Source organism: Haemorhous mexicanus, chromosome Z, assembly GCF_027477595.1.
Source record: "Haemorhous mexicanus isolate bHaeMex1 chromosome Z, bHaeMex1.pri, whole genome shotgun sequence".
Classification (NCBI taxonomy): domain Eukaryota; kingdom Metazoa; phylum Chordata; class Aves; order Passeriformes; family Fringillidae; genus Haemorhous; species Haemorhous mexicanus.
Genome location: NC_082381.1, coordinates 62,756,517 through 63,029,321, shown reverse-complemented (window position 1 = coordinate 63,029,321; position 272,805 = coordinate 62,756,517). Strand labels below are relative to the sequence as shown.

The 272,805-nt window shown below is 40.6% G+C and overlaps 3 protein-coding genes across 11 annotated transcripts; 2 read left to right on the top strand and 1 right to left on the bottom strand.

The window, feature by feature from the left end:
• Window positions 1-1,326: 1,326 nt before the first annotated feature.
• Window positions 1,327-25,886, bottom strand: LOC132341675 (zinc-regulated GTPase metalloprotein activator 1A-like). Of its 4 annotated transcripts, none has more exons than XR_009490284.1 (15): window positions 25,693-25,885; window positions 24,542-24,628; window positions 23,577-23,673; window positions 22,224-22,315; window positions 21,088-21,147; window positions 19,990-20,027; window positions 13,530-13,576; window positions 12,680-12,766; window positions 11,846-11,890; window positions 9,309-9,365; window positions 6,572-6,623; window positions 4,607-4,675; window positions 4,440-4,505; window positions 2,524-2,634; window positions 1,327-1,836 (listed from the first exon to the last, which is right to left on the bottom strand). XR_009490284.1 is itself a non-coding variant. In XM_059873552.1 (15 exons), exons 1-15 carry the CDS (start codon window positions 25,808-25,810, stop codon window positions 1,763-1,765), a joined length of 1,119 nt encoding a protein of 372 aa, XP_059729535.1. In that variant the 5' UTR covers window positions 25,811-25,880; the 3' UTR covers window positions 1,327-1,762. The 4 variants fall into 4 exon arrangements, 3 of the variants coding, with proteins under 3 accessions (XP_059729535.1, XP_059729537.1, XP_059729536.1); XM_059873552.1 differs by having other exon boundaries at window positions 2,524-2,653; window positions 25,693-25,880; XM_059873554.1 differs by having other exon boundaries at window positions 2,524-2,653; window positions 23,577-23,726; window positions 25,693-25,727.
• An 8,042-nt stretch (window positions 25,887-33,928) lies between these two features.
• On the top strand, window positions 33,929-122,859 carry DOCK8 (dedicator of cytokinesis 8). Of its 4 annotated transcripts, XM_059873350.1 has the most exons (48): window positions 33,929-34,163; window positions 52,050-52,152; window positions 56,139-56,314; window positions 59,271-59,342; window positions 62,708-62,831; window positions 63,583-63,795; window positions 64,194-64,279; window positions 65,419-65,485; window positions 65,737-65,886; window positions 66,442-66,522; window positions 67,351-67,510; window positions 68,107-68,246; window positions 68,481-68,574; window positions 69,723-69,885; window positions 76,929-77,046; window positions 78,736-78,806; window positions 79,490-79,628; window positions 81,149-81,250; window positions 81,913-82,008; window positions 83,079-83,313; window positions 84,273-84,437; window positions 86,180-86,355; window positions 88,031-88,126; window positions 89,056-89,151; window positions 89,914-90,063; window positions 92,362-92,475; window positions 93,409-93,564; window positions 96,212-96,351; window positions 96,928-97,097; window positions 98,438-98,583; window positions 99,300-99,482; window positions 100,110-100,245; window positions 100,835-100,922; window positions 102,388-102,484; window positions 103,183-103,317; window positions 105,248-105,400; window positions 106,463-106,621; window positions 107,409-107,509; window positions 107,953-108,145; window positions 112,768-112,911; window positions 113,755-113,886; window positions 115,553-115,687; window positions 116,197-116,286; window positions 116,718-116,954; window positions 117,622-117,765; window positions 118,781-118,887; window positions 119,741-119,908; window positions 120,498-122,859. In XM_059873350.1, exons 1-48 carry the CDS (start codon window positions 34,111-34,113, stop codon window positions 120,559-120,561), a joined length of 6,318 nt encoding a protein of 2,105 aa, XP_059729333.1. In that variant the 5' UTR covers window positions 33,929-34,110; the 3' UTR covers window positions 120,562-122,859. The 4 variants fall into 4 exon arrangements, with proteins under 4 accessions (XP_059729333.1, XP_059729336.1, XP_059729334.1 ...); XM_059873353.1 differs by lacking the exon at window positions 33,929-34,163 and having other exon boundaries at window positions 56,158-56,314; XM_059873351.1 differs by lacking the exons at window positions 33,929-34,163; window positions 52,050-52,152 and adding an exon at window positions 53,298-53,450.
• A 9,867-nt stretch (window positions 122,860-132,726) lies between these two features.
• KANK1 (KN motif and ankyrin repeat domains 1) lies at window positions 132,727-262,475 on the top strand. 3 transcript variants are annotated; one of them, XM_059837171.1, is made up of 14 exons: window positions 132,738-132,880; window positions 156,396-156,501; window positions 166,259-166,385; window positions 212,114-212,230; window positions 235,222-237,861; window positions 247,660-247,878; window positions 248,701-248,809; window positions 249,863-250,075; window positions 251,979-252,066; window positions 254,762-254,981; window positions 257,693-257,835; window positions 258,403-258,603; window positions 260,766-260,864; window positions 261,484-262,475. In XM_059837171.1, exons 4-14 carry the CDS (start codon window positions 212,194-212,196, stop codon window positions 261,544-261,546), a joined length of 4,032 nt encoding a protein of 1,343 aa, XP_059693154.1. In that variant the 5' UTR covers window positions 132,738-132,880; window positions 156,396-156,501; window positions 166,259-166,385; window positions 212,114-212,193; the 3' UTR covers window positions 261,547-262,475. The 3 variants fall into 3 exon arrangements, with proteins under 3 accessions (XP_059693153.1, XP_059693154.1, XP_059693152.1); XM_059837170.1 differs by lacking the exon at window positions 156,396-156,501 and having other exon boundaries at window positions 132,727-132,880; XM_059837169.1 differs by lacking the exons at window positions 132,738-132,880; window positions 156,396-156,501; window positions 166,259-166,385; window positions 212,114-212,230 and adding an exon at window positions 234,128-234,283.
• Window positions 262,476-272,805: the final 10,330 nt, after the last annotated feature.

Below are 272,805 nucleotides of genomic sequence, written 5' to 3'. Positions count from 1 at the left end.
TGAGGGAATGGCTCTCTTTCTTTTCTTTTTAATGTTAGGTGTGGGACAAGTAACACACTCCTAGTAGTGAAAACAAGTTTCTGCTTACTCAGACACATCACCAAGCATCCACAGCAAGCACTATGGCTAAAAGTCCATCCTTCAGAACTGCACATCCTAGAATTTCGTTTGCCAACATTTTTAATTCTACATTATCTTCCTGCATTGACTCATTTTGCTTTCACACAGCTGTAGTCAAAATATCCCTCTAAAGCTAAGAGGGGTGAACAAAGAGTTCTGGAGAATGTACAGTGAAGCAGCAAGCTGAGGGGGGGAAGCTTGTCCTCCCCCTTTCGCCCGGCAAGCAACCAGCACACTCCTTGCAGCAGAAGCACTCTCGGGTCTCACCCGAGACAGCGCCCAGGGATACAGCCCCACGCTATTGTGAAGGCAGCTCCCTGCATCGGACGGGGCTCGCAGCAACAGCCAACAGAAAGAAAGAGAGCTGACTCCAGCCGAGGGTATAATCAGGCTTTTATGGCTCTAATAAATTTTCCCAGTGGCAGCCCCGACCCCAGAAATGCAGCAGTTTTTAAGGGGGCAGGAGAAACAGGGGAGGAAACTACCTCTGGACGAATGGGAAACCAGAGGGGAGTGGGATGCAGGGATTGACATTAGGGACAGACCAACGGGAATACATCGAGGGAGGGGTCCTGGTTCCTGATCCAATCACTCGACGCTCCAGCTAGAAGTTTCTAGAGGGAAGGGAGGGAGTGCCAAGTGACAGACAGGGCACCAGAGAGGGATCAAAGGAAAGATTCATAAGGCTGGGAGGACAGCAGGGATGACAGGCAGTGGGGAGGAGGGCAGAATGAACTAGGCTTGAACCATTGCAACTGAGGGGGGGGAAACAGGACAATCCAACATACAAACTGAGAGGGGAACAGAACAACCTAACACAACACAACAGTACAGGGCAGCATAGTTCAATTCTAAATTGTAATGAGTACAGAGATAAAAGCTTCAGACTAGGTTTTCAAGGTAGTGTCACAGAACCCCAAAACAAATCATGCAGAGCAGCCTGAACACAGTGGAAAGGTGAAGTCCCCAGTTCCCCAAATCCTGGACTGCAGGGTGATGGCCTATAAGATTGAAGAGTTCAGCTACCTCTTTCAAACTGCTGACTATGTGACTAAACGCTGCATTCACAGCTTTTGTGTAGACAGCACTTACTCTATGGGACCTTGTGCCTCTGCTACCTGTGTATTTCTAGTTTCATTACACAACAGGTTTAGAGGTAGAACAGTACCTGGGATGGGTGCATACACTCAAAAATCACAAAGCAAGTGGAAAGAGATGGAAGACAGTTTATTAGTAAACACTAAACATTTTGTACTGTGATTATATCACTGGCAATAATCACTATTGCTTCATTCCCAGTGGAAGAGAGAGTTAGCAAGAGAAAGCACTAGGCTTCAAACATGTTTCCCATACCCCTACAGTAATGCTTCACATAGAACATAACAGCCTTTTGCCTATCTCCATTTCTGCACAGTTACATGATGTTGCTGACACAACTTCAGCCAAATCCAAAATAGGAGAACTGTGTTTGATTCTAGACCACAAGAGCTAATCTTAAAGCAGTAGGTCACCTGGAATTCTTAGGAAGACTTCAGGGCTCAACTGTTGCATAAAAGAGGATATAGTCCATGCCATTCAGTCTTTTCTGCCATAAAATCCTTGCAGGATTAAACAGACATTTAATCTTTTTTATAGTTTTATGTCAACTGTTTCCTTGTTCTTCACTCACAGTAGCTATGAATACTTCTTTGATGATCTCCTTATCCAGGTTCCTGCCTGTAAAGAGAAATAAAATATCTAACTATTTCTAATATATCTAATTTTACAGTACATTACAAAAAACCACATACAAGTAGCTTCTTCTAACCTAAGAAAGTGTTTATTGTATCAATCAGTGAGAATAGCAGTATTAAAATTAAGGCAACAACAGACTTGAAGCACAAATAAGGGAAAGGGAAAAAAGCAGGTTATTTTTGGTAATAATACACTTTGCACAGCAAACAAATAAATAGAAAATAGAAACAGAACCTTAGCACTGCAAGCTTTTCAGAAATAAAACTGATTTAAAACATTTTAAAGTTATAATAACCTTCCTTACAGTTACTAAATATTTGATCAAACATTCAAACTATTCCCATCACCCAATTTATAATTACAGATTTTAGAAATAAGATTAAATATGCCAACATAATTTATGAAAGCTTAGTATTTTATTGATTTGTTTTTTATTGATTTGGTTTGATTTTGGTGGCACTAATTGGGATAGTGTAGACTCCTCTCAGCTGCAATTTTGAACTTCAGGAGGTTTTGATGGATAAGCCTTTAAAAGAGGGTTATGCTGAACATACTCACTGCACTAATTCTGGCCAGTTTAGCCTGATTACTTTTCACTGGCTAAGTCTGTGAGACTGTCTGTGAAAAAAACTAGCACCTTAAACAAGGAGATGCGTAATTTTCTCTTACCAATTAGGACCAGCCTGTTTGTTCTCTTTTCATCTTCTTTCCAGGCTACTGAAGTCTCTTCTAGGTCATAGAGCTCATGGACACCTTGGACTATCACTTGATGAGATTTGCCTTGAATAGATACCAGTCCCTTATCAGAAAAATAACTGTTAGGGTATATAAACAAAACTTTAAAAATAAAATATGTTAGAGGGGAAACAAAACTTTCAATCTAGTTCAAGCAGGGAATAGTACTTCTGGCACCTATGCACTTGTTAGTCAAAATAACCATATATTATCAATCAACACATCTACTCATAACATCCATTTTCATATCTCCTTATTTTGTTAAATGCTAAGAATTACACTTTACCATACTTTGCCTTCTGTTCCTCATTTGTCACCTAGCCTCCCAAGCAAAAATTAAATGTCATCATCTACTATGCCTCTTTGAATACATATGTGGTGTTTCATGGTAGTCCATGAAAGCCTGCCTGCCAACAAAATGATGTAAAATGAACAAAAATGTTTGATTTCAGATTAGTCCAATTAAGCTCTTACGCTGAGCACATTTATTTTTCTGAAACAGAATCTCTGAATATTGGAGAAAGAATAAACATTTGTGAAGCAGAACAACTAGCAACAGACTAAGAAGAAATCACAATCAGCGTGAGTACATTAACTCACATATCAAAAGCTCTATTAAAACAGTTTTCATCACTTCATAAAATATTTCAGTGGAACACATTCTGTAAAACATGTCTTATACTTCCTGGAAGTTCCTCCCAGAATTTGCCCTAAACCAGGACACTTCCCTAAAGAAATAAAGAGTTAAAAATATTTCATAAAATAGGTCTCCATTTGACCTATTAGTTGGAATTCTATGGATATTACTGCCAAAAGGGTTAAGATTACAAATAAAATGTAAATATAAAAGCAACAAACTTTGGAACCTGTTCTGTAATTAGTTGCCTGAGGTTCATTTGCTTTGGTGTATTTATCTGAGACTGAGAGACAGAACACATTTTATCACAGGCTTCACATGTCACAAAGGATTAATTTGATTCCAATGCTCAATACACCAAAAACATGCTTGTGCATGGCATTACTGCTTTTCAGGCAGCTTCAGATACATCAGACTCTCTTCTATTTGTCAGGAACGAGAAAACCAGGATACTCTAATTTTGTTGCTGAGAAAGCAAGAAAACAACTTTCCTTCCAATAAAACTAGAATAATTATGTTACTATCTATGATGGTCAAGTGTTCTCAGGAAACAAACCAGAGCTTTACTTTCTTATATTTCTTACAGCCTGACAAATGACTGACTGGATTCTTATTATTTCATTATTTACTTGGCTGCTTGGTATAAGATAAATTTAATTAGATCCTCAATTGTCACCTCTACTCTTCTCCAAACCAAGCAACTGAAAAACATATGAAGTGCCCATGAAGATGAATACTTATGAGCTGTATCTTTAAAACCACAGCCTGACAATACTGTAAAAAGTTAATTGTGGACCACAACTATTATTGCATTCCTACGTTACACCAAATTGAATTTCTGCATATTATGGCAACAATTTTAAGTACACCTAGCAATCTACAGGATACAATCTACAGTATCCCAACCCTAGATATGTGAGATGGATGGTATCTCTCAAAGCAATGGAGGTAGAAAATTAAAAGTGATTTAACTATGGCTTGATTTTTAACCCTGCCACTGATGTTTGGGACTGTACATCTGCCCTCCCAATTCAGATAAGTAGGATCAATGTTTTCTCCTCTGCCAGATATCTCTTTCTGAGTCATTCATGGAATGATAACTTGCTACTCTCCAGCACCACCTTTGATAGGTCCGTAACTGACAGCAAAATGCAGGTTTTTAGGTGTAAAGATGAAAAGCACAAAACAAAGAAGCTGATAATTTCTGACTAACCTTCAGTCTTATGACATCCATGGTGCATCCAGTCTTATCTTTCACATTCTTCTCCCATAGAAGATTCTATGAAAAGAAAAAGTTGTTTCCATAAACAAAGTGGCATGGGGTGAGCTTCTATAAAAAGCTACAATGACTTTTTGAGTTGACAGTGATGTATTACTTACCTGAATAAAGAGATTTAAGTTTTCTTCTTTTATATTTCCTGGAACTTCAAATGTTACTGTAATTATAGCCTGCAAATGGCAAGATACACTTGTTATTACCACACTGAATAAACAACTCATAACAGTAATTTCAAAAAGTGTTCTTTATAACTTGGCCTCATAAAAAGGCAAGTATATGACAACATCAAATTAAAAAAAAAATCTCTATTTCTGTTCTGCTCTAATTTGCTAAATTAAGTTCTACTTTTTGTTTCTGTTTGGGTGTGCATTTATAGGGCATACACAATGCCTTGAACAGTTTAATGCCATTAGCTGCTACCATGTCACTCTTTGCTGTAGAGACTATTATAATCAAGCTTTCAAATATGGTTAACAATGCTGGTTTTTTGGCTTACTGATCTTGATGACAATACTATCAGACAAAAAATAATCAACATAGTTTTCATAAAAGGCAATCTGTACTTGCCTTGTAAAAAAAAGCTGTTTATAAACAGACTATTTTATAGTCTGTTTATAGTAGGAATAGATTCAGAAAATCAAGATGTCTGAAGTTAAGTTTTGTGACAACCGCCAGCTAACTGCTTGGGATCAATTATCAAAAGAAAATATGAAAATAAAACATGTCATTTAAAATTATCAATTTATTTAAAGATTAAATAATGTCTTATTTTTGTCACTATAATTACTCAATGGTATGGAAGAACACAGAGAGAATTACTTCCTGTAATGCTTTCAAATGACAACATCCTGATGACTAGTCTAACTTCAGGAAAAAAAAAAAATAAAGCAACAAGCAGCAAATGTTTGTGTAATGATCAAGTAAACTTATCTAAACAACCAAGAGCTAACACTCTGTGCAGCTTCAAAACAGTCAGACCGCAGTTCACCGTGCTCCAAGCACAGTGCAGTTTGTTTCTGTTGACCTTCACCATGAAGATAATAAGCACACTTTGTCATACAACAAGGACTTGCAGACTACTGTGAGAAGTGTTCTGCCCTCATTATGCCTCAGATGTCTCAACAATCATCTTAAATATGTGGGTGTTAAACTAAACACAGACACTAACAATGAATTCTGTTGAATGGCTCCACACTACAAAACTAACAATAATCTCCTTAATAATACACACAAGGATACTATAACTCATAACATTCAGGAAGGATTCTACTTACCATTTCCATCTACTTTAGGGAACTATTAAGATTCTATAACTGAGCATATTTAAGAATTTTGATTAAACAAAAACTATCAGTATTGTCATTGTAATTATAATTAAGCATGAACTGATTTTGCATTTAATCTGTAGTTCCAAAATTAAATTGTTATTGCCTTTTCCTGTTTTCAAGACTAGCAACTTCACAGTTAAACTATGCAGTTTAAAAAGAAAAACACAGACATTATATGCATTGTATTTTAACCTGAAAATTAAATTTAATTATAGAAAACTCAGAGCGGAAAGCTAACTTTTCCAAGACACCTTAAAAAAGCAGAAGTTTTTACTTTTTTGCAGCCACTGAGGGGACTCATGACCTATGGGTGGACCCCACCCACCTAGGGACAGCCCAAGGAGGACCGTGACCCACAATTCAACCAGAGATATTTTGTTTTGGATAGAAAACCTAGAGGGCAGACTACAAATTTAGGATTTGTTTCTGCAAATATCTAAAACAAAAAGTAGTTCTATTTGGTTCACTAATACTCTCCACGTGAATCAACAAATGACATGACTGTCTGGAGCACTGGAAGCTTATAAGCTATTTTTAAAAGTGAGACTTAATATAGCCATTTAGAATCTACCTACAACAAAGCACATTCCTTTTCTGTAATCTAGGTCATCTTCCAAATACCCTAGAACACATTATTCCCTAACTGAAACCTTCTGAAAGGTAGGTAACAACATCAGCATAAAATATTGAACAGTCCTGTTGTTGCAAAAACATCAAAGCTGTATTTTTGGTAATTACCTTATCTAGATGTGCATGTGTTGTCTTTACATGCTCAAGCTTTTTCTGCAAACTGAAAATAAGTGAAGTTAAATGTCCCATTTAAGTAGGGTTGGCAAAATATCATTATTTCAAAATTTTAAAAATTCCAGTTATTGCTGAGCAAAGCTGAAATATCAAAGATAGACTATATATTCAGAATAAGATTCAACAGTTAATTAATTTTTACTCTCAAAATATAAATGTTTAATAATATTTGTTTGATATAGTTAATCATTTATGTTAGAAAATTAGGCTTTTTAAAACATAAAGAGAATTATAGTCCATTTGCAATATCTTCAGCATTAAAAACAATTATACTTCAATGAACACAACACCCTTGATATTCCTTTCTGCAAAAAAGGCAAACTACATCATTAAAACAAGCAAGAAAAAATATACCTCTAGAATTTATCAAGTTAATAGATGTTCATTTTTTAAAAAAACTTTACAATTATTCAAAAATCAAGAAGAAAATGTAAAAAGCTGTTGCTTGAGAGAATGAAATCTGTAACATGAATTGAAATACTGTATACCAGCTTCCACTTCTCAGCTGTACAGCTCATTTCTACTATGCAGTGCCTGCTAACTTAAAACAGATACTCTTCACTTAATAAGACCCTAAGTTCAAGCTGTACTTGGGAACCTCTTTTGTAAACTAATATTTAGAGTCTTACTGTATCTTTTTATGTGACAACAGAAAATTGTACTGCCGCTTTAGATTTCACATCTGTCTCAATTAATCAAGATAGCACAAAAATTCTTCAAATATCATCTTCTGTACTGTTTCTGTTTTCTATTTTGTGAATAACATGCAGAGAAGAAATACTGTAGCGCAAGTTTCTATGATACCCTCTGCCACTTCAGAGAAGATTGCCCATAAAAATCAGGGATATTTGATCAATATCCCTGTAAAGTAAAATTTTAAGAAGCCTTTATGGTGGGGGAAAAAAGGCACTGTCTGCTACAGAACTAATATTTCACATTCCTACTTCTCTTATTTCCTTTGCTTTGCTGTCTTATTCTCATATTGCCCTTCACAGAATCCAGAATTCACGATGTGTTTCCTGTGACTTCAGGGTATATCGAGACTGGAAGGCTCTATCACACAGTCACACCAAACAGATGACATATCTGTCTGCTGACAGAAATTCTTCCCGCAGTATGCCATTAAAAGAAAAAAAAAAATAATGTACTGGTGTGTATGTTCAAGTGGTGCTGGATGCAAAGAGTTTTTCTACTCAGGTGATGGCACTGAAAACACCACTAATATTTTATGTAAGAATTTCTGTGTCTAGGAACTAAAAACAGGGTAAGCCATTTTACTGTGCTGAGTTCAAACATAAACAAAATAAACCAAACTTTATTTAAGTAGTCTACAACCTTCTTGGTAATTTAGAATTTGTCTTTAAATGCTGATATTTTAGAGTGTTTCCCCTGTTTAAATACCAAATATTGAGAACCTCTAAGTAACTGAATGAGATAAGTTCTCAGATCTGTGGAGTGCAGCAAACTAGCAAACTTTGCAGATTTTACCTAGTATTACAAGTAATCAGATCTAACTGTCAACTGCTGTTAACAGGAACAACCTTTTTCTGGTTCACATCTTTTTGCTGCTTTATCTCTGCTGTGTGGCTCCAACATGAATCAATTCAGTTAGCTGATCCATTATAAAAACTTGTTACATGGGTTTATGATCTGGCTTAAAAAATAAGTATAATAGATAACTAAATAGTTATCTATTGCCTCTAAAGGATATACCAGTCTCCCTCCTGCCTTAACTTTGTTTTGGATGCCTAGTTTGGTATTTCACTGATGCTGTCATTGGTAGAAATCTTGAAACAAACACTACAGTATTTCACTGATGAGACAAAAGCCAGTGCCAGCAAAAAAAAAAAGACAAAACCTATCATTTTGATAGTAGTGTACCAGTTCAGAGGGAAATCTCACAAGCACATTTTATCTAATAGTCATTACTAATTTGCATGTCCTGCAATTTCTCCCTACTGCGAATAAGGAATGTGCTCCATTCCATTATCTGAAGTGAAAAGTCTGTATCCAGGAAGAAGAATGAAGCTGATACTACCCTCCTTTTCCCTCCTTTACTTTATGATTGCTCCAGTAGTCCTCACTCTCTTTGCTGTGCTTCAGCATACACAATGAACAGAAAGATCTTTCCCCCTTCCTTCCCATTTTACTTCTGCACCCATCCAGGATGCTGAATCATGCATTCAGCATTTAAAAACCCCAGGAATCACAAACACAGTTATGAGAATTTGTAGAGCCTTTGTTTGCTGTGGAACCTCAGTCTCTCATTCTTTTGTGTCAAATATACAGAGGCCTCCATTTCATCACAATACAAAGGAGAAAAAATTTTGAAATGCTTTAGAAGAACCAGAGAAGTGTACAAATCTACTCTGATACTAAACCAAAACTTGCATTTTGGGGAAAAAAATCCAAGTACCACACAAACTCTGGCTCATTTAACTTTATAAGGTCAAAACTTTTTGCAGGCATTTGAAAAAGAAAGGAATTCCATCTGATATTACCACTTATAAAGCAGTTATTTTTAAAATGTGACTGTCCTGGCCTATATAGGACAGACTAAACTAGAAATTCTAAGGAAAACTCAGATGCAAATTTGAGCCAGGATTTCAGTGTGTCGGTTTCATACACAGGTATTTTTTTCTAACAGACGACAATAAAATTATCACCATACCTTACTCCAGATAAACTGTCAAAAGCATGTAGGTCCAAGACATTAGAGAGATCAACTCTAAAGAGAGGGGAAAAAAGAAAGCTTTGTATTTTTCATCTATTTAAATGTCAGGTTTTAAAGGTGTTCACTGATGTGTATATTTCTTTTCTTGTCTATAAGACTAATGCCATTAATACTTAGCCTTATTTTTATATATCAGTGGTTGGCACTGTCTTCTACAAGAAAATGCTGTGTTTAGTTACACAGAAACAAAATTTTTTAAATTTTACTGTTTTACAGTAAAATATAAGGTATTTCCAAAAGTATGATAAAATCCCTTATACTGAATACCTGAATAATAAATTATTTTCCCTGAAGGGGAAAAGGAACCTTGAGCCTCTGAAGACAGACACAAACCCCTGGAATACATGTAGCTTATACTGACACACTGTTGACACACAAAACTTGAACAACTTTATGAGGGAAGCACTACTACTAGGAATTTCAACTCTACAATTTAAAACAGACAAATAAAAAATGCAATACAGAATAGGCAGTACCAATCATATCTGCTTACAAGAATGGCTACCTATAAACTTGCATAAGAAACTTTTCTCCACAAAGCAATACAGACTGCAGATTTCACTGCTAATAGCAACTGACAGCTTTTCAGATGCAGTTAATGACATGGGGCTAAATAAAAAGAACATGGCAGGTAAAAAAAAACCCACCTCTGGAATACAACCAGAAACATTAAACTTTTACATTCAACAGTAGTTGTACCAAGCAGTTTCTAACATGAAATATTTATAATGGAATACACAAACAATTCCTGTGTAAAATTCATGACCAGCTCAGTGTCAGTTGTTCTCAGCAGTGTTCTAAAAAATCATACAGTAACCCTCCCTTTTAGGGTTTTGAAGAACAAACCCCTCTTAGAAAGGGTATGTCCTCAAATAACATGCCAATAAATTAATTTTGTGCTGATTTCACATTTGGAATGTTTAATAATGGAAGAGACTTTATGTGTCATTTGCAGAAAAATATTTACAAGTAACAAAGTGTTGTCATTGAGGACTGAATCTGAGGCCCACTTTATCTCATATCCAAACCATAGTGCTAGCTGGCACCATAAAATACGCAAAGAGATCACATGCTAGATTTCCCCCTAATGGACATTTAAAACACAAAAAATGTAGTTCAGTATCTTCTTCAAAATTGGTCCTATACGATCACCCAACCACAGCAAGATTTTTCTCTACAATTTCCAACTACATTTGATAATAACTTTAAAAAGCCAAGTATACTTTATTATGACTACCACCTTCCCTTTATTATTATGACAATTACCTTCCCTTTAAATTTTCTTAAATCAAAACCCTGTATCTTACGAACACTGACCACAATAATCCAATAATTGATGAAAACGTGCACAAATCAGTCCCAGCAGTCTGAAAGATATACTGCTCTCCTAATGCTCCTGGGAATACAGTATCCATTTAAGTTTTTACTAAAGAAGAAAACTGAGACAGAATTTCAATTAAAAATAGCAAAAACCAGCGCAATGATTTTTTGTTTGTTTTTGTAACTTCCTTCCACTGCTTTCAAAGTCATTTTGTAGTAACAACTTATTTGCAGCAGCAATGAGAGTAATATTTAAGGTGACACAATTTAAGGAAAACAAGGTAGTGCACATACCCAATTATTAGCTCAAATCCAAGCTGGCTGTGCAAGCCACTCTTCAGTCACAAGGCGGGATTACTGTGTATCTTTGTGGCCAAGAAGGCAAAGAGTGTCCTGAGGGGCCTTAGGACGAGCCAGCAGTTAATGGAAGGTAATCCTGACCCTCCAGTCAGCTCTAGTAAGGCTGTGCCTGGAGCTCCTCAGCACAGGGGAGACACAGAGCTCCTGAAGGGAGTCCCTGGGAGGGCATCAAAGATGTTTAAAAGGACTGAAGCGCCTCACTAATGAGGAAAGGCTGAGGGAGCTGGGCCTGTTCAGACTCAAAAAGATGACTGAGAGGCAACCTCTTCAGCGTATAGAATTATCTGAAGGGAGGGTGGACCAGGCTCTCAGTGCTGCCAGGCAGCAGGACAAGAAGGAACAGGCAGAAACTGACACACAGTGAGTTCCACTTGAACATGAGCAAGAACTACTTTACTGTGTGGGTGACCAAGCACTGAAACGATTTCCCAGAGAGGCTGTGGGGTCTCCTCCATGGGGGATATTCAAGAACCATCTGGACACAATCCTGTGCCATGTGCTCTGGGATGACCCTGCTTGGCAAGAGGGTTGGACAAGATGACCCAATGTGCCCTCTTCCAACATCACTCATTCTGGGATTCTGTGATATGAACACTAATGAAGAAAAATATAGATTAAAAATACATTTTTACTTCCTCAAAATTTTTTTTCTAGATGCTCATTCATAAAATAAATATTGGATTAAATATTTCTAATTCAATAATTTTCCTTTAATAAAGCTGATTCAATAGAACACTTTAAACCGTCACAAAAGAAGCAGGATCTAGTACCTAGTAATAGTGGCCATTTAATACCTTGATCTTTGTGTCTCTAGAATTTTAACAAGTCCATTTATTGACCTAAAATAAAACAGAAAAATCATTAGTTAAATGAAAATATAACTATGATATATTGTTCAAATATGTTAACCATGGACAGCATCATATGAAATAACATCCCAACTCTCTTATCAGTTTGTGAAGTAATTATCAGATATGGGTTGAGATATTTGGTTTCCACTAACAGCTGGGGAACTTCACGAGTTCTGACAAGATATCACCAGTGAGAACAGCATTTTCCTGTCCAAAGCTATTCATGCTACACTCTGCTCAATCTAAGCATTTTTATTTTCATGTTTCAAAAAACTAATACAGTTGTAAAGTACTTTAAAATGTTAATGTTAATTTGGCTTATCATGGTATTGACAGAAAAGAGTAATGTCTTCAGTCATCAATTTGATTCAGACCATTGGTTCTTCTGCACCCATGATAATTGTTTGGGACTTCCTCCATATATCTTTGCATTTGCTAGTGGACTCATATTCACCAGCAGACTTTTTTCCACTTCTGCTAATTCTCAAGAAATGGCATCAGCTGCTCAAAAATGTAAAACCATAAATGCTTAAGACAAAGGCCTGTCCTTAGTTAATAACATCACATCTTACCTAGATAGACAGGATGCTAAGACTGTGTAAGTGCACAGAAGTACTGAAGTATCTTTCGTAAGAGGCAGTCTCTTTTCTCTTATAAGCTTATCAATTTTTGTCAATCCAACAATGAGATCTAATTTCTATTCTAACAGCAATAAAGAAGTAACTATGTTTAAATCATTGAGGAAGTAGTGTTACAGTTACGCCAAAAGTTTCATACCTCACAGATGTTCTGACTTTATTCAATTCTTCTTCTGAAACCAAATCTGTTTTATTGATGATTATAAGATCAGCTAATGCAACCTGCCTATGTATTAAGAAAAAAAAAAAAAAAAAAAAAAAGAGAGAGAGAAAAAGACATCACTAACAAACAAATACTTTATCTGTAAGGCAGAAACATCATCTCTCCTGTGGCCCCAACAGATAGTATGAACATTGCTGGTACAGAAGGGCAAGCATTAATCAAACTAGAACATCATGCAGAATGATTAAACTACTACTGATTTCTCCTCAATATGTTCTTCTGTGCCCTAACAGATCAAATCAAGTTGCTAGATTCTTTTATTTCGGAGTTGTTTTGTTTATTTGTATTTTCAATGTCATCTAATCCAAAGTGCTTACTGCTTTAACAAATCCCTATTTGCCAGTGAGATTATATACTTATGTGGTCCTTGTAATGCAACACTTGAAGTTTCTTTGCTTATGAAGACTTCAACTGTTAAAATAACCCTTAATTATTGTGGCTCCACATTTATTAAAAAGTATTCCTCTATCTCCAGTTCTGCTTCAAGCATGATAGATCCTAACACAAAACTTTTAATTCCCCCAACAAGGGCACTTCTCATTCACCTAAATAAAATCCCATCACTATTAAAATAGAAGAGTCCGTTCTTGGCAGAAAGATCAAATAAAGAATGAAGTTATTTTTCCACATTTTACCTCATTACACCAATCTACCCCAGTTTAAGCAAAGAAGGAAAAAAAAGCCCTCTAAAAGAACTCATTTCCAATGAACTTTTATACAGTGCGATTCCCAACTTGATGTATAAAATTAATTTCTACATCCATACCGAGATGCTTCATTAATAAGGCCTTCTGGTTTCTCCTCTGTCAAGTGCTAAACAAAAATTAAAAGAATTGGATTACTCATATTCAAATTAAATTTAAACTCATTTGCAATTAAAGAAAGCCAAATCCAATTCAGTTGAGGTCTGTTTTTCTACAAGGTATTATGGAAGATGCATCTAGAATCTTTCTGTTAAATGACAGTGAAAAAGTACATTTATACATTCATCATTACAGAGATTTATAATTGGCTTAAAGCAAACTCTTCTAACTGATTTTATTATTAAAATGCTAAAGAGTTGGAAAACTTTATAATATTTACTTACTTTTCAGCTTTACAATAAAGTAAAAAAGTTACCATCACATACATTAATAATGAAAAAATATATCTGGAAGAAAATGAAGGCTCAGTTATTTTACAAATGAGTGTGAACTCAACTAACAAAACACAGGCTGGGCTTGCAATACAGTATTTCATATATGTAACTTCATGCTCTTTTTCTCTGGAAGACTGTACAAGACAAACTGTACTTTGATAGTAAAAACTGGTAACTTTTTCCAGGTTTTTATGAATAAACCACTGCTCTTTGGCAAGTCTGTCCAAAATCAGAAGCTACAGGAGTTTTAGTATCATCTCCACTTGTCTGCCCAAGCTAGTGTCTTCGCAGAAGAATAAGTGAAAGAGAAGAAAATACCTGCATCTCAAGTAACAGCATAACATTTAGCAAGACAAAGGCTTACTTAACTTAGGCACAGCAACAGACTACACTGAAGCAGCAAAGGTCTAGCTACAAGCTATTTTCTGCCCACTCTGCCATGGGGGTAGCAATCTCTAGGAGAGAAATGTCACACGCATCTGGAGGAAGTAAAACTTCAAAATGATGCTATAGTATTAGTAAGAACTTGCCACTTATGTTTACATCTCTAGGGAAGTTAGAGTCCTGTGCACTCCTTCATCAGCTCTAAACGTACCAAGAGTATTACTTTAAAATCTCAATTTCAAGTTTCAGAAATATCAAATTAAAAGCGGAACCAATTATCATGGGAAATATATAACTTTTTAAAAACCTAGAAAACTTTTTTTCTTTATTGGAATTATCAGGCATCTAACAGTGTTTTACTTGTAGAAAAGCAAAAATAGGTTACTGCATACTGTGAGTCTATCACGTAAAAAGAAACAAAACTATTTCCTGATTGTGCACAACCTAAGCAGAGAATTACAACATGATGACTCTCAGGAACCTCTCCTCTAACCTTTTCTTTGTAATCCTCCGTGTATTGATTCTATTAAATTAATGTTTAGGTTTGCTGCCCTGAAAAGAGCAAATGTCAGTAGTCCAGACATCAAGTCTTGGAAGTAGAGGACTGCAACTTCAAGCTGTCCAATTGTTTGCCCTCGATTAAAGATTAGTATTTCAGATTGCTGTGTGACAAACCTGTTAGATTGATAACCCGTGGTATCAATTAGCAAGGGGATGGTGGTATGGTTAGTCACAGGGGATGTTTGTCAGCTTTTCTTGTGATGGGTTGATTCTTTGAAGCATGACATACTTAAATTGCTGCCCATTATCTCAATGTCATTACTTGTATGGCTTTCAAAGTTCTTTGAATAATAAGCAACTGTTGAAGTCAGGCTTTGCAATCAGAGGAATAAACAGTTATTAAGTCCTTCTATACCAAAGTTTACTTAGTACACAACTGAGAAAGTCTGAAGTTCCTACTGTTCTGAGTAGATGTCAGTGTTTTACAGGTTTACTGATTAGATAATGTATGTTTTCATTGAGGTGCCAAAGGTAATAGTAGATAGAAAATTTAAATGTTTCAAAATATATTTTTGTATTGTTTCTGTTACATTACTTCAAAGTCTAGCATTTTAAAAACTCATTCTCAGTGCTGCTGTGTGCACCACTAAATTGTGTTGTGTGCAACACAATTATATTTCATATAAGACAATAACTCAACACTACGTGAAGAAAGAGATAAACAGAACAGTATTTTTGCAAGCAATGTATAATATAAAACACATCTGAATTAGTATGAGGGAACCCAGCTGAAAAGGGGCTGACCTAAAACATTATATGATTTCTTGTGATACTTGAGCTGATTTAGAAGGCGGTGACTGTTTGGAAGGGCAAATCACCCCCTTCCCCTCACTCTTTTACCAACTTCACCGCAAAAGTTCTTGCAGAACACAATGAACTTAACTTGACAAACTGCTATGAGGTTCTTCTGTTCCAGTCCAACACAAATTGATGAGAGAACAGGACTGCTAACCTGATTTACCCTTTTGGTAAATCTAATCTAATACCCTTTTTGGTTTTTTTACCAAATTTACCCTTTTGGTAAAGCAGCTATCAGATAAGCACAAATGAAAGGAGAAACCCAAGTAATCCAAACAAAAAAAATCTTACACAGGAAGAATTACTCTCTTATTTTTAAACCATTATTCTTCAGTTCTCTGAGCCATTTGCACCCATTGTAAATGCAAAAATATTACCAACACTTTCACAGCATGGAATGTCTATATGATTATTATGGACAGGTAATGTAGTGGCTGGCTCCTGCAATTAAAGGATGAATATTATGTGTATGTAAGAGAAGTTCTATTAATGTGTAATTACCTCATTGTGATTTGTTGTTCGGACATCCTCTGCTCTCCCCACAATCCCCCTTTCCCCCTTGGTGTGAAAGCCTTGAGACAGCCTTGGTAGTTGGGATATGTTGAAGGTGGTCATGTACCTGTGCCCCTTGCAGGGGCATTTGGGAGGAGGGCAGGCTTGCTACTAGGAGGCACAGCACAACACCTGACCCCAATAAAGTTGCAAGGAAGTAGTCTCCACCAATGGATGGCGAAGGAGTTGACTGACAGGCTTTGGAAGGGGCCAGGGTTGGCTGACACAACACCAAGAGTATAAAAGGTGGAGCAGCCATTTTGTGGGTGAGCACATGGCGGTTTAGTTCCACGCTCCCAGTGCTGCTCTTTCTCCTTATTCAGTCCTTTAGTTGTATTTTATTAAGGTTTAATAACCTTTAAAATTTTAAAAATGAGCTTCGTTTCTCACAAAGGGGGGCTCAGTCTGGGATCTAAAACCTTGTCTCTGTAACCTAGGGGATTTCAGACGAGAAGCGTGCCTCTGCCAAGTCTGGCAGCATTGCTGAGTTTGACCTCTCCTGGGACAACTGGTTATTGCAGGTCGACAACCTGGAGACGACAAAAGACTGAATAATGAAAAAGAAGAGGGAGAAGAAAAAGCCCCCTGAAAAAACTGCAGACAAAAGTGCATATTGCATGTGTGTGAGACAGTCTGGGAGTGTGCTTGGAGCATGTGTAAGACTTAGGAGAGAACCACAAGCAGGAGGGGGAACTCCAGAGCACCTGGGGAGGCCAGGCTCAGAGTTACCAGATTTAGTGAGTGTTAGATTAGCGGAAAGCGCCAATCAGTGGAGGCTGCAAATGTTCTGGAAGGTTCCAGGCACATGGGGCCACTGCTGGTGGGAGTAGCCAGCTGCGGGAACCACCAAGTCGGCACATAGACTGGAACAGAAGGTTCCCGGTGCACAGGGCCACTGGCAGCAGAACAGCTGAGCGGTACGGAACGCCCGACTGAGTGCATGGGACTGTCGGGGCACCACATGGACAGCAGCGTGCAGCAGCACTCAGTGCAATAAGCTTCCGGTGTGCGTGGCTGGCATGCAGATGTAGGAAAGGGAACACCTGCAAGATCCCGGGGATCTGAAGATGGCCACTGTACACCCTGTTTGGGACCACAACAACCTCGGATGGAAGGCAAAACATGGAGAAAGGATCATAGAACTTTAATTTTAAGGGGTATTAAAGAGGCAGCCCCACAAAGCCAGAATGCTTCTAAGGCATTTGGTAAACAACAAGAGAGGAAAGAAACCCCAACTCAAGTGACTAGAAAGACTGAGGAAAAATAGGAGGTAGTATTCAGGCATCAACCTTGAGACAGCAGCTGGACAGACCTTGCTAAAGATATATTTCATCACCCATGCATGGCCAGATACATGGAGAAAATTAGAGAAGTTGGACAGTTGGCAAGAAAGGGGATTGCAGGACCTCTTAAGAGAAGCCCTCTCTTAAGAATGTGTAGGTCAGGAGAGATGAAGAGAAAGCAAAGGAAAAGGCCAAAGTAATGTTAACTGCCATTAGAGAAGAACATATTTGTTTTTATTGTAAGAAAAATAGACATATCAAGAGAAATTGCTGCTAAAGCAAAAGGGATCTTAAGGTTTACCAGAACATGCAAAGAGGGGAGGTGGAAGACTAGAGGTGTCAGGGGCTCTACCTACTAGGAACAGAGTACCACCAGTAGCCCTTGGTAACCTTAAAATAAGTCCCCAAGATGAAGAATCTGAATGTTAGGTAGACACAAGAGCTGAAAACACTTGTGTTTGTAAAATTCAAAAGGGATGCGAGAAGAGTCAAAATACCATGCAAGTAGTGGGCACAAAAGGGGAAAGGTTGCAAAGCATTACCCCTCAGTGGGCAGGTCCCTTTTCAGGTACTGCTAACCACTGAATCAGCTGTGTGAACTGCAGAGCGGGAATGGACTCATGTCAACAAAATTAAAGGCTTGACGGAAGAACCCAAATAATGGACTATAACATCCAGACCAAGTAAGACAAGATTGACCCTTAAGCAGAGACCAAGACATAAGCAGAGAAGCACCGAGATGTTCAAAAAGTAGAGTCACACTTCCAGCAGCCAGCTTGAGGACTGTTTTAAGTAACACTTTGTGTGGGGAATTTGAATTGCATCAGTTATTGATGTAATTGTCCTATTTTAGTGGGTGGGGATTGCGAGTGTCTGTCGAGGGGAAGTACACAGGGAACACAGAGTGCTGGGGTGGTTCGCTTCGGCACTGATGGCTAAGACAGGAACTAGAGGGCAAGACCAGGCTGGCCCCTGTGCTTGCCACCAAGATTATATAGTCCTGCTGCAGGCAGCAACCCCATAACCACAGTAAGGTGAGGGCAGAAGCTATACCAGACCTCTATCATTTCTCAATTGTTTTTTCCTACAGAATCCAATATGGGTACAGTTGACAAATAGAATACAACAGGGACTAGAGGGCCAACTCAAGTTGGCCTCTATACTCGCCCCCAAGATACACCTGCTATGGGTAGCAACCCCATGGGCATGGTAGATGGGGGTTAAAAGCCACACCAGACCTCTGTGATTCCCTTTTGTCTGCTCCAACCAATTCATGTCACCAACTCCACCAATCATTTTGCTTAACCAAAACCTGAGGTTTGTTTTTTTTCCCCTGATCCCACTGTCCTCACTCACATCAACAGATGCCATTATGACTCATCCAAAATTAAAGCTGACTCAAGAGAAGTAAGAGTAGATCATGGAAATTAAAAATGAGAATTAATTGCTAGAGCCAAATGACTTAAAGAAAAGAAAAAGAGGAGTTTGGTATAGATGGTTAATGCAATGGTTGGCTCTCACAACTAAGAGATTAATATTATGTGTATGTTAAGAGAAGTTTGATTAATGTATAGGTATGTTATTGTTATTTGTCGTTTTGACATCCTCTGTTCTCCCCACAGTCCCCCTTTCCACCTTGTATGGTCTTTCTCCTTAGTCAGTCATTTTGTTGTGTTTTATTAAGGTTTAATAAACCTTTGAAATTTTAAAAGTGAACAGCATTTCTCATAATGATGAAGGCATTTTTTCATATGGTCACTTTTTTTGAATCCTACAAAATCAGTACCCAATCAAAGCAGTAACCTCCTAAGTTATTAAGTTGCAAATAGTTATTTTACATATTTACACCCAACTATTACCAAAACAAGAAAAAAAAAGAGAGAAAAAAAAAAAGCTGAACTATTTGAATTAATCACAATTTTTGCTGACCCAAGCTCACTGTTCTATATGTCTGTTCTTACATCATACTTTATACACAGATTACTCAATTACCTGCTCTTTTTGTCTGCTTCCATATAACATTTTAATGTGAAGCAGTACCAGGACACCTGTGCTCTCATTTCCCCCTGCCACAGCTACCATTACATTAGTACCCTTCCCACCTGGAGCTCTAACTCACTTGTTGCCACACTGGTATGACATCTGTTCTTAGTCCTCTCCTTTCAAGTAACACAGACCAGTGACCAATTTCTCCATTGTTTTTACAGCAAACCAAATGCCTCTTTGGAATAAAAGCAACATTCCTGAGTGAAGAGACAGAACCAGAAGAAATCAAATACTTAGCAACCTGGCATCTCTTGTCACACCTGTTGCTGTGTCTTTAAGAATCTGAATTCCTGCGAATATCAGTATTTCCTTGTGCCCATTCAAAAGATAGCAATAATGAAATATGTCCTCATTCAATCAAAGAATTACGGCTATTGTTAAAATTAATTAATCCACATGAAGATTACTGCAATAGCTGTTCTAATGCTGCAATTTTAAACCATGTAACAAATCTAGTAACTTACCTGCAATCCATGCTTTGCATCAACAACAGACACAATACCTAAAATAAAACATTAAAATGGAACAGAAATGTGCTGAAAGCAGATGGCAGTTTAACAACTTGCAAACCTTCTGTACAAAGGTAACAATATCAGCACATTTACAACTAGTTATAATAAACAGGAAGCAGTGAAAGTATGTGAACATTAAACTTGTTACCTAAGTATTTTTTTATTCATTGTCTTATCTGTGGTAGTAAAATGTCTACAGAACCAGGTGAGATAAATTCTCACAAAGTAGATGCCTCATCTTCCACAAAAGGAAATTGGCTGAGGTATGCTTTTACAGAATATTGAAACAAACTAAGGGACTGACTGATGTATGCAGCCATTCTGATGGTAAATAACCAGGAATTTCCAAGTCTCTGGCAGAAACTTAGGAAACTCCTTCTTATTGAACTCAACATTTCCTTCCTTGGTTAGGTAGGTATTTTACAGACTGACCAAAATGTTAGTAGGGCATTTTTTAAGTCAAAAAGTAAATATTTTTCCTACATTAAAAAAAATTGCTCTTTAACTACATATAGTGATGACTTATCTTTCAGTAATGTCAGGTTTTTGTTAGAACACAGCAAATATTAGAGCCAATGTGTACAATGGGCAAAGAAAGCAGAAAACAAAAGGCAGAAACAACCAGGTGTTGACAATTTATGAATTCAGAAAAATAGGAAACCCTTTAGGAAACACTGCATTTCAGGAGAAGGGGGGGAAGGAAAAAAGAGGGAAAAAAGTATGCTGTGATATTACTCCTAAGTGAAGTTTTATAACATCTAGCTAATGAGATTTTCCCTTACATCACTGTCAAGTACTGTCCATATCTGATCCCTTAGAAAAGCATTAAACAACTTTTGCTGGATTTAGCAAGACTGTGCACCTCACAAAGTAAATAAACAAGCATCAGAATAAGCAGGGATACCTCTGTGATCAAATCTGGTAGTGTGAAAACCAAGTTCATACATTTCAAATATTTTCTGAAACCTTGCCTTAAAACACCAATAATACATTACTCTAAATCCAGATATGAAATGTCAATACACAGGAAAATCAGCTTGCAGTTCTTACCATCAAGATAGATGTCACTTCCCAGCTCAGAATCAACCCAAAACATGGAGGCCACAGCTCCTAAGAAGTGTAACATATACACAGTTGCAAAATTGAGATTTTTCCAGTAAACTACCAACACTGAGGTATTTAATAGAAAAACTCTATTCACAGTGCTAACAATAAGATCAGTGACTAAAGTCATTCCTACACCTAAAACTGTCCACCTGAAGTAATATGATGCAGTCCTTCAAACGCCGCTCTGTATCAGACCCAAATACCTGTCAGTTGTTCTAGTGCTTACTCAGGCAAGATATAGCAGGGACCACAACATGAAATCGTTTTCTGTTATCTATTGATTTTTTTCCAAAAAGCTTAATAGTTTTCCAATTTGACTCAAACAGAGTTTGTGTGTAACAGAGGCCAAATCAATGTCCTGTCTTTTGAAGAAAATTACTTTATAATGACAACTATTTAGCTTTGAGCTGGAAAGCAGCAGTCTCCTAAAGGGGAAACAATTGAATTTCTGATAAGAATTTCCTTCCCTCTCCATCTACAACAGATTTTTAATGTGGATGGTTTAGAGAAAACTGTTTTGGATAGCTATTCCTAACATGAAATCAAGTTTAAACACCTTTTTTATAATAAATATTCCTAAAGAGCACAGAAAGATTTTGTAAAATCTATTACTGCTCTTTAAGAAGAATGTACTAGTCTGTTTCACAGTATATTTAACTACTACACAAAATATAAGGCCTATCACAGCCAGTGTAACAATATAACAGATGCTAACTATTTAGACTTTAAAAAGGAGGAAAGTAGAACATAAAAAGTGTATTGAAAACTACTAGTTTCAGAGTATGCTTCTCTTTGCTAAGCCCAATGTCTTCTCTAAATGGAAATATTTTTTAGCTGGATTTCTACTAAGCTTTAGATTCAATTTAGACCAAGGTCAGCAAACAGAACTCAACCAAACACAATCTCATATCTGCACCTTGAATCGATTCACTGGAGTCTATACCACCACCAAAGCATAGGCGCCTGACAACTCACCCACTTTATATTACAACTGTCAAAGTGAACTAACTGGGGAGCAAATAAGCACTTCATTAAAACAGAATAATTATCATGGTTATGAAAATTGTAATGTGTACTACCTGGATCTGCCAAACCAGTTGTTTCTAACAATATATAGTCAAATTTTCCTCTCCTTTGCATCAGGTTCTCAATTGCTTTCACACCATTGTCCCTGTAAGAAGAAACAATTACACCTGAGAACAGAGAAAACAAGCTAAAGCATGTATTTAAATGTATCTTCTGATGCAGAACACAGTGTCAGTATCATCAAAGCAAAAGTTCTGAGACAGGACATTTGCAGACTTACAGTCTGTAACAAAAATTTAGTTATCTGCTGGCATATTATCAGGCAAATTTTAATTTTCTGCTTCATTTTAGTCTAAAAATAGCATTTGCCTAATCCCACCAGGTTTGTTTTCAAACACTGAACAGCCTGTAAAGGACAGTAGGGCTGTGTAGATATGGATGTGTAGATATGGAACTATTTGGTTTGGCAGCTGATATTATAGAAATAAGGGGTGAGGTAGAAGTGAAGTATGCTGCCCTGCCTTTCTACCTTACCTACACCAAGATTAACGTGCCATTTATTTAAATTAGAGCTGATGAAGTCAGCCTAAAGCAGAAATGTATAGCATTTATATAAGAAACCAGCAGCATATAAAACAGCAGCATATAAAACAGCATACAAAAACAATAAAAATACCAATGTATATAAAACTTTTATGCTTCTCTTAAGACAGCTTTCCTTACACTCCAGAACAACAGAATCCAATAAAATCCTCTGCTTTCCACTTAATACCTATTACTATTTAAGGCATAAGACCAGTTCTCCTAAATTTTCAGGACAAACACGCCATGACCCTTATTCACAAACTCAGCACAAACAATTCAGCATTGCAACAAACAGGGAAAAAAAATACATCAAAGGAAGAAATACTCTCTTTCTTTTTAATATGACCATCAGCTTACAGATTTAGATACTGTGTTTCATTAGGTCACAAAAGGTTTTCCATTCATCCTTTTTGATTAATACAATTTTGAAGTAGTAACCACTGTACAAAGAAAGAAGCAGACTAAGTGTTTTGTGAGGAAATTGGGAAACTCGAGTCCTAGTTCCAGCCTACCTAAATCTTCAGCTCTCTACATGGAAGCATATTATACTAACAATTGAGGGATAGATCCCTACTCTACAATATCCCCATGCTGTATAAGTTGGTATTTAGATTACTTTTCTGAAAGACACCAAGTCCAAATCCAGTAAGGCAGCAACAGTAAATAAATTTCTACCTCCCAAATTCCAATTGTTTCATCCAACAAAAGAAGTCTCAATTAATTCTACCATCAGTTTCAGGAATCAAATCCTGGATGTCTTCTCCCTTCCTCAATTCCCCACAATATCCACTGGAAGAACCTGTACAATAGTCCTTACTCACTTTACTGAACAGCACAAGCAGCCATTTCTGAGCTCCAGCCATTCCTCATAGAGTTCTCCCCCTTGACTGATTGACAGAGATTTCTCCAAGGCACTTCCTGAAAACACAAGTAGTGCTATATTTTTAATCTACAATCTTGCATGACAATGCCTGTAAGAGAGAGATATGTGGATTATATTCTTTTCTCCTGAGACCACGTTTCTGACATGTTCTTAAGAAATTTGTATTTTTTATTTTATGAGAAATTTAAAAGCCAAGACAAAGCTCATTCCACAAAGATCAAACCCCACTGGATGATGGTACATCATAAGTGCCTCAAACTTTGCTAAAAGAAAGGGATGCCACCCTGTGCCTCCCTATCAAATAAAGGCTCTATCTGTACATTTTATTTTAGGCTCTGTGACTAGAAAAGCTACATGCATCTTTATTGATGAAAACAAACAAACAAGGAGCCCCCCACCAACACAGTATAAAATGCAAACAATGTAAGCTTCTGACTATGGTGCAGATATGAAATTACAGCTAGAGCAATTAAAAGTCCTGAAAGCAAAGAGTTCAAAGAACCATAGCCATCAAGCACACATCTCCCCATTTTCTTGGTCCAGGATAATTTGTGATTTGCAAATGGCTGAGGGGAAAAGAAATTTTAAAAAAATATTATCTATCAACATATTATTTTAATTTCCATTTGCTTGAAACTGAGTGAGACAAACAGAGGTACAGAACTTCCAACAGGGTGATGTATTTATTTCCTTTCTCTGAGGGTCTACATTTATGGGCAAAACATATTAATGCATGTCATTATTTTATGAAAACCAGCAAAAAGACCTTCTGCCCTTTTGAAGACTATGAGGTATGTTAATAATTTCAGTAATGGATTTAAAATTACAACAGTCTCGGTTTCCAGCGGTTTTATGTACTTGTCACTTTGTGGCAAAAAGAAAGATTTCTGCACAATTACATACCTTCTCCAAATTCATTCAGAATAACTGCTATTCTTTTATTATGCTGTTCTGTCAGTATGTAATTTAGAAGAGTTGTTTTTCCAGCTCCTAGAACACAGACCATATTTATATTAAAATGTAAAAAAAACCCACATAAACTTTCAAATAAAAGCTAAATACTGTTATGCATGCACATGCACACTTCAAGCAATTCTCTTCTAAATTTAAGTATTCATTCTAATGTTCTACATTCTATTCTAATGATGCAGATATTAATTTCAACCCATATAACTACCAGAACATTAAATCGCAGCCTTAAATGACTCACAGTTTTTCCATTCATTAAGCGTCAGTACTTGATAAACTTACAAGTTCCCTACTAGCTGGGCAGTTTTTTCCTACAAAACTAACTTTTATGCTTCTTTTAACAAAAGGCACACTTAATCTTCTCCCTCTTACCACCTTTTCTGACCAGTTCTGCCGCCAGTAACCACAGATGTGCTACTAACTGCCTTTAAAAAGGGCATTGTTAAAAAACTGTTAAAAAACGTGTTCACAACACCACCTCAGGAGCAGTTTTATCCCATGCACAAGATCAGAGAATTGTCAAAGGGATCTCTGGGAATCATCTAGTTCGGAGAAGGTAACCACTACGACTAGGGAACCTTCATTACTTGCCCTTAAGAGATTTTTCTCGGCAACAGTGTGATGCAGTACAAAGTTACAGCTTTCAGAACAGTGACGGCGATCTTAAATGTAAGCAGATCCTTACAGTCCATAACTGCGTGTAGCACACAGTAACTCTGCTAGTCGAGGGGTACGGGAAAAACGCCGAACCTCACGTTTTTCAGACTGCAACGCAGTCTGCATTTAACTGAGCCAAACATGTTGCACTATTCTGACGCTAAAGTGACCAAGAGCCATTTGTCAATCGTGACCTGAACGAGGCGGCCCCTGAAAGCAGGGCGGTGAAAGCAGCAATCCTTTGGGTGCTTACAGCGCTGCTCAGAGTGGCCCTGCAAATCCACTGGAGCGGCCGGAGGGCCCCGCGCTGCTCGCCCGGCCCGTGGGGTGGAGGCCCCGCCCGGCAGCCCTGGCCCCGCGGCGGCCCGCCCGCCCGGGCCTTCCCTGTCCGCACGCTGTCCCTGCCGAGCGCCGCTCCCGCTCCTCACCTAAGTACCCCGTGATGATCGTCACGGGGATCTTCCTGCCGGGGCCGGCATCGGTCTGCTCCGCGCCACCGGCGCCTATCGGGACCAGGTCAGGACAGTCCTCGTCCTCCATAGGCATGGACGGCCCCAGCCCAGCCACCCCTCACCACCGGCGCCCCCTGGCGTCACACTCCTGACGTCGCTCGGGTGGTGTCACCGGGTGACGTCACCGGGTGGCGTCACGCACCGCCGCGCCTCGGCCCGACGGCGCCTCCCCCGGGCGGGGTTCTGCGCAGGCGCAGCTCGGGGAGCGCGGCGGGGCGGGGCGCGCTCCGTGAGGGGAAGTTTGGTTGGCGGCGTGGCCGTGGCTGTGTGCGGCAGCGCCTTGCTCCTGCGGGGACATCGCAGAGCGCATGGCACCGGCGTGTGTCAGACGGCTCTTGAGCATCTCCAGTGTGGGAGACTCCGCACTCTCGCGGGGCAGTCTGTTCCAGCGCTCAGCCTCCTGCACAGTGAAAGTTCTTCCTCACGTCCAGGTGGAACTTGATCCATTTCTGCCTGTTGCCTCTTGTCCTATTGCCTGGCGCTGCTGAGACGAGCCTGGCTCCGCCCTCTGGACGCCCTCTTTCAGACAATGGTAGACGCCGATGAGGTCCTCTCTTCTCAAGGGGATGTTTCTTCTTGAGTCTGAGCAGGCCCAGCTCCCTCAGCCTTTCTTTGTAAGAGAAACTCTGTCCTTAACTCACCTCTCTTGCTCTCTGTGGGACCCGCTCCAAGAGCTCCATGTCTCTCGTGTCCTGAGGAGCGCAGAACTGGATACAGCGCTCCAAGTATGGCCACAGCAGGGCTGAGTATAGGGGCAGGATCACTTTCTGTGACCTGCTGGCAGTGCCCTTCCTAATGCCCCCGGGATACCATTGGCATTCTTGGTCACAAGGACACTCTGCTGGCTCGTGGACAGCTTCTTGTCCACCAGGACCCCCAGGTCCTTCTCCACAGAGCTGCTCCCCAGCAGGTCAGCCCCAAGCCTGGCCCAGACACACTGGAGCGCTGAACGAGCCCCAGCGTGAGTAACAAACACAGTGCAGCTGTATCTGCTGTCATCTATCTATAATCAAGTAATCAGCAAGATGAATGTTGGCTTTCTCTGCCCTCCATTAGGGACTGTCAGGGGCACATACCATGTGTAAGACACAACTACAGGTCATTTTTACAGTGTTATGTGCTCCCCAGCTTTTTGTGGGTCAGAGGTTCAGCAAATAGGTAACACATTTCTCCATGTGAGAAGGTGTAAATGTAACAGCACTGGGGAGGCACAGAGAAGGGATTGGCCTGATGCATGCTGATACATGCACTCGCCCAAAACCCAGGCTGGGTTCTCTGCTCCCAAAATAAGGTTCAGTAGCACTAGTTGGAATACTGTTATGGTAAAATATGCTGGGCTTCATCTTGTTTGTACACCTCGTATGGCATGTGTGTTACTGGTAATAAAAGTACTTGGTATTTATTCTTGACTCTTCCTGTACTTGTGTGGGTTAAAATATTTAATGCTGATAATATTTGATGATATTCCACTCTAAATAGTTGGCAACTCCTTTAGTCATTCTAATTTTAACAAGCATGTGAAAGCCTGGTTTAAGAAATGATAAAGTTATTCATTTAATCCATTGATTCAGCTTGTCCTTGGAGATACAACCATATTTATTCCAACAATAAATTCCAACAGCATATACATGCTGTTGGTTTTTGGAATTTTAGAACCAATGTATTATAAAATGCATCTTTTTGCATTCTTGTTTCATTGACTCATGTTACCTTGTATGATGTATTCCATTTTAGAGGAAAAATCTGATCAGCCTTTCAAAGCTGTGTCTGCTAGAACCCAGCCTCATGGTAGATGTTTTTACTGTCCTGGGACTGCACAGCTTTATAAAATTCTGTTATTAAGGCATTGATTTTAAAAAATTACAAGATTGTGTAAAAGAGGAGAAGGTCAGAAAGGCATTGGGAATGAGCAGTTTTGCATTGCAGCACATACTAAAAAATGGGTGTAAGTTGCCTCTCAAAATGAGACTATTTGTAATAGTGAAATTTCAGTTACATGTCAGCGAGACATTTGGTGTTGGCAAAGAAAGGTGATTAAACCAGTGTCATGGTTCCTTAAGTGGTTCTGCTTTTCATCAGCTCACATGACACTGCTTATTATTTTTTAATTTTGAACAAAATTACCTAAAACAAATACTATGGTTTCTGGGTTTTATTTTGGTTTCTTTAAAGTTTATATTCAAATACTAGAATTTTGCTACAAGTGTTAGCTGTTCTTTCTTTTCTGCTGAACAATGTAATAAAGTCTAGTTTGTAAAGACAGATGTAAAACCTGTGTATTTTAGTGTAGTGGCAGCCAAATGAGTGTTGCAAACTTAAATCTGGTTGGCACAGTTGAAGCATTTTATTCTAAGATATTTGTAGACAAAACATACAACATCAGAAAACAGTAAAGTGTTGCTGGGTACCAGGAAGTTGTGTTTAATTATTACTTTAGTCGGCTGCACTTGAAATAACTTACTCCCTTTCCTAATATTGAAGATCTCAGTGCAAGCCAAGCCATTTTAATGATGGACCAAAGACTGATTTTAAAGATGGAGTAAAGTGTTTCAGGCTTTAGCGGAGAATTAGGAAAGAAGGCTATAACAGGGAAATAAGGAAGAGCATTGCAACTTGCTAATTCCTGATACAGTAGCAAGGGGAGCATGATCTGAGCAAAACAGCAGGAGAAGAAAATCATTGGTATTTCAGTATTATGTTGAATATTGAGTCTTAAAGCACAATAGCCCTGTGAGGTTCCTGCATGGTACTACTAGTCAGTATAGTACAATATGGTTCAGCAGCTCAGAGAAAGGAATTGCAAATTCATACAAGGATACCAGTTAACCTGCAAAACAATAAGGAAATTTCAAGTTCAGTTTTGTGATCTCAAAATATAAGCTAGCAGGCAGATGCATAACTTCAGTCAGTATGATTTGCATATTCCCCAGGGTACATTTACTTCTTTCTTGTCTGTTACCTGGTAAAGTATTCCTATATTAAGTTATTTGTATTTTCTTATCTGTACTTGCATTGTCAGTTTCTCCTGACAACAAGACTTTATTTTTCTTTGAAGAATGCAGATTTTTCACATGTCATTTAAGAGAAAGAAGATCTTACTTCAGCCAGTGCATCTGCTTTTTAACACTGCTACTTTTTATGCCTTATGTTCTCAATTTGCTGTTTTAATCTGAAACTTAGTGAAACTGGGAACATTAGAAAAAAGATATCATTTGCAATCATATCAGACCTCATCTAGCAAGTTGCCTCGTATGTAAGAAAATTATGTCAGTAAGTGAAAAATTTGTGTGTATTGTTTCTGCTAGAGTTCTGTTCACTGTGAAGGTGAGCAAACATTTCTGTTTGAGAAACTTAGATGTGAATTTGGCCAGTAGAATTTGTATTCCTCCAGAAGAATTTCACAGACAAGTGGAAAAAGAGGATATACTTTTAGATAGACTGGTTTTCGGTTCTTCTTTTAGACTCAAGTGCTTATAAAAAAAAAAAGGCTACAAAGTGATCTAAGTTCCCTTTCTTCTGCTTCACCAACACAAAACTGATACTTAAACCTAGGAGTAACTTTTAATTTATTTTTAAGGGAGTTCAGTATTTCATTGTCAATCTATTTAAAACATTAATAGAAATAATGGAAAATTACACTCATTTTTCTGAGGTTTAGTCTACTAAATTTCATATAAGATGTTTTTGTTTAAAGTACTTTTGACTAAATTACTTAGATTTTATTGGATACAGTTGAGATCTGTGACAGCAAAACCACTGAACCTGATGGCATGTCACCTTCCTTTAAGGAAGGAGTGTCTAGCTGCACTGACTACATTGCACTCTTCTGATGCAGTAGGAAGGTGGAACATGAGCAAATATTAACAGGCATTCTGTGTTCCTGGCAGGTTGCAAATGGAGATCATCAGTTTTCCTTTTGGTGTGAACCTCCAGATATTTGATGGGATCATCAAATCACAATAATTCATTAATGAATTCACCATACCACTGGTGGTTTTTGCCCAGGATGCAAACTTAACGTTATAAAAGATATTGAGAAAGCTGCCATGGATCTAACTCAATTGCTGGCCAATCAGCAAAGGTACATCCTCTACAAATAAGCAGGTGACACTTTAGCAGGGCTTTGTTGGGATACAGGCCATGCTTGTGGTGGGATACGAAGTTGTGTTCAGCAGTGTTTATGGTGCCTTGATACTCAGTCATGCAGTAGCTTTCCTCACAGGGATACCGCTGCCAGTGAAGAAGAAAAAAAGACATTTGAAAATGTGTGCCTTACAAGAAAAAAAAAATTCCTTGGTAGGTGACATGTAGACATGCCAACATGCCAATCATTGTTCCTTACAGTGTTTCTTTAATTCCAGCCTGCAAACTCCTTCAAAATAATTTGCAGCAGTATCCATTCTTCCCAGGCACCTATACAGAACCTGTGCTGACATTACCACCACTCAGCTGTTCTTTGTGGCTGAGATCTCCTGCATCTCCTTAGCCTGCACAGTTACAGCATCCAACCAGCCATGGACCCAACTCCTCCCAGTCAGGCAAAGGTGGAAGACCAAGTTATAGTGAGAGCATTTGAAATCCCAGAAAAATTACAGGAAAGCATGGGTCATGACTGATTCTGGGGCTGAGGTGGTGAAGCAATGATTAGGACTACCATTTGGGATGCATGTGTGTGTGACAGGAGGATGGGGATAAGGATTGGGGAATGCAAGTATGGCTTCCACTGTATCTTATACAACACTTAATAGCTGCTACTGACACCCAAGCAAGCTAGGTTTGGAAAATGACAATCTGTTCTGAATTGCATTGTTTCTTTCATTTTGATTTTTTTGATGCCTTCACTGGAATCTGTTTTGCTGAAATTTTTTAAATCCTTTGTCTGGAAAGATCTTGTTCTACTTCATGTTATAAAGGAGTGTTTAGACTTCATTACCTTGTATTGGTAGGTTGGTTTGTTGCAGGAATTCAGTAGTGTTAGTTTAGCAAAAAACTGGAGCACTCACTCATACTGACCATATTGAATTGGATAAGATAGCTTAAAAAAATCACCAGCTTCTCATCTAGTAGTGCTCCAATGAGTTAAAACCATGTAAAATTTCTTAATAAAAGTCCATACTCTTATTTTTTTTTTCCCCATCAAAAAAAGGCAATGTAACTGCTTACATAATAGATGAAATGAGTATTTGATGAGTTTTGCTGCTCCCATGCCAAAACAGGGTTCCAGTAATTCAATTCATCGAAAAAGATGTGAACTTTAAATTATCTAAGTGTTTGTTCTGTATCTGCTGAACATATATGCTGGTTTTGACTGGTTTTGGTACAATAAATTTTCTTCATGATAGTTGGTATGGAGCTATGTTTTGGGTTTGTGCTGGAAGAAGTTTTGATAACACAGGGACATTCTTGTTACTGCTGAGCTGCACTTGCATAGCATCAAGGCCTTTTCTGCCTCTCACCCCAAACCACCAGTGAGGAGGCTGCGGGGGCACATGGAGTTGTGAGGGGACACAGCCAGGGCAACTCACTCCATCTGACCACAGGAATATCCCAGACCACATGGCATCATGCTCAGCATAAAAATCTGGAGGGAAGAAGAAAGAAGGGGGGCCTTTCAGATCACCCCATCTGACCACAGGAATATCCCAGACCACATGGCATCATGCTCAGCATAAAAAGCTGGAGGGAAGAAGAAAGAAGGGGGGGCCTTTCAGACTCATGAAATTTGCCTTCTCAAATCACATTACCCATGCTGGAGCCCTGCTTTCCTGGAGATGGCTGAACAGCCACCTGCCCATGGGAAACAGTGACTGAATTCCTTGTTTTGCTTTGCTTGTGTGCACAGCCTTTGTCTTCCCTATTAAACCAGCTTTGTCTAGACCCATGAGTTTTCTCACTTTTATCCTTGCGATTCTCTCTTCCCTATCCCACTGGATCAGGGTGTGAGGCATAGTTGCTGGGGTTAAAGCATGACAGCACCCTCTCTCTCAATGTATATACATACTAGCCAAAACTTTAAAGTTTTGGAAACTTTAATTTTGTGCATCTCCTCAGGAATTTTTTTCCTGCATGTTGCAAAATATTTTAGAGCAATTATTTTGTCCATGCTTTCCAAGAATATATGAAGCTGCAAAATAAACAGTTGTATCAATAATAAATGGATGTATTTGTGCTCATTGGTACATTGCTCACTTGTGCTGCATTTCTGCTAGCTCTATTTCTATAGTAAGATTTAACAATCAAGAAAGGTCCCTCCTTCATGCCACATGAGCTATTAAAATGAAACCTGGACTCTTTTTTGCAGCTTCAATGAGGTAGTGTCTTGCCAGACCTAGTATCTATGGCATTCAAAAGTTTTTCTTGTCACCAATACATGTTAAACTACAGCTACATATCAGTAATTTGTAACTAAGTGATATTTAAGTTCAAGTTACAGGTAGGTATGTGGCTTTAGCTTTATCTTGGTGAGGTAAAGACAGGATGGGTGTGGTGGGTAAGTTCCAAGCAATAAAGTATCCAAGTTATTCTTCCCAAAGCAAATATTTGTTAGGTAACAACATCATATTAATAATAGATTTTCATATATTCACTCATAAGTTTCTCTGAACTATTTCAGGTCTTGTTCTGCTGTAGATCCTTGTGGTTTTTTTTACCAAAAACATACCCATATTTTAATTTTTATTTACCTCTGTTTTTTTAAACCTCTGTGGCATTTCTGCATTTCCCTAGGGGCCCTTAGCCAGAGGTTAACCTAGAGATTAACATTCATATTTGAGACCATACATATTTAACAGTACTTTAAAGAAAGGTGAGTCCTACAGAGGAAAAGATAATTGTTAGTAGAACAATTTTAGGCCCTCATTGTTGGACAATCTTCTGTTCCATGCCTCATATCTCACTGTTTTCCTCTAGACTCCCTCCAGGTTACTGGGAATGGAAAGATAAGCTGTGACTGACTTCAATAGGTGAATCCTAATGTTGTTGCCATTGAAGCATAGATTTAATAAAAACAAGACAATCTAAAACTGAACTGCCTCTACTACCTCAAAATTCTTCTATAGAAACCATGTTTGGCTTTTGTTTCCCCTTTCAAATGAAGGGTAAGTTCTCCTATCTGCAGAAACAGCGAAAACTACATCAAGGCAGAAAGAAAAATACCAGTCAGGAAACATAATTTTGTAAAACAACCACAAGATACTTAATAAAAATGGACTTTTTAAAAAGCTGAGCAGTAAGTACTGGTGAATAGAACAGCAGTGCCAAGATTTGTGCCAAACTGAGCTGGTATCTGGTGTTGGTACCTGTGAGTTTTTCTTACACACACTGTTTAGATATCAGAGAAACACAGATTTTTACACACACTGTTTAGATGTAAGAGAAACACGGGGCGCACAGGAGTACTGGCAAAATATTGTCCCAGGTAAAGAGTTGACATGTATTTTCCTCTCACAACTTGCTGTCCCTACTTGCCCGAACAGCTCCATTCGTGCACTGGTGGGGCCGAAGGAAGGTCCCGGGCTATCTGTGATCCCTGTGGGCCAGTGGGCACGGTTCTGCCCTGCTCCGGGCAGCCCTACTCCGGCCCGCTCCGCCCGATCCTGCCTGGCCCGGCCCGGCGGCCCCGCCTGCTCCGCCTGGCAGGACGGGCTGGATCCTCGGTGCCCGGGGCCGGCCTGGCTACGGCGGTGCGCAGCGGTGCGCAGCGGTGCCCGCTGCTTCCTCACCCGCCTCCGCAGAGCAGCGCTTGATCCCGGGCGGGTGTGCGAATATGTGTGGGGTGTGGTGGGGCAGAAACGAAGGCGTCTGACACTCGCATTGCAGTTTCCAAAAGAAAAAGGGTCGTGAGGAATGCGCATGGATTCCTGCAACTATGCGTGTTCAGATAGATGTACACGGTGCCTTCCGTTCCTGTCCGTGCCTAAGCGCTTGCCTTCCAAAATGCTCCCGGGGGGTCGGGGTTGGCCTCTATAAAAGAGGAAGGGGAATTCCTGCTCTCCCCCAGTGCCTGTGGGCGCCCTGGCCGAGGCGGACAGCTGGTGAAAGACGCCAGGAAGGCGAAGGACGCCCGGGACGCCGGGCTGGACGCTGCTGGCGGTGGGGTACACGGGGCAGGGTGAGCAGTCTGCTGTGCACTAGGGCAGACCCCTCCCACTCCGGCCAATTTCAGCGAGGAAGGTAAAATGCGGAAGTTGCCACCCAGAACTGTCAGTGGATCGTCGGGTTTTTAGCCCGGAGCACTCAATTAAGAAAAACAAATAAATGAAATAAATCCGCCCTTCGTGTGTACAGCCAGTCTCGATCCTCGTCGGCAGCCGACATTCACGGCTGCTCGCCCGTATGGCGACACTACCTGCCGCAGACAGGAGGGCGTTCGCCCTGAAAATCAACAGGTAAGCGGCTTTCCTCGTACCCGGCAACTATCCCTCGCCAGTCTCAGCCTGGCCAAGATTGGCGGGCGGCGAGAGCCGGGCGGCACGGCTCCTCCCCTGGAGACCCCCGGGGCGGAGAGCCGTCTGACAGCTCCCGATAGCCGGGCTAGCCAGCCCTGGACGGGCACCGCTCCGCGCCGCCCGCTGCTGCTGCGGGAGCTGCGGACCCGGGCTGCACTTGTGCTGTAAGGTTTGCTGTGATGGAGGGTGCTCAGACAGCAGGCTATGGGTCCGTGTCCTCTGGCAAGAAGGTGACGTCGTCTCACCCCAGGAGTTCGTTCCCCATTTGTTCTGTACGAAGTCCCGAGTTCTTTGGAGGGGGTGCTCGCAGTCGATGGAGGTTCCTTTTCACAAAAAGTGGCAAAATTACCTGGTCCCTCTAAATTAGCACTACTGACAAATGAGGTGTTTATGCAGGGCATCAATACTGCGATGACAGACCTCCCTGGGATTTTTTTTTCACTCTTTCATCTATGAGAAGAAAAAGTCCCCCGATGACTGAAAATATATCTACCTCCCACGTTCCCTCCCTAAACCAAATAAATTAGAGTTCAACTGTTGGAATATCATACTCTTGAGACTAAACTTGCTGTCTGATAGACTTTGGTGTCTTTTCCCAGGGAAGTGCTGACTCTTGGTTTGTCTGTGCTCTGTGGTGGCAGTAAGAAACAAAGACAATTATTTTCATATTGTTAGGTTAAAGGAAAAAACAGGCCTCCTTTTCAAGAGTCTTGTCATCTGAGACAAAAACTGTTTTCAGGGTGTTGATGTAAGTAACAGGTACCTGAGTTTGCTGACACATAAAAGAACAAATAGCATAATGGTAATATAAACTGAGGATAAGTCTCTGTGCCAGAGAGAAAAGTATGCAGGGAAACTCCGCCTCCTCAGCAACTTGTTGGAAGACATGGGGTTTGCAGTCAGGGAGGATAAAATTAGCTCCTCTGTGATGTGCCGTTCTCATGGCAGAATATGCATCAGCGTACCTTTCTGTATCCTTTGGGAATTTATTTTAAATTTATTGTGGAATATTCACAAGAGTGAGGCACCATATTTAGAAGCCATCAGATGAGCAGCTCATGAGAGGATCAGGCCACAATTCCTGATGATTTGGAGACTTGCTTGAACAGAAATCATAACTAGCTGATGTTTACAGAGTTATTTTCTTTCTTCCTATTTTAGGGTCAGCTTTTTGGCAGCTTTCCCTAGCTTTGGTGATGGCCACTGTTCATCTCTATAACTAAAGCCTTACAAAGTAGCAGAGTCAAAACAAGGTTCACAAAAGTTTTGCTAGTAAGAACTGTTGTGAAATTAAATTACCGTTAAATTTTTTTAAATTTTCTTTTTCTTTTGAATCAATAGTGAAATAGTCAGTATTTCATAGCAAGTTAAATGTTGAAATGTATTATAAAAATATTCTGAATATGATTTCAATTTAAGATTGTGCCCTTTTTTTTGTGGCCATGAATATTCTCTTTTACACTTACACTTTATTCTCTTTTATCAATATAGTAGATGTTTTTCAGAGGGATATTTTGTTTCTCTTTATTCAAAAGCAGCAGGACATTTTTACATGCCTCCAATGCAGTTTGTACTGCTGACAGAAGAGTGATAGGTCTTTGCAATAAGCATTTTTAATGTGGTAGTTTGGATTTTTTTAAGTAATTTTAAAAATCAGAGGAATAATAGGTTAGTGTGTTAGATTTCTTGACTGTACACAAAAGGCTAATTTACAGCTGTAAAATTTTGTTTCTTTCTTTTCAGAGTTCATGACTTCTTCAAAATGCAATTTCTATTGAAAGTTGAACATTACTGACAAGGCAACATTTTCAGGAGTTAGTACATTGCCTCTGTAATTACTTTGCATTCATTACAAATTTTTAATGCAAAACTCTGCCCTTTTTTGTTCACTCTTTCTCTTGCCAGTGATTTATGTAAGCTATATATTGTTTTTATGAGGACCAGCAGAATTTTACGCTGTGTTCTGCCTAAACATCAACCACCTCACTGCTACTACCTTAAGGTGTACCCCGGTGTGTTTGGTGAGCCATGGCAGATATCTGACCAACCTATGAACTCTGGTCTGTAAAAAATCAGCAATAACATGGTACGAAATGTCTTAGTGGTTATCTCATTATGATTTAAATTTAGTCCAAGTTCATGAGCACTGGAGTTGCAGATGTTTCAGGAACAGCTATTACATGTCAAGCAACACATTTGTTTAAAGCTAGGTCAAACTTTAAAAACAGGCCTTCAAATGCCTTCAAACTCTTGTATGCAACCTGCCCACGTAACCATGTTTTCCTATCACTTTATTCTTCCTTCCACCCATCTGGTGTCTGTTGCCCCAGCCTGTTGCTTCCTGCCTTTTTTAATCCTGCAAAGACTTGTACGTATGTTTTTAATGCATGTATGTAAGTAGTTCCTTCTGCTTTAATAGGATAGGTTTCATGAATAATGATATTCATTTCCTACGTAAAAGTGAAGGAACAAATTTTTAATGTCCCTCAAGTCAGGCAGCTAGAAATCAGCATGGGACACAAAAAGCCAGATCATCCTTGCTGAGTTTAATTCAAGACAGTAATTAGAAGAGATCTGGATTGTCTAGTGTGTATCTACTTTCCACAGTATTTGTACCCAGGAATCAAGGAAGTTAAAAAATAATTTTGTAAACCACTGAGGAGAAAACAGCTCAACATTTCTAGAGATATGGGCTCTAATATGTACCAGCTGAGCAGTGTAGGTTTGAGAGACCAGAAAAACTGAATTTTAATCACTTTGTCATGGCAGTGTGTTAGGATAAACACAACATTAACAGAAGAGATATTCTATTTTTATTATTTTTGTTTAGCTAGTGTAATTTACTGTCTTATCTTTCACATAGGTCTTGCAGTAGTAATTGTTTGGTTTGATTTCAAGTGAAGAAAATTGTGCTTCAAGCACCTAGCTGGTGTACTGGTCACCAATGCTTTACATTCAAAACATTTCAACACACAAATTACAAAACAGAAAGTTATCAAGAACAATAATACAGGTCTCTAACATATCACTTAACTTTCAGTCATGTGTCTCTTGCAATTAAAAACCCTCCCAATAAGCATACTCCTCAACTGCCTCTACAGACAGCTGTTGTCTGAATTTCACAAGTATTACATAAGAAATTTTCAACATTCATTTCTGTAATTTCATTTCCTCGTCCCTGAAATTGCCTGGTTGTGCAACAAACTTAGCTTTTCATGTTCTAGTTTTAAGTTGTGTGCTTCAGGATGAGCTTACATGCACAGACTTATATTAAAGAATAACAAACTCACACTACCAATATTAAAGGAAACATTTGATACCAATATTAAAGGAAACAGCTAAAGATTTCAATTTTTAAAACCTTACATTAAAAGACATACTCATATGAAATTCCCCAATTGTACTAGGAATTCCATTTTACGTTAATGATGAAAACATTTTTTTATTTTACCTGAAATTAAAAGGTCAGCTTAAATCATATATTGTACAGGTGTTAGGCCTGAAGATTCATGCGAGTTTGCTATAAATCACAAATGCTCTTGTGGAAGAGTCAAGTACAGTGCAATAATTGTCTTCATTTCCTAGGTACTCTGATAGTAGATTGCTGTTTGCTGCAACCCCTTCCTGCGGCTGAGGCTTTATCTTTGGATTGAATTTCAATAAAACCCTTGTTATATGGATATAAAAAGATGTTAATTATTTAAAAGCATTGACCAGACTCCATTGTATACACTAAGCTATTTATTTTCATTATTTTTTGTTTTTCAAATGCTTAAATGTATAAAAGAAGCTCCAGAGAGGACCTCAGTCTTTTGTATATACAATAGGTTTATGCAGCAAATATAAAAATCTAGTGTATACAGGCATACATGTGTGAAATTGTACTAATTTTGTACTTGGTACACAGAATATTAAATGTAACAGATTAAAGAGAAAAAAGTAAGATTAATGTGTTTCATATGTTAGGTATAGCAATGTAAGATAACAATTTATAGTAAATGGGCATTTTTCTAAGACTTCCACAATAATAAGTGAGATTATTCTTTTGAATACTTGGGACAGTTACATGGAGTTCACATGCACAGGGTATACAAATAGGGTTTACATCTTAGAGCCCTAAAAAGGTTTGGAAGGGACCTACAATGATCGTATAGTTCCAAACCCCCTGTTATTGGCAGAAGCATCTTTCACCAAATCAGGCTCTTGAGAGCCCCAATAAACCTGGCCTAGAACATTTCCAGTGATGGGGCATCCACAGCTTCTCCAGACAAACTGTTCCAATGTGTCACCACCTTCACAGTAAAAAATTTTTTCTTAATATCTAGCCTAACCTATCCTCTTTCACTTCTCCCTTGTCCTGTCACTACAGGCTCTTTTAAAAAGTCCCTCCCCATAATTTCTGCAGGTCCCCTTTAGGTACTGGAAGACTGATATTGGGTCTTCCTAGTGCCTTTTCTTCTCCAGGCTGAACAAATCCAAGGCTTCTCCAGGCTTCCATCTTCACAGGAGAGAGACTTCAGCTCTCCTCTGAACTCAGTCCAAGGGGTCTGTTTCCTTCCTGTGCTGGGGCCCCAGAGCTGATGCAGCACTGTAGGTGGGGTCTCAGAAGAGCAGAGGGCCAGAATCCCCTCCCTAGCCCTGCTGCTTTGGATGCAGCCCAAGACATGTTTGGCTTTCTGTGCCTTAAACACACATTGCTGGGTCATGTCCAGCTTTTCATTCATCAGTACTCTCAATTCCTTCTCTGGACAACTGTTCTCAATCTGTCATTCATCTCGCAATCTGTACAGGTCTTGGTGGTTGCCTTGAATGTGTTCAATGCCTTGCTCTTGGCCTTTTTGAACTTCATCAGGTTCATATGAGCCCAATTCTCAAATCTGTCAGGGTCCCTTCCTTCTGGACAGATCTTTTCTATCAAATGAATCAAGTGAAGTACTCAGCTTGATGGTGCACTCAGTCCCACCATGGAAGTCATTAATGAAGTTATTAAATAGAATTGCTTCCTCCACTTACCCTCAAGGAACAGCTTTTATTACTTATTTCTGTTCTCTGGACATTGCACATTCACTGGAACTCAAGCAAGAAAGCTATCAAGCCAGTTCCTTTTCCTACTAAGAATCCATTAAATACATGTCTCTCCAATTTAGAATAAGAAAATTGTGGGACACGGTACAGAAATTCAGGTTGGTAACACCAGTTGCTCTTCCCATGTCCACTGATGCAGTCACTCCATTGTAGAAGGCCTCTAGATGGGTACAGCACAATCTGCCCTGGGGAAGTCATGTTGGCTGTCTTTAATCACCTATCGGTATTCCATGTGCATTATAGCTTTCAGGAGAATCTGTTGCATGGTCTTACCAAGCACTGAGGTAAGGCTGACTAGCACTGTTCCTGGATACTTGTTTTGTTTGCAAATCATTTAATCTGGCTATAGGAAATAAATACTGGAGTATACAGGAATATCACTATACTTTCTTCATCTTTCATTCAATTTTTTCCACTTTTTCAGCTGACTACAACATGTGTTTCCTTCCAATTGTCCACAGCATTTATTTCCCATTTCTGGTTTACAGGGATAGATTATAAACTGATCAAAGTATCTGCTCAATTCTTTCACAGAATCACACAATAGTTGAGGTTGGAAAGGACCTGAGATTATCTTGTTCAGCTCTTCTGTTTGAGCAGGGCCATATACACCTAGCTTTCTATGATCACATCCAGTTGCATTTTGTAGGCCTCCAAGGAGGCAGACTCCACAATTTCTTTGAGCAACCTGGGCCAGGGCTCACCCTCACGGGAAAAGATGTTTCACATGGAATCTCCCAAGTTTCAGGGCAGGCCCATTGCCTCCAGTGCTGTCCATTGAGAACCATTGAGAAAAGACTGGCTCTGTCTTCTTTACTCTGTCCCTTTTTATATTTGTATAAATTTATAAGATCCCCCAAGCCTTCCCTTCTCGGAACAGTCCTAGCTGTCTTAGTCTTTCCCACTGTAGAGACACTCTGATCCCTGGTCACCTTAGTCACCCCTGGCTAGTTTCTCTGCCATATATCCAAGTCTCTCTTGTACTGAGGAGCCCAGACTTGGGCAGAGAACTGAGGCATGTCTCACCAACATCAACCTCCTGGCAATACTCTGCCCAGCACACCCTGGCATAACATCTGGCTTTTTTGAAACCAAGGCATATTACTGGCTCATGTTCAACTTTGTGGAAGTCTCAGTCTCCTAGAACCAATGAAGTCATGGTCCTCTAGGATCTCTGATGCTTTCCTGCAAAGCTGTTTTCCATCCAAGTGCCTTCTAGCATATATAGGTGGATGAAGATGATACAGGTGAAGGGCTTTGCACTTTTTGAACTTCACAAGGTTTCCATCGGTCCATTTCTCCAGCCCACTGAGTTCCCTCTGAATAGCAGTAGAAGGTCCATTTCTCCAGCCCACTGAGTTCCCTCTGCTATTCAGAGGGAACTCAGTGGGCTGGAGAAATGGACCTTCTGCTGCATCAAGAAGGTAATGCTGCACTGTCCTCCCTCTTCTGTGTCATCAGTAAACTTGCTGAGGGTACACTCTGCCCTGTCATCCATATCATTAATGAAGATGTTAGTCAGGATTTGATTGAGTATTGACCCCTGAGTTTTACTGATAGTTTATACCCTCCAGCTAGACTTCTTGCCACTGATTATCATCAACTGTTCAGGAAGTTTTCAGTCCAGCACACTGTCTGCTCATCCAGCTTATACTTCACCAGCTTTAGATATTATTCCTTTAGACAGATGAAGAACCCCCATCTCTTTAATCTAAGCTGCTTTTTATTAGCTTGTGGCATCATGGTCTTGATGTCTTCTGGATTTTTATTCATTGTAAGGAAAAGATTGTACATGGCTCTAAAGCAGGTGAAGAGAGGGGAGAGAAGACAGGGTGCTCTGCATCTTCATATGCTGCTCATAAAGACTAGTCTCCACTGCAGCCTCTACACGTAGATGCTTTACCTTCCACCTTCCCACTGTTTGAAATCAAGGCAGTTTGAGGGAGCAGAAAAGATAAAAAGGACTTGATACCATGGTTTCATTCCTGCTCTATCAGTTACAAGTGCTCACAGCATGTGAACAACTAAATAGTTATTAAAAGCCTCAGATGGCTCTTTCCCTAGGTATATTGACCTGTGTGTCATATTCTGGGCATTTTTACAAGTACTCCTCCACTATAAGGGAGAGATGTAAACTAGCAAAAGTGGACTGTAAATCATTTACAGGAATAAGCTGAAGAAAAAAGCAACATCACAGGTCTAGATTGTGCCATAGGATCATAATTGATACTTTTGTTTAAAATTCCTGTAAGCATCTCATTTTTTAAAGGTAAGATTATTCAGCGTGATGTCTTTACTACATTTAGTAGCATAGTGTCCATCACAAAGACTAAAAGCCCTTTCCTCTGGCAAACTCTGCAAAAATTGCAACATTACAGGCCTAAAATAAATGTAACTTTTAGGAAGTAGAGAAAAAATAGCAAGGAAATGTCCTCATAACTACTTTTCAGACTGTACTGATGCCTTTGGTTATTCATAGTGAATTACTTTTGGTTTTTATTGATTACCTTTTCTGGATTCATCTGCTTGCCATACAATGAAGGTGATAGTAGCCACATAAGTAGGAGGTTGTTGACAAACACAGGCCCACCCAGCCATATCTCTGTGAAAAATTACAAGTGCAGGAAAGATAGGCTCCATAATACAAGTGTACACTTTATCAGCTGGTAGGCAGCTGTAGAAACCATGTCTTTAGAGAAAAGTTGGTCATGCAAGCAGAATACTGTTGTTACAGTTGAGACAGATGTTATTGACAGCTAGGAAGCTCTCTAACTGCAGACTTGATACTCAAATAGGGTTTAAAATATAGCCATCTATTATTTTCTGTTACGGTTGCTTAAGTGTAGTATTATACAGCACTTGCATGTCCATGCAATCACTGAACTCAGGGGCAATAATCCCTGTTACATTATTAGAGTAATGGGCTTTTTGCTTTTTCTCTGGGAGATGACTGCTGAGCTTGAAAGAGACTTAAAGCTCTGAACAGAAAAGCTCAGGAAAGCATTTTACCATAATTTTTTAAGGTCTGATGTTCCTCAAGACTTCAGACATATATATGCATGGTGAAGCCTAGCCTGCAATTTATGATGAGGTTCTTTTTTTTTACATATAAAGTCAAGGAAATCCTAAGCTTACGAAAAGAAAATATAGATGCAAATAAGAAACATTTTTATGTCCACCAGGTCCTGTGTATGAATATTTCTTATTCATTGTTCCAAACAGTTGTCATTTTCAAACATGAAGTGAAAACCAGCAAGAAAGAAATATTTAGCGTTGTATTTTATACCTTCTACCATTTTCAGATTTTATGGTCATTAAAAATCACAGTTAATGAGCACAACTCTATATGGTTGTCCTTTTTTCCTATTCTGACTTGACTATTTTTTAAATTTGATTTGAGGAACCCATACCAGACCCAGACCTTACCATTGTCTGTGGCAGTAGGAAAAAGGGTAGTCTGTGAATGTGCTTATCTAATAATGCAATTGCACTAAAAGTTTGCCATCGTAAATGCAGTTACAGAAAAATAGGGCCAGGCTTAACCAGCTCTTGGGCCAAGTTCACCCAAAAAGTCTCTAATACCTTTACTCATGAGTTTTGTAGAATTATACTTGCACATGATGAATCACAGTTTTCTGAGCCTTGTTAATAATGGAGATCTTTTATAAGGCAGGCAGCACACCTGACTCGATATTATTATTTTTCCCTAAAGTCAAGCAAACTGAGTTAGATAAAAGCATGTATTATTTCAGTTGTTACATGATCTGAGCCTTACAAAGATAATAGTATCAAGACTTCATGTTTAGAACATTGAGTAAAATGTTCTAAACATGAAGTAAACATGAAGTACATGAAATGTAACATTTCTCTAGCTTGAAAATTTCCAGATATTTCAGTTTGTAATTTATGATATAAAATTTCTTCTATAATCCACATATGTTTGTAAGAGTGCATAACAGTGAAATTTATACCTGTAAAGACAACCAGCAGATACAAAAATATATTAATTTTAACAATAGCTTTTAATATATGCCAAATTCTTTGAACACTCTTATTTTTAAGAGTTTGAGCAAAAGATCCAGCTTTCAAATATATCTTAGATACTGCTTTGGCTCCTGCTGAAGTCGAATCAAAATTCCCTGTTTTAGAAATAGCAGTACCTCTTCATGTGCTTGAAAGTGGGCCAATTTTTTTTTTTAGGCATTTTAGTAAATGATCCTACTTTTTCTAGTTCAACTTAGCTCTAAAGAAAAAAACTATTGCTCTAAGAAGTGACTGGGAAAAAAATCCTCATGTTTTTTCCATATCAGAAAAGTCACACTGAAGGTCCACAAATCTGTTCTTAGGAAATGAGGGGCCAAAATATTAACACAAATTATTTTCCAGTTCTGCTTAATTTGCCTTATTTCCTCCTCTGGCCGTTCCTATACTCAGTATGAAAGACCCTTTTATGACTATATTATGAATTTATTTGAAGTTGACAGTGACATTTTTTGCTGGTTGATAAAAATACAAACTTTGACCTTGATAAAGAAAATAAAAACTACTCTATTGGAGCAAAAAGAAAAATTTCCCTTGAATAAGATGTACACAGTCTTTATTTTAATATTATTTATTATGGTTGTCAATGTCTGACTTTTTTCACTTAGTATCAATAAGTGTTTTTTAGTAAAAAAGTGAAAACAAAGCACAAGAGCTATTAAACTTGGTACGGGATTTACAAAACTATCAGTATTACAGTAGCATTTTCTTAGTGAAGGCTTTTAGATACTCAGATATTACACGTTAGCTGGAATATAAGTCTTTGCACTTATTTCATAATCACTTTGTTATGAATTGGTGGAACAGTGCAGACAAAACAAAAATCTAGAAGAGTAAACTAACATGATTCTATTACTTTCAAATCACAGTGTAAGGAGAGGGTGGCTCATACAATCATTACTGGCCTTGAAATTGCCATTATCATTCTTATTGTAAAGAATGTAAGCTTTTGGAAGGCTTCTAAGCAGTTTAGAGAAAAAAAAAAAAAAAAGAAAAGAAATAAAGCTATGCCCTAACTACAGTTTTGCAATGTAATATAGACCTGTGTGTCTCCTGGAGGCTCTAGGGGCACATTTGTTAAAACGTATTTCTTCAGACATCTCAGTTAACAGACAATAATAAGGCACCAATGTGAGCTTTTGTGCCTTTCAAGCAGAGAGGCCTCTGAGCCAAACACAGAAAATTTTCCTGAGATAAACTGAAGTTAATCCACTCAGAATGAAAGCTTTCTGTACATATTGCTGTGTGCTGGTGGATATTAAGGCAATGGGGACAACATTAGCATCAAATGAGATATTAATTACAAATACTCTATTGCATATATAAACTATCACAACCAGTCTAAGTCTATAATAGGATGGCAGATGACATTGATTTATACTTTCTTCTTTCCAGGAGGTACCACTAAACTATCACATAAAACCTCACACCTAAAACCACTTTAATTGCAGGAGCCAACCAGTCAACAATGTATACACATTGTCTTCTCAAATGTTATTTCATAGCTATTCCTATTATCCATGCAGTGATTAAAAGCTGCATAAAAACATTGTTCATCAGGAGCAAATCATAGGTTTTTGGTTTCTTTCAATGGCCAGGATTAGAAAATTATTTTTATCAGTGCTCATGTCTCTTCCCGAGGGAGAAGCAGCAAAACGGAAAGGCAGAGAAAAGTCTTCACTGAATAAAAATCACACATAACCTGGGAAAGAAATAAAAATTGAGCTCTTGCCCATATTCCTTTGTAACAAGCTGACAGCATAATGAAGCCAAGAGTTTCCTCTTCTAGATTTTTTTCTTTCTTCCCACACCATCCCTTGTAAGAAGATTGTTGTTAAACTTCAACCATCTTGAATAGGATCTTTATTGCTTTAGCTGATATAGAGTCTTAATGTGGTAGACCCCAAAGTGGGTGTGTTCCAGAGGGTGTAGAGCCTGCCTGAGCCAACAAGGAAGGAGCAGCAGTTCAGATCGACCACTGCTGTAAACAGTGACTAACAAAGTGGAGCTCTGGTGCCTTAAGGACTAATTAGAAACTTAGAAGAAAAACAGGCAGTGCCACTGGCAGTAAGAACAGGAGATCTAAGTGAGATTCCCATATTTGCTAGTTAAAGATCTGGATCATTGCCCAAAACTTTGTGTGTCTTTGCGTGTGGGAGTGAAAGAGAGCGGTAGGTAATTGTTACATTTTTCTCTTCTAGAGCTTTTTAGTTGCTTGTTTTCAGTTGCAACTAGAGAAGTTTCATCTTAGGTTCAGAAAAGAACAAAAGCTAGCTGTGAATTTTCTTTGTCAGTGTCACATGAAAGGGATTACTCTTCAGGGTAACCAAGACTGAATATTTTACCTGTTAAGTAAAAGTTTTCGCTTTTTTTTTTTTTTTGTGATTCTGTCATCCGTGTACATTTAAGTGTGAATGTGTCTGTTGTTGGGGATAGTTCTTGTACTTTCTATTTATTTATTTATTTTCATATTTCCTTGCTGTCTAATTGTCTATGCAGCTCTTGCAGAAGACAACTTCAGTCTGCTGGAAGGGATTGTAAGCTTGTTAAGGATTACCCTTTCTGCCTCCCTACTAATATTAAGTAACTTTGGAGAACTTTGTCCAGTAAGCATGCGAAGCATACTTTTAAAATTAGGTCTTTTCTTTTATTAAATTTAGGAAGTTTCTGAATTTTCAGTTAATAGGTGATCTTTAAAGCTGTTCTCTTTTGCTTTTATTTTTAAATTGTTTGTCTCTGTTTAAATTTTCATATTATATACATACTAAAAAAATACCCATTGTGCCTGCTTTTAAACTACATATTTCAAAGACATCTGTCATTGAGCAGAATTTACAGTGAAACTGCAAAACCTGCTTTATGCATTATAAGCATTCATACAATATTAATTATAGAACAAGCAATGTTCGGCCATAGATCTCACATATGTTAGAGGCAGAAAATAAATGGCTGGTTTATCTTCCTTTTCTTCCTTTCCTGGGCCCTCGTCTGGGCCCAACTATTAACCCAAATCTCCAACCTTAAAATTCTTCAATGAGCTATGTCCTGAGAAACATTCCAGAATTTGACCTCCAATATTAATTTAATTTTAAGAACCTCCAGGTGTAGTCTGTTACTCTGGTTACACTGTTAATATATTATGCAAACTGAATGCTTTGCATTGGAGAGCATTTGTGAAATACAGACTATGTCTCAGCTGTTTGCTAGCAATTGCTGGAGGTTTATATCTACCTGTGGGACAGACACTGCTGAAATTGAGATTGAGAAGCACCATTTTGGGGTTTGGGTTTTGTTTTGGTAGGTTGTTTTTATTTAGCTACCCTCCAGTCCTGTCTGGGTGGATTAGGAAGCCTGGTGAGTTCCAGCTTTTTCAAGAATTGCACCAGATTGTATGATTGTGTGTCATCATCATTCAGAGCCCAAGACATCGGAGTGGAAAACTTAGTTCCAATTTATGTTTTTTTTGCTCTGATGCTGTGGTTCAGCCAAGGACCTAAAATCCAGAAAATCCTTAGCATGTTGTCATCTGCTATCTTTGTACAGGTTTACACTGTCTTTCTACATGCACGTTGACAAACTGAATTCAGCAGTGACCTTTGTGGAAAAGTCTTCGCCAAATCTACACCTTTTTTTTTTTTTTCAGCTAGTGAAAAGGAACAGCTATCAATGTAAGTGATCAGTAGAGCTATTAACACTGCTGAGTCCCACTGGTCTTTGAAAGGGTTGCAGTTGCCCAGATGCTGTTTTCCAGGTAGTTCAGGGAAATTGCAAATGGGCTGTTGACACTAGGCAATCACAAGATGGCTGCTTGGAATCACAGAATGGTTTGGGCCAAAAAGTACCTTAAGGGTCATCTAGATCCAACTGTCCCCTTCATGGCCTCAATAGGCAAGGTTGCTCAAAGCCCCATCCAGCGTGTCCTTGAACATTTCCAAGGTCAGGGCATCCACAACATCTCTGGGCAACACGTTCCAGTACCTCACCATCCTCTGTGTAAAGAATTTCTTCCGGAGATCTAAACTAAATCTCTCCTCTATAAATTTACAATCATTGCCCCTTTGTTATATCGCTATTTGTCTGTAGAAAAAGCCATACTCCCTCTTTTTGACATGTTCCATTTAGGTGGTAAAAAGCTGTGATGAGGTCTCCCCAGAGACTTCTCCAGGCTGAGCAATCCCAGGTCTCTCAGCCTTTGTAGGAGAGCTCCTGCAGTCCTCTGATCCTTGTGACTCTCCTTTGGACCTCCTATAACAGGTCCATGTTTATTGTGTCCTGAGGACCTCAGACCTGGACTCAGACCTGGTTGCAGAAGAGCAGATTAGAGGGGCCAAATCCCCCTCCGTCAGCCTATTGGCCACAGTTCTTTGGATGCAGCCCAGGATGCAGTTGACTTTTTATGCTGTGAGCACACATTGCTGGGTCACATCCAGCTTTTCATCCAGGAGAATCCCCAGGCCCTTCTTGACAGGGCTCTCAATGAGTTCTTCTCCCAGCCTGTACTGATATCTGGGGCTGCCCTGGCCCAGGGGCAGCACTTCACACTTGGACTTGTTAAACCACAGGATGTTCCCATGGGCCCACTGCTTAAATTTGTCCAGGTCCCTCTGGATGGCATCCCCCCTCCTTCTGTTGTGTTACCTGTACTGCTCAGCTTTGTGTCATCTGCAAACCTGATGAGGGTGCACTCAATGTCACTGTTGATGTCACTGGTGAAGAAATGGAAGATCACCAGTTCCCAGACAGAGCCCTGAGGAACACCATTCTTCACCTGGAGGGTTCACAAGAGCCTTTGACAGCAACTCACTGGCTGTGTCCATCCAGCAAATATCTTATTCACTAAATAGTACATCCATCATAGCCATGCCTCTCCAATTTGGAGATAAGCTGTCACATGGGATAATATCACAGAAACCTAGATACATGACATCAGTAAGTCTTTTGTTGTTGACCTTTGCAGACACTCCATCATACAGGGTCACCAGGCTGGTCAGGCACAATTTGTCCTTAGTAAAGCTGTGCTGACTGCCTTGGATTACCTCCTTGTCTTGCATGTGCCTTAACACTGCTTCCATAAGGATATGCCCCATGATTTCCCAGGCACAGAGGTGAGGCTCAATAGTCTGTAGTTGCCTCTGTGTTCCTTCTTTTTTCAGTCAACCAGAATTTTACCTGACCACCAGGACTTTTCAAATATAATGGAGAATGGCTTGGCCACACCACCAGCCAGCTTCCACACTTTTAGTGTCCTGCTGCTGTTGCAGTGGGAATTTTCTTCCAAACACTTTACTAGAGCTTTCTTGTTTCAATTTAAGCACATTACTTATTCTTCTTCCCTCTAGGGTCATGAACTGTTCACCATTTTCTTTACTTATTGCTATCTTCTACATAGTCAAGGACAACTGCTGTCTCCTTGTCAGTCTCTCTTTTTGTGACACAACCAGTTTTTTCAGTCTTTCCTCCTGGGTTATCCTTGCCAAAATTTTTAGCCATCTGATTGCTCTCTTTTGAAGCCTTTTAAAATTGTTTTCATCTTCCTCTCTGTTGTTATAAGTGTGTACATCAGCCCAAGTATGTCTCATTGACTTCTATTAACAGAAATAGGATCTGTTTCTCCTCTCTGTGGTAGTTTTATTGGTAAGTGTCCCAGTATAGTCTCTCAGTGTCTCTTCTGTGACGTGGCTATTTTTTTTTTTTTTGACAGTTAATTTCACTTTTTGTATTTCTGTAGTTGTTTTTTTTCTTCCTAAGCTTAGAGGTTTACATTCATTTCTATTGAATCTAACTGTGCGGATTTCAGACTGTTTCTAAAATACTCAGAATTCCTCCTGGGTTGATGCAATCCCCAGGTTTTAGTCCTATGTTACCCTAGATCATCATCCATGTTGTAAAATAAAGTATTGACTGGATTTAGATTGAGGAAAAATTAAATTGCTTCTCATAGTAAAATTTTCTTGCAATCGTCTTTTGAACCAATGATGACTATGCCTTGGATATGCTTTTTTGTGAATTTACTGCAGTCCATATTTTCTAGTTGCCCACCATACATTTCATCATCAGACTATTAATAAACAGGCATGTCTAAGGTGATGTACATTTTAAAGTTAAGTCCAATGTCATGGTCCCCTTGCTTCAATTGAATGGAAACCACAGAACTTTCTCTCAGACTTTTCAGTGACTGCTTTGCATTTATCCTTAACCACTTGCCTTCTTTCCTTCTTTTTAACACAATGATAGACCATTGTTGCTGGCAAGTATGACTGTAAAGCTCTTCTCATAATCAGACAGGCCTGCTTTACAGACAAGGAGGGTAAAAGTATAGCCAGGCATAGATCGACTGCAGCCTCCATGAAAACTAAGACATGAGATGCACTGACTGTGAACTACCATTTTCCTGAGAGTACTCCAATAGTGCCCAAGGCAGCTCTTTGATCAGGAAACAGGCATGTCACAGACAACAGCCACTCTGGCATTATCAAAAAGCCATCTAGTAGGACCTCTGTTTCCACCTTAGTTCTCAAGTTTTCAAAAGTTTCCACGCAGATCCCTGACTGTTACACCCACCTTTCCTCCATGTTGGTGTGATTAACTTGTGCTTTTGGTTCTTTTAGCAATTGGGACTTTCCTTTATCTAATCCTAGCAATTCTAGGCAATAATTTCTGAGTTGGTTCAAATAAATTTTGCTGTATTATTCTTACAGGACTTTCTTCCTTTAGTCATTGCATAACTATGAAGTCAGTCAAATGAACTATTCTTATCTGAAAGTCACCATTACAGATTACAAGCTTTGTCATCCATTGGACTGATTTAGTTTGCAAGTTCTTTCTATTGGTGAGACACTGGAACTAATTGATGACAGTGCTCTTGAGAACTGTATTTGCTCTCAATTAGCTACATTTGCCCAGGCTTTTACCAGACAGCAAATTTGGCCCTTCTTACATATATGTGCTTCCTCTTGAAATGAAAATTTGTATCATTTCCTCTTTGAAGCATATAACCCCATATTAGATGTAATTTAAAGAAGTCTTATATCATTGTTTACTGCAGCAACTTCTGCTATAGACTGCAACAGTCCAATTCTGCTGCTACATCTACTATCAGTAACAGATACTTTGGCATAGGGTAGAAACTGACTCAGTTTGCAGTAAAATAATAATTTTGAATAATTTAAGTTTTGTGCTCTGATAATGCATTCATTATCAGAGATTATTTGTAGTGGAAAATTGAGTAACAATACCCCTGATATACAAGAAGCTTTTGTGGCAATCACATATCCTCTGAACAGAGAGAGACATAGCTGTCCCAGAATTTTCCTGGGAAGCTGTGAGAAGCTGTGAGAAAGCTCAGATTATGAATTAAAACAATTATTATCTCTCTTTCTGTAACTGTTATTTATAGATATGGTTCTTCAGAGTGTACTATTCATAGTTCACCAATAGTGTGAGAGAAGATTCCTAAAGGCCAATCAGGTCTTAGGTCCACCACTGTTTCTAGAAGAACTGTAGATTTCTAATAAAAAAGTGCCTTTTCATGCCTTCTGATGATGGAGTCTCTGTCTCACCTTTGTCTAATACCCTGATGGTGATAGCTTTTCTTTCTAAAATAGGTCAAAGATAATCTACGGAATGCAGAGACTTCATCACTTTCCCTACATGGCTTCTGGCTTATGTAATCATTGAATAACCTTTAAAGGTCTTGGTTTGAGTTTTGGAATACCACTGATGAGTAGGAAATCCTCTTCCAAATGGGTCTCTTTACTTTCTCTATAATTCTGGCTTTGTTCTGTCTGCGATTACTGCTGGCTTCAGACTGGAGAAGCATTACACTCACACCTGTCACGGCCTTTTGACCTAAAAACAACTACTCTCATTTATGCAACTTTTATTTTCTAAATCAGGCCTAATACCTCCTATACTTTGAATACCTTCTGTCAGGTGCCTGTTGCTTCACATGAACGGAAACCTATTAAGTGAAATTCAGGGTTTCATCATGCTCAAAAAAGCGGCAGTAAGTGCAATAGAATAGGTACAGTAGTAATAGGAATCAAGAGGCCACAAAGGAGAAAAAGTGCAGGCCAGTGTGGCAAAGTGTGGCATTTGTTAATTCTAAGATGCCTATTAATGCTTGCTGAAGTTGAGAGAGTCTCATGTGGAAGGGAGTGTCTTCTTACATCTGTGTTTTCCTTTTTCCCATTTGACTGCCCTGGTGGGCTGCAAGCTGTTATTTTTACTTGCAATCTGCTTAACATCTTGTTTTAAAAGTCTTGTCCTGAGCCCTTATGGTGAAATATAGTGCAGGTGTTTTGTTACCATTTAATGGCTGATTTCATAAACTAATTATTCTAAATCATATTAAATATTAATTGATTATTTTCCATTAAAAATCACCACACTACTCCGTCATATTTTCAGACTGTGTGCATTTTCACCCTGGGATTTCTGAGGAATTCAGTTCTGGGGTCTCTCTACTTCCACACCAACCAGTTACTTAGCACTGGTTAACTTAGGACTTTCAGTCCTAGTTATATAGGAGTGAAAATGTTTTATGAGATTTGCATCAACTACAAACCAAGAGGAGTCTAGACCATTATAAAAGTATATTTCTAAACACCAAGACTGGAGACTAAATTGGCTAAATGCTGGCATTTGGAATTTGTAAAGGGATGATTTTAAGTGTAAAGATTTTTCTCTGCTTAATTAAAGGCACTCGTCTGCAGAAATAAGAAAACAATTTACTCTTCAACCAGGATTTGAACAGTTCTGCCAACGAAGCTTAAGTACCCCTGGCTTTTCTACATTTCATCTGGTAAGTTCTGGGTTTATTCTCTTTACACAGGTTTGGCATGTGCACTGCTTAATTGTTTTAGGGTAAATTAGGTTATCGACTAAGTTGTCTTGTGTTCCACTGGCTTCTACCTGAAACTGGTAAAAATACTCTCTGGTGAGCTGAGGAAATTATGCCTTTGAGAAACATGAGAATATTCCTTGGAGCCTGGAATAGACAGTCCCTCCACATATTACTATAAATCAAAGTTAATTAGTAAGTGTTGGAGTATTTTACATTCTTTCCCTGATGGAAACATTCAACAACTTCTTCAAGTAAATGCTTTGAGTGGTAGTCCTTCTTCCCCCAGTTTTATATACTGAGCATTATTCCATGTGGTCTGAAATATCCTGAGGTCAGCTGGGGTCACCTGTCCTGTCTGTGTCCTCTCCCGGCTTCTTGTCCATCCTGTCTCCTTCCTGGTGGGGTGGTATGAGGAGCAGAAAAGGCCTTGATTCCTTGTGAGCACTAATCAGCAATAATGAAAACAAATTTCATTGTCAACACTGTTTCTAGCACAGCCCTATAATATTTGCTGTGAAGAAAAATCAACTGTATCCATGCCAAAACCAGCACAGATCAATGATTAAAGAGAAAAAAACCCAGAAAGGTATAGGCTCAAAAAGCTCAACTTAATACAGCTTCCAGAGCTAGCAGCAGGGGCAACATGACAACTGTTTTTCAGTGCTGTAGGATGTGCATGTTAAGTGAGAAATGCTGAAGTATGTCCCAATGACATAGACATAATTGAGTCAACTGTTACTGTCTCCAAATCATCTTCAGCCTTCCACGTGTAATCACCCTCTAAAGAAGTCAGATCATATGACAGTACCCTTATGACAAAGGGAAAAAATGCCAGATCTTTTTATTGCCTTTCAGGAGGATGAGTATTCTGCAAACACACTATGCCATAAAAGAAACTGATTATGACTTTGGTCCCTATCCTTTTAATTTCTGATTCTTTTTGGGAGGTCTGATAAGTAGAAGCAGGAAGAGTCTTTGTGCACCAGTGATTGTGAAAATATAGATGCAAGTGGTTGCTTCCTGTGTCAGGGCCTCCCGCCACTACTCACTTCCTTAATCCGACGCTCTGTGATCTTTAACTTGTTTCTTGTGGTTACTCAGCCTGACGAGGCCAGGTCCCTTCTTCTCCACAAAGACAACCGCTTGTGCTACTAAAAAAAATTGGTAGCATTTCATTTGCCAAGTATTACGCCGTAGCAGCCATTTTGTGTGCGCTGTCACAATCTACATGCCTCTAATTCATCATCCTTAAAAAGGTATGCTTGCAGTAATGGTTTCTGGCATTTTCTGTTGAAAATTGTTTTGCACGTTTTTATGATATGTGAAAAGGAGTGCTGGCTTCTCATTTAAGCGATTTTCTGTGTTTCCTTTGAAAAGTTGCACCAGTTGTTAGGGAGATAATTTCCCTCCACCTGCATTTACTTTTTACACTACCTTTTTTTACATTTGTGTCTAATTTACAATAGTCAAAAGTGCATATTTCTAGTAATTAAAGGTTATTGTTAACACTTTAAATAGAAAAAGAGGATACGATGAAATGCAATGGATTTGACCTGACAGAATGGAAAAGTGTGACTTCTGAAAGGAAGTGCAATGGTTAATTAAAAATTAGATTGTATTAAGCAAAACTATTTTGCATGCAAAATATTATATCTTCAGCAACTGAAAAGATGTAGTACACCTTTGTATACTTTAAGCTTTGTTTTAATTTAATCTTCTGTGAACTGCTTTTTTTATTGGATCGAAATATATGTTATATATATATTTCTATTTATTACATATTATTTATTAAATATTTATATATATCTTTAGATCTAAAAATATCTATATAGACATATTTATATATCTATATATTAACATGCTATGCTTTAACCACTGACAGTACAGTAAATGACCTTCACCCATATTATGCCAGTAATTAATTTTAAAAAAATAGCAAATAATGTTTACTACTTATGCATAACTATTAATCCAGCATGTTCAGCACTACACTGGGTGCAAACCAGAGATAGTGCTTAAACTAAAAGTCAGCAGAGTATTTTTTTTCGGCTGACTGCCTCATAATTTGATGGACTTGCTGGTAATGTTAAGTTTTCCTTTTGGCTAAAAAGAGCAAAGACAGGGATAGATTTTTCCCAGAGACTTTTTTGATAATTTGGACAATGCCCTAAATGTACAGGCAGAGGAGTGAGCACAGAGACTGTCTTTATGCAGAAACCAATACAGTTTCCCTTTAAAAGGGGAACCTGAGGTAGGGGGTGGTACTTGGTTCTGTTCAAAGGTCTCTACTAAAATATTTGCAGGAGTATTTACCACATGTGGGGTTTTTTTCAGAAGTTTAAATTGGTTTGCTTCTCCTAGATGTTTCCAGCACATTTCTTCCTAATATGCTTAACTTAATGCAAGATATTTCTGGATTTTTTTTATCTGAAAAACTTCCTCAACTGTATATCCAGAACACTAAAATGGTTCCAAAGCTTGCATTTACTATTAATTGTTTTTAACAGATCTTCTTTTCTACTCTGGCTGATGTGGCATAGTAAGTTCAGAGCCATTTTAGTTCAAAGTTACTGGTGCTTTGCCATTGTTGAGCCTCTCTGTGTATTTCATAAATTGAGAAATTTCTCATTGTCCCGTTGAGCTAAAATTCCTGATGTTGTAGATATAACAATGGCGTCACTGATGTCACTTCATGCTCTGGTGAAATTCCGGTCATCTTGCATGAAAGCCTTGCATGAGCAGGCCTCAGTATTAATGAGGGAAGACTTGCTGATTTTGACACACAGATGTTTACACTGGTGTAAAAGGAGGATAGCTTAAGAACACATTGGATGAGACAACAGGCAGAATAACATGGAATATAAAGGTGCGTTGATACCAGGGACATTGGAAGCCTTCTTTTCTCCAAAATGTATCAACAGCCCCACAGACATATTTTTTGCTGGCAGCTTCAGAAGACAGCCTTGTGAAAGATATCTTGGCTAATCAGTGCAATGCAATCCTCACCCTTTACATAAAGGAGGATTTATCAGCTGTTTTTTGCTAGAATTCTTCCACACAGTAAATAAGTTATTCCAGTGCAATTATTCTAATGCTGCAACTAATTTTCTTCACTTTTACAATGATGAGACATCATCAGCCTTTCTGGAACACACAGAAAATAAACCATAGATTTTTCTAAAGCTGTAGTTTTTAGATCTAGTTTTTACTTGTCAAGAAAATCAATGATAAGAGATTCTAGTCTCTGTACTCAACTGGACAAATATTGTATTTCCTAAAGACATACAGGGTATTTTTATTTGTTACATGCCAAGTAAAATAATTTTCAGTTTTGTCTATATACACACTTTTAATACATGGAGTCACATTTGTATGTATGTAGAACATCTCTGTGTACCAAATCAAACAAGAGTTTCTGCCTCTGTTTTTGACACTAAAAAGATAAAAAGCAGACAGTTTAATGACATGTATGAGTTGCACAGCTTGTAGTTGTTTAACTTTGTTCTAAGTGGACATTGAGAGATGAAAAATTAGTAATTTTTTTCTGATTTTGCGTATATATTGTCCTCAATTTTGTTTTGCAGTTGAAAACGCAGAGCATTTCTATTAGTGATTTTCAGGCACAGCACCTCAAATGAGTGCATCTTCATGATGTACTACAGTGCTTACAGTTGGTCCTTAGCTGTAACTTTGAGTAACTTCCAAGACTTGGCCTTGTTATTCCTAGTGTGTTTTGTCTGCTGTCTCCTGCCCATTGACATTGCCTGTCACTGCCATTTGGGTCATCTCCCTTATATCCTTGTTTCTAGGTTAGAGGTTTAGATGTTTGTTTCTGATATGTAACAAAGAATGGGACAATTACAATAGTTAAATAAATAAGCGTAATTACACTATCAAGAAGAACCTTCTGTTGCTAAAATAAATGCTTCTCTATTTCTCATTAGCCTTCCTTTTATGATGCAGTAGACCCAGTAGATTTTGAAGGCTTCCTGATGACGCAGCTGAACAACTTGGACTTAGATCTAGCACAAGAACTTGGGGACTTTCCTGAAGATGATCTAGATGTTGTCTTTACACCCAAAGAGTGCAGGACTTTGCAACCCTCTATGCCAGAAGATGGGTAAGGAAAGTTTCTCTTCCTCCAAAATGCTGCAAAATTAATTAAAGTTAGTTTAGAATAGTTAAAAATAGTTTTGAAATGTTGATCCAACATCACTCTGCCACCCATCCAGCCAGTACACAGTTCCTGAACTTCAAATGTTTGAACTTTGCCACTAGGCTTGTTTGCACACTTAAAATTATGCAAGTGTTTACACAACTTCCTCGGTAACGGCACAAGTGAGGTAGGCATCAACAGGAAGAGGAGTAAAGAAGAACAGGAGGATGGTATGAAAATAATTTTTGCAGCTGTGATGCCAGCGATAAAAGTTTATTCTGATCATGTAACAAGCACAGTATTGAGTTTTTTGGGGTTTTTGCCAGCTGTGTGTTACATGGCATTGATCAGACCACTAAGAATCTCTTTCTCAGTACCTGTCTTGCTTAAATGGGAGGAAATGTTTCATACTTCACAAGGTTGGAGAAGGGGAGTGAGCATTAATTTCTAGTGTAGAAGACACATGTGGTTTCAGGCTGATATTGATGAAATAATTACCCTGTTTTAAACAGCTTATTTAGGTAGCTTGTGGTGACACTGGTGCTCAGTGGTCCTGTAAATATTTAAGCTGGTTTGAAAAACGGGCATGCTATGAACAGAAGAATTTTTCAGAATGAGAAAACTCATCAGGGAGTTTTCTGATGTGGTATTAGAAAGTCTATGCAATGTATACTAATACTCTTCAGGGACTGTTTCAATGTAAATGGTACCTTTAAGTAGAACTCCAAAGACCTGTTGAGTTTTGCAAACAGTAACGGTGAGATAAATGTGAAGTCAGCACCATTTAGCCCCAAACTGCTACATCAGCAGAGATGGCTAACTATACAGGGTGTTTGGGATGGGGGCTGGCTCTTTATAGTGCATCCAGGAAATGAACGGCACAGCCTATATTCATCTCTGTGCTGAACTGCCTCGCTGAGAGTCTAATGGGCTTTGTTTACATTGTTTTGGCTCATAGGGTAGACCTGCATCCCCCTCTGTTCCTGCAAAAGTTGCTGCTCTAATTTTTACCAGCCAGCTGTTCAACCTAGAGCCCTATATTTGTTCAGTATTTTCTGCCCGACACACCAAATACAATGAGGCTAAGCAGGAAGCACAGTTTGTGTGATTTTTGCCAGCTGTAGACTAGTTGAGAATCCTCACTCTAAGCAAGGTTTCAGCCTGCAAGTTTCTTCTTGGCCCAGTGCTTCTCTCAAGAAGTTCAGGAGAACAAAGACAGATGTAGAGATGAGAGGCCATGCTAGGTTACCTGAGAACACTTTGAATCACACAGCTTCTAATATTTGCACAACACATGATTTTCAGTTGAAGTTACTCATAGAAAAGTCCCAATCTTTTCAAGGTATTCTTGTTTTTTCTGTGGATTTGAGAGAGTATGGATGTGGGAGACAATGAATGGGATTTTTTGCTTGAAGTAACCTTTTATTTAAACAATGGACAAAAATATTGATATAATTATTCAACCTTTGAAATTACATCTAAAATAAGGCCATTTCTTACCTATTGCCACGGTTACTTCCCACCATGCCTGATGTTAAAACAGCAGTTACCTATTTGTTTTTCCAGTAGAAGACCATGCAGGCTCATTCTGTACAATCACTTTTAAGCCTAATTTGTACCACAAAGTTATTAAGTGTTCTATAAGGAGTCTGTGACAAAGCTCAAATAGTCAATACCAACAAATGTGCTTTCAGCAGATTGTTTTGCACAACAGCTTGCCACTTAGGCATTCACATTGATATAATTGATATTAGTGTTTTTATAGAAAGTCCTGATCAAGGGTGCCAGGATGTGTTAGGGAGGATGAGAACACAGCAGGGGCATGCACCAAGGACGGGCCTGCAGGCAGTGCAGTCTTTGATGTCTGTGTATGCAGAGAGCAGGAAACAGGTACCACCGACCAAACTGGGTTAATGTGCTGCCTGCCAGCAAACACACCTCCCACCTGACCCAGACACAGGAACCACCAGAGGCAGGGGCACTTGACAGCCTGGCGTCAGCCAAGGCTCTGTCCCACTGTGCACACACAAACCCAAACAAGCTGTTAGCCAGCCTCAATAACCAGTTGCAAATCTCTTAGGAGTTCAATGTGGAAAGTACTAAAAATTATCATAGCTTTCACCTGTTCCTGTATTGAATGTGTATCCTACCTACTCTTTTACTCACTTGGATTGGAGAATGCTACAAATTATTCTGGAACAGGTCATTAAAAATTTTAAAAATGGTCATAGGAGAATTATGCCACAGCGTCGTGATGTGAAATTCATGAGACACTGGCTGAAAGACCTGTAGTTCCAAATAGTATCCAGGCTATCAAGGAGCACTGACAACCCCCTTTATTTTAAAAAGAGAAAATGAAATGATAATGTATTCTTAGAATTTAAAGTTTTATCATGCTATCTGATTAAAAGCTTTTTAAGCTTCAAGTTCTAAACTTTAAGTTCTAAAGGGGGTCCGTTTTTAAGATTTTCTTTGTTTCTGTGAGAAAAGAAAATTGCACATACATAAAAACTGGGTATTTGCAAGAGTCCAGGAGTGGAGGCCTCTAAAATAATATTTCTATATCTTGAGACTTGTTATCAAGTTTTGAAAATCACAAGGTTGGTTATGTTGTGTAATTTATTTAATTTTGCTATATTTTATAGCAATGTCACTCTTATATTTATAAATAGATAGTGTAGCAAGTGGTTACGTCTGCTAAATGTATGTTTGCACATTTATCAGCACACTACCAAAAATGTGCATAAGGGAATTCATGCAGTACAGAGGATTTTTTTTAAACCTCAAACAATAGTTTAGCAGTAAAATAAATACATGGGAGAGGACTAACAGAGAGGCCTTTATCTGACTAGCATGTTTAGATAAATTTATTTGTCCTGAAAGTATGACTTAGGAGCTGAAATATGTTCTTTTTCCACAGGGTAGAACTGGACTCACATGTCAAAGACTGTGTTCAGACTTACATCCGTGAGTGGCTGATTGTGAATCGAAAGTAAGCAACATAAAACTAAATAAAATAAAAAATACATTTCATCTTACTTATCAGAGAGGAGATACTTGCTTTTATAAGTAATCCTAAATTATGACTTTAGTCGACGATTGAAGATAAGAACTGACTTTTCAGCAGTATAAATAACCATACCATTTTGTCTGAGATGGTGTGCACTGCCAAATACTGTAGCATCTGCTTCTTAATTATCAGGCACTCTGGGAATGGATGAGAAGTTGATGGGAAGAAATTCACATCAACCCTCTGTAGTGATGGTTTATCTTAATCAGGAAAACTAGGACTGTTTGATCCCACTAAGAAGAAAGATAACAGGGATAAAGATTATATTTGCATGCTTTTCTCCTATTCATGCCCTGAAAGTTCAATATGATTTGATTTCCAAATGTGTCTGAAAACTCAAGGATTATGGGCTTTCCCAGCAGTGGTTGAGTGTGTTCACGGGATTGTCCGTGTTATACCCAAATTTACTATTTTATATCAGTAAATTTCTGCACTTGTGCTCAGTGTAATTCAACACAGAGAGTTGGGCCTGTAGTCATTATAAGTGCTTAATTTCCTTCAGTTTAGTTAATTATTTTTATTTTATTTTATTTTATTTTATTTTATTTTATTTTATTTTGTTTTATTTTATTTTATTTTATTTTATTTTATTTATTTTATTTTATTCTGTCCTATCCTATTTTGTATGTAAAATTTGAAGGGGACTCTAAGTCAGTGCTCTCTGTTGCAGGGATGTCTGTTCCCAGACTCTTAGGGGAGTCTGTGGGATGTCTTGCCTCCTTCCCCATCACCTCATCCTGTTCTTCAGAAAGAGGTTTTTGGGGCTCTGTTTTGTCTGTAGCACTTCCCCTTCAACCACTCCTGCACTCATGCCCAGCTCTTGAAAAGCAGAAGGAGCAGCAGGTGGTTGAGTGCTGACACATTTGCTGCCATTTTGTTGTGCCTCTTGTTACTCTGTGTTTTTCTGATGTACATCAGCAGCCAGTGCCTTATGGGTTTACAATGGTGATTGCAGAGGAATTTGCACTGTTTAACTGTACAGCTTGTGCTCCTCAGTGGAGCAGCTGCTGGGGGTTATTAAGAGACTTCCTCCAGGGGTGCTGATGAAATTGATTGAATTCTCAGAACTGCTCTGCAGTGAGTCACTAAAAGTAGGCTAGTGGGTTTTGTTGGCTCTCCTCCCTCACCACTCAGAGCAGAGGCACTAGCTCTTTCACACAGTGCTGTTCTGTATGCTGTAAAGAGTCAATGTGCAAGCTTTGTTTGCGCACGGGAGAAGGGAGTAAGCAGTAAAGTAGGTGAAGTGAAAAATAGAACATAGCTATTTTTGCATTTATGTGTGCTGGTAGAAGTGTGAGTGGAGCCACAGAAACACACATATGTGGAAAGTTTTGCTGAGTGTTTTACTGTTTCATTAATTTGGGTGAGGTAAATTTGCATTCAGAATCTTTACTGAGCAGTTGACTCTGTGATAAACATGATGGTGGACTGTGACAGAGAGCTGAGCTTTGGCAGCTGTGGCTAACAATGCAAGCAAGTTATTAAACATTGCAAAAAACAAAACACTACCAAATATGCTGCAGTGTCACATAATCCAGTGATAGATTGATATTGGGAATCTCATGTATGCTTGGACAGCTTTTTTTTTTTTCCCAAAACGAGTGTGAGTGGAAGAAAAGATATCAAGAGAAAAATGAGAAAAAAAGTAATTGTAGAAGGCTTTCCATTGTTTTGAGGAAGGCTGGAAAAACTGTAGCTGCCTACTTGACAGATGTTATAGAACAGGTTGCTGAATGTATTGTCTGGTGAGCTATGGGTGAGAGAATTGTGTGAATGACTTTGATCCACTCATGAATGTGAAGGTTCATAACAGAGATTGAGGCGTCTGCAGTGGGTGGCATGAGCAGAGGTCATTCTCAGGCCCCAGGGTAGAGAGGTATGTGGCTGAAAATCTAGGCACAGCTGGAGTCCATGTGGCCTTGCAGAAGGCTGAATGGGTAGCTTGTTCCTGTGCCTGTTTCTCCTTTCAGTTGTCCTTTGGGTTTTTTCCTCATCTCATTTTCTTAATTCAGTGTGTGCCTATTAAATTGACATGTGTATTAAAACCATGGTTTACTACTTGGTGAGTTTTAATTGCTATAATGCTTTTCAAAATAAATAAACAATATAAATAAATTTTCCAGTAGTTATGGGGAAAGGCGTCTTTAGTGTAGTTTTCACACCGCAGGGAAAATGTGAACTCAGGTACATAAATTTCTCCATTAATCATTTGTTTGCCACCAGAGGTAGTGAAAAAAAAATCTATACAACCTTTTTTTGGATTCTTAAATGTCTTAAAGTCATGCAGAATTTCTGCCTTCAATTCTGGATAATTACAATGGTTCCAAAACAAGGTCACATCCAAGGAGAGCTGGGATTGTCTTTTTATGACCAGTTTTCATTGCAGTGAACTGGCAAACGATTAAAATGCAAACAATTAAAATTAAAACACATCAGAGCATATAATTCAGTTACTCCCAAAATGTAATAAAAAGGTGTCTCCCTGATCAATAATTGCTTACTGTGTCTTCTTTATGAAAGTACTCAGATGCTCAGTCATTTCTTTGGGAGTATCACAGAAAGGAAAATGAATGAAGCAGGATGTTGTAAATAAGGAGATTGATTGCAACAAGACTATCACAGGATTTAGCAAATTGCATACTAAAGTGAAAGAAACAGCTCTGGATGCATCTAGCACCTTTTTTTCAGGGTACCTGCTGTTTTTTTTCCATTTGCCTCAAAAAAGTAACTTGAAATTTCAGAAGAATTTTTCAAAGCTGCCAGCCTGGGGGGTTACACTGGGGCATAGAAATAGCCCCCTTCAAAATGAGGCATTTTTCTGGAAGTTGTAGATTGTTGCATGTGATTAACTTGGGATACTAGCTAGGTCCAGGATAAGGGCAGTAAGAGATTTGATGTATATGATTGAAGAGGCCAGCCAAGAGATGAGTGATCCTGATCTGTGTTCTTAAGGTCACTGAAATAATCACCATGTCTGATGAGCAGATGAGAGCAGATTTTGTACCTAGGTCAGGTTTTTCTGCTGTCTCAGACTTATACTCTGTAGAAAAATTATCTGAATTGTCTTTTTTTCCTTTCCAACTGTTCTTAATATACATTATAGAGTTGCAATGGTGCATTAAAACATGTTAAAATTCTGAAATGTCACATTTTTACATAAAAGCTGTGCTACACTGCTTTTTGCAGAACAATCTTTTCAGTTTTTAAATAATTTTTGTCTTTTCTGTTTTATTTTCCCTTAACACCTCCTCATGTTATCCTGACCTTCTTGGGCTTCTCCATAAAAGAAACCAAGGGAATTCAGATACTTGTAGTCTGAAAAACAAGGGATCCCGGAAAGATTTTCACAAAACGCTTCAAAAACAAACATTTGAATCAGAAACATTGGATTCTGGTGACACAGCTTTTCAGGTACGCAACTTTTCTTCACTTTGGGGAAAGTGATCAAATACAGCAGCTTCCGTCAAAAGAAGCATCTGGTGTGACCTCCCTCTGAGTGTTGTGTGCAGTTTTAGTCACTGCAGTATAAAAGAGATATAAAGCTATTGGAGAGCATCCAAAGGACGGACACAAAGGTGGTGAAGGGCCTTGTGGTGAAACTGTATGAGGAGTGTCTGAGGTCGCTTGGTCTGATCAGCCTGAAGAAGGGGACACTGAGGGGAGACCTCATTGCAGTTCACATTTTCCTTGTGAGGGGAAGAGGAGGGGCAGGCACTGATCTCTTCTCTGTGGTGACCAGCAACAGAACCCAAGGGAATGGCCTGAATTTGTGTCAGGGGAGGCTCAGGTTGGATATTAGGGAAAGGGTTTTCACCCAGAGTGAGGCTGGGCACTGGAACAGGCTCCTCAGGGAAGTGGTCACAGCACCAAGCCTGACAGAGTTCAAGAAGCGTTTGGACAATGTTCTCAGGCACATTGTGTGATTTTTGGGGATGGTCCTGTGCAGGACCAGGGGTTGGACTCTGTGATCCTAGTGCGTCCCTTTCATCTCAGCATATTCTGTGATTCTGTGATCTGCGATGGCATCAAGCAGAGCACCATGCTGGCCATTAGGCTTCATGGCATAGGAGGCATTAAAATCCCCTCTGCTAGCTCACCAGGAGCCATTCTGTGACACCCTGGTGCCCAAGCCACACCTTGCCATTTTCCTGTTTTCCACCAGGTGGGACCCCAGCATGCGCCCGCTGTCCCGGAGGAGGCCTCAAGGACGAGCGCGGCCTGCTCGGACCCGGAGCTGCGCAGCCTGCAGCCGGACCCGCGGCTGGAGCACCTGCTGCGGCACGCCAGCGCCGAGGAGTTCGAGAGGCTGAACGAGGAGGCACGCCGCACCAACAGGCACCCCGAGCTCCTCAGCCTCTACCCCTCCGTGGATGAGGTGAGCCGGAGGCCGGCTGTCCTGCTCCTCTCTCCCAGCTGGCTGTCCCAGCGCACCCGAGGTGAAAGCCATACCACAGCAGATAAGCACTACACTGGTCTCAGTGTGGGCCAAGCCACATGCTGGTGATATGGCTATGTCAGAATGTCACCTTTCATAGTAGCTTGTAATTGGGGTCCACAACTGTAAATATTTGGTGTAAATGCCAGTTAGGGATCAGGAATGTAAATATTCAGAAATAATAAATCTATTTCCTTTCATCTCTTGGGACATTACCTGCCCAGTGAGGGGGGGAAGATGCTAGTCTGTAGCAATGGCTCAGCTGCTGTCATGTAAATGTTTTATGCAAGTCTGTCAATTTACAGTTGTTTTAATTGACTATGAGTGTTTAATGATAGGAAGATGTAGTGGAGATACGACCAGTGCCAGATCGCCCAAAGGAACATCTGGGCAACAGGATTTTGGTGAAGCTTCACACTCTGAAGTAAGTAATCCTTCACAAGCATTACTCACCATTTCTGAGTTCACAGCAGTGTGCAGCTGCACACCTTGTTGCACCACTGCAGCTGTCCTCTACAACGCATTCACTGCTCAAGTGTTGTTTCTTAGTGTAGCAAAGAATTTTTTCCTCCCATCTTTACAGAAGGCTTTAACATGCCAGTATGAAAAGGAGTTGGGAGTGAACCCAGATTATATATTAATAAAAAAAACCCAGGTGATTGGTGTCCAATGCACTGCTGGACTTTTGTTGTGGTTTAACCCCAACCAGTACCCAAGCCCCACAGAGCCACTCCTCCACCACCAGGATTGGGGAGAGAATCAGAAGAGTAAATCTGGAGAACTCATGGGTTGAGACACAGACATTTTAATAGGGAAAGCAAGTGGCACACAGACAAGCAAAGTAAAACAAGGAATTAACTCACAGGTTCCCAATGGCAAGCAGGCATTCATCCATCTCCAGGAAAGCAAGTCCACACGTAATGTGACTTGGGGAGACATTCACCATCAGTCCAGATTTAACCCCCCTTGCTCCTTTTACCCCCTATTTTTATTCTGAGCATAGTGCCACATGATCTGGAATATCCCTTTGGTTGTTTGGGGGTCACCTGTCCTGTCTGTGTCTCTTCCCAATCTCCCACACACCTAGACTCCTCACCTGCTGGAGGAATACCAAAAGCAGAAAAGGCCTTAGTTTTGGGCAACAGTAACAGCAGAAGCATCTTTATGTTATTAACCCTCTGTCCAGCACAAATCCAAAACCCTAGTCCCACCCTGAAGAAAATTAATTCTTCCCCAGCTAAAGCCAGCACAACTTCATAAACAGAAAAAAAAAAAAAGAGCAATGTATGAGCAATTTTAACCGATCCCTGAGACCATCTTCCTGTCAAATTCAGAAAATGCATTGCATGCAGTCTACTACCTTTCTTTTCCTCTCAAAATCATCTAATATAATGCATTAATAAAAAAAATTCTCAGGACTTTGAGAAAGCTGAGGTCTGGAGCTAAGTATTTCTCTGCATTTTAATGAAAGTCCTAGTCAAAATATAACTCTTCCTTTTTTTTATTATGCACAGCCATATGACTGCAGTATCGATCAGTGTCTTGTGTGTCTTTCCCTAACAGGTTTGATATAGAGATAGAACCTTTGTTTGCATGCATAGCTCTCTATGACATAAAGGAAAGAAAAAAGGTAAGTGTATATACAATATTTTTGTTCACTCACCCTGGTTTTTTATCTTCAGAGTAGTAACTTCGGAAAACTTACAAAAAACTTGCTACTTTTTTACACATGCAGTCTGATCCAGGATTTTTTGTTATTCAGTCAGTCACATGCTTGCAATTGTATTTTATAGTTATAGTTACAACTTTTGACTTGTTTTAAAATAAAATTTTAAGAATATTTGATTTACAACATATTTTAACCCCTTTTTTCTTTTCAAGATCTCAGAAAATTTTCATTGTGACCTCAATTCTGATTCATTAAGAGGATTCTTGCGTTCTCATACACCCTCCATTGACTTGTCTACCCAGGCAAGATCAGCAGTATTTTCTGTCACTTATCCCTCACCAGATATATACCTGGTAATAAAGGTATGTTACAGTACTACTTTGACACCATTCTGCCTGTTCCTGTTGTCTGAGCTCAATGTACTGACAAACTGACAAAATATCTCATTTTCAAGCTACGAAGTTATATTACTATCCCGTGTACCAGTTCTACTAAGTACGTGGAATTTCCTATCTCTGCCTAAGGGAAATAAAAAATATAGTGAAATAAGGCGCTTTCAAAAATTTTATTTACATTCTGTGGAGGTTTTTTGGCATTGGTTTAGTGAACTTTGCATCAATTTGTTTGCTTAATTCTGAGACTGATTTAGCCTGAACCACTTCATTTGGAATGTGTTAATTATCCTAGTTTCAGTGAAAATGTAGTAGTAAGTGATTGACTTTGTTGTCACATATATACTTTCTGCTTTCTAACAGATGAAAAACTAGAAGGTTTTGTATCAGTTACTCCATAAAGACAGTTTTAAGAAATTATATACAGCTATATATCTAGGCGAGTCCTTGCAAATTGCTAAAGAAACATGTTACTATTTGGATGACATTTTTTCTTTAATCATCCTATTGTATTGCTTTTTGTAGATAGAAAAAGTGCTTCAGCAAGGAGAAATCGGAGACTGTGCAGAACCCTACATGGTTCTTAAAGAAAGTGATGCTGGCAAGGTAAGTAAATAACTGTAAAGAATATTTAGATAAAAAAATGCATGCTAAAACCAAACAACCAAGCAAACAAAAACAACAGAGAAAGAGCAGACCCTTTGAAATAGGATGAAATTACTAAAACATGGGAGGAAAAACTGGTTAGATCATCCATGGTGTGAGCAGCTTGATGTCTGTGGCTGACAGAAATCAGGAGAAGGCAACGTGCATTATTGTTACTGACTCCTTAGGAAATCAATACTGACAGTCACAGTCTTGAGTCATGAAGCAGATGGGGGTGAGCAAAGGAAATGACTGAAATGTAGAATTAGCAGGAATACTTCTACCTCAGAGACATGCTATGGATTTGGATGGGCAGACGGCCTGTTGTAGTCTGCAGCTGTCCCATTCAGTACTGTTGTCCATAGATAATGCGAGTTCTGTTCAAGGCATTCACGGTCTTTTACCTCCCTGGAACACACAGACTGTGTTTGCTGGGCTTCCACATGTCTCACCTTTATAATATTGCTTTCAATAGAATTTTTTTTCTGTATCTGATGAAAGAAGTAGAACCTGCTAATGTTTCATGGTGATTGTTCATTCTGGATTTGAATATTACTGCAAAAATACTGGCTTTCTACATTTCTATAATACAAATTAACTCATTGAACAGAAATTTAAGTGAAGGTACAAATCAAAATAGCTACAGTTCTGTCTGTGATGTAGCAAGAAAATATGAGATACCAATGCAAATTATTTACCGAACTGTAAATATGTAACTTAGATTTTTGTCTATGGTAGCATTGCAATAACTGATTGCTTTTGAAACAGCCGATATTTTCTTTGTTTCAGACAAAAGAAAAAATTGAAAAACTGAAAGCACAAGCTGAATCCTTTTGTCAGAGGCTGGGGAAATACAGAATGCCATTTGCCTGGATTCCCATAAGCCTAACTAATTTCTTCAACCTTTCAACACTTGAACGAGAAATACCAGAAGCTGAAGGTTTAAATGGTACTTGTCTAACTTTTCTAAGGCAAAATGACTCTTCAGTAGGACTGGGTATAGGAAACAATGTTATTCACTCTGGCATCAAAAGTGAATCACAGATTCAAACTCATGTCTTGTTGGCTTTCCTTTTCAGTCCTATAAAAACTTACATATTAATTTTCTCACTATGTTGTCTCCGCATATTTATTTTTATGTCTGCTAAATATTCTGTCATGGTTTAGGCCCAATTTTCATTGAACACTGGCTTTGTAGAAGTAAAATTTCCTTTGCCCATGGAGTTAGCTAGCAATACTGAGCAATCAAGATACCAAACATATCAGTTTGGTAGGCAGGACCATTGTTCAATGTGCTTTATACCCATGAACTAAAAATTTAAATAAACTTTTGCTCTGCAGCAGAAATAATGTCACTTCAAATGGGTGTGTCCTAATATTCCACTATTTCACATTGTTGGAAATAAAAGAAGCAAAATGTTTTAGGTTCTCTATCCTCTGATGTTGGTGAGATTTTCCTGTGGTTTTCTAGTGTATTCTGAGAATCCTTGTACTGCAACAAAAAGCAAAAAACAAGATGATGAAACATTTAATTTCTCTTTGAAGGGAAAGGTTCTAGTAGTGACAAGAGGGCAACACTGCTGCAGGCAAGAAGGCTTTCTGAGAGAGGTTTCAACTCAGAGGATAACTATCCAGCATCAAACTTCAAAACAATCTCTCTGACCCTTAACACCTTCTTTAAACAGGTACTGGATTCTCTTTAGGTCTGATTTCATAAAACATTTTTTTGTCAATGGAATATGAATTGTGTTGGGTAAAGCTACCAGTTATATTTGAGTGGAGACAGAGGACAGTTGCAGTCAAGTAAATAGTAATCCTCTTGCTTTGGATGCCTTAAGGGTATGGTTCACTCCTGAACCTTTTGTCCCTGTTATAAAGTATTGTTACAAAGGTACTGATTTTTGTCTTTCTCTTGGTAGGAAGGAGACAGGCTCAGTGATGAAGATCTGTTTAAATTTTTAGCTGATTTCAAAAGATCATCTTCCTTGCAAAGAAGAATTAAGACTTTACCAGGTACATAATTAATTTTGAATGGAAGGCGTTATATGTATTTTTCTTCCCTAAACTGTTCTGTAAATTCCAAACCCAAAACCTATTTGATTTGGGTTTAAAGTCTATGATATGTGCCAGTGTGGAACTTCCTGGGTTGCTGGTGTCTACCTGAACACAGATGCTTTTGAATTTTTTTTCTACATGAATAAGTATGGAGATTTAGATTTAGCTTGATACTTTTTAATTATTTGTTTTTCTCCCTAATTTACAGTGTACCCTACTGGATATCTTTTGTTATTATTCAAACTGTTTGAAGGCAGTTCTTTAAAGCAAATTTCTAGGAATCTTGCTACTTCCCTGCAATGCTTTGAAATGGTTCATATTTTATAGAAAGTGATTAAAATGTGTACACATTTCATCTTAGCTTGGTATTAGAGTCAACATTAGTTAACAAAGTAGAGAAGTACAGGCAGTGTTTAGCTACTGTCAAACACCTGACCAGCTTAATTTTTCTTTTCAATTAGATTACAGCTCAGCCTCTTCTGCATTGTGGAAGAACCTTAAAAAATATGAACTGAGGTCAAAGCTGTTTTTCCTTTTTAGCTGATTGCCAGAAATGACAAGTCTGAGCTCCACAAACGGTTTTAACTTATCACAGCAGAGAATTTAAATTGAAAGTCTGTTTATAGTGGGGTAAATGTTATCAGTATTAACTGTGTAACTGCTCCCCACAGAAAGCATAGTTTTCCTGGTGGGTGGTGCCTACTTTGTCAGAGATTAATCCCCACAGAATCTGAGGTTGAGGGGGAGTAAGAGACAACTGTTTTAGACAGCACACCTTTTGTCTCCCAGACAAATGTTATACTACTTGTGTGTGAAAGACACTAGAACATCATCCAGCATATAATACTCCTTCTTTCTTTCTATTTTCTTGAAACACTACAGGGTAGACTTAAGAAGCTATGTGTTGCCCTGATTGTGAAGGACTGTGTGTAGGCTACATCCTCTATATCTTTCTGTACCTATGATTTTCTTCTTGTGCAGCCCAAGAACCAGTTCTTTTTTCTGCACTGTTGCTATGTAACCTTACATATTGTTTTAATTTTTCTTTTATTATAGACTGATCATTTTTTATATTTTTGTTAAGATTTTGTGATTTGATTTTAAAGGAACACTTAAAGTGGAGATTTCCCCAGCTCCAGAAAACATTGGTTATTGTTTGACACCAGAACTACTCCCAGTGAAGCCATTTTCAGAAAACCGTAATCGCCCTCTCAAAGAGATTTTGGAATTCCCAGTTAAAGAAGTGTATGTTCCCCACACCATTTATAGGTAAGAAATAACATATGTTTTTAACATTTCTCTGAAAATTGTGATTCAGATTTTTTTTCAGAAGTAGAAAGTAAAAATATTTTTTTAAAAAGGCTAAAGACAATGTGTTAGGCTGATGATTTAATCTTCCTAGCCATTACAAGATAAAATACCTGCATGATATTCCATAATGTGTTTACTAATCTAATTGTGTTGCCTTTTGATAAATTTTCTATAACATTAAAAAAAACTCTTTTAACAATTATCATGGATTTGGCATCTGTCTATCTATCTATCTATCTATCTATCTATCTATCTATCTATCTGTCTGTCTATCTATCTATCTATCTATTCTCCTATGTGTTTGTTTGTTTGTTTCTATTGTTAATTTGAGTCATTTGAGTATCTGAGGAAATAATGTGTTGCTCCATGAACTTTTTAACTATGACTGAGCACTCTACACTATGTAATTTAATTTATTTAAATCTGTTCAGTTATGATTGTTTCAAGGTGATCACAGTATTCAGTAGCATGCAAGTGAGCAATTCCAATAATTTATTTCTTAATAATCTGGAATATCTGAGTGTCCTATAGGAAATTAACAGCAGAAGAATATGTTTCAAGATGTTTGTGCAGTATTTCATTGCTAGTGAGTGGTGTTATAGTAATAGCTAACAGTAATTCTGATGGGGCGTATTTGCAGTATTATAAATACAGAAATAACTTAAAATAATTACTTTCATCAGACCATTGTGTTAGTCAAGACAAGGGAGCTTCTAACAATAATAGTAGATTATGCTATTCTAAGGAGGATTTCTGATCCCTAAAACAGTAGCTAGATACTGTATTGTATTAGTAGCAAAAATGTGACTACCGATAAGGAATCACAGAATGAAGGCACAGAATAAAGCGATGTAAAGCTTACTAATTTCTTGCAGTGGAAATTAGCAGAGCCAGCTCTCCCACCTGCTCACCTGACCCAACCCAGGAGGAGAAAAGGACGAGACTTGTGGTTCTGTACAACTCAGAACTGCACCACGACAAACTAATTTATTCCAGGGAGATGATCCACCTTCACAGTAAACTAGAGATCTGTTTGGCTGTTGGTGACACCTGCATTTGTGTCTCAGCTTTAAAGGAAAGCAAAAAAGAGGAAGTGGCAAAACTTATCTTATCATAAAACTTGCAGTGTGTTGTCAGCAGGAAATAAGTAAGCTGGTTTGGCTATAGCCTCAGTAGAAGTTTTGAAGAAGTTACTCCTGGGCTCTGCCCCAATTCAGTGGTATTCAATCTCCCGAGGGCAGCTCACAGCACCAGTACACTAAAATGCAGAGAGTTATGGTACTTCTGTCTTCTCTGTGTATCAAAGACAGAATTGGATGGTGGTAGAACTTTAATGCGGACATTTCTATAGGGAAAGTAGTTTTTATAGAATTGAAAGTGGAAATGTAAATGAATGTGAGCCAAGATGTCTTTTTTTAGTTTAATGAAAAAATAAGGCCAGAATTTTGACTTTCCTACTCATTGTCTGACCCCAGTACATGTCAATTCCAATCTGCAGTCTCACAGTGTCTAAAGGTCTGCTTTTAACAAAAACCATTAGCAACTACTGTATTTCTGAGCTGTAACAACAGTTGAGTCTGCACAGAATATTCTCCCTTTAGATCTCATCAGATTCTCACTTCTGCAACCAGATATGAGCATCAAAGCCACCATGCCTACAATTAATTTGTACTTCTCCTAAAGCAAATTTGGGTGTCTCCACACTATCCTTCCATTGCCAGGATATCTATATTGAATACATACATGCACATTAGAGGAAATGCTTGCTTATCATTCAATAGTCACACTCTTTCAGCAAGAGTTTACACCTTACCTTTTCTTTTAAATCTCCATTTGATTTTCACCCTAAGTAAAAGTCATGGCAAAAAGACAAAGTAGGATTTGTTCAGTCTAAATTGAAATAATGAAGACAACATCTATGAAGAATAGTTGCCTTCATCAATCTTTACATTAATTAGTGAATCAATGGTAATGACACAGCTGACATACACAGGTGATGTAGGCCAATGAACATCAAGTCCAACTGTAACCTGGCACTGCCAAGTCCACCACTAAACCATGTCCCTTAAGCAGCGCATCTACCTGTGACTGCACAACTTCCCTGGATAGCCTGCCAATGCTTGACAGCCCTTTTGGTGAAGAAATATATCTTAATATCCAATTTAAAGCCCCCTGAGGCTCCTTTTCTCTAGGTTAGACCCTCCCAGCTCCCTCAGCCACTCGTCACAGGACTTATGCTCCCGACCCTTCCCCAACTCTGTTGACCTTTTCTAGACACACTCCAGCACTTCTGTATCCTTCTTGAAGTGAGTGGCTCAGAAATGCACACAGGATTTGAGGTGTGGCCTCACGAATGCTGAGTACCCAGGGGACAATCCCTGCCCTGCTCCTGCTGGCCACACTGTTGCAGGTACAGGCCAGGATGCCATTGGCCTTCTTGGCCACCTGGGCACTGCTGGCTCATGTTCAGCTGCTGTCACCAGCACCCCCAGGTCCTTTTCCTGTGGGCAGCTTTGCAGCCACTCTGCCCCAGCCTGTGGCACTGCCTGGGGTTGTTGTGACCCAATGGCAGGACCCAGCACTTGTTGGACCTCACAGCACTGGCCTTGGCCCATCATCCAGCCTGTCCAGATCCCTCCATGGAGTCCTTTGCTTAATTTAATTGTCATGTAATTCTCATTGCTTAGTTTTACACACGGTGAATACCATTTTGAGTCTGAGATTAAACTAACCCATAAGGAGTAACTCTGAATTTTTCATAGAGCCAAATACATAGTGCTTCATGTTATTTTATTCCCTTTCTTCTAATCTGGAAAGTAGAATCATCCTGTCTTACTTAAGCAATTTGATAGCATTTAGTCATAGATGTGAGTCATGGCTTGCTAGGGCCTTAAAGGTGATTTAATGTTTCCTAGTTTTTGGATATAAGTCTGCAAACCATTTTTTTTTTCATCAGTGCTATACATGTAGACACTGGGGGGAGAGGTTGTAAAAGGTATTTCAGAGGAATGAATTGCTGATTTTTTTTGGTTTGGTTTGGTGTTTTTTTTTGTTTTGTTTTTTGTTTGTTTAGGGTCGTTTTTTTGGTTGGTTTTTTTAAATAGATTTTTCCTTTGTGAAAGGAAAAGTGGAGCCTTCTGTTATAGTCTTTGATCTCAGGTCTTGCAAGCTTTTTTTTTACTGGTGTAATGCCATTATTTTAAATGATGCTATTTCTGATTTATGTCAGAGAGATCAGCCAGCCCACTTTCTTTGTGCACTGTGAAATTGAGCACTTCTTTTTGTTGTGTACTTACATATCTTTAATAAAAATATTTCCCTGAAATTGTCAAAACATTCCAAGATTAATTTCTTTCATACCCCTCTATATTTAATAGGAAAAATCATATAATTTAAAGTTTGTTTGTCATTTTATTTTCTCATTAAATATAAATGAAAATTATGCTGTTTACTGCCACTATGAAATGTTGGTGCTGAGGAAGAGGGATTTGTCACATCACTTCAGCAGTAACTCAGTTTAACCAGGCACAGGAAGTCCTGTCTGTGATAGGGGTAGTACCTAACGCTTAGGGGCTTTTTGAGGGGAGGGGAAAAAAAATCTTTTCTTTGCTGTTTCATTTCATTTAATTGCAAACTACTTAGCAATGTTCTCAGACTTGCTGTAGTCTGTGGTGTGAGCTAGAGGCCTGTGCTTTGGTGGTAATCATTCTACCCCATCCTTGACTAGTGTGGGGTGAGGAAAGGCTATTGATGAATAACAGACACTGTTATTGCTCTCACCGCGCTATTTACTCCTCTCTACCTCTCTGCCCATGGAATCCAGAGAGAGCATGTCTACTACATGTGAGTCTTCTAAGTCTCCTTTAGTCTAGTTTTACATCTGTCCACCAGCTCCTCAGATGATTCAAAATTTTAGCAACATGCGAAAAATCATTCAAACTATTTTCCAAATTACCCACCCTAAAATACGGAATTTATGACTCATGCACATCATCTTGTTGAAGTTCTGTCACTGTTCTATTTTCCTAGTCAATGGCTGACTAGAATGGGTTTCCATGTTTGGGTTAAGCATTTTTGAGGTGAGGCATTTTTAATTTTTAACCATTTTTTTTCCTGAAGACTCCCCACCAAAATTGTGAAAGAATCAACAAGTATTGAAAATTGTAGCTAATGAGTACATCAGCTTTTGTGTCTACTACCATAAGTTTTAAATGTGTGTTAACTCATCCATCACTTCTTACCTACAGAACATTCCTGGTTTATATCGGTAGGGACTACTTGCACCTGTGTTGAGTTTTGCTGTGTATGGAATTCTCACCACAGTCATCAGTGAAGATGCCTACTATCCATAAGAAGTTTGAGATGCACTTGCTGACACCTCACATGAGGCGTAATCTAGCAAACAGAAGGCTTCTTTTATGTGCAGCTATGCACAAGCAGTATTTACAAACACTAAATAAAAATGGTCACAAGACTTGAAACTCTGAATAGATTTTATTTTGGCAGAGGATAGGTCTGCGTTGCTTTGCCCATGGAAAATGATTAAATCACTGCTAAGCCCCATGAACATGTAGGAAGGTCAGCAAATTTGTATGAGAATTGCCATGTGGTGTCCTGTGCCAGGTTAGGGGAACCCTTAGCTTTCCCAGCAGGTAACTGATTCCAAAATAGTCTCTTATCACTCTTCTGGGTAATTCTCTGACCCACAGAAGCTGTTGGCGTCTGTGCCTCACCCAGGGCTCTGCTGGCCTTTGGGTCTGTATTCTCAGTGACGCTGGGTGTTCTGCCATGGCTTTTGTAGATTCATGCTGTCTCTTGAATAGCTCTTTTGTTTTGTAAGCACATCTGACTGTATCTGGAGGCAGAGTGCTGCACTTTCTGAAGGAAGAGTGAGGGGGGAAATTTGATCACATTGACCAGAAGTATTTGCTGTGACATGTTGCTATAATAGTTCTGCTCAATGCAGAACCTTGGGGGAGATGCATTTCCTTCTGGAGCCCACCACATCCTTATGTGCATCCTACTTGTCCAATTATCTAAAGGACAGCAGTATTTGCTGCCCCAATGCCCCTGCTAACTGCCGTGTGAAAATGTTCCTTGTCTTTGCTTCCCCTCAGGCTTTTGGATGTGGATGGAGTGCAGGCAGTAGCACCAAGGCAGCGGTCAGCAGTGGGTTTATAATTCATACCTATGTGAGGGAACATTTTTTGATCATCATCGCACCTTCCTGCTTTAGATGTCAGCCATCGCTTTCATCTCTGCAGGATATCCAGAGTCAGCATTTGCCTCTGTTCTTCCTCAGTGCTGATGGGTTTAATACACATGTTAGCAAGATCCCTAAAAGTGCTTCAGCATAAATGGCTCAAGTTTTAGCTTTTCAGTCCAGTACTTGCTGGAATAATGCTTCTTCATAGTCAGCAGAGAGCTCTCTGTGTTTTTACATATCTTTCATCTCAAGTCACTTCTAAAAGTAAAATCCAGTGCTCAGGTACATTATATAGATTTGTGACATCTTGTCCTAGGCTGCAGATTAATGAAGCAATGGCTGTATTATTCAGCCTTCCCTACATGTATTTCTTCACTTCTGGCAGATGTAGTGTTGACAATATCCTTCATTTAATATGTCAGTCCCCCAAGTATAATTCAGTAGAGGTTACCAATATATTTTGCTCTTTCACTTAGCTTTCCTTAACATGATCTGGGAGAGAATTTGGCAAAGCAAAACTCGTACATAAGGTAGTAATGAAGAGAGTGCACTGGTGTGACAGGCAGAAGTACCATTCAGAATGAAGGGAAAGGCAAGTTAAAAGCAGTTTCTTTTACTAAGGTATGCCATGTGCCACGTAGCACATGTTGGTTGAAAAGAGTAGCTTGGACTGTGTAATTGAACGGTACTGTCATGTTGTAACACATGGAAATCAGAAGAATAAACCACAGTTTTCCTGGTCTTGGGGTACAATAAATGGAAGATGGACTGACTTAATGACAATATTCTCCAAGGCTGCTTGACTTTTTCAGCTGGTGGTGGTACTGAGGAGAGATCTGTGATAAGGAGAGTGCAATTCTGTGTGCAGCTTCTGACTGCCACAGATGAAAAGAAATCATGAAAGTTCATGAGTAGTCCTCATTGTTTCTGACTGAAAGCCATCATGCTTCCTCCAACACTAGTCTTATTCCTTACACTCAGAGGACGAGCAGTGAGAAACCTCTATCAGACTGGGAAAACAAGACAGTAAACAGACATAATCATGATTCCAGAATCTGTGTATAATCCATGCCTACCTGAAATCTCAGATTTGCCATAAATTTCACCAGAGAAAAATCTATAAATTTTTTACTCTTCTATTGGAATTATACATCAGAAAATCACCTATGCTGTCAAATTCCCCACAGAAGTTAAAGGTGCTTTTTATGTTTAGTGATACGATCATGTACAGAAGTTAGTAAACAGCAAAGTATGCTATATTTCCAATCATTATTTATATTCATTACTAATAAGAGGTAGCTTATAGAATTATTGTTTCAAATTTTCTTCTTTGTATTTACTCAGGTTCATTGATACTGCTTTTTGATTTGTATAATCTAGAAATAGATGCCTTCTTTTTTGCTATAAGCTATGAATGTATGAACTTCAGTTGTTGATTTCCTTTTTTTTATCTCCTCTGAGTGATTCTTTCCCCCTTCCAATATCTGATCACATCTGAGAAAGGAACTGCTTTCTCAAGAGATTCCTGTTTTCATTACCTCAAGCAAAGATAATAGTTTGTTTGTAACAGAAGATAGCTTAGTGTAGGTGAAACCCTAAACATAAGATGTTCTGTGTGTCACACCAAGAAATTATCTTTTATTTGTGGACTTCTGAAATTGAGTTCTGACAGATCTTTCACTATGTAGGTGGAATTGAAGGACAGGGAGAGGAATGAGCAAGATGCTAATTTGTGCACTTAATTTCCAAGCAGGAATGCTTGCCATTTACCAATTTTTCCTTCTGTTTCTTCCAGAAATCTCCTCTATGTCTACCCTCAGAGGCTGAATTTTGCTAACCGACTAGCTTCTGCAAGGAACATTACCATCAAGATCCAATTTATGTGTGGTGAAGACCCATCCTGTGCAATGCCGGTAATAAATGCTGAGATTTCTTAGCAGGCTTTTGTTTACATGCATTCCTGAGAAACCTCTGAAAAGAGTAGTCATTATTTACTTCCCATCACCCCAGTTTCTAAGGGGGCTTTAGGAAGGCTAACACAGAGAGCTTGAGAAGCTTTCATTCTCATCCTAAAGTGGGTTTATACTCCTTATCCTCAACAAAAAAGACTTTTTTTTTGATTCTAGTGGAACCAGAGGTATGTTGCTCTCTCTTATCTAAGTCTTCCTACCCTATTTTCAGAAGAATGACATAATATCACATCAATATCATGCTTCAATTTCTAAGGGTAAAATTCACAGAGCTTCAGAGACCTTTTAAGAATGATGTCTATTTTGCAGGGTAACTCCTCTGTATGCACTATGTTTACACAAGTGCACAGGTATTACACTGGAAGGTAAAAATTGGGATCTTCATTGCCTGAGCATGAATTGATGCACAATTATGTGGTGTAGGTAGAGCTTTCCATGTTTGAAACACACTGTGTATTAGGGCGTATGTGTACACTACTAGCAGAGCAGACAGTCCTATCCATGTTCAGGTTATTCAGGATCTCTCACTGTAAGATCCTCTATTCAGCTTTACCAAGCTTCAGAGGTTCAGTGTGAAGTCTTCTAACCCAGATGCCTGGTTCAGCCCAAATTTTTTTTTTTTATATTTTCAAGACATTGCTGTTGGCTACTTGAGAATGACATTGAGACAAATTCTTCTGTAATTTTATGTGTTGGAGAAGGAAAACAATGAATGGAAATATTACATTGAGGAAACTTTAGTCCAACAGTCTGTTGGGCCAAGGACTATCAGCCAACCAGCCCTTATCAGTGTGCTGACATTGTTTAGTATATACTTCACAGCCTTGCTCCACATAACCTGTGGATCTGAAATCAGAGCATTAGCAGTGTTTCCCAAGGTACATTTCTTCCAGAGCTAGAGCTGTGCCATGTGAATGTAACACCTTCTTTTACACAATACTGCATTGATGGTTTCCTTAAACTCTACCTGTGTTATGATTAGGTTTTGAGAAACGGTTAGGACAGACACAGTTCATCTGTCTTCTCTCTCCACTGTAAGTGATCTTCCTCTCAATACGTATATAGCAATTTGCACAGTGCAGAGATTCTTGTCTAAGCTCATCACCCAGGGCTCCCTTTAAATTATTTGATTTCAAGGCCTTACCATAGATATGTGTCTTAGGAAAGCAAATCTAGCACCAGAAATGCCTATTTTTCTTCATTGATTGTAAAGGGACTTTGCACCTCTAAGGTAAGGTGAGATGTATCTCACCTTGAATTAGCAGGTTGCAACTGGAAAACAAAACTCCTAAACATACTTTTTATTTAACTTTTTAGCACTTAGATAATGACAGTGTGACATCATGTAAGTGGCCTACCATAACTTTTTTCCTATGATTCCTAAGCTTTTTAGCTCATGACTAAGGAATGTGATGTGAGGTAGTCAGTGACTTAGAAATAAGTCTGCTCCATTTTCCTGGTGTTTTACCCTGAATGGAGTGTGAGGAAGGTGCTTGGTAATAAGACATTTACGCCAACAAAATAAGATAAAATTGAGGAGTCATTTTACATCTTTAGATACTATCTTAAAATTTACACAAGATGATGACAAATAAATGCTGTAGTCCTGATTTTCTGTTCTTCCTTATGTAGGTAATTTTTGGGAAATCTTCAGGTCCAGAATTTGTCCAAGAAATATACACAGCTATCACATATCATAATAAGTAAGTGTTGTTACTATCTATTCATATGACTTAAGTATTAATCATGATGTCTCTATGTAATTAGTACCCTGCACAGCTCATCAAGGAATGGCATTTTAAGCATTTATGTTTTGTGCAATTTATCATATCTAATTTGGATTGCTACATTCATTTGCACAAGTGGCTGTTGTAGAAGCAACCTTTGCTTTTCTTGTTTGAAGTTTTTAGTAGTTGAGAATATTCCTACTATGATGATTTAGGAGCAGGAACAGGAAGCAGCACAACTTTTAAGATCATTCACTTCAATGAATTCATAGATCCAAAAGAGCTGAAAGGACATTCTCATTCTCATAAATAAGAACTTGAGATTTAGGATTTGCAGAATACGTATGAAAAATCCAAAACAGAGATTGAAACCTAGGCATAGATGGAAGCTGAATCTGTCCAGCTGATACTGTCTGTTTTCTTCTGATTCAAAGTAGGAGATTGTTCATAAATATAACTTCCAGATTCATAAAGTGTAAAAATATTTCAGGTTCATAAAAATGTGTGTATATATATATGTATACTTTGTTTAATTCAGCTCTGATTTTAGAATTTATCTGGTTTTATAACCATAGCATCTAAAAGTCAGCTGACAAATTTGCCTCTTGCTCATTCTTGCACTTATGCTGGGAACATGCTTAGCATTTCATTTTTAACAGATCCCCTGACTTTTACGAAGAAGTGAAAATTAAGCTGCCAGCAAAACTCACAGAGAAACACCATCTACTGTTCACATTCTATCACATAAGCTGCCAACCAAAGCAAGGAGCATCTGTTGAAACGCTCCTAGGTTATTCAGTAAGTTCCATGTGATACATAGGAGCGGGGTGTGTGGGTGCATGTCTGTGTGTATTGCATGCAGACTCTCTGCGTGTCAAGAATTTTGTCATTTATTCCTTTTCTGGTTATGGCAATATATCAAAACCAGTGGAAGATCTTAGTGTGAATTCATAAAAACTAGATGCCACCTGAGATGTGTTACATCCTCATCCTACAAGTTTACTGTTTTAACTGTGTTTGAACTCATTGAATTCACTTGAATCAATTGAAATATGCACCTAAATATTTGTGACAACAATGCCTTATATCCTGTAGTCTCATTCTGTTAAAAAAACCCTAAATCACACATAATTACAATTATTACAGTTACCATGTTCATACATGAGGTAACAACTAATGTAATATTTTCATTTAGGTTTTACATAGCACTTCATTTCTGCTCTAAATTGTCTTTTATTCAGATAAAAATTTAAAAATCAGAAAGTCTCTAAAAGCTAAAATATAATTCTCTTGCCTTCTTTATCTTCATATTGAGACTAGAATGTCTTAGATTAAGAAATACATGTATTGTATGTAGAGTATGTAGAAAGTATGAGGAGTATGTATGTATGTCACAGAGACATGATGTAGTGTCTTTTCTTTATCAAAGAGTATTTTTTACTGGAGAGATTTTAATATAAAAGAAAAGAATTGAAGATGACATTTTCAGATTTTAAATCGTCCTACAGCTTTGGTCAGCAATTGAGATGTGGAGCCAGACAAGTACTTTCCATGTGTTCTTGCTATGAAGTTTGGGAGGCTGTTGTGTTTGTTTATTTTTGCTTGTTTGCTTGTTTGTTTCTTTTCTGGCTTTTGGAGTTTTTAAACCACAGTACTGAGAATCCTTTCAAATGGGCTTTATTTTATGGAGAGTTATAGTCCCACCAATGTCAGTGGGATTGTTAAGAAATAAATTAGTTCAGAACCAAGATCTGACATGGGTGAGGACTTAATTTTCAGGTTTCTGTTCACCTATTACAAAATGTTTCTGCCCTGTGATATTCAAATGCCCAGTCTCTTTCAGATTTGTATAAAAAAATAAATGTGTCCAAATATCAGTGCAGGGATCTGACATGTCAGTCTGGCAAGGTGATCACAAGGAAGACATTAAATTTAATTCCAGCAAAATTTTAGCTGTTGATTTGCTTCAATACCAAGAATCAGTGTATTCAAGATACATGAATTTTTAAATCAAAACATGGATTCCACTAAATCCTTCTGATAGGATTTATTAGAAAAATGTGTGCCACACATGAGAAGCTCTGTGTGTTTTCTTCAAAAGAGATGGTTTGTAAAGTAGTCTTGTACATTTTTCTACAGTAGCTATCAGCTATCTTTGAATTTAAAATACAAAGAAATTACTGTTGAATGGGTTAGACCAGAGAAGCCTAAGTCAATATCTCATTTGTTTTTTGTTGACTGTATCTAACAAATTAAATAAATGGGTCTAATCATATATCATCAGGAATATTGCTGTGTTTTCTCTTCATTTGTTTCAGTGGCTGCCAATTCTATTAAATGATCGTCTTCAAACTGGACATTATAGTCTTCCTGTTGCATTGGATAAACTGCCTTTACACTATTCAATTCACTCTCCTGAGGTAACAAACAAAATTATTAAAAGATAGTATTTTCTTAATGTAGGGCAACAGCATAAGTGTTTTACAAACTAACATTGCTGTCTGCTGGTAGGCAGTGCTTCCTTTTTGTTCTTTAGAAGGGGAAGGTCAAGAAAAGTGTTGTTGTTGTTGTTGTTATTTTCACTGGTGTTAATATTTTATATAATTATGCTGGTTTTTTAGAAGTTAGCTGTGCAAGAAAATTCTTGTGAATTGTCTAATCTGTTTTGAGAGTGTCAAGGCAATAATTCGATTTCTTCCACAGAATTATTTGGTTTGGTTTCTTTTTCTGTGACTTTGTGGGAAGGGGAGTAGATATGGAATCAGGTATTACTGGAGCAAAAAACTGCTACCAGTAAACATGGCATGAAGGAAATTTGCACCACTTTTAGCCATAACAAGATGTCTATGTACATGGTCTGTGCTAGACATCGAGCTGAAATTGTCTAAATTTCCCTGTTCAGTGTATCAGCTTCTGTCCAAATGTTTATGAGAACAAGGAGATGCTTAGCTGTCGTCCTCTGTGTGGCACTGAATTTAGATGTCTAAAATGAAGTGAATAGTGGGAATACCCTCATGTAAACAGACTTTCTGCATTTTTGAGCATTAAAAGGAAGATGATTCCCTTTTTTTTTCTGTCACAGAAAATTCCGTCTCAGACTCCCCCTATAAAGTGGGTTGAAGGACACAAGGGCGTTTTCATTGTTGAAGTTCAAGCTGTGTCGTCTGTTCATACCCAGGTAATGCATCAGAAGTAACACACAGCTGTAGTTTCATTTCAAAGAAAATTCAGATGTCCAGGCCAATTAAGCAGGTTTATGAAACTGAGGTGTTTAAGCCCGCACAGTTAAAAAAAAAAATTATGAGCTATGGAAATAACCTGATATCCTCTGTGAATGAAATCCTTTGTTGAAATTAAATCTGTTGGTGGAAGTGAACAAATGAGCACTCCTGGCAGCAAGTCACATGGAGCAATAGGAAGCCTGGTGTCCTCTCAGCTCAGCAGGAGTCTGTTCAGGCTGTGATTGGAGGGTGCTGGCAGGGCACAGTGCCAGTTTCTGCAGTCTGCATCTCCTGTTCTTCAAGACTAGTTCAGACAGTGTGTCCACACCTCCAAAGACATAGCTCCTCCCCGCCTCCATTGACATGTTATACATGGCCAGCAGCTCACTTGTCAATGCCATGTGCTTTGGGAACACACCCTTAGTGCTGGGTGAGACCTCAATGATTCCCATCATTTAAATGCCATAGGAAATTGGATCTTTGTCCATCTTACTGAGATGCTGGTTTGAGGAAGATCAACTTTGTTTTGTTTCTGCTGCTTTTCCCTTATCCTATTCTAGTTAATCCTAGTAAATATATCCTAACAGCTGAAGGGCCTGTGTTTGAAGCAGGTCCATCACCCCTTTGCAGCATGTTTTTTAAATGCAAATAGGGCATAATCATATGGCACATAACTTGTAGGTAGCTGGAACTCAGGTGTGAGTGGCAGAGGGACTATGATGTGAAGAAGTTTATCAAATAGAAGGAAAAGTCTTTTCATTAAATGAAGTGATCAGTTTAGTGAGGGCAATGACCTTCCTGCCTGTAAGCTGATCGCACCACAGTCTGAATTTGAACCAGATGAATAGGAGCAAACAAAGCACTGTGACACTGCTTTACAAGTTGACCACTCAGAGCAGCCTCTACTGAACACCAGAAGGGCAAAAATCTTTCCTTTCATCCTATGAGGTGGTATGATCAGGCTTTCTTAGGTAGAGCTAGCCTGAAATATATCAACTTGTTAACTGTGAGTGCACTGTATTTGCAGGACAACCATCTAGAGAAGTTCTTCACCTTGTGCCATTCTCTGGAAAGCCAAGTGACATTCCCCTTTCGAGTGATGGATCAGAAGATAACAGAGGCTTCATTGGAGCATGAATTGAAACTCAGCATTATCTGTTTGAATTCTTCACGCCTTGAACCTCTCGTCTTATTTTTACATTTGGTACTAGATAAACTTTTCCAGCTGGCTGTACAGCCTATGGTCATAGCTGGCCAGACAGGTATTTACTGGTTCACGGTCTTCAAGAGGCTTTGCAAGCAACCTAGATATGTGGGGGAAATGCTTGCTGAAATATTCTGGCTTGGATTTAGTATTTAGGGTAGCACACTTCAGAAAGAGTTGTGCTGCTCAAGACAGAGTTTCACTGCACAATTTAATCAGGCTTAATGGAGTTGCTGTCTTTTCTCCTTTCCCCCTGCATTTAAGATTCTTAGTCTCTGGTTGGAAGGTACATTAAACTGTAGTAATTTACTTACCTGAAAATATAGGTCGGAAAGTGGTAGTGGTTAAACTTTGTTTGCAATTGAGTTGTTTTGCAAGTAAAACACCAGCAAAATCGTTCCTACAACTGACACTGCTGTCTGCATCTTATCCTCTGCCCAAAGATCTTTAGACAGAGTTGAATGAGCACAAACCCAGAGAATATAATACTAAACACTGATTTTTGTTTCACTGAGATGCCAGTTGTCCATAACATATGTTAAGGCTGGAAGAATTCCATACTTGCATACAGTGGTGTAGGTAATTTCCTGTCTCATTCAGATAATCAACATCTATCATCTACTACAATATTGGTGCTAGAGTCTGCTAGCTTATATTTCTAGCAATATAAGCCGAGTCTTAGTATTCTGTCTTAGAGAGAATGAGTCTTAGTATTCTGCAAGAAGAAAGTTTATAGGAAATGTGTGAAAGCTGCTAGAAATGTAATTAACAGTTTTATGTAGCGCAAAGTGACTGAATACCAGTGATTTGGTTGAAAGTCAGTGGGTCTGCTAAAGAGTGTTTATTGGCCTGTGTAGACTTTGGGTCTGGTTAGGCATAGCAATTACTGTCTAAAACTCTAAATTTGTTAAGTACTGAATTGAATCTTGCAAGATTAGTTGTTGATTCAAAGAATGCCCTCACTTAATTATGTTATACCCTTCAGTGCTGACTCTAATTCTTGCCTTTGTTCCACAGCCAACTTCTCACAGTTTGCCTTTGAGTCTGTTGTTGCAATAGTGAATAGTCTCCACAACAGCAAAGAGCTGAGCAAGGATCAGCATGGAAGGAACTGTCTCCTGGCATCTTATGTGTACTATGTATTTCGTCTGCCAGACCCACAAAGAGAAGTAGTCAAACCAGGTATTGTTGGTACAAGGGTTGCAGAAGTATTTTTTTTCTTGATACATGTTGTTCAGCATAGCACTTTTGAGAGAAGGACTTAAGGCACTGACCTTTAAGAAAGCAAACACAACTTCTCATATCCAGACTGTGTACCATTTAAGCACTAAACTGTTCTGATATACCATTTTTCTCAGAGGTGGTTCAGGAATATCAGGACTGCAAAGACCAATATAAATTTTCCCCTGATAATCTCCATCCCTCAGTTATTAATTTAAGATGAAGGGCTGATGTGAGTGGTTTCCACAACTACAAGCAATGTTGTAGCTTCATGAAGATGAATGCAAGAGAGATTGCCTAAACTGAAACTTTTTCTAGAAGAACTTCTTCCATAAGTTTAAATGGCCTTAAGATGCCAATTTTTTAATTTAAATAAGTTACTTTCCATGCAAAGTAACCTTCTGCCAAGTGGTACAGGGCTGAGCTTACCCAATATCTACTTTGCATTAAGAATGTCATTGGAGGATAAAATACTGTAAGACCAGCAGGTTTAAACAGGCGATCTTTCTCCTCTTCTCAACCCCGGTGAGGCCATACCTGGAGTGCTGTGTCCATCTCTGAACTCCCCAGTACAAGAGAGACATGAACGTGTTGGACAGAGATGGGACAAGGGTAAACAAAAATGACAGAGGGTCTGGAAGGTCTCTTCAACAAAGAAAGGCTGAGAGAGCTGGGCTCTTCAGCCTGGAGAAAAGAAGCCTCAGGGGGGATCTTCAGTGTATACAAAGAGCTGAAGGGAGAGTGCAAAGACAGAGCCGGGCCGTTTCTAGTGGCACCCAGTATCAAGATCAGAGGCAATGGGCACACACTGAAACAGAGAGAACATGAGGAAACACTTCCTCTAAGGGTGACTGAGCACTGGTACAGGTTGGCCTGAGAGGTTGCCCAAGCCTCTCACCTTGGAGATAGTAGAAAGCAACCTGGTTGTAGTCCCAGGCAGCTGGCTCAAGCTGACCCTTCTTGAGCAGAGGGAGTGGACTAAATGGCCTTCAGTGGGCCCTTCCAACCTCAACCATTCTGGTATTCTGTTGCAATCATTATCCGAAACCCTATAGGATTAATTTGATTATTTGGTTTTATGTTCAATGATTTATCACAAGCAGCTGTTCTGTGGGAGCTAAAGGTATGTAGGCCTTTTTCTCTTTTGAATATTAATATAAATCCCCCATAAGGCACATTTGGACTGATGTTGGGATGTGCAAAAATCTGTGAGCTCACATACACTTCGGCATTTTTGTCCTGGAGAAATAAGGTCTGTGGTGAAACTGAAAACTAGATATCATTTAGTGAAATTCCTGATGGCAGTGCTCCCTGCTTCCTTGGATACTTCAAAGATGGTATTAAATCACGTACTGAAGGTGGTGTTTTGTGTTTAGGCCTGTGAATATTGTCTTAATCTACAGCAAATTAAAAAGAGCTAATGGGAAGAAAGAACTATTGTAATTGTGCTGCTACTTAGGTTACCCTATTAATCTTTTGGTACTGCTTGTGCAATCACCCTGTTAGCTGTTGACTGGGACAATATCAGTAACTTCTCTTTCAATGCCTGTGTAGATTGCTAATGAAGCTGCTGGTAGTGGGTTTTTCAGGGGCTTTATTCTTTTCAAAATGCTGATAACACCACTGAGCAAAACAGGCTTGAACCTGATGTTTGTCTCATATATATGTCCTTTAGTCTTAATTCAAACATCTCACTGTGGCAGGTGGAAGCAGCAGTGCTGTTTCGACAGAATCTCGTTATTACACCTTTGGACGCACTTCTGCAGTGTCGGTTGGAAGTAAACTCCTGCAGAGCCGAGTGATAAGCTGTAGCAATCCTGACATCACTGCTACACAAGCTGCTAATGATGAGGAGGTCAAAAACATCATGTCATCCAAGGTAAGAGAACAAAGTCAAGTATCTGAAGAATGGTATGGCGCAAAACATAATAATCTTGATTTTGTCTTTGAGGGTTGGATTTGCTCCTTGTAAATGAACTGTATGTATCACCAGGACCAATTTCTGTTTATTTGATTTGGTATAAATGCATGTTAAATCTCATTGCTAAATTCTGATGCCTCTTACCAGTGGAGAGCAAGAGGTGAGAACTCTGTCTCTTGTTTGTGGCTTAGACACTTCACAGAGGCATTTGCTTTTCTTTTACTTACCTCACTCTCCTGTTATTCCAGATATTTGAGTTTTGTTCACAGCTGGTAACCTGGTCTGGTCCAAGTCACAGAGTCAGTGCAGCCACAGACCTTTCTTCCTCATTTTGTTTGCTGTTATATAGTTTCCTATTAAAAAAAAAAAAAAAAAAAAAAGTAGTCAATTATATGACAGCAGCCCCATAGCTTTAGATCAGCTACAGTGCAGATGCCATGTGGATAATTTGCACCTGGATCTTTCCATATACTTCATTCAACCACAGAGTGAAATACAACCTTCCTCTTTATTCTCATCCATGCTACATATGACACCAATGGCTTGCAAGAGAGAACAGTTGAGAACATCTAAGAGGAAGGATTTTGTTTCCCTGAGTGGCACTGGGTGCTCGCTGATCTACAGCATCCCAGCCCATCTCAGAGCTTTATGAGGATGGTTGTGTACAGCTGTCTGGGGAAGCCAAAACCTTGAGTTTGCCACTCAGCTGGAGCTGGGAAGCTATGCCTCTTGCAAAACCAGGATTTTTTCTCCTGTGCAAGGAGCCTGTTGCTAGTTGCAGCCCTGGCAGAGCTCTGCAGCAATACATCTGATGAGGTCTGAACTGTATACCCCCCCTCATTTTTCTTTGAGTGTTATATATGTAAAATATTGCTTCTCAAGTAGGTTATTTTCAGAAATATTTTGAAGTCTTTTCTCTATTGAATGAGCATGTGCCTCTCCATCTAAAATGAACAGGTACTGGTCTTCAGCTAATTAAATCAGAACTAGTAAGATATACAGACTTTGACAATTTATTTGATTCATTCATATATGCATATATATCCATCCATAGCAATTTTTAATAATGTAGATTTGAATTTTATGACTTTTATTCTAATGTACTGTGTCCTAGGGGGGACGGGGAGGGGGAAGTAAAACAGAGCTCAAGGCATTTTTCCAAATTAAAACAAAATTAAAATGTTTGATATTACAGCTTCATCATATTGATAAATGTAGAAATTTACAATTGGTTCCTGCCATTTCACTGCATCGTAAATTGTCATAACTTTTAATGGAAGGAAGTACGTCAAGGGGCTAGTTATTTTCGAGGTAGGGCCGGGGAGAAACTCGCACCTTTAAAGAGTGAATCGTATCCCCCGAAGTACCGCTGCAGTGCTGCCATTGGGCACGCGATGGCAGTGCATTTGCACCTTGCTGCTGCTGCTGCTGCTCCTGCTGTCAGGTAGTTTTCGGCCTTGAGTGGGAAGGGGGATAGGAAGAAGGATAGAGGAGAACTGTTTAGATGAATGTATGTGCATACCTTAAAAAAAACCCAAACAAACCCCCAGCTACAGGTGATTTCTTCTCTGTTAATTAGATTAAGTTAGTTATGGATTTACTATTATGTATTTCTTTCATCTGTGTCCCCCAGCCTATGGATCACAGCTCCAGTCGAATGTCTTACTACATTGAAGGAACAAATGACATGTCAAGCCTTTGTGCAAGCACAAGACCATCCAATAAAAAGGTAGGCTATGGCTATCCACGAGGAAACTCCTTGCAGAATCTGGAGCTGGCAATTAGCCCTTCTAAATGTGGAGAGGGAAGCAACAGAACAAAATATCAACCAATTTTATCAAACAAGGAATTAGTAATGAGATATTAAATCTGTGGGTAAACATTACTCAAACTTTTTGCTTCTGTTCCAGAGTCTTTAGATTCTTTATCCAGGACAGATTTAGACAAGTATCAGCCTGTCTAAATCCTCCCTTTGCTCTCTTTCTCGACGTCTTAGAGTCTCTGTCATTTTCTACTGCTGCTTACCTTTGGATACATGTCTTTACATGTTACAGTAAACTCCATTCAGAAATAGTTGCCTCCTCTTTCTTCTGCAAAGAATTATTTTCTTTGTCCCTTTTTGTAGCTTTTAGAACCAAGCTTTTTGTAGTCCAGATTTGAATTTCCTGAAAGTTTAGATAATTGGGATTGTGTCTCTTGTGTTCAGATCTCCCTGTAAAAAGTATTATCTCCCACAACAAATGTCTGTACAAGGTCTGCTGTGGTTATTTCACTGTCTTTCTCTTCCACCACAGAGTCAATCTTACTTTTACCTTCTCTCAGAAAAACATGGATGTGCTAAACAAAAATGCTTAGCAGGTAGTGGGAAACATGACTGCTCCCTATTGTGCACACAGACAATGACCTGAGAATGGTCCAAAGGCATTTCCCTCTTCAGTTATCTACAGTTCTGAATCCACAGAAAAATGGGTCCCTAAGTCTGTTTGCCAACAGCATTCATTTTGGTGAAATCTACCTTCTGATCTTGCAAGGATGCCTATATAGCCCATCTGGCTGCTCACTCTCCAGTATGGAAAAGTTTCCCACAGGGAAGATGTTGAAAATGAAAGATGAGTTGATTGAAAAGCCATTTTCCAACAGTCTGTGTTTATTATGTAGCATTTCCATGAGGAACTGGCATTGCAGATGGTGGTCAGCACGGGCATGGTGAGAGAATCAGTCTTCAAGTATGCCTGGTTCTTCTTTGAGCTCCTGGTAAGACTCAACAGTGGTACTTTACAATTAGTTAATGGTCCCAGGCACAGATTCAGCTGGGTGGTGACCTCTTCAGTTATTCTGCACTGTGTAAAGGAGAGGTCTCAAATAATGAAAGTACAGAGAGTATAAAATAAAGAGTTCTTTGTATTCACACTCCTTCCTCACTATGGCAGTGATGGCAAAGTTCTGCATGAACTACATGAGCAGTAGTCCACGGCTTGTGAGACACTCATCAACCAAGCCCTTCCTTTTTGGAATATCTGTTCCTGTCTTTTCCATTTTGTTAACAACATGGGAGCAGTGACAAAGCTCCACAAACTCACAGTTCTCCAGAGCCCTGTGGTGATGCATGTCAGTGGAAAAAATATACTGATTTCCACTATCAGCATATAAGTAATGTAACATTAGGTCAAGAAATAAGAATTCCACAAGTGTCACTCCTTGTCTGTCATCATGAAGGGCAAAAGTGGCGGGCAGCAGCATTTCAGAATTCCAGGTGCAAGGGGTTGGGGGAGGGTGATTCTGATTTCAGGTACTGAGAGTAGCCACCTGCATGAATATGAACAGGAATCAATGTCTGTCTGTATTTGAGCCTTAGACCCTCTGTTGTCATTGCCATGTATCACAGCAGCTCTGAGAAAATAAGTGATTAAATTCAGGGAAAAGGAAATAGGAAATTTTATTCTTACAAACAAACTTAAAGCAGTATTTTACCTCCAGTCTTGGCATTTTTTTAGTATTCTTTTTCCTGCTTTGCAGATAAAGAGTATGGCTCAGTATGTTCACAACACAGAGAAGCAAGATAACCCACGAAGAAGCCGGTTCTCTGATCGTTTCAAAGATGATATTACCACTATAGTTAGTGTGATTACTTCAGAGATTGCTGCACTTGTAGTCAAACCACCCAAGGTAAGTGGATGAAATAAGCACTATGGATCCTTACAACTCGTGTTACACTGAGCTACATTTAATCTCATTTCAAAATCAGCAGTGTTGCTAGAATTAGGCCAATATTCTCACATGGACCTTAAGTAAGAGTTGTGGCACTGTAAAGGGTAGCCTTGTGTTCTCTTGGCAGACTGTTTTTGTTCATCTCAGTTCCTCAGCCTGCTTCTCAGTGTGACTGCAGTGTGCAAGAAGAGAATTGCCTTTCCTTCTTACAGGAAAGGCTGGACATCCATTTTCAGTTGTAGTAATTCTTTACGCCATCTTAGCCAGAACATCAGACTGCAAGCCCAGCAGGACTTCTTCCTTTTATCCCCCTTTGCAGTTACCCTCTATCTTACTGAACTGTGTTTAATTCCTCATTTGAGTTCTCTGTAGCAGTGGAATATGCCATAAGAAGGCACTGCTCCTCATGAATGTTGCAAAAGACAGCCAAAAGTGATCTAACCCTTGATCTCTTTAAAGAGACACTGGGCATTTGAAAATTGATGACCAGAAATAAGCCTTAAGTCCCATAAAATTCTTTCTACTTTTAACAAATTGCACTGATACAACAGATTATAAAGTTGAAAGGATCACAAACTGTAATTTATATTTTAACATTGCTACTGTTGATACCTCTTTGGACTGGCCAGTAGAAAAAGCTAAGGCCACAGATAGGCAGTGAGTGACTGTTGTTCATTCAGTAGTTGTAACCAACTTGTTTTCATGCCCCAGAGCTGCCAAATGCAGCTAGTCCAGCAGAGTGCTCTGCAGCAGGGCAGGGCAGAGCAGCCAGGAGAGCTGGCCTACCAGGTCTCTTTTCAACAAGCTCAGTTTCATAATCCACTTCTTCAAAGTGCTGAGAACTGGGAAAAGGGCAAGACCAGACAAATTGGGGCAGAGAATGACAGAAGGGCTTGTCACTGTTCACTCAGTCTGCTGGTGTGCTTCTGTGATAGCCACATGCAGAGAAATAATTTCCCCAGAAATGTTTACCTAAGCCATCAGTGATTTTTTTTAAATACATTGTGAAATAAAAATTTTTTACAATAAAAATGCTTTAACAGACTTGTAGGCTTTGCAAAGAAATTGGTATTTATGGCTTTGTCACAAGAAATGCACAGGTTTTTGTGGACTGTTAATTTGATTCTCATTTTGATAGAATGAGCATATACAACCTCATTGTGTGTGAAAATTTCGCTGTTGTGTTTTTGGAATTAGGGCCATTGGTTAGGTGTAGTGAGTAGTAGGCAATATGTGTCTGATTTTTACGTCCAAGAAGTGATAATTGATGCTTCAATACATGGTTGAGCATGTCAGGTTGACCTGGATTTTTACAGTGATATGTCTGGCATGTGCTTGCCTGCCCTATAAGATAGTGGAAAACCAGGTTTTCTTCACCAAGAAAAATGTTTTCCTGTGCAAATTCCAGATTGTAGAGAATAAATATATTCCTGAACAGCAACAAAAAGCTTGAAAAATGAAAAAGTGAATTGTAGCCACCCTGAGGTGCTGCACGCCTGTTCTTACTAGCCAGAGGTGCCAGAACAGACAATATTTTTCTCAGTCATCTCCTTTGTCAGTTTTGAGCATTAAATATGTGCAGATCCCTCAGGCATCTTCACTAATTCCTCTTGGTGAACTACATAGGCTCCTGAGAGTTTATGATTTAAATTGGTATGTTTGAAGTATCTGTAGCCTCATTTTAGAGAGTACATGAAGTTCTTTGTGATTCTTACTTGAGGCTGTGTATCTCTGGTAATCAGGCCAATTCCAAGCATACAAGAGCTTAGCTGCTGGATGGTGAACCCCACAGATTTATCTAATCAGTATTTTGTTACTATCAGTTTTACACTTAAAATTCTAAACAAAATACTTGGCATTCCATCAGCAAAGCCAGTGCAGGTTTTTCTTAATATTTGATACGTTTTAAGTTCCTAAACCAGCATTCTATTATGTTCCGTAGGAAAAAAGTAATGTGCAGTACTGCAGCCAATAGGCAATTCAGAACAGGTCTCAAATTCATTGTTGTCAGCCCAAAGGGGTGCAAAATGTCACAAAGTGACATTTCTCTGTGAAATAGTTGAAATAATTTACAGAAGTGATTCTATGCAATTTTAACAAGATCATGTGAACTGGAGAACTGAAACGATCTTGTCCTGTATTTTCCCCAAGATGGTTCTGGGAGCTGACCCCTGCACTATTTTTCATGATTCTAAAAAGTCTTCCATCTTTTTGTAAGTTTTATACATCATAACTGGAGTGTTTTCTTTTTTTAAGGAAAATGAACAAGCAGAAAAAATTAATATCAGCCTGGCATTTTTCTTGTATGATCTTCTTTCTTTAATGGATCGTGGATTTGTGTTTAATCTCATCAAACATTACTGTAATCAGGTAGGCACCATGCATGACTGGGATTGTATTTGGCTTATGTGTTTCGTTCTGTTTGATTAGTTTATCCATCAAGATCCTTTGAGTTGTGTTAAAGGTCCAGGTAAATTTCCTATTTCCTATCGCATATGCAATGATTTTAAAACCTCTTTTGATTTGTGATCTGCTGGAAAAAAAATTGAGTGGAGGTAAAGACTCTTTTGGAAATGTCTTACTTTCAACTGCTGCAAAACACCCATGGAACCATCTTTCTTCCCTTATATTTTTACTGTCCTTAGCAGTAGGATCTGCAGATAATACAGATCAGCTTTCTGACTCCTCCTGCTGAGTGCTGTGAGGACAGTATTTAGCTTTCAGGGAGTCACTCAAAATAATACATCTGTCTTCTTGCTTCACAAGTCTCTGAAAATTAAAAATAAATGGTGATGCAGGATGTTGTTATGGAATAATTTGTTGTATTTGACGGGGAGCATTTTCCTTGTGTTTTGTGACCTGTATTTTTGCAGGTCCATCAGGTATCTCCACAAATTCCTTCACTGATGTCATTGTTGACAAGAAGGGAAATGATGAGACCACCGATGTTCTGTGTTGCTTAGCAGGACATTTTATGAGTTTGCCACAAACTCAGAAAGTTTGTTTTCCATTTTTGTCTTATGCAAAAACAAAAAATAATGTATATTTTTGTTTTGGGAGAAAATAAGAAACAAACTATTTGTTATCTCTTGGGAAGCTGGTAAGTTATCTGGGGAGCAGGGAGAGAGACACCATCATTGTCAAACAAAGAGCAGCTAATGTATGGAAAATAGGTACAATGAGCATTTTAATGCACGAAGGGCTACATGTCTATGCCCTTTCCGGGGAGCAGGATGTTTCACTACATGGTAATGTAAATAATACCAGCCCATCACTTGACACTTTTTTGTTTGTTTTTTCTAGCTTTCAAACAAGCTGAATTCACTCTCCACCCTGATTTCCATGAGACTTGAGTTCCTGAGAATTCTCTGCAGCCATGAGCATTACCTCAATCTGAACCTCTTCTTCATGACATCTGCATCTGCTCCAGCGTCTCCCTCTCCCTCCTTGTCTTCCCAGGTGTTTGTCCATTAGATAGGTATTGCATGAATGTCACATGAAGCACATGTAGAAAAATATTACATTGCTCTGTACTCAAAAACTTTAGTTAGAATCAGCCACTGTTGGATCAGGGAGAAAAATTTCCAACTTGAGAAAAAGGGACAGAAGAAGAAAAGCTACAGGAGTGCTACTGTAAAACTGCATCTACAGGAGTTAAAATTGAATGTGACACAGACATGTGCTCCCCTGGAAACATGCACATGCATGTTCACAGAAAATGACTGTTGGGGTAGACACACAAGGTCTAAAAGGAAAACAACTCTGAAGACCAGTTTACAGGCCTTACACCCTTATCCCATCCACACACAACCACAAATATGTATTTCAATATCTGTTTTGGAGAATTACGACATGCAGCAGTGCACGCTTTCCATGTGTTTGCCTTCTAATGGAACTTCTTACTTCCCAGGTGGAAATAGATGGTACTACTATCTAAGTTAGTGACTAACACACTGCAATTTTCAATATTTTGGAATAGTGAATTTTTGTTGAGCCTTTGTGCTGCTTAAAATAGGATTATCATGCTTTCTTTTTCTGTTGTTCTTTCTTCTGGGTTTTTCCCCCACAGTAATACAGATCATGCTATATCTTTGTCCATGATTCTCTGCAGTTTTTTTGAACAATGTTCTTCTTTTTTATTTGAACTTTATTATTTTCTGTGTGGAAACACTCAGGTATCCTGAGTAGACCAAGCAATCTGCATCATAACTCATTTCTCCAGGAATTTTTCCAGACTTGGTCTGATACTGACACAGCTCTAGACTTCCTTAATATCAGGGCCTCCCATGATCCTCTTGACCACAGAGTTCACAAACACATCAAAAAAAGAAATTGTTGATTGTCACAGGACACACTATTTTGCCAGTCTTGTGCTGTTCTCCTCTAGATTGTATGGAGATGATTTTCTGCAATGGGGCAAACTCCCTATCAAAGGCTGCTCACATGTCTGTTTTCCATCTCATTGCATTTCAGTGCAATGCTTCATAATTGCCACAATGCTTGGAGATAAGGGGATGGAAATGAAACTAAAAATGATGGGAGGTACAAAAGCAGTCTGAGTAATGGAGCAGTGCAAATTCATGGTTTCTTTTCTGAGTATCATTGTCAAAGAATTGGTTGGATGCTAAAATGTGCTACATCTCGTACTTTAATAACCTGTTGTCCCAGGTTCATAATAGTAAATAGTATTTTCTTGAAGTTTTTCCTGATCCTAAAAGCAAAGCATCACAGTATATTTGGTTAATACTAATCCTGGATGCCAAAGAGCTAGAAATATGGCTCTTCTGCTTACAGGGATAAAAAATATCAACATAGTTTTTGTAACTAGTTCTAGCAAGTCAGAGCTTGGCCAACACCAGTTTAACTGATCTTTCCTTCAAGCAACATCATCAACTCTTTTCTCCTTTAGGAGCAACCTACAATGTGCAACCTGTGCAAATCAATAAGGCTTTTGTGGCCCTTGCATGATTTAATGTACTAGCTGACCACCCTTCCAGTAATTTTGATCTGTCTGCAGGATTGCTGCCCACTTGAGTTAGACTTGCAGTAGAAATATGGTCTTTTGAATAAATCTTTTGAAATTTTTTTAGAGAAGCCAAACTCACTTAAATGGGTGCTCTACACTTTGACATTATTTCACACAAAAATAGTACAGCCAATGCCTGTTTGTTTGAGGTTGAATGGGAGTGGGCCCAAGTATATGGATCCAAAATAAGGGGCTACTAAGAGACATGGGGTTCATTTGACCCAATATACTAGAAGATAGCTACCACAGTGTGGTATATGGATACTTCATGTGTTTGGGCTCTGAGGCTATTCCCAGGTCACTAACAGAAATACTGGAAGGAATACTGAAGAATATAGATTAAAAGCAAGATTTGGACTCATAAAACCCAGTAGCTGCAGTGGAAGTAGAGTCTAAGACTTATGCTCACCTGGGCAAGGGACAAGAGCATTTCAGGTGACCTGTGGCAAGCACCTGTGATTGGAGAAGCTAAGAAGTTCATAGCACATATATAAGCAGCAACTTTCCATTCCTGGACTGGCTGTATATCAGTCACAGCCATAAGTTAGAGCAGTTTGAAGGCTGGTCTAAATTATGCCAGCTGCCAGCAAGCTCAGCCAAGGAGTTCCAGGGCAAAAGGAAACATGGTTCACATGCCTTTCCTGACCTTACTTCCATACTAGACATCATGTATGCAGAAAAACACACAGTGAACAGCTTCTGATACCTAAGTCCCTCTTAATGTAGAAGCACTTTCTGGCTCTATGATAGCTAATGGCTTCTCTGAAACAATAAGAACAAGAATGAAGAAAATTCTGACTTTGTGTCCTGTCCAAACTAATGAATACAGGGTAGAAATTTTGTATCTCAAAAAGTGTAAAATGAGTTGCTCATACAGAACAGAAAGCATGAGATTGCATCCTAGCAAGCTTTTAATTTCACACACAGATATCTTCCTCCAAAACGTCCAACCTACTTTCATAGTCTGTGGTTTTCCTCCAGTAGAGATTTTCTGTTTGTTACATTGACTGTGACTGTGATCTCTTTAAGAAGCATTTGTTTCAGTGATCATTCTTTAATACTTCTAATATATTTCCGCAGAACTCCAGCTCCTGCTCTAGTTTCCAGGACCAGAAAATCACTGGTATGTTTGACCTCTCAGCTGAATATCGTCAGCAGCACTTCCTGACTGGCTTACTTTTCACTGAATTGGCAGCAGCACTGGACGCCGACAGTGAGGGGTGTGTATCCTAATTTGCAGATTTTAGAACTGTTACTCTTGGCAAGGCCATAGTTTGACTCCAGGACAGTCCTGCTTCCCCCACGCTTTTCATGAGTCGCTCTATAACATAGCAATGACCCAGTCATGGTTTTATCTGCAGTATGTTCCTCTCATTTAATAAAAATATGCTATCTGTGGTGATAGTGTTGGCTGAATACAGAAATTGAGAACACAAAATTTCAGTTGCTCTTCCCTCTAAAACACCTGTCTTTGTCTGAACTTAAGCATTTAGCTAAACTTTGGCCAAAGTTTGATGCTTTTCCTTAAGAATCTCTGTTTACCACAATGAATTTTTATGGGAAGTTTGAAAGACGTGTATGCTTTGTTTGATTGTGGTAAAGTGTCTTGGAGATTTAAGATACCTATCATTTGCAGGGAACAAGAATCTCTGCTCAGAATAAAAGAGATTATCAAGTGCCTACTGATGTTTATTATTTGTTTCTTTCACCTCCTTTCCATTTATTAAATCTTTGCTTTATAAGTGATTTGTGCATGATCCATGAATGGAACTCATGGATGGTTTCTGTGTTAACAGGATTAGCAAGGTGCAAAGAAAAGCTGTCAATGCTATCCTTAGTCTGCTGAGTTCCCATGACCTAGACCCACGTTGCTCCAAAAAGGAGGTGAAGAATAAAATTGCAGCACTTTACCTCCCTTTGGTTGGTATCATTTTGGATTCACTACCACAACTCCATGATTTTACAAGTAAGACCTTTTTGTCTTTGAATTTTTCAACTCCTAAGAGAGACTTGTCGAAATAATTTATCAAACATAAGAGATTTGTCTAGTAAGATAGAATATTTCTTTACTTAGAATTAAACTGGATTTTTACAGACAGGAAAAACTTCAGTGTCCTTGCTTCATGAGAAAGTGATAAACCAGAGACACATCTGTAAGTGCTCCTGCATATCTCTTAGTGTAACTTTTCTGACCTGCCAAATAAAGCCTGCAAGGTCTGCAAGAAATATTTAGCTCCACATACACATAACAGTAGTGAAAATATTGATAGTGATACTGACATCATGTTACACCACAATTATAGAAATTAGATTGTATTCTCTTTTTCTATTGCTTTTTTGCTGCTATTAATATGATACCAAAATTAATTAATTAAATGTATATATTTTGAAGAGTACATTTTTGTCTCCGGTTCTGAAAATATTTCTCATTTAAATGTCTTAACAAAAAACTTACTAGTATGAAAGTATTATTTATCACTTTCAGTTGGGTCAGGTGAAAACATTTACTATTCATTCATACATATAATATATAAATGTGAACAAACAAATAAATAAATAAATAGGCTAAGTAGATCTCACACCATTCTTTTCATCTAAGTATTATCCTTATACCATTGATGAAAAAAGTTATGAAGAAGCCCAGGTGTACCAATGTGCCTAGGTTTTAGAGTGTCTTCCTTTCAGAATCTGTCACAAGAGGCTGTGATCACATTCAGAACACATGGGGTCCAGCTGATCACTCAGCTTCTCTGAAAAACAGAACTTGCAAAACACAGAATGGGTGCTCAGAATCAGATAAGATTTTTACAAAACTTTAGTATAAATAACTTCATTTGCTAAAAGTGATATCAGGAACCAGGGAATAGAAGCAGGTAGGTGCCTGAAATAAAACTTGTCTTTAAGTCAGCAGGCAATACTGGATCTGTCAGCTCTTAGCAGACTTACATACTTTGTTGAATATTACAAATCCATGTCTAGGGCTTATTCTCTTGACTGAAATTAACTAGAACTGGATGGTTCCAAGTCGTACAAAGTACTGGCGTGGCTTTGAACTTCAGAGATAATCTCATGTTTGCTACCACCTGTTACGCATTTTATGTGTTTGAATAATTTGGCAGTCTTTGCAGATGGCTGCAGTTCTTCTTGCTAATGCTCTGCCTCTGCTTGGTACATCAGCCAGACAAACAGTGTCAGGGATGGAAGTGCCAATTGTTTTGCTCAGTTACAGACTAATGGAAAACTGTGACATGTGAGCAGAAGCAACTGGATTGCCCCTGAAGTTCCAACGGAATATTTCAAATTTAGTTTCAGATATCCGCAGTGGAAAGGGACGCACAGGAAACCCAGAAGAAGAACAAGAGTCTTCAGGTGCAATCAACCAAAGCGTGGCTCTTGCCATTGCAGGGAGTCAATTCAACATCAGGAACTCTGGAATACCTGTGGTGTCACTGGTATGTTTACTGCTCTGCCAATCTCCTTTCTTGTATCTGTTTTCATCTTCCTTTTTTTTTTCTCCTTTTGTCCTTTCTTGCCACTAACAGCAACAGTCATGAGAAACTGCATTTTTGTTTCATCCAACCCCAACGGATCCCTCATAGTCCTTCTGTCATCTTCTCCTATTCTCTTCTAGTTAGTTAATTGCTATTTTACCATAGCAGTTGTTCACTTTTTTCTCCCACATGCCTATTTCCATTTCCAAACCAAATCTAGACTCATTTTCAGATCAGCAAACGCCACTGTGGCAGCGCCACAGTTCCAGTCTTACCTGAATCCATGGATTTAGGATTCAGAGGTTTCTTTTTCTCTATGTATGGTTTTTCCTCATATGTTTTTTTTATTTTAATCTACCGTGCAATTTGGCTGATGCAACTGCATGGAAGGGTGGAAGCAAATGGTTACAGAATCTTTTTCCTACATTTTTAAAAGGAAATTATTATACAAGCTTGTAGTAAAATGGAAGTCTCAGTCTTTCACTTGCATTCAACTGGTCCTTTCTCTAATTACATATACAGTCAAAATTATAGTAACTTCACCTGGAAGAGGTCAAATTTACTGAAGTTCAGTCCTGAGATTCGATTCCAATGAAATTTAAATAAGATTACTTGACCCAAATGAACTTCCCCTCCTTTTTTTTCTTTCAGTTGACATTTACTTTATGTGTTCCTAGCCCTACAGACAGAGCACTGCATTAGGTCCTGATACTACTCGCAACCTTTTGATCTGTTTCCTCTGGATTATGAAAAATGCTGATCAGAACCTAATACAGAAATGGATTGCAGACCTTCCATCCATGCAGCTGAACAGGATTTTAGACCTCCTCTTCATTTGTGTTTCATGCTTTGAGTATAAGGTAAGTGAAACAAGGCATAGTTTTGTTGTCCTGGTTTGGATCAATTTTTTTCTTTAAATTCCTACTGTCCAGGGGAAATCTGTTATTGACAATAGTTAAATTCGCACTTATCTAACCTAGGCAAATTACTTCAGATAAAATAACTGACAGTAGCCTTCAAGCAAAATGCTGCCGAAACTTTTGAGGAAGTATGAAGGTGTCCTAAGTAGTTTAATTATTTTCTTTTACCTGGGTATTTGAGGGCTATTTTTGGTGGGAATTGTACCAACAGCTCCTGTAGGTACTAGACAAGACACTCAGAGTGACTCTTTATTTATGAGCAGGTACTTGATGTCAGCACTCTTCTCTCTGAGAGGGTCTGTCTGAAATGGACCAAATAACCTTCTCTCTGAACTTTAATTTCTTTCTCTGTAGCACAGAACTATATCTTTATTTCTATTATCAGTACATATTGTACCGCTTTCCTCATTTGCAATATTTATTAGACTTCATGTATTAATCAGTCACATTCTCTGCTTTCTGCCCCCTCTACAGGTCTCTCCTGTTGTATCTCATTCTGGAGATGTAATTTGGTCTTATGATCAAAAATGGAGGCATTGGTGATGATTGCTTTAACTTTACTTCCAGGGCAAGCAAAGTTCAGATAAAGTTAGCACCCAAGCACTCCAGAAGTCACGCGATGTGAAAGCTCGATTAGAAGAGGCTTTACTGAGAGGAGAAGGAGCCAGAGGAGAAATGATGAAGCGCTGCAGAATACCAGCTGGTAATTCATACCATTGCCCCCCATGCCTTTTCAGAGGAAACTCAAGTATCTGTAAACATAAATGAGTTTGTTGGGTTTGTGCACACTCTCCATTTTTATCCTTGTCCATTTCACCCCCTTTTCACCCACAGTCCATTCCTTTGCTGACCATTCTTGCTTTTGCATGGATGAAAATATCATTAGGTTTCAACTGTCCAAGGTGTGGCTAGGACTGAGTTCCTCTCATGTGAAGAATATGAAGCCAAGAAAGAAGTTTCAAGATGTTGTAAAAGTTATGTTAGTGTCTAATCGGGAGCTAAGAAATGGTATCAAAACTATCACTAAAAACAAATTGTTCATAACAAAAAAGTTGTTTCATTTAATAAATGGAAATTTTTTGTAGGTTTTGTAGACATTAAGCAAGTTAATGCTTTAAAAATCCTAAGTAAAAAAAGTGATGAGTCTTTTTTGCTAGAGCCCTGAACTTGTAAATTGAATGGTTTTATTTCTGACAGACTGCTACAGAAATATGTCTCCTTCTTTTGGTGAGCTGTCAGACTTCAGATGTCCCCTTTTGTTTTAATCTCTCTGACATACGTTGCACTCTTAGGGAATGACAGATCAGCAGGGGTAAATGAAAATTTGCGCTGGAGAAAGGAGCAGACACAGTGGCGGCAGGCAAATGAGAGACAAGATAAGTAAGTAATTTAATTAATGCATATTGCTTTTATTGGAACCAAGCTGTTTAGGGATTTTTATATTTTGTTCTTGATCCTAGGATGTTTTATTATAAAATCAGTAGTTTCATTCCTTTCCCTCTTTTTGTCAAAGAGAAAGAAAAATAAAATGTCTCTGTAGCAGAAATATTCAGCTGTTACTATGACACAGCAAAGAGGTCACAAGAATGGAGAGAAGGAGAAATTTAAATTGTTATCTATACATTTTTTCATTCTTATTAACAGTGTGGCAAACATTAGTTAGTGGAAGAGGAGGCTTGCTGCTGCATTTATTTTGATGCTGCTCTTGTTTTGCACATTAAATCAGCTAAGCTGGGTTTGACATGCTATATTAATATTGAGAAGCTCTGTTAGCGGGACTCAGGGAAGATAATGCTTTGGGATTGTAGCAGCAGTCATAAGATATGTGTCATGCCAGAGAAGATCCCTTCCCTGATTTCCTGTCTTAGCCCTCCTCAGATTTATCTGTTTGTGCACTAAAGGATGGCTCTTTGGCCCTCTGGTTTTATTTTTGGGTAAATCAATGTAGCAGAGCAGATACACATTTCGAAGTCACTCAGAAGCGTGATTGTCAGGGTGTTGCTCCAGCCACAGATAAGCACCTTAGGAATTTTGGCCGAAGTGACAGGATCTTTAATCTCAAGCTCAAGAGAGCAGCCTCTAGCCAGGCAACAGCACTTTTTTGAGCAGCTTAGGAAAAAGAAAAATGCCCCTTTGCATTTCTGGTGTAGATGTGTGAAGACACAGTTTTGTTAGTAGCTGCTCCTATGTTTATTCAGCTGCAGAGGAACTGGGTTCCAGACCTTGTTATTAAGTCTCAGCTAAGAAGGTATATGTGTTGCCTTACCACTATCTCCTGTCTTTCATCAGTATTTCAGTTCTCTCTTAAATGTCCTGGGACACTGCTGTATGAACCTGCTATCTTTTCTTGTCAACAGTCTCAGGAATCAACATTTTAAATTGCCTACATTAAACAGTGCTTCTATGTAGCAATTTCCACTTTGGTCTAGTCTACTGTTTTTACTTTTTTTAATGCAATTGTCAGATCAGTTATCTATTACTCCATTCAGAGTTTTGTTTTCTGCTACAGGCAGTGCATTCAGAAATTAGAGCATACTTTACTCAACAACTGAACATGATATTAAGTCGCCATTATACAGATGACTATTAAGGAAGAAAAGCATCTATCCAAACTGTCTGGAGGCCTAGTTTTCAGAAGTCGCCTTTGTGACTGCTCCTCTATGACAGCAGCTTTCCTAATTTCACTCCATAGTTTTTAAGAAATGTTTCTGAACACTGTTGTCATTGTCTGTTCTTATGGGATCATTCAGAATGATAGGCATTTGTATTCTGGCTTTCTTTAAACAGCAGGTCATCTAACTCCTAGGATACATTCTGCTTGCTTTAATTAGAATTCCTTTTGCAGGACAAAAGCTGAGCTAGACCAAGAAGCTCTGATCAGCGGAAACTTGGCAACTGAAGCTAACCTGATCATTCTTGATATGCAAGAGAACATCATTCAGGTGAAAAACAGTAGAGATGGCTTAGTACCAATCCCTGCTCCCTCAGAAGCCAGTGGAAGCAAGATTAATTTTTCCTTTTGTTTCTTAGTGCAAAAAATTTTGAGATCTTCTGTAAACTTGTATAGTGTTGAATAGAAAAAAAATTCATAGGTAGGGAGGAGAAAACTTCATGCTTGAAAACCTGTTAGTAGAAGAGCATTTATCTGCTAGACTTTTGTTTTACTGGACATTATTTTTACATGACACCTCTCATAGAACCTAGTCTCCCCACTGTTTTGGTTGTGGGTTATCTGAACATACATGTCTGTTTAGCCTAGATGCTCAGGATATCAAGGATGCAAGGGAAAGGATAGTGCTTGTCCACCACAGGATCAGTTCCTAACCTGAAGTATACATGAAGGATTGGAAAGAACAGAAACAGAGCTTCAAAAATCACTGCAGGAGCTCACTGAGCTTAAAAATGCATTGGAAAGTCTTCAGAACTTGGAAAACATTTGGGACATTTCCCCCTCTGTCTTCTTGTCTTCACTACAAAAGTGCTTTGAAATTTCTCCAAAGCAGATGTTAAAAATGAAGAATCTGCAAATTCTAAACTCCTGGATGACTCATGGGCTGGAGAGCAGAACTTCAGTTCCTGTGTGTGCCAGTTCATTGCTGAATTACCTCATACAGTTATTGTTTTTCTCCTTCCTATGTAGGCCAGCTTTGCAGCAGAATGCAGAGATAATCTCTTGGGAGGAGTTTTGAAGGTCCTGGTAAATTCTCTTGGCTATGATCAGAGCACAACTTACCTGACTCATTGCTTTGCCACACTCAGAGCACTCATTGCCAAGGTATGCTCTTGATATGCTTTTGTTTTTATGCTTCCAGTCAAATTAATAGAACAGCATTTGTAGACCAGAGCTGTGACCATTCACTTACCATTTTCTCTGACATTTATTAAATATATTTTGCATGTGTAAATGCAAATTACTATCTATAAAGTTGTTACAGGATTTCTGCATCTGGTATAAGGTTATTTCTCTGACCACACAAGATGGAATAATTAAATTTGAGTAATCTTGTAGGTTTAGCAGTCTACTCTTAAACATATAAGATTTACCAATAAAAAGGTAGGCAGTTCCACACACTTTATTTCAAATACATTCTGATTTTAATTAGGAATCTTAATGCCAAGAACTGCACAAGAATTCCATAAAATCATATTTAAGTTGTTACATCATCAAGGCTAATTTCCAGTCAGACGGGCAGCAGAAAAATCAAAACTCATGAGACATTGAGGGCATCATTTTAGGTTTCTATTTCTAGGATGGGATTCAAAATTTTAAGTAGATTCTAAGGCATTGAAAGTTTTCATCTTTGTTTTGCCTGAAAATCAAGCCAAATCCTCATCACTCTTCCACTTTTGTATCACAAATAAAAAAAACTCCAGATCAGAAAAAAACCAGCAACAACAAAGAAAAAACCCTAACAAGTCAAATAAAACCTCACAAACTTCAAAACATATGTAAGTACAGAAATTGACTCAAAGTATTTTTTTTAATAATAGAGGTCATAAGGTGTTGGGTGCTTCATAAGGACTCTAAAACCTTTTAAAGATTCATTCTTAAAAGGTTCACCTTTTTAAGATTCACACAAAGAAAAGCAGCTCCACTAAGGAAGAATGCATTAAATGTCTGTTTTCCCTAAACTATTCTAAAATACAAATAAGAAACAGGATACTCCTGTCCAGTTAATGCCTGTCTGCTCTTAAATGCAGATTGGCTGACAAAGCCTAATTACAGAGTAGATACCTGAATAGTTGTGAAACTAATAATTATGTTTTCATTTTACTTTATCTTTAAAAGCTACCTTCCAATTAGAGTAATGAATTTTGTGAAGCAATTTTTATTTTCATTGAAATAGATCTTGTAGTTAAGCTGGCTCTGTTCTGTATTTCATGAAGCAATCAGTCCAATTATTTCTATTAGACTGGAGGCATATGTATGTTATTTTACAAGTAGAAGTGATAAAACCATCTGCCAGCAGGCTCGTAATATAAATTAGACACAAAACAGTGAGATAATGGACTGAAGAAAGGCTGAGAACTGGGAAATTGGTCTTCAAATTGGAAGCAATATCTTGTGTTCACTCAGAGACCTTAATCAATCCTGTGTATGTAGATATGGTACTGGTGCATCTGTGCTGTCTCTGCTGAGAGTTTCTTTGGACAGACATCCTTCCCCCTGAGTTTATTGCCTGCTGCGTGCATTGTGAAGACACTGTAAAGGAGGGTCTGGCATGAAAGCTTGGCAGTGGAATTTTTGTCATACAGCATAGGAGGAAGAACATATTGGAGGCCTGGGGAAGGGTAGGGCATTGGTGCAAAGAGCTAAAAATTGCTTCATATACTTAAGGGAGTATTTGCATGCTCCATCAATCATTATGTATTCTGAAAATAGCAAATTTCCATACTTCTAAGAATTTTGCAATATTTGATGTCTTCAAAAACTCCTGGAGCCATCATACTCTGAGTTTATTCTGTCTCTTTCTCTTTTTTCCAAAACACAAACCCTTCTTTTCAAATCCTTCTGTCTTGTAGAAAATCCTAAAAATGGAATCTGCAGCATCAGAGGAATCAGAAGTCTGAATAAAAAGATGTATAAAATGTAGTTTTTGAAAACTTTGGACTTTTTGTGAACCCTGTGACTTTTGTGCACTAAGATAATGATGTTTTAATGGCTATTAATAAGAGTAAAAAATGTTTTCTTCTCTTTCCCTTAGTTTGGAGATTTATTGTTTGAAGAGGAGGTTGAACAATGTGCTGACCTGTGTCAAAGAGTTCTCCATCACTGCAGCAGCAGCATAGATATTACAAGGACTCAAGCCTGTGCCACTCTTTATCTCCTCATGAGATACAGCTTCAGCTCTACCAGTGTAAGATTTTGAGAGCAGCAGTGTATTTTGTGCCACCTTTTTGTGTGATCAGTTGAAACAAAGACTGAAGTTGCAACAGCAAGTGGAATGCATCTGCAGTCACCTGGTCAGCTGTTTCACATACTTGAGCCAAGAGAAGTGCTAGAAGTGCAGGGGGAAAGTAGCTTTCAATATTGTTCAGTGCGTTAAATCAGGAAACATGACTCAATATTGTCCTGCAATATCTGTAAATGCAGTTTCAAACAGAGCAGGCCTCTGACAGCAAAGGCTATACAATGCATAAGCAATACCCTTCACATTGTCTTTTTTCTTTCATTCCTGTGTCAGACCAGCTCAGTCTAGTTCTATTCTAATGCAATTGCAACCTCTGTATACTCCTGTACACCTGTATTAATAGGAATTTTTCACCAGCTCCTTGGCCTTAAGACTAGGCTCTGATTTTTAACACACATGTGGAGCAAAATACATATATTATGCATGTAGATTAATAATGTTCTAGCCCAAAAGCATATGCATTAGCATTTTGGAGAGCATCTGATCTTGCACAGAATTTCCCTCACTAGTTATTACTTTAAAAGCCTTGGATATGTAAAAAGTGCAAGCTCTGCAGAAGGAAAATGTACTGCAGACACGTCATGATCATCAGGGTGTGATGCATCACCAACTGCAGCTCCCAGAGGTCTTTTGCCTCCCAGATTTGTTTTCAGAATGTTTTTCCAGTCATTCTTCCTCCTCTGTTGCTGTTTGTCATCTCATCCACACAACCACTGCCCTGTGCAAAGGGGGAAAGGGGTGCTTCTGGCTTTCTCCTGTCTCAAGAATGCATGCATATTTCAAGGAACATTCTAGCACCAAAGTACAGACATGTCAGAATTAGGGATCTTTGGCTTAAGTGGCTAAAACTTGAATAGGTTTGATGCACCAGAGGCCAATTATGTGAGCAGTGGGTCTACTGCACTCAATCTGCATAGGAGAAAGTGGGTTCGCTTCGTAGAGGAGGTAGATGCGAGAACTGCAGTGCAGCCATCATTCTTTCATGCTTTTGTTTTTTTCTTCTGGAAGAATTTTTCAAGAGTGAAGATGCAGGTGACCATGTCACTAGCTTCTCTGGTTGGAAAATCACCTGAGTTTAATGAGGAATTCCTTCGACGATCCTTGCGAACCATCCTGGCCTATGCAGAGGAAGACACAGATATGCAGACAACACCATTCCCCATTCAGGTTAAATATTTTATGGCATCTGTGGCTTTTATCAGGAGCTTTCACATAGGACCATGCTTGAAGCAAGTTCTAGATCTTGGTCTTCCAAAGCAATGAAACTAAGGATGAAGATATTATTGCATGAGCTCATGTCTAGCACAACAGTAAGGGGGGAGTTTATGTCTAGCACAGCAATAAGGGATTGGACATTATTCAATAAAATAAACTCTAAAGAATTTCCCCTGAAATTGCATTTCAGGAGAATCATCTCTTGGTTTTGAGTACAGCTTTCTCCTAGACCCCAGCAGGGACTATGCCCTCCAAGAGTTTGCCAAAATGGAATTTGATTCATTATGTTTTCAGACAAGTATCACCTGGAAAACTTCTCTCTCTTTGCCAACTTCTAAGGTGTCAGCAGCAATAATGAAAAACATGTCAGACAACTGTCAAACACTTTGTTAAAATTCTTAGAGTAACTCAGGTTGTGCTGAAGACTTACAAAAACATCTGGCTTCAGATGTAAGATCAGCTGAAGCTGAACTCCATTAGTGCATTTTACTTTTTTCATTCAGAAGTAAATAGATCAAAGGATTTCAGCTCATTTTGATTAATTAAAATATGTGTGTGTGTAAGATTTGCTATATGAGCAGCCTTTGCTGCATTACATAGAGCTGAAGAAAACATCCTGACAATTCCTTGGGTAAAAGAGTCTTAAGAAGAGTAATCATCTGGTGCAGATGCTGTTGTTTTTCCAGAAGGAAAAAATAAGCACCTGAGATTGAGTACATTGATCTTTGCCTTGCTTCAGGTGGAGGAGCTACTGTGTAATCTGAATGGCATCCTGTCAGATACAGTGAAAATGAGGGAATTTCAGGAAGATCCAGAGATGCTGATGGATCTCATGTACAGGTGAATCTATTTAGAATTGCTACTGAGAAAATTCTGCAGTGAGGTGAGCTGAACTATGCATTTTAGGGACATAGCTGTGACAAACTCTCTATGTGTTCTGTTTGTGCTCATTTCCTTTTTAGCAGAGCTAGTCTTTAGCAGGGCACCTGGGCTGCAGTTGAGAGCACGTCACAGTGCAGCCTCTGGGAGGTGGACATAGATTTGGGCAAAGATGAGAGTCAGGAACATTGAAGAGTTTTGAATGCAGGAGTTTTACTTTCCTCATAGCCCCTCTATTTCCTGCCCAGCACTGGCTAATCATTTCTTTTGTTTTCTGTTTAATGAATCATACAGAGTAAAGACAGAGAAGTCTTCCTCCATTCAACCCAGAGGAAGAATTATAAGGGTATTTTTGTTATTTGAGAAGTGATCATTCACACCTGCTTTCTGGCCTGTGTTTTCAGAATTGCAAAAGGATACCAGACATCGCCAGACTTGAGGCTGACTTGGCTGCAGAACATGGCAGAGAAGCACACCAAGAGGAAGTGCTACACAGAAGCAGCCATGTGCCTGGTCCATGCTGCAGCACTGGTGTCAGAGTACCTGAGCATGCTTGAGGATAGGAGCTATCTCCCTGTGGGCAGTGTCAGTTTTCAGGTAAAAGGTTTGACAGCATAAGGCAGCTGTGGTGTGTGTGTTTGTTCTTGTGCTAAGCAAAGCAGAGGTGCGTGTATGGGGTGGATGTTACAATGGCAGTCTCCAGCTTCTATTTCCAGCAGTTTGATACTGCAATCTCTCATTTGCTAAGTAGAACTCCTCTATTATCACATGCTTTTTTTAGGGCTGTTACTTCTCAACTATGACAGATGCATTTTTCAAACTTCTTTCTCATAATCTAGATAATTGGAGCCACTCAGCTCTTGCAGGCCTGTTCTCCAATCCTTTGACTGCCCTCAACTTAGTAAGCAAACCCTTTTGACTGATGAATAACACAATCACTGCAGCCAATCCAGTATATCCAAGTCAAGTAAAAATATCCCATAAGTTCTTTCAGCATGAGCTGTAGCTCTCACATTATCTCTCTGGTTCTTTTGGTGTTGTTGAGTTCTTTACGCAGTAATAAACTGATCTTTTCCAGATTATTTTCTTGGGTTTAGTTTTTCACCTTACTTTTCTACATCACAGAGATAAAGGCATAAGTCTTTATGGTTACAGTTAAACTTTTTAAAATGCATATATATATATCCACTTAGTTTATCAGATTATGCAGTTTTAGATACCCTTACCTGAACTGACTTCATCTGCAAATTCAATTATTTTAGTGCTTCTTTTCTCCACATTGTTAAAAATAAAAATGGCCAAATGCTTGATTTATTGCCATGTGTTGACAATTTTTCTTATGTCATTATTCCCTGAAACCAGTGTATTGTTGGCTGCAATGATTAAAGTAAATTATAAATAATTTCAACTAATTAGTGGAAATATTTTGTAGGATCACTGTTTAGACATTATTACCTTTATTGGACTGTAATTCCTTTCTTTAGAAAGTATCAAGCTTGTGTAATCTGGTGTTGATTTAGTCTAAGTACAATACTTTTAAGGTTTTCTTTAGTAATTTTGTATCTGTATTTCCACCATTTTGTCCTGGTGTAGTCTGATAAACCTCTCACCATCTGCTCATCTTGTATGCTTTAAAGAAGTAGATGATCCCCAAAGCATATTTCATCTTCTGGAACTTCCCCAGTTTTGTAAAACAAATGGCAGCTCAGGATTCACTGCTTGAATACTCCTTTGCTTAACCTTTTTGATCTGTTGGGGAGCACATTTTATTGTCAAAGGGAGTTTGAAATACCTTACTAATACTAATGCTAATGCTAATGCTAATACTAATACTAATACTAATACTAATACTAATACTAATACTAATACTTGGTGCATTCATCATCCCTTGATAAAACCACACCCCTGGGGTTTTTCCCTATAAAATAGTAAATGTGAACATGATTGAGCCACTTGGCATTTTGCATTGAATTTAGTCTGTCGGGCATTAGTATTTTCAATACCACCTCAGCAATTAGGTGATGAACAAGTGTTTGTTCTTTATTTTCTTTAGAATAGCTGTATGATAGCTGTATGATAGCTCAAGATAGCTGTATGATAGCTCTTTTTAATGGCCAAACTTCTGGCCATGGATTTATTCTTCTGCCATTTTGCATCCCTTCTCAGTTTTGTATATCTTCAAACTTCTAACTTCCTTGCAATACTTCTATTTACCCTTCTTTTCTTTCTACTTGTTGGATACTATCATCATTTGGATATAAGTGAAATCTGCATTCCCTCCCCAATGTCATCCTGCTCCCAGGCTGCCTTGAGTGCTTGTAAACTCACACACCTGACCCTAATGCAATTCCTCCCTCCATCGCTTCTAGATTATGCAGGTTGCTATAAATGGATATGTTTTCATTTATGTTAGAGAATTGAAGTCTATTGTGCAAGGCAGTAGGCAAGCAAAAACTTAGGAGTTTAAAAGCAGCAAATCAATTTCTCTCATCAAAAAGCTTGTTTTCCAAAGACACAGTTGCCCCATAGGAGAGAGGTAATAAAATGCCCTAATGACAAGAACTCAATTACATAACTCTTTATCTGACAGCACAATTTTGGATTTCAGTTTACTCAATAACAGTAATTAACTATAATAACCTTTTGCATTTTTATATAGGCTTTCAAGAAAAGGTTTCCCATTCTTTACAAACAGGTTTTTTAGCACCTGTGGAGATCTTATGCAGATGACTTTGTTAAAAGAGGGAAACACTATGCAGACTGGCTCAGCTTTAAGTGTAGTTACAGGTCTCATTCACTGACTCCTCCTGTGATCATTTCTTCATTTGGCTTAGATATGAGATCAACTAAATTGGTGATATGCATTTAGATGTGGAATTGAGGGTGATAATAATGTGAATAAAAATATTATTCTTCCTGAGTAGAAGTATTATCTTCTTTTTACAGATAGTAAAATGAATCAGCAAAGGATTAAATCAGTTCTGATTTTGATCTTCTGCAGTGAGCCTGTTAGTATCCAGAAAACTGACTGTCAGTAGAGTAATACTTTTCCTTATATTGTACCAGACAAAATGCTTCCCTCTATGCAATCAAAACTATCTCTCAAAATCAAAGTGAGGTCACTTTCAGTGGAATTCCATTTGAGCTTAATTCATGTTTACGCTAAATCTCCTTCACAAGTGGGAAAGCAGAATTAGTGAGAGTATGAAGTGCATAGGGACTGACTTAAAAGCCACTTTGTATTGACACAGACAAGTACTTAGTGTGTGTGTCTACCTGCTGAGGTACACGGCTCAGCAGCAGACTAATTTGCCTGGGCTGTTTGGGCATCTACATTGCAGGCTACTGTGGCCTTATTTAACATGGTGATAAGAGCTGGGGATCAGAGAGATTTTTGAGGTCACAGAAGTACTTTCCTTAATGAAAATTAAGGAAAAAGTACTTTCCTTAATGAGGTCACAGAAGTATTTTCCTTAATGAAAACTAGACTTGTGAAATTCAATATAATCGCTGTTAAAATACATTGTGATTTATGTACTGCCTTTATTATACAAGGGATATGTAAAATTCTCCAATATGAAAGGTGGATCAAGGCTTAAGCTGGGTGACGCATGTCCACTTTGCAGAAGGTCACGTAAGCCCCAGGAGTGTGTCATGCAGGCTCTCTCCTCCTAGAGTGTATGGACTGTAAAACATGGAAATACATTCCTGACATTAGTTTTTAGAGGCTTAAAGATGGAGAAAGGATAATTGGTGTCTGTGACTTTCTTGTTACTTTTATATATAAATCACTTCTCTAGACTTTCTTCTCTTTGCTACAAAAAGAAAATTAAAAAATAATAAATTGTTTTAAAAGCCACCAGAGTCACATGAAAACAGTCCTTAATGGCTAGTGTTACAGAAAAGGAAAACCTGAAATTAATCTGCATGGCTTGTGAGTTTCTGCAACTATGTCCCAGTGAACCTAAGTCTGGTTGAAGTCACTCTCTTCAATGAGACTGGTTGGTAAAAAGTGGTATAGGTGTGCTAAATGTGCTGTGGTTCTTCCTCTGGCCAAAATTCAGGTGCATTCTGAACTCCTGTGAATGGTGTTCTGAGGCTGTGCTCACCCTTCCAGTGGCGCTGACATGATGTGCAGACTAGGCAGTGTGATGGCAGCATGGCTGGAGTAAATTTCACCCATGGAGAAATGAATACATCCATAAAACCCAGGGGGGAAAGCTCAGTGCTGCTAGTGGTGTGTGGTACCAATTCTTTATCTGAAATCTGATCAATAGTAACAGCCCTCAGTGTCTCTGCTATTTTATAAAGATGCCTTTAAGAACTCAGCTAGCTAGCCAGCTGGCATCCATCCTGCACTCAGACAGATTGTCATTGCCAGTTTCTGCTGAAGTGAGACACTATGACACTAATTTAACTCCTTTTAATTAATAGAAAATCGAATCTTAGCCTGCTGCTGAAAGTTACATATGCCAGTCTCATATTATATGTACACATATTTTGCTGTTACTTTGTACATATTTCTATATATTATAAAATTTTCAAAGTTGTGTTATTTCAAAGACATGTTATTTCATGGTCTAGAATCTCAAGAGAGTGACTTCATCTAGTTTTACTTAAATGCACAATGAGATCCATAACATTAACAAGAAACTGAGTAAATCCCGCAGGTTTGAAGTGTAGTATGGCAGAGGATGAACCAAGAAGAAGCAATCAATTATTGTGGTTTTTAGAGTGATATCATCTGTGTCCTACTTCTCCTCTGCTTGGAAAAGGTGAATAATCACCTGAAAGTTCAATTTATTCAAGCAGATGGCAGAAGGTCTGGAGTGCTGTTTGGAATTTCCCACTCCTAAGTGGCAGCACTAGGAAGGGCATATTGCTTGTGATTCTAGAAATATTGGGGATTGAGCTCACTGCAAGCTCCATGGAAATCCAGCCACCAGAGAAGAGCTAGTTTGACGCCTACAGGAGTCTGCACTTTAAACCTGAGGCTAGGAAAAAAAATCATTATTCTTACAGCAAAACTCCTGATCTGCCATCTGTGGAGATTTATGATGTTACTTTCACTTCTAAAAAAGAATGTAACAATGTACCCCTGGTTGCACCTGAAAAAACCCATTCCCATCATTTAAATATGTTGAAACAATTTCTTCCTCAATCTTTGTGATGTACTATTGATTTATGTTTTTTTATTTGTGTGCTCTGATGTATTTTAGAACATTTCATCCAATGTGCTGGAGGAATCTGCTGTTTCAGATGATGTTTTGTCTCCAGATGAAGATGGCATATGTTCTGGGAGGTATTTCTCAGAAAGTGGACTGGTAGGACTGCTGGAACAAGCTGCAGAGCTCTTCAGCACGGTGAGTGAGGACCAGAATCACTAGGAGGGAATGAATAGTGGGCTACCTAAGCCTGATCCACAGCTTCCTTTCCTGCACATAAGGAAACAATGTAGTACTCCTAAAGCAAGCATCACAGACCTGCCACGGTCCAAATAACAAGGGGGCACATTTTTGGCTGTCCAAGTACTGCCCCAGTCAGATTGATTAACCTAGGCTTTTTCAGCCTTGCTCAGCCACATACCCACATTTACTGTGCAGACCTCAGGCAACATCAACAGAAAGTGATTGTCTCAGGCAGGAACCAAGATTTTCAGTTGGTATTATCATGGGATAGCATATTTAAGAAAAAGATTTTGCATAAAGTATATCTTTTAGGAGGCATGTCAGAGTTATTCCTATACTTTCACAAAGCATACAAGAGCCTCATAATCTACACTTACTATGTAAGGACTTGTGATTTAGCATCTCTAAAGATATCACTTGGGTCCCTTTGTCCAAACATAGCACTGGTTGCCCTGAAACATACACGATAAACAAATCCATTTCCTGCTGCTAGCCTGCATTTCTGCCTGAGGCAGAAATTCAGGTGAATTTGGGCTCAAGAATCAAAAAGATCAGAGATTCAAATTACATCCAGTTCATTGTTTGCTGTTCAGAACGGCTCATTTACTATTACTAGTTTTCAGAACACCAAAACAAGCAACATAGCAAATTAACAGATGAATACCATAAATCCCCTTTACAGCTAAGCCATTGATGGAGATATAGTTTCTTTTCAGAGTGCATGAAGACTCACTTCATTTCTTCCTTCTTTTTTTTTTTTTTTTTTTTTTTTTTTTTTTTTTTTTTTTTAATTCAAAGGGAGGTCTGTATGAAACTGTGAATGAAGTGTACAAAATTGTCATCCCCATACTGGAAGCACATCGAGACTTCAGGAAGCTTACCTTGACACACAGCAAGCTACAGAAGGCCTTTGACAGCGTTATTAATAAGGTACTTTTGAGGCGAGGCATTGCTAGCAAGACACATTGCTGGGTTGCACTATTTGTTTGAGACTGCTGTTAATAAAACTGTTCATGTGTGTATTGGGTTTGTGTGGCCAGGTGTTGATAGTGGAGGGGGAGGGTTTAAGGAGTGATGTCAGTGAGAAACTGCTAGAACTTTACCCATGTCCAACAGAGCCAATGCCAGCTGCTAGCTAAGGCTGGCCAAGGCTGAGCCCATCAGTGACAGTGGAATAATATATATGGGATAATATATTTTAAAAGGGGATAATACATTTTAAAAAGGAAAAAAGTTACTGGCCAGATGTAATTGTGCTCAGAGGAGAGACGAGTGGAAAATATGTGAAAGCAACAGCTCTGCAGACACTAAGGTCAGTGGAGAAGGAGGGGCAGGACGTGCTACAGGTGCCAGAGAGAGACTTCCCTGCAGCCCATGGTACAGACCAGGGTGAGACAGCTGTGGCCCTGCAGCCCATGGAGATCAACGGGGAGCAGAGACCCATCTGCAGCCCATGTACAACCCCATGCCAGAGAGGTGGATGACTGAAAGAAGGCTGTGACCCCACATGAAGCTCACACTAGAGCAGGGAGGAACCACAGGGTGGAGCAGGAGAAGGACTCCTCTACCTGAGCAGTGGGAGAAACAGTATGTTTCTGACATTCCCCATCTTCCCCCCATTTCCCATCTTCCTGTGCCACTGGCAGAGAAGATGTAGAGACTAAGGAGAAAGGGGGAAAGGTGTTTTTAAATTTTGTTTTACTTCTTGTTATCCTGTTCTGAGTTTGATTGGTAATAAATTCAATTAATTTTCCCAAGTCAACTGTGTTTTGCCCATGATGGTAATGAATTTGTGATCACTCCCTATCCTTATGTCAACTCATGAACCATTCATTATCTCTCTCCTGTCCAGTTGCAGGGAGGGATAATACAGTTGCTTTGGTGGGTACCTAGCATCCTGCCATGATCAACCCCCCAGAATTTGAAATAATTCCATTTTCTTTTTTCAAATAAAACTTCCATCTGCTTGGGTTTACCCACATAGCCTACTGTGTAAAAAGGCTCTCCATACCAGAAAAAGCAGAAATGAATATAAAATGGTTTTAGCTGAACATGTCTGTGTCCACCTGGCCACATGTGTTTAACAAAAATAATTTTATTGTCAATTCACTAGTGTTTTCAGTTATAAAACAGAAGAGTGTTTATATTTATAAAACATATTTCATAAATATGAAAACCCATCTAAATTCTCAGCACTAATACTGTCCCTTCTCTTTCTTCAGAAGAACCTTATTGCTGAGCCTAGTCAGTTTCAAATTCATATAAATTTCCATTGCAAATTTGCAAAATTTTAGTTTTATTACATATATTCAAAGGAATGAAAAATTAATAAGGTATTTTGTTCTGCTCAACCTCCTTCATGATCAGCTTAAATTTTAAATTAGATTGCAGTCAAATGTTCCCTTAGTTATTTGCTTTCTCTCCTGTGCTTCTAATCCATGAGCACTGATGATATATAGAAGTGGCTTTGAAATGGTGAAAATGTAGGACTAGTGGATTCTCTTATACATCAGCTAGGAGAAAAAAAAAAAGGCTTCCAAATACTACAATGTCCACATAAAGCAGTTGTAAATTTCCTCTTCTTTTTATCAATTAGGGTCAGAAACGAATGTTTGGAACTTACTTCCGTGTTGGTTTCTATGGATCAAAATTTGGAGACTTGGATGAACAGGAATTTGTTTATAAGGAGCCTGCAATTACAAAACTCCCTGAGATTTCTCACAGATTAGAGGTAAGGAAAAACATTATGTTAACAGGGTCTCAAATGGTATATTATACTTTTCAATTAAACCACACAGTCCTAATAATATGATTGCTATATAAAAAATCAGTAACAAACTGATTTGTACCTTAGATTATTTCCTTAGTGCATATCCTTTCCACAGTATCCCTTTTTAAAGCATAATTATGTAAGTGATCCATTCTTTTGAGGCTATGTCCCTTACAAGCATGCCTGTAAAACATTGAGTGATTTTGAGCATGTTTTGGTATCTTTTCAGCTTTTTTTATAGGATTACTATGTTCCCTTCTGATTGTTTAACCTCAAGTTCTGTGATTGCCTGAGAAACTCACAGTGATCTTTGTCAGAAGGTGCCTTACCCTGGCCAGATGTGGTTTGTGGAGTAGTATACTGACTGTACAAAGCCCAGAAATCATCATGGCTGTCACTCCTTTCTCTTAGAATTGCACTAGCATTTCATTAAGGACTAAACATTTGGGATAATTCTGTTTCCTTTCTAGGGATTTTATGGCCAGTGTTTCGGGGAGGATGCTGTGGAAGTGATTAAGGACTCTGCTCCAGTAGACAAAAGAAAGCTGGATCCCAATAAGGTAGGGAATGTACTACCGAGAGGGTTGAGTGCTTTGTCACACAAGAGAAATGGGGAGAGAAGGTCCCCTTTGCAACTTTTATGCTCAAACATTAAGGTACTAAAAGAAACTATCCAACTTGGTATCTCTGTGCCCAGGGGTATTAAGGCGTCTGTGACAGGCTTAGCGTGGTAGCTTGTCACGGAGTATAGAAATTAAAAGTTGTGATCTCTGGTCCCTACCCTGGTTCTGATCCCTGGGGTTAAGCTGTGCCTTCCTAGATGCAAGTTTTGTTAGCTCTGTCTAAGAAAATGACCCCTGAAGGATTTTCAGCTCTTTGCTTTTCCAGACCATTCTTAGGAAATGTATACTATGGGATTCTTCACATGCGCCATTGCTTTTACATTCCTTGGGTTCTAAAGTACTGTAATGGTTCTTCCCTCTTTTCTTAGGCATACATACAAATTACTTTTGTGGAGCCCTATTTTGATGAGTATGAGATGAAGGACAGAGTTACCTACTTTGAGAAGAACTTCAACATCTGCCGGTTCATGTACACTACGCCCTTCACTATGGATGGGCGTCCCAGAGGAGAACTTAGTGAGCAGTACAAGAGGAACACCATCCTAACCACAATGCATGCTTTCCCCTACATCAAAACTAGAATCAATGTCATCCAAAGAGAAGAGGTAATTAGGTTTTGAAGACAGATCTAATTCCTCAAGGACTGAAGGAGTCTCTCTTCCCACTGAAGGGTGGGAAGATTTCTAAATTTATGCTTGGCAGGAAAAAAAGAATGTTGAATTTCTCTGACACTGTTCTTGTAAATAGGACTATCACAGAAGGGACAGACAAGGCTAGATAGAGATATACTGTGGAGAAGAGATGATAGCCAATGTAAATTCTTCTTTTGACCTCCTAGCTCTATCGCTGTGTAGGAGGATATGTGGAGCTCTGATTATAGCTATACTTCTAGTTGATAAAGCAGAAGTAGGATAGGAGTACAGTGAGAGAACTAGATTGGGCTTAGAGCTGGTTTAGAGACAGGGAAGCTTTATACTGTAGAAAGTACAACACCATTTTAGGCATGAAGTAACTTAGAATAAGAATGAATTTATGCAAACAGGAGGTGTGATTCACACCCTATTTCTGCAAATGATAAGACGTCTAAGAGCTTTGGATCAGCTGCACTGTCTACCAAGATGACCATCTACCAAGTTAGACTGGACAGTGTTCCTAGGTTTCACAACTACTGCTTTTGAAACAGGAGAATTATAGTGATACTGTCCTGTTTAGAACAGGTCAGCTGCAAGCATGATTCAGGTAATGAACCACTTTTTCTTCCCTTTCCCTTAGTTTATTTTAACACCAATTGAAGTTGCTATTGAAGATATGCGTAAAAAAACACAGGAACTAACTGCGGCCACAAACCAAGAACCACCAGATGCCAAAATGCTCCAGATGGTTTTGCAGGGCTCAGTTGGAGCCACTGTAAATCAGGTAAGGGATCCAAATAAGCCAGACAAAGTGTACTTTTCTCACTGTGCATTCTTTTTTTCACTCCTACTTCTTGTACTGGAAGAAGTACACCTAGTCAGACACATTTAGTCACTGTGTGTATTTAAATTTCATCCCTTGATATTTAGTCACTGTATACTGTTCATTAGCTACACTTTTGGTGAAAGTGTTCATGGGAAGCACTGTTCTGGCTGTATGTGCAGAAACTCATAGAAGTCTTGTGAATACATCCAAGGATTTTTCATTTCTAACATGCTAGCCATCTCAGCCAGTTTGTTCATTCCAGATTTATCCTTGGGGAATGGGAATAATATTAACAATTTTCCTGTGGAACCACCACAAACTCAGTTTCATGTAAATTAAGTCAATATATGAAGTCAAGACCTGAGTGCCCCAAAGTAAAGCTGAGATACAATAACACAAATATACACACTAAAAAAAGCCCAGGCAATTAAAAAAAAAAAAAAAATTGAATGCTAAAGCCACGGCTGAGCAAAAACTTGGTGTTGTGAAAAGTTTCACAGAGTTTGGAGTTTTTTTCTGAAAGCCTAAATACTCTCCATTTCCAACCAATGCATCTATTATGAAAGAATGTATTGTTATAAGCTTTGAAAAGAGTGATCTTTTTCAGCACTGGGCTTATTGCCTGAAGGTCTTGTAAATCACACACAGGAGCTGTGTTTCTCTAATATAACCAGGTTTGTCATTAGAGCTGTCTCATCTCCTCTCTGCTGAGCAGAATTTGTTCCCTTTGTTGTGGGACTGGAGGAGGAATAATAACAGGAGAGGATAAAATATGATGGGCAAAAATTCTGCTTGCCAAAGGAAATATTATGGGGAAAAGGGAGCTAAAATCCATCCTGTTATGGTAGCTGTTCATAGTTTGATTTTCTTTCATAATTGCACTCATGAAATAGCAAACAGCTTTAAACAAATGTGTGTTCTGTTTTCAGTCTAAGCAGGTGGGTTTGACATTTTCCTGTGTTATTTCTATAAGGGACCACTAGAGGTAGCGCAAGTGTTCCTGGCAGAAATTCCAGCAGACCCCAAACTTTATCGACATCACAACAAGCTGAGGTTGTGCTTCAAAGAGTTTATAATGAGGTCAGTAAAACAAAGTTGAAATGCTGAATTGCATCAATACATTCAATATTAGCAATACTGCAACAATAATATGACTGAGTAATTACTTATGCAAGTTTGCATCATGAATCCTGGCATCTCACACTTTGAACACTTGGACCACACTTGTTATTTCTGCTTCACATGAATGCTTAGGTAGGCATTGCACTCTCAAAGGGAAGAAATGTTAACACTCTAAACTGATAATGTATAAATTAAGATCTTCCATGTGTTTTATCTTTCAACATCTTATAGAAATCAAACATTTCAGACTATTGCCTTGATTTGATTTTTAATAAAATGACATTCTTACTTAGAAAGCTGTTCATAAGAAAACCACATCTGTCAAGCAGACACAGTGATAGTGGCAGACACATGTCCTTTGCTTTAGATACATTTATAAATCTCAACAAGAATATTCACATACGAAGATACTCTTCTCCTTAGTCCAGACTATCCTCCTTGCTGAAGGATAAGTTTGAGTTAAATAAAAATAAGTCTTATGAAGAAGATACAGCTTCTAAAAATTGCTATTGCCAATTCATCTCTTTATACAGTAAATAGGCAGCTAGGTCAGTATTCTGCAGTCATTAAATTTGCTTTTTATTAGTTCTCTCATGCTTTACTAATTTCTTAAAAATATCATCTCAATTTATTTACTTGGAAAAAACATAACTTTCTTATTAGTTCATTATCACTTCAGTCTTGACCAGAGGAATGCCTAGACTGAAGGAACTGGTTTCTTGTCCATTTAAATTACCTAACACAAAATGACAGAGTTTAACAGAAATAGATTATATATATGATGTATTTTTTTTTCTTTCCTTTTGTCTAGGTGTGGTGAAGCAGTGGAGAAAAACAAGCACCTTATTACTGCTGATCAGCGAGAATATCATCAGGAGCTCAAAAGAAACTACATAAAACTGAAGGAGAGCCTTAGACCCATGATTGAGAGGAAGATCCCAGAGCTGTACAAACCTGTAGTGAAAGTCCATAGCATAAGGTATAGTTAGGGCAGGTTATCTGTTGTGGCTATACAAAAATATGCCATTTTTGGCAAGGAAGAAAGGGAGTTTCACTGGCAGCTAAAACCAAGCTGGAATATACACTGCCAACTCTATTACTGATTAAAGAAATCTGCTGACTTCCACTGAAGATCATTGTAGTGTTAGCTGTGTTTCTCAGGCTCTGCATTGCGGGGGTAGAGGATTTATGTAATTTCAATTGTTAGATAAGACTTCCCTCTCACCCTAACAAATTTATGGGAAGTATCTTGTGATTTTTCAACCTTTGAAGCCAGAAAGGAGATGGAACAAGTATGGCACCATGTGGTGTTAGGCAGCATGAAGTCATCCTTTCACTACAGAAAGCATAGCGGTTTTTTAATCACATGACTGACACAAAAGAGTCTAATGTTCTATATGCTTCTTCACAAAGCCACTGTGTCCAGTTTGGGGTGGGAGAAGAAGAAATGACAACTCTGACCTGCCAACACAGAGCATGTTTCAGCATGTTTCTCCTTTTCACAAGACAGGTATTTCTGTGATTGTTTTTCATTTGCCAAGTCCATTTATGAATCTGTTTCATTGCAGGGAATCTTTTCGTAACCACAGTTTTAGAAAATACGATGCCCAGACTTCTTCCCAAAGCACCTAAGAACTAGCTGCTTTGGCCAAGGAAGAGCTTCATGCTGCAAGACAGAAGTGATGGAGTATTTGTTCCACATCTATGAAATCAGAAATCTCTCACAAGACAGCATGTGCGCTTTATGGACAGCATGCAGAAAAGCATTTACACAAGATCACTGAATGAAAAATAGGGGATAAATCCTAACCAAGCATGTATCACAAGGGCTTGGAAAGGAAGGGGATGCTTTTTAGATACTTTTGTATATATTGTACAATAATGGCCTAGTGCAGAGAGGCGGACCTTAGAGTGGTCAGTGGCTAGGTTACCAGTCATGACTGGTAACAGACACAGAACTTTTGTATGGTTTGATTGAGGTGAATCCAAATGACATGTCTAAGGAATAACAACAAATGATATATGTTTATAGTTCTTTTCCAAGACAGTATTTATCCATGTGCTTTTGGCAATGAGGCACATTCTGCAAGTTAATCACATACTTTAATTTTGTCTTAATGAGGAGAGACATGGTTACCTGCTCAGTGTTTGCTGAGCTGGCACTCTAGGGAAGGATAATTTCTTCACTCCGTTTCTGAACAGATTCTTTGTCATGGCCCTTAACTGCAGGGAGTTCTGCACAAGTTTTTTCAATCAAAGCATGAAAATCAAGGAGTAGTAATAGATAGTTCTTATAGATCGTCTAAATTTTTTTCTAAGTATTTTTCTATACATGCAGTATAGTGACTTGACATGCAGTTAGTAATCTGTAACATATTTAGCAGAGCTAACAAGTAATAGTTTAAAAAGAAGATGCTAAGCTATGAGTGATTTTTATTACATAAAGCTTTTATGTAGATAACCTTATCCAAATTTAACTACAGAAGCTCACAATGGGGATTTCCTGCAAATCACTTGACTCGGGCTTTACTGCAGCTTAAGAGAAATCAGCACATAATTTATAATACCTAGTGCTTGATATTTTTTGAGTCCTAAGCAAATATCTTACTAAGTAATCTTTATACTACTTCTCTGAAATATGGAAATGTTATTACAATTTTGCAGATGAGGATACAAAGAGGAGAAATTAGGACTTCAAAACTCATTTAGAACTTTTGGAACTCATTAGGACTTTTGGAACTCCTTTAGTGAGGCAGTAGAAGAGCTACTACTTTTATTTTTATTGTGACTATGCTCGCCACATAATGTTCATATTTTGAAACAAAGATCTGTGAAAGCGTCCTAAATATTACTCTCCAGCACCTTTTCAATGCTTTGGAAATGATACTTTAATGCTGATTAAAGTAACCAATTCCATTTGCCCAAGCACAGAATTTAATGTTAAAATTCAAGGAAATGGTCAACGTTTTTCCTTTATGCTTCATTTTAGAAAATTACAGTGAATTTTCTCAGAGCTGATGCCATATGCTTCCAAAGGTAAGGCCTCTTTAATCCAAAAGTGTAAGGGAGATTGAGGCTGTTGCTTTTAGTGGAAACATTTTTTGACTTTTTATGGTCACCTGCAGCCTTGCCATTTGACAATATGAAAAGCACTTAATTGACATTTGTATCATATTTTGAATGTGCTTTGTAGAAGATTAGCACAGATGATCAAACAAGATAAGATGTGGAAATAGGTGGAATAAACCCTGTAGTTACACAGCACTTGGAGTGTAAGAAAATAATTTCTGTCCTCATTCATAGTATTGTTAAATTAAATAATCAGGAATAAGAACTCCCTGATTTTGAAGTGAGCATATCCAAAGTACATAAGCAAATGGTATAAAAAGCTCAAAGCAAAAGATGCCTCTATGTCAGAGTGGCTTCTCTATATTCAAGTTGCTTTGAAACAGTTCTAGATTGAAAAATTACTGATTTCCCAAAGTTTTGAAGCTATGCGATCTCTGCCCTTTCTCTATTGTTTTTAACTTTCTGTTGTGGAGAAAGGTCAGAATATTGTCATCTATCAAACCCACAATTCAACATCACTGTTTACAAGATACTTATCCTTTACAGCCTAATTAACAGAAACCTCAGGTAAATAAAACCCCTTACAAGTATACTAGATAAAAGTAATGAAGGGGTTCCTTGAACTGAAATAATACTCAGGATAATATGAATACTGACAGACTCTTCACTCCCATTTTACAAGTTGAGCACCTTGCAATCAGATGGCCAGTCTTGCCCTCAGTTTGCATTTCATATTGTCCCTTCTGCAAATGGAACATGGCTTGTACATTACTTTCAAGAGCTGAACTATGTGAAACAAGTTTTCAACAAGTTTTCTATCTTACAATATACATTTTGCAATAAAGTGACTGTTACACAGCATATTTAGAAGTGCCTTTGTATAATGTCTTACCTCTTATCTATTGAGGTGTAAGATACCTCAGCAGCTGGAAAGAAAATTTCAGTAGGAACAACATTTTCTTGTAGAAGCATCATTTAGCAAGAAATACATTTAATTGGGCAGAGGATGAGTTGGTCTGTCTTTAGGATAAATTGTGTCTCTAGCAGGCATTGCAAGCAACAATTTGCTTCCCCACTTCTGTTTTTCATTCAGTGTGAAAAATGTCAGTGGGAAGCTCAGTGACAGTAGTACCCTCCTTTCTTCCCCTGGTCTGTAGCTGTAGAGCAGAAACATGCCTGATTCCTGAATTCAGCACCTTGATGATTCAAGACTAGAGAGAGTTTTTTGTGTCCAAACTAGGTATATCCAAGGCTAAACTGCTGCAGATGTGAAAGGGGTACCATCAGATAAGCACTACACCATCCTAGACATCTAGCTGGGAGTTTACTGGAGCTCACTCATCCCTTGCAATTACCACTAGCAAGCACCAGATTTAAGGAGCACGGTGCTGAATTTGGCACAAGAACCTCTAGCTCAGCACCAGCGTCTCTCTGTTGACACATCAGCCATGCCCTGTCCTGCAGCAGCACACGGGTGGCAAGGTGGTGACCAGCAGCCTCAGGTCTGTGCACAGCCCCACTGCAGCAGGAGAGCACACCCGATCCATACCAGGTGTTGGCATATCTGGCAGATGTAAGGAGTCCGTGCTGGGTATGAGAGGGCCAGTAATAATGCCCAGAAGTATAAATGTCAGTGCATTTTGAAAACATTTGAACAGTCAAGGTAGCTGCTTTTGGTCAACACAATGAACCCTACATGGGCAGCTCTAACACTGGATTTCCTGGTTTGCAGAACAGTATCTATACAGGGAGCACACCTTTCATGCTATATGAAGGAAACCACAACATCAGGAGGTGATGGACTGAACTGGCAAGACCACGAGTAGGAGTAGCCACATTTGTGCTGGATACAGAGAAAAGCAGTGTCGTCGTTTAAAACTGGCAGGTGTGGGTTATTTGACCTCTTCTGGGAAGCTGAATGCCTTCTCATTATGTTTCCCACCAATTGTGAAGGCTTGGGAAAGTGAAAGCAAACATTTCAACTCTTTTTTGTTTCTCTTTTTGTCTGTTGGAAGTATCATTGTCTCAAGCATTTCAGAAAGGGCTGTTAAAGCTTAGCAGAGAGCCTGACACGGAGCCAGCTAGGATTCTTTTAGGTGTTTCAATCTCTCAAAGAAATGCTTGTTATGAAAATGAAGCACACGATAATGGTGTTTTACTGGGGTTTACTGCACTACACTGCTGATGTCTTCTGATAGAGAAGAACACATACAAGGAGTGCTCATAAGGTGTTGCCATTAGAAAACATCCCTTTTGATTACACAAATAAAGACAATGCACTCTCACAGTAGAATTCAGTTTGTGTTTTGAAAACCTACAGTAAATTCTGGCATTCATTGAGCATTTCACAAAGTGACTATGTTCTGTCACTCTTTATGTTCTTATAGAGGAATTAGTTGAAATTACCCATTTTCATTCAAAACCAGACTGTTTTCCAACTGTTCAAGAAGTAAAAAACTAACCTTGAAGCAAATTATGTTATCAATCAATATTGGTCAGTAGAAGATCCTGAAAACGTCAAAGTGTTTAGCTGACCAAACCAAGCAAACTGTACCCATGAAGATGCTCAGTAATAACTTTTATAAGAATAATTTAGAAAGCCTTGAAAGTTGTTACATTTTGTTCTTCCTGTCCTAAGCAATTTGATGCTTTGCACCCTTCAAAACAAAATTTTCTCTTCAGAAAAAAGAAATACAAAGTTGAATTTAAGGTTTTTTTTTAAAGTTTCTCTTCATTATTTTAGAAGATTCCTAAATCATTACACACCTTTTTGCCACCTTCTTTTAGAACTATGTCTTGTTACAGAAATAAGGTTTTTCACTATCAGCCTCTATTCATGGAATATTTCTAAACATGCAGCTACTGGTAGGATGCAAATTACAAAAGTAAATGAAATAACCAAAGAGACAAGGTGTTTCAGCTGGATGGCAAGAGGACTCTTGTGCATTTGATAAACATGTGTAAAACAACTGGAAGGGAAGACTTCCTATCACTCATTTCCAACTTTCCCAAATATGAACATCTGTGCAAATTTCTTTTCCCCAAGAAGAGCTCAGTGGAAATAAACAAACAAACAAAAGCAAGCTTAGCACTACTGGTACGTCTAGAATTTGAAAGTGCCAGAAAGCCATCGTAAAGAACCTCAAGCAAGCAAGAGTTTTGGGACTTAATACATAGTGAAGAAAGGAAGTATGCACAAAACCCTATCCCTTCCTTTGTTTGCTTTTAAAGAGATGAACAGTCCCTTCTCAGATGTCAAAAAAAGGTTGGAAGTGCTCCAAAGGAGTGTGTTCCTTTTTGACTTAAGGCATAAAATCCTGGGCTCAAATCTAGACCCTTGAGGAGACATTTTTCCCAGAGGAAGGAAGGGAAGGGGAAGAGAGAAGGGGAAGGGGCTGTAAGCAAGAACAACTTTACAAAAATTAAGTTGATAGCACTTGCCTCAGAGTCTGGAGATTTGTTAGCAGCCTGGAAGGATGGCATCTTCACTGTACTTCACACTGCCAGATTTTAACATTGGAAAAATAATATTAAATCAACAGTGTCTAAAATATTTCAAAGTTGGTTTATGTAAGAGGCTTCAATCATTGATTAATTAGGAAGAGCAAAACTCTTGTAATCTGTGGCAGATTAAAGAGCATATAGGATGTGTAAAAAGGATTGCTCAGCTCAGGCTGTAGGGAAACCCTGTTGCCTCCAAGGCCCACTGCAGCCTAGGATGAAGGCTGCAGCTGAGTGAAAGAAATCCATCTATTAATTAGCAATCAGAAAGGAAAAGATCAAAACACCAACACTGCTGGGAACAAAGGAGCAGTACTTTAAAAGGGCAGGGTAAATTGCTGAATGCATCTCACTTTCTAGACCATGTGGAGCTCTCAGCACTAAAGGGAGGACTGTTGTGCACTAATGGCAGCTGTCAGGCAAAAAGTAATCACAAAATATTTAAACAAATAAAACAGAGAAAAATCTTTTCCTAAAAGATTTTCCTAATAAAATTCCTAAATTTTATTTTCCTAAAATTTTTTCCTCATAAAAACGTCCTTATTTTTGGGGGGGCTTCTGTGGATTTGGCGGGCTATGTTTGTTCATTTGGTTTTTTGTTTTTTGTTGATTTCATCGGTTTTGTTTTGTTTCATTTTGTTTTAATTTTTTTTAATGCTGACTTCCTGGATTTTGCTAGTTTACACCAAGGTCTGGGAAACTGCAAAAGCAACGAACAAAAGGCACACTGTTTACACATCCCTCCTTTGAAGGAGGCAGAATAAACTTGGGGTTGCTTCTTTCAGGAGAGGATTCAGGCTGTTTAGGAGGAGTGACACAGCCCTGCACATCTCCAGAAATAATGGGTGTCAGGAGGGACCACTGGTTCCACATCCTATGCACTAAAGGGGTGCTGTGGATGGAAATTACATGGCTTGGAAATAAAGTCACAGATAGGCATAGTTTAAGGAAACAGAGTGCATTGCAGCATGTCCCATTATTTCCACTAGTTTTGGTTCACTGCTAATTTTCTGTATTGCTAATTGGTGGAGATACCATCTTGTGTTGGCTGTAGGTACATCTTAGGGCTGGAGGCTTACACTGCTAGTCATGAGTTCACTGAAACAAAAATACAGTATTTTTACACCAGGCATGTTGTATCCCTGCTGATGCAAAAACCAATACTGGATGCTTCAGGATGAAAAATCTTTGTGAGTTATAAGAGAGGATCTACACCCACAACTAGTGTTATAAAGCACAGATTAATCAGCATGGCATGCATTTGAAGAATAAATAAGTTGTCCCCAGCCTCTGCAAAGCAGCTTCACGCTGATGTCTTCCAAACAGGAGCAAAAGGCCTGTTGTCTTCTTCAGCTTGATTTCTAGTCAAGATGAGACCTTTAGTGTTGAGAGTCGTCATTAAATGACCATCAGATGGGCCCTTATTTGTTAAATCACTCAGCAGGTGAGAAGAACAGAATGTGGGTCCACCACCCTTCTCAACAAAACACCCAAGTACATTAAGTTTTTTTCTTGCATTTTTAGTCAATATCCTAATCATATTTCTTTAAAAAAAGATACCATGCCTCTTAGTTAAAATACTCTCATGAACTTGAAACTAGAACGAAGTTTGAGATACACCATTCTAAGAGGACAGTTGTCTAATGAATTTGATTAAATCAAATAATCATTTGCACAAAGTAAACAAATTTGTCTATGCAGAAGAGAATAGGACCTACCTATATCCTACCTATTCCCACAATGAAGGAGAAACTCCTCCAATGACTTACGCATGATGGAAACAAATGCTGGGGTCATTAGCTTCCTTCTTCTGCTATTCCTTGGCATGAGCATGCATAAATTTAGGATTGCATCCAATGAGTCTAACTTTGGAAGTTGATTTTATAAATTTCTTGTTCCGGTAAGAAATTGCCAATGTTTTTTCTGTCCTGAGTTCTCCCTACAGATGTTGTTTTGCCTATTACTATGGGTCTCCAATTTGCTTCTGGGGTGCTATAAAATATTTTCTCCCTGCCCTGGCATGTAAGACAAGCATGCTGTGAATATCCAGCCTCATTCAGGCCAACTCTGCCTCTCACAAGCTGTCATGCAGACATGCTCATCTTTCCCAGCACAGGCTGGGAAAAGAGATCTTTGGTGATAATTTTAGGTTTCAGCATGATTCTCCAATGTGGTTCAAAACCCTAGCTGCTGTATGCACATATCCTTTAAGGAAATTATTCTATTAATCCCTCACGTGAATCATGACAGGCATCAAGTCCAAGTAAGGCCTTTTGTAGAGATTGAGCTTGGTTGTACAACTTCATTATACTGATGACACAACTACACTAAACTGCAGTGGCCTCCTCATCCTGTTCAAAAATAAAGGTCTGGGAGCTCTGGGGAATCAAGCATTCTTTAAAATACTTCAGGGACAAAAGTTTGGTGGCAACTTTTTCCTCTGTCATATTAGAATTGCTCAAACCTTGGGGAGCATATTTTGACATTGCTTCTCCAAAGGCAAGTGCTACATTTCATCTAGTAAATTATTTCTGGAGTTGCATTCTTGTGCATTCATGCACAACTCAAGAACACTGTTCTGCCTCAAATATCCATAGGCCTAATGGTGAGATCCAAGACAATGTGTGGCAAACAGCAGCACATACCCTCCAGCATTGAAAACTCTGATGATGGAAAATCAGGTGCCCTGCTGCCTTCTTTCATCTAACTCTGGACTCTCAGGCAAGCTTATGGTATTTTTCCCTGCTGCCACTGGTGTGAGCCATGAACCAGGGTGGAAAAAAATACCCTGCCTTCTTTTGTGTTTGTGTAACATCTTTCCTTTGCAGATGGCACTCTGCAGAAACCAGCCATGCAGTGTGAATTGCCAGCGGTGTAGAAACTGCCAGTGCTGAGAAAAAGAGAGACACAACGTGCACCTACTGAAACTGCTGCATTCCTAAAAGTAAGTCAGGACAGCAAAAGAGAGAAAAAGCTGGGCTTTTACAAGCTTGCCGGGAGAGGATTGCTCTGCCTCTCAGCTGCCATGTCTGCTGTGTGGGGTCATCCACACCAGTGAAACACATTACCCTTGCTCTCACCATGGTGTGCAGAATACTCACAACAGCAAACACTCAGTATTTTTTAAACAGTATTTAATTTAATTCCTTAGGCTGCTATCCAGCTTTGGCATTGCAGCTGCTTGGCAATAACCAGCACTTCACAGTGTCCTTGAGAGGCAGAGGAGCCTTAGATGGGGGATACTCAGCACCACAGCCCTGCCCTGCTTAGCCCCTCTCTGTTTGACAGACCAAAAAGGCAGGGAGCCAAGGGTGGGAGGGTCACTTGGTTCTGGTCATTCTTGGTGGGTGCCTGAACTTCACCTCCTACATGCCAAATCTTACTTTTGGATAAAAAATAAAATACAGGGTTTTTTTTTCAGGTAAGTGGTATTTCTAGAATGGACAAAAGAAGGCACAGGAAAACACTACCATTTCCTATGGTTTCAACTCATTTCAACTTTTTGTTTTGTTTGGCAAAATCATGAATTATTATTCTTACAAAATTTTCATAGGATTGTTTTTTTTAATACATCAGGAGTGTTTGCACTACCGCTACAAATCAGGTGAAGTTTGCTGTGGCTTAGGGGACTTCCCTGAAGCTGTGAGCCTTGTGGAAATGTCAGCATCCTATTTTCTGAGGTTAGAGAGATGTGGGAGAAGAGAAAATATGCGATTTATGAGTTAGGGTGCTGAGGAGCTGCTTGCTGTGGAGCCATAGATGTACACTGCAGTTTGAGGAAGACCTAAGGCAACTCATCTAAGATAACTATGGCCTCTCGTGCTCCTCTATGGTGGCAGCAAAGCAAAAAATTCCTGCCAAATGCAGCAGCAGAGGAAATGTCTGATGCCCCTCCTTTCCACACTTCTACAAATGTGGGCCACAGATGGAAACAAGGTTGATGCAACCTGCCTCTAAATTCAGCCCTCAGATCACCTGTACTCAGCAGCTGGCAGCACAGAGGATGCTGATGCGACTGACCCAGTGGCTCCTGAGTAAGCTGTGAGGGATATCCAACAAAAAACAGGTTTCAGCATGGGAAGTGTTAAAATCCAGAAGGATGGGGCCTGAAAATCCATGAGAGCTCACTCTGCCTGAGCCTCTGCTCAACCCACTGCAGAAGGGTAGGATGATTTCTCTGAAGTCCTTCTTGGTTTTAACACATGCTCTATGTGTACAGAGGGTTTATCTGTATTGTGAGCAATCTGAAATATCTGTCAAAGCATACAACAATATTTATTGGACAAGATAATGGAAAAATACAATGTGTTATCTCTCTTCAAAGTATTACTTTTACTTACTTTTAGACATATCCCTTACGATTTCCTGCTCACAGACATGGGCATCTGGCGTTTTGAAGGAAATAGGTGGGTTTGGGATTTTTTGGGGTGGTAGGGACTTTTTCTCTAAATGTTCAATAGTCCAGACTTCCTACCTGTCAGAGCAGATCACAAATAAAAAACAGCCTAAGGAGCTAGAAAAGCCCTGCAAAAGCACATATTCCCAGCCCAGTGTCTCTTGCTGGTGCTTAGGCAATGCTCACTCCCACAGCCCCAGGTGGAAGCTGCACCAGCATCTCTGACAGTGACAAAGCCAGTGCCAGTGCCCAGCTGGGAAGGAGGAACCAGCTCCTCATGGCTCACACCTGTGAAGCAGTAGCAACACATTCATGTCTTTATCCCCCTTTCTCCTGGAGGCTCTGGCTGGATTAATTCAGATAGAGACATGTTTCTCTCTTTGGTGCTCGACAGAGTGGGGCTCTGTCCCCTCTCCAAGCCTTCTCTACACGCATGTGCAGGGCAGATGGAGCAGACTGGAGGTGCTTACTGGCTCCCCTCACTTCGAGTTTGCCTGTACACCCCTCTGCCCCATTTGGCAGATCCCCGAAGCTCCCAATTAGTGCACTCTGCAAGTCCTCTGCAGGGCCAGACAAGCTCCAAAGAGCTGAAGGGTGAACCAAGACCTGCCGGTTTTAATTGCACCATCAAAGGAAAAAGCCCCATCCACTGCACTACCACGCTGAAAGATTTGTCATTCTTACGTGGGTAATGCAACAATTGACTTCTTTATTTAATTTCACTTGTTTTAACTGTCAAGAGCTGGCAGCTCTTGAAAGAAAGGATTAAGTGGGAGAAGTGGAAAGAGTCCTATCTGCTTGCTCTGTACACTGCCGTAGTCTGAGTGCTTTCATTCTGTTTGTACAGTTTCTGGTACAACATGGTCCTGACCCAACTAATCAGATGAATAGGCTGATGGTAAAGAGTTGTTTGCTAGTCTGAATATACTTTCTTTTTGGTTGGTAATATAAAAAATGGTAAATGGTGCTCACTGTTATCTCAATTAGTTCTTTCATCAGTAACCCCTTTTTCTGGAGTTGGTAATTCAGCCATTAAAAAATAGCCTCTGGACGGGAAGTTAGCAGTCAGGATTAATAACTATTAGCATCTTAAAGAGCTGCAGGGCCTAAAAATATGTGGGTTTGAACTAATATGTGCAAAAATCTTTTTTTTTTTTTTTAATAAAAGCTCTGTGGTTTGAGAGGTGGTTTACATCAATGTCATAGCAGCTTTACTTAGAAAAATACTAGATGTGATTTAATCTCTAAAATGTTTTAAAGGCTTCAGAGATTTCAGAAGAAATACTGGAAATTATTTAGATGGAAATGTCGCTGGACCTATTAGCTTTTTATAGAATGATAAAACCCTAACATTTTTTTGTCTTCCATTACTTGAGTGTGGTCCATAGGGAAAAAAAACCCAAAACCCCAGAGATTTGAAAATTTCCTTAATACCCTCCTTCGTCTATTCTGGAATCAATAATCATTGAGAGAAACTTTGGTGGTCTCCATTCATAAATTCCAGGTAACATGTCTAAAAAAAAATAAAATCTGGGAATATGCAGATCTTCGGGAGAATTAACCAGGGAAAGGCAGAAGAAAAATAGAGGAATTACACAGAAAGAAGGAAATGAGAAGGGATCAGAAGATGCCAGTATTTGGTATTTGACAGCACACTACAGGTAAAACCAGAAAAAGCAAGGATTGTGGCACCAAAGTTGTGTCCTTTTGCTCTGCGAAGTAATTCACAAAAATCACTTTGCAGGGTCCTATATCCAGAGCTGGAAAAGAAGACCAGGCATTGCTTTCTGTGCACTCCTGACTTTGCTGAGTCTCCTGTATCTTGCTTACTCTTGGCCTGTGGATTCTGATTTTTATTTGGGAGGGACTGTCCTGTGAAACCTTCCTGGCATCACCACAAAGCTTCTGAATCATTAGCTCCTGGAGACACTGGAGCCCTGGGGCAACGGAGATAGCTCTTGAGATAAGAGTGGGAGGAGTGAAAGAAAACATCCATCAATCCGTTCCAAATATTCAAACCCTTAAGCGAAAAAAATTCAAGGCAAACAAAAGCCGGGACTGCTGTATCCTTTCGCAGCTGAAAAGGCTTTAGAGATGGCCTGTTCTGAACAGTAAAAATCATGGCACAAGTCTAAAAACTTTGTTTCTGAGCTTAGGTTCACAAAACACTGCAGAGGGAGCTGATGCCCATTTTGCTCTTGAAAAGCCCTTCCGAGGACCCCATCCAACCCAGTGCAGCCGGAGGACACATTCTGCGAGGCTCAAACACGAAAAAAAGCGTTTCACGGGAGAGCGTCCACTGGGGAATCCCAGTCACTCGGCACTGGACTGTGTACTAGCCTGGGACAGGTATCTGATCTGACCCCATTAATTGGACCTGCTGGGGCCAACACTCCTTTTCTGTGCTTCGAACCAGTCCCTCCAACCTGCACACATGGCAGATTTTCCCAAGGATGCCGAATTTCCAGGCGCAGCCCCGACGGTAACCTACTCTCCCTGACGAGGAGCTCCCGCATCCCGGCGAGCCGCCGAGCCAGGCTCGTAAGCGGGGGCGAGAAAACTTCTCTCTGCTGCCGCTGCCACCGGCGCTCGCACCCCAGCGCACCGCCGGGGCTACCCCGCCACGCCGTGCACCCGGCCAGGCCGCCCTGATGCTTCCCGTCCCGCGGCGGGGCAGGAGGGCCGGCTGGGGGTGCGGGGGGCCGGCTGGGGATGCAGAGGGGCCAGCTGGGGATGCAGAGGGGCCGGCTGGGGAAGCGGGGAGCCGGCAGCCCGGGCCCGGAGCAGGAGCGTGGCCGGCGGCGCCGCGCTGGTTTTGGGCAGCGCGCAGCCGCAGTTTGGCCGCCGCCGGGTACAAAGCGGGGCCGGAGCGCTCCGCGGACTCGCAGCGCGGCGGCGGGAGGGAGGCAGGGAGAGCGGGAGCGGAAGTTTTGCGGGGTCACTGGAGCCCTCCCCAACCTCCTCGCCGGGACGCGGAGCCCGGAGGTGAGCGGCGGGGGATGCGATGGGGACGGGCTGGACGTGGGCGCTTGGGCGAGGGGCAAGCGTAGCGGCGGCGAAGCTGCTGCCGCCGCCGTTCTCGTCGAGAGGAGCAGCGCAGCTCCCCCCGGCCCCGGGCGAGCTCCTGGCTCTGTCGGCAGCGAGCAGACGGTCAGCCACGGCGCTGCCCCGCTGGTGAGGAAGACGGCGGTCCCGGCGGACCGGTCTGTGAGCGTGTCGCGAAGAGTTGTTGATCTCCCTCCCCGTTTTGAATAAAAATGCTTGCTAATGCTAAACGAGGCGCGGACGCGCGTATTCCGTGCATCGCCGCATCCCGCCGGCTCTCGGAGCCGCGGAGGCGCGACCCTGCCCCGAGGGAGGCACGGCCGGGTGCGGCGGGAAGTACCTGGGCAGGGGAGAGGAGGGGGTGGAATGGGTCACAAGCGAGAGCAGTGTTCACCGGTGCTTTGTTTAAATGGACCGTCACTAACTTGTGAGCCGGCACTTCAAAAGAGTAGAGAGTTTTTGGGGGTAGGGGCATGGGAAAAGGGGAAGGTCTTGGGCTTTGATGCTCAGTACATGAAAGTGCCTTAACTTTAGCTGCTCTTCACGAGTCTCACGAATGCTCTTCACCAAAAAACAAAAACCCAACTCACAAACTCTTAAAGACATCCTGAAGTGTTAGAAAACAGCCTTATTTTTTTTCTGAAACAACGTTGTGGGACCCAAGAGCTTGATACACATTTACGTACATTCAGACGTAATTACACACCTCAGTAATGATAGTGACTTTCTTGTGACTGCTTTGTCCCCGAGTTACACATAGGACCAAACTGAGTTTAACTTTTCTTGTACCGATGTTAAGGTCAGGTATAGGGTACTTTTTGTTAAATCAAACCTCTCAAACATTTAAGTAGCAGCTAAGCCCGTCTGGCATATCAGTAGCATAGTTGGCTATCTTGTATCTTGGCAAGCCATAAAAGATACCATGACAATTTCCTGATTAAACATATCGGCAGTATCTTACTCTTTTATGTCACCCCCTCTGTCAGGGTGACTGGGTCTTACTAAACGTTGTGTGAGTGTCTGTGGAGAAGGAAGGAGAATATGAGAAAAGTCAGAGGAAGCTGATCGGGTTAATGTGTGAATTTTAGAAAGGCCAAACTAATTTAGAAAGTGTTCATGATATGTAGAGAGAGCCCTGACATTTTTGTTCAGGTGGTGTGTCAAGTCCTTAGAAATGCTGCTTGGGTCTTCAAGTCCAGAGTCAGTTTTCCAGAGGGAGTGGGTGCCAGTAGGGCGAAGTGGTACTGCCTGACAGGAATAAAGCTGCATCCAACCCGTGCTGCAAGCACTATCTTTGAAGTCTTGTCTCTCTTCTGGCTGGGAACATCTGCCATATGTTAGTGACCAGACTAGAAATAGGATTCCACCCCAAAACTTTCTCCTCAAGAGGAGATGAAATATTGTCATATGGTGTGACAGCCTATGTCCTTCCTCTGTTGGTTTCGAGTGAGAGGGGTTCCAGCTCTGGTGCACCTCTCCAGCTCTGGTGTGGGGCAGTGGGGTGGGAAACTTGTTGCATTCCACACAATGCTGAGTGTGGGTCACACCAGTGCCGGGGCGGTGGCACAACTCCAGGTGCTGGCAGAATGCAGTTTGGGCTTAAGGATAGGTGGATACGGGCTCTCGTGTGCCTCAAAATCTGTAGCTTTGCTGACCACGTGTTTAATGGAATTTGGTGTTACATTTGACTCTGTTTCATTTGTCTGACATCACAGTGTGGTTTGTCCCTTTGTATTGCTAGCAATCTAACTAGAAGGAGATTCATATTGTAAAGTGTATTTTGGGGACAACTTCTGTAGCATTCCAGCCCATACAGGAGTCCCTAGTGTCTTAGTTTTTAATTTGTGCACACCTGCTTTCTTTTAAGATAGGGCTCTACTTCAAAATTGCACTGGAGAAAGCCTTGATTGAAAACAATGTGAACTGCTTTTTGGTGTAAGTTCAGGATATCTTTAAAAATCCCACCTCCTTGAGAGAACCTGCTATGGAGGCATTTCTTGTAGCAGAAATTACTTCACTTTGAGGTGAGCTGATCCAGTAGCTCCCCCTTGGTATCTGTTTGCCTTTTCTCACTCTAGCAGTTTTCTCAGGTTTGTAAGCTTCTGGCACAGCTTGTCGTCTCAATTTCTGCAGTGCCCTGAATGTCTAAATAATAGATGGTGAAAGTGAAATGAAAACATCCAAATGAAGAGTCAGTTTTGCAAATGATGCTGAGCTACTGTGAAGAGCTGTCGGGAATGGGCATCTGATCTGTGCTTTTAGTTGCTAAAACATTAGTTGTTAACTGAGGAGAGATGCAGATTTTCTTGTGGTGTCAGCACCTGTTGAAGTGGTAGGTCATGGAGATGAAGGGCTTTTTCCATAGTCATTTAGCTAATGGAATTGACTAATGGGACAAAGGAGGTGTTTCAGGCATTACTGCTTGTGCTGTTTATCCGTTCAAATTCTCCTCTGCACTATAGAAAGGGAAGAAGCATAGAACTTGGAAAGTGGCTTGAAAGCTTGTGTGTATGTATGTGCACAAGTATGAATTTTATCTAAAATCTTTGTGGGTTGTGTCAAGATGACACGTGTTAAGCTGATGACTAGGTTTTCATGTTGTGATGATGAGGAGGAGTTCAAGTGGGATTGCAACAAGAAGTAGCAATGAACTACTTCCAAAAAACTATGATGTCACCTAACTTCTTAAAGATGCAGTAAATGTAGTTTCCAGATAACTTGAAATGCCAGCTGTAACTTTTTACAGAATTTATTTGAGAAGTCTTTTGTTTAAACTAGATAAAAATATCTAAAAATAACATTGTATTTTTATAAACCTTTTGTATATAACCATAATTCACAAGACTTTATGAAATAAAATATTTATGAACATTATTAAATAAGCTCATCTTGACTAGAGATTGAGATTTATGGTGGGGTTTATAATGTGTTTGAGTCTAGTGGAAATGATTCATTTTAAGTATCTTAATAGTATCTGCTTGCATGGTTGAATAATTGGCAGTGCTGTAAAAAGGCATTTAGGGATCTCAAGGGAAACTACTTAGGCTTGTCAATTCTGACACTCCACAGTTGTCTCTTGCTTCCATTAAGGAGGCTATACATTGAGGGGAAATAACATGCAAATTATGTGACTGTTCCCAGCTATCAAAAGACTGGTACCTAAAGACATAAATACATGGCAGTAATTAACAATTGGCATAATTGATTTTTTTTTTTTCCCCCCAGTTTATATATTTTCCTAGCAGTGTTGTATTGTGAATTATACTTGTAAGGTCTATCCTAGTGTGTTCTCTAATTCTGAATTCTGCCCATGTATTAGACTTTGGGAAACTGTATCTGCAGTCATGACAGTAGTGTTGAGTCTTGTGGTTAAATCTGAAAAGTGATTCAGGCCATGTTTATTTTTGTACTTCACCAAAGGTTCCCTGGCAAACTCCAGAAAGCAGAATGTATGTGGTGATAGTCACTTTTTCACCATTAATGGTGTACATGTCCATGATGAGGAAAAAAGGGCTTGTAATACAGTGAACATGGGAAATGCTTTCTGAGCTTTGATAGTAATGAAAAAAAAAAAATCTGTCATTCAGGAGGGGTGGCAAGAGCATCTGATCTCTCTTCTGGGCTACCACAGACTCTGGGCTCTTAACCCTGTATTAAGCCCAATGACTAGTCTGGCTAAAGCATAACTTAGGAGCTGACATCCTGTTGGACTTAGAACACTCCCACAGGTTTCCCTTGTCACTTAGTGCCAATTTTTTGTGTTTTTCTGAGCTCAAAAATGTGTTTCTGATTTCTAATTAGAGCTGTACTGAGGAAGGATAGCTGGCAATTAAGCATGAGTCATGAATGCGTGTTTTCAATGTCCCTTTAATTCTTTAGAGATGTGCGTAGACTGAAGACAGAGGAGTCGGACAAGATCAGTTGGAACTTAATTGTGGATAAGCACTGTCAAACTGAGTCTGGTCTTTTCAAAAGCCAAGCTGCTGTTCACATACTTTTCTGATGTATGGGCTCCCTATTGCACACAGGAGCCAAAAGTAGACCCAGATACCTGCCCTGATGGGTTGGAGGTTGTGACTACCTTTCCCCAAAACAAGGCATCTCCAGAAAATGTTCTGGTGAAGGGGATGGTGGGAGGAGCTTGCTTTGGGGCTCAGGGATAGTGCCTGTGTCCCATCCCTCACGCAGACAGAGATGTCTGTGCTGTCCTGGAGCACTGGGATGTTGCTGTGTGACACACAGAGCTCAAGACAAAGTAGTGTCAGTGAGACAAGTCTCCTACATGCATAATATGTCTGCTTTTCCATCCTCTCTGCAGCTGTGTATGCCATGAGCTACAGCAGCTTTTTGTGGTGTTTGGGGGTGATTGGTGTCCAGGAGGACAGTGGGAGCACCTCAGTGGATTTCTTGGACAAATGTTTGTGCCGCCACACTTAGGGGATGGATTGGTGGTCTGCACTGGCCTGGTGCAGTATTAGGCCTGTTTCATCATATGCTAGTGCTCTGAAGTTCCTGCCTGTAGATGCCCTAAGCTGCTGGTTGTGTTGAATTCTTCATTATCTAAGTACCCTTTCCTCATCCCAAGGACCTTGCTTTTTCTTACTGTTCTTCTGGTCCCAAAGAGTCCCGTACCTTTACATGAAGCAGTAATGCCCTGGCAGGCTTGGATTATGCTGCTGCTGAGGTTTCCAAGAAGATGCAAACAGTCAAGGTGTTGGTTATTGGACAAGGCACTAGCCTGAGTAAGGCTGCTTTGGGTTGAGAGGTTCTGTACCAGAGGTTTTTATCCGATGTGAGGTACCCATACATGTATGACTGAGGTCCAATCAATCCTGTATGTTGTGTATGAGTCTGTAATTAGTTAACATTGACTTTTAAACTCTAAGTCCCTGGACTTTTTTTTTCCTACTTTTTTACTATTTCTCAAGTAGTATTCTCAAGTTTAGCTTCCAGACAGGGCTGTTACCCACACAAATGATCAGTTCTTCTCTTGGTCTCACCAAACTGTTAGCCTTTATGGCTGCTGTGCACTGACAATGAGTTCTGTAGCACATTCCAGCCTCCTAATTGTATGGCTTGATCCACACTTCTTGACATAAGATTTAGCTTTTATGCACCATCTATTATTTTACATAATCCACCAGCCCCTGCCAAATAATGTAGTTTGGTCTGTTAAAGATCGAACTGTCTTTTGAAGTCTCTTTCCCGATTTATAAGTATTTCTGATCTCTTCCCAGTTCTGCAGTGTCATTGTTAAGGGGGAGGATGCTGCCCAGATTGGCTCAGATGATTTTGCACCACGAATTGCTGAGTGGCACCAGAAATGTTTCTGTTTTATTCAGCGCCCGTGCCAGTCCCCACACCTCCTGGCTCTTTCCTGTTGACTCTGCCTGTGCCACAGGGGTTTTACAGGGGCTGCAGGTAGGCAGAAAACCTGTGCCTGGCTGAAAGCAGCGAGCTCTTCTCTTGCACTTTTGCTGCCACCTTCTTTCTGTTGGTGCTGATATTAATGTGGCTGTGGGACAAACCCGATTGGAACACTGATCTGGCTGGAAACAGATGTGCTGGAATACCTCCATCCTTCCCCTCACCCCCGGCTATTTGATGTGTGCGCAGTGTCCCACGGGCAGTGCCAACATAGCCTGAGAGGGTGGGAAGCCTCGGCGGTAGTACAGGGATGTGTCAGAAATTAATAGGCACGAAATCACGGTACTGTGATTGCCTCCCGAGCCTGTGAGTTGGAAATCCATGTTGTGTGGATTTGGTCCATTAGAACCTTTTTGGTAGATGAGGATCAGGAGCACTTATCATTAAAGCACTGCTTTGTGGGTGGGACTGGGAGAGCCCCTTGCCTTGCATTTTCTACTCATCAGCCTGCAACCTGCTAGTCTCAAAGACTAACAAGTTGAGTTTAGTTTAAAACTAAACTAATTATCTATTTAAAACTCAGCTAATTATCTCCCCCGAGCCAATCTGATCCTTTATCTTTTTTTTTTTTTTTTTTTTGCCACAACTGTGTTCCCAGTTAACGGCTGGAAATCTTCCCTGAAGGGAGACAGTGTCAGAGGTTGAATGTGTTTGTTTAGGTGCATAAACATGGCTGTGCATGGTGGGGCTTCCATCGCAGTGTTTTCATTCACTTCATGAGCTGTTAAATGAGAAAAGGATGGTGCTCATTCTTGAGCTGTTTTGGAACAGCTGTGTCAAAAAGCCCCCAAGGACCTCGGACAATAGTGAAATCTCTGTGAATGATGCTCTTTTCATCTCTGTCACAGCATATGCTGAGGATCTCTGAGAGATATACAAAACTAATTTACTTGGGATAGGGGAAGAAAGATACATACATGAGGGTTTTACGTGGCTCTTCAGTATTTCTCCAGATGGAATTTGCGAAGTGTGGTGACTGGGAAACGTAATGTTTAGATTCAGAGTAGGGAACCTTTCTCTCTATTTATGTAGACACTTCTGAGTGTTTTAAAATTAGAGTATGTAAAGTAACAAAGGACAGTCAAGATACTGATCGCGAGACAAAAGCAGGGGCACTTGACTCATGCATAGTTATTAAATTCTGCAATATTGCTTCATTTTTCTCCCAATTTCCAGACTTCCAACAGAAGAGAAACCAGAACGAAAGAGTTGATAGGTCTTCTCAGTTTCGCGGCTTGGCAAATGCAATTTAGGGTTGTTTGTTATTTGGTATTTTCTGACCAGTGCTTTGTTACTAACCCACCTGTTAGTAGGCAGGTTGTTCCAATTCATCAGTGTTTCTCTGCAGTGATAGTAGACTGATACATTAAGATATATTCTACTTCCTGCTGCAGTTCAGTTTTCGGAGGGCTGCACTACAGCAGAGCCTTGCTTTTTTTTTTTTCCCCAGGGTTTTTCACCTCAATAGACACAGCAAAATACCTGCTAAGAGATGTATCGTTTCGCTGATTGTTTCTTCAGAGTAGAAACTGGTGTTTCTATCAGGGGTGAATTCCACTGTGGGGGGTTGGTTTGTTTGTTTTGTTTTTAAGAAGAGCGCTTTACTGGGTAATGACTCATATGTTGGAATCTGACTTTTCACTCCGATTAGCCACAGATACACCCAGATGTACCTGCCGTTCTGCAATAGATAAAACTTCAGCGCGCATTGTTTACATTTCAGATACCAAACCAGGGTGAAAATCGGGCTCTTCATTCATTGCGACCTGTCATGTAGCTGAGTGTGACTGCACGTCCCTTCAGGCTCCATTAGCATGAGTTAACTTTGTAATTGGGTTTCTGGGGCAAACAGGGACAGGAAGCAGAAGTAATTTGGCAGTCCAGGCTTAGCTTTTTTGTCCTGTGTGTTGTAAGTGCACAAGAGAGCAGAAGTAAAAGAGTGGTGCAGAATAGCTGGAGAAATCCAAACAAAGCAGAGGACAGTTGTCAAAACTTGATCTGGATGTTATGGAATAGCATGGAACTTGACCAAGGTGGGACTTTACAGCTATATTGAAGCAGAATTTCTATAGCCTCCTGTGATTTTTAGAGTCCTTCTCTTGCTACTCTGTATTTTTCAGCTGTCTGGCAGTAGCACTTTGCCTTGTCGAGTCTAGCAACAGAAAATTGCTTGCAATAGAAAATTCAGGCTTTCTGAATAAAAAGCAGTTGTCACTAGTCAGTTTTGAAGCTGCTTCACAATTAACTTAATAGAAATGTAAGTTTTGAAGTTGCTCTAAACTCTGTTCATAATACCTAGTTTTGCACAAATAAACCAAAAAAGGGGGGGGGAGGTGGGGGGAATCCAAGCCAAACTGTAAAATGCTAGAGTTCCTGAGTAGGGGAGACAGGTTTTGGTGGGGTTTTTTTCCATTTTTTAAGGCATTGAAAGTCATTTGGCTCTTTTCAGGTGTTCAGTTTGGATTTACAGGAACACGATTAAAATGTATTTTTTTAAAAACCACACTTCACATTTTTCAATTAATAAGTTCACTTTTAAAACAACAGTCTTTTTCCCAGACTAATCTTAAGACTCAGAAAATGCAATACAAGAAGAGATTTTTTTTTTTTTTTAGCTTAAGTTCCATTCCTTCCTGATATGTGGGGCTGAACTTGTTCTTAAACTTTCAAGTTGCTGCTTTCTTTTTTTTTCCTGATGATAAGCTGTTGAATGGTTTTCTTTCATCAGATGAATGCTAGTCTTACTGTGGCATCCCTGACCATTTTCTCAACTTACACTTTGCCAGCAGCCTTCTCAAGAAGCTTTCTGTGCATGGCAAGTCAGTAATATTCGAAAAGGAGATATAATCACCTGCAAGACCAAGGTGAAATCCCTGTGAAACAAAGAGGTGCTGGAAATTATTGTGGGCATGATTAGCTGCAGTTTATGTATCTTGTCAGCATCGTTTAACTGGGCTGACAAACTTGATGTATGCTTCTTACTTTGCTCTTGTGGTGTCGGGGGCTGCTTCATGCATGGGGTTTTTTTGAGTAGACAAGGGTTCTGATGTGTGTAGTGGAAGTTGCCTTGGTCCTGATCCCATCTGTGATTTAGCACCGAGTCTTTGTCTCCTTTGTGTTTTTCCTGCAGTTTCTCATCCATCACTACTGCTGCTTGTGCCCACTGTTGTGTTTTTAAGCAATGCTGCAGGATCACATAAACAAAAATAGTTGTGGCCGCTGGAGCCTTCTCACTGAGGAAATTTAAGGAAAACAAACCCCTCTTTGTATCTGTGCACACATCATGACTGTCACGAGTTATGCGGTAGGCGTGCTAAGGAGATGCAGTCGGGCTCACTGTGCCCAGACCCGGCGGTGGGAGGTGCACCTCCTGGGAGGCTGCTGCTCCAGCCAGGCTGGCAGTGCTCAGCCACTCAGTGGCTGGACTGGGATGTGGGGATCAAGAAAATGTGGTCGAAATAAAATGGAGTTCTTCAAGAATTTTATAAATAAGCAGTTGACAGAACATTGTTCTCATTGTAAGGGGTTCTTGGTTTTGGCTAAAGCAGACTTGAGAGGGTTTCAGGGCTGTTACCTGTAGCAATTCCATCTTTTGTTAGCCTGGGGCAGAGAAGGCTTGTGCATGTACAGCTGAATCTTTGGCTGAGGAAGTGTTAGGTGCATGGATTTATTAGTCATAATGCTAGTGTATTTTCATGCCCACAGCTGGCCAAAAAACCAGGATGACCTGCAGTTTGTTTTAGGTGGTAGAGATTAATGACAGTTTTATTGCAAAGCTACATTTGTAGTTTTGTTTCCACAAGCAGAGGGTGACTGGGACAGGAAGGGACCTTTGTTGGTTCGCAGCCTGCAGTTGAGCCTTTTGACCCCTCCACAAACCTCCCCCCCCTTAAAAGGAGCCCTACAACTCCTCAGCAACCCCAGCTGCCTCTTGGTCTTCTTGTGTCGTTCCCCGGTAGCCCCTCCCATCCCTTTCTCCCGGGCAGCAAAGCCCCCTGGCCCCCAGTCCGCATTGCTCACATTCCCGAGCTCTGCCTGCAAGCAGTGGGATGAGGGAGGCGGCTAAGCTGGTCCTCTGCTCTGGCTTGGAAACCACTGTTGTGAAAGCAGCCTGCCTGCTCCTGTCCTCCCTTTATATCCATCAGAGCCCCCCTGCCCACATAGCTCACATTCCTGAGCCGAATTTCATTTGGGATGGTGTTTTGCTTTGGAGGCCGTTCCTGCTTGGTAAAAAAAGTTTCCTTGTAGCTACATCTTCGTGGAAGAGCAGCGTCTTATGTCCCCCAGTTTAACACACTTGGTGGCTGTTTTGGATGGTCCAGGTCTCTTTGGTGACTGCAAGTGAGCGAGATGGCAGATGCAGCAGTGAGGAGAGTGTGGCGTAAGGAGCCAGAGGTTTGGCTGTGCACGGGCTGAAGGAGAGTGTTAGGGTCCTGGAGGAGACCCCGCTGGAGCTGGTGTCTGTCACTGTTGGGTAGGGTGGAAGTTTCATTGCAATTTCAGTTAAAAGTCTTTTCCTCCCCACCTCTTCCTCCAAGCAACTTGCTAATTTGCATCACAAAAGTGAGCCGGGGTTGTCTCCTGACTATGCTTGGAAAATAACAATTGTCTTCTACTCTGAGTGAAAATGCCAGGATTTATGGGCTGCTTTATGCATACTGGTGCATTTAAGTATAACTGTTAACTGAACTGCCTAATATTCTTTTTCCACAATGTCCAGTTACAGCTAGCCTTTCATCAGTGCTGAGAGAGTCTCTTTGCAAAGAGCACTGTCTGGCCTGTGATACTGGTGTTGTCCTGCGGAAGAACCAGCTGGGTATGTAAGGCACTTTCCTGCACATCCTGTCTTCAGAAACAGTGGGCTGTTTCCCATGTCTTACTACTGCTAAGCCAGAGATTCTTTGAGCAAATAAAAATTAGCTGTAATGTATTTATACACAGCTAGGACCACCAACAATTTTCTGTCAGACAACAGCCATTTGTGTCTATATTAAAGCTTGGTCCAACTGGCTTTGTTGGAGCTGGAGCATCTCAACACTTTCTCAGTGCAGAAGTTGTCAAGCCACAAGGCTGCCCTGACATTCCTGTGTAAAGTTGCTGTAAATAGGTGTGTGACCAGTGTATTGTCACAGGTAAGAAGCAGGAGTTACTCCATATGTGCTTTTTCTCTTTGCTTTCTATTAATCTCTGGACCTTTGTCTAAAACCCAGAGTATTAGAGACTGCAGGAGAGGCTCAAGTAAGGCATGGAATCTGTATTCTGTATTGCCCCAAGATTCATGTGTGTGCTGTGTTGCAAAATTGTCCTGTTTATTGCTCTTGCTCTGAATGGAAACACCTTTTGTGGCTGGCTAAACTTTGGAAAAGCATTAGGCCCAAGGAGGAACATTTTCCTTCCTTTGTAAAATAAAATCTTCCCTTGGACCAATGCTGGAATAGTTAGGTTGAGCTGTGTTTGACCTATCAAAATCTAGCTATTTTTTTGCCAAAACTGAGGTAAGCTCCAGATAGAACTTAACATGTGCTCTTTCTCAATGAATTACTCACATAAAAGCACTTGCTAAACCATGTCTAGACTGCAAAGACCTGGATTTGACTGAATCTAATTAAAGCAAGGGTGGCTTTCAGGTACAGATTTAGCTGCAGTATGTTATCCTGGCTTTTGCTAGCAAGAGGCTGACCATGGCTGAAGTGGTTTTGACTTGAATATGGAGGTAAATTCAATACCTTTGAACTGGTACTTCTGCCCACCTGCTTAGCCTGCCACAAAGAGAACATCATGTGCCCAGAGCAGGATACCCAAGCAGCTCATGGTGATATGGGTTTCAGCACAGTCTTCTCAGAAAAATTGAAGTCAACTTCCTGCTGGTTTTGGAGAATTAGATGAATAATTCTGAGAGTTACCAGAAAGTTTCTGACTGCATTGCAGAGATATGAAGAGTCTGAAAATATCCCTGCTAGAAATACTGGTTTTGATACTGGAGGTTAAATATGTTCAGTGCACAGCCCTAACTAGTCCATGCTGGCCAGCCACCCTCATGACTAAGCTTGTGAGTTCATTGCCCATCTGTGCCCATTGCCTCATCTTAACACAGGTCGATTACCAGCTGCTTATTGATTAAGAGGGATTAGGGGGGTGCTGGATGTCTAACACAGCTGCTTTCTCCCATCTCTGTGTAAGTCACTGAGTGGAAGTTGTGGTATTGCCTGTGGATCCCTCCCTGAAGCTGCTCAGGGTAGGTTTTACTGGAGTACAAAGAAGCATAATGTAACTCCTGGCTTCTGATAGTTCTACCTCGTGGCCTTGAACGTTTGCCCAGACATGTCTGTGAAGCATCTTGGCTGTTCTTGTGCTTTTGCTATTCCTCTGTCTCAGCTCTCCGGACTCCTTTTATTTCCTGTAACTTTTCTATCTAGCGCACACTTTGTTCAGTGCCCATCAAGTCATGCCTGTTCCTCCTCTTTCACCCTGCCCCTGAATGCTTGCTCTGTTCAAAGTCTCTAAGACAATACAGAAAAGGGGAGGTCACCATGAAGAAAATGGAAGAAATAAAAGGGAGAAGTGAAAGAGCTGTCTCTGACAGAATTCAGGCTCCGCTGTCTAATCTGACAAGTATAATTTTTTCTTGAGAAACTGTCCTTTGCTTTACATTTTCAGCCTGTCATCAAATTTCTGCTAGTTTTGAACTTTGTCTCATGAGGCTGTTGCAGGAGCAGGAGTAATGAGCCAGTAGTGCAATTCCTTTTCTTGTCCTTAGAAGTGGAGGGGAAAAAAAAAAAGATTCAGCTGCCTCTCACTGTAACCCAGCAGCAGTGGGTGACTGCCATGACTTTTTAGGCTGTTGCAGTCTTACAAAATGTTCTAGTTTGCAAATGAAAAAAGAAGATGTACTGGACTATTCTTAGAACCAAGTTCAAGGCTCAGCATTACAAAGAAAGTTTGTGTAGCTAATTAAAGGTATACATACTACTTGGCAGTGTGCAGAAAGAACTTTTTCTGGTAAGGAATGTTGGTATGACCTTGCCTTGTCCCTGAGTGTCTGACAACTTGCATTTTTGTCGTCTTCTCAGCAGAACACAACCTGGGATAAACCACAGAGTGGCTAGGGGTCACAGCACAAATGTGCCATGCTTGCTTTAGTGAGTTCTCTTGTTTGCAGCTGGATAGTGGGGGCTGTGGATTAGCCCCCTCACTGCCTTCTCTGGCCATGGGCTGTGACCCGTGCTCTTTTAAGCTCTTCCTGCTTGCTGCCGGAATCTGGTGTTTTCTTAGCTGTGAACACTCTTCTAGGATGATTTATGTATGTGTTTTTTTTTTTAATAGATCTCTTGATTTCCTTTCACTGTTAATATGCTAATTCACAGCTGGTTGTTACAGGACTGAATACTATTCTGGGTCAAGAATAACCCCAGTCTCTGTTGGGACTGTTCCTGTATGAATTATGTTTTGCTCCTGTGGAAAGAAGGCTGTTGTGCTGTATGATTGATTTGCAATTCATCTTGCAAGGCCCAGGCAGGACTCAAGCTGGATGATGCTGATGGATGAGGTGATTAGTGCTGATGTTGAAGACGGAGTTACAGGCAAAGAGGTTCCTAGCTTCATGGCTTCTTACCATGAAAAAAGGGGCAGTATTTGTCTCGCTATACTGAGATGCTGAGCTTCTCTCTAATCTCTAGGAAGTCTCCATTAGATCCATCCATTTCCTTGATCCCTTCTTGAAAACTTAATTTTACATTATGATTTTTTTTTTTTTCATCAGTATGAAGGAAAACCCTCCTTACTTTTGTCTTGCAGTCTATTGGAAGTGACAGAAATTGCATCATTGCCTGGATGGGTTTTTTTATAGATGAGTTTGTATTCCCTAAGGCTCTGGCATTTATCAGCCTTGTTCGTGATGGAAGTTGCAGGTCATTGAGATATTTTAACTCCTGACCTAATAGCATGTGAGTGTTTGCTGTTGCCCAGTTTGCTCAATTCCCTCTTTGGTCAGCAGCTGGGGAGCTGCTGGGAGCTTGGCTGGCCTCGGCTCCAGGTCACTCACAGAGCTGGCTCGTTGCTGGCATCAGCCTCGTCTGCCGAGCTGAGCGGGAGGCTGCGGAGTTACAGTGCGGTCAGTGCGCTCAGCCCACGGGCAGGGCGGGATGGCACGGTCTGTCCCTCTTGGGGGAGAAGGGTGATGGGAGTGCCCAGCTCCCGCTGCGGAGGCCGAGCCGGCTGAGCCTGCGGTGGGAGCTGCTGGCTGCAGAGCATTGCGGTCCTCATACCTGTTTCCTTGTGTTCGCTGTCAGCCGTTTCCCACTTTCTTTGTAGGTCTTCCTTTTAACCCAGATTTTTCCTTCAGTTTGCCAGTTACTTATGACTCCTAATTCCGGTTTAATGACTTTTTTGTGTCCGGGGATTGTACTTTATTTGCATCACAACAGAGCCCTGTGAAAGGCTTGCCGTAATGTCAGCTCTGGATCTGGTGTTAGGCAGTTCAAAGTGCCAGGCAGGAGTTTTATCGAGTTGGTCCCTTTGTGCTTCGAAGTTTGAAGATACTGATCTCGTTGGAAGTAGGCAGGTGGCAGGTCGACCAGCACATCTGAGAGTTGCCTGCCGAGAAAACTTATTTTTAATGAGAAACAATAGAAAAGTAACAAGTCTGTCACAAGGAGAGATTTCAGGAGTTCAGTTCCATGACATCACTAGTAAAAGTAAGTTAATAAACACCAACATACCAAGACCATCTCAAGGGTTAGTCAGTCTCTTCTTTTTTGTTTTGTGTATTAAGGCCTATGGATTTAATGAGATTGTAGAACCAATTTCTCAAAGCCTGGTAATAAAACACATCAGTTAAAATGAGGCTGAAATTTGGATGAAATTATTTAGTTTTGTGGACTGTTTCTTTCAACACCTTGGATTAATAATGTTTGGGTTTTGTTTTTGTTGTTTTTTTTTTTTTAATTAAGAGTTCATCATAGCAGAACTATGTAGCAAAATATGCTTCTAATCTGCAACCCCCCAAACTGCATTTCTTTTTAATTGACAAATGTTCTATTTGCCAGAAGAAGCATGGGAAAATATTAATAACTGAGAGACTATCTGATGAAGAATGTTGAAAGAAGTCTGCTAGCATTAGGACCTTTTTTTTTTTTTTTTTATGGTTAGGAGTGCAGCTCTGAATGCTTCGGTTTAGGAAAAAAGGAGTTACTACTAAACCTCAGCTCTGCCTTCACTTTTCCCGGCTGCTGTCTCAGATCTTTGTTAAACTCATTTTTTGTCTTTGTCTTACTCAGCTCAGTCGAATGGGTCATTGCATTTGGAAATTTTTCAGTTTCTAAACATCCTTTGGAGAGCAAAGCAAAAAAAGCCAAAACAAAAAACTCCTCTAACACACAATACCCCCAGCTGTAGTACATCCAACAAGTTTTGCAATACTTCAGTACTGCCAGAGTGTCCTGCAGTTGCTTACTTTCCTTTTGATGAGTTTTAATGGAACCCTGTTCTGTTAGCTTGCTTCAGATAGGTAGCAAGAGAAGGAATTGCCTTTCTGGAAGGAGCTTCTCTCATGCTGTGAATGCAAATGGACTGTTTGCTCCCCTCCCACCACCTAAATCTTTCCTCCCAGGCTTTGTGGGATTTAGTGCCAGCTCACAACACAAGTGTGACAGCTGGTTAGTGTCCAAAGTCCTTTTTGTTGTTTCAGCTTTAATCAGGAAATGATTTGTCAGAGGATCAAAGCACTCTTGGGTGAATTAACTTTTTTTTTGCCAAACTGTAGCTTTGATGCATATGTAAATATTGTCTGGTATTTATTGGGACGGAGCGATCCTTGCACAGGAGTGATTTTTGGTTATAACCTGAATAAAACCAGGGTCGACACTGCTAATTTTACTGAGCAGCCTGCATGGACTGTTAGAGAAATTAGATCAGACGTGCCAGTAAGTTGCCTGCAGGTGGCAAAAGGACTTTTAGCTCATCTCCTGATACAATTCTGAAAGCAGCGAACAAACTTCCAGCATCGACAGCGACTCCTCTCTTTGCCTCCTCTTCTGCCTTTGTTTCTGAAAGACAGTTGCATGTCACTTGGCACTGTGTTGGCCCTTGGAGGCTTTGTGACACTATGGAGATGAGACTTCTCCTGTGCACTGCTCTAAGGGCTTCTGGGAATTGCAGGGTTTACAGGTGCTCCCTGTGCCATGCAAAAATGCAGTGAAGTAAGAACCCCTGGGAGGGCTTGACAGTGTTCACAGCTTGTGTGTCTGCAAATATTTTATTGGCAATGTCATGCTGTGAGAGTACAGTGAGAGAAGGAGTGAGATGCTGTGCCTGGCATTCCATTGTTCCCTAGAACACAGGTAGGGTGCTGTTGTTGGGACAGGTGTGTACGTGTCTGTGCAGGTGCCAGTGCTGGTGGGAGAGGCATGAGCTGCAGGCACAGATGGAGGTGGTCTTCAGCTAGGGAATGTGTTCTGTGAGGAAATAAAGCTGAGTATGGTTGTGTTGATGCCTGAGGAGAAGGTGGGAGGGGGGAGGTCAGGGTGCAAGGCAGTGAGGTAGTGGCTGGGTAACATCACTCTTCAGAAGCTTTCACAGGAAAGTTTCTTGGGGATGAGGGGTGGTGATTCCTTTTGTCCATGAGAGCACGCAGCTCTAGATGACTATTCAAGACAGCAGTCCCATTATGAAGGATGGACACATTCTCTTCAATATTTGGGAACCAACTGAATTTTTTTTTCTATAAAAATTGTGTTTGGGTGAAGCATACCCAAAATGCAAGTTACACTTTCTTTTCCTGCTCTCTGATTTGAAGTACCATGTTTCTCAGCCACCCCAAAGTAATTTTCCACCCCGAATGTGGGGAACACACACCCTCTCTGGGCAGGAAGGCCAGGCCCTGCTCTCCAGAAACAAATGGATGATGCATTGCATGGTGGCTCAGCTGCTGGTATCTCTCAGGCATCTGACACCTCTTATTGACTCCATATGAAAGGAAAGGAAGGCATGGAAATCTGGGGCAAACAGTGTTCTGCTGCCTGCAGTGCCTTTGGGGATGTGAATGGCTTGTGCTGCAGCACTGTGTAGCTTGAAGGAGGGGTGTGGGAGCTCAGCACATCACTCCTGATGTCCAGAGCTACCGAGAGAACCCTTGTGGGGCTCAGGAGTCTTGGAATGTTGCCAAAAGCACTTGGTGGCTTGATTTTGATCCATCTAGAGATGTGCCACCGATGTATGAGGAAATGGAACCTGTGAGAATCACTCGGGTGTGAATGGTGAAGGGAAGATATCATAATAGGATGAATCACAAATTTTGGGGTTTTGGTGCAGGGGGGTTGTAGAGACAAGATGGAGAAATCAGAGTGTATCACCAGGCTCTTCTTTCTTCTTCCTGTCTTCCATCTTCTGCAGTGGTGTTGGCATTTGGGGATTGGTCTGGGGTGAGGGTGTACTTGGTGACGAAGATGATAGGTATTGGGGACAAAAAGTAAATATGATATACGTAGTTTTTGTTATAAAAGATGCGGCCGCCTTGGGGGTGGGCAGAGTGCCTTTGGCTGCCGTGCTGGTCAGATCCTTCGGGCAGAGAAAGGACTTTGTAGATAAGGAACAATAAACAATTCTGAAGACCGTAAAAACCTAGAGTCCAGACTCATCTTTTGAAGCCCAGCGTGCAAGAACCATCCTAGGCATGTGTGGGAGCAGAGACAGACAGCCGAACCCCATAGAAGGGGGTTTGTGCTTTGGAGAAAGGCGAAGAAAATTGGTGGTACTTGGTGAGCTCTGGGCTATTGAGTTCCTGTCTGTCTGCTACACCCGAGGGCGAAATGGAAAGAAATGCACGGTGTCAGGATGGCTGATGGATGTGAGAAGAGCTGGATCGAGGCACACAGAAAAGACATAAAGTGAGATGTTAATCATTAACAAGCTGAGTCATCTTGCAACAGCTTGCCATGCCAAGTAGAGATGTACACAGCATGAAAGGAAGCAATGTGCACAAGTGTGTTTATTCCAAGTACAGGAGGACTCACCCTCATTCTTACACTCAAAATCGGGGCATTTTACTGCTTTTGAGAAGAACTAACACACTGTAGTAGGAAATGGGTCCCTATGCCTTTTGTTCTCTGTAATGTTCTTCAGAGGGAGTAGCCTTGGTGTGAAATGCCTGGTAATCAACCAGAGGGCAGCTGCTTCCCCGGCCTGTGTTGTGGATATCAGCGTTCTTGATCCAGCCTGCTGCATCTTCAGGGTCTTTTAAGTGACCTCTTCCTGATTTCTTGTCCAAAGTAGGGCTACAAGCCAGTCAGTTTGTCAGAGAAGAGCTTCTAGAGAGGGACTCATTAACCTAGAATGATGCGTCTTATAATGAAGGTCTCTCCTTTAAAAGGAAAGAAAGCAGAACAGATAGCATTCCTGTTGTTTGCCCAGCACAAAGTCTGTTTTGTTTCAAGGAAGTACCTGGTCCTTGACATTTTCATTTTCTTATTGTTGGCTCTGAATTGCTCACCTGAGACTGAGCTGCAGGTGTCTTCAGGTTCAAACAAAGTAAAGCATTCTTCTCAGATTTCAATGAAATTTGTGTGCTGTAAGACCAGAAACTATTTTTTTTTTCCAGGAAAAAAATAGGCAGCTGAAATTTCTGTGTGGGTAGGTATAAAGCAAAGGATGGGGACAAAGGGATAAAAAATTTGTGTGAGAAAGCATAGCTGGCTAGGCTGCACATCTCCAGTGCATTGATCTCTGTGTATCTAGAGGGTAATAACACACAAAAAAGATCGTTTCCATTGCCTGTGTTTGTCCAGTTGGCCTGTTGCCCAGTTGTACTCATGCAGTTGTGAAGACATGGTCTTGGTGCTCCTGCTTCACTCTGGGTATAGCAAAGATGAAGAGAAGTGCTGGGAGCTACTCATGTAACTGAAAAAGGGCAATGAGATGAGAGGTCTTTGGGTGTGGCACAAGCTTGTAGCTTGTCCTTCCTCATTAAAAAAAAAAAACAAACCCAAAACAATAATTTAAGAAACTCCATGGTTTTTTGTTCTAGCTAAAATGAGGGACATCTCAGTCATAAACTGAATGAAAAGGAGAAACGTATGTGGGATTATTGAGTCTTTGTTCAGGCAGGTGGATGTTTTATTTACATTTTTAATGATTGTAGTGTCCCTTTGCCACTCCAAAAGTGAGTGCAGATGTTTCAGAGAACACTTGACTTCTGCATGTATCTGCGTAATGACCGCCTGGAGTTTTGGCTTTTGCTATTGATACTTCTGTTATTTGTGTTGTGATGGTACTAACAGAGCAGTCTTTGCACAGTGCCTGAGATCTATAGTGTGAAAAGTGTGCTGAACTCTTTTTGTGGAGTGTTTTTCCATTGTTTCTTCTGTGTGACTCATCTCTTGTTTTACTGCTATATCCGAGCAGCTTTTTTTAGCCTTTGATCCAAGATAACTGACACTTAAAACAGCAGTTTTTCCTTGGTTTTAAAGTGTGTCAGCTACCCATGTCTTAAACTGGCATGTCACTTGCAACTGCATTCTGGTCCTGCCCTTACAGCAAGGCATCTCTACCCTGTTGCAACTTGTTCAGAAATAGTTTATTTCAGGGAAACTTGTTCGACTAAGAGATACGAGATCTCCTCTCATTACACCTTTGAAAGCATCTATGCCTTTGGCATGCTGACCTCCCACCAAACTCACTGTGCAAGGTAACTTGGTGCCCTGTAAATTAGGCAAGAGCAATGGTGCTTTACTTTCACTCTTTCTCACTGCTGATAGAGAAAATCTGGAGGTGGTTGTGTCTTTTCAATGGCATTTTTCAAAACGAATGAAGCCAGTCTTTAAAGTGCTGTCGAGTGCTTATTCGGAGATAAGCACGTACTCTGCAGCTAGAAGCTCTGCAATGCCTGGGTGAGGAGGAATTAATTAGCAACCTTCTTGCTAGGTGGTGTCCTCTTTCACTGCTCTCAGGTTGCAAGGGGTAAGAATGAGAAAAAAGCCTACCTGGTTATCTCTTGTCTTGATTTCATGTTGGCCCACCCCAGACAGTTTATGGCAAGCATTCTGGGTAGAGTTCAGTTAAAGCTTCCACCAGACAGGGTCTTTGCAGAGCTGGGTGTTGCCATTCCCACCTTACACACTTTGCCCGTCCCTGCTGTCCTTTGGCTGGTGCAGTCCTTGTCGGTCACTGCTGGGAGGTGTTGGGGACAAAGGGCATGACTGCTGCAGTGTGAAGGGTGAGAATCAGCATTGTCACTGCAGGCTGCAGCTTTGCCTGTGCCCATGAGGTTTCACCAGAGAGCGACTGTGGCTCAAGGGCTAAGAAACCCAACTTTCTCCAAATCCCCACTCTCTCTGTGTAGAACTTCACTGTTACAGCAAGAAGTCGCCTTTCCCTTGGCTTCATTTTGTTCACTAAACATTGCTCCAAGAAAGCAAGTCTTTAATTACTGTTTTGATAAGCATGGATATTTGTTGAGAATGAAACATGGAAGTAAATATGTCAACCTTTTTCCACCTACACAGTAAAAATGATATTCCTGCAACTACCTTTAGAAAAACAACTTTTCACTTACGCTTGTGGTAGAAGCTGTTTTGTGGCAGTGTGTGTTTGAGTTTATCTACATGTCCCCCCTTTACTCCCCTGCAACTTGTTGGTACTATTGTTGCAGGAAGTTTTTTGTTTATAGTACAGCTATATTAGCACTGTAGCAGGGTACAGGCTGCTACTCTTGACCCCTGGGGTTTCTGTGAAGGTCACAATGGAGGAGCTGGAATTCCTGCCTTAATTACATTGCAGCAGAATATCCATGCTGCTTTTCCCAGAAGATTAACAGAATGATGCTGCACTGCTTTGAAATGTGATCTCAGAGCATCTCAGAGCTCTCAGGACAGCTTCTTTCATGTTTGACACATGCATGGATTTTGTGTATTTTTAAATGACTAATTACTATTCCTTGGAAAATGTGAATGGTGGTTTATCACAGTGGTTGTTTGCTATTGCTTTTGTCTTTCTTACCAGGAGCCTTCAGTGCTCTCCTGTGGAGTAGCAGGGAAGAGTGAGACTTTGTTTCCCTCCTTATATTTTGAGGTAGCTAAACTGCAGCTGTTATGCAGTTGCTGTAATGGACGGTAAGGTACAGCTCTAGAGATTTGAAGAATAAAAACACAAAAATTGTCCAGTGGTTAAGCTTGATAGACTGCAGAGATGCCTGAAGAACTGCAGAAAACTAAAGGCACAGATGTTGCTGTTCTAGGGCTTGCTAGAGAGAACTCTGTGCCTTTCCCTCCTTATATATAGCCTGGCTCCCAGAGCAAGTAGATTATTGTCTTCAATCCAGCTACTGTGAAATATGGTATCAAAGTATCTGCTCTGTGGGGAGCAATTGGTTTTTCTGTCATTGGCCCTGGCATGGTCCTCAGAGCAGCGACATTTTGTAGGTGCCCCTGTTTCATGCAGTGTCTGTGGTTTTCTTTGTGCCTCAGGATGATTTGTCTTTGTCTTAACTTCTGTACACTAAGAGCACCTCCAAACTGGACTGCACCTGCAGGGAAAATACGAACATATTTATTTTCGCTGCTGTTTCCCCCCAAAGCAGCTTAGTCTCCAGTCATTCTGGAACTAGTCTTTCTTTCAATGATGATAAAAGGATCTTTCCTTCTTTCTCTCAGAACTTAGGTGTTGAGAAGGAAGACTGGAACACTTGTTTATGCACCTGAATTACCCCTCCTTGCTTTTACCCCAAATCCTCATAAAGACAGACTATACATGGCAACATTATTTTGGATGGAAGCCCACAATAATACTGGGTTTTTTTCTGTCGCTGCTGATGAAAGTGTCACGAAGGCACTTGCTGCAGGGCAGAGCGGGGAGATGTTAATGTTTCTAGCTGTACTCCAGATGTTTATGCAATGTGCCTAAGCTTGCTGTGGAATACAAAATATTTGAGAAAGGCCCCCAGGTCTATCCATGGATAAGCTATTGGTACAGGTTTTCTGAACAAAGCAGGAGAGAGAGCTTAACTGACAAACCCTAATTAGCTCTGTTCTCTAGCAGCTCTTTCCCAGGAGAATGACTTGGGGAAGGTTGTTATCAAATGACTTTGAAACTGGAAAACCGTAATGTTGACTTTTCCCTTTATTTGTGTTTACTGGAATAGCAAATACTGAAACAGACTGGAAAAATTCCTTCTCTTAAGCAGTGGAAATTAAATGATTACAAGCAACATTGATGCAAACTCAGATCTTTGTTCTGTTTCCTCTCTTTACCACAAGCCACTTTTGTTTGACTTAAAGCATTTTCATTGCATACCTCAGATTCTTTGAACAGATATTTTAGGTAATGCTTAAGATGGTCACTCTGTCATCATTTAATTATTTTTTAGTTTATGTGGAAGAGGGAGAGAATCTTCAAAATAAAGCTGTCTACATTTTTCATTGGTGTGTAAGAAAGTACGCGGATGTTACACTCTACATAAACCATTGTTTCCAAAAACAAACTGACCAGTTTTCATTACCTTGAGATTTCAGATACATGTGGAAAATATTGCCCTGAAATTTTACTTTCTATGAGGTTGCTGTGGCACCTTGTATTCCCTGATATACGTGGTTATTCTGCATAAAGGGAAAACACATTGTTGACATTACAAAATCTGACTTTAAATATCAAGAGGTGCTTCACTGTGTGCATTGCTATGATTTCCAAAGTTTTGGAAGTATGTAATTATGAGCAAGAGCAGGGATGATGAACAAGATGCAGGGAGCTGGACTGCTCGAAAAACAAAACAGAATGATTCCAGAATTAGTCATGTATCATTGCTGGTACAGTCTTCCAGATGCATGCATTGTCCCTAATGCCTGGGGAATTAGCTGAAATTAATACCTTGTATTCCACATATATTTGTGCCAAGCACCAGGAGTTAAATGGGCTGAATCAAGAACACTGGAAGTTCCATTGTAAGCAAAGGGTTAGTCAGGTCAGTTGCCCAGAACAGCAACATGAAGGTGTTGGTATCAAAATAAGTTCAGGGGCAATTGGGTTCAGAATAGCTATAGGTATTGCTGCATCTTACTTGGTTAGGAGTGCAGCTAGATCTTGAGTGTAGCTAGATACTTTTGAGGAGTATGAGAACTTAGCTAGAGAAGACTGCTATTTGACATGTGCGTGCAGTTCTTTTGTCTTGTGAACAGCATTTTCTCCCTCTTCAAAAATAAAAAGGCATTTTGTGTTGTTAGCCTTTAAAAGTACTGAAAACCTTAAAAGTACTGAAAATGCTGTATATTTCACAGCCCCAGCTGCGAATATTGGTTTGTAGAAGTTCATTTTTCTCAGTGGTGGTTCTGCCACCCAAAACTTGGAAGGCGATTGCTGCTTTGTCCTTGAAAGACAAGGCTATAGAGAGGACCCTCGGTATCCTTGGTGTGAAGGAGAAACTGCCATAAGCATAGGCAGCCATGAAGCAAGAAGTGGATGCCTCTGGAGTCAGGGACAAGCATGGTCTCTTTTCTTCGTGCTTCATCTGCCTGTTTATGTTCCAGTGGGTTTTTATCCCACCCAGCCCTGTGGATTGGCTCTGCCAAAGGTCCTTGGGTTTGCTGAGGAGCAGGCAGGCAATGCACAGATGTGTGAAGCATCATCCTGCAGGGATGGGTGGGTGATGAATGATGGGATGTGGTTGGTGTTACGGCAGGCATCCTTAGAAGTGCCATATGAAGGGATGCCATGGGTTTGTGGGGTTGAAGGAAAACAAAATTACAGTATTATCAGTGGGGGGGGAAGAGAGCTCAAAATTCATAGTTTAGCCTGCTGAAGTCTTGGTTTGTATTTGGCAGTGCTGATGTTTTATCTTGGTAACATGCACAGTTAAGTCCAGAGAAAATTTCTCTGGCCCTAAGAAATTTTGTTCTCCTGAGACCTCATGAAAAATTTTCATAATCGATGGCTGGGATATGATCTAAGCCTATAAGTGTCAGTGTGACTTTTCCATTCATATTGGTTTACGGATGAAAGAATGTGTGGCGAATACCCAGAGTAATTATGCATGTTTCTAATGTTTCAGCTTGAATAATACCGCCCACCTTCCCAGAGAGGTCAAGTTACTGTTTCAGGCATTGCAGTTAAATAATGTACCGGGTGCCAGAGAGAAACGGTGGACTAACAGCCCTGTAAGTTTTTAATACAGTTTCTTTTTTGCTCTTTCAGGAAATAGTGAAATCAGATCAGGTTTGTGTCACTGGGTAGGTTTTGGATTTACAATCTAATGGACTATTTAAAATATATCTAGATGGGGAGTACTTGTGGCTTGAAGTGGTGATTTGTTTTTGAACAGCAGTACTTAATGTCGAAGGAGTATTAAAGTGTGTGTGTGCCTGGCTGGTGTCTCTTTATGGTGCACAAACTGTTTGCAAACTGCTGCAGCAACACAGACAGTCCCACACAAGTCAAATTCTGCCCGGCAGAAGCGGTGGTGGGACGACAATTAAATTGTTGGTGATCTTTCATCCATGGTGACCTGGAGTACCTGCAGGTACGCTGAGGGTAAAGCAGCATTGCAAAGCTTGTGCTGACTTTTTCATCTGCATTTCCATTCTGTGCTCTGCCTCCCCTGCCTTTTGCTGGCTGCCCTGCTCTCCAGTTGTAGTTGGAGACTACAACTTCTCAGACAGAATTGTTTGTGGTTCGCATTGTTTACTGACCTTCATGTTTCACGCACTGTATGGGAAGATAGAACTTTTGCTTGCAGGTGACATTTTTTAGCAGTTCAAGAAAAACATACACTGACAATCACAAATACACTGACAATCACAATGTGCATACACGTGTTTTCCACCATCTACTTTGAAAGATTGTTATTAGACTATAACCTTAATGTCCGTGAGCTGGAGCATGAAAATCTAGTGTTCAAGGTTTTGGAGACGGGCAGTGGTGTTCTGTATGTGGAGAGAGGGTGTATTAATATTATAAGGACAGATTCACTTATTTTTTGGCAGAAAGGATAGGAATATTAGTGAATAAGAGGCTGAACCCGACCCAGCCATGGGTACTCACAGCCCAGAGAGCCAAATGTGTCCTGGGCTGCATCCAAAGCAGTGTGGCCAGCAGGGCAGGGAGGGGATTCTGCCCCTCTGCTCTGCTCTGCTCTGCTGAGACCTCCACCTGCAGTGCTGCATCAGCTCTGGGGTCCCAGCAGAGGAATGACATGGAACTGTTGGGGTGACTCCAGAGGAGGGGCACTAAGGTGCTAAAAGGGTTGGAAACCCTGTCCTATGAGGAAAAGCTGAAAGAATTTGGATTGTTCAGCCTGGAAACGAGAAGACTTCGGGTTGATGTAATTGCTGCCTTTCAGTATCTGAAGGAAGCCTGTGAGAAAGATGGAGGGGGATTTTTTACAAGAGCATGTAACGACAGGATGGGGGAAATGGATTAAAACTGAAAGAAGGTAGGTTTGCATTAAATATTAGGAAAACATTCTTTCCTGGGTGGGGGTGGGGTTGGGGGGTAGGAGGAGGTAGGACACTGGAACAGATTGCCCAGAAAAGTTGTGGATGCCCCATCCCTGGAAATGTTCAGGGCTGGGCCGATTGGAGCTTAGACCAAGCTGGTCTAGTGAAAGGTGTTCTTGTCCATGGCAGGGGGATTGGAACTAGATATCTTTAATGTCCCTTCCAAGCCAAACCATTCTATGATTCCAAAATTATTGCCCTTTGTGTGTGCTGCATTTAGTAGAGTCCCTGATCAATGCCATTGCTGAATATGCAAGCCATGGTAAGTTTCAGAAGAGAAGAACATCCTGACCACCACTACCTGTGTCCTGCTTCTCCACTTTGTCTTCCTTATGCTAGGACAAGCTGCTTGGTTTCCTGGGGACACCAACAAATGTATTACCATGGGTAGGTTTGAAGTTTAATTGGGCAAAGCTGTTCTGTTGAGAGCTGGTGGTAGAACTCTGGGGAATGTGTCCTTTTCCTTGGAGGCCATATACTTGGTTATTTAATTTTCCTGGTTACTGAATACTTGGAAGTGTTTTTTTTTTTGTCTACCATCTCTCATGTAAAATGTCTGGTTTACTCTTTTGTCTAGAACACAGTGCTCTTGAAGGCATAGGAACATACAGTGGTTATTCTGGATTAGTTTGCTTCACAGGAGGTAAATTCAGAATGACCTTATTTTTAGCTATTCTTCAAGCAAATGATTCAGAACATCTGATGAGACAGCTGTCATATCTAGATTTTTTTTTCTTTTTGTACAAGGGAAACAGTACTGCCATGGCAATGGCCCTGAGTGATATGCAACTTCTGAGGACCCTTTTCGTTGCAGTCTGCTGCAGTGAGGAGTGTGCCACCCAACAGCACTGTGCAGCCTGGGGTTCATAAATTCATTGTGTTTTCAGAGCTTTAGGCTGAAAATATGATGGAGACTTTTTTTCTCATCTTGGTTCAGTGTCATAACTTCCACAGAACTATTACCAGGAGTGTGTGGAGTGTGTTGAGGATCATTCCCAAACAGTGCTGCATTTTGAACACTAGTCCACCACAGCCCTTCCAAAATTCCCATCCTTTAGGAATATAAACTTTAGAATATCACAAGGAAGATGGTCATAAGATCCACTTGAAAATCCCTAAAGGCAGCTAGGTAACATGCACATGGAAAGCCCAAGCTGCAAAGAAGTGACCTGGTCCAGGGTTTTGACTTGGTGCCAGAGGAAGATGTGAGCTCTGTTGTTCATTTCCATTCTGACTCCAAGTCTCAGGATGTTGCCTGTCCCTAATTAAGGGGAGCTTCTGCCTTTAGGCCCAGATATGGAGATGGAAATGTGAGGGGCAGGAATTCCCTAAGATGCAGGTTCTTGGCATGCTTCTAGCTAGCATGATCAGCTGCCTATTGTGAGCTATAGCTGTGTTACGCCCAGGAAGATGTGTGGTGATGACTGACATTTGGGGAATGTTTTCATATTCTGTGAGGGTGGGGAAATAGTGCAAAGAGGAATTTTTAGAGATACTTGCTTTTGTCACTTGAAATCTAACAACTAAACATTTTTGGGAGTCATAAAAGTTATTAGTGTTTCAGATCTGCTCCTGGAGATCATATCTATCAATTCTATATCTTTAACTGAATTTTAAAGGGTAAGATATCTAGTGAAATATCTTCTGCCTTCTAAAAGTTTCCAGGCCCCTTTCCCTCCCTTCCTCTCCTTGTCCAGCTGAGATGGGACCAGAGGAGTAAGCAAGTGGCTCTCCTCAGGAGCATCGTGTGTCTCACCTGGGAACAAGGCAAGCAAGCGTTTTATGATCCCTTTCAGTTTCATTTCCCACCTTTACAATTCCTTTTCATTGCAAGACAAAAGAAATACCTTCATGCCCTTTCCTAATCTCTACTTGCCTTAAGGAATCAAGCACAGATTCATCAGGTCTGTTGTTGCTTATCTGCTGTAATTTATGATATGGTGATGTAAACAAGCAAAGGATCCAGCTGGATATCACTTATCCATCACTGGATAAGTGGTGCAGTACAGGACATAATTGGTGTATGAAGGAAAGTTAAAAGGAGAAGATGGGTAGCTGAGGGTCTTTCCAGTTTTCCTTCTTTCTTGAACCACTTTTTTAGGTAACTTCACATCAGGGCTTGTTGTGACACCCTCTTCTCCCTCCATTCCTTGCCAAATGTCTAGTATCCCATCTAAACTGGCCTTGTTAAAGACATCCTGCTTTGGAGCCATAGAAAATTCACTATGTCTTTAATCTGGACTAATTTTGGTAGCTTAGTTTTGCAGTCAGAGAACAAAGAATTATGTCTGCATGCACATGGCCATGTGTGGGGAAAAAAAAATCCTCACAAATAAAACTTGGGTGTGTTAATGACTTTATTTCCTCAGTCACTGTATATAAGTGACATCCAAGAGTAGCAGTCTCCCTGCAGACGGAGAAAAGAAAGTCCTGGGTGAATTCTAGCACTGTCAGTGAGGCTTCATCTCTGGCAGCAGCCTTGGTTGTTGTTCGTTCTGTTTCTTTGCCCATTTCTGGTTAAGACTCAGATCTCTGTATGCCAGCTGAAGCGCTCCATTGTGGTGGTGGTTGTGTCATGGTCTTGTTTGTCCTACCAAGCAAAGGTCTCCTCTCACAAGGCCCAGCTCCACAGTTCCTGTAGGGGAGGTTCTGGTGGAGGGTGTGGGACATGTGTCTGACCTCTGAGTGTCCACTGAATGCTGAGTTAACTTCACCTGACGTGGCAGCTAAAGCTATTAGGATTCAGCACACGTTTTTATGGCTTGCTGGGTTTTGTCACCACCTTGACTAGCTGTTGTTTGGAGACTGACGTGTTCACCTATATTGCCACTTTTACTGTGTACAATTCACATTCAGCTGGTAGGTAAAAAAATATTTTGAAGGAGAGAGCCTTTTATTAGGAAGTGTTAAACTCAGATGTACACCGTATGTTTTGACTACATTTGTGAATATTTTTTAAATGGTTTGGGTAGTAAATGTGTCTTTTATGGCACCCTTCTATTTTTTCATGGGCTGAAGTATTTGTAAGTGTGAAAACTGCTACTTTAACACCTGTTTATCAAATGCAATTTAATTATTCAAAAGTGAATTGTTCTGCTTTTTATAGTGTTTTATTCACCTGTGCTGCATCTGGCAGACTTATTTGAGTATTTGTCCTCTCTGCTGAGAGCATGAAAATCTCAAGGACTCTTTATACTGTTTAATCAATGTGATTTCTCCCTGTCTTAAGGCAGTGCACTCTGTTAGACAGTTGTCCCCGTGATTTTGCTACAAGAAACAGCCTACGTGCTGAAACCAGTCACCAACTTCTGGACATTAGGGTACAAACCCAAGGTGAAGCTGTCTTTCCTTGTGCTGTGACCTCTGCGCGGAGCTGACAGACATGTGAGAAGCCAGCCTTGCCTGCCAGCTTCTAGGTGAGCTGGTGTATACCATTTACCTGCAACGTGAGCCATCTCACTTAAGTAAATCCTGAATTCATGGGACTGTGTTCTGCAGAAGCTCTGTGTCTCTTGAGAGAGGCCGTAAGAACAGGATTGTCTCAGAAATTACTCATTTAAAAATAAATATTTATGGGGAGAAGAAAGAGGGGACTGGATAGGGGCTCTTCAGTATCTGAAATTATCTGTTCTGCATAGCAATACTTCTCTGACTGTGGTTTGTTTGTGCCACATGGAATGACCCTTCTGTGTCTTTCATTCTTTATTGTGGACAGATAGGAGGCTGTCTTCTGCTGCAAATTGTATTGTGTATCAGGTGTTCCCCCTTCCCTATTGCTCTCTGGTTGTTCAAAAACCAGTTCCTATTGGGACAGGTGCTTTAAGCTGCTGCTGGGTACGTTATTCCTTATTGTATGTGTTTTAACAATTCAAAAGAAGATCAAAGTCCATGTCTCTGTACCAAGAGGTGGCATCAGGTACAGTAGATAAAGTGTTCTGGCTTTTGCCCAGGACTCGTTTTATCTCCAGAAAGCTGAAAACAAAGTCATTTTGGCAACAATTTAACTTCTACCCTGCTAACAGTCACACTATTACCTGCTACCTGGAGCTTACTAAATGGAGAATATTTACACTAGTGCTAGAGGGTTTCTCCTTGCTCAGTGTTAAATGTGGCGGTTAAAATGTGTCGCGAATTGCTGCAGCTGATTGTCAGGCCATCACCATTACCATTACACATAGTTCCTCTGAGATGCTGACCTGAACCTTTTCTTCTGGAGCCCAGGATACTGTCTGTAGGTATACCCTCTCACATTCCTCCTAGCAGCCGAGGATGCTCAGTAATTGAGGATGCTCAGTAATTGCTTTTCGATTATTTTACGGTTTTGAGCTGGTGCAGTGAACAGCTCAGTATTGTGTGCTGAAGGTGGTAGATCTCAATGAAACACACAGCTTCTGAGAGGAAACACCCCTCTATTGGAGGGCTCATCTTTATTGTAAGACACTTTCATGTGCAAGAGACTGCTTGGGGTGGGAGGCGGGTATCCAAATGGCAATACATCAACATTGTGAGATTCCCAAGGTGGAGCAGTCATGTTACTGTGGTGCCCTGCCCGGATTAATTAGTCTCTCTGAAGCGTAATTAGCATGGTGATTTGTGCCACCCAGACACAGCCTTAGTTATTTCCTTTAGTAATTATGAGAACTTAATGTCAGTGAAATGTACCAAGGCTGAATAGTGCTTTCAACTACTTAAAGGCTTTCCTGTCCCAAAAGCCTTTACATGTTCACCAGGTAATAGTGCCTTCACCACTGAAAATGTTACGTTCAAATTTATTTTAAAAAATGTCTCCTTCACACATGTTCACCAGGAAATAGTGCCTTCACCACTGAAAATGTTACGTTCAAATTTATTTTAAAAAATGTCTCCTTCACACCAAGAATGCAGCTACCCCTCCTGTGCTACACAGGACGTCTCTAGCTGACTTAGCAGTGCTTGTTGGACACAACATCTGAGACATATCTCAATAAGCAATCTAGGCATGTCCTTGCAGTTGAGGGGGTTGGTGTTTTCTCAGGCCAGCATAAGTTCCTCTTTAGATAAGTGAATCAGGCTGCTGTCTGCTGGAGGGAGGTGTGTGTGTTGGAGGAGCGTGTGGGCGGGGGTGTCCAACAGTGGATGGAATGGAATGGAAAAGGAGAGGAGATGGAATACATGTGTTACCCATCTGGTGACTTGTCAGGCTAGCGAAGTACGCTGTGAGACGTGGACCTTTTGTTAAAAATTCACACCATGTCTTAGGGATTTGAAGGAATATCTGTTGCATAGCAAGTTTAGCTTAAATCTAAAATGTTATGAAGGTTGAAACTCTATGTAAAAACTACAACTTTTACTGGTAAATGGACTCCTGTTGTATATTCAATATCTCCGCTTAACTGTTTGACCATGTTTGTTTTCATTTTTGCTTTTCTTTCCTTGTGCTTAATACTCAGTTATGCTAATCACTTAGTAAATTTTCTGGCTGGAAATAAAATGAGATTGCCATTTGTGAGGCAGTTTAGAAGAACAATTACTTTTTTATGAGAGATACATACATCTGTTTTGTACAGATTAAAATTTTGCCTAGTGTTACATATATTATTTTAAATACCCATTGTAACAGAATGTTTTCTGATGTTTGGTGTTTTTATTAATACCTGTTAGGTGTGGTTTGTTCTTTCCCTAAGGGAAAAAATGTACCCATTTTTTTGGTGTAGTGTTTTTCATTTTGGTCATGCTTGGATGTGTAGGAGTCAGATGATTGTGTACACATGCATGCTGTGATTTGTTTGGGGTAAAAAGTGAAACAGAAGCATTCTTTCCATCTGGTGTGCAAAACAGTCAGGTACGTGGTAAGTCTTAGCTCCCAAAGGATTTCTGACTTTCGTTCAGCCCTCTTTGAAAAAAAGGAAAAATTCCCCCAACATTGTTGCTAGTTCATCTTGGGGCTCAAGCCGTGTCTTCGTTCTGGCCTTTGGAACTGAACAGTTACTGTGTTTTTAGGCTGATTTGGAACAGGTGTGAGCATAAACTCTCTTCGGCTAAATTATGCAGAGTATCTGGTAAGGAGTTTATGCTAGCTGTGGGACAATGAGCAGAATGTGACATCTGTTGGAAAAAAATAACTCATGAGAAACACCTGAAGATCTTGACTCCATGGTATAGGGACACATGGCAGTAGGAATTTGAAAGCTAAGTTTTTGTGTCCTTGAACAGTGGCTCAGGGTGTATGACTGTGTATAACTATAACTTTCCAGACTGAACATCTGGAAAGTGCTGTGCTACTTTATAGAGAAGTGTAGTGGAGGAGGTTATAGAGAAGAGCAATGCTTGTGGTACTTCCTATAATCTGTGAATATAGAGCTCCAAGGATATGATTTGTTTCCTATCATCTCAAGTTTCCGTATGCATTTGCAGTCTTCATTATTATGTAAATGAAGATATTTGTTATCAGCTTAGAATATACCCCCATTATAAGAAAGGCATTTTTAAGGTATCATGAATAGGTAACTTGCTGTGTAAAACATTCATATATGGTATTCGCATTCTCTGAACAGAGAGAGACACAATTCTCTCTCCCAGGATTTTTCCTGGGGAAGGCAGTGAGAAGCTCAGAGAAGAAGAGAAAATAATTCTTATCTCTATTTGCTGCTCCTGTTATTTGGCACATGTGGAATGTGTTATGGAGATTGTTTACCAAAAGTGATTTGGTTTTTGGACACCAGTGAAGGTTGTTTTGTTCCCCTGGCCAGTTGGGTCAAAGCTGTGTCCTGAATATCTCCAGACAGTCAAGGGTTTTTCTTTAGTATCTTTTTTAGTTGGTGTTCTTTAGTATAGTATCTTTAGTATGTAATTTAATATAGTATTAGTGTAATACTATAGTATTACATATACTATATGTGTATATATAAATACTTGATAAAGCATTTGTTCTGAAATCATTGGAGTCAATGCACATTATTCCCCAGCTGGGGGATTGTCTGTTTCTACTATATTCATATTTTACACAAATAGCTAAAATTAAAAGCAAAGGTATTGAGAGAGTTAGAAAGAGGACGTGGAAGAAATTGCTTTGGACTTTTGGATTTCTGTTTTTTTAACAAATGTAGGTGTCCAACTTACTTTCCCCCTCCACTCCTCCCAGAGACATGGACACTTGTAGTTTCCCTTCAAATGCTACTTTTTATTTAGGTTTATGAAGATAATTAACCCTTACAAGGCTTTTTTAAGGATTTGTAAACAGTGTAGGATTAAAGCAATATATTTGTCTGTATAGGCACATTGGTCTATGGCATGCTTTCAACGCTAGATTTTTTATTAATTTATAATAAAAACTTAGTAATTTTTACCTGATATGATTTGCACTTTATTAAGCCCTCATCTCTATAGTTTTACAAACTGGGACAGAGGTCACTTTTTATGTTTGTACCAATGCTTTAGGGAAGTGCTTAACAACTTGGATGATAAGAAGTGTCTTTTACCTGAAAATAATCTTTAAAGCTCTCTTGAGTTACCGTGCTATAGAGAGAAGTTTTTCTGCTGGTCCCTCACTCCATAGCTGTCAGATGTCAAAGTGGCGTCGTTGTACAACTGTTACACATCAGCACCACCTCAGGGTGCAGCTGTTGGACTGTACCTGTGAGTGGCCCTGAGGCAGGATATCTCAGTGCAAGGAGCCCTGGGGTTTGTGTGTGTCTGTGTGTCTGTGTGTGTGTGTGTGCGTGCCTCTAGTTTTGGGAAGTTTGCTCATTTGCAGGATTATACACACCAAATGGGTTGGAGCTGAAAAACAAGTATGTAAACCTTAGTGGTGGAATGTCTTTGCTGAATTGGTGTGGACGAAGAGAGCTGCCTTATGTGCTGTAGTGATGCAGGCATTAACTCTGCTGCAGCTGCACTCAGTATGGGTTGAGTGCTTGCAAGGTGAGAATTCTGTGAAAAGCCTATCCGGGGGAATGAACCAAGTTCATCTGTAGTTTATATAGTACCTCCATATGTCTTCCACATACATCAAGATCATCACTTATAACGTGCTAATACTTAGCTCACATGGGCTTCTGATGCATTTCCCAGTTCAAACAAATCCGGGTTACAAACATTTACTGCTGTGTTTCTGTTACTGGTGTAGCTGGTGTATCCTGACCTGCCTGGAGCTTTGTTTCTGTGCATTCGCATGGAGTGTTGTTTAAACAAAGATTTAAATTGGGAAGGCAGGGCAGGGTGACACAGCTATTGCAAGATGCATGCTTTCTCACCATGGTGCTGTAGCCAAAATATGCTTGAGCATTTCACTTTGGAAACAAAAAATAACTTAGCCTTTCATTTTTGTGGTAATTTCTTCATTGTTCAGCAGCATGGCTCTACCAGGCATCAGCTGTTTTAAGTACAAGATATATTGCACAACATATGCACTAATTGGTGCTTTACATTTCTCTTCTTGTAGGTGACTCTCAGGTTCCTGAATGTGCTGTCAAATGCTGACACATTGAATTTGCTGAATCTGCTGCCTTATTTCTGATGTTTAAAAAGGCCTAAAGGAGACACTGGCACTTCTATTCCAGTCTTTTAAGGTAAGATGTTATTTCTTTTGCCATGGCAGAGGGAAGAAGACAGAGTCCACAAGCTGTCCTAGTCCCACCTCTTGGTCTCTAATCAGCCTATTGTGGTTTAGTCCAATACAGCCACTTGCTCACTCTGATGGGGGAGAGTATCAGAAGAGTAAAAGTGAAAAACTTGTGCATTGAGACAAAGACCATTTAATATGGAAAGCAAAATCCATGTACAGAAGCAAAGCAAAACAAAGCTTTGCTGCTTCCCACGAGCAGGCAGGTGTTCAGCCATCCCAGAAAAGCCAGGCCCCTTCACGCATAATGGTCATTTGGGAAGACAAACACCATCACCACAAATGTTCCTTCTTCCCTCTTCATATGCTGAGCATGATGCCATATGGTCTGGAATGTCACTTTGGTCAGCTGGGGTCATCTGTCCTGGCTGTGTTCCCTCCCAGTTCCTTGTGCACCCCCAGCCTCCTTGCTGGTGGCGTGGTATGAGGAGCAAACAAGGCCTTGTCACTATGCACGAACACAGCAATAACTAAAATGTCCATATGTTATCAATCCTGTTACCAGCACAAATCTAAAGCATAGCTTTTTATCAGCTATTGTGAGGAAAATGAACTCCACCCTAGTCAAAGTCAGCACAAAACTACATGAATCTAAGGTCTTGTATTGCACCCAGCTATCAGTATTTATTGGTTATAAGCAAATTCACTGACTTCAGTAAGACAATATCCATACAATTTCAAGAAACATCCATGAAGAAACAATTCATTTTCTTTTCCTAAGTCACTAATTCTATCAAGTGCTATGCAAGCACTCTTAAGTGCTTGTATATCTTTCCATTCACATGCCTTAGTTCTTCTATCTATGTATAAGAATTATTTAGTAGTAGTGGTCTTCAGTCCCTATGGAATGCCATGCTGAGATCAATTCACCACCAGGAAAAATCAGGCTATGAAGCTGAACATGACTGTAGCTAGAAAAATGACCATCCTGCTTTGACTAGGGCTGCTGCTGTGATCTTTCATTCATTACCCATGTTTCCTGTGCATCTTCTTCAGTTGCATTGGCAACTGCGCCATAGTGCTGCTGCATTTTCTCAGCAGCACAGGAGACGAGCCACAGACCAGACTGACAGAGTCAGTCAGCACCAGGGTTCTGCTGTGCCCAGTGAGCAGCGTGGCCTCTTACTGCTGCAGAGTTGTTATGGTGACCAGTGACTGGCTGTAAGCACCCCAGCAGGACACGGCTATATAGATTATTTTCTTCTCTTTTCTGTGCAAAGGTCAGGTTAAGAGCAACACCAAAGGGGTGGCCCAAATGAAATCTCTAAGAAAGGAAACCCAGATAAGTAAAGGCTTTGTAAAGGCTCTGCTACTGACTCCTGAATTGCCTCAGTTTTGAGAGCTGCTGTTTGAAGTGGCAGTTGAATCCTGTTTTTATTTACACTTAGAATGTCACTGCCTGCCCACCTTCTTGCATGCACTGCAATGAGCTGCAGAGTTGGATGAGAGGTAAGACACACCTAAAACTGAACTTCTCTTTTGAAGAGGAAGGATTTAGTCTCTTGACAGTTGTGATTACCTGGGATGGCTAATTGCTTTTCTTCTGCTGCTTTTGCAGCTTTAATCAGAGCGCAAACAAGCAGTGGAGACAGCTTGTTTGGCTTTTGAGTGTGGAATGCTTGCTTCACTTTTGACTGTGGAGTTAAGGTGGTGCTTACAGATGTGGGCTTGAATTGCTGCCAGCTTATGGGGCAGGTAAAGGGCTCCTGAGTCTAGGGATTCCAAAGACATGAGGACACCAGCTGGTTTTCCTCAAATTTTGAAACTGAGCAAGTGTGGAAAAGCAGATCTCCTGCTGTTTTTCATTACTCCATGAACTTGCCATTTAGATATGGAGGTGTGCATGTAGCTGGAAACACCCCGACTCCACTGACTCTCTGGCTCTGTTGTGCAAAAGCACTTCAGAAAGGGGGCAGAGGGTTCTGCAGTAGACAAGCTGCCATGATTGGGAAGCCTGTGTGCACTTTCTCTGCAGGTCACATACCAGCACATCTTGGATTGGCCCTGGGCTCTTGCTCATAGGGCAGTGTCTGTTCCTCTTTGGAGGATGCTGTTCTTCACTTGGGTGTACCTGGGCTGTTGCTGTTCTGGAGATTATTCTTTTACCAGGAAAAGCATTAGTACATGGATTTTATCTTTTCTGGTGGCAAAAAAATGTTTTGATACAGCAGGAGAAATGTTTAGAATAGGCAAAATGGAAAAACTTACTGTTACTGTGACTAGGCTGGTTGCATTTCCTCTGTGGGTGTAGCCTGTCCTGGCTGTAGAAATGGACACTCTCCGCCAAGCATGGGTTTCTAAGTGAGGGAAATGTGTGCATATATGCCCAGAGGGGCTCTCAGGTTGCCTTTTCAGACCCCCAGCCCTGCCAGTGCCCTGCAGCAGGTGCCAGTAATGTAGTGCAGTCACCTCCTGTGTGTCCAGCAGGGTACAGTGGCTGGTCCTGCGAGGTACAGGGTGGGAATTGAAGGGAGGGTGCTGTAGGGAAACACATGCAGAGAGAGAGGAAGAGATTGCAGATTGCAGAAAGTCTGGAAAATCCAGGGCAGAGTTGTATGGGCTCTCAGGGAGCTGACAATAGGGATGATTGCTGACTGCCTCAGAAAGCACAGGAGCACCAGGTACAGTCCCTGAGAAGTGGACTCTGACCTCAGTGACTTGTCACAATGCTGTGGCTATGGAGAGGAGCAGGATGAAGAGATTTCCTTTTCAGGTGCTCTCAGTTTAGGTACCCTCCAAGTTACATACACACATACATTTATATGTATCTTTGCTTGTCCCTACATGGAGTGGCATGGTGAGCTGTCCTGTTGCATCAGTAGCTCTGGGCACTTACAGAGGGCAGGGGAGCACAGGCTTTACTGGCAGTAGCCATCAGCGTAGAGATGTGCTACCAATTAAATGTCAGTGCACAAGGTGGGGTTAGTAATTTAGCAAGTCTTGGGAGAAGTGGGCTTAATTCCTCTCTGCAAAGCAGAGTATTTGAAAACTGGGTGCGGTATGATGGCATGTAACACAACATTTCATTGTGCTCAAGGCATTTTGCATTTGTACAGATATTGATACCGTGAAATACTAATGTGAACACCTCACTGCTTTTTGCCTGTGTGTTATAAAGCCAGCATCTCACTGGTGTGATACACTCCATGGAGAGGGCCCAAGAGCATTTTGTCTATTTCTGAACTTCACTGAACGCGATCCCTGTGCAGATGATGAAAGCACTGCACTTCTAATTGGATCACAGACTTTGGCAATGTGAGATGAGCAACTGACTTATTAAAATGAATTTCCAGTTATAAAACCATGGTTGCTTCATTTGGTTTACCTTGGGTTTCTCAAAGCTGTGTCCTGCTGCCTTAATTTAGCTTTGATTTTAGTAAAAAGAAAGGATTTACTGCAATATCATCAGACTTAAAAGAGCATTTTTGCTTTTCACAGCAGAAACTCAGCCTATTTAAGAGGGAAAAATTTGAAACAGCAACCAACCTTATGAACAAAGTCTTGCACTTCTGACAGATGGAAATACAGACTGGTTGAAATACAGATGCTCAACAATCACCTTCCTTAGCTGATCCTTAAGCTGTAGCTTTTTTACACTTCTGGTTATCTTCTGTTTATGTTATCTTATTCTTTTTATCTGGCCTTCCTGAGTTTTCTGTTCTTGTTGGACCAGTTAAATTGGAGTTTTGCACAATGATTATTTGGCTTCAGAGGTCCCTGATATACTTTCACGTGCAAGGGAGATCTGATTTTTGAGAAAATGTGTATTGTAAGTGCAGCTAAGCTTTGCTCAAATCGAAATACCACTGAAAAGAGTTGATTTTCTTCTCTCAACACCTTCATGATTAAATGTACTCACTTTTTATTTGACCAGGTATTTCCACTTGATTAACGTAAAACTGTTGTAGCTTAAGCTCTGGTTCTGTCATCCTTCCTCCCCTTATTTCTGTTTGGGCTTAAATATGCCACAAGGCCATCAAGCTGCCCAGCCGTGCTGTGCTATAGCTTCCACCTTCCCACATTGTACAGAAGGATTTTTCCGAGTCATCTTGTCATGCCACTTGCCAGAGAGACCTAGAGGGTCCCACCTGGAGTGGTGCTCTGGGTATGAAAGGTTGTCACAATGTCACCTCGTGCTTGCCAGTTTCTAGAGGGAAGCCAGCTGTGCAGCCTGACTGTAAAAGAAGCCGCAGTAGAAGTCTGCAGTGTGACCCAAACCCACCTCCTGGTGGTGCTACTATCCATCTCATGGCTGGTTGCACCTGACTCCTTGTCTGAAACCAGGCTGGGGAGGCCCAGGTGGAGCCCCCACCTGCATAGTGGTCACTGCCAGAGCAGAGTCCAGGTGAGACTGCTGGATGTGCAGATTGTGTGCCTGCATCCTATGCTGCTGGTGGCCAGCACATAGGTGCTCCAAGTTCCTTGATGCTTTCTTGCATTTCAGGCATCCAGGTGCTGGGACCACTGTGGTTGGAAGTGATGCTACTGAGCAAGAGCAGCCAACTTGTGCCATGCTGTGTTTTTGTGAATTTGGTCTTTGGAAGGGACCCCACTCCTCAATTTTACAGACACAATAAATGCTGCTGAGCTATTTCAGTACAGTAGCTAGTTCTTTATATTGATGAAAGGCTTGTGTGCTTTTCTGATTTGTGAGGCTTGTGAAGGATTAAAAAAATAAGTCTGTTAATCTTTGGAACAACCTAAACATAAAAGAAATCCCACCAAAACATCTTTGGGTTTCAGTTCTTTTTCTGTCAGAACCTGACACCAATTCAGCAACTCTCAGGATTTTCTGAGAATGACAATCACTTACTAGTATAGAAAGTTAGTTCTCTTGTTTCATGTTTTAATCTTAATGAGTTCAGGGTTCTGAGCTGTTAGCTAAATATTTTTTATTTGCGCTTTTACTGTTTCTCTACATGCAAGGAGGCACAAGAGTAACTCATCTTTCTTTCTGCTAAAGGTTCTTCTACTTTTTCAAAGGAAATGCTTTGTCCACTAGGAATTGTCTCAGCATGCTAATAAAACTCACTTTATGCCTTTAAAATGTTTATTCAAAGTGGCCTGGCTGGCTCACAGTAGCTGTGTGGGTAGACTGTCCTTGAATTTTGTCAACTAAATTTAGTACTGCACAATACCCAGTGATGGAAAACAGCTATAAATTGTCTGTGCACAGCCATGCATTATTGATAAAGGGTAGAATAAGCTCTACAATTTCTTTATTTGATGTTGTTAGTGCAACAACTGGCTGATTTGTTAAGACTTTTCCCCCTCCTATTGGCAGTAAAATATCTCTTAATTCTGAACTCTGAGTTTTCTGAATTTTGATTTGCTTGGGGTTGAAAACTTGCTTTATCTCCAGTGTTACTAAATGTAATGGAAATATTTTCACTGACTAGAAAGAAACTTAGGTTCAGGAGGAGCTAAGCAAACAGTAAGTTTGACACCATGCTGAAGACAGGACTCTCCTAATTATCTCAGATATTTAGAAATAGAAAATGGATCATAAAGTCTCACTGTACATTTAGAAGAAAAAATGCTTTAATATACTTCATTTGGCACATGCTTAGAGAAAATGCTTTACAGTGAGCTCAGTGTGCTTTGTAATTTCGGTGTTCCTTCAAAGTTTATGAAAAAATCTCAAGCCTTAAATCTGTCACACCTTTTCTCCTGTTGACACTTATGATGAGTAGAGACTCTACTGAATATAATTTGCATATAAAACTGTGCTGTAAACTAAGCAGTTCTTCCCCTGTAGTTGAATGAAAGTACAATGAACTGCTGAAAACTGGAAATTAATAAATATGTAAGTAAAAAAAAACTTGCAAGCGAAACTAGGAGGCGCTTAGTCTTCCCAACAGACGTCCAGCATTGAAACTTCCTTTTTAAGCTATAATTTTTGGAAGAGTTGCTTCCCAGAGATTGTTATTGTAATACAGCCAAAGGAATGCACAATTTGTGCCAAGGAAATATTGTATTAGAACTATGGAATTTTATTTCCCTCTTTTATGTTTGTAGATAGATATCTTTTGGTAAAAGCATTCCAGACCTCTACAGATTTTTTTTGTCTTTGTAAAAGTGTCAGTAATTCACAAGTTATGCTGATGTTTGTAATGGTTGCTTTTATTCCGTGTGGAATTTGTCTGTATTAGTTTAACTTTCCATATATTTGCATTGTTTTAAGGTTAGAAGTCATTAAGTAATGCAGTAATTAAACCATTGTGTCGTTGCAGTCAGAAGGCAGGAAAAAACATTGGTAAAAGGACTAACATGACTGACAGAGGCTTGCTAGAGATTTACATTGAGAATGAGTCATTCTTCAAAACTTTTTCATTTTCTGATCGAAATTGTGGAGTAAATCAAATACAGTGGCTGAGTGATTAAAATGCAAAACTTCTGAATTCTTTCTGACTTTGTAAATCTGACTCCTTTACTGTTAATATAAAATCATTTATCTTAAAGCAGTCTTGTGGCTGTGAATATTTAAATGAAAGCTTCAACTCTTGAAGAAAGTTATTTTGATATTCACCATCATTAATTATGTGGCTTGCATAGAAAGCTGTCATGGAAGAGGCATGGGAGATTTTTTCCATAGGTCATCTGATAGGTCTGTGGTAATTCATTTGATAAATCAAAGTGGTAAATTTTGCTATAGTTTAAATACTTACACAATTCAGATGTTACACATTCATCTAAAAATTCTGTGTTGGTTGAAGAGGATACCTTTGGTTTGATCCTACAGAAAATACAAACAATGGACATTGACTTGCCTGTGATTTTGGCTTTGGAGCAACTGTGCAGCTGTATTTTTTTAGAGAAGGACAGGCTTCAGCCATGTTAATTCAATTCTGTTTAGACAGTTTGGGAGTAGGAGTGTGTATGAAATTTCTTCTGGAAACAAGTATACTTTGGTAGTGGAATACAGTTTTGAAAATCCTTTGTTCCTGTTGTTTGTTTAAAAGAGCATCTTTCACTGGCATTGTTAGAAGCCACTGTAATGAAAAAGCGTAAGATAAGGAATACTCCAGAGTACAGTGGGGTTGGATTCTCCTCCATATCTGCACACTCTCTTTAGGCAGTGCTTGGATGGTGTTGTTCAAAATTCTTCATTTACCCCCCTCGAACTCAATCAGTAGTCTGACAAACACAAAAGAGCTTTAATGCAATTTGACATTTACTTTCTTCATACTAACAAAATATGCCTTGGTCCAGCCAGGTTGAGTGACTTTTGGAAAGTTACCTAGATTAGAAATGCACTGTGCAAGTGACCTGAGTGTTGCTTGCTACCTTCCAAAACCCTTGACCCTTGGGTGGGCCATTGTGGAGGAAGGTGGGATGGATGAGGCAGTAGGAAATCAGCTTCACAAGGCTGATCTCTGCAGGCCATGCTCAAAATACAGGGACAGCTACAGATGTTGCACGAATGGCGTGATGCAAAAGGACCTGAAAGTAGTTGACTTAAAAATACGTAAATAAAATATAAAAAGGTCAGTTTTTCTAAGGGAAACCAGAGACTTTTCCTAGGAGTTAGTAGAAATGAAAAAGTGGTAAGGGAAGAATGAGGCTGGTGACCTGTGAAGTTATCTGAAAACAGTCTCTTACTTTTAATGTGGTATTTCCCATTCTTTTTCAAATGCATTGAAAGAGGATGTTGTGTTTTTTTTTTTTTTTCTTTCCAGGATAGGAATTAACAGGGGTGGGGTGGAATCCTTCACCCTAAAATATTTTCTTTTTAAAAGCACAGGGTAGGAGAGTAAAACATGTGTTCCCGCATCTGTCCCCACCCAGGAGTAACGCCAAATGCTTTGTCTCTGACAAGTGCAGTATGCCCTGCTATAGAGGAAAGAAAACTGCTTTCCTCTATCTTGGTACAAAAAAAATGTATTAAGCTTGTTTTGGTGGGATAAACTTCAGAGGCCTCTTCAGAGGTTTGATTAGTAGTACAAAACCTGTGTTGGTTCTAACACGGGTATGTTGTGCTTCCATTACCTCAACCAGGCAGGCTGCAGTACACACTTGTTCTGTGAATCACAGAACAGTCATCATTGTGGACAAAAATCTCTTTTCTCCTTTTTGTTGTTACAATATATTGTCCTCCACTAATTTGAAAGAGCTGGGCAGTACACTGAATTACCCTGATTCTGTCAAATTACTCTGTCAACAGTGCAGTTATCTGCTCTGAGAGGCTCTGCACTGGCAGAAACTGATTCTTACTGAATTTGCCATGAACTTTCAGCTGTAAAAGTAATTAATTCTCTGCAAAATATACTTAAAGTAAGCTATGTCCTTGCCTAATGTCTGTAACCCCGATAACTAATAACGTTTTGTCCTTCTAGAAGACTCTATTAATGATCTTTCCACAGTGAACTTGAGACCCTCTTTGCAAAATGCAGAGCACTTTTAACCCTTCTTCTCCCAACAACCATTTTGGCTGGCAATGTTCCTGCAGTTTCCGTGCAATGTGGTGGTCAAGGCATGTTACTCCTCTACTATGTGTACAGAACATAGAGCTGTAGGTTGTTCATGTTTTTTCCTCCTGTTCCCTTTTTCCTCCTCCCTTTTGTGCTCCTCTTAATGAGGATCTAGGGGATGGCAGCACAGATTTTCCCAGTATACATCAAAGCAAACATACCTAAGCTGGATGCAGTAAAAGCAAAACATTGTTAGATATGGCAGAAGACTTGCTAGGTAGGGAAAAACTGAGTTATGTTGTTTGGGAAGATGATTGCACCACTGGCTAATTACAAAATAATTGAATGAGCAGTTATGTGCTGCCTCACTGCAAGCTTGAAGTATCTGAAACATGATCTGTTTTTTTAGTGCTGAAATTTGCTATGAAATAGAAAATTGAGTAAATAAAGTTCTTCAAGGCAGTTCTTCAAGGTTCCTCAACCTTCCTCGTTTAACCTGGGATATTCTTGTGAACCTGGAAAACTGAGCTATAAAAATGCAGTTTTATTTCTGTTGTTTTATTTATTTTGTGCTAGAAAAATTGCATTCCTGTAAGCTTTCTGCAGGCTGCCTATAGCAAAGGCAGTGCTGGCATGTGAGGTTTCAAGATACTTCAGAATAGGCTGAAGAACTCAATTTTAAAGGTACACCATGAGTGACTGGGCTTAACGTGTCTTAAACCCAAGGAATTTCCCCCCTAACAGTTTTGAGATACCACTTTAAGGAGCCTGTGGTTTACTTTGGAGTGAAATCACAAGTGATTTCAGGTTTTATTCCAGGTTTTTCTGTTTTCTTTGCCTTGGCCTTGAATGTTTTGGCATCTTTTGTTGCCTTTCTTCCACAGCAGCCTCAGTAGAGGTGCAACAGCAACTATAAATTATCTTCCATGATAAAGAAGGGTGCAAAGTAAAGATGCACATTGTTGCTTCCTGAGGATTAAAATGAAGTTTCAGATGTTAACAATGTCATCAACATGCAAGATAAGTCTGGACCCTGGCACTTAGGAGTTATTTTAGCTGAATGTATCTGGCAGTCCCTGGAGTGTAAAAGGAAAGTTTGTCCTTGAGGTTTTTAAAAGACCAATTAGTTACAATGTTGAAATGTTCATTAAAAGCTTTAAAGTTAATTCCCTGATAAGTAAACATGTAATGTTGCATTGTTGAGTTTTCTGAACCAATTTTTAAACTTCAGGATAACTTAAAAAGGGTTGGTGAAAAATACGTTTTCCATTCCATTGCTGGAATGTGCCCATGATTCCCAAAGGGTAAAAAAGTTCCTGTGCCAAATTCAACAGAGTAGCAAGAGATTTTATTTTAAGTCTGTCCTCAGTGAAGGATGGATTATGACTTGTTCTGGCCAAATTAGAAACTGTAGGAAAGAGGAAAGTGTTTTTTGCCAGGTTACCCCTCACTTGTGAGAAATGCTACTACCCTAAACTTGTCTCTGTCATATCACTTCAGATCAATGGCTCCCTTCATTTTGCTTCAAATTCTAGCTCCCTCTGCTTTAAAAATAATAATAATTTAAAAAGGCATTTCAGAAAGATTCCCTATGTTTTAGAGAGATGGAGAATCCGGGTGACTGCCTTTCTAAGTCAGTAATTGATGGCATTTCAGTTCAGGGAGGAGTTTGGCTTGGTTAATGTAACTTTACAGCAGAAGTATGCATCTCATTATCTTATGTGTCTCTATTTATTTAACTTTTGGCTGCGCATTTTACCTGTAACATTCCTTTTAGTTGTGACTGAGAGCAGACTAAGCAGATAATCACAGGTTTAAATGCACAACAGTGTGCCTTTGTTGACGATGCTTAGCTGGGCTTCTCTTTTAATTGAAAATGCATAGAAGCAAGCATCAGTAATGTATTCAAAATTGAAATCTTTTGTACAATACAAAAGAATTTTTTTTTATGCTAAAAAGAAGGATGGCTACTAGGGCATTATGTCCTTTGCTAGGTATCTGAAATGATTTATGATATATCAGTGGTCAATGAGTAATTGTTTGAACTGTATTGGAAATAGGTTTTCTTGTAGACACCTAGTGTCTTGGTTACAGGATGTGGCCAGGGGTGTGTATTCTATTGCCATCCCTTAGAGGTGGGACAGTTATCTTCTGTTAATTGGGCCACCTGTTAAAACCAGGTGGGGCAGTTTTTCTTTCTCTTCCACAACCAATCCTCCCTTGGGGAGTTATCTTCTGTTACTGGGCCCTTGGGTGTCACTGCATGACTGATAAAATTACATCACCCCACTGGGAGATGCTCCACCCAGGGGGAGGAGCCAAGCATTCCTGCCTAGATATAATCTGAGATTTGGAACACCACAGGCAGCTTTTTCCCACTGGATTCCTAGAGGTACGGCCTTCTTTTCCACTGGAATCCCAGAGGAAGACCAAACCCACCTACACCACCACTGGACCTTCAGAGGAAAACGGCACCCTTTTACAGGATCACTGCTTCAACAGAACCACACCTGTCACTGCAGGAGGACTGCAGCCAACATTTAATCAGACTGCTACCACCACCTTAAACAACAGGGTGTCAGGTTGTATTTTTACTTTCTCAGTAGTTTGTTTGGGTTTTTTTGTACTATTGCATTTGTATTTTAATTTTCCTAGTAAAGAACTGTTATTCCTATTCCCATATCTTTGCCTGAGAGCCCCTTAATTTCAAAATTATAATAACTAAGAGTGGACTGGGAGTTGCATTTTCCATTTTAAAGGAGGCTCCTCCCTTCCTAAGCAGACACTTGTCTTTTTTTCAAACCAAGATGCCTAGGAAGAAAACAGATCAGAAGATTATGGAATTTTGAAGGCAAAGGTGCCTTATAAACACAGGAGAATTTAGAGAAATACACTGGCAGTGAATCAGTCTGAGGGCCTTGAGAGAGAAGATGATTCACTCTGTAGCTATGACCAACTCTTCTGTGTCAGGTTTGCTCCTCAGAAGAGTCATTTACTTTAGCTCATGCTAGCTCAGCATTAGCTGTGGTGCTAACCTGCCTTTACAGTGTGTTTCGAACAAGTGTTTTTTGATGTAAATTATTTAAAGATTTCTGCGCATGCTTTATAAATGAGGCATTGGTTTTGTTTTTGTTTTTTTATTTTAATTGCAAGATTCCTAATGCACTGAGCAACAAAAGCTCTAATTCTGGATTTTGAAAGCAATTATTTCAGCTGCAAAGAGCTAGAGAGTTTGACTTTGATTCTTCCTCTTGTGTAGGTAATTAAGAGTTGCCTAACACGGTACTACAAAATCTTCTCTTCTTGGGTAGGGCACTTCTGAAAAGCCTCTCCGAGAGTGATGAGCAGATCGCATTGAAGTCAGATATGAGCTGACCACAGCAGTTGTTAGCCAGAGAACTCTGCCCTGAGCCTTGCTCTCCGAATGCATGTGCCCTTTTACAGAAGAAATTATTAATGCAGAAGCACGTAATGGGACAGTGTAAGAGTCTGGTAAGAAGGATGTGTAGGAGATAATAGGACTTAAGAGAGGACCAGAAGCCCAAAACCAGTTTCACTTGTGAAGTCCTTTGATGCAGTGTAAAGCTTGTAATGGAGTATGAATCATAGTGGAAAATGAGTCTTCTGGGAAACCTGAGGATATTTACATTACTTGATCTAGAGGACTGAACACACAAAATATCTCAGAACTAGTCTGTAAGGAGGCCAAGAAGAAAGAGATGGAGGATCTGAAAGTTAACATTCTTCATATCATTTTAATCCAAATCAACAGATTATGACCTATTTCATGTGTGCAGAAAATGATGCTATGAAAAGCCAGTGCCCGAAAAGGAGACAGAGGAGTCCTTCAACTTTATTCAAATAAAGGGGGAGAGTCCTCTGAGGCACACGCCCATGGGGATTTCTCTCTCTCAGGGTTTCAGACGGCGCAGCCTCCTTTTATCCTAAACTCCTGGCCTCATGTTTCCCTCTTCATTTCCCCACTGGCTGAGGTACTAGGAAGGTAAAGCCTTCCCAAACCACCAACCCCATATGCCCCCTTGAACCTGTCATTTCACCCTAAAGTTCAGAAGTTCAGGCTGTCTGGGTCCTGGAGTAGACTTTGTGTGGACCCATTTGTCTGTTACGCTGAAGTTCAGGAGCCAAACTATCTAAGTTCTGTAACAAACTTGCAGCTTGAGGTTGGTAGAGTCATTAGGATCCATTTCAAAGATATTACTACCCATTGCTTCTGAAGACCCTCAGCCATTAAATTGTTTGTAAAGACGTTAGCACTCATCTTTCCTATCACTTTTATCTCCCATGCTACTATTTTATTTTTAATGGTGAAAAACCAAAGTCAGAAGTAGATCCCAGAGGTACAGTATCATTCTGTGTCTCAGAAGTGACTTCTAGCCTTCCTCCAATTTCTGATAAAGATTCATTTAATGGAGTTTTTTCCTGCCTTTTACTGGGTGAACCAATTTTCAGACAAACCTGGAGAAATAGATTGATATTCTACTGAGGTAGATGGAGTACGTTGTAAGTTTTTGGGTTTTTTAAGAACAAGTGAAGTATATCAGAACAAGTGAAGTATATCAGAACAAGTGAAGTATATCAGAACAAATTCATGCTTTGTATGAATTTTTAGCAGTGACTAAGACTCCTCCTCAATCAGGGAACAACTGTTTCTCCTCAGGACAGGGCAGAATAGGAAAAAAGTGTTGAAAATTATGAAAGCTGTTCTGTTTGTCACTAGTTTGTAAATCCCAAATGTAAGTTGTGAGAGTTTCTATTTAGTAATGATGTGGTTAAAATTAGTTTATAGTTGGAAACTATATGTGTTGATTTCAGTTAATCTGTACAGCCTACAGCTGTTTTGTAAACCTCAATAAATACTGTGGTGGCACTGTAGGAATGAATAACTGGAAAAGCAAAACAAGCTTCAGTAAGAACACAAGAACTTTTCAGAAGATTTTATTTGTTGTTTTGTTGCAGTTGGGTCCTCCTTCATCATGAGAAAAAAGAAAAGGGAAAGTAAAATAACTGTTTAGTGTTCTATAATATTTTTCTTCTGTTTTCCCTGTACATTCTAGAATCTGTCTTCCTAATTTTTTCTCCACTGAGTGTTTTAGAACAGCATTCTGATTCAATAACTCTATTTTATCATCAGCATGACTGCAGCATGTTATTTTGCTAGTGTTCCCATTCAGAAGCAGTGGTTTGAAGTGGATTAAGTCAAGGGAACTGTCACTTAAAGAGCTGTATTAATATTCTCTCCCTCTTAGTACACTGTACCACAAAACATGTGCAGGAAAGTAAGAGATGCAGACTTTAGGCAATCTTCTGGCATTTAGCATTTAGTAGATTTTTCACAAAATTGTTAATGTGTGGAGGAGGCCCTCCACATCATCATGCTGAGGTTTATTGAGCTTCCTCAGCCCTGTGTGCTGCAAAGACAGGGCAGCACTGACCTTTGAGAACAGCCTTGGTTATGAGCTTTTTGTTGAGTAGGGGGGTGAGTGACCTCAGGGGGCAGTACCTCAGCAGATGGTCAGTGATCACAGCTCTTGCAAGGCTGTTTGTGTTCTTCAGCTTATCAGTGAGATGTAGCAGTTGTAAGTCCTACCCTACTGACAGCCTCAAAGTTACTTAGATTATAAAATGTACACCTTTCTTTAGCACCGGACTCAAAAACCAGAGTGGCCTTGCTTCCCCCTGCAAATACTTAGCATACGTTTTAGAGTCATATTTTTGGACTAAGTAGGTATCACTCTTATTGAGTGCAGGAAGTACACGTTTGTATTTTACTGTGGTTTTGGAAGGCACAGATTGGGCTGGACAGATGTCACAGGAAGACAGGAATTCTAGGACTATTTTTCGTTAGTGAAAATGGAAAAATAAACTGTGTGTGAATTCTGCATACTGAAGACTGTCTTCCAGCAGATTCTCTAGCTGAAGAGATTTCCTAGTTTAAATCAAGGTAGCACAGTTCTGCCATGGAAGGACAGGGAGAGCAAGATAAATGCACAGTTTGGAAAGAGAGCAATGCTAATTCAGCATGCTGCTCAGAAAACTAACCTGACAAAAGAAAGATATCTAATGTGTTAGTGAAATGAATCAATTGAGTAAGACTTGGAGGGAGAACCTGGGTAATGAATAGGAGACAAAATCATGATAATGCTAATTTACCTTAATTGTTTTCTGTTTTGATGTCCACTGTTGGGTTTTTTTTCTTCACACAGAGGAATTCAGGAGTGCTCGGTTTCAGTGTGCAATTGCAAAAGTTCATTTGATTTTTAAGCAATGAAGAATGAAATGCAAAGTTACTCAGTTTCATTTCAGGCGACAGTAGCTGTTAATGCTTCAGTTGATAAAAACAATCTCTTAGAGAAATGACCTTCAGGCATGTCAAAGATCATGGGTACAGTCTCTCGTTCATTTAATAATAAAAGCTGTTATTCATCAGACTATGGATAATCTTGGGCATCTGTGATCTTCTTTCCTCCTCTGTGTTCAGGAAAAGTTAGAATACCTGCACAGGCTTTTCAGGTATCCCTATATGAGATACTGATAGCCATGAATATATCCATATTCTGATTGCTTTCCCTCTTCTATTGGGAAGCAAGAATTTTTTTTTTTCTTGAATATAACACGCTGCATATAAAAACATGCATGTTTAGGAGGCAATTCAACTTCTTTGAAGGAAACTATTGGTGTGCTTTTGTCACTTAATCTGTGTGAGTCTGTTTTTCAAAATGGTACATTGTTGTGGAATTCAGGAGATTTTGAGGTGTCACAGTTCCCAAAGTCACGAACCCAGTAACAGCTCTTTTGGAGCAGAGTGCTATCCTGTGTGTGCTCTATAAAGATGATTCCAAGGCCTGGAATTGCGCTTGGGGCAGATGTGGCAGGCAGTGTCCATTAGGTGGCTCTCGGTTATGGAAAATAAATTTTCAACTACATGCAGGCTAATTTTGAAAGGCATTAGCTGTGTGTCCCGTCAGACAATTAGAACAAATCAAGAGGCCATAAATTCAGACCTTCTCAAAAGCTGGTAGGTTTTGGTATCCTGAATAGCTCTGCAAATACTGCCCTGTCTCTGCTTACTTGTGTTGCTGTAAAATATTCTCTGCTGCAGGCTCCACAAGTGAGATAAGATGGAGGCAGCATTATTGTCTGTAACAAGGCACTGCACAATGATTATGCTGTTTCATGACAAAAAATGTCCTTTTCATTAGAAACTGAAAAGGTAACAAAAGGTCTTAATGACCCCTCCCAAATGAAACAAGGCAGCTGCAAAATTCTGCTGCAAAACAAATTGCTTGTTCTTTAAACTAAAATCTGATATAAAAATGAGGAAGCAGCTGATACACCTTTGAATGTGTAGACATGCTGGAATAACCACTGAGTGGACTAGTCTGTTTTATTTCATTCTTTGCCAATTAATCCTGGAAAATAAGAATTGCAATTTAAAAATGTTGGAATTACCACAAGGACAGTTGCATGGTTTATGCCTGATGGCTAGACTCATCTTTAGATGCTGTCATCCATGCAAAGGGACACTGCTGAAACTGCCTGTTACAGCACTGTGAGTCATGCCACAGGTGCTGCTCTGAAGATTTGAGAGAAGGCAAGTAAGTTAATGGCTGTATTAGACAGTCCTCTCCTTACTGAGGCTGCAGCAATACCGCTCAGCCACAGACTTCATTTCTTCATCTTCCAGACTCCTCCACAGTTTGGATATCTGTGCAAGGCTTCTTCAGGGAGAAGCCTTGGAAGAAGTGACTTGCCTTGACCCTGAACGGCAAGCAGGACAAACAAACTTTTTGGGGGAACAGTGGAGGGAGGTAGAGAGCAAATTTCCTCTTGGTTCCTTGCTGTCATCTTAAAGAGTAGGCACAAAGCAGAGGAGGTGGCAGACCTGACTGTTCACCTGCCTCATTAGATTGTAGAAAGGCACCCAGGGGGCCACCAGATTGAGGCAGAGTGTCAGGGCTGGAAAGACTTCCCCTTTCCACAGCCAGCGAGGTGAGCTGAGGTGTGTGCTGCGCTCTGGAATTACAGACTGCTGCTGGCTGTCTGCAAGGGGATGCGTTGCTGCCTGCTCTGCTCTCTGCCCTGTCTAGGCAGCAGAGGTGCTGGTTTTCCTAATAACTGACATGCCAGTGCACAGGCCTCACTATTTGAAGGAGAGGTTGCGGAGGAAATGGGGCCCTTTTTTCCTTTTGGTCCACTTGTATCAAATAGCTTTCTGAAGGAAAGTAGGGCTGCTGGCTTGGGTTTCTGTAAGGGAGGAGATAAGGTTTTAAAAAGCTGAGATACCAAGAATCACATATCAGTGGCAAAGTACGGACAAGCTACAAGGAATAATGTTATTTATCATGGGGTTTGGTGCCTTACCAAGAGATAGTAGGCAGATAAATTTAACTGGTGTTTTTATTTCAGCCAACATACAGAGTTTCTACCGGATCCGGTATGTACGATTCCCCATGTGTCTTGTGTGACAGTACACACACACTAGGGAGCACTGTCAAAATGGTTTAATTTCTGTAAGACTGCTTGGGTACTCTGTCTTTATTTGATGCTCTACATAGGATATATGGAAGTATAGTAGAATTTACTGTACAACTTCAGTCATTGCAGGTTAGTAATCAACAACTGTTCCACTGGTGGAATGTCCTTTTGTTAAGAGAATTTTATGTTAATCCCAACAGTGCAGTACTTCATGCTTGAAAGCATTTTCACAGATCTTGATTACAAGACTGTCACCAGATCCATGTAACCTAGGAAGGAAACCAAAGACTTTAGGCACACATGGATCATGGGAAAATTAGTCTAAACTGTCTAAGCGGGAAAGACAGTTTGGCAGCTCTAATGTGCTTGGGTGATTGAAACTCCTGGTTTCTTCTGTGCTTTCTACAGGCTCTGTCCTTAAAAAAGAGAATTATTTTGGCAGAGCTGTTGTAGGTTTTAGATGACAGCAACAACAGATATGAGAAAAATCTCCATGTTGGTTTGCTGGGTATTTTTTTCTTTTTTTATTAGGTTTTGCATATATATTTGCATGTCCAAGTTTTGAGTAATGAGAAGGTTAAAAGTTGCATTTAAGCACTATCTCCATGTGTGTATATTGGCTTCTTGATGAATTCTTTCAGTCTTTCTATTGTTTCCTGGTACTTATGCATAAAAGCACAACTTGCTTCCAAAATAATCACAAGTTTTGAAACTTGGCTTTAAGGTTTCTGATGCATGGTTCATTTCACAATGAAAGCATTAAAGGCAGTGATATATAGTGAGACAGTTCCCAGGGGTTTCTATGTGATCCATATCAGCGCTGCCAAAAATGTTCTTGCTAGGGGGAGGAGGGGAGTGGGTGGACTTTTGCTACTGAGACTTATAGCCTTGAACTGTATCTTTCTAGAGGATCCAAAGACCTAATAGTTCATCTATTAGCTGTCAGATGCCTTGCAAGACTGACAGTTATAACCAATGTGAAAATAGGATTGTTCTTAATCTAGTCTGCAATGGATTGCTTTAAAAAAAAAAGTGTTAATACTGCCTGCACAGTGTTAATATTATACAAATAATTCTGCATTGGCTTCAATATCATATGCAAGAGTATTAGTCTAAGTGTTTGGATGACCCATTAATCAGTCTCCTGCTAGCCTCCTTGTCTCCTAGTACAGAAGCCACAAGGGGTCAGCTGGGCAGAAAGGTGAGCAGAGATGGAATTCGTAGGTCTGTACAGTAAGTGCAGTTAACTGAAACCCAGAGATTCATGCATGGTATTTGTGATGAGGACACAACTGATGCCTGAGTGAGAACTGTGCACTCTGTGCGTACAAGTCTGCTGCCCCTCTTCCTGCACATGGCAGGTGATGCAGTTTGGGAGTCATGAATGTTCATGGTAAACCTGTGTGAACAGTTTTTAAAAAAATACATTAAAGACTTTGCTTTTTAAGTGTTAGTATATTCTAGGCAGAAAACTGCTCCAGAGGCTTGGCTTTCCTTAAGGTCTCTGCTGTCCCTTGCTGAAAATCCTGGTGCCATACGTAGGTAGCTCAGCAGAGTAGAAGGTGCTGCATGAAATAATCATCAAGATCCAAAACTTAGAGTGAAGAAAAGCCAAGAATGAACAAAGAAACTTTCAGAAGTTCCCAGGAGTCTATGTAACAATCGTGAGGAGGATGAGCAGCCTCAGCAGTTTGGCAGCAGGCACCTCTGTTTTTCTCAAGAGCCAGGCTGCTTTAGGACTCAGCTATCAGGTAATATCAGTGTAAATCTGCATGAGTATGCCCTGAAGGATGTTCTCAGTCTCTGTTCAACAGGATGGCCTCCTTTGCAAACACTGTTTTTCATAACGTAGTGTGTATATAAATAAATCATTATAATTAGAAAGGTGTGCAGATTTTCCTCTCCATCTCAGAAAAACAAATATTCAGCACAGCTTGCTGTGGGAGTGAAAAGATCCTTTATTTCCTAGTCTGTGATAACCTGTAGATTTGCCAGGTTTCTCTCAAATGTGTAGTTTAGGTTAGGCATTCCTTAGCAAAATGCCCTATTGGTAGATGAACAACACCCCCACAAACAAAGTCTGTCTCTGGATACTTGCACAACCTGATGGAGAGCTAGTAAAATATTTCCATGCCTTTGAAATTTAGTTAGCAATTATGGATAAGTTTTGGCATGTGTCTGGAGATGGGATACAGAGCTTGTGCCTTCTTTGAAATGTTGTTCCAAATTGTTTAAAAATGCTTCTTCAAAAAAAAAAAAAAAAAAAAGAAAAGAAAAAAAAAAGGAAACCAGGAAGCCAGCTGTCTGGAAAGCTTTCAGAGAAGTGCAGGTATGCTACATTTTCCTTGGACTCTTTCTAGAGTTGTAGAGTTTAGCATGGGTTTTTCTATAAAAGGATGAGGTTGAATACTTCAAAATTACACAGTCACTTCAAACCACCTCTGTTAAGGCTGCCACCAGTGTAAGAAATGATCTGAAGTGGCGCTTTCCCTCTGTCACTTTATTCTGTTTTGTTTATACAGGTCTGTCTCTCCTGGATCAGGTCAAGGTCCACAGGGTTCAGTCTGTTCCCTGACAGTGACCAGGGAAAAGTGCCCAGGGAATATAACATAAGAACAGGGTAGGCACACAGTACATTGTTAGAATATACCACTAATGGCTAGCAATTTGTAGTCCAGCACTGTCTTGAGCCACAAGAAAGGTATTTGTTTGTTTCAATAGCCTCTGGGGGACAAATACATTGTATTTTTCTTCCATCTGGGGTTTTTAAGTATGGGTGACTTGTAGCACCATCAATAACATCCTCTGGCAAGGAGTTTCATTAACTACTTGGATTTTGTGAATGCACCTCATTTTTAGTTTTTCTTTTTATCCTGCCTGACATCCCCTAGTTTTTGCAACCTTGAGAAACATTTTCTTCCTGTAAATCTGTTCATGGTTTTAAAACCACATACTTAAAGTCTTTTTAATTATGGAATTTTTATTCTCCCTCACATCAATAAAAGTTTGTAGAATATCCTGAGTTGGGAGGTACCCATAAGGATCATCAAGTCCAACTCCTGGCCATTGGCAGGACACCTCAATAATCACACAATGTGAGTGGTGGCCAGAGTGTTATCCAAAGGCCTCTTGGACTCTGTCAGGCTTGGAGCTGTGACCAGTTCCCTGAGGAGCCTGTTCCAGTGCCCAAACACCATCTGTGTGATAATCCACCTTTTCTCATATCCAACCTAAACCTCCCCTGACACAAATTCAGGCCATGCCCTTGGGTCCTGTCACTGGTCATCAGAGAGAAGAGATCAGTGCCCTCCTCTTCCCCTCATGACAAAGTTGTAGACTACAATGAGATCTTCCCTCAGTGTCCTCTTCTCCAGGGTGAACAGACCAGGTGACCTCAGCCACTCCTCATACGGCTTTCCCTCAAGACCCTTCACCATCCTCACGGCACTCCTTTGGATGCCCTCCAGCAGCTTTATATCTCTTTTACTGTGGCACCCAGAACTGCCCCCAGCACTTGAGGTGAGGCTGCCCCAGCTCAGAGCAGAGCAGGACAATCCCCTCCCTTGCCTGGCTGGCCATGCTGTGCCTGATGTCCCCCAGGACAGGGGTGGCCCTCCTGGCTGCCCCCAGTGGAAGAAATGATCTGAAGTGGCGCTTTCCCAGGGCACTGCTGACCATGTTCAACTTGCCACAGATCAGGGCCCAGTGGTGTGTTTCCACGGGACTGCTTTCCCAGCCTTTTGTGTCCCAGTCTGTCAGTGCATCCAGGCTTGCCCTGTCCCACATACTAGATGTGGCACTTGTCTTTATCATAAACTTCATGTCACTGGTGATTGCCCAGTCCCGCAGTTTGCCTAGGTCTCTCTGCTGGGCCTCTCTGCCTTCAACAACTCTTCCTAATTGTCAGCAAACTGGCTTAGTATCCCTTTGAGTTCTGTACCTAAGTCATTATGAAGAGGTTGAGGAGCACTGCCCTGAGGAGGAGCCCTGTGGAACCGTACTAGTCACAGGTCACCAGCCTGATGTCACCCCATTCACTGTAACCCTTTGTGGTTGGCCACTAAGCCAGTTCACCCATTGCATGACATATCCAGAAGGATCCTGTAAGAGACAGTATCAAAAACTTTTATTGAATTCTAAATATAACTCATCTTCCCTTGATCAGCTATGTGGATTACCCTGTTACAAAATAAAATTCAGTTTGACAAGAAGACGGATTTTTCCCTTATGAACATGTTTTAGCTGTGACCAATGACTGCATTGTCCTTCATGTGTTTTTCAATACCTCACAGAGTAATTTCCAAAATTTTGTCAGTCACTGAAATGAGACTGTGACAGGTCTGGAGTTTCCAGGCTCATCCTTCTTGGCCTTCTTGGAAACTGGGACAATGTTACCAGCTTCCAGTCAATTGGGACCTTTCCAGATTCCCAAAACCATTCAAAAATCATTGAGAGAGGCCTTGTATTTGACATCAGGCACCTCTTGAAATACCCTCAGAATCCCATTAGGCTCCAGATTTACAGTGGTTCAGCTGGAGCAGCAGATCCTGCAGAAGTTCGTGTCTCTGTGATCATATTCATACTGTAACAGGCCCATGTTACTTCTGCACCACCTTTTGTTGTTAATATATTTAAAAACCCTTTTTTGTACTGGCCAGCTTCAATTCCAATTGAGCTTTGGCCACACAAATTTTCTCCCTACAGTGGCAAGCAGCATCTTTGTATTTCAGATCATAATTTTAAAAAATTACTGAAATGCAAATTAGAGAATACTTAAAATGTGGTGTAGGGGGAGTATATTGGTTATTATATACATACGTTATTTCTCCTTCCTACCCAATCTTGTTTTGATGGCTCAGTACTAGGAAAATACTTGGTTTTCCTTGCTGCTGTCAAAGGCTTCTTGCTAAACTGTAAAAATATGATTGGTAGCTTCTGGATATATTTCTTTTGTCTTCTATTTTGAAGTATTTTGAGTATTTATAGCACTGAATAAGGAGGAGGGGGGCAGGAATCAAGGCGATCCTGTTCTCCTTGTGCATACAATAGCAGAGATTAGGTTTTTTCCATATTTAACAAATACTCACTCTTTTTTCCATAGCATTTGGTAGTCATTGTTTTAGTGTGAGAGAGAAAGAAACTCTCTGACAATGAAATTCTTCTCCTTCCTTGCAGCTCAGGTTTGATTTCTTAATTGCCATATCACCAGCAGCATCATCACTCATCAGCTCTCCCTGCAGATGGCGAGACCTGAGTTGCCAATCTGGTGAGCTGGCCAAGGAGTTGCCAAATCCTCCTCCCCCCCAAACCAAAAGACTGTTTCCCTTCCCACCAGCTTTATGACTGACCATTTTTTCAGTAGGATTTGTTCTCAGGATAAGTGTCACTGAAAGTCTGCTTGGTGCTAGGTGACCTGAGTACTGTCCCTCCAGGTTGTCACCTGGCAGCCACTGATGGGCTGTGCTTAGGCTGGACCCAGGTACCGAGATGCAGATAAAGCCTCCTAAATTGTACCAGCTGACCACTGTGACTTGGAGAGAGACTGTAACAAGTAACCACCATGGCTTCTGCAGCTGGCACAACTAGTGGTGACTGCCTTCAGGACAGCTTCTGCTGTCATTTTAGTTACCATGGTGCCATTAAGATACTTTTTGCTAAGTTCACAAAAGTGAGGGTTGTTTTTTTTAAAATTATTTTTTGGATAAAGGCTCAACTGTAGGTAATGGATCTATGCAGTTTTAGACAAAGCTTTTCTGTTGCTGAAAGGCAGCAGAAAGGTAGATGGAAGTGACTGGTGCCTTGTCCACACACAGCAATCTGTAGACTTTTGGTCACAAAGGCGACAGGATTTACCAGGCAACTGTCTGTGCCATGGACTACCTTACTTTTCTCTGCAGTGCAATCCACGTCCCTGGGAGCAGACTCTGTCCTCTTACTGAGAAAAAACACCTCTTAATTCCTCTTGAAATTCAAGTGCCAGACTGAGGCATGTCCACTGGCTGCTGATCTTACCTCTCTGAGCTGTTCAGCTGTGCAAGTGAAAGCAACCACTTTCCATGGTATGCAAATGCTTACCTGCTCCATGGGATCCTCTCCAATGAAACAGCAGAGAAACCCTCTAATATCTGATAAAACTACAGAGCCTCCTTCAGACTGTGACAGTATGTTGGCAAAGAATTTGTTCTTTTAAGAAGCTTTAGACTCCACAGCTGTGTAATTTTTGTAAACTGGTGGAACTTAAGTCTTTGTAACAAAATTGAAAGAACTTTTCATTGTTTTCTGGTGTGCTCTTGAGAGAGTGAGCATCACTGGGTCACTGCTCCCAAACTATCAGGTCCCAAGGTGGGACGTAATCACACGCAGGAGGCTTGCTCTAAGGAGAGCCATTCTTTCATAGCAAGAAAAGCACTCTGATCATACATTACTAAGCAGTGTAACTGTGTTATTGTTCTGCTTGAGAGCCATGCATAGGGAGGCTTATTTAGACACCAGATCTCCTGGTATAATTTTTTTATGACTAATTCAGCGCATAGTAAAATCACAAGTGAGCAGGCTGCTGATCTAAGGACTTTTTTCCCTACTACAGGTAGCTTTTTCTGATGCCATACAGAGGAGGACATTAATTTGTGCACAAACATTCCTGCTTTTCAAATAGAAAAACTCAGAATACTAACAGCTAGATGCATTCAGGGTCCTGCAAAGGCATCACTTGACCCCAAGTGAAATGCAAGTGTCATGGATTATAAATGTCATGTAACTTGGGCATATCATCCAGGAGGCAGGTTTCATCATTTTCCTCATCAGCTTTATGAGTTGGTGGAGGAAGCCAGCAGGCTCCTGCAGTGGATAACTTGGAGCATTCACTAAGTTTTGACCCCAGTTCTTGGGAGGAGCTCCATCTTTTCCCCTCCTGGACAGAAGAAGGCCCTCACACTTAATATTAAAGGGGACCTTTTCGTTAGAGACACAAAAACTCCTTGGTTAGGAATCAACCCATACTTAACAGTATGTATCTTTTCTGGATGCTATACAGTGATGCCTGCAACAGCCAGACTCTGTGCCTAGTTGGCAATATGATTTCCTTATCATCTTGCTGACCAGAAAGGTGGCTAAGCAGCTGGTGGGGACTCTTCAGCATCCCATGATGACCAGCTCTGGCAGGGTGTAAAGCACCAAGTGACCAGGGCCGTGTCCCACATCCCTGCCTTGCCCCCAGCAGGTAGATGGGCAGAAGCTGACCCAAGGTGCTGCTCGCTGCCTTCCCTGCTCATTCCCATCCCTCTGTGCCCTCGGCAGCAGTGGCTCACAAGCCTTTGCAGGAAGCAGAGAGCTCTGTAACCCTTGTCCTGTGCAATTTGCTTTTGACAGCTGTCACAGCCAGCAGAGCTTTGGCTTCAGATGTAGCATAATGATTAGTGTAACACACAAATAATAATTTTGTTGTAACATCTGCCATCCTCTCAGGGTGAGGCTGCGTGTTTTACCCGTGGGCTGACAGTTGCTAGATGGATTTTGTTAGGTTCCCAGACACACCCTGGTGTGTCTGTATAATTGATGTACTTATTAAAAGGGGAACAGAAAAACCTCTTCTGTTCCCAATACTAGATTTAATAATAAACTCTCATTTCGGTCTGTGAACAAGACTTTTTTTGCAATGCTGATCTCACACCTTTAGCTATTATGGTCTGCAGTTATGAAAGTAGAAGATAATTTTTGTTGGCCATTGAAAATACAGGAGTGTTTTGCAATTTTATTCTCTTTTTGTTGCTTTGTATGGCAGAAACATGCTGAAAATATGCTCCCTTAAAACTAGCAGTTTCACCTTTTTTTTAAAAAAAAACCCAACAACCCAGCTTCTTGCACTAGATGGCAGTGTGGATGGTTCAATGGGAAACTTGTTTTATTTAGAAAAATCATAGGATTGATGATATAAAGTATTCAACATTTAAAAAAAAAATCATTTTCTAGTGATGGCAAAATTGCTTTTTATTGCTTGTCTATCACACATTTGTGCTGGGGAAAAATGTGTATTCCAGGTCTGAAAAGCTTGTGTAGGAGGTGCTGGTTTTCAGAGTTGCAAATTATTGCATTATTCTCCTTTTCATTTCTTCTCTTTCATCTCAGAAGAGCTGAGGTCCTAGTGGGATGAATGTTCATCTACACACTTCCACAGATGCGTTGCTGCTGTCCTTCGGACACAAGCCTGGGGGGGAATTCTGCTGCATGAAGAGTAGTGACAATTACTAAATATTGAGAAGTATGCTAAAATGATTGGGTGTGATTACACATTGTTGGTCAAGGGTTAGCAGTGAATGAATAGGTGTATCAAGTGGCACATATCTTGAAGAAACTTTATCAAATTATCAAAATCAAGCCATAATTAATTAAAATACAGCATCCTTCTATACATGTGAAATACTAAACACAGTAGATAAACTTAGTTAAATCAGGATACGTGCCCCATACCTGAGTGCCAGTGTGAGAGTAAAATCCTGGTGAATACCAGCAATCATTTATTGAAATTCAGCAATGTTGCTTTCCACTGAAAGAAACTGAAGGGCAGACCTGAACTGAGACATGGTATCTGAACTTCTTCTTTGACTAGATGGTCATGAGCCTGTTGGATGCTGGAAAAAATAATGGTTCCTATTCTGAGCCATTTATGCCAAGGCATAGGTCTTTGAGATGGTGGGGGTCTCACATTTTCCCTTTAGCAAGACTTGATTACCAGAAGAGAAGAAGGGGTTTCACCTGGAAAGAAAGTCTAGATAATCACTGGCAAATCCACTTGCATTTATTTTGAGTTAAGTAAAAAAGTTGCTCTCTGGTTCTACTCAACTTAGTCCTTAGGCATAATTAGAAAAAGTACCGTGCAGGCACCTCTGCAAAAATTTGTTTTAGACGTGTACAAGTGTATTTTCACAAAGTGTTTTGCGGCATATCCTTTAGCTCTCATACATAATGCAAATGAGAAATTAAGATCAGTGATTTGAGACCAATTATCAGGAAGTTTTTAAGGTAAAGCTAATTATGTTGTATGGGGAGAAAACTATGAAACTTTTAATTGCAAATAGGTATCCAGTACCCAGATGCACTTACACTAAAGGGACAGCATCTTTCCATGGCTTGTGCAATCTGTATGAGATAAAAATATAAAAAATGAAATTATAATAATAATTTAAAAATCCCAGACAATCAACAGTAGGAATAAGTCTTGGCTTGCACAGTGCAATGTTATATGTGTCTATACAACAAAATCTTTCAAATAAAAATGCACCTTGCTCTTGTAAAAATATTGAGAAGAGAACAAGCATGTTTGGGAAGAGTAAAATTATTTAATTGATGTTCTTAATGTTTTAAATATAAAATACATTTTATTGGTTTAAATATGTTTAAGTATGTTTAAATGTGTTTAAATATTTCAAATATGTTTAAATATGTTTAAATCTTTTATATTTAAATTTTATATTTTATATTTATATTTAATAAAAAAGTATTTTAGTCCCTAGTGTTAACTAGAAATAAAACGGTCAGAATGCTGAACTTAACAAGCTTAATTTTTGTATTTGCAGAATCCATATTATTTCCTCATCTTGTTCAGATGTCTGCTAGTTAACACACTGCATTATTCCTTAATATGAATACAACTCAGCGTTTGTCCACAAATATATGCCATTGGAATGAGTAATTATTCTCTATTGTCCATTGCTCCTTGCCTATTGTATATTAAGCTTCTTAACACAAAGTTTCTTAGGCAGAAATTGCTCTGTGGTATGGGCAATTGGATACTCAGATGCAGATTACATTCCTTTCAAGAGATTACAAATTGAGTGACGTTTACTTGTCCTCTCTAAATGATTGTAAGGGGCGCTGCTGAGGATTGATCTGCGTTTCAGTGCCTTGAAAGAAAATTTGCAGAAAGCTGGTGCTCTGTCACAGCTGTGTCCTCCTAGACAGTGATTTAAAATGTATCTGGGGGGAGACGTGGCAGGCAAAGAAAGAGCCCAGATGTTATTAAGGAATTTCTTCTGCAATTGTTCTGCTGTGCTTGAGTAACAAAGGTACAATTACTGCTTGGACGTTAAACTCTTATCTTGCTGCTCCAGGAAATCTTTTTGGTTGAAAAAGGGCCCTCTTCTAAGTACAAGATAACTGAAAAAGAGACAAAGATTAGGCTCTTACTGAAGACACACATCTCATCTAAGCAGAGCTTTTATGACTGCAGCCTCAGCTAACCTTTCTGGTGGTTCTGCAGGCTGCTGGGCAGAGACTTGGTACTAGACTGTGGTTCTGATGCTACCTGCTTCATCTCTCACCCCTGCCTTAGCTCCCCTCTTACACATGGCTCTGCCACAATTCACAGACATGTTGAAAGTTGCCATCCTTCATTCTACTAATAAAATTGGACTTCCTGCCATTTAAATAATGTCACTTTTTGCTTAACTGTTAAACTAATTAATGTGGTTTAAACAAGGGCACAGTTCATTCAGCTGTCATCATGAGAAGATACTGTGTTATTTATTTTAAATGCCTAGGATTTTGCTTAAATATAGAAAAAACCAATCTCTAGCCTTATCTTGTTTTGAGATAGGCAAAGAGGTTAGTGCCACAACGTGTTATGTGGTCAGATTAGTGTACGTATATCTAAGTGTCCAGCTTGTTCTGAAATGAACAAGCAGTGACAAGTTTCAGAACAAAAGTTGGGAAAGATATTCTGGGTAAGAGAATGCAGCTGGTTTGGTACCTGAACTGCACAACATGTCCAAGTTTAAAAAAGATAAATATGGAGAAAAGATGCTTCAATTTTCATCTCATAGAAACCATCTGTTTTCTCTGTCTGTCTTGCATTTGAAAAGGATAACAAAACTAGTGTATATTACTTTTTCTCCTCTCATTTTTTTTTAGCAAAAATAAATAAATAAAAATACACATACTTTCTGTTTTGTTTCTCTTTCATGGTCTCCTCTAGCAGGACATTATCAGCACTGTATGCAGTACAGGGGACTATTTCTGGATGGCCATTTCCCCAAGCATGCTTATTATGAATTATTGCTTTTTATTTCACACTGTGGTACTAAACGAACCAATAAATAGAAATCTCCACCCCTCCTTCCAGCTGGGAGTTACAAATGACCCTAAAAGTGAGCTAGCAGTGCCAATGAAAAGACTGTGGTCTACCAAAGTTAAATGGAAATGCAGACATGCTATAATATAGAAGTTACAGAAAATAGAGTAATAACTGGCTTATATTATACTGTAACCACTGGGAAGAGCAAAAAAATAGATATACCTTCTTATTTTATGTATTGAGTCTTGGACTACTTTATGGAAAATGAGCACACTTTGCAAAATGATAGAGGTATCTGCAGCTGAAAGGGTGGGTCATTACTTTGAATGCTTTGGCCAGAGAGGTTCACCAAGCTTAGGAGGGGAGTAGCAAAATATGGAGTTTACAACTTTGACTTTTCTATCTGGGAGAAATTTTGTCTGAAAATTCTGCTTTCACTTAATGAAGTTCAATCATTCAGTCAATTTTTTGGAAACGAAACCATTTTCAGAGTGAGTTACACCCCAAGAAGCAGACCCATATGTATGAGGTCAGCCACAGTGCTCTCGTGGGAGCTCACAGCAACTGCTCTGAACCTGGGCTCAACTCTGCTGTGAATTTACTGAAACAGCTGCTTATCAGTTGGCATGGGTCACTGCTTTCACATTTTTACCGCTGATGCCTGGGAAAGTTGGATGTTTGTGCATCCTGTGCTTGCCTATTGTTCATATTCCCTCTGACATTCTGCAAAATAGGGGGCAATAATAATACCATGTGCTTGCAGTTAGCTTTCAGTTTATCAGCTCCCCATATCCCCTGGAATAAAGCTAAAGGAAATGGCTGGGCTGGAGGGCAGAATGGGACAGCCCAGGCTTTGGTTTGGGCCATATGCACGCTCCTTTTAGCAGGTCCCAGCGCTGCAGGCTGGTCTGGGAAATAAATTGCTCAATTACTAAATTGGCAGTGTCTCCTTGTGGGTGTTTTTGCTGCTGTTTTCATATTCTGAATGGCCCTGTGGTGAGATCTTAACCATCTTGCAGGAGCAAAGGCAAGCGCTGCAAACCAGTAGCGGTGCAGACCACAAGCTGCGTGGGAGCAGCCACCGTCACCTGTGAAACTTGTTCCCTACGTCTTGGGAAGCTTATAGATCTTGGTATTTGGGTCGAAATTCAGAGTCTTTTAGGAGCGTTAAAGTGTAGCAGGCTCACTGAGCGTGTTACTACCTAGCTGCTTTAGTGGATTCCTGCCTTTTGAAAATCAAACGGGGTCCTCGCTATTCCATTAAATCTTGCTGTTAGCTGACTAGTCTCCATATTCACCAGGAACAACTAGTCTCCACTTTACCAGGAACAACTTCTATGAAGTTGTTCCTGGTAAAAACAGCATACCTCTTGGCTTGCACCATATTTCCCTATCCTGTTTTCCTTTGAATTGTGTTGATTTGGAATATTAGGCAGTCTGCTACAGTGCCTGCGCTATGGAGGCAGGAGCTACAGTTCTGCCAAGAGCAGCAGTTTTTCCCTGTTCACACCTATATAGAGACTAAGAAATTTTCTGACAAAAGTTTGCTAAAACTAGCACTAGGATGCCACAGGTCATTGTGATGCATTTTGATTTTGTAATATACATAAGTAACAGTCATTTAATCAACAGATCTGGCAAGATCAAGAACAGGACTGATTAGAACATAAACAATAGACAATAAATAAATAAAATTAATAATAATCTCATCTGGGATTAGAGGTTGGTGTGAGAGAGTTGGCAGGAAATAATTAAAACACATTTGCTGGGAGATTTGTTTATCTTTTATTCCTGTTACTTATTCCTCCTACTTTTCTCTAATGCAAATTTCCGCCCATGCTGTAACTATGAGCTGGTGCAAAACACAGTTGGCCCTGAGGGATAGTAAGAAGCATGATGTTTATTTCCCCCCACTACTCCCTTTAGTGGTTGCTCTGTAGAGGTATGCACTGCTACGCCCACTGATGACTTTGGCAAATTTGGGAATTAACTGTGTAGGTTCCAGGTGATTGGGAGCAGAAACCACATACCTTGATACCAAAGCTGAAAATAAAAAAAAAGTAATTGCTTTATAGTGTCCCACAAATAGCTTTTAAGTGGTGTGGTTTGAATGTGAGAAGTGAATTTTTACTGTCATTAGTCACTGTTTGGATGCTGAAGGGGAGACATGGTTAGCTTTTTAATGAAGTCATTTTCTAGAACTGTGAAACTTTGTTTAAAAACAAAAAAGCTAATTTTTGTTGAAAATATGATCACCGTTGGGGTACATTGGAATAAGTTCTGGTCTTGTGGAAACCATCTTTTGTTCTGAAATAATCTGTTTTGGTATTCTGAAATCTGACTCTAAGGTGCTGTTTTTCTTTGGGGTCAGGTTTTTCCAAGTTCTTTTATACACGGGATAAAGCTGTGCAGCTGCTGCTCGGTGATACCATGCAGGATTGCAGTTGCACTGTGGAGAGTGTGTCCCATTTTTGGAGAGAGGATGGCATTCAGTAGCCCAACTGGATTTTGTTAAGATGAGCTCTATTCAGTATCAGCAGTTGGAATTGGCAAGACCAGTGGCTGTCAGTGCTGCAGAGAAAAGAGCTCAAGAATCTGCCGTGCTCATCGTGAGTGATAATGCGTCTGAGCACAGTGGCTCATCAGACATGCTTTCCTACAGTACTTTGCTCTGCATGATGAATGGATGAAACTAATAATGTTTCTGAAGGACTGTCCAAGTGTCTTCGAGCTGCTTGTTGCCTCTGATTTTACTGTGTCCTCCCTTCAGGAATGGGCAAATGGAGTAATGTTGAATTTCTAACTACAAAGCTCAGTCTGCAATAGTTATTTTTCTGAACTAATGTCTTAAAGATGTTCACAGGTAGAATTTAATTACTTCTTTAGACAGCAGTTGTCTCCCTCATGAGTCAACTCTATCTTGCAGTATTTATCAACACTTTTTAATAAGACGACATTTATATTTACAGATAGTAATAGTCATATGCATAGAGTAGCAGTGATTCCTAAAGGTTTTTATAAAGTGTGTGCTCATGGTTGCTTTGAATGCTATTTTGTTATTGCAGCAACATAAATACTCACTAATCTCATGGGAGGGGCTGGCTGGTGTCTTCACAGATCTAGAGAGTGTAGGGAGTGATTTCTGCTGCTGTGTCCCACCTTGCCTCAAAAACCTGTGTGCTGCTGAGAATGAACAAAATGTTCTCTCCACAGTTGCATTCCTTCTGCCACTGTTCACTGCCAAGTCAATAAAACAAAAGTGGAATTCTTTAAAGCTGTCCTTTTTTTTTGTTTCTGAGCAAAGAGCTGCTGATGCCAAACATTATACCTGCTCAGGCTTTGCCTTCCACATTGCCTTGCTAATTGACACTTTTGGCAATGTTTGTTTCTGCAGCTTTTTTTGAGCATAACAGCCGCCTGTGAAATCTTTCAGGAGGGGAGGAGATGGAGTGGTGTTCACACACAGCTGTGTTTATTTCCGTATGAGCTAAAAACTGCCCACTCCAAAATGCACAGCCATAAAGGGAGTACCACCAGAGCAGCTGCAGGTCACCTTATGGGGGGAATCAGGGTTTATGTGCCTGTCCTGCAACAAGGCCAGCTGCCTCGAGCTCTCAGCAGAGGGGTAAACACCATGAAGAGCAGTGCATTTGTGGGTGTCACTGAGCTGATGATGGTGGGAGGCACCTTGAAAACCTTGATTCATCTCTACAGCTCTTGTGTGAGAGGCCAGCTCCTACCTGAGACCAAAATCTCATTAGTTATGGACCAAGAAATCTTGCTGTTAAACAGTGAAGCTAAGAAATTTGTTTGAACTGTTTTTTACCCTACTCCTTTCCCTGCAACTGGGAGCAGACTCGATCACAGAGAGGGATGTTCACGTATCATGCAGCTCTGGTAGTCCATGCTGTAATCTGATTATCAGCAGTTCTCTAAGGAAGCTTTGAAAGACCTTTTCTGCTTCTGCAAGTCCTGCAATGAGCTCCCTAAGGAAAATGAAGGATGAATACTGCTGAAAATCTGCAGTCTACTTTTTATGCTGCAGTGTCCACCACTACCTTAATCCTTCCTATTTCTATCACACTTTTTCAAGAATGTATTCTGGTATCTGAGTTATAATACAATAAAATAGTCTTGACTTTGTTACATTACTTCACTGTATGTTAAGTTTCTATGTATTTATTTACAACAACAATAACAAAAAAAAGCTACCCACCACAAATTTTGGCAGCAGTCACAGCTATCTAGTTATTATTCTAGAACAACTGTTGATGTGTGATTTGTGCACCAAAAAACAAACACCACAATTCTCTTAAAATCAGCTGAGAGTTGGTTCTAGTTAAGCAGAGAGATGCATGCAAAGGTTTGAAGTCTTCTGCTGCAGCTACAAGACTGCAGTTAAGGATAAAATTTGCAACCATCCACTTCTTAATTCACTCTGAGCTGCAAGCATGGTTCACAGTGTAGAAGTTGGTGTGACTTGACACATCAATTTGTGAGGTACATGTTGCCCAGTAAATTATGACCAAATTTTACACATGTCCATGTTTAACATTTGCTTTCCTAATTTTGGTGAGAGTGGAGACAATGTAAATTGAGTAAGTTTCCATAGGAGTTTTGTTGTTTAAGTGCCATTTAGCTTTCTTAAAATTGGCCCTTAAAGAACATGCCTTACTTGACAGCTGCTGATGAAAATAGTGCTTGTCTATGTGCCCTGAAAGGCTCATGTGCCTGAGCTATCATATGATTAATATAGCTACATTTATAAGGAAACTAACGTTGGTTTTCACCCTTTAAGAACTTCATTTTGATGTGTGACCTAGCTAGTATTTTCTTTCTTTGAAAGGTCCTATTTTCATAGCAATTATTTTTCAGTGTGATGGCAGCAGGTAAGAAGCATGCCAATGTCCTCAGATAACTCAAAATCATTTTCATTTGGGTTTGTGTTTCTTCCCCAGGTATGAACGGGCTATAAAGTAACTAATATATAGCAAAAATAAACCATTTGAATGGTAATACTCCATTGCATACATAAATATAGTCTGCTTCTTAAATAATACTTTTGAAATAATAATTCACATAGTGTTTATTTCACTTCTTAATGTTTGTCTTCTGCAAGCTTAGCATCATTTGCCTGTTTCTTCTCTTTTCACTTTACATTTTTCTGGCAAAGCAGATATACTGTGTTGGAAATATTGTTGTCTGGTTTACAAGCAAGTATTTTGTACTGCCAGTTCTGTTCTGGTGGAAGTAAACTCAAGCAGTTTTTGTGCCTGTACTTGTGTAAAATCAGATCACCTTCTCAACAAGGTGTTTCCCCAGCTTAAATGATTGCAGAGAGCTTCCCACCTTGATGGCAGCTTTCCTCCCTGAAAGAGGAAATGCTTTTATGAACAGGGAAATACAGAGTATTTCTAAATACTGTGCAATCTAATATCTTAAATATATTATTTACCCTGTTGCTTAATAGCAAAGGAAAATGCCCTTTGTGTAAGCATGTATATACAAGATCAGTGATGGCATTTAGATGTAGGGAATGAAAAATTAACTGTTTACCTAAGGAAAATTTTGCCTGCTTACATGTTTTCAGCTTTTGAAACTTCACTACAGGCTAACATAAGCACACGGCTTTCATTCTGTACATTTTCATGGCAACATTTTGATTCTGGATGTACATTATTAGAAACAAAGGGCAAAACATGGATTAATAATTAGCAAAACATATGTCCACAGTTGTTCACTTGTAACCTCTCAGCTTGCTTTTGCTATTGCTTTGAGGAGAGGGGAAAAGAAGGGGTTATTCAGTACAGCAGAGAAGAGTAAAAAGTAAATGCTAGTATTTCCTCATATGGTGATTAAATAGCTTTAGAAACTTAAGAAATTAAAAAGAAGAGGAGGACTTGCAAAGGTCTTTAATCCTCTCGTGTGGTGCTGCTTTGTAATGGTTTTGGTTGTCCATTGTCTTCCCCTGCAGTAAAAATATACAGAAGTGTAACAATTCCTATTGCTTAGGTAGTGGACCTGTTGCTCCAAGGAATGGGAGCAGATAAAATTAGCCCCAAATGAGGTACATAGATCCTTGGTGACAAAACAGTAAAAAAAAGCAGATCCTCCAAATAAGTTAGGTGGGAAAAAGGAAATTCAGCATATCTTAGGAAAAAAGCTAGGGAGAGAACATCTCTTTTAAGAGTGCTCTCCTATAAGAACTTTTCTCAAGATTTTAAATCAGTAAAAGATTAGCTGTGTTGCTGAAAAGGGTTATTTTTAGACTTTGTAGGGAAATTAGAGTGGCTGCAGAAGGGACCCTTAAGTTCTGCTCAGACAGAAAAAAACAGAATCTAAATTTTAAAAATTTTTCCTTTTTTATCTGACTGGGCCTGCCCTTGTTCAAATTCAGCTGCTGTCTTCTGGATTATGCATAGAATGAGGGAGAAGGGGGACAGGTATAAATAAGTTGTGTTTTCTGTTCTGTAGGTCTTGCAAGAAGATAGATGGATGTGCTTTTAAGCTCTGTATTGATTTGCTTGCTGTGGCTGTGTGTTTATCAGAAATTTGTGAGTACTGGTGTTGAAGAGAGCTCAAAGTATGGCCTACCTTTCTGGGGAAGCACCATGTGGATGGGAATAACCTGAACAAAGAAAGTGCCCCTCTGCTAGGACCTTTGTGGTATGGTTTCATACCACTGGGGCATTGATAACTGTGCAGCAGCTTATTCTGCTCTCAACATAATAATACAAGTGAATATGAAAGCCATTCTTTTGTTACTAAGATCATCTCAAATAGTTTTAGTTTTATTTGCACCACATAGTTTCCTGCTTAGGACTTGCTTTCTGTGGAGAAACACATGAATCACATCGAAGATGCATTGTCTCAATGACAGTCCTGCTGTGTTGCTCTTCAGAAGCTTAAGTTCTTGCGTTGCTTTTTTACCAGAATTTGGTTTGTTGTGCAAGATTCACTGTCATCTGTCTGTTTGCTCATATGGTGACTGATAAAAACATATCTTATTTTACTATTTCTTTATTAACACTCTGCCATCTAATAAGAGATCAACTAAGACTAAAGATAATATATTTATGGATCCCCATAGAAAGTTATAGTTTTTGCAGGTTGTGGTGGACTCCACTATCCACTGTCTCGGCGTTATAAGTGGGTGAGTGTTTCAGATCCATACACCATCTGGGGAATTACAGATTTGATTCTAACTTGACACGTGATATAAGATATAGATGGCCCCTTGTTTGTTATTGTTTCAGCTCACATCAGTGCTGAGATACAGTTTTGGCTGACAGACAATGTGAATGAAGACTGAGTTTATTTGGATGTGACTGGCAGAAATGAGAGTCAGCACTGCCAGCCTCGGTGCTGCACATGGCAGTCATACCACACACGTCCCAGCAGCTTGTCAGCACCTCTGCTCCCTGGCACCCTGTGGCACAGCAGTGGTGTGCCTCGTGCCAGTTGCCAGATGCAGGGCTGTCTATTAGAATTTTCAGGGGAGAGACATAATTCACTGAGTCCTGGCTTCCTAAGGTGAAAAGTTCTTGTGCAGTAAGTTGATCACCACACTTCTGTCTGCATTGGCCTCTCTTGCCACTGTACATCTGTTTGAAAAAGATGGGGAGCATGAGCATGAGAAGATGCTGTGAATAATTAATGCAAGTGTTAGTTCACTCTCTGACTGAGAAGGAGGAAGACAGGTTATGTGAATTCTATGCTGATTTCAATTACTTGGATTAAATTACAAAGTCCCAGAGCATTAGGAACAGGTTGTTTTAATGTTGATTTGACTAGGCTGCAGAGAGGAACGTCCCCTGTGAGGGACAAGTGCATTGCCCCAACTTGTGGTCCCCTCCTTTGTGTGGGTAAGTTCCCTGCAGGTGTCCACATGTAGCAAAATGTTTTTGTCTGCTTGCAGTGCAGAGGCTGAATGACACTTGCCTGACAAGCTGACATGTCTTTCTCTATGAGCTGTTGAGCAGGAAGAGTATGGAGATACCCAGCTAGACTGGCTCCATCACGCTCTGCTGCAGCTGCTGCCAGATGGTGTCCAGCTGGTTCATGCCAGCTCCAAATCACAGAGTTAGCATGGTTTGGTACTCTGCATGCTCAGTAGTGAGAGCCCATATGGCATGTGGCAGGGTGACTGGCAGGTTTCTGCTGCTGAGATATCTTGCCTCCCTCCTGCCAGAGTGTGAAGGCTTGCAGTCCATAGGCTGTGGTGTGGACATATGGTGGCTGTGGAGGCAGGACCAGAGAAACCTCCTCACCCATGGAACGAATGTTGAAAGCCTCACAAGAGATGGTTTGTGGCTTAGCGAGGAGGTAAAAATAATTGTGCACACATGCTGGCTGTTTCTGAGGGATGCTGTGTGATGGAGTGGGAAGGGCAGCAGCCTGGAGCATGTCTGGAGTGTGTTCCCTGGCCATGCTGAAGCTGGGGGGTTGTGGTCCCCTTAGAAATGTTGTGGTAAGTAGGGTCCCCTTGTATTGCTGAAGGGCCATTTCAAGCAGCTTGAAGAGAAATGGGCCCATGTTAGTACTGAGGTTGTAAATACAGTCTAGCACTTGGGGATAGATGTTGGCAGTGTGGGCTGTAGACAGTCTAATGGAGATGACACTTTAAGTCCTCTCTTTTAAACTGTGGTAGATGAAAAGCAAGAGTCTGGTCCATGCAATATTGTCTCCTTGCCCCTACAATTTTCCACTTTCATTGTGGAAAAAGCCTATAATTTCTCTGTTCTTGTGAGGTTGATACCACAGTCCACAGTACCCATATTAGTAGTTAAAAAAAAGGAAGAGATACCAGGATTTGGGCATTATTGCAGGGAACAAGCAGCATTTAGGGCTATATGGGGACAAAGCTGATCTGCTGGAGCTTTCTCAGGTAAAGATACACCTTCAGCTGAGGTCACAGTTACATGAGCAAATGCTGCTAGACAAAAGTATTTGTCCTTGAACTTGCCAACTGTTCCATATCGTTGCTCTTTTGTCATATCAGATTTATGGTTGGTCTGGTTATGTATAGCATCTCAGACCTAAAATCAGAGGAAGAGACAGACTGATATTTGACTGTCTGCCTCTAAATATGTTTCATGCTTGTGCCATTATATATGCAACATTACTGATGACTAAATACTTGGGTACTTTATGGAAGAGTTAGACTTGTCTATTTATCAGAGTTTATGCCTTAAAATCCTTGCAGTTTGTCTTAGATGCAAAGTCTAAACAAGATCACAGTCCATTTCATAAACTGTTTGTAAACATCCTTGATTGGTTTGTTCATCTCAGCCTTCAAGTTTATCTACCGTAAATGCTCTTTGAATAACTGAATTAATTTTAAATTATTGGGATCCGCATGTGTGTTTTTCCAACTGTTGTTCAACTTTTAATCTTTCAATATAGAGTGGAAAGGATGCTGTGTTTTGTCCTGCCCCATGGAGTGAACAGATGTGATGGACAGTTCTTACACGTGCTGTGGAGAGGAAGGTAGAACTGCTTCTCATCCCAGGCAGAGCAGTTCCAGGGTTGTCAGGTCTGGGAGGTATACACAGGTATACTGGTGCTGGGATGCATGTGTCATCCCCAAGATGCATTCATTCCTCTGCCAACTTTTTGGAAGCCTTTTCAATTATTATTCATGCTGGATTTCTGTCTTTGTCAGAGCAGATGAAAATGCTGCTCAGCACACGTTTCATTTCTCTCCTGGAGACTGAACCATTTCAAGCCATGGAAGTTCCATCCCTTCAGCTTTTCCACAAGAAAAATATGGATAGCACAGTTTCATCCTTTGGGCTCCCAGTCACAGCAAGCATTACAACCCATAGCAATACCATACTGGTTTGAATTCATTTACTTTTATGTGACTCATTATTCACTGGCATAAATAAAAGGGAGTGTCCTCTACATCACCCATTAGGAATTTCAGGTATAAAAAAAAAAGTTGTTTTATTTCTACTCTGGATTGCTTTTCTTTTCTAGTTGATTTTTTTTTTCTTTCCCTAATATAAACAGAAATGGGTTTCTGAGTTGCAGCACCATGCAGTTTTCTGAAGGCGTCTTTTTTTCTTCCGTAATGTAATGTGATGTGATGACAACAATGGTGTCAGGAATGATTTCCAAAAGAGATGGGTGGTCTGAGAATGCTTGCAGGGTGTGGGGGGCCTTGCAGCACTATGTGGTGGGTGCCATCCAGACATACCTGTCTGTGTTTAGGCTCACATCACGGGTGAAGATCATGCTGTTGCACATTAGACAAGGACCACCAAGTCATCAGACTGTAGCCCAGTTCTGTATGGACGGGATGTCCTCCTTATTAAAAGTGACAAAAGCATCCAATTTATGGTTCACAGAATCTACACAAAGATTTCCTTTTACTAATGAGTGGTGATCCTGATCATAAGAACATAGGGCTGCCACTGCCATAAGAGCTGCCACTTCTGGCTGGCGGTGAGTCTGCTGGACCTCTGATATCAGGTATGGCTACCAAAAGTCCACTAGGCTGACCTGATGTATTTTGGGATGCTTTGGAGGGCTGTGTCCAACCTCTGGCCTATGCTAGAGAAAGCTGCTTGTGATTGCAGGTAAGTTCTGTTTTGTCTTAACTGCTTGACAAGAACTACTAGAGCTAAAGTTTACCTTCCCACAAATTAGCTCGATGTTACAGCCAAGCTTGGTTACACTAAAAAGTATTGAATGTCCTTACCCCATTTTGTATGATTGTTCTTGCAAACAACTTTTTAGTAAAATGTCAATGACCAGGATCTTCCACATGGTGAGTATACATGAAAGGGTTAAAAAGGGGCAAAGTAAAATGAGCTGGGGACTGCATTGCCTATGAGCTGGGAGAGAAGATTATAGTTCATAAAATCATAAAGGGTGTGGTTTGAATCTGAAAAGGCTGAGTCTGCACTGATTTTGACCAAGACCTGCAATGCAAGAATTTGGTGACAGTAAAATATGTGAAATATCAGTATAAAAGAGGAAAAAATGCTGTGGTGGGTATTGACAGCCTGGGACTTCTTGCCCCACAAGGAGCAGAAGCAGGTGGCATCAGGAGGGTCAGAAAGAGGCTAGTTAAATCCACAGACAATTTATGTGAATATTAAAATTACATCATAAGGACATACCTTTAAATATTCCCAATCCAATAATTGTTGATGCTGGGAGAATACAGAAGCATGGAGTCATCATAAGGCACTTGAACTCTCCTTAAATAATATCTGCTGTTGCTACTATTGAAAACAAGATAGTCTGGATGGATCATTTGTCTGACCCTACAGAATGCTGGTTATGTTTGTTTCTGCTGGGTACTATTTGGAAATCCTTTTGTGTTGGTTTTTTTCAGTTTTTATAGAGATGGGGTATCTCTATTCCATAACCTTCTTAAATTAACATACCTTATCTCAGTATTTACATACAGATGGACAAAACTATATAAACTTTCTATCAAGTTTTGAAAATTCTTTACAAATCCATTTCCTACACTTTTGCTGTTTCTTTTTCCTTTCCCAGCAAGTCACTGAGTGGCTTGTGTAGAACAGCTGATTTCTCTTCTGGACCCTCCAGACACAACTGGGATAACTCCATGTGGAAGGAAAACTAAAACCCAGCAGCTGATGGTAGACTATTTCTGCTATTGCTAGCAAATGTGACAATGCAATACTTGCAGAAATTCAGAAAATTTGTGGGATATTTCGAATAGCCAGAAGGACACAGTACCTTTGAAATAGTTTCACATATATCCATTTTCTGAGGCATTTTCTATGCTGAAAGCTGCCCAGGAAAGCCCCATTCCTGTGCAGTGGGTAGGTGGCTTGGGATAGTGAAGCAGAAGCTTAGTAGAAGCTCAGCTCAGGAGATGAGAAGACCATTTTCAAGTATGTAGAAGAAAACTGCTCAGACCCCTGCATTACTGAAGGTTGTACATTTATTCTGCTTGCAGCAAAAAGAAGGTGGGCAGACAAGCTTAATGCAGGTCTGCTTAAGGCAGGGGCTGGGGGAGAAGACAATGGAGGGAATCCCTGTGAAACTGATTTACGTTTTTTCCAACACAGCTTGAGAACTGGAGCCTGGCATGGCATTAGCTCAGACTTTGGGGTTCAAGAGCAACAAAGCTTAGAGCTGGGTCTGATATCTTGTTGTTTTTGCTAGAAGGGAAGCATTGCCCTGGGTAGGAGCACTCTGACTGCTCTTTTCTTCAGCTTGCTGACTCAGGTCCCAGAATTTCTGAGCCATCACTCTCTTCTTAACAGAGCTTAGCTCAGCTTTTGCCTGGAGCTGTGCTGTAAAGAAAGATCTTTTTATAGACCACTGCCATAAGTGGAGGGAGGGTGTGAGGAAGGCAGGCAGGTAAATTCATGCTGACCATAGCCATATCTTTTTAATTAACTTGCTTGTTGAAAGGATTTACAAGGTTTCTTTTGCTCTCATCATACTGCAGATTCTGCAGGGGAAAAAAAAAACAAAACCAACACAACAAACAAACAAACAAAACTCCCCAACCACGTAGTGTGAGGTGACTTCTTTTGATTGACTGCTTAAATATTGTCCAAAATGAATTACCTGTCATACTGTTTATAGTAAGAATAGTTTCTGTCTTGAACCACAACTGACTGCTGCCTGAGAGATGCTGCAGGAAACACTGGTCCCAGGGATTTTTAGTTCTGCATTTTAAGGTGGCCTGGCTGCTGATTTATTTTGTTCAGTTAGTGAGACGGGAACAGCAACTTGCAAAATTTTGCTTGTGATTTGGATGCAATATTAGCAAGACATTGGCTCTAGAAAGTTTATGAATGGGTGAATTGTTACATGATTAAATAATTAAGTGAAATTTAAAATCATTCAAAATTTACCCTTATCTCAACGTTGATCACTCTGTGTCTCACTTGAAAAAAAAATCCTTATATGCCTGCAATCTTACTTGGTTTTTGCTTTTAATTCTGAATAAGTATATATATATATAAATATATTTCTCCCTTACAAATATTGCCTTTCAGTTTATTTGCCACTCATTTTGATAAACATAAAGATAAGAAAAACACAACCAAGGTAGGGGTGAGACTGAAAAGAAAGTATCAGTGAGATACAGTCATTATCCCAGGATAGATACCAACCACAGAGCAACTCCCCACATACTTTCTCTTTTGCTGTTGTTGGCTTCAGACCTTGCTTCATTTAAATTGCACCTGGTGTGCTTAATACAGTAGGTTGCAGACATTCCTGTTCCCTGTAGAGAAGCACAAGTTTGAAAAGTGCTTGTCACTCTAGCTGAGCAGGAGGGATTCCCAGTGCCAATTTCTTCTTGCAGCTAGAGAAATTACCATCTATGTTTTCAGATGGGTTTTGCATGTATCTTGTCTCTTGTTTGCAAGTTATATGTCAGTGTCTTGCAGAATGAAACTGGGCAAGTTCTTCTGCCAGGACGACCCACACGTGAGCGGGAAGTCTCAGGCAGAAGTCTTGTTGGGCTGATCTACGGCAGGAATGGAGCAGTACCAGTTCTTCTTGAGTGTTGCATCTCATGGGTCGACTTGCTCTGTCAAACCGTTCTACCCTAGACCTATTTAATCACTACTTTGCACTTGCTGGATAGGATTGCAGAGCTGGTTTTTCTCCTGGAACCATTTCCTGACTACATCCATCTGAACAATTGGGAACCCATACTTTTGGATCCTTCACAGTTCTGACCTACAGTGCTCCCACTTTTAATCCAGGTCTTAAACAACAGAATTGTATTGTCTGAACCACATTCACCCTGTGAGTGGTTCAAAATAAGGTGCTGATCTGGAGCTTGTTTGGAGTGGTTGATGTGACTGTTTGCTCTTAAGAGTCTGTGTGTGCCCTGAGAAAAAAGTTACATATGCATCTATTTAGCCTAAAGCCTCCTTGCCTGGGAAGCCAGAATCTCTTTCCTTGAATCCCACAAACCAGTGTGTGCCCATCACCATTTCCACATGTGACCTCAGCCCTGGACAGGAGGACTTTCAGGACTGCTTTTCTGGGTTAAGAGCTGAGTTATATTTCTCTTCTAATTACCGTGTTGCCTACGTGCTGTTCTACAGCTGCTCTTAGACCAAACCTCAACTGTTCTCTATCCTAAGTGTCTCCTGCAAACATCAGACTTAAGTGCAAGACTGGATTTTCTGCAAGGTCTGTACCTCTAGAGGCATCTGCATTTCTGTAGTTGTGCTGTGTGGATGCCAGAACTGATCTATACATACTCAGCTACTCGTGGTGCTGAAACACCAGAACAGGTGACAGTGACCTAGCAAGATGCAGCACAAAAGAGTAGCAAGGTTCTTTTCCCTTGTGACTAGGACAGGATTAGGACATAGGCTTTATGTTCTGCTGAAAAAAATTGCCATTCTGGAAAAACCTGTAAAAGCTAGGGTGTCATGAATGTTTATAGAAACTGAGGATCATGTGTGTTTAAGGTTTCTGCTATTGAACCTCAGGGCAGAAGAGAGTTTGAATATCTAATGCAAAACACTTTTAACAACTGCTTCATTGAGCAATAACTCCTCAGAGAGCTAGTCTCTGCTTGTTTTGCATTTGCCCTAGGATCTGTAAATCACAGTATTCACAGGCAAGCATGGGTTGAGTATGTAAAAACTCATAGGCAAAGAGTTGAAGACTTGGGAATGGAATATACAAGCTCCTCCACTAATTTTCTTGTATAATATGTCTCTGCTGGAGAATATGCTTTGCTGTAGAGGAGACTAAGTTTTCCTCCTCTCTGTGTTCTAGCTGGTCTCTGGTATTTTGCTGCACCTCACCCACATGAGAGACTTGTGTCCAAATGCAGCTTCTAGGGTGTGTGCAGCTGGGGAATCACATGCAGCACCATTCTAAAAATGATCCATGTAAGAGTTGGTGCAATTTCAGGAATTCAGTTCCCAATATATGGCTCAAAGCACATTTTAGCAAAATTCCCTTCTTCCATGAGTTTGCTGAGCTAGATCAGATTTTTTTCTGCAGTTGAAGAGCTGTTTAATAGGCAGATTTTCAATTCCTGCTACATTTAAACAGACAAACAAAAACAAACAAACAAAAAACAAAACAAAAACCTAAACCACCCTACCATACCAAAAAATACAGGAATCAATTATTTCACTTAGCTAAGAAATTATTAGATCCTATGTTTTCCTTTATTTTTTTTCTTCTATCTGTTGGACTGAATTTCCTTCCTGAATTATTTTATTAATCCTCACTTAAGCTCAGAAGCAGCAAATGAGTTTGCTTGAGGTACTTGAGCCTGCACAGCTTTGAAATTGGCAGAAGCATACTCACAAGGCAGTTTGTACCAGGTCAATTTCATCTCTTCAAGCCACAACAAAATGGAGATCTCAAGCCTTGTTTAGATTTTCAGCGCTGTTTTTATTAACTTTGTGACAGTTGTCGCCTCAATTACATTTGTTTCTTGCTATCAGGAAGCTCTCCTCGTTGTGCCTGCGAATGGTGACTATAACAGATTTTACTTTTAAACCTATGATGAGGCACGCCACAGTCAGGCCTCATTTATGTGGGTGATCCACTCATATTTGGGACTGCAGTGCACCTAAAAGAGATGTCTCCCCGCCCAGCATCCCCTCCCACCCATCTGTCCATCCCCATCCCGGGGTGCCTGCTATGCTCTCAGGTCTCCCCTTGTACAGTGTATGTAATGAAAGCAGGGAAGCATACCTCTTGTTACAGTCCTATCAAGACAGCACAGGGCTATGCTGAACAAATTAGAAGTGGGTAAATAAATTCAGATTTCTTTACCCTTGGTTGCTGTGATAGAGATTGATACCCGGCTAAGTGCAGCCTGCCCTGAGACAGTGACACAGCCTGAACTTCACATGGAGGCTGACGATAATTTTTCAATAAATATTCATTGGGACTCAATAAAAGTTGTCTGTCTTCAGCTTAAAGCATAACTTTGTATCCTTACAGCAAGCAGAGATGGGAATGATGCTTTAACATCTCTCTGTTTGAAAGGAAGTAGTTAATGTTTTCCTAAAAGCTCACAGATCTAAAACTTCTGCCCCAGCTGCAAACTCTGCCAGCAAAATGTTTTTTTGGTTGTGTTTTTTTTTCTTTTTTTTTTTGCCATGCTTCATCATTTCAGAAATTTTATAATTATCATTAGGCCTGGAATCTTGTGATGGGCCTCAATGCATCATGGCCTGTGTTGGATTCCTGCCTTATATTGCTGTTCATAGTCTTTTACTTATACAATCTTTATAGCAGCTTCATGCTCTGCCCTTCCCTGAACAAGAGATAGTAAACATCAGTGTATAAGGCAGAGCTAGGGAAGGAGGAATTGCAATGAAATTTCCATTCTTGGAAAATTGATATCAGGACTGTACTGAAAATGAAGGTATTTGTGTTCTTGAAGGAGAAAGCAAAGCTGTGTTAGCTTTTATGATGGAGCTCTGTCAGATTTTAAAGACAGCCAGCTTCTCTATCAGTCAGTGTATCTCTGACTCAAATTCACATGGTGCCTGTGCTCATTAATTTCTTGACTTTCTTTTATTTTGGTAATCTGCTTAGCTTTTAAATACTTTCCTGTACATACTATCACAGCTAAATCAAATATAATTGGAAAACTGTGACTAGTTTCTTGAGGAGTTGTCAGCCCAAGTCATGTGGGGGTCAGCAAACAGCGTGTTCTTCATATGCCTAAGCTCCACCTACCTGAGTCAACAAAATAAAATGCTGTTTGGACTGTAGAAAACTCAAAGCAGATTCAGGAAGAGGCATCTCTGCAGTCAGATCTTCTGCCCTGAAGATGAGAGTTGTGATCAGGCTGCCCCCCGCACTGAAGGTGCACAAGGAAGAAGGAACAGGAGTCCTGCTGCAGAGCCAACAATTCTGGCTTTGCCAAGCCAGCCAGCAAACCACAGAACTGCTGCTGGTTTGGCCTCTGCCTCTCATTTGGCTTCAGCTCAGCAGCCACCCACCCAAGAGGACAGTGCCCTTTTTCTGTACCTGCAGCCTGAGCTTCAGGCAAATGCTGCTTATTGGTTTGATCTGCCATGTGTGGGTTGGAAAAAAACATAACACCCAGAGAACCCATAGCGGCTGGAATTTGCACTGGAGAGGTCTTGTGGCCAGCTGAGCACCATTCCTGACAGCATCCGTGCCACCTCTGGTCCCCCCACCCTGCTGGCTTCCACACAGCAGCTGTTGGTGTCCAGGTTTGTCAGGCAGAGATGCCTGCTCTGGCTGCATCTGAGGGTTCTGCCCTCACCTCCCCAGGGGGACATCTGAGCTCAGAAATTGCTCGCTGGTGCAGTGCTTCTGTAGGTGCTCTTCACCTAAAAAATCCTCTAACCTGCCTTCGTAAGATGTTGGGTAACCTAAAATTTTATACACATGCCTGCAAATGAGGAATCTGCGGTGGTGCAGGGGAGTTAAGGGACCAGCTGCAAAAAAGTTGAGAGCAGGCCAGAAGAACCAAGGCCAATTTCAGATTCAGCTGTCCTCACTGACGACAGATCCAGAGGTTGTCAGAGAACCACAGTTCAGCTTCAGTCACTTGCACACCCTTGGGGTTTGTGATAGCTGGGACACTGATTTAAGAGGAGCATGCTACTGCTGGGCTGAAGTTTGCACTGAAGATGAGACTTTAAACAGTCAGAAATACCTACTGCTTAATGTACCTAAGTTCTTAAAACTACATGTTTTTAACTGCTTTTTACTTGTTTGTTCCAGGTTGCATGTCTGGTTGGACTTGATGCATGGCATTTGCATGACACCCAACAGCCTGGCTGTGGATGTGTCCCTGAGCAAACATGGCCTTCCCAGCAAATACTAACGGCAGTGCTACAGGTAACTCAGCGGGAACGCTGTCCCCCTTTGCATTATTAATTAAAAGAATTCTTACATTGTGCGAGCAGGAAAAGGAAGTGATGGCAGTTTAAACACTCAAAAACAGCTTCCTGGTAGATCAGAGCCCATCTGTTCTGCCCCCCCTCCCACCCCCATCCCCCACCTCAATAATCTTTTAAATATTTATAGTGTGCAAGTAATTTGGGAAGACTTAAGGGCTGGCACTCAGTCATTCAGCATGCAGTGTCCTCTTCTCTCAAGGACCTACAGGGGCTTACTCTAGGCTCTGGGAGGCCTAGGGCTTTGCTGCAGAATCATGTGGCTGTTACACTGAGTCTGTAATAATTTGTGAGATTAACCAGCTCTTAATGCATCAAATCCCCAGCCCTTCCTGGTCACCCTTACTGATCAGTCTAATTTTTGTTGCTTGCTTCTCTGCAAAGCATAAAAACATTTCTCAAGCAATATCCTGAAGAAGTGTTCGCTTTTTTGTTATTTTTAAGGACTTCCTGAACTGTCTGTTTTGGTTGTGTGATACTTTGTGATATGGATTGCTTGGCATGTTCAAAGGTTGCTGAGGAGGGCTGGCAGGTCAGGAGGGGCCAGAAATTGCAGAACAACTGATAACAGCACAGCAGCAGTGTTCCTCCTGTGGTTATGTCAATATTTTCCTCCTCTGATCACTGCACAAACATAGTTTTATCCCACTAAAGCTGAGGCTGTTACAGTAGGATTACATGGAAAATGTCAAGTGCATGGCAGGAGCTTGTGAGTTGCTCACTGTGCTCACTGTAGAATTATTCTAATTAGAGCATGGGATTAAAACATTTTGTGTGCAGTATATTAGAAATATGGAGTGCCACTATGTGCAGTTTATGCAAAACAATGAGTGTTTTTTAAAGGCTAGTGAAAGTTGAATTAAGTCTTTGGAATTACTATTATCTGTTGATGATTTAAGATTAAATTTACCAATGTTGTTAAATCTTGAGGTTGCTGAAATAAGATATTTCTATGCCTTTTTATATAATTAGAAGTATATTCTTTAAGATAGAAACCAGATCCTTTTGTAAGCTTCAGTAATCCCTTTGAGAAGGTGGACTGCAAAACCTCTGGTGTGTGACTTAACTGTAGCTGTTTGCTACCTAAACCCCCCATGTAACTTGACTTTTATTTGTAATACGCCTTTAACTTAAGTCATGTGGAAAAATTTCTTCTGCTTACAAGGAAAGAAAAATTGTGCATGGAGTGTTGCTGATTGCTTTACTAATCTTTTTGCTCCCTGCAGTAGAATTGTCTATCGAAAAAGTTGGTGGGCAGATGTGTAAGTCTAAAAGCAGCTAAATGCTTGTACTGTTATTGCAAGATGAAGTTTTAGTTTCAGGATTGTTATGCAAACAAGGCTTCTTGCAGGATAAAGCTGTTTGTTCCCTTATTCGTAGAAAGACGCTGTAATAAATTACAAGTATTTAATTCAGAACTAAATTGGACAACATTTTGCAGATACTGTCAGGACTTGTTGGCTTTGCAAACCCTTGAGGACGGTGTTCTGACATGCAGCTATGTATGCCCGTGTCTCCAAATCCTCAGCAGTTCATAACAGACAAAATATTGGGTGGCAAATACCTGTGATTTGTTGTGCTGCTGTGCTGCCTGGGAGAGATTGCTTTTGGATGAGCAAGAACTGATCTGGGCGTTGGAGGTACTGAAGCAAGTTTCTTAATTGCATGGAGCTCCACAAGTGGAAAGACAAACTTCAGGGGTGGTGTTTTCTGCGCCCTCTGAATCAATCAGCAGCAGGAAAAAGAACTAGAAAGACTTGTTAGGGACTACTAAGCCTCATTTATGTTACTTGAATATTTTGGCAAGTCTGACCACATGTTCAGCTTCATTCAAGTATGAAGTGACTAAGAAGCAAGCAGTGGTTTGCTTTGGTTAACTCGAGAATGTGAGTACTTGCACTATCAAATAATTATGCCTATGTGCCATTTTGTTAATTTTTTTTCAGCGTACAAGCCTATATGGACTACTGCTGCTGCAGATGAGATCTGTAGAGGAATGCTTGAATTTGGAACTTGTTTCCGGGAAAGGATCTAGCTATTTTGCATTTGTATAGAGATTTTTTTAAAAGGGATATTTATGGGAAGTTGATTTGCTGTAAATATTTTAGTGAGTATGTACAGGAGATAAACTACAAAGCAAGTGATGACTTTATCATGAAAGCACCTATCATAAGTTTCTCTGTCTCTTGCCTATCTCAGTAAAGACATTAACCTTAAATGTGGTGAATAAATGACAGAGACTGTGATTTATGCTTCAGTACTGTTTGTCAATAGTTTTGTTTGCTGCTGACTTCAAAATTTTATCACTCTGTTAACAATCTCATTGCACAGGGGTCTTGTAGTGAACTGTATTTCTTTGGGCTGCAAGCTTATTTGTTCTTTTTTTATCCAATTTGGAAGTTCTTGTGACTTCTTACTGATTTTGGACTAGGCTGTCAAAGCTGTGCTGTCTGCTCAGAAAAAAGCTGAATAAATTGGTGCTTGCAGAAAAATTTGCTATATTTTATGAGTTGCTGGATCGTGTTTAGTTATAGGTACTGGCTAACTGTTTAGAGTCTTCCCTGGTGGCATGTCAGCTCACTGCTCAGTCCAGTAAACTCACCAGGGTTAAGGAGTGCAGTGCAAGTCCAGAGCATGCTGTGCAGTCATCCAAGAAGCTGCCTTAGGAGCTGGGAAATACCCTTGAGAGTCTGTAGTTGGTTTGGTACACGATACAAATTAATTTCTCTTTGCATAGTACAAGAAAAAATAAATGAGGTGATTGTTTCTCTAAATAGTATTAGTGTCTCCATTAACTGCTGGGTGAAACTTCCAGTAATTGTTAGCTTCTGTGCTTGCTAGGACTGATGCATAATTCATCTATTTAATGAGGCTCTGCTAACATTTCTGTAGTGATATTTGTAGAAATGTCTCCCAGTCAGATACAAAAAGCACAATGCATGAGCAGAAAACTTACAGGGCAGTTTGGAAATAGCTCTGGGTGGATTTTCATTCCTTTCACTAACAACCTCTTTGTGAAAACTTTCTTTTCAAAACACACATTCTGAAAGGCATTCCATGGAATAGGCTTCCAGTCTAATTCTATTTATTATGATGTGGAAAACAAGGAAGCAGCAAAACAAACATAGGATTTAGATTTAGAAAAGACAAAGGATTAAAAGCTGATTTTGTCAATAACCATGATAAAAAAACATGTTTTATTTGACTTCCCTAAGCACCTCATTCTCTATATCCAGAGACTGGAGAATTGTTAGTCATTTCTTGACAGACATAAAAAGGCATTTCCAGTTTCCTTGAGTGGGATGGGCTGCAGGGGTCAGTATAGCAAGGCTGTTGCACAAACACTTTCTTTACTTATGCTGTAAAGCAAATGCATATTATTTTCTGTATGTAGGGTCAGAGATTTCCCTGCTCTTTTCTCTTTCCCCCCTTTTGTCTCTGCCTTCTCCTCAGTCTAGTGTATGGATTTATGTTTCCATGCCTTCCCACTCTGTTTTTCACATGCTTCTCTACATACAGAAGCACAGCGTCCTGTAATTCTGTATGTAGAGAAGCATGTTAAAAACAGTTAAAAACATTCATCTGAACTGTTTACATGCATGTTTAAGTCTGCTCCATGCTTTAGATTCCTGCACAATTCTTAAAGCAGTGGCATTGTAGCACCTGAATATCATTTTCACTGTTAGTCTCCTTGCCCCTGTAAGGCAAGGAACTGCTGCTGTGATAGCCAGTCTGCAGCTGTCAAGTGTCTTTGCTTCCAGTGTACTCTTTTCACTTGCAGCTGTTCTGGGCATCCACCTCCATTCCTTGCAGCAAGCCAGGGCTGTGGGACCACAGGTGCTTTGATGAGAGATACAAATCATATCTGGACTGCTGTTTCCTTTGCAGCAGCCTGGCATCCTCTAGTTATCTTATATGTGCACAGTTACACTGGAGCACCCTGTAGGCTTTTGGTCAGATTTTCTTTGTATCTGAGCAGTTTTCTTAACTCCTACATGAAGTTATAAGTATTCACCAGTTAGTCAGAGAATGAGGCCATTACGAAAAGCTGCTGCCTGAATTAATTTTGTTTGAGATACTAACGTCAGCATGAGTCAAAGACCAAATGTTTAATAAATGTGTTTTCCATCTGCTGGTATATAAACGCTTAAGCAACTGTTGAAAAGTATTATGAAAACCCCAGTTAACTTATTAACCCTTTTAAATGAGGCCAGGAAATAGAACATTTACTTAGAGCAAATGTTTTTATCACGCACATCCTCTGCATTGATTTGTAACAACTCTTTCCAAAGATTTGTAGACACCAAAGATTTTTCTTTCAGTTACTGTATTATTTGACTTACAGTCTCTCCTTTGATCCCATTTTCCTCGTTCACTTTACGTAATATGCACAGAATTTTGCATTATTTCTAGCCTCATGATGTAAATATAGTCTAAGCAGAAAGTGTGCACCAGAACGTTACCACTGTTACTAACTTAAGCAGAATATCCAGCATTCTTTATTACAGACCATCCATCTGGGAACTCACAGACCTAAATGAGATAGCAGTTGAAAGTGTTTGATTGCCAGGCAGTAGTCCATCTGCTGGAGCCTTTCCTCCTGAGTAGTGCAGGTGCCTGCCCTGGGAGCCCAGCTGCCAGCCACTCTCACTGCTTCCTGCACTGTGGCTTGGCTGCAGTGCCACTGGCACACCAAGCTCTGCACTCAGCAGCCTCTGAGTTTACTTCATTTAGCAGATGCAAGTGAGAAGGATCCAGGAGAGTTTGTCTTTTTACCTAATCAGTCTTGCAAGGGCAATTTGTTTGAGTCAGGACTGTGTGATGACAGACTATTTAAACCTATTCCTCCCCTACCATGCTGCCTGCTCCAAGCCTGTTTCCAATAATTTTCAGAATTACTGGAGATGGGTGTATGCCCAAGTGCATGTTTTAGTAGCTGGTAAAAGGTTCTTGCCATCAGGAGAGCCTGCTCCATTGGCCTGCAGTCTTGAGCTTTTGGGATGGGCAGATAGCTGTCACTGGGATCCAGCTCCTGCCTCACCCACAAGTGATCCTGTGAGTCACTCTGGTGGTGCCCAGTATTTAAAAACAAGCTAGGGTGGGACCCTGAAATCTGTGGGGAGAAGGGTGGGTGAGCCTCCAGTGATTTCACATAGTCTCTATCACAAGTCATATCAAAATTTTCATCAGTGTGCTGTAGTACATTCACTGATGCAAGATCTGCCTTAAGGACAGATGGCTGGAGCTGAAGCACGTGACCTCACAGTGAATGGCATCTTTTTACTTGAATTAATAATTGCTTCTGCAACTGCTAGTTGATGACTGCAATCCAAGGGTGCATTTCCCTCTTCAGCAGAAAGCTTAAAAATTCACTGACTTGCATTTGTCCAACTTAAAGGCCTTTATGAGACTGCAGAGGGCCGAGGACCACGCATCTTCTTTTACTCAGACCTTGTTGCCCAAAGAAGGTGCTACAGGATTCTGGATTTTGGATTCTGGTGGAAAGGTAGAGATCAGGAATAAGTTAAAAAGGATACGTTAAATACAGTGTCATTGGAAGTTGGGGACACAGGAGTCTGCTCTGGATAGCCCAGTCCTTAGAAGTGGAGATAGCATGTGGCAGGAAAGAGATGGCCCAAGATACAAAACAATGATATGCAGATGCTGATGCTCTGCAGTAGGACAAAGTGTCCTTGAGAAAAAGAACAGGTTTAATTGATTTGTCTTTTAGTCAGAGATTACTGCAGTTGTGTCTTGTTCAGGACTACCTTCTGGAGCTGCCCAGATTCTTACGTCTCTCCTAGGCAGAGGACTGTGTTCATTCTCTCTGATGGAAGCTTGCTCATGGAGCAATGCAGGCTTTCCTTCTCTGGGATGTTGTGATGCACTTGTGTGGGCAGCACCTGGACGTTCTCATGTGGCCTGCTGCTGCTCCCTCTGGAAATACATGTCCTTTACACCCTGGGAGGCAGCTAAGGCTGCTCATCTTGTATTTTAAAGTTTTCTAAGGACTCATCAGGCGTGTATTGCTGTTTGTGGTACCATGCAGCCTTACTGAACTGGAGATTAAGAGAACACCCAGCTTCTTGTGTCACTGCCTTGTACTGTCTGGTGGAAGCTGGGATGAGAGTAAGGAGCAAGCACCAGAAACAGGACAGGCACATGTCACAGGAAAACCACAAAGAATAAACTTTTCCCAGACTTGAAAAATTATTCTCTCTTCATTGTCTGCCTTTCTCCACTTACAAGACACACAGCTCAGTAGATTTTCCCCCAAACTGTTCTACAGTATTCCTCACTTCCCAGATTCTTCTGCAGAAAGCAGTTAATGAATAATGCGTATGAATCTCCTCCCGTGGGAAGGGAAGATATTTTGTTCCCTTTAAAAGTATATGGTCCCTCAGGAAAATTACTTGGATTAAAATAGCCTGATGACAGTTGCTTGTCCTTCTGTTTGTAAACACGTGAGTGCCTGCATTTAGAGATGTTCCTTACAAAAGGGTTACTACTGGAGCAGAAGTCCTTGAGAAGCTTCTTGTAGTGGCCACCTCTCTCCTCCTCCTCTTTTGAGCCATTGGAAGACTTTGTATTAGAGATGACAGAAGGGCAGCCCTTCCTGTATCATATTTTCACAGCACCTTTTAGGGGCTGAGGGAGCACTTGGACTTCACACGTTGGCATTGCTGCTGTATCTCCATTTCCTTCCTCTGGTAACATGACTCCCTGTGGTAGCAGAGTACTATTCCTGCCAGGATGTCTCAGTGTAACCAGCTCTGAGCTTTGGGACAGCAGCATGCTTGTGACCATCCTCCTCTTTTTATTTCTGCCATTCCCTCCTCTGATTTCATCCAGAAATTACACTTACCACATTGGCAGAAAGCAGTGGTTGACCTCTGCTGTGGGATATAGGTTGGGGTGTCTGGGGGGAATTAGCAGATCAGCCAGGTACAAAAAGGGCTCTCCTGCTCCCTAACTCTCTAAAACTCTTTAGAGCATATTCTCAGTCTCTTGAGAATTTTCTTCTTCTGACTCATCACACAGACTTTGACAAAACTAAATGCTCAGAAGCTTGGAGAGGTGAGTGTGCAATCTAGTCATACTCTTTCATGTTTTCTGTCTGTCCTTCCCTACCTTTTGCAAAACCTTCTGACCTGTAGAAGTAAGTAATGTGACCCTTATCTCTTCTCACAGTCCATCCCTTTATTTTGCCCAATGTCTCCTCCCTTGTTATCTTGCACGGTAATTAATGTTTTATGAACTGTTTCCTCTTTTTAAAATTAATATATTCCAGTATATTTTTTTCTTTATAACAGTATGTTGATTTCCTTCAACATATAAGGGCCTGTCTGTGATATTTTTGCCCTTCTGTATTTATTTGAAAGTTGGGGGGGCAGGGGGGGAAGACAGGGGACACAGACTTTTTAATATCTGGGTCTGAAGGTTTGGTCAGACGAGGATGAGGATCAAATAACCTGATAATTGGGAGGAGACTGTACTCCCTATGTAAACCAGACATCCCTTGTCTGGAGCAGTCTCTTACTGCTGAGGGGCATGTTGGTGTACTCCTAGCCCCTTCCCTACCCTTGCTTCACACCACCAACCTCTCTGCCTGGAGCACTGTCATATGGTTTGCAGATGAAGCAGTAGAAAGGAAACACTTGTGCAACTCTGCTGCTGTTACTGGAATTTCAGGTCTAATACTAGCAAATAGGTCAATTTTTAACACTTCACGTACACTGCTTCATAAATCTAAAATGTGCAGCTTTCAAAAAATACCAGCACAGTGCAAGAAAACAAAGTGAAGCGCATGGCCATGGTTGAAAAAAGTGGGCTAATATTTGCATATGATACAAGCATAAAGGCAAGATCAGGGCAGTCAGGTTTCAAGGACTCACAAATATCTCTCGGGTTTTTTTACTTCAGTTAGTACATGGCTAAGTCCTTTCTCCCCCTTTCCTCTTCTCCGCTCCCTTCAGCAGAACTGTGATTCTTTAATTTTAGATATCTTTTTCCATATCTTAAGTTATAAAGGTAAAAAAAGGTATTCCTGTCTAGAATCATTCTCTTCTCTTCTGCTCCTGTTGTCTGTTTTTGTGTATGTGGAGACAGAGAACTTTTAAGATTGTCAGGACCCGAGTGTGCTTACACGGCTGCGCATCCACTGCATCACCCTCTAGACTTTCACCATTCTCCCTCCTCATCATTAGTTACAGTTCTATTCCCTTCCTCTCTCTCAGACACTGCTATCCAGGACTCTTGTCCTTCCCTTTTTGCTCCCTAATACTCAATGCCTTTTTCCAGTGCTTGGTTTCTCCCCAGGGATGCAAAGGGACTTCTCCAAGTCTGTACCCTGAAGAATGCAGACTGATACCCAACTTTCCTCTGCCTCTGCTTCCTCACAACCCGCTCTCAGTGCTGTGGAAAATGCAATGTTGATAATTTTGAGAAAATTACTTATCGGTCCCTTAACAGAGAAAAGGTGTAAGACTACAACTCTGCAAACCTAAATGTGGCTCAGCCACCCCATTTCAGCCCACAGAACAAGTCACACCACAGCAGCAGGAGAGACATCTCTCTGTGAAACTGTGTGTAGCATCTCCTCATCCAGTCCAGCTTTACTGTCCATTGTGAATTCTGCTACTGTGTGATGTCCTGGTAAACTGACCTGAACTCCTTCTCTGACTAGGTGACTTGCTTAGTGGATGAGGGAAAGGTTGTGGAAGTTTCTGTCTGGACTAAGGCTTTTGACACTGTTTCCCACAACATTCTCCTGGAGAAATGGGCTGCTTATAGCTCAGTGGCTTTACCACTGCTTACTGGGTAAAAGACCATCTGGATGGCCAGGCCTCAAGTTGGAGGATGCTGATGGATGGAGATACATCCAGCTGGTGGCCAGTCACCAGTGGTATTCCCCAGGGCTCAGTACTGGTGCCAGTTCTGTTTAAGGTCTTTATGCCCTCTTATGGATGAGGGCATATCAAGGGCACTCTCACACAGTTTAGAGACAACATCAGCTCCAGCAGGAGTGCAGATCTGCTGGAGGGCAGGAAGGCTCTGCAGAGGGATCTGGACAGGCTGGATCATGGGCCAAGGCCAGTGCTGTGAGGTCCAACAAGGCCCAGTGCTGGGTCCTGCCCTTGGGTCACAGCAGCCCCAGGCAGTGCCACAGGCTGGGGCAGAGTGGCTGCAAAGCTGCCCACAGGAAAAGGACCTGGGGGTGCTGGTGACAGCAGCTGAACATGAGCCAGCAGTGCCCAGGTGGCCAAGAAGGCCAATGGCATCCTGGCCTGTACCAGCAACAGTGTGGCCAGCAGGAGCAGGGCAGGGATTGTCCTCCTGTACTCAGCACTGGTGAGGTGACACCTCAAATCCTGTGCTCAGTTCTGGGTCAAATCCTGTGGTCAGTTCTGGGCCACACACTCCAAGCAGGATACAGCGGTGCTGGAGGGAGACCAGAGAAGGGCAATGGAGCTGGGGAAGGGTCTGGAACACAAGTCATTTAAGGAGCAGCTGAGGGAGCTGGGGTTGTTCAGCCTGAAGAAAAGGAGGCTCAGGGGGACCGTATATCACTCTCTACAACTGCCAGAGAGGAGTGTGTATCCGGGGGCGGGGGTCAGCCTCCTTTCCCAGGAACAAGCAAAGGCCTCAAGTTGTGCTACGGAATATTGGATAGGAAAAATTTCTTCATCAAAATGGTTGCCAAGTTTGGAACAGACTTCTTAGGGAAGTGGTGGAAACACCATCCCTGAAGGTGTTTGAAAGATGTGTACGTGCGGTGCTTGGGAACAGACATATTCTAGTGGTGCACATGGAAGTGTTGAGTTAATAGTTGCTGATCTTAAAGGTCTTTTCCAATCTAAAAATTTCTGTGATTCTATGATTCTAAGAAAAAAAATATATTTCACCAGATATGATGGCTTCAATTGTCTACTTGCTCCCACAACAAATCTTCTTACCATAAGCTTTCCCAAGCAATCACATGGGTGTTACTAACCTGAGCATACATAAAATACCATGTAGTTGAAGTTCATTCTGTGTGATTCCAAACTAGATGGACACTTAACAATAATATGGGGGGCATTTATCAGTCGCACCTGAAAACATATATTTGACACTGTGACTTAAAACCCATCCTGGATCACCCCAGCTTGGCAAGTCTCTGAGTTGCAGGTTTCTGTACACCAAGGGAAGAAGTATGTTTGCCTGCTTCTTATGCCCTTCCAGAGGAATCTGCTAGAGAGGAGATGGCTGGGCATGTGTGACCTCAATGGCTAGTAGGTTTCAAATCATTCTGTGGAAACCAGCTGCCAAATTCTGGAAGGCTGTAAAGAAAAAAACCAGAATAGCACATGCCCATTCTCTCACCAATTAAAATCTAGAACACCACCATATCCAATCTGCATCAAAATGCAGCAGCTGTTTTTGGGGATAGGAACATAAACCTGACAGTAGTGGGTATGGCCAAGCTCTGTGCTCCCCTGAACTGGATCTCTGTAATCAGGCAGATTAGTTCACTCTTTCCAAGCAGAGCCACACCATTGCTGAGGAAATGGTCTGTTGGAGGCATGTGTTTTAAAGAGCTGTGTTTCATCCATCGCCTTTCACAGATCCATTGTGCTCTCTCTGCCTTTTGTTTTCAAAAGGGGTGTGAAATAATCTGCTTTTTAGATAAGAATTTATCAGCTGGATAGCTGCCCATGCACCAAACCTCACATTCTCTCTGCTGCAGACCAAGTCAGGTTTTTTGGTCGCTGGGGAGCTGTGCCCTGACCTCAGTTTTGTTTCTACTGCAAACAGTAGCTGAATGAGTTTATTTGACATTTTAATGGTCTCAAAGGCCAAGAAAATAATTATGTATATGCTCTTTGCCTTTAGGTTTAACTGGTGCCTCCATATTTGAATTGCTGGACAAGGGCTGATGTGCTAATACTCACTTTGGGTTATTATATGGACTCATGAGGTCTTTTTCAACCTGCTGAGTTAACAGGGTTTTGAGGACAGTCCACTCAAGGTGCATGACTTGATGAAGTGCCTGTTCAAATGTCGAGCCCTCAAAACCGCAGAGTAATGATAAACAGATGGAGCATGTGTAGACAGCTGCTGAAATCTGTTCTTCTCTAAACAGGATATCATCCTGTCTTTTTTTAGAAAAACGAAACCATATAATGTTAAGATTTTTTTTTTCTCTCTGAGCAGAATCCTAACTCTTGAGAAGAATGTTCTGGCCATTCTCTTCTCTTTGCTTCCTACTCCAAGTGTCATGTTTGTTTACACAACAGAAAACTACATGGCTGTTTTAATGATCTCCCCTGCTGATGGAGCTAGAGATGCCCACCACTAACACACAGTCCTGCTTTGCACTGTTTATTCTCACCTGCTGGTTGAAAGATAGGGCTTAAAAAGCAGCAAGCACAAAGTGGTGGCTGCAGGCCAGGCAATGTTTCAAGGGCTGAATTTTTGGTTTTTTTCCTGAATTGAAAACATGGGTTGAGTGTCAGCTGCCCAAGAGTTTTTCTGTCTTCTGGCAGAAGCTTCAAACCATGGTTAGGAATTGTTCCCAAATAATATTTTCTGGAGAGCTGCTTTTCTTCATGCGTGGGGCTGTTAGAAAACAGACCAAACCCAGTTCATTTAAAATTCAATATCTTTGTGGTCCACAGATGAAACAAGTTGAGTTCTTCAGACTTATTTTGGATACATCATTGACTTGTAATTCAAGGAAATAATTTAAAATTACCTAGAGGGTAGAACCTACTTTATAGTCCAAAAGCTGATGCCTGGAAGTATTGTATATTACTTTGCTTCATATTAAATGCCACTGAAACGATCAAGACATTCAGGAAACACTTTTATTGGAAGTCTGCAATTTTAGCTGAAGGTATTGCAGAGGACTTGGACTTTGCTCCTGCCAATTCAGCACAAGATCCTGCTTCTGTTTGAAGCACAGCTCTGCCAGTCTGCAACAAACTTGGAAATTGTTCTGAGAATTCATGTTTCCCCCTCCTTTTTACTTTTAACTGTTCCTGAGGATCTGCACAGAAAACATGAAAATAAAGTTATTTTCCTTCAGTCCTGTGAAGTCTTAGGACCTTTGCCCTGGTTAAATGAGTCTGTCACCTTTTAAGAGCAACCATTGAAAGCAGAGGTGATGAGAGATGGAGCTGAGGGCTTTGAGGCTCTTTTTATGGTGCTGAGAAGTAGGTCTTCTTGCATCTAGAATTCCAATTATCCTTCCTTGAGTTAATACTTGGTGTTACATGGAAGCAAGATAATTGAATATGGAAAAATAGTGCATTGTTTTCAAAGTGCTTTTACTAACATGAAGAATATCTTGTATATTTTGGATGTGTTTCAGAAAAAAAAAGAAAACATATACTAAAAGTTATATTTTTATCCCTCAAATTATAGCTTGCATATGAGAAGCATAAATAAAACAAGATTGAATGTAACACAGACAAAATTGCTGGCAGTGGTAGTTACAACAAGGGTAATTGTTCTGCCCAAATTATATCAATGAACCTTTCTGTGCTCTCAGTCCACATGTGGGAGTGAGAAATGAGAGGTGGGTGGGAGTGAAAGGCTTGGGGAGAAAGGGAGAGCACAGGGTGGAAGAGAAGTGACCTGAAATGAAATTCCCTTTTGGGAGTTACATCTGTCTTCATCAGGGAAAAAAAACCCCAAAACCCAAAAAAACAACACTGAAAAAAAAAAAAAAAAAAAACAAAAAACACCCCCCCCCCCCCACCCCCCCCCCAAAAAAAAAGCCCAGAAACCCAACATCATTTTAGTGTGTTACTTGGTACAGTTCCTTTTGTCCTGCTACCGATTTCATGTATTTTAACCCTTGGGGAACCAGAGGCATTGCACAGCATGTGAAGTGCTGCAAAGGAAACCGCTGGCGCTGGGCTGGGCTGGCTGCCGGGCTGGGACTGTCTCAGGAAATTCCAAATGAGTATAAATAAATGCTCTGTAGCAACCACTGGGCTCCCTGCCTGCTGATGTGTCAGGACTATGCAGTCCCTTTAAGGCAAAGGAAAGTGTGCTTCAGCCTTAATTTGCTGAAAAACGGAGCACGGTAACATCCAGGGGTTTGCTTCTCATGGATCGGTGAGTGAGGCCCTGGAATGGGCCCGGGTGAGGGGCTGCCTCTGCTAAAACCAACCCTTGCTGTTCTGACAGCATTTTAAGTTGGGATGGGTAGAGGGGTTTTTTCATGTTTTTAGTGGTGCTGGGTTAGTCGGGCTGTCTCGCAAGTGCTGCCATCTGAAGGGAGTTTGCACTTGGGGTTTCAGGCACCTCTGGTAGCCTCTGTGTTTTCGTCCTTATATACACAGTAGTTTGTTTCCTTCAACAAGCTCTGGTTTTCTCATGGAAGATCAGTGTTGTGAAAGCTCTAGAGAAGGGAGTGGGACTGTGCACCTATTTGCTGCAAAGCATCACTTCAAAAGCTGTTGCCCTCTAAGTTGGTAATTTTGAGTATTTTTCATAGACTTTCAATTATAAACCACTGGGTTTAGTTATTTTTAAACTTTTTTCAGAAAATCAGTTTGTTGTTCTGAACTAGTTTAAATGCAGAGGAAAAGCTTACAATTGTTTTTTGGCAAATGCAAATTGCTTAGGCTTCTGGAGCTGGAAAAGCAATACACATCTCATAGAAGGAATCAGTACTAGATTAATATAAAGAAGGGGAGGAGGGAACAATTCCCAGTATTTGAAATATCATACTGATTATGCAGCATAAACCATATTTCTTATGGAGGCAAGCATGTGACAAAATAATGTCCTTCCAGGCCTCATAAAAACAAATATTTGTTGAATCATTCTTGCAGAAGACAATTCTTCCATTTTTTCCACTCTCTGCACAGCTGTAAGACAAAACTGAAACTGTAAATCAGTTTTAATACTCCACAGCAGGTTTATATCCCAGGAGTCCAGGTTCTTTCCTGATGGTTATTCCTGTTACAATAGTCCTATGTATCTGTTCTCCACTTCTCACCTCTTCAGAGATTTATAAGCACAGAAGGGCAATGATATTATAAATCTAAATATTTTGGGTTTGTGATTCAGTTGTTCTTGGATAGAAAGTGAATACAGCCTTCTTTGCTTGTGCTTCAGCAGGTAACACTCTTGCACCTTTGTGTTAAAAAGCATTTTCAGGCAAACACCCTGCTTACATCCATGACTTCTTTGGGAGATGATTTGGATAAGTAAGAAAGAAAGAGAAGAATTTGGGCATTTGCTTCTCTTTTGCTTTACCAGCCTTTTACCTCTGTATCGTGAAGCTCATCGTACTATGTGGATTCAAGTCCTGGACTTAGTAACTACTTTTTTCCTTTATCACTTATATTGTGATAATGAAGCAACAGGGGATGATGTAGTGTTGGAAGAGTGGGGCAGGTGTGCCACATTTTCAAGGGTTGGCAAGGGAGGTGGGGGAGCTGTGGGTTTCTCCTGTGTCTCAGAGGACAGCAAGGTGCTTCACCAACACTGGGAGTCAACCTGGTGTTCATCATTTGCTTTCAGTGTTTCAGACAAGGTGTTTCTTTCTCAGTTACATTGTTTGACATGGGCATTAATAGGGCATTGGTGGAGGATGATGTGGGAAGCACATCGGTGAAACGCAACTAAGGCGGTTTCGGACTTGCCTGACAGTGTACCTGCTGGTCATGCCCAAAGCCACAGCTCGCCCCACAGGTGGACTTGCAACAGCAATTAGCCAAAGTAGCCACTGTTTTCAGTTGTTTCTGTCCAGAGGCGGCAGGGCTGTTGGTAACAGGAGCAGTCACAACCATGGTTTCTGCTCTGCTCTTGCATGCTGCTGGTGGGGCACTCAGCAGACTGAGCTAATGACTGCGTCCCTTCCTAGCCATGCCCTGCTTCCTGCCACTCACTGCCCTTGGGACCTCTGAGTCAGAAACTGGGATGGAGACAGAACAACCTAGCCTCTTAGCTTTTGTGGTTAATGGCCTTAAGGTGGTGCACACACAAGATGTTCCAACACAAAACTGACAGATATTGAGTTATTACAAATATGTTAAAAAGTCGTTTCATTATCAGCCTCAAATAACGGAGTCGTCAATAATATAAAGCAGATTTTGTGAATTTCGATAGGGGGGCATTTTCCAGTCACTCTTAAGATGATTGTGCTTTTTACTTCCCCAGGAATATATTTCTCTTAAAAAATATTATCTCTTCATTCAGGATTAATTAATTTGCACAATTTTTTTATAGTCTGTATTTTCTAGTTTAAATTAACTTCTGTTTGAGCTGCAATTTTTCAGTTCACAGATTCTAGAAGTAAAAGTTTTAGACATTAAAAGGTCTAGAGAGGGTTAAGAGGTGTGTTTTTGGAAGGTGGTTTTTGCTTTCAGCTCACAGAAATAACTTAGTTGTGGGTATATGATGTTCAGATATAAATTCTGTAGGTAAGTTTTTTGTACCATGTGAAAGAAAACACTTAACTGTAAAAAGAGGTTAACACTTAAGTGTTAAATAGGTTTAACACTTAAGTGTAAAAATAGGTAATGTGACCTTGAAAGACCCTGTTCTAACACTAAAAGGGCTATTCACTACATATGTACTCCTTTGATTAGCTGGCTGGTAAGCATTCTGAGCATTTTCTATGTGACACCAAAATTCTCTGTCATAGCTGGCAAACATGTACCAAAGAGAAGAATAAAAGCTACAGTCTCTTCTTAACCTCTTCAAGGTAAAGAAATAGTTCTGTGGTTGAGGAACTGACCCCTGAGGAGGAGGTGATGGTGGCACATCCAGACTAGTGCACCCATCTGATCACCAGTACCAAAGCGAGAGCGGGCCAGTCAGTCCCACTTCAGTGCCAGGAAGGATCATGGAGGAAATCCTCCTGAAAATTATGTATGTGAAAAATAAGGAGGTGTTTGCTGACAGCCAACATGGCTTCACTAAGGGCACACCATGCCCAACAAATGTGGGGGCCTTCCATGGTGGAGCTACAGTGGATAATAGGATGAGGGAAGATTAAAGATCCAGTATTATCTACCTGGATTCATGCAACGTATTTGAAACTGTCTCACACAACATCCTTGTCTCTAAACCACAGACACATAGAGTTGATGGATGTGTAAAGAATAGACTGGATGTCTGCACTCAAAGAGTTGGACTCAACAACTCAATGTCCAAATGAAGATCAGCGACACCCCCTCCAGGGTCAGGTATTGGGACTGGCGCTGTTTAATGTCTTTATTGGAGACAGGATCAGTGGTAGCACCCTCAGCACATTTGCCAGGGATACCACGTCATGTGGTGTGGTCAACACTCCAGGGAGCAGGGATGCCGTCCAGAAGGACTGACAGGCTTGAGAGGTGGGCCTGTGTCCTCAAGCACAGCAAGGCCAAGTGTAAGGTTCTGGATCAGGGCAATCCTGAGCACAAATAGAGGCTGAGCAGAGAATGGACTGAGAGCAGCCTGGGGGAGAAGGACTTGGGGATTTTGTTAGAGACGAAGCTTTAAATAACCCAGCAATGTGTATTTGCAGCCCAGAAAGCCAACTGCATCTTGGGCTGCAGCCACAGAAGTGTGACCAACAGGTCAAGGGAGGTCATTCTCCACCTCTTCTCCACTCTTGTGAGACCCCACCTGGAATAATGTGTCCAAGTCTGGATCCCACAGCATAAGAGGGATGTGGACCTGCTGGAGTGAGTTCAGAGGGTCCATTAAGATGATCAGAGGGTTGGAGCATCTCTCCTCTGAAGACAGGCTGAGAGAGTGTGAGCTGTTCAGCCTGGAGAAGTGAAGCTTCCAGGGAGATTTTCCAGCAACATTCTTACCACATATGGGGGTCCTGCAAGAAAGCTGGAGGGTCACTTTCTGTGAGGGCATGCATGATGCTTTTAATGTTATTTGCATTGTGGTTGTGATTGTTTATTCTCCTGTTGCTGTAATCATCCTATTTCTAGAAACAGCATGGTATTGAAAGAGCAGATAAATTCTTTAAATTCCTTCTTTTACCAGTGTTGCATGGTAAATGGACCATCTTAGCCCTGGTGTTTGCTCCCAGAGCAAGCAAAACACAGCAGCCATCTGAACCATCTCTCTTAAACTATGCTCATTGACTTAAGGTACATCTCTGTACCTTAAGAATTGACTGTACTCTGAATTGACTTAATTCACATCTCTGCAGCTTAACCCTGCAAATACCTGAGCTGGAGCATCTACATTATGAAATAAACCCCATGTAAATACTAAATAGTGGTGTAGCTTCATCCCTTCTCGGTTATTATCAGGGAAATTGCTATCCTCCATTTCCTGGTTACAACCCCCACCCTAAGCACTGAGTATTTAGAAGTCAGATTTAAAAGTCAGCTCTCCTGCTGGGGTATTGACACATAAATTCTGAAAAGTAATCTAAAAACCATATATAAGTGTTTTCCCAGTTTTCTCCTTCTCTTTTTTTTTTTTTAATTAAATTTGCAGCAAACATTTTACACTGGAGAGTTATTTGTTTGGTAAAATGTGCAGTCAGTGCTCCTCTGTAACAGGAGAATCCTCCATCCCTGTAAGTGTGGCTTTGGTAGCAGGGTCTGTTCTGGTTGGGGAGTTCTGGTTTGGACTGCAGTGCCCCATACTCAACAGTATCAGGTGCATCAGGTGTTAAATCACATCTGCATAGAGCATGACTGTAGCTGAGTATGAGCAAAACAGACTGCCTTCCTTACAAGGCAGTATTTATTGGTTAGTTTTCCATGGCAGAAGAAGAGAGGAAGGTGTTATCAGCCACATCCACAGTGCAGTGTAGCATTCTGGACAGCTGTGCAGTTGTGCAGTGTTCTTGTACAAGCTGAGCTGGGCCATCCCAGCACCACAGCCTGTGCTGCAGGAAGGGTGGCTGAGGCCAGCATCCAGCCCCAGGGTATGATCATGAGCAGCTTGCTGGCCTGACTGCTGTGCTGTAGTGCCTTTCCTCCTTGAAGGAAGATGAGCAGCCTGCTGGGGCAGTGTGTACTCCACACCAGTGGTGTGCTTCATATTGCCACTTTGTGCTTTAACTGCAAAGAGAAAATAAAACACTTGATGCTCCTGCTGTGTCTGGAAAAGTAGAGAAATTATTTACTGTTTCTGTAAATTTTTCTCTGCAGGTTCTTGGGGAAAAAAAAATCTTTTAGGTCAACTGTTTAGTTTTTGGACTTTTCCCCACCAGCACTTTTAAAAACAATAGAGACTGAGGTTGAACTGTTAGGGAGCAAGTAGTTTCATGGCATCTCCTGTATGGTACTAGCCAAGAGAAAACTGATAAAATGATGTGAAAGGTTAAGATCTATTTTACAAGAGGTTTTATTGTGATTGTTTTTAACTTATATTCAAATCCCAACACTTGAAAAGGAGAATGAAAGAAAAATGGTCAAATATTCAGTTTTGCTTTTTTTTAAAAAAAAAAAACAAAAGTGCTTGGCCTCATGAGTGTTGGATCTTTTCAGAAGGTGAGACTGATGTTTACATATAGTAAAGTGAAGAAAAATGAAAGAACAAAAGTAGTATTTTAGAGGTGGGGGGAGAAGGGGAAAATTCTCCATTTTATTCTCTGTTGTAGTAAGGAATCAAAAAGTCAGAACTTTTCTTTTTAAATTCTTTTTCCTGGCCCAGAAGAGCTTTTAAATTGAAGTTGAGCATATAAAAATACTGATTGATTCCATTTATGACAATTATTGCTTCTGCATTTTTTTCCATTGCAATATTCTTTATGAATTTTCTTATGCCATAACTCTGGATGGAGACTGTTATTCATAACAATATTTCAATGAAAAAATACTACTTTAGTAGTAGTCAAATCCATCAAAAAATGCATTAGAGGAGATATCATAACCAGATGGGGAGAACAGGCTCAACATATGATATCTGTATTTTTCAAGGCACCTCAGACCTTCACCTCAGTGTTGGAAATAATCTTCAGTTGCTTCTCTTTGCTCTTCTTGGACCCTCCAAGGCAGCTCTACAATAAAGGTTTTCTGGCATGCAGAACCAAAACTCAATGTGTTCCCACATTTCCCTTGCTTTTCTCTTCCTGAGAAGTCTTGTAGCACAGAAACTAAATATTCTATTCTTTTTCCAGTTCTCCTGGTCTGAAAGCTGCCATGATTAGTGCGGACTCACTAGATCTGACTCAATATTTTAATATACTGATGTTCTTGTGTAGTGCATGGGATAGGATATAATTTAATAGAAGTTGGCAAGACTAGAATGTTTGGACAGAGCCAGTCTCAGTGGTACAGAAAGTGAGGAGTACATTTTTTAAATGCTACTTGTGTCCTGCCGATGGTTATCCTGTTGCAGGGAGAGGGAAATGAAGTCTTTGTGTACTTCTGGAGAAATGCATTAATAATGACAGTACCACAACGAGGTCTCTGTGCTTCACAGAGTGTTCTTCTTCACTGGTACTGGCTTTAAAACATGATGTGTTTGTGTCTCATTGCATTTGGACTTACGATCTTTTCCAACCTTCCTTTCTATGAAGAGTGTTTGCAGCATTTGTACAGCCAAAAGTGTATGTGTTTGTGCATCTGCACCTGTGATTAATACTTGCCTCATACACTACAGAGGCTAGGGAATAGTTCTAACTTCACCAGTGTCCATGATCAACTGGCCAAGGATGAGACAAGGAGCCTAACAAGAGTGTTTGTACTGTGTGGTGTTTGCTGCAATACTTCTTTGTGTGTGGGCACAGGAATCTTTGGCTCACTTGAGGTCTTTGGGCATGAAGGGACACTGCTTCCTCTGAGGTTAATCTGGGGTACCTGCTGGTGTAGCATCTGGTACTCACCCACCACAGCTAGGAAGTGAGTGTATCCATGGTTCATCCGCGACCTAAGGGCTGAAAAGGCTGCACCCTTACCAGGTGTTTATGGATTTCATTTTTATTAGATTTTTTCCCCCTTTTGGAACGAACAAAACCAATCATTTTATTGCTTCAAAACAGCCATCCATTTTGTTTTGTTTCATGTTTAGCAGGAACACCCATTTTGACTTTTCTCGGAGACAACAAAATGCACAAAGGCTTGGCACAGCTCCTGCAAGCTGCATCAGTGTTGTGTTGGGGGTGGATTGCATGCCTGATCCCCTTTTGTCTTAATGTATCAAGAAGTTCTCCAGGGGTCAGCTGACAATTCTGGGATCGCATAGGTGGAATGCTCACTGTGCTGTTTTAAGGAGAAGCAGCAGGCACTCAGCTCCAGGCACGTCTTGTGCTTGTACCACAAACAAACTGTGTCCTGGCAGTGCTGCCAGCTTAAGCTGAGGACCAGAGGGATTCCACTGTGAAGACACTGAGCTGTCTGCATGTATTGTAGAGAAGTTTAGTGAGGGATTCAGTGTCAGTGTGGTTGTTTCTTTCTGACTATTTATTTTTTATAGGTTTCTGTTTAGCAATCTTAATTCCATGAAGAACAAAATACATAAGAGATCCCATGATCTCTTTGACTCCCATGACTGAACATGAGATTTGCATGTCTTTTTAGAGGTTTTATGAATATTTTTCCAAAGATGCATTAATTCTTAAGTCCTAGGCCCTTCACAGAGGAATAGTCTGTTTCTCCTTCCCCCATCCAACACTTACTCATTGTGCCTGAGGACAGTTTAGAGAAACTGTTTGACTTCACTGGTGTAGTGATGAGAAAATCAGAGATTATGCTGGGTAGGAGGACAATGACCAAGACAAGCAAAGGAAAGGAGCTGGGAAAAATGGGACAACAGGTAAAACTGATGGAGCTTGAATTTACACAAGCTGGGTAAAATAACTAGAGCCAAAAGTGAGATGAGGGGTGAGAGTATAACCAGATTTTGGTCGATAATGGGTGGTGCAAGCAAATGGATGTAAGAAATACAGGGAGAAAATGGTTGAGAAATACAAAGTATGAGGAGAAGGCAAAAAGAATCCAGGAGGGTACAGGGAATGAGGGCCAAGGAGAGAGTGGGCACAAACCTAGGGTACAGGCAGGACCAACCTAGGCTGTAGATCTGTTGGGGTGTGGAAAGGAGAATTTGTCTGCAGGGAGAATGGAGCCAGCATGAGAATCTGGGAACAGAGTACTGACTTCAGGGAGGAAGAGGAGTAATTTAGAGAATATGCTTTCATTCTCTCCCTGGCAGGGGGAGTCCTGAAGATTGTTCCCCTGCCTGACATTGAAGCAGTCTTACTGGACAGCACTGAGCTGTGTGTCCTCATGTGTCTGAAGTGTTTTTGTATGTACGTATTTTTGCTTCCAGTGGTATTTAGATGGCTATTTTGGGTGTATCTGTAAGTAAATACCACGCCACACTGACACTCTGGTCTTTCAGCAGAAACATGTGGTCGGGGGAGGAGGTGGGGGTGAGGTTGTTTGTGTCTGTCGAACCGCCAGTCTACACTGCAGAACCGAGGTACTAAGGTGACCTGCTCGGCCCCACTGCTGTGGCTCTGACATGTGCGTGCCTGTGCTTCCGTGCTGTTCTCTTCCCGAACCGTGGATGGTAAGCTCTTTTGAGGAGCGTCCTCCTCCCAGCTATTGCTCGGGATGTCCTGTGGTAGCCAAAAACATGATGGGTCGCCATGAAAGCAGTTACACTGTTTGCAATCAAAGCTTTTCGTAAGCATGGCAAGGAGACTGGAAAAACAGGAGCTCCCCCGCCCTCCACCCCCCCCGCCGAAAACCTTTTCAGTACAACATTAGGTCACTTCCTGTAGTTGCCGTAAGTCTAGAGCTTCTTTTATCCCCCTCCTCTCTGCCCCCTACCTCCTCCTTCCCTGAAGCTTGTATTCCTATGCGAAGACGCGGCTCCCGAGCGTCTCCTTTCAGGAGCGGGAGGGAGCGCGCCCTGCGCGCCCGGCGGGGCGGAGCGCGGGGAGGACGGCTCTGCCGTGGGGGGGTGAAGCTGGAGCAAGCCCGAGGGAGGCCGGGCTCTGGCGTGTGACACATGAAGCTGGGACAGCCATACGTGGCCGGAAAATTTGCAGTGTGGGGGCAGAGACATGTGGCTAAGTCAGGTAACCGGAAAGCTGGTTTTTATTATTCCTCCAGCGCATAACTTGCAATAGTTGTTTTTCCGTTCTGGTTTTTTTTTTTTTTTTTTTCTTCCCTTTATTGGTATTTTTCCTCCTGCCAAGTATGAGGCCAGGAGGAGCAGGTTGTAAGGCAGTGCTGTATATAAATACGCAGCCTGAGAAAACCCAGCCGATGTACTGAACTTTTTATTTAGATTGCTTCAGGAACAGGTGAGTTCTGCGGCTAGAGGGCAGGTGGGTTCACCTCTTGTATGACGCTTGTCCCTGAGCAGTGGGGTTCAGGACCCTGCTGGAAGGGGATCTTGCTGCCTGTCGTGGTTTTGGGAGCTTCACGGAGTTTAAAATGAAAGAAGCAGAGGTGCTGGTGGAAGTAATACGAGCTGAGGTGAGGGCAAATTGGCGGTGCTGCTGTTGCAGCAGCGCTTCCCAGAGCCATAAAACAGCGCTGCAGAGCTGTGTAAAGTCCAGTGGCATCAATTGCATAAGGAGCAGGGTCAGAGTTCCCATCGCCTGCTTGAATGCACTCTTTAGAGAAGTTGGTCTGCAGATGATTCGTGTGGTACATTGTAATCCTGTGGTCTTAACATGATAACATAGCATGTGGGAAAGCTTGGTGGGGCGTAGGAAGACTGGAAGGATTTGAGATACTGGCTGTGCCCCTTCATTAACAGACACTATCTCTGTGTATGCATGTGTTCACATTTATGTGGGTATGCACTTCTCAGCATTTGAAAACCCACTGATTAACTTTTAAAAAGTTAATCAGGAGTTAGTGTTAAGGGTCAGTCAGCGGAAAGTCGTTCTGTTCACTGAGCTGCAGCAGCAGTTCCTGCCTCAGGCATGCAGTGAACACCCGTCTTTCTACGCTTGTGTGTGAGTATATAGTTTACTGAATGCTGATTCTGTTCCTTCTTTTCCAGAAAAAGAGGAAGTTAATATAAATGGAGAAGATGAAAAAGAACGGAAAGACCCCTATTTTGTGGAAACACCTTATGGCTACCAGCTAGACTTGGATTTTCTGAAGTATGTGGATGACATACAAAAGGGGAATACCATTAAGAAACTAAATATAAGAAAGAGGAGGAAAGTTGTACCAGCCTCAGTGGGTACCAAGAACTCTGGTGGCCAGTGCAGTGGCTGGACCTCCACAGAGTCTCTCTCTTCATCAAACAGTGATGAGAACAAGCAGTCTTTGGCAGCGAGGTGTCAAGTAACCTTGCCTGTCCCTGCCAAACCCTCAGTTTCCTTTGAAGTGTCTCCTACCTACTTAACTGTCCCAGAGAATAAACAGCTTCCTCCTCCCTCCCCCCAGCCTCCTCGGCACAACCTCCTTGTAACAAAAACCCTCATGGAAACACGGAGGCGACTGGAGCAGGAGAGGATGATGCAGGTCACGCCTGGAGATGTCCGCAGGCCTCGACTTTCCAGCTTTGGAGGCATGGGCTCCACAAGCTCCCTCCCCTCTTTTGTGGGATCCAGTGGGTACAGTCACGTGTCTCAGCACCTGCAGAATGGGTACCAGGGGAACAGCGACTACGGTGCTTGTTTCAGCTCCTCCTTGGGCAGTTCCATTCGTCACAGCCCCATGAGCTCGGGAATATCCACACCAGTCACCAACGTGAGCCCGGTGCATCTGCAGCACATCAGGGAGCAAATGGCAGTTGCCCTCAAGCGTCTCAAGGAGCTTGAGGAGCAAGTCAAGACTATTCCTGTGCTGCAGGTCAAAATTTCAGTGTTGCAGGAGGAGAAGAGGCACATGATGGCTGAACTTAAAAACCACAGGAAAGCCACGCAAAATGACACATACGGTTTCAGAAAGCGATCCTATAGTGCGGGAAATGCAGAGCAGTGGGAACACATGTCTCAGGTGAGAAGAGGTGGAGAACTGTATATAGATTGTGAGGAAGAGATGGAGAGTGTGGAGCAGAGCTCTCAGAGGATAGAAGAGTTCAGGCAGCTGACTGCTGAGATGCAAGCCTTGGAGAAAAAAATCCAAGATAGCAACTACGAAAGTCCAGCAAACCTTCGAGTGAACAGAGAAAGCCTGACAAAAGAAGCCCGATCTGTTGCTGTGGGTGCTGATGAGAACATGAACGATGTCGTTATATACAACAGATCTGCAAGGCAACACAAAGAAATAGCTGTGGGAACAGAGAAAGAAGTGAGGGAGTGTGGAGTTGGGGTGACAGAGGCCATGCTTGGATTGTCTACAGAGGTTGAGAAGGAGATAGAGCTTCAGCAGCAGACCATCGAAGCCCTTAAGGAGAAGATATATAGGCTAGAGGTTCAGTTAAAGGAAACCACCCATGACAGGGAAATGACCAAATTAAAACAGGAGTTGCAGGCAGCTGGGTCTAGAAAGAAGGTGGATAAAGCCATGATGGCTCAGCCCCATGTTGTCAGTAGGATGGTGGAGGCTGTCATACAAACGAGAGACCAAATGGTGGGAGACCACGTGGATGTTGCTGATTCGTCAGTGGGAAACCATCTGCAGACGAGCAGCATCGGCACCTCCTGCAGACCTGCCATGCGGAGCACAGCTGCGGGCCCCGAGCTCCTGATGAGCCGATGGCTGGTGAGGGAGAGGACAGAGGTGCAAGATCAGGGTACAGGGAGGTCCATGGAGCTGCATGATAAGTCAGTGGGCACAGAGACAAGCATCTGTGAGACAGGCGTCAACACAGAGGTGCCGAGCCCTTCCCAGATGGCACAGGCAGTCGGAGCAGTGAGGTCTGTGGGCTGTGGGGACTGCTCGGTAAACGTGGTGGTTTGTGTGCCCAAGGAGCACGTGTCCCGTGAAACAGCCACAGAGGCTGTACCCAGGGCAGAGGCAATGGTGATGGCTGTGCCTTCCACAGCTAGCCAGCAAACCAGCACTGCTTTGGAGATGGTGAGCCAGTGCACCAGCACAGAGGTGGCCTGCCTGGCAGACTGTGGGACTAACACAACTCTGAGCAGCTGTGATAAGCAGACCAGCACGGACGGCGTGGAGTTGCGGAGTGTGGCAGTAGGGGATGGCCGGGTGAAGGACATACATGCGTCTGCTAAGATGCGTTCAGTTGGAGTGGGCACCATGCTCTCTAGCCACCCTGGCTTTGAAAAGCCTTCTGCAATAAAAACCAAAGACTGCGGCACTGGACAGATAAGTGTTTATGAGAACTATCTGGTTGGTCTGAAAATGAGGAGCATTGCCTGTGGACCCCCTCCATTGCCGGTTGTCCCAACTGGCACCAGGAGCATAGGCGTTGGGGGAGAGTCTGTGTGCGACCCAGTCAGTGGTCAGTCCGAGAGCCCTCTGCCTCCGTCTGAGCTGAGGACAGGCTTGGATCACTACATTGAACGTGTGCAGAAGCTGCTGCAGGAACAGCAGATGCTGCTTGCTGAAAATTACAGTGAATTGGCAGAAGCCTTTGGGGAGCCCCACTCCCAGATTGGATCTCTCAATTCACAGCTCCTCAGCACCCTCACCTCCATCAACTCTGTCATGAAATACGCCAGTACAGAGGAGCTGCGTAGCCTGGACCTTCAGAAGCAGTGCATGGAGAGAAGCACCCCATCAGGTAAGCCCAGCATCGGGGCACACATCTGGTGCATTGTTCGGCTTTTTCCCAGGGCTGCAGATCAGTTGCCTCCTAGGCTCTCTTTTTAGTCTGGAAGCCACTGTGTAGCCCTCCCCAAAGAAGCACAGAGCATAGCGTTCTTGTTGAATGGCCATTGAGTATTCTGTCCAGCCCATCGCTAGTAGCTGAAAAAGCAGAGTTCTATCTCTCCCAGTCCAGCAGGCTCTGAAGGTCCTGTTGATGATGGTGCCATGGCTCTGACCTTGCAAGAGGTGTCTAAAATTTTGAAAGGTTTAACCGCTGTGCAGCATGCTGACTTAATGTTACAGCTTTAGGAGTTTTGAGGTTAATGCCCACGGTTTTGGAATTTTAAACTTGGCATGCATGTTTTTAAAAACAACAGTGTCAGATTTGACAGAGCCAAAAGTCACAGTGTTGGTATCAAACTGACTTGTTTCCACAGACATTTGCCTAGATTTTGTAGTATTTCTTCCAAAGGCGAATTGCCTTTGTTCCTTGTGCTGCTCAGACAGAGAGCTGTGGGGTGCTTTCCCTATTCCAGCAGGGCTGATTGCTTTATAATAGGCAACTCCAGAGCACTTCACAGAAACCACATCTTGGGCTTTCTCTGTTCTGGCAAGTGTTTGTTGTAATCCCTAGTTACAACCTCGTGTTTGAAAGGCATAACTACTGCTGGAGGTTTTGGTGACACCCAGGAAAGGCAAGAATTTTAATTTAAACACTCCTTGCCTTTTATTTATTAATTAAAAAAATATAGACAATTATTTTGAGGGATTTTTTTATTCCCCAGGGTAGAGTTGAGTACTTTTAATTTTTTTTTAATGTGTCTGACAGTCTAGTTTAAAACTTAGCCATTTTTTTTTAATATCAGTGAATTCAACCACATTACTATTAAGTTTATAAATGGTGGCTTCCTGGAAACCAGTATGTAATGCCTGGTGGTGACTGTTAGATACCTTCTTCTTGCTCCTGCCATACAGTAATTGAAAGAAGAAGTTAGGGAATGCGTGTCATGTAGATGCTGAATAGGGGGAAAAACCCTGAGTATGTACTATATAATGTCGGCATAATGTTATTGGCTAATCCAGATAGTTATATAAATTTCTTCCAGCTTGCCTAATGTCTTAAAATTTACCTATTTTTGTAAAAATGCAGCTTGGGAAATCTGTTTTTCTAGAACATCTGTTGATTTTTTAAATAGAACCATCCACGTAATAAGCTGAGTTTAAAAACCTAAAGGGTTTAGGTTCTCATGGTGAAGGAATAAGCAACATTTATGTAGCGGTAAGGAAAACATGATATTCTGTCTGCATACATGCAATATGATACTGTATAAGCAATATTATTATATTTCTGATTTGCACTTTATATTCCAGTCTTCTTAGAAATAGTGATAGAATAATAACAATAATAAGGGCATCTAGCAGACATCAGAAATGTCTGTAAAACAGTGAACCAGTTATCACTAGCTATAGATGCTTAATTCCTTTCCCAGCTTTTACTGCACTGTATTAAATGTGTAGTCAAGAGGTTTGAAAGCATTTAGACACAGATGGAGCAACAGATCGTATTTACTAAAAATGTTAATACGTGGATTCAGATTTCACATTCCTGATAAAATTATTTTGGAATAATTTTATTTTAACTTGTAATGCCATTATCTTTAGCTGTGGATGATGAGTGTAAAATTTCTTTATTTTTAGTCTCTGGTGAGGGATGCTTGGACAGTATACATAAATCAAGCTGTGGTCTATAACAGTTTAGACCCGTGGAGAATTGGAGTGGAAAAGAGGTCTTAAGCCTGAAATGTTACCCTATCTCTTTCTATTAATCCTTAAAATATTGCGTTTAATACATTTACATGCTGGTCCTGCTGCCCTTTCCTATGGTATTACAGATCATGTGTTACACGTAGAGGGATTATTTGCTGAATGAAGCACTAACTTGAATAATTCTGCAATCATTGGAACTAATAGAGCCTTTCTGTCAGTATTTCATTACAGCTTGTGAGCTCTTAATAAGTCTTTTTCCTCACAGTTCGATCTCTAAGATGTAACTTTTCAGGTGTGTGTGTGTGAACTCAGCCAGTGCCCTTCTCCCTGGGCCTGGCATCTCAGACTTATTTCTGTAAAGCTTGTATAAACACAAAAAGCCTTCAGAGCACTGAGTCTCTATTCAACTTCAGTTCAAATAAGCAACTGAGTTGAAGCTATTGAGAGAAGCATGACGGCACACACCTTGGTTTTTTTTTAGAAAAACAGGCTGAAGTATCAGTTTCCAATTAGCATTGGTAGCATCATATTTAATGCTTTATTCAAAGAGCATCCTTAGGAAGTATCTCTTAGAGGCCAGTTTCTTTTAGGGCAAAAATATCTGAGCTAGCTTGGAGGCATATGCCAGCTGTTGGTTGATTGCTTTTTGGGAATCAGGCTAGCTCTGGACCCTGGCGAACCCGACAAGGACAAAAGCAAAACTCGAGAGGCACTCTCTCTTCTCCCGGATGCCATTACCTCTCCTGGGCTCCCTCTTTTCCCCTCCTGGACTATTTCCTCTCCTGGAGTTGTTCTGCATAAAAGCTGTGGGACTTTGGTCATGAGAAGAAAGAGGAGCTCTCTTTTGCTTTTGTCCTTGTCAGTTTTGCCATATGATTTGCTTACCAGTTTGCCATACTAATGGATCAGTGGTCTGTGCTGCTTCTGAGGTAGCACATCAGTCGAGTTCTCAGCTTTACAGATTTATCCCCCTGCTATTGCTGGGGAGACAGGATGTGTGCAGGGGCCTCTGCCATCTCACCTTCCCAGTCACAGTTTGTGGCAGGTGATGGAGACACAGGCAGGAGAGCTGGAGCCTGCTGAGCAGGACACAGGCTGGCAGTTTTCATCTCTAGACACCTTAGACCACTGAGATAATCTCTGAGCCAAGTCTATTAGCAATTGGTATTTTGCCTGTTGCAAAATAATCACCTTTCCTACTGTAACTTGGCAACTCCTATTAACATTTACATATGTACTGTCTTTCAGAAGCCCTAGTGACCTTACGGAATTCAAACCCGCTGGCCAGACGAGCACATTCCCACTCTGCAAAGTCATGTTAGCTGGCCTTGGCAGCCTGTGTGTCCAGCTTATCCATATGGATGTGGGTCACAAAGCTAGATGCTAACTGATCCATTTTCTTAGACTAGACAGCATATAGGAAGCCTAAAGGGAGGCAAGTGGATTAATCTCCTGTTTGTTGCACTAGATTTTTAAAGAATTTTCAGGATGTTATATTTGGATGCTCATATGATGTGTTTTGCGAGATACCAGCCAGAAGCCTAATGTCATTTGTACAGGTTCTAATTACATGGACTTTTCACAAGTCTTTTCACAAGTCTTTCACTGTCAGGGTGTTTTCAACAATGGCATTTAAGAACACCGGATCTGTCATTGCCCTGAAAAATTTCCTGAGCATACTTGACCCAAAAATGCATTGCTGTTTTGCCTCAGTGATCTTCAGATATCTGTTTTATTGTCAGATTTTAGAACAATCCTGACTGAGTGTCCCAGTAGAAGCATTACCCTACATAGTCATCATGAGGAGGGAAGCAGCTTCTTGAGTTAAAACTTAAGGGAGTTAAAGAAAATAGGAAGCATGTGGTGTCAGAATGTCTAGAGGGTTTGGAAATCTTGATGTGCCATCTGGTGGAAAATCTTCCAAGGTTTTCAGCTTTAAGTTTTAACCAGAGCTGAGGAAGCAGGCTGAGGGGCAATGGAAAGACCAAAAGAATGATGGTGATGTGAGAAGGCCCTGGTTCCCAAAAATTGGTGTGTAGGACTAATGAGGCAGTGTGAACGTGGTCGTCTTCTGTGCTGTCAGCTGTAATGCAGGCAATTGGAGAAAGCTGTTTTTCTTTGCAGCTCTTGTGTTTGAGACACCTTTCTCTTGAAGAGTGTGTTGTTTGACAGGTTAGTAACTTCTCTCCTGGTGGCACAAACCATGCCACTGCAGCTGAAGACTTAGGGCTTGCTTGAGGCTCAGAAGCCTGTGCTGATGTGACGCAGGCATGGTGGTGATCCTGTAAAGCTGGGGGTTGCTACAAATCACAGTGGGTGTGCCTGTGTCTCAGCAGGTGAAGGAAGTCCTCAGCTCCAGCTGCCACAGATGCATGCCTTAATCACCAGGTTAAGTTTCTGTACAGATGTTCTCACTGTAACAAACAGGATACATCCATCAGTCTGCTGGGAAGATGTGGAGCATTTTCCACATTCCCTGGAATTTTGTGCATGATGCAAAACAGCCAAGCAGATGGTCCCACCTAGGTGCTGTATGAGTACTGTTTATTTACATGTGTCTGGCTGATGTCTCAGAGAATACAGTGCCTCCTCTGCACGTTTACTGTGGCAGGTGGTTTCTGCTAGTTGTGACAGCATGGGAAGCTCAAATGGAATGCCACTCCTCAAACCTCTTCTAAGATGTCAAATGTTAACACAAGTTTATTGCTGTTGTCATTATTAGCGTTGTAATATTTGCTGGTTTGACTCAATGGTAGCCCTATGTGTAGTGTTTGACTCTAAAAGCTGCTCTATCTTCTGGCTTCTGCTTCAGTTAGCAGAGAGCATAATTTTCCACAGTATAGATTATTTTTCCCTTCAAATTTGTTGCTACTTTATCAACCTGCAGCCTGCTAAGCTCTCTGTTAGATAGAGCCCCAGTTCTCTTCCTGTGATATGGCACAGGGATGTAATGTTCAGGCACTGAGCGCTGTTTGGAGTTCACTCCCATGGTAACAGGCACAGCTATGAATATTTAATAGCAAGAGATTCCCATTTTTCCAAGGAACTGTTGTCATATTTCAGCAACAATAAAACGTCGGCTGATAAAATCAAATCCACATGAATGAAAAAGAAAGTATTCCAAGCTGACCTTCCTACTGTGCCCAGCATCATGAGATGCTTTGATCCACCACTCTCAGTGAGATGAAGCTTCACGCACAATTGTCTTGGAAAAGAGAGCGTTTCATAAATAAGATGATTAGCTGCTTCAAAGATATGTGATCTTTTGGGGTCAGTCATGTTTAATGAAAATAATTGTTTTTTACTTCCAGTTTCAACAAGCTGGATTCGCAATCTAATTTGGGGATAGAAAACAGCTTCTCAGCACAGAGAAAATGGTTAAAGTGAGAGTGAAAATGAGATTATTCTTGTAGTTCTCTTACTAGAGCCTTCATCCTATTAGAAGGAGTGTTTTCCCTGGAGTTGAATGATAGCTCAACATCTGCCTATGCTCAGGCCCCAAGAGAATCTGCCTTCTGTCGGTTTATTGTATAAAAAGCTCATGTGTGGCAATTTTTTGTTTTGAAACTATGAGTTCACTAACTTTTGACCTGGAATGGCTCAAAAGTACCTTTTATAATGAAACTACTGTCTAGTCTTGTGAAGATACTGCATTCATCAGTTGGATGGGTTACTATCAATTGTTGTAAATGTTTAAATATAATATGTTTGCTCATTACTGCCTTTTAATGCACCTTAGTAGAATGGGTTTTATTCTTTAACAATTCTGATAAGTAGACCAAATTGAAAGTGGATTAAAATAATTTATATTTTAAAAACCCACTTTTTAGACGTGAAGATTTAAAAATACTGGAGGAGAGTACTTCAGTTAAAATAATTTTGTAATGAGCCTATTGTTTCTCTTAAGAAATCATGCAGTGTGGAAGAGAAGTATTTCCTTGCTATATATGCTCCAGACAGTATTTGTGCTCTGTCTTTAGTGGGGAATGTATAGCTTGTATCACTGACCGTTATAAACGTATTGTGCAAATAAATGCTTGCACTGACCAAAAGGTTAAAAATAAAATCTTTGTGCAGCTAGCACATAAAAAAAAGATTGTGCACTTTTTTAAGCTAGAAGCCTATGATGTTCCAGCCAGAGAGCTGCGTTCTCATCCTCATGGTATTTAATCCCCCGGCCTTGCTTGCACTTCTCTTGATTTCCAGTGGGATAAAAGTATTGTCAAGCTAAATTGTTTTTATGATAATACTTAGGTTTGCTTCCATCAAACTAAATGGAAATTTTCAAAAGCGGTGAAGGCCAGACTTCTGTTCCCATGAGTTCATCACAAATTCAAAACAATCTGTTGAGTTCCCTGAACCAGCTAACTGCATGACTACTTGTGCTGTCATAAATGTGAGGGAAAGTCTGCAATTAGGAAGGAAAATTGCATCCTAATAACATTGTATTATAGGTGCCAGAAATGGCATGGGTAATCTGTTGTTCCTCTGTAGCAACTTTGCTGTCACCCTGGTTTAAATTAGTGAGATTTTCAAAAGAAGCACAAGTGATTTGTGAGAGGAGATTCCTTCTAAAATATTAAAAATATTTTTTAAATATTTTAATAAATATATATTTAAAAATATTTTTAAAAATAGGTGTTCTCATTCCTTTAAACCATGGGAGCTAAACCCCTGAAGATGGTCCAATCACTTGTTTCCCTGTTGAACTGATGAGAGCAGCTTTCTGCATAAGTGTTCATGTACAGATGAAGTTAGCAAGTTTTTTTGTTTCTTGTGTCATACTTTTGCCTCTAAATTACTCCTGAACTTTTCCGAAATCCTCTACTGTGTTGAAAAATACCTTAGAAGTTTTGGACAGGTCCCTTCTCTAGTTTGCTATTCTATATCAATACTTGGAAACGTATGTCAAGTTTGCAGTGTTTGCCTGGAACAGTAAGCTAAGAAGTATCATCAAGGCAAGTCTCTGTCTGGAGGGTCTCTGAGGGTCCCGAGGGTCTCTGTCTGGAGGCAGTGCCTGACTAAGAACTGACCTGTTGGCAGATTTGCTGTCAGTGCTGTGCACTGCAGCCTGGAGAAGGATTCTGCACAAGCATACTTGAGATCTCTGTGAAGTGAGAGGAACAGTCTGTTTTAAGATCTGTGCAGAGTGGTGGTGATCCTCAGCCAGGGTTTCATTTCCACGCTGGAGAGGTGTGCGCTGCCTCCAGCCATAAGAGTGGCCCTGCAGTTCTGTTGGAGGAAGAAGGAACTCAGTTCATTTGGCTTTTTGGTTTGCACGGCAGTAGATTCATCTAATAAATCATAGTAATGTTGGGTGGTACAGCTCCTTCCTTTGTTTTTCTCAGTGATTGGACTCAGTGCTATCCAAGTGTTTTTATGTTTGCTGTCTTGAAAAGGGGAAGGCCTGGGAACTGATATTAAATGATAATTAATGGCTCTTAGCATTTATACTGAGTTGGACCCAAAGCTCTCTTTCCCTCATCATTGGGTACTGTGCATGCAGTAACTGTAGACATCTAAGAGCTTTGCAGGGAGAATGAGTGCACTGACTGGTTCACCTAATGCACATTAATTGTCTCCTTGCCCTCAAGTCTTGATGTCACCCTCTTTTGTCAGGTGCCAGGAGCCGGCTGAGCAGAACCCTTTTCTTTTTCATTGGAAGGCAGGGACATCATGCCCTAGATCCTGAATTCATTGTGGTGCTTCTCAGCCAGTGATGCATGTACCAGAAGAGGGAACCTATTGAAATCATGTTGCATTGGTGGCAGGTTCAGGAGAGGCTCTGAGTCAGGGTAGAGAAGCCTACTACTGTCCTTATTTCTGTCTGTCTTACCCTGCAGCTCCCTCCCCTGCCTGTCCCGGGGCAGGAGGGAGACACCCGAGGAAATTTAGGCACAGGCTTTGGGGACATGACAGGGGTCCACCAGGTGCTGCTGTTGGTTCACCTCAGGCTGGAGCCCCACTTTGCCCTGACAGAGTCCTGCCTTCAGCTCTGGCATGCACCAGCCCACCTGTGCCTCCAGACACACCGTGGTTGTCACAGCTGCTTCTGCAGGAGAACCATGCTGTCTGGCAGACAGTTCTGCTGAAAGCAAACCAGGGCATCTTTGGAACTTTGCATGTCCCTGGATGCTTCAGAGCAGGTTTTCTTCACTCCTTTTCAGGTCCTCAGAGGCCAGTCTGGAGCAGAAGGGGTGACCTGGTAAAACCAGCCCAGGCAGCCACCACCAGCTGCAGCTGGAAGTGGTTACTGTGCTTAGTACTCTTTAATTGTACCTGTCACAGCTCCAAGCTAGCCAAGAGACAGTTCCCTTGTTTTTCAGCTAAGGGAGTTTAAAAATCATGGGTTTTACCTTGGAGTTCTACCACCTTTGCAGCCCTCTTCTCAGCTGTTGGATGAGGGATGATGCTTGCTGTTGGGAAGAGACCTGGCCAAAGTCAGTCAGTGCTGCAAAGTGGGTAGTGGTGGGGGAGCAAGAGCAGGACTTTTCCTGTCACCTTCACAGGCACACATGCGTGCACACACACACACACATACACACACACACACACACACTTTTCACTCTTAAGAAAAAGCTTTTTTGCCATGCTTGTAGTGACATGATGGTCACCCCGCTGCGTGCCTTTTCCTGCAGACAGCTTATATGTTGGAGGAGCTATAAGCTGAAGAAAGTGGGCAATAGGCCTCACTGCTGGAGAAGGGTGCTTTGGGAAATGCATGCAGGGTGAGACTTGGTTGGAAGTTTGGAGACTTGGATGGGAATGGGAGAAAAAAGGAGGAAGCTGCTGGGAAATGACAATGTTTGGAAAAATCAGCTTTATTATGTCCTGTTGTAGGAAAAATTCACTGAGGTGAAGTAGCAAGAAGGAAAGGCAGTCTAACAAGAACAGCTTGCTAGACAGAGATGTACCTGTGTGTCTAAAAATTAATGTTGGGAATTTACCTTACTGCAGAGTGTAAGCATCCTGTGCAGTGCCACATATTTGAATGAGAAGGCTGTGCCTTAGTTCTTGATAAATACAAAGTAAAAAAATAATTTAGAGGCACACATCATTGAAAGCAAGAAAAGAGTGGGAAACAAAAGTAGTAGTGTTAAAAGCAAGTTAAACTACAGCTTTTTTTCCTTGAATGCTAACAAGATCACTAGGGAGGCATATGTGTGCAAAAAAACACTCAGTGTGTTTCACAAACAAAAGCATTTGTGCAGATTTGTAGAGAAGTTGTAATAGCACAGCTGGAGTAACTCCAGGGGAATCTGTAAAAGTCTGTGCATAATTAGCACTGCCTTTTGAATACACAATGGGAAAAAGTGAGTGAACGCCAGCAAATCAGCAAGGGGAAAAAAGTATAACCCAAAGATTTGGAATTTGGTTTAAATACAACTACTAGCTCAGTACAATCCTGACCAAAAAAAAAAGAAATGTAGTGTGTGGGAGTTCATTGCAGTTCTCTCAGTAACTGGGCAAAGCACATAGCTTTAAGAATTACTTTCAGTACTGGAAAAAAATTAAAATTTCCTGAAAATTTTCTGCTTTCATGGAAAATGACATTTCTTAAAAAGCAAGTACAATGAAAAGGTTACTGTTTTTGCAGAAAGAACTTTAGGAGCCTGTGAACATGCTGTGCTCCTCAGGCATGTTATCAAGGAGCAGCTCAGTGAGCCCACCCTGACCAGGTGCCAGGAGATGAGGTCACTGCTCATACTGAAAGAGAGGAAAAAGAAGGACTGTTCCTTTCATGCATTTTAAAGCCAGTATCTTTATAGCTTGTCCTTGTATTGTATATATTTATCAAAAGAAAAACTCACAGCCATTTTTTTTGCGTTTTCTGAAAATGATCACAGTCTTTTTCCGATTAGGTCCTCAGAAAAGAGTATTTTAAAGGACAAGCTTTTTTTTTCTAGTTTGTTTTGTTTTGTTTGTTTTTTTTCTTGTGGATCACAGTATTGATGGAGATATTATCATTTGACTCGTCCGTGACGCCTGCTGTCTTCTTTGGCAGGTGCTACTTTGGAGTACATCCCTCATGGCCAACTTGCAAACACACACTTAACTTCAAATTTGCGAACCCTGAAATTGGAGCAGGACGCTGTGCCCGCTCAGGAGGAGAGGAAGACTCCCCTGGTGGAAGCTGCTCGGGGAAGGAAGTCTTTTTCTTCTCAGGATAAAGCTCTCACTCCGATTAATCTGACGGATGATCAGCTTGCCTCAGGTCTCTATGGTAATAACTGGCTCACATTCACCTTTCATCGTGCTGGTGGAGTCTGAATATGAAATACAGTTAAAGAAGGTTTTCAATATTCTCAAAAATGCAAAAGCAGGAAAAGATGCAGCTGAGGGGAAATGCAGAGTGTGACACCATGTGTCTGCAGGTAGTGGTTAGGTTTCAAATGGCAGACTGTAGCACGTCAGTGAAATGCCATTTAGTGTCTTCCTGAGAAAAATCTACTGGAAGATAAATTTTAAAATACTTACATTTTTAGGCATCTTTTACCTGTCCTTTGTATAGAGACTGGTTTAAAAGCTTTTTCAGCAAATACTAAATCTAAAAGACCGTCTTTATTTTGAACCTACCTCTTGAACAGTTTGTTAAATATGCTGCATTTATTGTTAAACATGCTGTCTGTATTAATGTGTTCATTTTGGCAAGGAGCTGCTGCTCTCTGACACTAAGATTTTGTTAACAGAATAACAGATATCAGTGTTAAAAGATTTTCGCTAATAGCAAAGAAAAACAAAAAGCTTGTGTCTTTTCTTTAAGTCTTCTAAAACATCATGAAGATTAATAGCATGTTGTAAGATAGAGAAATTAGTCTTAATTAGTTTCCAGAGCTGATTTTGAAGCTGTTCTTCTGTATTTCCAATGTGCATGTCAAACCATGACTGTATATATATATTAGAAAATCCAGCTTCAGATGGTAAATTACAGAGAGAGCTGTTGAAAAATATAGAGTTGTTTTGAAAAATCAGCTAAAATGCTGCTGCATTCAAAGCTGGCTACAGATTTATACTGATATGTATGCTTTATCTCCCATTCTAACAGTATGTGCTAACAATGAGAACACACTTAAATCTATCATGAAGAAAAGAGATGGGAAGAAGGATTTGAGCAACACCAAGAAGAACCTGCAGTTTGTTGGCATTAATGGCGGGTAAGAGACCTGTCTCCAAAACATCTGTTACTGTAGCATTTTTCACGGTGGGAAGAAGAGAAAGAACCCAGGACCACATGCATAGGTTTGGCCTGTCCTTCAGGCTGAGGTGCAACTGCTGAGTGTAAGGATCGGAAGGAAGAATTGAGTAGTTGAGCTACAATTAATCCTCTTGTGCTTGCAAGTCATATATATATATATATCAGTCTCAAATACCTGTACATTAGATTGCTGCCAGATTTATCACAGGAAAGTGAAACAATCTCAGCCATGAGGACATTTCTCAGGCAATGCTGTAGTAAGAAAAACTTTTTTATATATATATATATATATATATATATATATATATATATATCTTTGGTAGTTGACAAGCATAGCATTATACTTTTAAAAAATACAGCAAGAGATGCCATTGCCCTAGAATTAATTTTTATGGCATTGTGTTAAATATATACAGAGACCTTCCTATACAAATACAGAAGATAGTATGGAAAATTGTCTTCTTTTAAAATATTACTTACCCTCCCAGAATGTTTTCCACACCTTTAAAATGGTTTCATCCAATTGTTTTTAGGTAGCTTTTCTAGCCCTTTCGTCAGATTAGTTTTTCTTTGGTACGAATGCTTTGTGCAGTATATAGCCTAAATATCTCACTCACCTAATTTCCTACATATTAGCTAAAAGTATCATTACGTATAGCAAGGGAAGGTTATCATAGGTTTGTTAGCTTCCCTGCTTCTATCTGCCTAGTAAGGCAGTACAATTTACTCTGAACAAAGTAATTTCATTTTGGGGATAAGGCAAGGTCTGATAAAATGTTAAGACTTACATTTAAAAGAGATTGTTCTTCTTTCATTACGCTCTGTGTACATAATACTGACAGTGTCATTTGCCAGTAACACTGAGTTCAGTGAGTGGAAGAGGTCTCTGGGGGAAAACAGGAGGACAAAGCTTTTAAAGGACTTTTTTCTACTTGTGGCAGTGCGAGCAGGTACTGACTGCTGCTGAATGGCACTGAGCAAGCACCTCTGCCCCTGCCCCTTCTCCCTGTAGGTATGAGACCACATCCAGCGATGACTCCAGCTCCGAGGAGAGCTCCTCCTCAGATTCGGAGGAGGAGGAGTGCGAGAGCCACGAGTACTCCTGTGACCAGCACACAGAAGAGAAGCAGCCCACCCACCGTGCTGCAGAGGTCTGCGCCGTGGGGGCAGAGAAGGACAGTCCCCTCCCAGAGTGTGAGGCCGAGGAGGTGGAAATCAGAGAGAGGTAGGCTGCCCAGCCTCTCCAGAGTGCGCCTCTGAGGCATGTCCCTCTGCCTCGTGTCATGGGGCAAGCTGTGTGGGCTGTGCTTGAGGAGAAAGCATCAGCCCCAGCACTGCCCAGCTGCTGCCCACTTCCCTCCTCCTCAAGTGGGTAGCCAGAGGCAGTTTCATGGTAAAATGACTGTGTATGAGCAGGAAGAAGGTGTCAGAGGGTATCCTTTCCAGCAGCTGACCCCACTGACTTTAAATGATTCATTAACAGCAAGACCCTGGCGCCTCCCCTTGCAGAGGCTCTCCCAGGTCACAATTGGCACTTGCTTGGGAACGGGTAATGCCTTGTTAACGTCCTGGTGTATAAGCAAACAAATTAATCTTGAGCCATGCACACCAGGTCAGCTGGCTGCTCGGAGTGCATCTTGCATTTGCACCTCCCACAGCATCTCGGGCATGGCGCAGTAAGGTGATGGGGTACAGCCCTAAGGACACTGAGCTCATGTGCTTCATAAGATATGAGATTATATACTGTAACACACTTCCAAGGCTGCCATCACACACTTGTTCAGCATGTCATGTCTTAGGGTACTTTTCAAATTGCTGTCTAAGGTAGAATTTGACAGACAAGGCTGTGCTTTTACACATACAGAAAGAATAAAGTGGTGAGTTTTTACTGATTCTTCATTAGCAAACAGCAAAAGGAAGGATGAACCAAGACAGTGAAAGGATATCTTACAGATAATGGGTTTGCCAGTGTGCTAATTTGGAAAATTAGGTAGGTAGAATAACAACAGTAAAAGAGCTAAAATAAAATTCATGTCATGTTTCACTGGAGATGTAGCTTAGCATCAAGTTATCTGTAATTGTCAGGTGTTAAATAAAAGAGATGCAGAAATTAATAATTAAGAGCTTGGAGGCCCTGAAGCTGTGTGTATTTTGAAGAGCCCTGAGCTTACTTTATACAGTACTGTAGGATAGCCTGTTGTTTGACAGGTGGCATAAAAAGATGGGCAGTCTCTCAAAAGACCTCTCTAATTTTTATTTACAGTGGCAAAGGGAAGAAGAGCAGCAGAACAGCTTAGATAGCCATCCTACTTAAGGAGCATGTTCCTTGCAAACTGAGTGCTCTGGCGATGCCCTCTGAGGGGAACAGTGATGTATGGCCATGGTCTGTGCAATGGTGGAGAATTTCATTGCTCTGTTAGCACTAGCAGCTGTCTTGTAATCCATGAGGGCTAAAATGCCCATTTTGCACACATGAGTGTGTTAGCTTCTCTGCTTTTTGGGAGAATTTTCTGGAAAAATTGCCATTATCCTCTGGGCAGATTTTAGGCAAAGATGCTTGGCCACAGCATGGTACAGGCCTTCTTGACCTTTTTTTTTTGGCCTACCATGAGTTTAGAAATTTGTAATGACAAGGGAGTAAAAATTAAAGAGGGCTGGAGAAAGCGAGTAAATTTCCAGAGTGGGTGTGATGAGAAAGGCTAGTTCCAGTGAATGGGAGCTGGCAGGGAGGCACCTCTTGAGCTGTTTCCCACTGCTTAATTCTGTTTTCATCACAACTATTGGCATTTCTCCTTGTCGATCAAGTAATCAAAGCACACAGCAGCTGAAGTGTGCTCTGCAGTCATACAGCAGTAGGTGAGAATTTCCACCAGAGGGGTTGTCAAGTCTTATAGCACTAAATGTGTTTCCCACTCTCCATTCCTGTTGCTCTTCCCACACTCATCTCCATTCAGTGTGGAGGGAGTGTCTGTGAGAAGAGCTGCCAGAGCAGCTTCTGCATGATAGGAGCAGATGGCTTGCCTGGAAACTTTCATCCTCAGAGAGCTTTCAGAAAAACAAATGTTTCTACAGTGAAACACTAAGATAAAAATTGAAACATGCCATGTATTTTGTGTCTCCCTCATCAGGTACGAGCTAAGTGAAAAGATGCTTTCTGCCTGTAACCTGCTGAGAAACAACATTGATGACCCCAAGGCCTTAACCAACAAAGATGTGGTAAGCAATACAGGTGAAAATTTTCTCTTGAGATGCAGTAGAAAAAAATTAGGGAGAGGTAACTTCTGATTTTACGGGACCAGCACTGCAGTGGCTAGGTAGAAGAGGATTTCATCTTTCCTGCAAGAGTCACAAAGCTCTCTCTACTGGGACACTTTCATCCAGAGAATATACTTGTGCTTTGTGTGCTTCAGTGTTGTTGTCCCAAGGCACACACATAAAAACAGTAACGTGAAAACACAGTTTCAACACACCTGTGCATTCCTTTTTAATTCCTGTGGTTTTATTTTGGTTTAGCACTGGTGTGGGTAGCTGTCAGGCCCCACATTAGGAAGCTGCAGTGGGTGAAGACTCTGTTGCATCCTATGAAAAAACCTCGGAGTCTGTTCTGAAACACTAGGTGATGTGCAGAGATGCTGTTCGTCTTGTTTACTGCACTGATGGTTTTTATCAGTGCTGCAGAGAATAAGGAGGATTTATTGTTAAAACTTAACAAATACTCAAGTCCCGGGACATAAAATTGTATTTGCCTTATTGGAAATTCCTCAGATAGGGATTGCCTGCTCTACTCTATGAGGGCAATCTGAAATCAAAGGAACACTGCTTAATGATATGAAATTGAATTTTGCATTTGTTACACTTGTGCAGTGATATAAAAGGCAACAAAATAGTGTCATTCTCTTCTACTGTAGACCATCTGCAGCTTCTTAGAGACAATAATGTTGTCTGTATGACATAGTAATACTGTTTGTGTCCAGTGCTGACATCTGTGGTCCAGGGAATGTTTTGAAAGGTTGCTTCATACAGTTGTGACACATAGTTTTTAATTCTGTGTTTGTCCTTCAGGAGTAGTTTAGGCATTCAAACAACAAATGCTTTAAGCCCTCTTGGAGTTGAAAGTGTCAAAAATGGCAAAACCAGATTTTGATCTCTGCCTTGGAAGTGTAATTTGAATTTATATTTTTCTTTCTTGTGCTTAAAGTGTTTTCCCGTACAAGTAGTGCTTTGTAGATGGAAGCTGCAGACGGATCAGCTGTTGTCCCCTGTCTGCTGATAAAGAAGTCTTGCCCAAACAGCTTACATGTCACTATAGCTAAGGAGCTGTATGAGTTGTCCCAACCTCTTCCAGCATGCTCAGCTCTTGTAGCTGCTGTTTATACCAGAAAGAGCTGTGGACTGCATCTTTTTGAATGTGATGGATTAAATGAATTTTAAAAGTGTATTGTGTATTTAATAATGTGTGTGATGCTGTGACTAAAAATAGTTTCTTCGTGGTATTTTGCACTCAGTAGTGCCTGAAATAAATAAAAAATTTTATTGTGTCAGTTTACGGCCACATTTGCATTTCAACTCTTTATGTTCACAAAATACATACATCACACTATAGCAGCACTGATGTAAAATATTCTGTTAATGTGTTTATGTAGTACAGATGCATAGGTAGCCCTGGTCTGTGTAGAATATTTTCTCTTTACCAGACACAGACCACCTCTAAAACTACTGGTATGTTTTCACTAGAGGCTATATAAACTTTCTGGATGTCCTTTTTGCAAAATTGCCCCTGAATTTACTAGCTGCCTTGCCAGGCAAGGGTTTATGAGAGATATGGTAGTCCTTCCAGGTTAGAGAAAGTGTCTCAAAGTCAGAGCTGGTGGTGAATGTGGAAGCCTTCTTAGCTCACAGTGAGATCTGATCTACCTGCCTTGTGACAACAGACAAGTCACCTGGCCCTAAGAGGCTCCTACTCCCCCACTCACAGTCCATACCCATGGGAAAGTTTATCCTGAATGTGTAGCCTGCATCTTCTCACTGCAACTAAAATGTCTTAATACTAAAGCCAGCCAGCCTTCAGGTGAAGAACAGGTTCTTCCTTTTTTTCCTCTTTTCTGCAACAAAAGTTACACGGTTTCTTTCCCCAGCGGTTCTTTTCAGTGGAGCATCTCCAGTCCTTCCTGTCTGCCCAGTAAGTCAGATTTCCTTGACTTCTGTTCATTTTTGCTGCTTATCTTTGAAACTGTTTCAACCAAATATTTTGTGTCATTCGGTGATCAGATAAGACAAAGTAGTCTCCAGGTGTTGTCCTCACAGTACTAGGCAGAAAGAAGGGACTTCATCACATGCCATGCAAGCTATAAATCTGTCTGTTGACCCCAAAAGAGTATTTACCTTTTACATTACAATAGGATGTTGGGTTCAGTTTGTAATCATCTGTGATGATCAGTTCTTCTTCTTCAGAACTGCTGTGTAGCCAGTTCTCATATACTTTGTGCATTTGATAATTTGTGCCTCAGAACTGGGCCTGTCTGACTTAGCATGCTGTTGTTTTAAGTCCAGTGAGAAAGTCTTGAGTTTATCAGTGATTTATAAACACAGTTAAGTATTTGATGAAAATCATTAAGCAAGTCTTTTTTTTTCCGTTCACCAGTATTTGATGACTGTTAATTCTGGGAGTATTCTCATCCTGAAATTCTGTGCTGTCGGAGGTGAAAGTCAGGTGAAGTGAGAGGAAGTAAATGGTGTTTTAAAGCAGACTTTAGTCAGAGGGGATGCTTCAGTCTCTACATCTTTTTTGTGAGCTGAATACTTTCTTCCCACATTGGACTAAAAAAGATTTGACCTGCATTGCTGACTTACAGGATGGAAAATCTTTTAAAAGGTTGTCCATATGTAAATTTTTCTGTCTTGGTTTTGGCAGAGGTTTTGTTTAAATACCATCCAGCATGAATGGTTTCGTGTCTCAAGTCAGAAGTCAGCTCTCCCTGAAATGGTTGGAGACTATATAACCGCTTTTGAAGAGATTTCTCCTGCTGTCCTCAGACATATCATCAACATGGCAGATGGAAATGGAAACACAGCTCTGCATTACAGTGTCTCACATTCTAACTTTGAAATTGTAAAGCTTCTTCTGGATGCAAGTAAGTTTGCTATATGGGGGTTTTTTTAATTATTCTTGGGTTTGCAGTTCTCATGGGTGAAATTCTTGATGGACTAGAGGCCAAGTTCGGTCTTCTTCCAGCAGGTGTTTTTAACTGTTAACAGTTATATGGTGGCTCACCTAGGTAGTCTAGAATCTTTATTTCTAGTACTAGCTTTGGAGGTTCTTGAAGAAGTTAAAAAAACACTTAAGTAAATTATGTACAGAGTTGAGATAGATAGTTAGATTTTTGACTCTTGCCCTGTAGTCCCAAGTTCTGCAGCACCAGTCTCCAGCAGTTTTCTCTGGAGGCAGCACAGCTGCTGCTCAGCACTCTGTAGGAGAAGGATGAATTGAGGTATGAATACCATCTTAAACACGCAAGCTGGTCTAGCTTTGTCTAGAGCAGTGAAGAAGTTTTTTCTGGCCATCACATTGACTCATCTATGCTACTTTCCTGAGAAACTGGAGCAATATGGCATTCTGTCACAGAGACCTTGCCTTATCCCCAGAATGAAATTACTTTGTTCCTAGTCCATAAGTAATCTGATTCTGCTTTATGTGGTTGCTTTTGTTGCCTCATTTTCTTGATCCTCTTGCAAACACATGTGCAGAAAGGGTAGTGGCAAAGGGGAGACTCTGGAGTATCTGCTCCCCACATTCAGTGTGCCAGATGGTATCCAGTGGAAGTGTTATCACACATTGGAATTGGTCCCAGGCAGGATGTTTAATCTGTTTAATCCTAGTTTTGCTCTCTGAGTGCAGTTTGCTTTTCTAAACTAATTAAAAAACCTGTCACAGTTGATTGTGAAAGCTTAACTAGGCCAATGGCACGTCTGGAGTGTAAGCCAAGCAATACTCAAAAATCCAGAAGGGTAGCATCAGATAAACAAGGATATGAATGATACAAATCTCAGCTTTGATAACCTAGCACATGTGTCACACATGCAGAGACTTCCTCAAGAGGAAAGAGAGCACTTTGAAATCTCTGGTCCTTTTGAAGGCAGTCTGTGTTTGGGAAGAGTGAGTCACAGCAGGGGAATGCAGGGAATGTCAGGTGCCTGGTGAAATGGGGCAGGCTGGCTCTGCAGCACAGTGTGGTGGGAGGAAACTGCCCCTCTGCTTCCCTAGGTGTCTCAGAGGAGCAGGAACATGCTCATCCCTTGCTGGAAATCAGGACTCCTGTAGGTTATGGCAGCTAGTGCATGCCCATGAACACCAAGGGTGTTACCTGTATACCATGTAATAATCATGACTAGTCCCACATAGTTCTCTCTGAAAGAGAACTGCTCCTGCCAGCATTGGAAAATGTTTGCAAATAGGCAGATTCCTTCAGGTTTCAACAGTCTTCTTCTGGACTGTGTCTGAATGGTCACTGTGGTCAGCTTTGCAGTGTGGTGATATCACAGGTAGATTCTTAGACCAAGAACTCTGTGTTTGTGTTTGGTGAGAAGAGTGGACAAGATGAGATGAGAGAATCCTCCAATAGCATGAAGCAGAGTCACCAAGAGGACAAACAGGAGAACAATTTCCCTCAGCCAGATGGAAAAGGAGCTAAATGTGACCTCAGAAGACACACTCTGCTGAAGTGTCAAGTCAGAGTAGGAGCACACCACTTCTAAGTTATTCATTACTCAGGATGTAATGCATTTAGCAGAGTGTTGTGTTCTCTGGCTTCAGTGGCTTCACAGAAGTGATGTCTGAAAGAAGTATTGGTCTACTGGTTATAAGGTATCATCACCAATGTCTATTTAACATGAAAAAAATTTGCAATATCTTACATCTACGCTCAAATTGCTTCTGAAATGTTCTTTTGACTGAAAAAAAAAATCCTTTGCCCATAAAGCTGAATAATTTCCTAAACCTTTTTTGCTTGTTAAGATATCTGTGGTGCAGTTTAACCTCTAGTCTGCAGACAATATTTATTTAAATCTGAGTCCCTGCTTTCCAATATGAGGAGCATACTGAAAACCATGCTGCCCAGAAAACCAACAAGCACTGCTGAATTTCTGCAGAATTTTAGGAATAGAGACAGACTGGAGGCCAGGTTTGAACAAAAAGGAGAACTCTTGTCGGTTGCTGGCACTGTTGAGAAGACTTGCCTGTATTTGTTCCCAGAGCAGTTTTGTTCGTTGTCAAATACACTGTAGAACTGGCAGCACTCTTTAATTTAAAGGGGTGGGTTTTTTGGCAGCTCCAAAACACGCTGAAGTACACTTACAGATTTTTAAAGTAACACCAATTGCAGGAAAATTGTGCTGGAGACACAGACTTTGTGCTGAAGAGAAATATCTTTTCCATTGACCATGTTGCTGGACCACTTTTATTCTGCAGTATGCATGCCCTTGGGAGAAAAGCTTAAGGACTATTCTGACAGTGTTTCTGCATATCATGCTAAATTTCAGACCATTTGCTTTTACAAAAGGAAAAAATAATGCACAAATAAAGCCCTAAATGATAACACATAAAATGTCTTTGTGCTCTCTCTTGTGTTGTACACATTGTACAAAAGAATTCTTTTTTTTGTTTGGCTCAAGAGCTCCTCTGTTAATTTTTTTCTTCTCCACCTTCCCTTGAATTGCATCCATTATGAAGACAGTTGCTACTTTTTCTTTTTATAGGCTGCTCTACTGACAGTTTATTCACTTGATTAGCACAATTACTGCTTTTTGGGTTCTTGCTTTCTGAAGAAATTATGTCATCCCTCTGCAGATGTCTGTAATGTAAATCATCAGAACAAGGCTGGTTATACCCCCATCATGCTTGCTGCGCTTGCAGCTGTGGAAGCGGAGAAGGACATGAGGATAGTGGAGGAACTGTTCAGCTGTGGGGATGTGAATGCTAAAGCCAGCCAGGTCAGTCAAATGGTTCACAAGGCACAGTTCTTACTGCTGTACTCCTGTGCCTTTTTATTGTTCCTTCCATGCTCCCATCCCTGCTCTTATCAGTTTAAATGTTGCTCTCATTTGCTTTCACCATTTGTGGGTTTTTTATGTATGTTTTTGATTGCTATATGGAGCAATGGAACAACAGTTCCAGAATGGAGCTGTGGAACAACAGTTGAACCTCAGGTCTGGATCTCTTCTAAAAATGAAGGTTGATCATTGCGTGAAAGAACTATTACTGAATTTTGGGCGGCATTTACAAATTCTGCAGCATTTAGCTCCTTTGAATAAACTACAGGTGTCTGAAAATAGATTGGATATCTTCCATTAATTCAATAAATACCTATGTGAATGTGGGATATATGATACATTAAAAGTATTTAAATAATGGCAATCAAAGCCTTGAGAGTACCATTTAAAATAACAATTTTTTTCCCCCCTCAGAAGAAACACAGTGTCTCAAAAAATTAAAAGTGTTTGTGCTTTGTCACTGATTGCCTTTATAGTTATTGGGGTTTTTCTCTTCTCTCCTTGCAGGCTGGTCAGACTGCACTGATGCTAGCTGTGAGTCATGGCCGGATAGACATGGTTAAAGCTTTACTGGCCTGTGGTGCAGATGTCAATATCCAGGATGATGAGGGCTCTACAGCTCTGATGTGTGCTAGTGAGCATGGACATGTGGAGATTGTTAAGCTTCTGCTGGCTCAGCCTGGGTGTAACAGCACCCTGGAGGACAATGTGAGATGCCTTTCAATGCTTTTGAAATCTTCTTGGGTGAATGTCTGACTTAGAGTGCCAGAGAACCAACCACAATGAATCTTCTGCTTAATTGGTAGCAAGTGCTGTGATTATTTGACTAGTATTTTTACTTTTCTAACAGACACACCTGGTAGCAATTTCTGTGGTTAGCTGTAGGTGTTTAGTGGCCAGAACTGAAAAAAACATTGTTAGCTCAACACCTTTCCATCTCACATTCCTTTCCCCTTTCAAAGGAGTTTTCTAGTTTTCAGATTGGACCTTATCTGGTGACTTAGGGCCTCACTGTGTTGCTTTTCTGTGCCCATGGCAAACATCAGCCCTACAATTCTCTTGAAACGATGTTCACACTGCTCCTACACCATGACTTTTGAGACTGTAGGTTCAGTCTTAGTCATGAAGCTACACTGTCCTGACAATAAACAGATATGGACTGTGACTTCAGTGCCAAGTGAGACACCAGCATATTTCTTGTCTGCAGGGACCATTGCAGCCTACACTGTCAGCAGACAATTTGATCTATAGATTTCTCAAGCTTGAAAACATTGACTTAGCTCGTTTCTTGCTGTGTTCTTGTTTACAATATTTTTTGCATACACTTCCTTTCTTCCTGTTGCTTTACCCACTGAACACTGAAATGGAGCTGGGTTTGGGATTTGGGTGGTTATTTGTTGAAGCTGTTGCAGAGAGGCAAGGACATAATTTCTCTTCATTCACCTAACTGCTACAGCAGGCAGCTCAGTTCCTTGTGGTTCCATGTGGAACTTCTGGCCAGAGAGGAAAATGTAAGAAGACCTCAGTCTAACAAACACTTTCAGGAGCAGTCTAGATTATTGCTGCTTGGATGCTGGTAGCACAAAATCAATAATTACAGTCTTTATGGGGACATGGTAACTTAACTATTCCTGCAGCCAGTTTGATAGTTACCCAAGCACAGTTTGCTGCTATTCACAGATTTGTCTGTGCTGTGGGATTGAGATTTTTAGCATTCCCGAAGCTATTCTGAGTGTCACAGTGATGCTTTTCCAGTCTGTGTGATCAGTAGTAAGCTGAGCATCATTCTACTAAGGCGTGCCACAGTGATTCAGCACCTCTCTTTAAGATCTTCTGTTGACTGGAGAGTGTTAGCTGTGCATTTGTCATGCATTATATTGCACTGTAGTAGACAGCTCTTCTAGCTCCCTGTCTGTTCAGGACAATTAGACTTATGTCTAATTGCTGCCTTTAGTCTCATAAGAAGACTTTCCATGTGGATGCTGTCCATTGTGTCCCATGCTGGACATTTAAAAACTGGTGCCAACCGTTCCAATACCAGTGCTACAGCGGTGGCTGGAATGTGTGCTCCATCCCTGTGAGACATTTCAAATACTGGCATTATTGTAGAGACTTCTGTGTGCAAGAGCCAAAAGCCAGGCAGTGAACCCAGCACCAAGTTCATATCACAGGTTGCCTGACATCCATGTCTTCCTGGACCAAACATGGTCCAAAGGAAAATTAATAAAACACTCTTACTAGTAAGTAAAATCAGATTAAAATACTCTTTCAGCTCTAGCACTTTTGTTTCTGCCCTCAACAGCTGTGGTTTATGAAAGCAGTGGTATCTTCTGAGAAACTAAGGTGACAGTATTTGACTAGGAAAGTCCATTTGTTTGTATTTAGACTTCCATCAAGGACCATTTGGAATTATGAGTGCAATTTCTCTTAGTGCTGATGGGAGCTATACCACAACAATTATCATTTTAACACAGCAATTATCATTATATCTGACCAGCATTTTTCCCTCCCTTACCATCTCTTCTACTTGTTACTGACATTGTGGTTTCTCTGAGACAGCCCAATCTTCTGGCCTTGCACAGCACTACATGTAACATTACTGTGATAATAGTGTGCTCATTCTTCCACAGCAATAATCGAGACTCCTCGTTTAGAGAAATTATGAGGCTTTGACAATTGGACTGCCTCATAAAACAGCAGTGCAAGGCTTAAAACAAAAAAAATTAAACAAGACTCTAAATTAACCTGTCTATATGAGCAGTAGGGCCTCCACTTAATAACTTCACTTCTCTGTGGGCTGATGAGGCTTTTAAGAGATCTGTTAAAACATACAAGCACTAATTCTCTTGTTTCTTCCTTTCTTCTCTCAGGATGGCAGCACAGCACTTTCAATAGCCCTGGAAGCTGGACATAAGGACATAGCAGTTCTCCTCTATGCCCATGTCAACTTTTCTAAAACCCAGTCACCGGTTAGTACACAACCTCCTGTAGGTTATGTTTTAACTTGCTGCTGTTGAACATAATAGTGAAATGTAAACAAGAAATTTACTCCCTGACAGCTGTACAGCAGTACAGCACATGAAGTTTGGCTTTTATTCGTATGACAATTTCTGTGCTGGTAAGTGTAATGTACTTTTTAAAATATGTATTGACTGCAGAAGATTGTAGCCTGGCTGAGGGATAGTTCCTGCTTCTCCTCCTAATTACCATGGGGTACAGATAGCTCACTAGCAAGGTTCACTGATTCTGGCTAGTGTGCAGAGGTGCTGTTGTATTATTTTAATGGTAATTATTGACCTGGAAATTGAAACATAGCTGTTCATGGTGTTTTGGCAGCTATCCACCTCTCCTCTAGCCCTGACTCACTCTCCTGATAAACTGCTGCTAAGCACCTCACTGTCTAAACAATATGCACTTGCAGTCAGTAGGCTGTATGATAGCTGGCACTTTTCATTCTAAAATTAAAAAAAAAATAAAATACCTGTACAATTAAAGGTAAGGAATTGAACACAGTAATTCTGTGTTGAGTTTTCCATCTGCTAGCTGGAATAATTTATCTTTGATTAACTGTTCTTTATTCTCTTTTAGGGCACTCCCAGGCTTAGCAGAAGGACATCTCCTGGTCCCACCCACAGAGCCACATTTGAGTAGTAGTGTATAAATATCTGTAAAAAATCTCTATGCCATCTTTAAGCTGCTAATTGTTACTGTTTTACTGAGACAGATACTGAATGTAATTGTCTTGTGCCTGAACTCACCAGCAAAGTGAAAGCAGAGATCTACTCCTAAAGGTAGAAAACTGTAAACTTGAAGCAAGCATATAGTTAAGTAGTGCTCTGTGGAGAACCTTAGCCAGAACTGTTATTTTGCTCACATACTCATCTTTCTGTACACTGGCATAAATCCTGTTTTATTTTGTTGTAGATTGTCCTTCCTTATGTTATGTGCAAATTAAGACTTCTAAAGCTATCCATGCAGGGGTTTCCCAGTGACTTATTTTTAGTCATTCTAAAATATATTTACTGTGCCTAGACTTCATCACAGTAAACTTTTCATAAATTTCATTCCAACATGATTTTCATGTTTTTAATTACTTTGAAATTCAGAAGTTGCAGTTGCTTATGTAGTCAGTTCCGTGGATCCTGAGCTGGTGGGTGAGCGGGTAGGTATTGGGGATAGAGCCTCTTGTCAGGTCTGAAGTTCACTAAATAAGTTGTTGCTAATTGGGGATAATGTATAACTTTTTATATAAAAGATACTAGTATCTATAAAATTAACTCACACAGTATTTTCAACATTTTATATTCCATAATAATTAAAACCTACATGAAGAATTACATGTCCTGTTACCGTATTTTTATTACTGTTTCAGTCTATAAGCTCCATACATGTTTATTGGAGAATAAAATTAGAGGTACCAGCTGTATATTCTCCTTGAGTGTAATTGAGTGTACATCTTGGTGCATATTTATGGAATGCTATTACCTTGTCACATTCACTTTAGTCAAGTGTATTGAAATGTTTGAAGTGCCTTAGACTCTTGCCATATTTTCAGAATAAAATTTCATTATGCTGTTTTACTCCTCTCCTGTTTTACTTGTGATTTGCCATCATCCAGAAAGGCTGCACATTACAACTGCAGCAAGAAAACAAGCTAAATTGGTAAATCAAGGCAGGGAGGACTGGACAGTCTCCACATGAGGTTTTTCCTTTGCCCAAGATGATCTGCCTTTGCTTGTCTTGCACAGGCTGTGCCCTTTGCTGTTTGGTTAAGAAGTGACCTCTCTCAGCCATGTGAAGCATCTTTGAGAGGTGTTGAAGGACTGTGTTCAAGCAGTTCACTTGAACTGAAAAGTAGCTACCTGAAATAAAAGCCTTTGATCTTTATCTTACAAGCCACCCTGGCAACTTGGTGAAGGGGATGCTTTTTAGATGGCATGGAACCAAGCTCTAAGCTAGTGCCTGTGTATCCTTGTCAGTTCTGACCTGCCTGATTAGGCAGAAATACACCTCAGTGCCTTCCTTCAAGGGATCTGAACAGTTCTGTTACTCTCTGTCCTTTGTCCTTCTCTCCCTAAGTCCTTATCAAACAGCTTTTCCTACATAGCCCCTTTGAATAGGGACCCACTGAAGCCATTCTCACTTGGCCTACCTTGACTTGGTGACTTGGCATGCCAAGAAGTCTCTGTGGGCCAGACGTGGTTTGCCCCAGCACTGCAGGTACAGTGAGATAACCTATGCCAGACTAGTACCCCAGTGCTTGGGATGTCTTGTGAGCAAAGGGCAGCTGAAGTGTCTCTGATAGGAGGGGAGACAGCATAGTTGTTCCAAATAAGCCCCCCTGCCCCTTGATGTCAGTCAGTTTTTACTCTTGCACCTCTCTGGCCAACTTTTCTTCTCACTCTTCACTTAGCATCTGTTAATGTGTGGATGCGCTCTCACCTGGATCCTGCATGTTAGGTATAGAGGCACATCACCCAGCAAGCCAAATTACTGTGAAAATAAGGTCTTCCCTCTGACACAAGACTAACAGCAAAGAGCAGCAGCAGCTGCCAAAAATAACAAACAAACAACAAAAACAAAACGCAAAAAGAAAAAAACCCACCACAAAACAAAACAACGAAAAAACCACCCCACACCACCAGAAAAATGCCCCTCACTTTGCCATCTGTCAAGAGCCAGTGGGTGCAGGCTGTCCTGCATAGCAAGGTGCTGCACATAGGGATCCACCCAATAACCTGAGGTCGTGTCACACATACTACACAACAGCAGTGCAAGCTTCCCAGTGAATTCCTCATTCACTTAGGATCTGGGTGATTTTATCATTAAACAGAATTAGTGCAAGTTGGATCTCCCTGGCTTGGGCAAGGCAAGAGTTTCTTCTGAGTCTTTTTCAGATCTGTTGAACTGACATCTCCTGCCCCAGTTTGAACAACTGTCTGGAAGGCAAAGTCAAGATAATCTGTTCTTGTTTTCATGAATTTAAAATACACATGGGGCTAGAGATAAACAAATCAAGCTGAAGAAGTGAAGAAAATGGATGACTGCTTTAATCCTTCTCCAGAACTTAATCTAATTTTACAGAAAATCCAGTTCACTTACTTAATACATGCTTGCCTGTATCTCATGGATTAAATTCTTGTCTAGCAGAGAGACATGCTGCCAGGACAGGATTTGGAGAACAAAAAGGTTTTTAATTCCAGTTTTGCCAAGAATATAATTTTTATTTAGCACTGGGTTGACCAAAACTAGACTACTTGTGCTTTTTTAAGGGAGTTAGTGATCATACATGACAGTAGATTTAGGTAATCTGTAGAGGAGCAGGGTCTCCACATAAAGTTGGACTTCATGTGTCTGCTCTAACTTGAGATATGCTGTGATTCTGTGACACTGTGATGGCAGCTTTAAAGCATGTAGATTATGCTCCAAAGTCTGACTTTGATAAAGAGTATGCTGAGCCACCCAATAATGTCCTCTTCAGTAGTGCCTCTGTATTGCTGTAGGAAATAGGTTAATTAGTAACATGTATAATAGGTCTTTGCCCCAAAATTAGTTTTTAAACTATGATCTCTGTTGCTGTGCTACTGAGCTTCATTTGCACATGATATTTGTACATACTGTAGCCTAAGCCCCTCTTTGTACATAATGGAGCTAAAAAAATAATATGCCCATGAATAATGGCTTTCCACAGCAGAGGGCCATGACTGTTATTTTCCATGTCAGAACATATTTCTGACTCTCCCTCCACAAATCAGTGGGAGTCCTGGGCATGATGGGGTTCCTGGATGTGCAGCTATTATAGAAGGGTTTAAAACAATTAGTCCAGTAGTTTATGTGAGTAATGACACAGGGAGAATCACTAAATGTACTTAAATACTTTTTTTTAACCTGCAACAAAAACATAAGGAGAGTAATGTGGAATAAACATTCCTTCCTTTTTTTCTTTTGTTTTCTTCCCCCAACTCTGAATATAATTGGTATATCAAAAATTAAAACATTTTCTAAGTGACAGAAATCTGTGGAGGAATCTGACCACCATAACACCATACAATTGTCAGACTATGTAACTTGGAGTGCCTGGATTTATTTAGGTGCCATTTTCCTGGTAAGCAAAAGAAACTGACTGCCTAGAGCTTCAGAAAATGTTAGGTGAAGCTGTGGGCTCTGCATTTCTGTGCAATGTTCAGTTTCTCCCCAAAACCTCATCTTCCTGGGCTAAAATGCCTAGTTAAATAAAAGTGACCCCAGTTTTAGTTGTATGGTGAACTAGGCTATTGTGGTATGCCAGGATATCAGGAAGATTGCCAAAAAGAACCAAAATTTTGGATGTGTTAGTAAATACAGGTGAAAAGTACAAAATTAACTTGACTATTTTTCTAAAGTCAGTGAATGTCATTTCTGGTTTAAAATCCTATTAGGGTAGACTTAATGAATTAAGCACCTAAAAAAAAAGAAGTACAAAATAAGAATAATTACTTCCTTTCAAATTTTGTTCTCTTAAATAGTTCTGCCAGCTCCAAGAGGTGACACCTGAAGCAGTTCATACTGTGGAGGTTGGGCCCTTCCCCAGGAAATAGTTAAGAGGTTCCCAAAAGTGTTTGTATCCACTGATGCCCTCTGCAAGCCAAGTTTAATTCCACCCACTAATGCCGGATGGCTTTTATCACCAGTGCTGGGATTAAGGGGTTTATCATGCATACCAGCTCTGACCTGAGCTCCCCCTACACACTCTCACTGGCATTTGTTTTTCAGGTTAGATGATGATTGACTCCCAGTATATCCAAGCATGATGTTGTCATCACCTTTGAACTCTGACTGTCAGTGAATATAGAAAAGATTGGCACTTTTTCAAGATTGTAAAATATGTCACTGTCTTTTTCCAGTTACATTGTCATACATTAGGTGAGTCATTCACTTGAAAGGTGAGAGTTACTGGTGTGGAGTTCTACATTATGGAAAAGAGCCAACAACATATTCATCTAAAATCAACAACTGAGGAAAACATTTTTTGCAAGACATACTTTCAGAGGTTTTATCTTCTTGATACGGCTGGAAGAACTCAAATTATTCTAGAAATAGCTTTTTAGTCCATTTCTCCTGGTGTCTCATACTTTTGGCTGAGATGTCTGTCTGTAGAAGTCCAGTTCAACCATGGTGTGAATTAATGCAAGCCTTGGCATCAATCCCTGACACACAGGACTAGCTGTTTCCTGGAATGGAAGCAGCCCAAACATTACAGGCATCTTCCTGCCTTTGAAAGGCATCAGCAAAGCTGGCCAAAACAGCATTCATGCTCTTACTGCAGCTGCAGACAACTCTCCTCAGTGGACTCAGTGCCTGCACACAGGCCTGTAAACTTCATCCCTTCCTGCTCTTCTGTGGGCACCCAGGTGTGTTAACTACAAACATTTCCTCAGCAAAAAGAGATGCTTTCAGCTGTTCACCTCATAGGGTGATACTTGGGCCTGTCTCTGAAGGCCTGATGCAGGACAGAGGACAGAAGTAAGGGGCCAAGGAGCAGTGTTGGAAGACCTGCAAGGAGGATTTTGCATTAAATGTTTTTAGAAATGGCTACAGTGAGATCAGAAGAAAGGGCTACCCAGTTTCAGGTTTGTTTTGTATTTCAGTTTGGAATTGTGAAGGTACTAGCTGTTACTACTCACAACTTAATGCAATGCCTGGGGAAGTCAATTTAAAAATTCCTGCCTTACTTCACTTTGGCTGTAGGATCTTTGTGCACACATACACTGAACAGAAGTGCCTGGTTAAAGCTGAGCCACCTGGTTGGTTTTAGTTCCTGTAACATCATCCAGTGTATCAGTACCTTGAGTACCACTGGACAGTAAAGTGCTGTCAAAGGAGCTGAAGAATTGCATGCTACCTGCACAAATATTTGGGAACTTCTCTCCAAGAAACTCATCAGGAAATGCTAAGAAGATTTTGTTGTGGTATTTTGTTTTTCAAAGATGATTCTAACTTAAAGTTGTTTGTAAGAGAGTACTTCTGTTTTCCTGCCAGGTTGTTCAGCCATGAAAACAAGGCACATAAGTAAGTTATGCTCAAAATGGTATTGTCTTACAGGTGTATGCATCTGTGGTGGCTTGGTCCTGGCTGAACACCAGATGCCCACCAAAACAACTCAGTCACTCCCCTCCTCTGATGGTCAGGGAGAGAGAGAAAAGTCTGGTGGGTTGAGATAAGGACAGGGAAAGATCACTCACCAGTTACTGTCACAGGCAAAACAGACTCAGAGAGATTAGTTTAATTTACTGCCAATCAAATCAGAGTTGAATAACAAGGAAATAACCTCCAAAATATTTAAACACCTTCCCTCTCCCCTCCCTTCTTCCCAGGCCAAAGTTTAATACTGAATTCTCTGCCTCCTCCCCACCAGTGGCACAGGAGGACTGGAATGAGGTTTGTAGTTATTCCATTGCTTCCGCTGCTTCTCCTTCTGCTTACCTTGCTCCAGCATGGGATCTGTCCCATGGGAGTCCCCCACAAATTCTACACCATTAATCCTTCCAATAGGCTGCAGTTCTTCACTCCAGTGGGGGTTTCTCACAGGGTCACAAGTTCTGCCAACAAACCTGCTCTTGGGCAGAAGAGCATGGGCTCTTCTCTCCATGATTCACAGGTCCTGCCAAGAGACCGCTCTATAGTGGGCTTCCAACAGGTTCCACAGCTTCCACTATATATCCACCTACTCTGCCATGGATTCCTGCACAGACGGGAGGTGGATCTTGGCTCCACCATTGACCTCCATGGGCTGCAGGGGCATAGCTGCCTCACCATGGTCTGCACCAGGGGCTGCAGGGGAATCTCAGCTCCAGTACCTTTAGCATCTCCTCCCTGTCCTTCTCCACCAACTTTGGTGTTTGCAGAGCTGTTTCTCTCAAATGTTCTCACTCAACTCTTCCAGCTGCTGTTGCTGAGCAACTTTTACCCCTTCTTATACATATTATGCTCGAACAGCTATCACTGTTACTGATGTGCTTGACCTTCACCAGCAGTAGGTCTGTCTTAGAGCCAGCTGGCACTGGCTCAGCTGGATGCAGGAGAAGAGTCTGGCATCTTCTCACCCTGCCAGCACCCTGCTAGCAGCCTGCTACCAAAACCTGGCCACATAAACCCAGTACAACAAACCTTTGTCAATATATCAGATGGTTCCTTACTATAGGTGATTAATTAATTCTCAAAACTTCTGTTGTAAGTGTTCTATTTCCTTAACTATTTTAAATTCTTCCCGTTGAAAAAAAAAAAAGCATGTTTCCACACACCAAAACCCCCATCCTGTTTGTCAGCCCTGAAGAGGTCTCAGGAATGAGAGGGTCATTAGGGAAAACAGGAGTATTTAAGTAGTTGGTACCTGCTGTGAGAACTTCACCTAGGGCCTTAAAGCACATGGAGCACTGCAGGCAAGCTTGATTCACATTTCTTTATCATTTTATCTGCCGGTGCTTTGCTGCTTCACCCTGTGCCACTGAGCAAGTGGTACCCTTTCCTCTTGAGAACCATGTCTGTGCATGTTTGGTTAGCCAACACCAGAAAAAATAAACTGCCTTTTTAAATATTTCTTGCAATACAAAACTGCCCTTCAAGGACTTCTATGCAGAGACCTGTAAATAAGGGCCTCATTATACTTAAGCAGAGTATGATTAAATACATTTCAGCTATGAATGACAAACCTCAATGTCCATGTACTCCAAACAACTTCACACTCATTTGCAGTACTACTATTTAGATAACAGAAGGGGTAACATTTTTTTCAAAGCTGTGTATGTGCTTAGAAATCTCTAAGAGCTGATCTGAATGTGAGTAGCAAAGAGGTATTTCTAAGAGATGTACTGGTAATTTTTTTTTTCAGCCTTTCATTTAATGGTTTTAGCACTGCTGCAAAAACAGCCCTTGCTGTGTTCTCTAGAGCTTTGTCTAACTGCAGAGCTGGAAGGATAGCTCATGCCCCCCCTCCCCCCCCCCAGTAACACTGTCCTTTGTCACTGAGCCACACAATCTTCACCAAGATGAAGACATGAGATTTCATTTGCATGGCAGAACAGGCAGACTAGGAAAGATCCTCCTCTACTTCGTAGCTACGGTATCACACCTTTCTTTGAGGCATGAAAAGGCACCTGCTGCGTCTGGCAGCCATCCTGCAGCACCCCTGCATTGCTCTTGGGCATTTTCTGGGGCTGGAAAGGCAACTTTTCTCCAGTCCCAAGCGTGAGTGAGACTTGGAGTCAGACAGTTACAATTCCTTGGTACTGAGCAGGCAGGGGCTGGCCCTGGAAATGGCTTGCCCTCACTCCATCACCATACACACATTCTTGCAAATTTATCATGAGAATATTCCAGTCCAACCAGATACATCTGTTCAGAGGCCCTTTATTGTGGTGGCTTAATCTGCACCACCAGCCTAGCAGGAGGAGCAAGAAGCATGAAATGTCTTCTGCAGTGGAAGCTGATTTGGGAGATCTGTGAGCAGAACAGCTGTACAAAGAGATTGGGAGAGATTAGAAACACAGTATGACAAAATGAGGCTCATTTTAGCAAAACCAGATTGAAGCAACTGAGGAAAAAGATTATGAATTTGTGGGCACAAAAGAAAGTTGGAAATCTGTAATGCCGAAAGAGAACTTAAGCAGCTAGAGAGCTGCTTAAACAAGAACTGGCAGTGTGATGAGAATAAAAAAAAATGGTCTGTCCATTTTTAGTCCATTTCAGATGGAGCAGAGGCACCTGACACTGGAAGATGTAATTCAACCTGACACCATTTACAGTCACAGTGTTCCAGCAAACAGGTCCAAAGTCTGCCACCCTCAACAGAACAAACAACAGCTGCTAGCAAGCTGGAAGCTGAAAAAAAAAGGAAGAAGTTTAAAATGGTAGTTTTGTTTTGTTAAGAGATAAATCCTGTGAATAAGGAATTTAGAACATCTCACATTATATGAATGCTGAAATAATAAGCCATGTGGATGGTTTGCAAAGAGACAGGCAAGAAATACAAAAAATTCTCTACATTAGTTCTGCAAAACCAGGTTTTAGTTCTTGGTAAATTTGGGTGAGTTTTTAAATTAATATTGATTTTGTTTCCATTTTTGTCTCATATAGTAGCTGCCTTTTCTGTCCTTCACACAACTCATATTTGGTCAGAATATGGTCAAGAATTGAAAACAAAGAAGAGATATATTCATATGAAAATGGGTATGCGTGTGAGTTTCTGGAAGCATGCTGTAGATATGACTGTGAATGCCTCCTTTAAGCTGGGTGGACAAAATCCAATGCCTTCCCACTGGGCCCTGTAGATCTGATGGACAGCCCAGCTGCAACCTATCAGATGCTGGCTGTTCTCGCTCCCTCGTCTGCCGCAGCCTCCCCTGTGACTTTTCTGTGGAGTGGGGAGACCTCTGCAGACAGGATAAATCCAACATTGTTGCAGGCGTGCAGAGGGAGACAACTGGATTCTCTGACAGAGCAGTTAGTTACAGAGGTTTGTTGGGGTTTGGGGTTTTGTTTATGTGTTTCTTCTTGGGGTTGGGTTGGGGTTTTCTCATTGGTTGAGTTGGGGTTTTGTTTGTTTGTTTTATTATTCTGGTATTATTTAATTCATTCTTTTTCTTTTGAAAATCGCCTTTCAACTGCAGACATATCAGCGCTGCATATGTGACCTGACATAGGCAAATCTTGGTCTGAACTGTTTTCTAATTTAACGCTGAATTAGTAGCCCACTGTTTTCTACCCAAATTTTGTGCAAAGAGACCAAACAGTATTCTCCTAAGATCTGGTGTCACGAGATGGAAAACTGCTGTGCCCTGTAGCCCAGAACTACCTTTGGAAAGAGGGATGAGCATTGTAACACAACTGCTAACAGAAATGTAAGCTCCACAGACAGAGAAAGAAACTTTGCCCTACAACCTAAACCACAAGATTTCTACAGCTCTTCTCCCAAGTGCTGGGCTAAACCACAAGATTTCTACAGCTCTTCTCCCAAGTCAACATGGAAGAAGTTCAGGAAGGAGCCTGACTTTACCTTCTGAGAAATCTCTGGTTTCTCTTGTACGGAACTAGTCTGCCCAAGAGGTATAGGATGGCTACGCAGGCTCTGAGATCTATCTCTGCTCTAGAAATTAAAGTTGTCTTCAAATGACAGGATGATTTTCTTGAGGATGCTAACAAAATCACCTGCCATGGAATCTGGTGCAGGAGACATATTTCACACAAACAGGTCATCCCCTTCTCCCACCTCACCAGAGCGCAGATCAAAAGGGCCTAACTTACAGTAGCGAAGATGATGTCTGAAACTCTTTCCACAGGCAGAAAGGTTTGTGTATTATTCTGTCTTGCAAGCCTGCAAGAAAATAGGTTCTTCAAAGGCAGGAACAAACCTGAAAAACAGGCTGTCATCTACCATGGACCTGAACGGGGCTTCCAACAGTCTGCTGCTGGCATGCAGAAACATGAAAATAAGCTGAGATGGGTACACTTTTCCAACACATAAATACTTGAGCTGAGGAACTAGCTATTCCAAACAATTCATCCTGAAATATAATACAGACTGCTGGAAAGTACCTGAAGTAAGGAAACTAATGAGTCTCACATCATAATGAGGTTGTGTTTCCTTCTACTTCAATAGCATACAAACATAACTAAGTGTGCAGAAGTCGTTCCTTCTGTCCATTGCTAAGAAAAGAGTTGTATTAACCAGTATTTTAAGGCCATTCCTGAATTTCAGTGTTCCGCTGTCACCCTTTACCACCATCACTGGTCCACTCCTAAAGTATGATTAACAGTGCAATCTCACATGACTTGGTTTGGGACATCAGTTATTTTGACCATCTTAGGAAGTTTATCGGTGCCCCCTAGAAGTTAATATGGATAATAACAGTTATTTTAGTTATCTTTTTGAATAGGAATAAAAGATAAGTACAAGATACTCTTTGTTAATAACATTGCCACCCTTGACAACAGCTCCTACTTTAACAATATCATTATTATAACTGAGTATTCTTTTTGGAAAAAAAAAGTTTAAAAAAGTATATGTGTGTCTGTATGGGTAATTTTCACTTTGTTCCTCAAATTTGTTCTGAAAAAAGACAGGAGGGTCTCACTGCAGCACACAAGAATAAACAGCTACTCAAAGTTGGCATGTGTTCTTCACCCAGAGGAAAAAAACATCAGTAGGCTTATGGGCCATAAAGCAAAGTGAGTATCCAGGCAGGTATTTAAGGTATGTATCATTCAGACAATAGAACACAGTGAGTCCTGCAGAGAGGAATTATGGCCTATTATGTTTATAATAGAGACTCAGGCAGTAGTAGAGTTGTACCCTACTTATGTTAGGTGCCTAATGAAAAATCTTCTTAGATGTCATTAATGTGAATTCATAGAAACTGCCTTCCAGTTTAAAGGCAATCTCCATGCCTTAGTTTCTTGAAAACAGGTAAGAGAAAATATTGGCTTAAACAACCATGCAGAGAAGATACTCTTGTTCTCAGCCTCTTCATGTGCTATCTGTTACAATTTCAAACTCAGGATATTTAACAATATTTTACTCAGACAATGTGAATATTTTCATGCACTTGGCTGGATGACTGAACTGGGCTTTAGTCACCTTTATTCTGGCATCTGCAAATGGCCCTGTTTGCATATGAATGACAGAAAATTAAGGTGTCTAGTTAGTTTTTAGGCAATGTTTCCTTCATCTTTCAAGGTACCTCTGTGTCAAGACAAGGCCAGCCTAATTAAAATTAATAGCTTGAAATAATTTGTAACAGTGTGTCATCTCCCTTACCAGCTTCTCACCAATAGTATAAGAGGAACTCACTCTTAATTACTAAATGTGCATATATGTTGTACAGAGATGATCAACCCCAACACTGCTGACCGACACACAAGTGACAGAAGAAAACT

Excerpts from the sequence above, each read along its gene's own strand:
- LOC132341675 (XM_059873552.1), bottom strand. The coding sequence starts at position 25,810 with ATGCCTATGGAGGACGAGGACTGTCCTGACCTGGTCCCGATAGGCGCC. Across the intron at positions 24,629-25,692 it reads GATCATCACGGGGTACTTAG|GAGCTGGAAAAACAACTCTT; the intron begins GTGAGGAGCGGG and ends TCTGTGTTCTAG. Across the intron at positions 13,577-19,989 it reads ATGCAAAGCATGGATTGCAG|CACTTGACAGAGGAGAAACC; the intron begins GTAAGTTACTAG and ends ATTTTTGTTTAG.
- DOCK8 (XM_059873350.1), top strand. The coding sequence starts at position 34,111 with ATGGCGACACTACCTGCCGCAGACAGGAGGGCGTTCGCCCTGAAAATC. Across the intron at positions 56,315-59,270 it reads CCCTCTATGCCAGAAGATGG|GGTAGAACTGGACTCACATG; the intron begins GTAAGGAAAGTT and ends CTTTTTCCACAG. Across the intron at positions 86,356-88,030 it reads AAAACATCATGTCATCCAAG|CCTATGGATCACAGCTCCAG; the intron begins GTAAGAGAACAA and ends TGTGTCCCCCAG.
- KANK1 (XM_059837169.1), top strand. The coding sequence starts at position 234,214 with ATGAAGCTGGGACAGCCATACGTGGCCGGAAAATTTGCAGTGTGGGGG. Across the intron at positions 257,836-258,402 it reads TGAATGCTAAAGCCAGCCAG|GCTGGTCAGACTGCACTGAT; the intron begins GTCAGTCAAATG and ends CTCTCCTTGCAG. Across the intron at positions 258,604-260,765 it reads ACAGCACCCTGGAGGACAAT|GATGGCAGCACAGCACTTTC; the intron begins GTGAGATGCCTT and ends TTCTTCTCTCAG.